The following is a 288,358-nucleotide window of genomic DNA, read 5'->3' as shown; positions in this document are numbered from 1 at the left end:
ATCAACTTCATGGGTTGTCATGAAAACTAAATGAAAGAATACAGGTAAATCATTTAAGAGATTGCCTGACAGATAGCAAACACTCACCATTGGTAACTGTTTATATTAATTCTGAGGGCGTTTGTATCCCAAATTGCATTGATTTGAGTTGCCTGTCTTTAAAAGGAGGCACCATGTTATTGCTAGAAATGTTATTGCTAGAACTCCGATACCCAGAGTTCTATGTTCATTCAGAACCTCCAGGCATGATGCCTGCTTGTAATAAATTTCCTGGATAATTACAGCCCAGCCATCCAGTGACTGGTCCATGGACTTGTATTGAAAATAATCCATATAGTCAAGGAGGTGATACGAAAAGTTTCTTCAGTCACAGGGTTAAGAAGTGGTTGAAATACTCTGACTGCAATCAACCAAGCATAAGGAGCTGAGAATCAGACCTTACTGAAAATCTTAGGAATGCAAAGGGAGGTCTTTCTCTTAGCAATGCATGAACCAGACAATGAATATTTGAGTGGATGGAAAAGTAAAGAGGGGAGTCATAAATGGCTTTAGGATTCAAGCTTTAGTTGCTGCAAAGTTGATGAAAAAGTTGAATTATTCCAGAGGGAGGTATCAGTACCTTTTCAGCAATAACATGGAAACTCCACCCATCTAGGGTGGCATATTTGACAAAGAAATAAGTCCTGTTATAATCAGAAGTGAGCTCCCTACTCATGCTCAACTGAGCCTTTTCAACAATTATTTTTGCATCATTTTATGTGTGTCTACAAGTGGGCAAGAGGAGACCATACATGCTTATCTCCTGTAGGTTCACAACCTATTTAGAAAGGATATTGATCTGAGCAAAGTGGTAACCAAGAATTCCAAGAATGGAGACCCGGATGGGGGCCAAAAAAAAAAAAAGTGTTTAGGGTTTGTTAGGACTGTAGCGCAGAGACACAGATTCAAGAAGCACTTGAATTGTTCCACTGGATGACAAAATGGTGGGTGGGTTGGGGGAGCAGAGTTTATAAAGGCAAAAAACTGCAAGGCTACATTGAAGTTGAGAATTAGGACTGGAGCTACCGAGAAGTAAGGGTGCTGTTAAGCAAGTATTACTTGGGATTCAAAAAGATTACATAGCTGTGAAGGGAGGGAACTTTGACACTACAAGGTTGCAGCCAGCAGCCGCTAGGAGATATCATTTTGAAAACAGCCGGTGGTGTCCTTGGGTCTGATACAGTTCAGGAAATTCAAGTTTTCAGTGATACAGGAAGTATCTGAAACCACATCCACAATGGCTGTCTCTTTTGGATACATGAATCATAGTTCTCCATTTTGATTTTTTTAACATCTTTATTGGAGTATAATTGCTTTAAAATAGTGTGTTAGTTTCTGCTTTATAGCAAAATGAATCAGCTATACATAAACATATGTATATGTATGTTCTCCCTCTTGTGCCTGCCCCCCGCCCTCCCTATCCCACCCCTCTAGGTGGTCACAAAGCACCGAGCTGATCTCCCTGTGCTATGTGGCTGCCTCCCACTAGCTATCTATTTTACATTTGGTAGTGTATATATGTCAATGCTACTCTCTCACTTAAATGATCTTAAATATGTCATCAAAACAGGGTGGCGGTAAAGAGCAGGAGAACACTTTACCCAGGTTTCCTGCTGCTCCTGGTTTCCTCTTGAGTAAAGCTGATGCTCGTCTGTGTGGGTATGACCCTGCCAGAGTTGAGAAAGATGAGGAATTCTTGCTATGCCACAGCTCTTTTACACTTGGGCTTACATCTTCCTTCCAGAAGAACTTACAATAATTATTTATGAATTTATTTTTTTAATTAATTAATTTATCTATTATTTATTTTTGGCTGCATTGGGTCTTTGTTGCTGGGCGCGGCTTTCTCTAGTTGCAGCGAGCAGGCGGTACTCTTCATTGCGGTGCGCAGGTTTCTCATTGCAGTGGCTTCTCTTATTGCAGAGTTCAGGCTCTAGGCGCGCAGGCTCAGTAGTTGTGGCTCATGGGTCCTAGAGCTCAGGCTTAGTAGTTGTGGCAGACGGGCTTAGCTGCTCCACGGCATGTGGCATCTTCCCGGACCAGAGCTCGAACCCGTGTCCCCTGCATTGGCAGGCGGATTCTTAACCACTGTGCCACCAGGGAAGCCCTATTTATGAATTTCTGATCGTATTAGTTTCCTGTTGTAGCTCTAATAAATTACCATAAACTTAGCGGTTTATAACAACACAAATTATTATCTTATAGTTCTGTAGGTTAGAAATATGACACAAGTCACACTGGGCTAAAATCAAGGTGGCAGCTGGGCTGCTGTGTTCCTTTCTGGAGACTGCAGTGAAGAAGCCCTTTCCTTGCATTTTTCAACTTCTAGATACTTCCTGCCTTCCTTGGCTGATGGCACCCTTCATTTTCAAAGTACGTCACTTCAATCTCTGCTTCTGGTGTCACATCTTTACAGATTCTGACCTTCACGTTTTCCTTTTAAAGGATCTTGTGACTACATTGGAGTCACCCAAGATAATCCAGGTAATCTTTCTATCTCAAGATCCTTAACTTGGTCACGGGCAAGTCGTTTTGCCAAGCCATATTCATAGGTCATGTCCTTTTGCCAAGCCATATTCATAGGTTATGGGGATTAGGACATGGCATCGTTGAGGAAGGAGAGGGGGTGTTGTTCACCCACCACACTGATTAAGGAGCTGTTTACAAGTTTGGGGCTCTCTTGATCCTTGAACCAAACTGTACTCCAGGAAAAGCACATCTTTATCTGTTAGTCCCCCCCTGAACAATATCTTAGACTCCGAGTTGTATGGCTTGAGAAAACTAGACCCCTAACAACCACCAAATGGGTGTTTCAGCTAGGATACCCACGCCTTTAAAGGAGGGAGGCAAATGTTTTTGATAATTACTGATATCAAGCATGTCTTTGCACCACTAAGTTCCATGTAAGTTTCTTGTGTCTCCAGCAGAGCCTAGTGTATATTCTCGTACATAGTAGGTATATAGTCATTTTAATATTTATTGAAAGAGTGAACGAGCCTGTTATAAAAACAGGTGTAATTTCACATGCCAGTATTTTTGCATGGCAGCATGAAATTAATTACAAAATGAAAGGGCTTTAGTCAGACAGAAGGGACATAAACACAGTCATTACTGGAAAAATGGAAATTTCAACTTAGTCCACCAAAGGGCTTAGAAAACAAAACAAAAACAAGCAGATGAAACCATCCATATTTAAGTTCCCACCCTTTAACATATGGGTGACAAATGATAACATGTTATATATTTACTTGAATGATTGATAATAACAAGTGAAGGTAAAATATTTTAAGGCACATCGACCCACTTTCCTGCAACAGTAAATGTAGTCTGTGTGAAAGCGGATGTATTAACTCAATGTTATTCAAACAACATGTTTTATCTTTTGTTTGCCACTTCTTCCAGCTCTTCCTAAAAATAAACTTGGCAATTGTGACTTGTACATTTTGCTTCATCTTCTTATAAAAATAAAATCCTATTCATAATCTCTGCATCCTACAAATCAGTTGTAAATCTGAGGTAGCCAGGAGAAAACTCATTTCCACCCACACACTTTAAAGGTTTTTTTTTTTTTTTCCCCACAAATTAACCATAATAACCATAATAATAATACACAAAAGTTCAAGCTTTTCTTAACCCCTCCATCTCCGGCTAGATAAGAAAGCAGCAGCCCTCGTCCCCACCACCACCATTTCTGGATCTTAAAACCTCGAAGTTCTGTATTTTCTTTTTCTTTTTTGAATTTTATTTCTACCACAGGTTCTTATTAGTTATCTATTTTATACACAACAGTGTATACATGTCAATCCCAATCTCCCAGTTCATCCCACCGCACCCCCCGCTTTTCCCCCTTGGTGTCCATACATTTGTTCTCTACGTCTGTGTCTCTATTTCTGCCTTGCAAACCGGTAAAACTCATTTTCTTAAGCACTTTTAAAATTAATAGTCTGAAATACATTCTCTTTATGAATGTGAGAGAATAGAATAGGAAAACAAACGCTTATTTGTTCTCTCTGATGAAAATGTCTAATGTTAGAAGAAGGAACTTTGGTTTCCACAGAAAATATTGGCTTCCCCATTAGCCATCTGCTAGATGGTGGGAATGTTCTGTGTGGCTTTCTCAGCTGGAACATTTGGAAAATGAATACATTGTGGCGAGAACTTACATGGTTGGCCCTAATGTTTGTGATAATGTTGTTGACTTAGCAGATGTCCTGGAAATTCCTGGGGTGGGGGTATTTCCAGTCTTTCCAAACCCATCGCTTATGTGACAGAATAGTGTTTGGTATATATGACTCTACCTCTTTCTCATGGTTACTGTGGAATTTTTCATTCAGCCATTCTGTGCAGTAAAACAAGATGGAAATAGATATCATTGAACTGCTCATGCTATTCCAAACTGTACCCTGATACACAGTGCATAACAGATCTATTATTTGCCATTCTGCAAAATAATTCCTTCTCCAACCCCAACTATATACATCTCTCCTCATGTAAGATTAAATAGCATGACCCTCATTGTACTCATCTCCAGCTGGTAGAAAAGCAACCAGGTCTAACAGTTGAGTGCTTTCCTCACTCATTATGCCTAAGGAGTTTGCTTGAAATGTGAATAACCTGTTTTCAGTGCAGGCTTTCCCTTTTGAAATTAGATGAGTGACGTGATGCATAAAGTGAGAAGTCCTTTACACTCTGGCATGAAAACAGCTTAGACGCCTTCTCTTGCACATGGAATGATCTCTTACAGGTCTGCTTCTCTACCTGTTTGCCTTTCATTCCAAAGCAACAGAATTCTCTGAGAAGAGGGAGGACTCGTTCTAAATGGGAGTCCATTTAATACTCCATAGAATTCGGACTGCCATACTCACTGTGTAGGGCAATGTTTACTTATCGAACTGTACGACATGGTTCCTTTTTATCTTCTACTTCTATCAAAAGGAGATCCCATAAGAGTGTCTGTCTCCAAAGATCTTAGAGTGCAGCTTAACTTATATTGGAGTATCCTATTCTATCTGATCTTATGCCACTTGTCTTTATGAGTATCCACCGACTCCCCATCCTCCATCCTGGGGCTCTGCCATCAGCCTACACAATCCCTGCAGAGATGACCACGTCCCAGTGGTCCCTTCAGCTCTAAGCAATTCTGTGGCCTAGAGACATGGGAATATCTGATGAGCTGCCTATCGCATTCCTCTTAGATGGGCCCCACAGCCATCTCTTCACTGGGCTTTTCCATTTGGGGTGTCACCATGAAGAAAGTGGGCTTAATCATCTTTGCCCCTAGGTCTCATGCACCCTCCTTGTGTTGTCCTGCCTTCCCACCACTCTTCTTGCAAGCAAAGCCCAGGTCCCTGTCTCCTGGGCACACTGAGGTCTCTGTTCTCAGTGCTCCTCTTTCCTCTTCATTCCCCTTCATTCCACCTGGAGGAATTCCATCAACTGGAAGGCAGTCTCTCTATCAGAATGATAGCAAATGGAAATTATAATGGAGTAATCATCGTCCAGGCGTACAAAACCGGGCAGCCATTGAGCATCTGGTCTCAAACACATCCCTGCCCCACCGAGCACTTGAATTTTCTGTGAACTGTATCAAACTCAAGGACACCACCACCTGTTTTCAAAACAAAATCTGCTAGCAGCTGCTAGCTGCACCCCTGTAGTTTCAGAGTTCTCCCCCTTTGCAACTACAGAAGCATTTGGAACCTCAACCAACCTTTGCCTTACAAGTGCCCTTACCCCTTATGGGTTGCAATCCTAATTCTTGACAATTTATGTAACCCTGCAGTTTTGTGCCTTTATAAGCCTCTCCCATTTTGTCGTCTGACAGAAGACAATTCAAGTGCTTCTTTCATCTGTGTCTCCCAGGCTGCAGTCCTAACAACCCCAAATAAACGCATTTTTATTTCAACCAGGTCTCCTTTCTTGGAATCCTTGGTTAACAAGAACAATCTCCTTGAAGGGACTGGTTTTGAGGCAACTAAACCTGTGTATGGCTTTTGGTTGTCGTCCTGTCCCTGTTCTGCTTTTCCCCTGAGGCAATAGGGTGATGAAGGGGAGGAAGGGGGAACATGAGGAGGAGATATGGGAACATACGTATACGTATAACTGATTCACTTTGTTGTAAAGCAGAAACTAACACACCATTGTAAAGCAATTCTATTCCAATAGAGATGTTAAAATAAATTAATTAATTAAAACACCTGCTAATCTCGCAAAACAATCATGCCACTACCTAACTAGAAACTGAAAAGAGGAATAAATGGAAGAGAAGGCCAGAATGTAGGCTGGAGGATTGGCAACTTTATCAGCAATTCTCTGATAGTCAAAGAACTTGGCTCCCGCTGTTTTTTTTTTTAGAAGCTGATATCCACACAGCACAGCTCCACATTCACAGTCCCCACTGCCCCATGCACACGTCAATCTAGGCCTCATATTTCCAAGTTTGAATTTGATAAGAATTGCAAGAGTTATTCAATCTCTGATTAAGTGAATGGGTAAATACAAATTGGTAGCAGAAAAAAATATTGACCTTCAACACCATATGTGGTTCTGATGGAAAGTCGGTTTTTGCTGTTGTTGTTGTTGCTATTAACAAGAGTCTTCCACTTTGGGAATATCCCTATAAGAAAAAAACACATGAACATATATGCTCTGCCCCACCCCAGACTAACTGGATCAGATGGGTCCCAATCATAGGTGTTTTCAAAGCTCCCTGAGTGATACTAACCCTGGAGGTTGAGAACCACCATTCCCACCTACTACTCCTGTTTACACAGGTAGGTTATCATCTAACCAAGGTGCATCATCGCAAGTTAAAAAGCAACCATTTATCTGTAGATCCATCCTTGTTGCTGCAAATGACATTATTTCATTCTTTTTTATGGCTGAGTAATATTCCATTTTATATATTTTTATATATATATATATATATCACATCTTCTTTATCCATTCATCTGTCAATGGACCTTAGGATCTAGAGATGATCATACTAAGTCAGACAGAGAAAGACAAATATCATATGATATCACTTACATGTGGAATCTAAAAAAATGATACAAATTAACTTATTTACAAAACAGAAATAGACTTACAGGCTTAGAAAACAAAGTTATGGTTACCAAAGGGGAAAGATGAGGGAGAGATAAATTAGGAGGTAGGGATTAACATACACACACTACTGTATATAAAATAGATAATCAACAAGGACCTACTATATGGCACCGGAAACTCTACTCAACACTCTATAATAAGCTAAATGGGAAAAGAATCTGAAAAAGAGTAGATATATGTGTATGTATAACTAAATCACTTTGCTGTACACCTGAAACTAACACAACATTGTTCAACTATACTCCAATATAAAATTAAAATTTAAAAAAAATAAATAAAAATAATGGTGATAATCTCCAAAAAAAAAAAAAAAAGCAACTGTTTAAAACTACTTCTCTGGCCCCTTTGTTATATATTCCTCCCACCACACCCTCATTAATTCCCAACACTTAAAAAAAAAAACCTTGGGGAATTCCCTGGCAGCCCAGTGGTTAAGGCTCCATGCTTCCACTGCAGGGGGCATGGCTTCGGTCCCTGATCCCAGAACTAAGATCCCACATGCCACACACTGCGGCCAAAGAAAGAAATAAATAAACATTTTTTAAAAATGTATCTTAGAGCGTCCAAAAAGAATCCCGCTCCAGTTTATTTCAGTGTTGAAGAGAACACATTAGAAGAGCCTCCGATACACAAGTATGTCTCACTTCAAAAGCTATAACATTTGTTCCTATTTCCCCAAAGAATGACTCCAGGGGACCCCAAGCACACCCCAGCACATGTCTGATAAATGTTAAACAACACCTTTATGAGACGGCATTCTATTCTAGAATGACATTTAAAAGCTCTGAAGTTTAATTGCTGTGGATAACCATCGATCATTGCTGGGATGCCCGTGGGATGGTGGACTTTGAGGTCCGCCATCCGTCTCCTAGCGATAGTGTGGCTGGCTGCCTTCCCCGCTTCATCGCTGGTGGATGGGCTTGATGGAGACGGCTGCTGCACTTTCAAAGTGCCTCAAGTTCCCTCACCTGCTCCGCATGACTACTGAACTGAGCCGTGTTGTGACAGTCTGCTTGCTCGTCCCTGTTCAGATTAATGAATACAGCTTTAGCTGTTAATTCAAAGCTAGTCAAGCTTGTATCCAACAATTAGAGACCAATTTTCATATTCAGCTCGAGTGTATAGGTGGAAGGGTGTGGGGGAGGAGGGCCATTTGGTGTGATTCTTTATATCTGGGGCTGAGCTTGAAGAAGAAGGAAGAGGAAGGGACCCTGAAGACAGCGCTGGAAGCTCTCCTTGGGTCTGGCTACAATAAAATGTTTCAAGCCTTAACATCTTTGCAAGCTCCAACCATGTGACCCTGGGGTTTTGAGCTTCCTGCCCTGCAGCTAGACCGCAATCCATCAAAAATAACAAGCACATGGTAGCCCCCTGTGCAACTCTGCCTTCCAGGAGAGTCAGCGGCTGAGCCGGTATGTGAAGGGGTTTTAGAATCAGAGCCCCTAATCTCCCACTTCTTTTGTCTTCCCTCCACAATAAGAAATGAAATGTTTACTCGTACATAGAATTATATGTGACTTTCTCCGCCCCCTTTCGGAAACATCCGGGACAATGGAAACCGAATACTTAATTCCCAACCCTGAAATATCCCCTCTGATAAAGTGAGGGCTACAAATGCCCCATCCTGCATGGAAAAGCTATATAAGGACCCCAGGTTCCAAATACTGTCAACATGCACTCTTACCAGAATTTGTATTTACAGAAAAGTGAAAGCAGGATCAGCCAGAGCATCCCTGCCCCTGGTTACTGATGGTAGAGGTGGTTCAGAGGCACACATATTCATCCAAGCTGTGCTACACCTTTGCCCTGGGAATAGAAGTCTCTCCCTAGTTATTTTGTCTGATCTTATTTTTAAAGCATGTGGCCTGGGGTTGGAGCACAATACAAAGCAGCTGGTGATGGTTTTGGTAATGTTGATAAAGTCTTGTTACTTCCCTTATTGAATTTCTTTTAATTCTGCCTTCCTATTTAGCAGTTGTCTTTGGCATCAGACTAGCTCAGCTGTGCAAGGAAGGATGGAGGTATGAAATTGCTATTCCCTTTTGAGCAGTGCACCATGGGGACCATGTGGAGATGGTAGAAGTCATCCACTGTGAACATTTCCACCCACAGGTGGAACACAGGCGGAGGGTCAGGGGCAGAACATGCAATAACCATTCTTCTGGATCTCTATTCTTTCTGTTCAAATGTTTGAAATCTCTGTGTGCTGTTTTTAAAGGGCATCTATTATCTCGTCTATAAGCCAGTGATGGAAAAGGTCTAACTTACAGAACTGATGTGAGGAATGGGCGAGATAAATGAAAGCATTTAGTACAGTGTCTAACACATAGGTAGAACTTAAGAAATGATACAGATATGGCAAACATATCAATAATGGTTCCTGTCTTCCTGGAAGTTTATATCTAATTAGGGACACATATAATAAACAATAGAACAAATAAATAAATGGTTATAGACTGAGTCAGGGCTAGTTATGATAGAAGAAATAGTTACTCTCATAGAGAATAATCTGGAATGAGGGGCTTCATTGGATAAGGTGGTCAGAGTGTAACAGGGAAGAACAAATCTGACTCTATATTGGATCTTTTTCTTTTACTTTAACCTCTGTATTCTATTGCTTTTGCTACAAGTTAATCACTAAAGGGATGTTACCTCTAGCTTAAAGTGTAGGTAATGGCCCTTCTCCAAAAGCCCTGCTCCCATGCCTGAGCTTAAGCTAAAATACCTTTGTTTAGCTCACAGGAAACATCCTGACCAGGCCCACCTGTGAATGGCTGCAGGAAAGAAGAAATTAACACATTCCCTCCAGAGTGCGGTGGGAACCAGGAAATATGTGCAACAACTTTATCATCTCCAATTCTTTGTTCTATAAAAGAAACTAGCAGCCAACCCCAGGCAAGATGGTTCTTTGGGACACTAGTCCACCAGTTTCTCGGCCTGCTGGCTTTCCAAACAAAGTCACTATCCCTTGTCCCAACACCTCATCTCTGGATTGATTGGCCTGTCATGCAGCAAGCAGTATGAGCTCAGACTTGGTAACAAGAGGAAGCCACTCTGAGGAGGTAACATTTAAGCTGAGACCAGAAGACGAGCCAGAAGAGCTGAGTGAGTAGCACTCCAAGCACAAGAAACAGAAATTGCAAAGGAGAATGGTCGAAATGTGGACATGCAAGGGAGAGAACAGGGCAAAGGCAGGTGGACAATTTTGATTGTACTCTAGGTTCTTGTAACTCAAAGTGGGATTTGGGTATCACCTAGGAGCTTGTTGGAGATTCAGCAACACAGGTACCACCCCAGACCACTAAATCAGAAATCTGCATTTTAACAAGATCCCTGGGTGATCCCTGTGCACTTCTGAGATTAAGAAGCACTGGTTTAGGAAGCCACTGGAAAGTTTAGGCAGCACAATGGTGTGACCTGCTGTCTATTTTTAAAAGGAACACTCCAGATGCTATGGTGAAAATGACTTAGAGGGGAATGTTTTTACTGCCTTTGTATTACTACTTTTGAAGTCGTCTGCCTAGTTTACTGTTCCTTCTCCTTCCCAGACTGGGTCTGGCTGTACTCTGGCCACCTGAAGTCCAGCCCCGTGGTTACTACCCTGCTTTCTGCTTATTCATCGTTCAGTGCCACTGCCGCCTGCCTTGTGTTTTCCAGTGTCACCTGTTCCTGTGTTTCCCATATCCCAGCTCTGCCCACCACATCAGGAAGCCTACTTCCTTACGTCCAGATGAAACCCTCTGAGGCTGGAGCCAGCCCCTGCTTAGATATTGCACCCCACACCTTCAGCTGGCTTTCTTCCAGACCTGACTCCTGCCACAGTGGTAGTTTCAAGCCACACCCCTCTGTTCCCACTGCATGCCCCTCCCATGCCGTGGGAATTTAGGGACCAAGTGAAAAATGAGCATTCCTGGTGACTATATTAGATTCCAAAGGTGAGAAAGGAGTTCATCAGCAAATGCCAACCATTTTCTCATTAAAAAAATAAAACTTTTTAATCGACTGTTGGGGGGAGCTGCTAATGAGCTAACCACTTTTAATTCAATATTTGACAGTAATTGCAACAGAATTGCATTTAACAAGACAAGAACTTCTGTGGGTTTTTAGCAGTCAAATGAGGTAACAGAACAGTTCCTGTTAAGGAACTGAAATAGAATCAAAGGAGCCTTCATGACTATTGCTGTGTCTGAGTGACAAGACTACCAACAGGAACCCCCAAAGACAGGTGCTTGTCTGGAATAAGAAATACTAACACGATATCTCTCTGCTTAGCACAGAAGAGCCTAAACACCAGGGCTGGTTGAGCACGTAGGTTGTTGAGGATGGCTGGTGATCTCACTCAACTAAAACTGTCAGGGAGGCTGGGAGATAAGGGTGAAAAAGGCACGGCTTGATGAGATCTAACGGAAGTTTTTCAGAGATGCTACAAGGAGCTATGTAGCCCCTCCCCATCATGTGGCAATGGTGAAGAATCTTTTTGTCTCCTTCTGAGCTGTGCTCTGAAGAGAAGAAGCAGTTTGCATTGTGGCTCAGCATCCTTCTCTCTAAATGATGTTGTCAAGCAGCCCTTCTATTAGCAGAGTTCAATCAGACCCATGAAATGAGGGCAGCATTAAAAGGGGGGGTGTGTTTACGGGAAGCAGAGGAGGGACGGCGAGAACATCGTAAGGGTTTAATCAGGTCACTCTGCATTTCATCCCTGGGAGATCTGGGTTAGGCAGCTGGGAGTGCCACAGAGGCAGGGCTCCAAAATTGTTTTCATTATGCACTTTCTTGAAACCCTCTGAAGACGCTCACATTTCTCACCTCAAAATGCTATGTCATCACCTTTATTTCTGCTCTAACTCTAGCTTTAATGGATTTTCTGAGCTTCTAGCTTTGAAGCCATATAGCAAGAACAGCCTCACCTGAGTACCATAGCTGTTACCCAGATCAAATGTCACCGTCCTCGGGGACAGCTTTAACTTCAGAATTATGTTCAAATTTGGGGGCTTTAAAGCCAAGCAAATAGGTTCTATATATTTTTGATGGCCTCTAAAAGAAGCTTCAGGAAGAAGACTCTTATTTTCTCTCAATTTAACACTATATCTGTTATAAAACAAATAAAGGAAGTCGAAATGCCATTTTACGCAGGATTTGGGGGGTGGATAAGGTGAAAAGAAAGAAAAATAGCTAACAAAATCTTCACATTGCTATATAAGGGAAAAGAACCTTTGGATACAAAGTTCATATCTGACAGGTAATGTGACAATAAAAGAGGGGAGAAACATGAATTAAAATGCAATGAAAAGTTCATACTCTCCGTGCACAGAAAAATAAGTGAATGTCCTTAAATTGATCATCTCTCCAGCTGGGAGAAGGGCTTCAAATGATCGATGGATGTGTGATGGTTTTTCTTTTAGATATATGTTGAGCCATAATGAGGAGATTAATTGGAGTCCTTTTTTAAAAGTATAAATGCATTTGTAATATACTTTACTTTGCATACAGTAGGAAGTTAAAAATGCTTTCAAGATTAATTCAAAACCAAGGGATAGATGGCAGAGAACGAGAGATTCTACATATTTAGTGTGCTCTAAATATTGGAATCCATTTGGAAGCTAAACATAAAGATGGTGTCAGACAGAGGAACACTGGGGGAGGAGCCAGGAAGAGGTCATCACAGCCACAAATCACCAGGCTAGTTCTCAAGTTTTCATCAATAAAACCCAGTAGACTCACCACCTGTCCTACATCAGCAAGACAGTGGCTGAAAAAATGTTAAAACAGAATCAGTTTACATACATAAATGGAATTCTCCAAGCTTACTACTTTATGAAAATCACATGGGAAGCTTCTGAGAAAAGAGACCCTAAGATTCCCTTGACACACTCTGAATCAGTATCGCAGAGTGGACGCCAGGGTATTTCCTAAAGTTCAGAGCCACTGTTTCATTTTCAGGCTGAGTCAACATGCTTTAGACCAGTGGTTGAGGATGAGGCCCCCATGTTAATGCCAAAATATGAGGGGGAGTACAATGTTCATAACTGTAATGTCTGTTCCCACTGCTGAAAGCAAAACTAAGCAGGCATATTGCATGGGAGCTCTGAGGCTCAAATGTGGAAATCATTAACCCTAGTACGGTGCCTGATACATAATGGGGGATCACAAAGCATTCATTGAACTAATTAGGGAATTAAGAAGACCTCCAAATTACTGTCTTTCTTCCTGGTAAAACTGAAGATTTACGAAAACTACATCTAGTCGTATTGCAAAGGAGAACAGAGTGGAGAACACTTCATACCCAAGTTTTATAATGTCTGAGAACAACTGGACCTGGGAATCTTGCCCACCTTGAACTCTGAGGCCTTTGGGATTACTCTTTTGTATTTGTCCTTGTGCTTATTACAATAACAGGCTTACAGGAGGTGTACAATAAATATATTCTTTTAACAATTCAATGCATCCTTTTTTTTCTAACATCTTTATTGGAGTATAATTGCTTTACAATGGTGTGTTAGTTTCTGCGTTATAAAAAAGTGAATCAGCTATACGTATACATATGTTCCCATATCGCTTCCCTCTTGCGTCTCCCTCCCTCCCACCCTCCCTACCCCACCCCTCTAGGTGGTCACACAGCACTGAGCTGATCTCCCTGTGCTATGCGGCTGCTTCCCACTAGCTATCTATTTTACTCAATGCATCCTTTTTTAGGTCATTAAGAAGAATTCAAATTAATCAGTTATGAGGAAAAAAATTTAGTGGGATTTTTCTCCTTTTTTTCAAAATAGATACTAAAAAGAACCTATAGTTATAAGCTGTCTGAATGTCACATTAATTCACATGATTCATAGATAAAGAGAAAGCTATTTTAAGTTTCTTAAAAGGCTTAAACTTTTTATCAATTATTTTTTAATTTATTTTTTTCAAGTTTACTTGATTTATAGTGTTGTGCTAATTTCTGCTGTATATCAATTCTTTATTAAATCAATAGAAATAAAAGTGTATAAAAGCTCAAGGAGTCTCCCCATCATACCCAGCGCAATTCATCTATTTTTGTTGATTTGCCAGCCAGTCAGAGTGACATGCACAATCATATCTCAGGATTTCTGGAGGCCTTCAGGACCTATGGCACCTCCCTAGCCATGTGGCAGAGTTCTGAGTAATGGGATGTGAGAAGTGTTGTGACCAACATGTGCACGATCATCTTAAAAATGAAGCTGACTGTCCTTGCCTCCCTCTGTTTTCCCTCTCCCCCAGGCTAGCATGTGGACTTGGCAGTGACCCAGACATGGACAGCCATCACCCCCTGAAGGATGACGGAGCCACAGATGGAAAGCACCTGGGTCCTTGAATGACTGCCGTCAGCAGAGCCTTCCCCATAAGCCTGAACTGATCACCTTTGGCTTGTTGTGTGCAAAGAAATAAACTTCTGCCTTGTTTGACTCCCTGTGTTTGTGATTTCTTTGTTTCAGTGGTTGAGCTCATGCCTAAATATTGCACTTTGTATTCTAAGGTTCTGTAATTTCATATTTTTCCAATAGGCAAAACAGCTAATGTTTCATCTGCAAGGAGTGTACTAGTTGCAAGTTTTCTCCCAAGGGTATTGTATGAGTTAAAACAAGTAGTTCACTTTGTTATCCTACACAGATGGCAACTACCAATAGAAAATGTTCTCAAGACAACTGTACCAAATAGTAAAAAAAAAAAAAAGTGAAACCACAAAGCTAAAAATATTATGATACACAGTATTTTTTGCAGTATTTTTTGACCTGGACATATTATTTGAAGGTGCACTTTGGTTGGTGTATGTTAAACACATTCTCAGTGACAAGAATCAATAGCTGTGAGTCCATTTCTGGGCATGTTCACAGAGTTAATTAGCAACCTCCTAACTTACTATGCATGCAAATTTCAAAGTTCAAGAAGTGGCAAGTTGCCTACATAAACCTTATGCAGGTTTTATTGTTTTGTCAGATCTGCTTACTTAAATGCATAAATTAAGTACTATGTATTGTACCCACTTAAAAATATGGCAGGATTACTTGGGAGAAGTGAAAATTAAAATGTCAGAAAGAAAAAAGCTTTGCTGTCTCACCCTCAAAGGTGTGCCATGGGATGAAAGTTTGTTTTGGAGATATGTTGGCTGCCAGACCAAATGTGGCAGCAAAGTCGAGTGCCTCTTCTAGCCCAGCCCAGTCCAGCCCACCCCACTGGACACGCACACACCCTCTCTCAGCACAGAGAAGTCTAGGCTGTGTATGCTGGGCATGGAGAACACATGAGCTTCAGGAAAACAATCAAGCAAGGCGTTCACCTCTCCTTTTCCAAGTGTTTCATTTAACAATACAGAACCAAGAACTGATCCAAGATTCTTAGGTCAAGACTATTTTTGTTGTTCTACAGAAAGCAGTATTATTATTTTTGTCTCAACTGTCTGCACTTTCCTGTTGGAAGGCTAAGTGTTCCTTTGTTCTGCCTCCTTTATGACAGAAACTATCTCCTACATGTATTTAAAGAGATAACGATTACCCCCATCGTACTCTGTGAAATTGCTTTCTACCATAATTATCCATTAAATATTTTTAAATGCTTTGAGTGGGACTATTTTGGACAAGATTATTTATTTCTATATTAGTTGAGATTGTTAATGGTTTCCAACATGGGTTTTAAGTGACTTAAATATCCTTGGAGGTGATGAAAGGGCCCCTCTGACATTTGGCATCTCAAAATGACATAAACTTGTACTTGAGTGCGTGCGCGCGCGCACACACACACACACACACACACACACACACACACACACTCTTGGTTAGACTCCACAGGTGAGCAGACATAAAAAATTTCTTTGCTTTAGGCTGGAATTATTTTAACTCAGCATGGCAAAACCGATTACCTTGTACAAGCTGGTTAGAAGTTTACCAACCAGAAACTTGGTTCTGACAAAGTTTATATTAATGAAAATATGAAACAGTAATTTATTACTGACTGAAGTTTACTTGATATATATATATATATATTTATATATATTCAAAATAATGGACCTACTAGGTGGTAGAAAATTAATTTCCTTGTTGCTTAAAAATTAGGGTACATCTATCATTTCCCCATTTTCCCTGGAGATTTTAAGATCCTAAGAAATCCCAAGATAATGTAAACAATTTCTTGATAATATTGTCAAACTACCAAATGGGATAATCACAGAAAATTCTGCTTGTTTTCAATCTCTACTTTTGCCAGTAGAATAAGTGATACCATCTTATCATCAGTTGTTGGAGGGAAAAGAAATCCCTCCTCTTTCCCACTCATTTGTTATGCAGAAAAATAATAAAAATAGAACCTATGTCCATTTTGTTCTCCTGAACATTTTTCTATGTCCGAAATATATGTATATATATCCTCATTACTTTTGATTTGACACTCCCTTACTCCTGACTTAATTTTTTAAAATCTGAAGTATATTTTTGACTGACTAGTTCAAACCCTATCCACATTTCCACAGGAGTTTAAAGGAACATAAAAGAGAGAGATTGTAGCATCATATTCCATTGTCATTGCGGTCCTCTGCACCAAGCCCAGCCCTCTGAACGCGATCCCATCTCTGGGTCTCACATGGAGTGTTTACTTTTTATCACTTCCAAGTGTTTCTCTCTGATAGCACTCCTGTCAAATTTATGAAGAAGTCTGGAAATTTTCAAGATAAGCTGAAATTGGTCTTATTTGTTGACTTCTGACTCAAATTCCCTCTCCTGCTTCAGGAAGGAAGCTACTGGCTTTAGAATCCAACGGCAGTATGTTTCTTTGCCCCAACTCTAGCTGTAAATAACACTTGGTTTCACAGATTTGATAAAGCCTGCGAGCTTATAATGTCCCTGCCAGACTAGCCAAGAGTTACTTCCTGGGGAATGAAGCCAGTGTGCAGCCCTTCTAGCCACAGAAATATGACCCTATTAGACAGAAGTCAGTGGGCCTGTCTAACTGTGGGGATTTGCCCAAACAACTCCACAAAGTAGCACGATCAAAGTGATCAAAGAAATTTCCTAAAATGACAGGAGGAAGAAAAAACAACAGAGGGTTCTGTGTTGATTTTTGTCATCTGCCCTTCAACTCGGCTTGCATTCCTCAGCAAGAAGGATTTCCTACCAATACGTGACCTGTTTCTATATAAACACTTGAGCTTATCCACTAATACAGACAAGCTATCACACCTCAGATCCCAGATCACATTGCGAGCTGCTGTTCTGAAAAGTGAAAGCACAGAGACTTGTACAGGTTTTGGCAGTGATGCTGAGAGGAGCAGAAAGTTATAAAAATTAGGATATCATTTCATTTCCAACTTCAAAATACACTCGGTGCCCTTTGATGGACTGGTGAGGACCAATGGTGACTGCAGAGAAGAATGATGCTGTCACATTGACATAGAGTTTACCCTTGAATGAAAAGGGTGCATATAATAGAATCGATAATGGTTTATTATCACAAGAATCGCCATGCTCAGTTGGCTCTTATTTGAGTCTATCAGAGACCATCTGCTAACATGGAAATATGTTGTGGGAATATTCGCTCGTTATTTAATTCTCTCAGCATAGACTGATCATCTACTAGGCACACCTTATACACATTTGTTTCTGATATTACTGACACAAAAAATGTGTACGCAGGGTTGCGGGGAAGATAGAGAGAATGCAGGCAAGCATTTAAAATTGAAAGAAGCAAAAATAAAGTTTGGGCTTTTTTTTCCCTAAACTAGATGTACATAACTCTAGTTTATCCCCAAATAAGTGGGTTCATATTTCACTATAAACATGAGTTAGTGTCGTACATCTTCAATAGTAAAGTCTGAGAATAAAGACTCTGAGTTTTAAGTATTAAAACATTAATGTTAGACAAACAAGCTTGAAGAAATGATAATGATAACATTGTTCTTGTCTTTAATAAAATACAAGTTTAGGGACTTCCCTGGTGGCACAGTGGTTAAGAATCGTCCTGCCAATGCAGGGGACACAGGTTTGATCCCTGGTCCGGGAAGATCCCACATGCCATGGAAGAACTAAGCCCATGTGCCACAACCACTGAGCCTGCACTCTAGAGGCCGCGTGCCGCAGCTACTGAGCCCACGTGCTGCAACTGCCGAAGCCCGAGCGCCTAGAGGCCGTGCTCCACAACAAGAGAAGCCACCATAATAAGAAGCCCACACACCAAAACGAAGAGTAGCCCTTGCTCGCCGCAACTAGAGAAAAGCCCGCACGAAGCAACGAAGACCCAATGCAGCCATAAATAAATAAATAAATACATTTTTTAAAGTAGGTATTTAAAAACCTGACAAATCTCAAAGATAAATAGTCCAGCACTATCATTTTATTGATGGGCGAACTGAGACCCACGGGGGTTGAGTTTCCTAATTTTGCACAGACGTTTGCTGTGGGATGCAGCAATGACTAATCCTATAAAGAGGTTGAGATTGTATCCACCATGATGTGTCACCATCTGAAATAAGAATTGCACTCAAACTCATACCTGTGCTACGGGCCTCTTTGTTCAGATGCTGGGGGGAAAGTGGATCTGTGATTAAGATAGATTTGTCATCTAGGCCCTGAAAGTATTTTCCTGACAGGGAGAACTTGCTTTCAAGTTTCTCTCTCAACATGGCCTTGACAAATTAATGGATGAGACTAAGATTAAAATATCTCAAATTAGACACTAAATTCTGTGAATTATTTTCACTATATAATTAGAATAAAAATCAAACTTGGGAACTCGCCAGTTTCCAGAGCTTTTCAGGTCTGAACAAAAGGGGAACACTGTCTCCTCATCTTTTTATTAGGGACAAAACACACTGGAGAAACACTGCCAGCCTTGGACAGACAGTAAGAGACTGCATTTCATCACGTGCAGGGCCCCTACAAAGAATCCAATCATCTCACCACTCTAAGGGGACACCACAAAAAAACATAAATAAATAAAATAAGCAGGCATGAGTGGCCACTCATGCCATCCTCAGTAAGCTGACGGATGGAACTGTGTCACTTGACAGCCAGCTTTGTACCGAGTTGCTTGACACAGACAAGCCCATGCTCCAAAGCTGTCATTTAAGGTGCATCTAGTCTGGCAGAACCTCATAGGCGGCATACCCTTCATAAAATCCCGTCTACTGGATAATATAAACCTAATGTAAATGAAAATAACTATGACAATCCAAAGAATAAACACAAGTGATGATATACTACATCCTTGTTTTCTTCCTATAACCCATGCCCAGCAAAAAGTATGAAGTTGGGGGCAAAATGCAGAATGAAAGATTTCCAAGGAGCTGATTTGGGTATAGTTCCGTGAGAACCACACTGACAGCAGCATCTTTAAGAAGCTCCTCGGGAGATGCCCATTTCCCAGGAGCAGTGTTCAAAGTGGATCAGCCAAGCCCAAATGTCTCATTTGATTTCTATGGTGTAGCCCATTCCAAATGTATATTCTTGTGGTTTTAATGAATAGTACGGTTGTAATAGGATAGAACAAATCTGACTCCATATTAGATCTGTTTCTTTTACTTTAGCCTTTGTATTTTATTGCTTTCGGAATGTAAATGAACCTATTTGTAGGGCAGGAATAGAGACGTAGATGTAGAGAATGGACATGTGGACACAGTGGGGGAAGGGGAGGATGGGACGAATTGGGAGATTAGGTTTGACATAAATACACTACCATGCGTAAAATAGATAGCTAGTGGGAACCTGCTGTATAGCACAGGGAGTTCAGCTCGGCACTCTGTGATGATCTAGAATGGGTGAGATGGGGCGGGGGGAGGGGGGTGGGAGAGAGGTCCAAGAGAGAAGGGATATAGGTATACATATAGCTGATTCATTTCATTGTACAACAGAAACTAACACAACATTGTAATGTAATTTTACTCCAATTAAAAAAATAAAAAAAGAATGTTGTTGCCTACAGCCTAAAATAGACAGGATAGACCGTTCCCTAGGCTCTGACCTTTAAGGGTATAACACTTTTCCATTCACATAGAGATAAAAAGTTACAAAACAGAAAATCACATTTTTTTAATTTATTTTTTTACCTTAACATTTGTCTTGTTGTAGGTTTACAGGAACATCGTGGCCTGACCTATGTTGACAGATGCAAGAACAAAGGAGTCCGACACCAAGATGTTTGCAACAACTAACCAGGCCCCTCTTTTACCTTGCCTTTAAAAGTGCTTTGCTGAGACCCTTCATGCGGGGCATGAGCCATCCAGCTCCTTGCATGGCCCTGAAATGAAGGTTTCTCTTCCCTAAACTCTCACGTTTTGGTATTGTTTGGCCTCACCGTGCATCGGGCACAGGAACTTGCGTTCAGTAAAATCGTGGCAAAGAATTCCAGCTGCCTTCCACTAAACAACTGGTAAAGGTAGAAGAAAATTCCTTCTTCAGTCAACATAAAAAGTCAGTCAGAACCCACCAACTAGTGAGATTTGCCCTAATATCTCATATTTGGAGACATCTGAGAGCATGCAAGAAAATTCTGAAATGGTCAGTTGGAGCTACCATTTTCAGACCTTGTGAATTTCTCAGTTTATGGTATCCTAAGAGATCACAGAAATATTTCTTTGGGGTAATCATTATTCCTAAATTTTTATAGAACTTTTCCAGTTTGCAAAGAGTTTTTATACTTATCCCCTTATTTAATCTTCATAACATCATGAACTATCAGTTTTAAAGAAGAAACTGAGGCTCAGAAAATATAAGTGGCTTTCCACTGGTCACAGAGCTGGGAAACAAGAGACACAGTTGAACCATGTGTAGTGGACTTCTGTCATGTTTTGCTCACAGCATTCACCATCTCTAAAATGAGGAGGAATGCACTATTGTGAGTTTCTTGATAGACGGTGTGGCCCCAATTCCCCAACTTTGTGGAGCATAGTGAAGTCACTAGAGAATTTTACATATATCAGTGTGCCATAAATGGCAATGCCCTTTGCAAAGCTTATAAGAATTCCTTGCCTGGTTGGCCATCATATCTGATTACTGCCATCTTCCTCCTGCACTATCACCCTCTGGTCAAAGCCCTATCTCTCACATTGTTTAAGTAAATGTCTAGAGTCATGGACACCAAGGAAGCAGAATGGGGTTGATCTCCATCTCCCAGTTCTCTGGGATTAGGGTGCAGGCCCTTGACAGAGACTTAGGAATCGTAAGCTCCTCCTATGGCCCCTAAAACTTGAAGAAGGAATGAAAGGCATAGGGAACATCACCAAGTACTCAGAGATGATGGAGAGCTCAGCACCCAGAACAGTAGTGGTGAGTGTTAGGTGGTGATATCTCCACTAACAGAGATACATCCACCCAGGTCCTTGGTGGAGGTTCCCTTGGCTACATGCATTGTGGAAGCTATCCAATAGCCCTTCTATAGTTTCTTCTTTGCTAAGTTACAGGGTCACTTTCTACTGCTTGCGGTTAAGAAGCGTGCATGACACCCAATTATCTAATTTTAATATCAGTGACATTTCCACCACCCTCAGCCTTTTATAGTGATTAAATTTGATGTCTGATAGGTTCTAATTACCTAATACACCCTTTTCTGAATATCAGAAAAAACTACAGTGTCATTAATGTAACCTGAAGTGTGTATACAGTGATTTTTTGTTCTCTACCATTACATAATATGGAGTTAATCCAAGAATAGGCTATCAGGAGCAGTTATTACTATTTTTTCACTAAAATTGTCCAAGACCACTCCCGCATACAGTAAGCACTTCCCCACTGGAACTCAAAATACTTATATAGCACCGTTTGGCAAACAACCACCTATTGTCTTATAACAATTCTTGTATTAGTTGTTGTACCCTAAATATATCCTTAAATTTGTCTCTTAAATTTTTCATATACGTTGCCCAGTTTTCCTAATTAGAATTATGGAAACTGGAAGAAGGCAGCGACTGGATACCAAATTTCTTTGTATTTCCTACCAACTACATTATAGAAATCAAGAGCTTATGCCCATAAAAGGTACCTACTCTTTTGTAAACTGAATGCAAAAACGTTTCTTCTACTTTGACACTAACCAATTATTTTGTTTATTTATATGCTCTGCTTTTATATTTTCCTATCTACTAGTATAGTGACATATATAGTAAATGAGTAATAAGTGAAAATCAATGATTGATTGGTTTAGAAAAGATCTCTGATATCAACGACTTCCCAATATTATTGAGGTGGTAATGACCAAAGAGGAGTAGAGAAAAAGGATAGCAATAATTATAGGCTAGATAGTAATTCTTATAATAGGATTTTGTTAAATATGAACACAGATGTACATATATAGTATATTTCTACATTTGAAATACTCAATGTCTTCACATTTTGTATGAAGATATCCCCTTCCTCCTCGTCTCCCTGACCCTGCCTATAAGAAGTTACCTAGTACTGAAAGCTGTGAGAGACTGTCATTTTTGCCATAGATCCAGCTTTTCTACTCGTAATTATATCTAACAAAACAAGCCTCTTGAAAATGCAGGCAGTAGAAGATAGGGAGAGAGGTTAGTGGGAAATTGGTGATGGTACATGCATATTTTTAAAACGTTTCTTTCAACTGCCAGTCGCCTTGTCTAATCAGGGCACCTCTATTCTGAAGGAGCAAATATCAAAGTCAAGATGGAATATAAATGCAGCATTATAATATATGGCATGAAGAATGAAGATATGGCAAGGGTTGACATTGATGATGATTAAACCGTTTGGGAATTGGTCTTAGAGACACGAGGATGGAATCCATAATCACCAGCCCTCCTCTTCTCCTTACACAGTACCTGCTAATATACGCCAGCTTTGTAATTACCTACTAAAAGATAGGTGGGGAGTTCATTAACCACACTAATTACTAGAACAATTTATGCTAAATCATCAGCAGGAATGTTAAAAACACTCCTTGAAAACCAAAACAATGTAAAACCGACCTTAGCGGATACCGAACATCTGTTCTCTAGGGCAGAATAAAAGAGAAAATCACAAGAAAACAAAAAAGATGAGAGAGGAAAAATATTTTCTTTGTCATTCCCAACAGAATGACAGGTGCAAGTCTATTATATGAAGAAAATGGTGTGTATTAGAGACGATGACCTCACAGATATAGAGGATCGGTGGCAGCTGCTAGCTCCTCAAGGCTTCACTTGTCACCTACTAGCTCAATTTGTTATTGGCTCAGAGGGATGCCATCTCCTGCTTCCTCCTTTCTAAAATGTGAATCAGATGGAGAAGAACAATATTCCAAAAGTTTTTTGAGATGTGTTTTAAATGTCGTGTCCATTTTTATGTCACTCTACCAGATGTTCCAAAACCAGAGAACAAAAGATTGCCAACTAATGAGTTGACAGCACCTGAGAGAGAAGTTTAATTGGGAAATTAACCAAAAAAAATTATCACGGAAGATATTTTTAAAACATCATTTTAGTAAGTACATATCGGCAACAGGAGCTAAATTTGACTGAAGGATTTCTTTGAATCTAAGAGTTTTAGGGCTATCATTATTTCATGACTATGAAATAATTCCTTGTGATTAGGCAAAGTGAACTAAGGATTTTTTTTTTTTTTTTTTTTTTTTTTGCAGAAGCCATCCATAACTAAATGTATATAATTACTTTTTTTTTCCCTGCAGGAATAGAATTTTTAAAGGGAGAGCTGATTCAGATAATGTTTTAAGATCTCTTTAAAATGGAAATGCTTCTTTGGAAATGTTCCACATATTTGGCCATCAGAAGCTTCCTGTGTGCGAGCTGCACTAATTAGAGGCCTGCACACATGGAGGCTGGGATGTAAGGTGAAAGGAGAGAAACATTAATGACCCAGGCTGTGATATCATTTGTGAGAACTTCTTTCCGATGATCTGACAACCCATTGAAGTTCAGCTTTCAATTCTGTCTTTGAAGCCCAGATCAAGTGGTGCCATGGACATGTCTTTTGTGTTACACGCTCATATGTTTTTTTTTCCTAAATTGCTGTGGACTACCTGTGAAAGAAAGCATCCACCCCAATGCTAACAGTGGACACCGTTTCAAATTAGTTTTCCATTTGACATAAAGGCTACTGTGGCAACTTGTGTGGCTTTTTAGTAGCCTTGGATAAGGTCACATCATAAGGGGAAAATATTGCCTTGGAAATGATAAACAATGACGAAAATATTCATTTTTACCCAACTCCCCTTTCTTTCCCCAACTCATGGTCTCCTTTGAAGTCGACCAGTAGATGTACCCAAGATTGGTAGACTCTGCTAAGCAATATGCATGATTCTAATATAACAGGTCATTAGAAAATTTACTGGGGGCATTAGTTATTGTTGTTGCTTTCACTACAGAAAAAAAAAGGAATTGGTCAGCTTTTGCGAAATCAAAGTGTTAGTCACTGGCAATGCTCTGCCTTCTTGGTTGGCACCATTTCCATTTCAACATCCACCTGATGCCTAGACCCCTCTTACAGCCTGCTTTGCCTCTCTACTTATTTCAGTAAATGACTTTTGATGTAGACCAGACAGTCCCAAACCCCACAGATGGGAGCTTCTGAGAAATACCATTGCCTGGGCATCAATCTTCCTTAAAGATTTCTCCAGGGGATTTTAATGTCCAAATAAAATTTAAGAACCACTGGAAACTTGTTGCTGAAAGTATAGCCCCCAGACCCAAACACTAACACGAGAGCTGGTTAGAAATGCAGAGTATCTGACACCTTGCAGACCTACTGAATCTGAATCTTCATTTTCACAAGGAGTACCGCTCTAGAGCAAAGGGGCTTATTAAGTTAGTTACATGTAAGACTTCAAAGAAGCCTGTGATTAGAATATTATGTTTGCATTCTTGCATTTTTTTTTTCTGGGGAAATGTCCAGTGGTTCTCATGATATTCTTCAAAGACTTTGTGACTCAAATAAAATGGAAAGGAAAATGCTAGAGCCTAAACCAGGACTCATAAACTTAAATACTGATAGGAGATAGCCAAAAGAAGTAAGAGTGAAGTGAATGGGGAATTGTCAAATAAATATGTAGAAATATTTGGCACAGAAATGCCATACTCTTCTTAATGTTTTAAAACACACTGCCCTTTCTCTCCATCTTTGGTTTTACCACTTTGGGAAGAAACATAAGTTCAAAACAATAACTCTCTAAGGGGAAAAACGCACCCGTATGGTGGTACATGGCAATTGACACCACCTTGGAAGGCAACAGGACAAGATGAGGTTGTGGAACCTGGGAAAGCACGTGCCTGGCATGAACCAGGAGGTAGTATAACTGCCCCCGGCAACTGCTGGCATGGAGAAAGTCCTGGTATTGTTGGATCTTCTGCCTTAAAAGATAGTCCAGAACTCCAGATTTTTATGGAAAACAAAATCTTTAAATGTTGCATCAATATTTTTTGAGACAGTAGGCTAAATAAAACTCATAATTATATGTGAATAGTTAACATCCACTGGTACAGACTCATCTCTCATCCCTTACTTCCAAGGCAACACCTTTCTAGAGCTCATTCCAACCAGAATCAAATGCTATAAGCGAGATGCTGCCACCCCATCTTCTCATTTTCAGAATGAGAAGCCAGACAGCTAAGATGTCTTGACAAAGGTCACAGTGAATTAATCTTGGTTAATTCACTTGGTTAGCTTCCGAGTAGCAGTGAGAATTTGTTCATGGAAGACTAAGACAATTTAAGGTTTTCAAGACAGAAAAGATTTAATACAGGGAAATGAGTGATGAAAAGAGTAAAACTGAATATCTAGGGAAACTGCTTCTAGTTCTAAGGTTGTTGCTAGCTTTCAGAACCAGGAAACTGCAAGAAACTGTAGTCCTACCAGGTATCAGGGGCAGGGGGTGGTGCATATATTCCAGGACACCTGAGGATACCCAAATCCACAGATGCTCAAGCTCCTTGTGTAAAATGTTGTCTTTCAGCTGGCCTTCCCTTTCTGCAAATGCAGAACCCGCAGATGCAGGACCCGCAGATGTGGAGGGCCAGTTACCCTAGCAAGAGATCTCTGCCCGAAGCAATAAGGTAAGTGATTCATAGGAAAATGTCCAGAGGCATTTTCTGAATCCTACCTGCCAGTTCTCTGCTACCTGAGGAGCAATAGGATATTTTCTGCCTCTCTCCCACTTCTGTAAATCTCTCGCTAGCGCCTCATTTGCAAAATCTAACCTAGGTAATGGGCTCTGAAGAAATGTAGTCCACAGGCTTTCAATGCCTGCCATGCAGAACAGAGCGCAGAAGAGCAACCGAGATAGTGCTGAGTTGACAACTAACAACCGGGCACAGCTAACTAACCAGATATTTAATCCGTACTGATGTCTAACTTGCTACAAATTCATTGTAACTTAGGTCTTCTTGAGATAAAACTCTAGCTGTATGTTCATGGGAGGATTAATAAATCTATTGTCAAGAACAAACTTTACTGGATGGATAGTTCAGGAAGCAAAGGAGAATCTTTGCTCTATTCTCTTTGTAGCTGGAGAGTAAAGAAAATATGATGGGTCAATTAAGAAATAGATGGCAAAAATAAATCTATCAATAGGAAAAATCTTAGGATGCCTAACTATTTCCATCTTAATTTTAACCTCGTTACTAAGCTGCACCTTATGGACAGTCTATATTTTGTGTCAAGGGAATAAATAAAAACATAGATGCATATGACTGTTAAGAAGATACAAGTTAGAGCACAGGTGTAGTAGATACAAATCAAGCTCAAGACAGTCAAAACACAGAAGCGGAATTTGTATTTCTTAATGAGTTTTTTCTTTATAACTTATATCATTACATAAGTAGAACACCCTTTTTATTGCAGTCCTAACCAAAGGCGAAAAAATAGTTTCATAGATTGATTGATTGAAATGGATATATTACTAACTCACCAAATAGGTGCTCTACCTGATTGTATTAAAAGACACCAAAAATAATAGGAAGAGCAGAAGGGTGAAGATTGACATTCCTTTAAGGTCGCCATACTGAAAAGATGTCTGAACTCTGAGTCAAAGTTCTTTTCCCAATTCTGGCACAAATTCACTTTGTGTATTGACCTGCAAGGTCCCCTCGGGTAAAATGGGCACCAACCACGGATTGGTTACGGAATTATTGTAAAAACTGCCTGTATAATGAAGAGATAACAGGACTAGAGACATTAGTAAGAGTCTCAGTGGGCATAAGCCAGTAGTAAAACAACTGAAATCAGTGCTGTCAGGAGAAGTGCATTTTGTCTTCTGACAAATAAGAGCTTTGCTGAGCTGTACACGTTTGGGAAAAAGCAACCCAGAGACTGCTTCAGAAAGGCACTGTGATATATAAATGACTTCTCAGTTTTCTGGTAGACTCAGCCCTTTTCTACTGAATAAGGAGACAGTGATAAAGGGTATCTGACCTAATGTCAAGCAGACACAGGATATTTGGGCGATTGAATAATAATAACTAACATTTTCTGCTGCTTACCAAGTTCCAGGCATTGTCCACTCAAGTATTAATTCATTTCAACCTCACAGCAACCTCCTGAAGGAGAGTCTATTTCTTTTTAATTGAAGTATAGTTGCTTTACAATGTTGTTTTAATTTTGGGTGTACAGCAAAGTGATTCAGATATATATATATATATATATATATATATATATATATATATATATATATGTTCAGGTAGATATCTAGTTCTAGATATAGATATATTCTTTTTCAGATTCTTTTCCCTTATAGGTAATTACAAGATATTGAGTATAGTTCCCTGTGCTCTATAGTAGGTCCTTGTTGGTTTTATCTATTTTATATATAGTAGTGTGTTTATGTTAATCCCAAACTCCTAATTAGGAGAATCTACTATGACCTCCACTTTATAGGTGAAAAAAACCGAGGCATCAAGAGACCAAGTAAACTTCCCAAGTCATATAGCGGAGAGAGTGACAGAGTCAGATTTGGAACCAAGTCTATGTTCTTAACCCCTCAGCCATTCTGTCACTGACCATGTTTCAGTGGAGTTGTACCAGTTTAACCCTTAGTGGAATTTTCCCCAAGGTTTTGGCAATTGTGAATCTTAGTTCTTAATTTTACTGTGGATTTCACCTTTTCTAATAGCGTGTATAGCTATTTTAACAGAAATTTTGGAGAAGTGACTAGCCAGAAACCATTTTAAACAAAAACCCAACATTTAAACATCATGCCTTTTACTCCAGGCCAAACCTCTAGCATCCCCTACTTCCATTCAAGGAGTCTGACCCACCCTTATAGCCACAGGTATCCTACAAAGAATAACAGCTATCAACGCAGCAATCAGACACGAAATGAAATATGTAAAAGATACATCCTAGGGATTTTACTAGGTCCCCACTCTGTAGATGCAAATGACCCTTTGTTTTCAGAAACAAATAGCTGTCATACAAATCCTGGCAGAAGAACATAATGAACAATTTGGGAGCATAAGTTCCATTGTCAGTACAGAAGACAAAAGAGTGCACAGAAAAAAATGAAAACACGCATGTGATTGGGAATACCATTCAAAACACTAAGAACATCAATTCTAGGTACCCAGATCAACTTAACCACAAACATTTTCAAGGTGGGAAGATAAGGACTCTTGACTATTTTTCAATCTCTTTCTAAGCTGAAGTGATCCTGATTTGCAGACTGTGTTACCAACATGAAAATGCTTAAATCAAAGTTCTTCATCAGGGATATTTGATGACTCGCTCACTCAAAATTAATTTTTAGAATAATATATATATGTGTTAACAGTATATTTTGAAGATATTGAGCATGTATTTTACAGGAAATGCATTTATTCACCTATATAAGAAAATTCAGCCTTCTGAACTACAGAAGGCTACTGCTTTCAACCATTACTTCCAGGCACTGCACATGTTTTCTAAAAGCTCTAGCTGAGGTTTTCAAGAATCTCTGGTACTCTCAGAAAATCATTCCTTTGGTCTATAAAGTGCGAATTTTTTAATCAGGGATAAATCACAAATCAGAGGTGGAATTTGTACCCATATGCCATCTATGTTCCAGAATTTACAGGGTCAACTGTTATCTGCCTGACCCCTTTGATCAGAACAGAATTCACGTTCAGAGGAAAAAAGAGAATTGTGTTTAGAAGACGCTCCACCCCATATCACACAAGTAAAAGCCACTTCAGTCTTTTCTCCTGCTTTCAAATCCTTCAGCTAAAAATCATTAGGGAAGGCTAAGAGATAACATACACAAAACCAGCATGTCCAGTTGAAAGAACCTTACTCTAAGGAACATTTTTTGCTTCCAGTTTCCAAAAATCAGTAATCCAAAGAACAGAGAAATTGGTTCAGAGTAAAAAAAGATTGGATTTAAATTATAAAGTTCAAAATTTACCAAACCCTGTGGATACCCATCCTAATAATACTGAAAACAAGCAGAAAAACAGTTATATAAAGGCTATTTTGGTAATACTGCTGCCAAAGAATTCACTGTTTTCATTTCCACAAGTTGAGGTAAAAGATTATTTTTATTTAGCAAAAAAACGTGTATAGAACACCTCCAACTTATATAAATGAATAGGTAACTAAATAACCTTAAAAGCATGATTTCAAAAAATAATAAGAGTTTTTCTAATGATGTAGCTCTAAGGGAAACATATTTTAAAGAAAAAATTAATAAACATTTATTAAAGAATATCAAACAAAGAATAAACATTTTTAAAAATCAGAGTTTCCTAGTATCTTGATTTTGAATGATTTTCTGGAAATACTTTAAGAGTTCAATACCTATACCTATTTTCCACTCAGGGTAATCCAGATGGCCATTTTTGTGGAAAAAAAAAGAAAAAAAAGAAAAGGTATAATTCCCTTAAATTACTGGATAAATGGTAATTTAAGGGAAATAAAAGCAAAACAAACCCCAAAAAATCTGTTTGGAGGCCTAAACCATCCTATATCTCTAACATTGCATCCATGTCATACAGAGCAAAGGAGAAGTTTGTTAGCCACCTAATTTATTTAAACTCTGTTAACAGCCCCAACAAATATTTCAACCGCAAAATTGAAAATCCCTCAAAATTTATTTGGAGCAGAATTGTTTAGATTAGTTATTTAGAACTATCAAATAACAAAATGACTAAACCTCATCATCACATTCTATTTGCAAAATATGCCAGAGGAGAGGAATTAATTGAAAAAAAAAAAACTTAGAAGCTCAATTTGACACACAGCAAGTGTAAAATTCTACTTTTACACATGCAAAAGCAGGGAGCTATAAGCATTATATTTTTCAGGGAAAACCACAGCCAACTCTATAGCTATGAAGTGAATCCTCAATCAGGCCACTCTATAGGGCAGTGCCAAAAATATAATTTTGCTTTACATAACCAATTTTGGGGAGAACCAAGATTTTTGGCCTCATTAGTATGGATCAGTGTCTCAAGTCTCCATTCTGGTTTGCCGTTGTAGACCCCAAATTTTGGGGGTGGGGGAAGACAGCACATGAAGGCACATGAAACTATTCTGTTTTGAAGGTGGTTGAACTTGTAGGCAGTGGGCTTTAGTCTGCTGGAGAGTTAGAAAATGTTTACTTTTCTTCATTTTATGTTTCAACTCTAGTTGAAGAACTAGGAAAAATAGCTTATTGATCAATTGTTAATGACATTCATCATAGGCTGAACATACCAACAGAATGACTCAAAATCCTGCGCTCCTCTATTTGGCTCTGATTCCTTTGCTTAGACCTACTCCTTTGATTAGGTTTACTGATTTTCTTACTGAAAGTAGACTCATTGTTTTAGAGAAATGCGCTGAATTCCTCTGGGGAAGTTTTACATATTTACATATTGGTCTCTTCTGTTATTCACAATGTAACATCTTAAATGCATCACCAAAGCATCCATTTGTTTCCAAACTGCACCCATTCATTGACACAATCCCAAAACTGGTTGCCTCCCAACATTGTTTGAATGATTTGTATTGCTCTCAACGATACAAAATTAATCCCATTAAAAAAGTTTCCACAAATAATGAAAAAACGTCTTCTTCCCCACTGCCTCAGCCTCAAAGTTGTTACCTGTGTAAAGATGTCCCAGCTGCCCAGGTAAGCTCAAGACAACTTCCTTACATCCTGTTACCTGGGAACACCTTGTTCTCATCACTGGTTTCCAGGGAGAGGTTTTCTTCCTAAGGTAACTGCCCTTTTTATTCCCTCCAGCAACAGAGGAGATAAAAGGACCTGATTGTTAAATCTGGGAGAAATAACAGGCTTGTTTAGTTTGCTTCCACCAACATTCTTCCTCATGGGAGGAAGCTCCAACTTAAGAGCGAGAGCAGACTTTCCACAGCCCCTCCAGAGGCTCCGTTCTATTGGAGTGGGGAGGCCTGCCCTGGACCACTGTGCTGTGATTGGATGGCTGAGTTTGCCTAAGTCCATTAGCGAATTCGTTTGGCAAATAAACCTAAAGTCACATCTCCCAGCCTCTACCAATAATAAAGGGATAGGGCTTCCCTGGTGGCGCAGTGGTTGGGAATCCGCCTGCCGAGGCAGGGGACACAGGTTCGTGCCCCGGTCCGGGAAAATCCCACATGCCGCGGAGCGGCTGGGCCCGTGAGCCATGGCCACTGAGCCTGCACGTCTGGAGCCTGTGCTCCGCAACGGGAGAGGCCACAACAGTGAGAGGCCCGCGTACCAAAAAAAAAAAAAAAACGGATATTTCAGCCCCTACTTGCCAGTCTTAGATTCACAGCTCCATTTGTTCAGGAGGAGATGAAGATTCTGTTTTGTAAGGGCCCCTTCAAAGAATTCCCCCAACACCACCTGCAGCTGGTAATTGCATCTCCTACTGGGACTGCCCCCAGCACTAGACCATCTCTCACACGTGGTACTGCCTGTCTTCTGCATTAAATCACAAACACCATCTCACAGTGGTTTATGAACCTAAGCTCTGGGACCAGCCTGCTGCCCTCACTTCTTCCCATGCAAATTTGGGCATGTTTCACTTTCCCTAAATCTGTTTCCTTCTATATCAAATGAGGAATATAATCTCTTACCCACTGTTATTATGTAGGTTAAATAAATTAATCTGTATAAAACACTAAGTTTCAGGGCCAATACATAGGAAGCATTAAATAAATATTTATTATTATCATTGTTATGGTCTGAACTGTGCCCCCCTAATTCATGTGTTGAAGCCTTAACCCCCATTGTGACTGTATTTGGAGATAGGGCCTTTAAAGAGGTAATGAATGCTAAATGAGACTGCAAGGATGGGGCCCTAAATACAATAGGACTTGGGTCCTTATAAGAAGAATAGGAGACACCAGGGCAATGTAGACAGAAAGAAAAGGCCACTTGAGTACATAGCAAGAAGAGGGTCAATTGCAAGCCAAGAGGGGCCTCAGGGAAATCAAACTTGCCAATTCTTTGATCCTGGGCTTCCAGCCTCCAGAACTGTGAGAAATAAATGTCTGTTGTTTAAGCCACCCCATCTATGATATTTTGTTATGGCAGCCCGAGCAGACTAATACAATCACTGTTGCCATTGATCTTATTATTACTCTTCATTCACTTTCAAAACAACTAGACAAAACACAGTTCAACTGATTCTTTCATTCAAATCATCCATAATTACTTTGTGAATAAGGTCAACACCTAAAATTTCGTGAAGATGATCAGCCTTACGAAAGGAACATGATGTAGTAAATTCAGGGTCCTTAAACAGTTAATATAATTCTATTCTACTTACTTCTACCCCTTCTACATTTTCTCCCACTTATAGATCCTGATGGGTGAAACTTTTACAATGCAGAGGTGGTTTGTTGCCAATATCTCAATGATCCCTTCCATTCATAGTAATAGAACCACTATTTTTTGCGACATATGTCCACCTGCAATCAAGGTTGTATTCCTCAGAATGTTTTATAGTAGGATGTAGCCATGTAACTGAGTTCTGGCCGATTAGATGTAGATGGAAATATTTTGTTGTTCCAGAATACCTCCTTAAAAGAGAAAGACGGGCCTTCTTTGTCCCGTCTTAAATTCTACCCCCTGGGATACAGAGATGATTACTAAAGCTTTAGCAGTCATTTTGGATTTTGAAAATGATCCCACCCTAGAGACGGCAAAACAGTGGACTGGGAAGAACTTGGGTATCTGGGGCTTATGAAGATTCCAAAATAAGTCCTGGACTGTCTACTTCTGGACTTCTGGATTTATGTGAAAGTAGCCCTCTGCCCTTCCAAAGCAATGTTATTTTCGAGCTTACTGTTTATAATAACAGCCTTGGCAGATAGTTTCCCACCCAGCAGCCTGTGTTTCTGCCTCTCTATCCAAGGCCTTTCTCTGGCCCCGTGGAAACTTGTTTATGGGTACAGTTCAGTACCTGTGAGGCATTAGCATCCTTAGGGGCAAATGTCCACTGATGAGGAGCAGTCCCTGTCTTTTCAGGAGACAATTTCAAGGCTGTTCCTCTTGATTTCTTGGCGGTTTCTAGTGGACTTGGTTCCAGGTACCCAAAGAAGTAATCCACTCTTTAACATACACTTTATTGGTTTTTCTCTCTTCCCTGTTTTACTCTCTTTCCCATCTCACTTATGCTTTCTAGAATCACTAGATTCCTGATCCTGGAATCTACCCTTGGAGGAAATTAGCTAACATACTAATGGCTTGTAGTCTAACCAAATTCTAATTGATACATCTTGGCTAAGAATAACACAGATTCTACACAATGGCAATATTCAGATAGAAACTGAGGATAATTATCAGATTTTCCAAATAAATGAAACTTTAATTCAATGATTTCACAATTTTATTGTAATGCATTCAATAATCAAACACTCTTTCTCCATAATAAATTTTCCACAACATTAAGACTCACTTTTTTATATCCTGGCTGATAGTTTTGATGTAGGCAAAAGATTTTCAGAGAAAAATGCTGTTATGAATCCAGTGATTCATTGGAACATCATTCTAAGAATTCGTTCTTGCAAAATTGTGTCTTTCAAGGAAATGTACGTTTTCAAAATAATTGTTCTTGGATCACTAAATCTGGGTATGCAACATCCTCCCCGCCACAAGGCTGAGAGATTTTAATGTTGTGAAAGGAACTGGTGACAGTGGTAAAGTTAATAGGGTCCTACTTAAGAAATAACTGGACAGCTCTCTTGTTTTATGAGGCAATAATTTTACTCCCTAGTGAATAAAGACTGGAAAAAATTGGATCACTGCCAAAAATACAACCTACACTCTATTAGAGAGTGCCATTACATTTCTCTTAACTGCCTCCTGGAGGTCATATGGCTGCTTACAGGGGAGGCTTTTCTGATAACTTTTCCTGCAAAATTACGGTAAACAAATACCAGCCTAACAATGCAAAGATGTCATTCTCAGTCTTCCATGGAAGACTTATATAGCTGACTTTCCAGCTTCCAAAATTCATTGCCCTCTTTATTGCCACACTGTATCATTGCCTCCTACATAAATAATCCAGGAAACATCCAAGTCCTTTATACCATTGTTTGTAAACAGCAATACAGGAAACCATAGAGGAGGCTTGGGATTCCTGACCTTTTAGAGAATAGTTTCTATTGAAAAGAAGGTATTACCATGCATTTGTTCTGTGTTACTCCAAATGAATAAGCATTAAAAGGAAGTATTTCAAAAGTCAATGAATCAAGTGTATTAGCAAATACATTTCTCACCCAAATACAAATCCTAAGAGAATCCTTCTTAGAAATCAGCTATTGGATTTGTTTCTGCTTATCTGACTTAAAACCACTAACCTGCCCACATTAAAAAAAAAAAAAAAAACTGATGATAAAGAAAGAGGCTTTAAAAAGTATACAATAAAGTGGCATGAGCTAATAAAGCCAGTGGCCAAGTCTGTCCCCTAGAGAGGGATTTTGTGTTCTCCCTTAACAAGTTGTTCCTAGGAGACTTCCCCTAGTCACTCTCAAGTTTTCTGACTTGATTTGTTGACTATAACCTTAGAAAGATCATCACCAAGTTTCTAAAGTAGCGGAAAATTCCATCAGTAAAGGAAGTTTACCTTATATGTAAGTAGCCCATCTTACTCAGAATAGAGAAATCAACTCATTTGAACCAGGCTATATCTGGGCTTAAAATAACTGCTAAAAATGTTCAATGCATTAATTTTGCCCACAAGGATATTCTATGGCTAATTGTGAGTCTCTAATTATAGTGCCATGTTTGAATTTGCTGATTGACGTAAATTTAAACTCATATAACAATTTTAACTCATATGCCCTATTAAATAGGTTGGGGGTTGATATTATTATCCTCCTACATGTCTAAATACTTGGTGCTGCTGAAAGGTTAAGTAACTTCATCACCAACTCTTTCGTTTCATTCAAGCCCATTCTCCTTCTACACCTAGAGAGTGAATTTCACTGTCTTCTATGTAGCAACTGTGTCTCAACTCCCACCCTCAATCTGGACTCAAAGAGCGCCCTGGTCCATGTCGATATTGCCAATAGAAAAAGAATCTGGGCATTTCTCAGAAACTCAGAGTGGATGCTGCCAGAGAATCCAGCAGGCTTTACGTCACTCTGCCCATGACACCCACCCCCATTTTGTAGCAGGAAAGTCCTCTAACACTGTGCCCTGAGAGAGCCCACCCTTTTTCTGCTCTCCCTCCAGCCCACCATTTCCATTATTACTGTAAACCCACAGAGATGCCCAGAACGAGGCCAAAGCAGGAAGGTGGTGGCATCATTTGGGGGTGCTTTTAACTCTCCTTCTGCTGCCCCTACTTTCCCAACAAAACTTCTTTTTCTTTCCATTACTCAAAAATGCACTCTATCTTGTTGCCGACGCTTTTAGTCTAGATGTTACTTTAAGGTATTTTGTAGTTATTAACATCCATAATCAGTTGACGTTCAGTAAAAGAGATTACCTTTAAGAACGCGGACGAGGGCTTCCCTGGTGGCGCAGTGGTTGAGAGTCCGGCTGCCGATATGGGGGACGCGGGTTCGTGCCCCGGTCCGGAAGGATCCCACATCCGCGGCTGCGCCCATGGGCCATGGCCGCTGCGCCTGCGCGTCCGGAGCCTGTGCTCCGCAACGGGAGACGCCACAAAGGTGAGAGGCCCGCGTACCGCAAAAACAAAAACAAAACAAAAAAACAAAAGAATGTGGAAGAGCCTCATCTAATTAGTTCAATTAGTCTCATCTAGCCTGCTGCTCTGTCCCAAACTCGCCAGCCACAGCAATCCTGTAAGCCAATTCTGTTTTTTTAAATGTCTCTTTACATTTATGTGTGTGTGTGTGTGTGTGTGTGTGTGTGTGTGTGTGTGTGTGTGTGTGTGTGTGTGTGTGTAAGGCGTCCTATTGGTTCTATGCCTCTGATTGACAACTAACATAGTTGGAACATCTACCGTGTGTCAGGAAGCATGTTCATCAAGTTATATATATTAACTCATTTGTGGAGGCAAAACGTTCCATAACAACCATGCAAAAGAGCCTGATATATATTTTTCAGTTGCCATTCACAACGGATTATTCTAAACATCCCTCATCCATCTCCCATCCCTCCTCACTAACGCTGCATGACGTGGTGGCCAATCATAAACGCTGCTGCTGCCCTAGGGGAAGCGTTCAAACACAGCAGCAGGCAGATGAATAACACAAGCCCATAAACATTTGAGGCCAACTATAAAAATACAAAAGGCAACTCCCTGATAGTCTCCGATAAAACACAATATTCAAGAGTGAAACATAAAAAGCAAACACCGTGTACTGCTAAATATTTTAAAAGATTAAAAATGGCTACACAGATTCCATTTTAGGAAGTGCAATTTTATACTTTTTAGAGGGAAAAATAGGAATAATGTAAAATGCCAGATAAAAAAAGGAGGCATTTTGAGATGTATGTATTCTCTGAGGTCAATTCCTGTTATTTCCAAGAAAATAAACAGTCTCAGCGCCTAGTTAGAAAAGAAACTAAAGAGGTGGAGTGGTTTGCATGCTGTTATATATGTGCCTGAAGCATAAACCACATTTGACTTTATTCCAGGGAGAATAAAGCCTGGAGGAAAGGATGCAGATGAAAGATTGTAAAATCAACAGCATAATTGGGATGTATCTTGGTGAATTTTTCCCAATGAAATAGAGATACATTTTTCCTAATACAGGTTGTTTGACCCCAGGCAGTGCCCCCTTTGTAATTTTTTCTTAAGTACAAGACAGCAACTAGCAACAGACACAATAATACCAATGACCACAACAAAACAATGACAGTATCTGTAAGAATAATAACATCTACCATTTATGGAGGGATTGTTTTGTGGACTCAATTTCATTGTCTTAAAATTTCTACAAAGCAATAAAATATAAACTCCAATAAAAAGTGGGGACAGGACATTAAAAATGCATAAAGAAAATACAATTGCCTATAAAATTAGAAAAAGAGTGTTCAACCTTGCTAATAAATACAGGAATGTGAATTAAGGCAAGACTCCATTTTCATTGTATTTGTTTGTTAATGAAAATATACAGTGTGGGTGAGGATGCAGGGAAACAGGTGATTTCATCCATCACTGAATGTTGGAAACTGCTAAGACCTCTCTAGTGGACCACTTGGCAACTGAGATTAAACCCTTAGATAATGTGTATATCCTTTGATGCAGAAATCCCTTTTCTTGAAACTGATCCTCAGGAATGATAAATATGTATACAAAGGTTTATGTATAAGAATATTTATCACAGTATTTATAGAAGTGAAAATATGAATATAAATTAATGTGCCCAAAAGGAATTCAGTTTAATTAGGCCACATCCCTATGATAGAATACCCTACAGACTAAAACAATGTGCTTCAGCAAAATATTTAGCAAAACAGAAAAATAGTAAAACATTTTCAAGCAATAAAACAAATTTTTAAAGAAATGTTATTCCAGTGAGTATGGCTTTGCACACCACACTTAACTTTCCCTGGGCCCCTATTTCATTAACTTTGAAATGAGAAAGTTGAACTGAATAATAACTGGATGTCTTTTCTAATACTATAACTGGATTTACAGTTCTAAGATTCAAAATATTTTGGTTTTGACCTGGAAAGTTTTCCCCTACATTTAAGAGATAGCCAATAGTTTCTGGCACTTTTAGCTCTAAATCAGATCGATGATTACTCCAATTACTCCATTAATATATGCTGCTGATTCTAATTGTGCAAATTTCACTCCAGGTCAGAGCCAGTTTAAACAGGTGGTACTAAGCTGCACCATCTATTCACCATGAAGGCAAATTTAAGTTTCTCTTCAAAAAAGTTGGTACCATTTCACAAATGCTGTTGAGACCCCCATTTAGCTATGGGTCAATCATATCACCATGCAAATAACTTGAAAGATCTTGTATCAGTAGGGTTCCCTAGAAACAATGAACTGGTGAGAGAGAAAGAGAAAGAGAAAATGATTTATGTGTTTTGGGGGGAGCAAGCAAGTCCTAAAAAAAAATCCTGTGGGGTAGACCAGCAGGCTAGAAACTCATCAAGAAATGATGTTGTAGTCTGGGGGCAGAATTTCTTCCTCTTCCAGTAAACGTGTTTTTGCTTTTAAGGACTTTCAACTGATTCTAAGAGACACACTCACATTATCTACAGTAATCTCCTTTATAAGTAAAGTCACTGATTGTAGATGCTAACCACATCTACCAAATACTCTCACAGTGACACCTAGATTAGGATTTGATTAAATAATTTGGAGCTATATAGCCTAGCTCAGCTAACATAGAAAATTAACCATCAAAGAGCTTATATGAGTGTTTCCCTTCTAACATCAGGCTACAATCAATCTCTCTAAAAAACAAATAAAAATATTGCTTGGACTTGCAAGTAAGCAAAGATTGGAGAGAAGTAGAGGCCTTAGCACATATCTGGACCAAGACTCTAAAGCTATCTATCTCACCAGAAATCTCTCTCCATTTCTCACCTCTGATGTCTTTACCTAAGATTTACCTTCAGGCAGTTCCTTGTAAGTGGTGACTGATAGTAAAATTACTATGTAAGGAGGCAGACGAAGGAGGCCAGCGTGGAGATCTATACGGATAAACATGCATAAGTGGAACCTTTTCTTACCTTGTGTCTATAGCCATTGCAGGGCCTAGAGCCATTTCCCACTTTGTTTCTATTACCAAAAATGGGACTTTGTCTAAAGAGCAGCACCCTATTTGTGGCACATTAAGACCAGCCATTTGCTCTGGTTTTTCCTGGCTTTGCTAAATCCATAAACATGGGCGTATGAACCAATGTATTTATTTCAGGAAGCTGTCATTTGAGAATGATGTACATAGTTTAAAAATGCAGTTTAGAACAATGAGAATGGTCTGATTTCTTAGAAACTTGTCTCTTACTAAGACAATCGCTGTCACTTATCTCTAGTTTTTCTAATTCAACAGATGGGAGGTTATTCAGCTTTCAAAAGTCTCATGCTGTAAAAAAAAAAAAAAAGTCTCATGCTATAGTTCGGTTACCTTGGCACTAGGTGAAAGACATTTTTAACAATAATGATCATACTGTGCAAACCATAAAACATAAGCCCTAGTGAATTTTGCTGATATCTCAAAATGGATCCTGTGATCAAACTTTGAAGTTAATCATTCATTTTTAAATCATTCCCTTTAAAATATATATATATAAAAAATATATATATACATATCTATAATATATAGTTGCTTCCCTTACTTAATAAATAACCAATAAATTAAGAAAATAAAGTCAGAGGCTCCTAGATTTGATTATTTCCTCACTATTTCTTACCTGTCTTACAATTTGGATGATTTTCCAGAAATTTGAGTTAATTTAACTTAAAGAGGTAAGTTGATAAAGAGAGATCAAAAGAGGCAGATTTTCTCAACTAGAAATGAAAGATTGACAGAGAAGATTCCCAGTTAATAAACATGGCCACCCAGAAAGGAGAACACATACAGGTGATCAATTTAATGATGAAACAGAAATCGTGGAATTGATCTTCTTGAGCTGTTACTAGTGTAACTTGCCTTGTAAATGATTACTAATACTATTTCAGCCCAGTCACTTTTCTGGGCCACAGTATTTTCATTGATTGGTCTTACTCTTATTGACATGACAAGAATATAGCATTTTCTATGATAACTCCTGAGTCCTCCCCATGAACAGACGGTGTTGGGCTTTCTAAACTCATGCCTCTCATTACGTTCACTTTGAATAATTTAGGTGCTGGACTCAAGGTTTACTTCCATGGGTAATTTAGATTATACCTTCACACATTAGGTGTTTCCAAACTGAATTGTATTAAATTGATTTCTCACCACTTCTCATTAATTTTTATTCATTCAAAGAAAAGGCTAATGTTTAACAGGATTTAAAGTAGACTGTGAGTTGCAGTGACTAAGTAACCAATTAATAGAATGTCACATAAAATTTTTCCTTCAACAGAACAAAATTTCCCTAGAATAAAACTATTTCTCCCTGATGCCCCTGGCAATACAGATAGGAAAAGTGAGGTAGTGGACACATGAAACATTTAATTTATTCGTGCTCTGATGAAGGTTGTCAGGAGGTAGGTAAAACTTGTCTGCAAAACCTGGGGAGATCCCATGCCATCAAAGCAAGTTTATTCTTTCGTACAAACACAGATCCTTCTCTTCATGATTCTATCTGTGTCTGACACATAAACTCATCCAAATTTCTCCCCAGACCCCACCCCATACTTCCCCATCATTGGAGGTTGTTCCACTTCAAACAACTACTTACTTTATTTGCACATTTAAAAAAAAATTTATTGGGTTAGAGTTGATTTACAATGTTGTGTTAGTTTCAGGTGTACAGCAAAGTGAATCTGTTATACATATACATATATCCACTCTTTTTTAGATTGTTTTCCCATATAGGCCATTACAGAGTATTGAGCAGAGTTCCCTGTGCTATACAGTAGGTGCTTATTAGTCATCTATTTTATATATAGTAATGTGTATGTGTCAATCCCAATCTTCCAATTTATCTCTCTTCCCTCACCCCCCAGTAACTATGTTTATTCTCTACATCTGTAACTCTATTTCCATTTTGAAGATAAGTTCATTTGTAGCCTGTTTTTAGATTCCACATATAAGCGACATCATAGTATTATGTGTCCCTCTCTGCCTGACCCACTCCATGCAGCATGACGATCTCTAGGTCCAGCCACACTGCTGCAAATGGCATCATATCATCCTTTTTCATGGCTGAGTAGTATTCCACCACACACTTGTACCACATCTTCCCCATCCATTCTTCTGTTGATGGACATTTCGGCTGCCTCCATGTCCTGGCCACTGCAAATAGCACTGCAATGCATATCAGGTGCACAACATCTTAGTGCCATGAGCACCCAGAAGATGGAACCATAGTTCAGATCAGCTAGGATCTCAGCTTTGCCTGGATGTACTCCAAATGTGTGCTTCTAGTGCATTTCCTCCTGCAATTGCAAAAATACAAATATCCTTTACGCTTTACGCCTTTTCTTCTCCTTATTAAATCTGTTTCTTCCCAAGTGCCAAAGGACCAGCACTTTTCCTAAAATTGACCCACTTAGCTCAGTTTATTTCCACCAGCTATGCTTGATCATTTCTGCTCACCCAGCACAGCAGCTTTCCTCGTTTCATCCATACTGACATTCACTGCTTGCAGACATAGCAATTAATACACTATTTCCCAAATAAAATACTGTTCTGGAAATGTTAACATGTGTTCTGGGGGAAGGAAGAAGTTTTGGTTTTTTAAAAGTTTGCAAAGTGCTGGGTTAAAGATTTTTAAATGTCTTCATTGCAGGTCTTTTCAGAGTTTTTAAGCTGTAATGTGTACAGTAAAACCCCTTGAAAGTGGGTTAGAAAATCTATAACTCCATGTACTATATGACCTGGTTCTTAACTTCATTTACTATCAGAGAAGCATTGCATATAGAGAATAGAATACTAAGTTCAGCAGCAGTTAATTCAGGATTACTAAGTAACATTCCCTAAATTAGCTGCATTAATGACCTGTATGACAGCATTTTTGCTGTGGTTATTATATTTATTTATACTATGCCTTACACCAAAAGAATTTATTATGACTTCAAAAATACTTTAAAATACCAAAAAATAGAAATTAAATGAAAGGAGAAATCAGAGTGGGAAAAAAAAAAAAAAAACAATGGAAAGAATGTTAAAATAAAACCAGAGTTTAAAAAAAAGCATAGTGGGTCCAAACCCAGCTACACATTAATAGTCAATTGGAAAGGTTGGTAAAATATATCTTCCCAGTTCTCACCACAGAGCTACTGAATTAATATTTTTAATAAGGTCCCTAGGTGATTTTTCAACCAGTCTGGGAGATCAGAAATCAGAAATTCCTGTTTTGATAGACAGCATCCTTAACAATGCTCTTGTTAAACTTATTTGAGCAGCTGCTTTAGCCCAAGATTCCACCTCCACAAGGAAATATATACTTGGTCAATTACTTGAAGATATTGCTTTAATGTATTTTCAATTGTCTCCCTATTCAATTACAGGAATTTCCTATAAATAAATATTATATTTGAACCCTACTTCTCTGAAAGCCTGTGATTCTATTACCCAATTGGCATATTCAATACAGTCAGTGAATATTTATTTGGAAAACACTCAACTACAATAAAACACAACTTAAAAACAAAAACTTTCATTTATAAGCATACCCCCTCCTCTCTAACTCAAAACCATCAGCATTAATTGGTGACAGAATTCTCCACTTCTGAAAGCTATATAAACAAACACAGATGTCAAACAAGAAACAGATTGATAGGATACACAAAATTATCTCAGTTGTCTTACAAGGTGACACTGAATATATTAAACAAAAGTTGGAAAGAAAATTTAATTTACAAATCTCACGGGAATATTGGCTTCATACAGTAACATTTAGTTCTTATCCTATGAATTTTCCCTCAAGGAGGGAACACCAATGAAGAGTAATCTCTAGAAATTTTCACACTCTAGTACAGAACAATCAAACAGATCAGAAATTATCTAATCAATGTTGGAAGAAATGTCAAAATAAAAGCACAGATTTGCATTCCTTCTGGGGCTGCTTACAATTGCTTAGTTTTTAAAGAGGAGGAGTTGAGGTTTTTTTAAGGATGTGCTCAATAGATAGGAATAAGAAAAGAATGGCTTCAAAGAGTGACGAGAGCTCTATCAGCTTGGTGTCAGGAGGGCTTGTCACCACAAGTTGCTGCAGCTTATTGGAAATGTTAAGGACCACAAGGACATTGTTTTTCTTTGTTATCTCAGGTCCAAGAAGAGCAAGGAAAGGAAAAGCCAACATTGGTGAAAGGGACAGGAAAATAAAAGGTGGCTCAGTAAAAGGAAGAACTCTATGACAGTTAGAAGCTAATGTGAGTTACCTGACAGTAGACAAGTACAGAAAGAAGGTATTGGACCATTTGACTGTGTCAACTGAAAAAAAGAAAGCACAGACTAAAAGCTGAGGATCATGATTTATTCGGTGGACTTACTGAGGACTTAAACCCAGAATACAGTCTTCCAGATAGCTCTGAGGGACTATTTTGAAGAGGTAAGGGACAGGCCAAGATATATAGGAATTTTTGTAAAACACACAAATAAAAAAACAGTCAAACATCAAAAGATGACTGCTAATTCCAGAAAACAAGACATGGCAAATTAATGAATTTTGTACTCTTCTGTAAATGGGAAGATGCAAGAGTCTGGGCGTATTGAAATTATTCCTTTGATTTGCACCTTAATTATCCAGGGCCAGTATTCTGGTTTTCTCCGTCCTCAGGGTGCACCACTGAGTGTGGCTGCAGTGGCTGATAGCTTGGTGGCCCCAGCATCTTTTGTTTACTGAAATGGCAGGTGACATTCTTTGTCCATGACTGGCATGTTGTGGAGCAGTGGATTTCAAACTCTAGAGTGTATCTGAATCACTGAGAAACCTTGATAAAACAATCTGCTGGGCCATAGTTTCGGAGTTTCCAATTCAGTCGATCTAGAATGAGGTCCAAGAATTTACATTTCTAAAATCCCCAGGTGATGCAAACTCTGGTGGTTCAGGGTCATACTTAGAGAATCTTCCCTTGTAGAGTATGAGCAACAAATTCCCACGCCTAGAGGATCCAGATAAGGTGACTGTGTTGGGGCTGATTGCTGCCCTGGGGGTACACAGGTTAAGTGTTCCTGTTTCTCAACCTCAATCAGAATGTTAAACTTCTATAACAAACCTCTTGATTTTTAAATATTAGCAACTGATTTTTTTTTTTTTAATTTTGAAAACTAAGTGAGCGAAGCAACATGTATCCATAGCCCTAGTGAAGCCTGTGTACTCAGAGTTTGAAGTCTTTTGCAGAGAAATTCCTGCAGCAGGTTAAGAGATTTTGTTTTAAAAATGTATAGATTTAGAATGACTCTTCAAAACTAAGGGTGAAGTTCAAAGACCCGAGTTGTCAAAAACAAGAAGTACAATGAAGTGTTAAATAGTAAAAAATACAATGTCTTATTTTTTCCAGTGTCCTAAGTACTTTTATGTATTACCTCCTTTTATCTTTAAACTTATAAATGAAGTGACGAATTTATTATCATCTCCATTTTCCAGGTTAAGAACCTGAGACTCAGAGAAGTCGAATGTCCAGAATTTTAAAACCCTATTGTGAAACATTTGTACTATTTTCCTATAACAATAGCTGATGCTTTTAAAAGTTATGCACAGCCATGCCTACTAATAACACTTGAGGAGACACCTCTTTTAAAAGTCTAAGTGTAGATTGGGATCGGGATCCGTCTTGGCTCAAGAGCAGCTAGGCTGGGCAACCACCAAGGTAACCATCATCAACAAGACGTAATTATGAACAGTACTAAATTCAAAGTACTGTGCTTACTGAAATAACATCTGTGGAACCTATAGAAAATATAAATGCCCAGGCGCTAGTCCTGAGTATTCTATTCTAGATTGTCAGAGGTCAATGGGAAGGAATGACTTTCCACTGTCACTTTCCATTGAATGCTTAATTGTTCCCCAAGAGGCTGGAGTTTAATTGCCCAGCTCTTCTCTTTTGATAAAAATTGTGACCATAAACAGAAAAGCTAATTCATTATAAAGATATTCAAGGAAGAAAGTACTAAATTGTTCCAATGAATGAAAATCCATTTTCTTCTTCCAGATAACCAGAGAAAAGAGATGATTCTGTTCTTTTGATAAGATATTTTATATTCAATAATTTCAGTTCAGGAACTTATTTTCTTCCTGGCTAAAGCCTTCAGTCTGGAGCATCTGTCATCTATGTGTTCTTAATTCATGACCAACGGCACTTTGTCTGTTGTCTAGACCCTTTCTGTAATATATTACATACCACAGCCCAAGGTCTATGTGATTAGTAAAGTTTCTTAAGTATGATCTAAAAGAAAAAGCAAAATAAAACAAAAAACATAGAAAAGGAGGAATGGCCATGTTTTTCCAAACAAAGCAAAAGGATAGAAATAAAAGTTTTCCAACTACTTAAAGTTAAAACCACCCTAGAAATGCATAGTTGTCTGGTCATTTGATATAAATATTAGCGCCCATATGTATAAATCGATTGATAACACATACCAGCTCAACCTCCATTCTTTCAGTCTGAGACTTCAATGGAATACAGTAGTCATCTTATACCTGTGGTTTTGCTTTCCAACAGTTTCAGTTGCCCAAGGTCAACCACAGTCTGAAAATATTAAATGAAAAAATTCCAGAAATATACAATTCATAAGTTTTAAATTTCACGTGGTTTTGAGTAGTGTGATGAAATCTCATGCCATCCTGTCCCATCCTACCAGGAATGTGAATCATCCCTTTGTCCATCATATCCAGGCTGTACATGCTACCCTCCTATAGAAAAAAACATTATATATAGGATTTGGTACTACCCATGGTTTCAGGCATCCACTGGGAGTCTTGGAGCATGCCCCCTGGTGGATAAGGGGGGGGACTTCTATAATTATCTCCCTGTTCCCAATGAGGGGAAAGAGGAAAATCATGGGCTTTAGAATTGTACTTGGTGAGTCAAGTGACTTTTTAGTACATCACTTAACTTTTCTGCATCTTAGATTCCTCCTTTGACTGAAGAAAAAAATAAAAACAAGAGCAATTATATTTATTTGCTGGTAGTTTTATGAGGGGTTAAGTGAAAGAAATGACATACGTGACTAGGGATATGGAGCCTGTGGTAATTTCCCAATTTATTTTTATTTTTTTCTGTCTTCTCTTTTGTCTTCCACCTTCACCATTTACTTCTGAGTATGGTTAGTGTAAATCAGGCTCTCTCAACCTCTGCACTCGTGACCTTAGGACCAGATCGTTCTTTGTCATGGGAACTGTAATGTACATTGCAAGCTGTTTAGTAACATCTCCATTCACTACCAACTAGGTGTCAGTAACAGCCTCCCCCACACACAATGACAACCAAGAAAGTCAGCAGACATCGCCAAATACCTCTTGAGAGTAGGAGGGAATCATACCCAGGTGAGAATCACTGTGTGAATACAGGGACAGCTGTAAGAAATAGACCCAAATTCGCTTGCACTTCTGACCACTCCGCTGAGAGGGAAGAAATTAGTGAACAGGCTTAAATCTCTCTATCTTTAAGCCTTAGTGTGAGAGGATAGGAAAGTGGAATCATCAAAGTAATGAATGACTCCTTCACTAAGGTATTGTTTATGTGAGAAACACAAAGACAAAAAGGAAGGAGCAAATCGCATCTCTGAAAGCCTTCCATCTTCAGGCAGACTTTTAGATTATAATCCCAGGGAAAAGTAATTTCTCTCTCTGTCACCCTCTCTCCCTCTCCCTCCCTGCCTTCCTGCCCCTCCCAGCCTCAAATACGCTTTCGGTCTCAATAAATTAGTGTAATAAAAACAATCCTAAAATATATAGTGTTCTTGAGGATATTTCCAAAGTACAGGATTAGAGAGAGACTATCTTGAATAAATAGGTTGTTGTTTTAAACTGAATTCATGATACTATTACGTTTTCAACCTCGTAGTCTGGAGAGGAGGATTTCAAAGATAAACTATCTTGATATTTTCATTTCAGAAACAGGTAATAAGTGGAACACAACGATTTCCAGACACGCATAATCTACTTTATGCAACCAGTCACCATTCTGAGGTTTCTCAAAGAGGTTTACTTCACAGTCAGCCTGAGAAGCAGCAGCATGACGGCACTGCGTACATGGTCAAGATGGATTATCTGATGAATAAATTCAGAGAGAGGGGGATCGAGGGAAGGACAAGGTGAAGTTCAGAACTAAAATTAAAAGATAAAATAGGTAAAGTGAAACGTAGTCAAGTTAGGAAGCAAGGGGAGAAAAGCAGACATAATGTTCTATTTTCAGGTACCAAATATTTGGATACATCATATTGTGGAGAAAATGTGATTGTGAAAATATAAAATATTTGCTTCTCTCAGAATATATTCCTCCTTGCTCTCATATCTTATCTTACAGGCAACAAATGTCCTCAAAGATATACAACTCTGATGTCTCCCGACTACCGTTTATGAGACACATGCCTTTGCAGAGCCAGCATCAGGAAGTGTCTCTTGTACCAGGGGAACCCGATGTAATAGGAAGGGAGAAAATTGTTTCTATCACTCCTGTATGAATAAGGAAATGGAAGATTAAACAGGGTACTGCTTGTGCTCTGAAACTTGTGGTTAATTTAATCAGACACCCTGGTGGTTCAGGGTCTTAATAACAAAAAAACAAGTTCCCTTGATAACGGATCTTCCTTTTTAAAAAAAAAAAAAAAGTTAAAGAATTGGGGGCTGGAAAGATGCAGAAGAAAATGCACCTTACAGGAGGAAAGAATGCTATATGACAAGGTAGCAATAGCACTTGGAGATTATTTAAGAGAACTATAGAGTTTTTGACGCTTGTGTAGCATCTTACATTAGAAAACATGCACACAGAGCTCTGGCATGGAAGACCGGAGGACAAGAGAGGGAAGAAATCTCTTCCTAGCACTGGCCTTAGCGATAGGAAAGGTCTCTGGCACCCAGCGCTCCTCGTGTTCAAGAAAAGGAGCAGTAAAGGAGCCAGTGTGTAGATCCCCAGGCCCTGAGGTCTAGGATTTGAGTATAGATTAGGGAAGTGAGCTAGAACAGCCAGCTCAGGGGCACTGGGGCTGCCCCTGCCTGGGCCCTGTCAATCAAGCCCTCACCAGCATTTGACATCTCACCTCCTGTCATGTATATGAGTGATAACATTTGAGTTAAAGAATAATTTGTGGTGCAAAGAGTCAAGGTCTCAGCCACAGGCGTGCCTCAAGATGCTGCAATACCCAGATGGCTCCTGATCATTTTTCTTCTTTGGACTCTCACTGCCCTCTACCCTCCAGTCAAGCCTTACAGAGTCTCACATGGCAAAATACCATCAGCAACTGAGCTCACCAGTGTAAAACCTTCACGACAACAAAATACAACTGATTTGATATTCAAAACAAATGAGGGCACCTGGAGTCAAGTCTCTTGAGTCAGTGCCCTTTGCTTAGCTCCCTGATCTCTCTATTTCTTTGGTGAACCATCGGATGCAGATTCCTGCTGCCTTGACGCTCCTCAGACAAGCCATCATGGGCAGAACTGTCTTGCTTTGCTCTTTGCTGAAATAGAGGCCACAGCAAAGATGGATTTTCCTTAAACCACGAACTAAATTAGAGGTTTAAAACACCCTCTATGGATTACACTATGGAACTGTCCTTTTCAAAATGCTGGTTCCTCAACCATTTCCCCAACTCTGAGGAATCTACCATTGACTTACTATCTCAGAAATGAAGGCATAGGGTGTCAAGACAGAGGAGGGTAAAAAGTGAAGGGCCAAGAAGTAGCCAAAGGTGTTAACTAGCATAAACAAGTGTCTCTTGCATACAAATTCCAGTAGTTTATGCTGAGAAAGGCACTAAGATGTTGCCCCATAGAATCATAGCTCTTCAGACTCTTAAGAGTCTTAAGGGTAGTCTGGTCTAACTCACATCCTATTTCTTATAAAATGTATGAAACAACAGACCCACAGTGGATGGGTGCATTGGTCAAAATCAACCAAGTTGTATTATATTTATCTTCTCATTAGCAAGAACTTTGAAGAAGCTGAGATTTTTTTTATCCTACTTGCAAGCTAACAAGTTAGCATATCCCAGTATCACAGATACTGGCAGAAGACATGAGACTCCTGGTTCAGAGACAAAGGTCGTTATCGCTCACAGCAGTAACAGTAGCCAGAGTATCAACATTTTCTTGTGCCAGTTCCCTGAACCCCAGTTTCCATGAGGAGATTTGAAGAGGACAAGATGACAGCCTCACGTGCAGGAGAGAAGCCCCAAGTTTAGGGAATCTAATTTTTTTCTAATGGACCAGAAGCACAACTGCCCTTTGCTGTAGGAAAATAGTCATGATTTTCAGGAAATTATAGTCAAGATAGTCCAGAAAAGACAGTCGGTGCCTCTGCTTGCAGGTTGTACAGAAATATCAGAAACCCATGGGATTCACTTCCAACATCATCCTTTCGACATCATCTGGGCTTTCAGCAGATTTTCCTGACTACACCACTCAGTCACTCTGATACATCTTACCAACTGAGGCTATGACCAAACCTGTCACTTTACCTCATACGGCATCATAGTAAGGCTACCATCAATAGGACTCTAAGCAGTGGGATGAGGCCAACCTGCAGTGATGACCTCAGCTATGCCTCCCCAGCTCCAGGTCCCAGACTAACCAATGGAACAAACCCCATAAGCCATCAGCATCTACCTTAGGAAGCAAGTTGATTTCTCCTTCTGTTTTGATATGACCCTCCCCTCTCCCCATTTGGTCCAAGGTATTAGTTCAGGTACAGCACAATGTATTTGTGATTGCACGGACTCCACTTTGGTCCACAAGGAAGAAATCTAGGACAATTTTATCATCCATAATAATCCAGGCCAGCGTGTGGAAGCTGATCTGAAAGTTTACCAGGGTAAGGGGCTAAAGACCAACTCCTACTATGAATGACTTCCATTGTAAGGATAACTTCCCGCAGAGTGTACTTAAATAACAAGTCAGTTATCCCCCTGGGAAGAGTAGAAGTGGTTTGTGCCAATTCCAACCTGAAGCTTTCAGGAGGGTGAATGTGCCTCCTCTGTGTTCTTTCTACTTCTGCCAGCTGCATACAGTCCACGAAGAGCTGGAGATGCAGTTGGAAGGAGGCTGAGTCCCTAAATTCCCTCACTGAGGAGACCCACCCACTGACATAGCACCCGCTCTAGGCTGTTAGGTGAGCAAGAAGTGAACTTCTGCCTTGGAGCCATCACATGTTTGCTGACTTTCAGCAGCAGAGCCTACATGAAATCATGACTCAGCAATTCCACTATCAAGCTTTCTCTCCAAAGAAGCATGCACATGTGCCAAAGTAGCTTTACTGATAGAAAACAAATGAACCGAAATAAACCATGATTGACTCAGACAATGAAATGCTAAATAACAATTAAGTGAGTATAGTATACAACAATTAAAGTGAAGATACTCAATTTACACACATCATGGTAGTCTCAGAAACATAATTGCTGACTACAAAAGCAAGGTGAGGGCTTCCCTGGTGGCACAGTGGTTGAGAGTCCACCTGCCGATGCAGGGGACACGGGTTCGAGCCCTGGTCTGGGAGGATCCCACGTGCCGCAGAGCAACTAGGCCCGTGAGCCACAACTACTGAGCCTGCGCGTCTGGAGCCTGTGCTCCGCAACAAGAGAGGCCGTGACAGTGAGAGGCCCGCGCACCGCGATGAAGAGTGGCCCCCACTCGCCGCGACTAGAGAAAGCCCATGCACAGAAACAAAGACCCAACGCAGCCAAAATTAAAATAAATAAATAAATAAAATAAAATAAGAAAAGTAATGATAGCTTAAAAAAAAAAAAAAGCAAGATGACATACACTCTGATGTCCTTTACGTAAAATCATGTACCACATAAATAATGGCATATTTTGTTCCTTCATATCTACATAGATGTTAAACATATAAGTAATCATGGAGATGATACAGTTCAACTTCAGAATAACAACTACTTCTGGAGACAAGAAGGAGGAAGTGATGCAGCAGGGAAGCTTCAGTTGTACTGATAATTAATTTTTTTTAAGGAGAGAGATATCTGAAGAAAAAATTATGGCAAAATATTAACATCTATTAAATCTAGGTGAAGGGTGAAAGGTCTTCATTAGATTATTTTCTATGCTTTTCTGCATGTTTGAAATATCCCATAATAAAAAATAATCCTTAAAGCAATATAGGAATATTTCTCTATCCCCAGAGGTCTGTCACTATGAACTCCTACAGTTTATCTAATCTATTTGCATGTGAAAATCTTTGGGAAGAAAGAGGCATAATTTGACTAAAAGCAGGATGTTACAGAATTCTTGCTCTTTAGGGAAATAAACAACGCACAGTAGCTGCTTTAGATGCATAGTCAACAGGGAGTCATCCAATTTTTCTCATCTTTGGCAAATGCAAGGAATCAAATGCAAAATTTAACACTCTTGGGACTATGTTGTGAAGCCATGGCATTCTCTGGAGGTCTTCAGGTACATGAAATAATTAATGGACTATACTCACCCATAACTAATTTTCTTATCTTTAAAAGAATTTATGGGAAATTCATGTAATTCATGTAATAATCAGAGTATAACAGTATAAATCAAAATATTTCTTATATTTTTAACAGTCTCATATCACTGTTCAAACAATAGGTTAAGTGGATTATAAAGGTCTATGACTAAGACATAGGAGTGAAGAGGCACGTGTCCTGTCAACACTGGCCAAGTTCTACTACCTCCTTCAAAGGCATTCCCTGATCAGCCAAGTTCATAGAAAGCTCCCCTCTTCTGACCTCTTAAATTATGTCTACTCTCAGTTTCTGCTTATGTGATTAATGAACATTTACTGCACAATTGTTTCATTCAGTTGTATATGCATTGTTTGATGTATTTTTGTATCCTCCATTATACCTAGTACTGAACTTTACAAAAATTAGATGTGGGGGAAAAAATGCTTGTTGATTACCTGATAACTGCACTATGCAACCCAAGTTTGATTTTAAAATTCAATTAGATGTCCCTTGGATTGAGACTTCTAATCCTTCTTCAACTTATCTTCCATCCCAACATCTAGCCTCTGGTATATGGTAAGTGTTTTTTTCATAAATCAGTCAATCAAATGAATCAATAAATAAATCCAAATGTTTTACACAGTACAGTGTAAGGAAACATATTCCTTGTAATTTCAAATGATGAGGTTAGGGGTGGAAATTGATCATTTTTACATTTAACCTCCTTTATCTTTTCCCTCTGTCACTTCTACAGTGAAATCGGGTTGACCATTTGTAGCTATGTTCCAGAACAAACTGATTGTTCCTGACCTGTATACTTAAAATGACAGATTTTGAAAAGTCTTGCCTGGAGAGCAAATTAAGAGTTAACAGGATGTGTTCCATTCTTTACCTAAGGGGAAAAAAGAAATGTAGTCAAAGGCCATAGCTTTATAACAAGCTTGGGCTTCACAAGAAAGGTGTATATCATCTCAAGGATTATGTCACTATATTCTACGGCAGGTAAGCATTTCTTAGGCAGTTGAGACATATTTACTCTGACACATCCATTATTACCCAATGACAAAATAACAAAATGCTTATAAAAGAAACTGAAGAACTAACACCTCTAGACTAATGAGCACAGCATCTCCAGACAACATCTAAACCAGGCATAAGTCAGGATCTGTACTTCATCACAGTCTCATACCCACAAGTCAACATTTTTCTTTTGCCTGTGGTAATTGTGAACATGAATAATGTGGACAATGGACTCTAATATACAAATAATTATAATGGTGAATTTTAACCAAAAATTTGCACTTCCTTCTCTCTCCCTACAAATTACGTGCCCAAATTACCAAATATGTTGACTTCAGCTTGAACAATGGCGCTCCCCTTCTTTAGAAGTAATCAAAAGTTTCCTAATTCCTAAGGATAAGGTTCATACTTCCTAGCAAGACATTTAAAAAGTTCTTCATGTTCAGATCCCAACTTATACTTAGAGGCCTATATCCTACTACATCCCTCCATTCACTCTGTAAATTGATACACCAATCAATTTGATAACCCAAATACCACATTCTTCTACTTGGTGTCTCTACTTAAGCAGTACCTTGAGGTTGAAAGGTTTCTTCCATTCCTTAGTCACACATTCAAAGTTCTACACATCTTCTAAGACCCAACTCAGATGGGGCCTCTTCTGTGAAGCTTTCCCTGATCCTCCTAGGCAAATTAAATGTTTTTCAGTGGAATCACAGTAAATTTCTTGCACTTTGATTTAACTCTATTAACAGTGTATCTTGTGTAAGTAAAGGCTATTTGAATGTCTTTATCATTTCCTATATTATACATCTCCTATGGTCTGCATCCATGTCATGAGTCACAGGGCTTAGCACACTGCTTTGCACTTGATGTGCCAATGCATATTGGTTTCATGAGTAAATGAACAAATGAAAATATACAGTGGTCTAGCTTACATTTATAACTTGCAATGTCCTAATACATAGAGTCCAATAAACTATAAAATCATAACAACCAAAGGAAGTAGCAAGATGAGGAATCTACAGAGTAGACTTTAAACAGGGCAGAAGAGTAGCATAAAGAGGTTACAGCCTCTTTAGTATAAAATTCATGTGGCAGTGCCATATACGGGGAAGAAGACTCATTTGGAGACCAGGAGATCTGAATTCATATTCTTACTCTACCACTTAACTCATCTGAGTCTGTTTTTTCATTTATCTAATGGAAGCAGAAATCTCTATCAGTCAGTGCTATTGCAAGGATCAAACGAGAAAACACGTGTGCATTGAGGGGTGGGGGAGAGAGGTGGCGAAGACTATTCTGAGATATTAACCCAAGGCCTTTGCCTGTATTAATGTAAACTCTTGTCTGCTAGGTGTTTGTTGCCTCAAGGAAGGCATGAGACAGTAAAACAAGAGTAAACAGGTATCAGCTCTTGGGTTTACAGTTTTAAGAGTCTGAAGTTCAGCAAGGAAAGAAGGCATGTGTATCTATCATCAACTTCGAAAAAGATGTGATAAGTACAAACACACTTTCCTTTTTCCCACTCCTGAGACCCCAACTCCTGATTAGACAGAATTCTCCATATTGGACGATGGAGGACAGGTAGAGCGGAATACAAATTGACTGGATGCTGCGGCTCTGGGAAAGGAGAACCGGCTATGGGGACCTACCCCAGGCTGAACTCTGGGAAGAATGGAGTGAGTCAATGGAGAGGTTTCTGGGATTTGAGACCTAAGGAGGCCTGTGTCTCATTTCTCAGGAAGCAACAAGACCTCTGTGGAGAAATGGTTGAGAAGTAAGCAGAAAGGGACTTACACAGCTCCACTCACTTCCTGTGACCCCACTGGCCAAGAAGCAGTAGAAGCATTGCATGTACCTACAGGAACGTGGAGGCAGATGCGGCTCCCATCTCATCTCAGAGGTCCAATAACCCCAGCACCAGATAAGAGATTTATCACATTTTCTGTAAGCCCCACAGTGTCAGAGAAGATGCAAAGAGAGGCATATCCAAAGGGGCCTTCAGAATGGGAAGAAGAAGCAATTGTAGCAAGACTTTCATGAGTGAGTGCCAATTACCTGACAGGATCACTTCCCCTCACCCAGAGCTCAGATAAAATCCCAGGGGAGGAAGATGGGAGAACACCAAATTGACTAAGATTAAGTTTCTGACATCTAAAAGGTGGGATTTTATACGAAAAATTACATTAAGCTTTAGGGAAAAAAATGAGGGAAGTTACATTTCTTACTCCCCTGAGTTTATAGACCTGGCTTTTACTCATGCAAAGTGCCCAGTCCAGAGTTTGCATAAGGTGCTCAATGAATGTCAGTCCCTTCCTCTCCTCCTCTCATCTCCTAGATCAACACAATCAGAATTTTGAATGGATATTTAATATCACCTACTAGATACAGAAGCTGGCAAACATTTTCTGTAAGGGCAAATAGTAAATATTTTAGGTTCTGCAGGCCACCCTGTCTGTTGCAACCACTCTCCTTTGCCCTTGTAGCATAAAATTAGCCACAGACAATATGTAAATAGATGAATATGGCCATGTTCCAATAAAATTTTATTTACAAAAACAAACAATGGCGTGGGCTTGGCCAGCAGGCCATATTTGCTGACCCCAGGACTAGAAGAAGTGAAAGTGACTTAAAGCACTGTTAAAATAATGATGAGAGAATATAGTCCTGAGCTAAGAAGGAAGCATAGGAATGGAAAGGTGTTAAGTACTGGCGGGAAGAGGAGGCAAACAGCTAAGAAAGAGGGATAGGGGAACAATTCAAAATGGTTTCTCCCCTAGTAGACTGAAAGAATGGAGTGTTACTGATGAAAATGGAGTACTTGGAAAAAGTTTGGAATCCAGAGAGAGAGGAGGGGCTTTCCTAGTGGTCCAGTGGTAAAGAATCCACCTTCCAATGCAGGGGACGTGGGTTCTATCCCTGGTCAGGGAACTAAGATCCCACATGCTGCGAGGCAACTAAGCTCGCGCGTCACAACTCCTGAGCTCGTGTGCCTCAATGAGAGAGCCCATATGCCACAAACTACAGAGCCCACACGATCTGGAGCCTGTGTGCCACAACTAGAGAGAGAAAAACTCGCATGACACAACTAGAGAGAAGCCCGCGTGCCTCAACTAAGAGCCAACGTAGCCAAAAATAAATTAAATAAATAAATAAATAAATTTTAAATTTGAAAAAAAAGCAAAGAGAGAGGGTATTATAAACCCCTCCCTTATCACAAAGGGTCTTGATGCCCCAACATATGTGTAAAATTCAGAGGCAGAAAGAGCCTAGAAAAATGAGTTCCTGCAGATTCAAGCTCCAACATTCCAACAGTCAGAAGGGTGGAATATAATATTTCACTAGTGCTGTCTTGACTCTATGATAAAGTCACGGCTAAAAAGTCTTGAGTTCCTTTTTTGAACAATTTGCTAAGTCCAACCCCAACCAATTGCCTTATTGAACTCATACTCTCCAGGACCACTAGGCAAACACCCCAATTCCCCCAGGGCTAAGGGTACCAAATAACTAGGGGCAGCATCTGTGCTCCAGACTCAGCAGAATATTCAAATTAACCAATCCCCAGGGATCCCAGGAAACCTAACTACCCACCCCACCCCCACTTGCTATACATAAGCCACCGTCTTCATTTTCAACCTGCGGTGACGTTGTCCCCAGGTGCAACCCCTCACGCGTTAGACTTCTTTCCTCTAGAGCTGTAGATAACACAGGGTTCTGGCTTTCATTGATCTGAGTGTCACTGCGCTGTGTCCCACCATCAAAAGAATCGTAAATCTTATAAAGCAGACAGTTACCTTAAAATGTTGATGTGAAGGGTGGTAAAAGAAGAAAACTCCAAATCTGATTTCCCTCCAATGTCTATTTCAGTCAAACAGTGGATACCCCACCCTGCATGCATGACACAGCACTTGACCAAACCTTTCCAAAGGTTCTCCAAAGCAGACACAAACATTTGGAGAGAAAACAGAAACAGAATTTGCCATTAGATTATCACAGTACATCTGTTTTTTAAAAATCATTGCCACAATGTTCCTATCAGGAGGCAGGTGTGCTTCTCCTAAAAATGCAATCAGCAAATCATGCCAAACAAGTTAACAGACTCTCCTTGCTGGAAACTGGAGGGAACTTTGTTAGCGGGTACTTTCTGCCCATGACTGTCACACGTAAATCACTGATGAGGGCTGTGAAATCCCCTGCAAGTAAATTTGAGTGCTGTCCCTGCAGTATAACTGTTCCACAGTCATTTGTGATTTGCTCTCTGTAAAACTTGCTTCTTGCCACCTGTTCCAAATTTGTCACCCTTAGTTTACATTACCTAAAACTGTAAATTAGATCGACACTAAGCATGCAAGTTAAGATTTTACTTCCATCAATAAATTCCCTCGTAACCACCAATCTAGACATTATGTAGCTTCTGCCTGCCGTCTGTCACCTGCCTCCTTTAATAATACTCTGGCTGCCCCTCACTTCTGTTTCCTAAGCAATGATTGAAATCCCCTTCATATTCTGTCCTATCTTGTCCCTGTGAACATGATGCTGTTCTCTGTTTACCAGCTTTTACTTCCGGTTCATTTTCTGGCCTTTTCCTTTACTGATGCCAACTTGGTGTTTTCTTCCTTCCATATTCAGAGTATTCAAACACACGTCTCATTGTTTGACCTCTTCACTAAAATAACTCCCCAAATGCTCATACCTGGGCCCCCCCTCACATCCTAGAAATGAAAGATTTTATCTTAAGAACTAACAGAAAGAATATGAACATTAGAATCCTGGCCCTATTATTTATCAGCTTAATAGCCTTGGTCAAGTTGCTCTAACTCTCTAAGTCTCAGTTTCCTCATCTATAAAATGGGAATAAGAAAAGTTACCTACTGTGTAGGATTAATTAACAGATTAATTGAGATGTAAAGCAACTAACATAATGTCACGTGTGTAATTGGTACCCAATCAATGTTATTTATTGTAAATAGTTATTTATAAACTAATCTATGTTCTAATTTAGTTTAAATTATGGCCTATTTACCATTTACAGAAAGGATTCTCAATACTGTTATTTTTCCCCAATAATGATTTTATTACTCCATCATATTATTTTATATCCACATGTGTGTTTTGAATATATGTTGAAAATCATAGTAATTATAAGGCCAAGGGTAGAAAAAGAAGCAAGATCTTTAATGTGAAGAGACAACACACAAGCTGGGCCACAAACTGGGATCTTTTAGTAACCACCAGTTGAAAGCTAATTTGGAAATCCTGATAAATTATACTGCATTTTGACTCTTCTTGGGGAACTTCAGCCTGAGTTCAGAAGCTGCTGATTCAGCTACAGTGAAGGTATGAATTTACACTTAGTTTGGAGAGTAGAAAACACCACCATCCTTGAGATTATTTGTGTTGTATGAAGCAACGTGGGATCAATAGTATTTAATCTAGATTAGTTTATTCCTTTTGCTCTTTCCCTATAGTATGATGTCAAGTACTGCCCCAGGTGAGCCACCACTGAGGACCCACAGGTGGCTGCAGCCGAGATTGTGCTGCCCTTCACTCAAGACAGCCTGCTTACAGCCTGTGAACATGTGACCCAAAAGCCCTCTTCTTGGGGCTCAACGGGAGAAAATTTATTTCTACCTTTCCCAAGGCCTATTGACTGCCTAGATTCACTCAGGACTGAAGCTTTGATTTTAAAAAGTCACAGTCATTTGTCTTTTTTAAAAAAATCCATATCTTACAACTCTAAGATTTAACCCTAAACCCCAATGTAAATTATGGACTTTGAGGGATAATTATGTGCCAGCAAAGTTTATCAATTTTAACAAATGTACCCCTCTAGTGGGTGATATTGATAAGGAAGAAGACTATGAGTGGGCTCAGGGGTATATAGGAAATCTCTACCTTACACTCAGTTTTCCTGTGAACCTAAAACTGCTCTAAAAAATCAAGTCTATATATATATATGAAAATACATATAAAAACATATCAGTCCATAGCAGAGCCCTAATATAATAATTGATTCAGGCAAGGACCATCAACAATGAACAATCCAAAAAAGGAAATTAAGAAAAAAAATCCCATTATAATAGCATCAAAATGAATAAAATACTTGGAATAAACTTAACCAAGGTGAAAGACTTATACACTGAAAATGATAAAACATTGCTGAAAGAAATTAAAGAAGACACACATAAATAGATAGATACCCCATATTCATGAATTAGAAGATTTAATATTGTTAAAATGTCCATAATACCCAAGGCAATCTACAGATTCAATGCAATCCCTGTCAAACTCACAATGGCATTTTTTGCAGAAATAGAAAAAACAATCCCAAAATTCATATAAATTAATATGAAACCACAAGAGACTTCTAATAGCCAAAACAATTTTGAGAAATAACAAAACTGGAGGCCTCATGCTTCCTGACTTCCAAACATATCACAAAGCTACATTAATAAAAAGAGTATGGTACTGACATAAAAGTAGCCATACATAGCCAGAGGAATAGAATAGAGAGCCAGAAATAAACCTAAGCATAAACAGTCAAATGATCTTTCATAAGGGTCCAGGACTACACAATAGGGATAGGAAAATCTCTTTAGAAAACTAGGCATTCACATGCAAAAGAATTAAATTGCATCCTATCGGGCTTCCCTGGTGGCGCAGCGGTTGAGAATCCGCCTGCCGATGCAGGAGACACGGGTTCGTGCCCTGGTCCGGGAAGATCCCACATGCCGCGGAGCGACTGAGCTCGTGAGCCATGGCCGCTGGGCCTGCGCGTCCGGAGCCTGTGCTCCGCAATGGGAGAGGCCACAACAGTGAGAGGCCCGCATACGGCAAAAAAAAAAAATAAATAAACTTTAAAAAAAAAAAAAATTGCATCCTATCTTACACTATACACAAAAATCCATTTTAAATGAATTAAAGACTTAAGCATAAGACCTGAAACTATAAAACTCCTAGAAGAAAGCATAGATGAAATGCTTCATAACATTGGTCTTGGCAATGATTTTTTGGCTATGACACCATAAACACAGGTAACAAAAGCAAAAATAGACAAGTGATACTACATGAAACTGAAAAACAGAAAAGGACACAATCAATAGAATGAAAAGGCAACTGGTGAAATTGAATATTTGTATCCAAAATGCATAAAGAACTCCCACAACTCAACAGTGAAAAAAGCAAATAACATGTATAAAAAATGGGCAAAGGACTTGAATAGATTTTTCTCCAAAGAAGGCTTAAATATGGCCAACAGGTATATGAAAAGACACTCAACAACTTTAATCACCAGAGAAATGCAGATCAAAAATCACAGTAGTGAGATATCATCTCATACCTCTTAGGATGGCCATTATCAAAAAAAACCAAAAAGCAAAAAACAAAAACACAGAAAATAAGTGTTTGTGAGAATATGAAGAAATTGGAAATTTTGTGCACTTTTGGTGGGAATTTAAAGTGGTGCAGGGATTTCCCTGGCCGTCCAGTGGTTAAGACTCCATGCTCCCAATGCAAGGGGAGCATGGTCTTCAATTTTAGGAATATCTGAGATTTCACATGATCAAACTGCCTTGTTGCTATAATATTATTAAGAATTCTTCTTAACAAACATAATAAAAGAGAGGGAACTTTATATAAATGTCTGTGTATATGTGAGAGGTGTATGTAGGTATTAAAGGCACATACATACACATGTTATATGAAAAACCATACTTTATAAGATCTGTAGATAAAAATAAGCAACAATAAAAAGCAAAAAGGATATCATGGCATCACTACTTTCTCACAATTTTTACCACTCAGAACACCAAAAATAAAGAAATGAACACTGGATTAAAATGTTGAGTTTTAAATTCTACTAGTTACTACTTAGTACCACATATTTGTAAGGTATCTGTGTATATAAGAAACTGTTTTTAATATATAAAATATACTTTAATTCATAAATCTGCAGCATAAACTCAGCCTACCTAAGAAATATTATTCTGAGACCCTGAGGTTTCTGATTAAAAAACTGTAGGTAGTTGAAGCCATAACTGCTTTGAGACTTCCTGCAAAGTAACTACATAGGTGAAAAGAGGGCAAAGGACTGTTTCTGACACAAAAGAACCCCTCTGAAAAATAGCTCTCTAAAAATATATGAAAAGCATTCCAGGCTTATGCAGACAATGGAATGCTGATTTGGAAAATATAAGTGTAAGAAAGGACAATGACAGATTAAAACTCATTAAAATTAAATCAGCTCATTGTATAACCTTAGCTAAAAGGAAAATTATTCTTTTATAAAAACATGTAGCCTCCAACTTACTACTATATGTATTTAAAGTACTCCCTTCAGAATCTTCCTCGCTTAAGTTGTAAGGAAGATAATGTTCCTTACTAATCTTCATTTGCTTTAAACTAAGAGCATAAGTGCAAATTCTTAACTAGATCAATGCCCTTCTAGACTTTGAGTAAATTTCAGACTCAATCCAAAATAACAGTCCTGTGATCTGCTGTGGTCACTGCCATATCTTCAGCCCAGAGCACAAAGTCTGGCATACAAAAAATATTTACTGAATAAATAAATGAATGAATGAAAAAAAACACATGCAGGCTCCCTTTTTTCCCCCTTTATATGCAGTAGTCCAGCAAGACACTTCTCAGGTATATTAGTGTCTATTCTTATTTCTACACTGTAGTAGTCTAGAGAAAAAAATAAATAAATAGCAAGGCATCCAGCCATCCAGGACACATGAAAAACTTTGAGACTTTGACCATCAGTCACTAGGCTGAACAAAAAAGGAGGCAAAACTGTCATCATGGTCTCTGTGGGAGTTTTATGTGGAATTCTAATTAACCAACCCTCATTTTCTTTTCAGATATCGAAAAAAACAATCTGACTAAGGTTCCTAAGGAATTTGGAAGGAAAATATGAATTTATATTTGGCATACATTAAAGGGGCCTCCCTGCAGATTCTTCGGGAGACGATTCAAGCATCTGTTTAAAACATTTTTCTTTAAGTCTTGAAATTGAAATGCAACTCATCAGAAATCAACCCCCCTTGAAAATATCGACTTACAAAACAGAAAACTGTAGCATTTCAGTGTCTTGGGGTGGATCACAATAAAGTCTAGATGATAAATTTTTGAAGCACAGATCCCCTTTGTAAGTCCCTATTTCATGGCCATCCCCTCGTGAACTGTAAGCTCCAGGAAGGACCTGTTAATGTTGGCTTGGTCACTGCTCTTTCCCAAGAGTTAGTGGGGTAGCTAGTACTCAGGAGGAAGCCAGTAAATATGTTAAGTTTCTCCTAGTAACTTCTTCCTAGACATAGCAAGAAACGGAGAAATGAACAAGATCGGCAAACTCCAACGGAGGACTAGGAGGCTTTTGACAGAGGAGCAGAAAGAGAAAGAAGAGGAGTAAATCATCATCCTTCTGTTAACTGCTGCCTAGATTTTCTCTCTTCTCTGAAAACACACACACACACACACACACACACACACACAGAGACAAACAAAACAAAACAAAACAAAAAACCCTCATGATAATAATGGTAGTAAGAGTGGCATAAGATGAGAGAACACACAGATCCATTTCCCGGGTTTCTTTTGATCTTTAATAAGGCATCACATTTGTGTGATTTGATTTAGGTGTCAATAATCTGCTGGAGAATCTGTGAATCACTTACCTGTGGATTTTGGAAAAATTCATAAGCAATCAATCAACACAAGGATGGGCATCAGAATGCAGTGTTTCTTGCTGAGTTGTTTGTCAGTACTCATGCTTTAAAACCTATTAAGTCTGCTTAAAAATTTGAAACCTGTACAGATGTCCACACACAGGATGAGAAGGGTGCAATGTAAAAGCCAACAGAACCGATGTTTCGATTTTAGACACATGTTCATTTGGAAAACATCTGTGGCAACCAACATGGGTGAAACACAGAAGCCCCAAAGCCTCCCAGACAGACTGGTGCCTGTTCCTACCTGTGAATGATTCTGAGCCAGGATCTTGATGTTAACATGCTTTCTCCAGCTTTGGTAATTATTCCACTAGGCTGCGTAAAGCCTGTTTTCACACAGGAACACAATTAACATAGGTAACTGCGTGTAAGCAGATATGTACCCTTCCATTGGCTAGTCACAGTATCACCCATGTTCCAAAGCACCAAATTCTCTATGCAGGGATACACTTAACATGTCATCATTGATGTAATTAGCATGCTTAGGGCTCTTAAAAATGTATAAATGCATCAAATTTTCACTAGAGACTTTTGTTCTTATCCAAGTCTCTACCATCACCTGTGAATTACAATAGAAGGTAATTGGAACACAGTGTTCAACAGGAACATGTTGAAATATAGAGCTACCTCTCTACAGCATTAACTAGGGAGACAGGTGCAGATTTCCAAGCTCTCTCTGCCATTTCCTGAGTTTCTGTTCACACAGTAACTAAAGAAGTTCAAGTGCATGAGCCTGAACTAGTCACAATGGAATGATGACACAAACACATTAAAAGCAAGGAGTGTTCCACATAATTCAGACAAAGCAATTCAAAACACAATACAGAATTCAGAGACTTTCAGCGCTCACTTGTCTGCACTGAAAGCAGCAAGAGCAATATTGATTTTATTTATTTATTTGCATCTTGATCCGAACACTGTAAATTCACCTCCCAAACACAATAAATAATACAATAGGGTTTCTGAAAAGCAGCTTCAGAACTCCAAGGAAAGAGGAAGAAAAATAAAATGAGGTCAGAGGTGAAATTAACACACAAAATGCATACCACGAAGTCTAAATGTGGCACTGAGCTTGGCAGTAACACAAAGATGCATGATGCCCTTGTTCAGGAGAAGCACAGCAATTCCTGGTAAGCAGATGGATGGCTACCAAATTAATTCAACCTGCTTTAGAAAGGTACCTTGTGATTTATATTCTCCACTGGATTTACTTTCCTAGTAAAAGTAGACTAGCATTATTCAGATTTTGAATTACCCAATAGTATGTGATAAAATCACATTTTTGGTCATGATCAACAGCTGGTTTTAGAATAGAAATTATTAAAATGTATTGCACATTGGATAATTATGGCTTCATGAAATTTTTATTTTAATTATACACTGTATATATAGTATATATGTATATGTATGTGTGTATATATATATATATATATATATATATATATATATATACAGGGTTGCGAATTTTTAAAATTTCTTTCTTACTGTGGGTTATGGTCAAAAAAATGTTGAAAGTCCCTGAGCTAGTCTGATGAAGTCTCTTCTTCCTTTCACTGGGCAACAACAGGAAAGCAGACATGAAAAATGCCCAGAACTGAGATGAGGGAGAGAGGTCTGTGCTTCTGTGCCCTGATCGGTGAGGAAAGCAGCTGTACATTTGAGGCAAGTTCTCTGGAGGGTTCTGAGTGAGGTTTTATAGCCGCAGCAAGTCCCAGAAGACAATTATCTTCAACTGCTCTCTTGCTATTACTTTTGATGAATTTTAATTAGTAGTATTAAGAAGATAATAGATATTAAAGTTACTTTTAAATCACAAGTCAGTGATAATACTGACACCTGCTTCAGAGCCCAGCTGGGGAGAACCTGGAACTGGGTAACTGCTCACCCACAGCCCTTCCAGGCACAATCAACTCCCTCAACCCATCCTCCATGCCTCCTTTGGGGTCCGGACAACATCTTCTTACGCACATCCATCTCCCTCGCTAGACTGAGAACCTTCAGAGGTAGAGACTGTGTCTTTCCAGCAGCAATCACACTGCCTGGCATTTTGTAAACACTCAAAGAGTATTTGTGGAGGGGATGAAGGCATAGATGAGTCACTGGAGAGTTGCTGTCACTCCTGTATTTCTCTGATGCAATCAAAATTTGTTTTCATAATGAGGAATCCCTGATATTCCAAGATTCTACAATGTTTTCAGAATTGAGAGAGAAAGGAAGCTTTCGTGTTAGTTTCATCTATTCTAATTTTTTAAATTTGTCATTTACACTAATCAAGGATGGAAGATGAGTCTCAAGTCACGGGCTGACCCTTGGGGACTGGCGGCAGCTCCTGGAGTGCCATGTGAGAAAGGATTCCCAGGCTGGCTCAGGGCCAAGCTGGCCGAAGTGAACATCAGAACTGTGGAGCCCGTGAGGAGATGACAACCGCCCACATGTCATATCTGCCATCTCCAAATACCTAATCGGAAGACCCAAATATTCGTCTGTAACAGGTACTGAAAACTGGTTTTGTTTAAAGTAGCACTCCCAATCTTCCCAGCTCCTCCCAGGAAACAGCTAACTATAAGAAGCTTGGGAAAAAGCAAGGTAACGTCATGATTATTTCACTCCAATTTCAGTATTGACACTACTAGATGGTACAAATCATTAGTTCCAAAGCGGGAGAGATGACCATGGAATGTATTATATCACAATCTCTTCTCCCTGGAACGGGATAGAGGAAGAGAAAGACAAGGCACATGAAGGCTGTTACTTCTAAAACAAGTACTTCATAATTTCTACTTAATAGCAATTTTTAAAAATGAAATGAGCAGCTGTGGGAATTATAAGAGACTTGTCAAAACTTTTCAGTGTTTGTTATTTCTTGATAGGCAGCGACCCTCTATCTCCTCCAGGATCTTCAGGGTTGAAACAGGGTAACCAGCCATCTTAAATGCTCCACGAGATATACATTTCAAAGAAGGTCTTTTGTTTTGCTTCATTTTTCTTAGATCCATGTTTATATCCAAGATCTCTGTGAAGTAGAAAGCAATGCACTCTAGAGGAAATTGTTTGCAAACCAAAGAGAGAATTAAGAATTACAGGTCAGAGCCATTTGCTTGCAGTTATAATGAAAATTCATGGTTAGATTTCAGAACACTGCTTGATCATTACAGCATTGTTTGTGGTGTGTCAGCTGAGAAATTAGAGAATGGATTCTTCATCTCACTCATACCTCCGAGTAGTTTTGAGCAAAGGTGATCTGGCAACATTCAGAGGAGCCCTGCTAATGTCCTCTGGGGTGCAGAGAAGCTTCTGGATAGAAAACGGGCAACAGCGGAAGCTATTACACCGCACCATGGGACTCAGCTAAGTTAGGGAGAACATTGTTTCAGAACAGCATTATTCCCGAGAAGCACATTAAAGCCCACGTGATGGCAAGCATCCTGCTCCAGAGAGAGAGGACCTTTTGTACAGAAAATATAAAGAAATCTTTTTTAAAAAAAAAAAGAAAAGAAAGAAAGAAATTGCAAAGCCCATTCAGGGCTTCATTTAGTCCTACAAGAACTTTCCACCTGTCCCACCTCCTTGGCCTCAGACTGCAAGGAATGTGTAGAAAGCAACACTCAGGCAGCAAACTGTAGCTCATAGAAGGAAGGCTAACTGGTTTGGGAAGGAGAGGATGGATAAATAAAAGATCTGGGTGGAGCCCATCAGGTTAAACGCAGGTAGAGTGGAAAGGAAAGCTGGTAACAATGCAAACATACAACAGTCAAAAGGAAAGAAAGAAAGAGAAGAGATCATAAGATACAAAGGCAAAATCAGAACCGAGACTGGCAGTTTAGAAGAAAAAAAAAATAGCACTAAAATCAGGAGCTATTGGAAAATGTATTATTAGAAAAGTAATAAGAACACAGCATCTGTAAAACAAAAGCCCAAACTAAAGTGATAAACAGCAACCACAAAATGAAATTAAAAGGACCATAATAGATAAATTAAAAATTAGAAAAAGAAAGGGGTCTTCAAACTTTCCTGTAAAGGGTTCGACAGTAAATATGTTAAGCTTTGCAAGACACACAGTTTCTGTCACAGCTCTTCATCTCTGCTGTAATAGATTATATATGTAATATATTAACAGTCATGGAGTGTTTAGAATAGGGCCTAGGCACAGTCATTGGCTGTTATTATCAGTAGTATCAAGACATATCCAAATCAAGTTATGGAACTTCAAAGATAAAGAGAAACAAATCATTCCCATATTGAAGCAGAAAAAGTTACTCAGAGTGGGGGAAATCAGGCTGGCCTCATGCTTTTTCACTGTAATATTCAATTCCGGAAATCGACAGAACAGTGTCTATAACAATGAAGAAGCAACATGTATAACCAAGAGTAGTACACCCAGCCAAGCTGTTCATGCATGAAGGCAATAGGCAGTATTCTCAAATATGAAAGAACTATGAGAAGTAGGAATTTATAACCACTTCGCTAAAAAATAAAGTAAATAAAAATTTTAAAACTAAATGACAATAAAATTCAACCAACCAAGTGACAAATTAAAAAGCAAACTCAGTAATGGGAAAGTCATGGCAAAAGAACTAGTGCTGAGCATTGCTTCCATCTAAATAGAGAACTCAGAATGATTAACAGAGGGATTCACATTTGCAGAACAAAATGTAATGCTACAATGCTGACAAAGAAAAATAATCTGAAACAAAAATCAGGAGGTAGAGTGAGGGAAGGGAAAGTGAAAAGAAAAAGAGTCCTTATCACTTCACCTTTCCCATCAGTTTGCCTATCAAATACTATTTAAAGTTGAAATATATAATTTTAAAAGATTATGATTCCAATCTTGTAAAAGCTTTTCTACTATTAGTGGGATGACATCAGATTTATTATTCTTATTGATTAGAAACACTGGCAATTCCTTAAGTTTCACTTTAGCTTCTTTTTCTTCTAAAATGTAAATAAATTAAAATAAAATGAAATGTGGTATTTAAACAGAGGATGATTGCATTATTTCAAAATTATTTTTTGTTTATCCATTCAACCATTTGTCCATCCACATTGTATATATCCAGAAAAACATGTATAGAATGATATTCACCAACTTATTTTCGGGTGGTTCAATTTAGGGTGATTCTTGATTTATTCTTTGCACTTTATTCAATTATGTTTTTTGACAAGCAATACGTGGAACTCCTAGGTGCCCACCAAAATGTTTTCATACTTCCTTTCTGCACCCACAGCTAAGCCACATTTGCCAAACTCTCTTGCAGCTACCTGTAACCATGTGCCTAAGTTCTCTTGGGTAGAATGTGAGCAGAAGTAATGTTCAACTTCCACCTGGTATGACCTTTAACTTCTTTCTTCTCCTTCCTGCCTGGTAATCAGATCCAATTTAGAAAGCATGTATTGTAGATGGCAGATGTGTCAGGACATATGTCTGAAAAAGTGTATGGAACAGAGGCATTGAACAGCCAGAAACATTCACCGCGGTTGTATTACATGAGAGAAGAACAAAGGTTGTGTTCTTTGAGCCATGTCTTTATGCGTCCCGTTTCAGAGCATCCTATATATTTTTTTGGTATAATTAATGTAAGCATGTGTTATTTTAATCAGAAAATAAATAAGAAGCCCACAATCTAAAAACACAATCAAACTAATCTAATAATAAATAAAATCCAGGTGAAACTCCCAACACAGAGTCACAGATTCCAATTAGTCTGGCAATAGTGTGAGAACAAATGTGGCTGCCGCCATCATGACTAAGGACAACTGAGGATGGACATTTCACCAGCTGGGAGACCTAGTGTTCATGACACTTCCTGCTCTCATGGATCTTCTGAACTGAATTCATCTTTGAGACTTGGTTTTTTTGTTCTTTTTTTGGAGGTAGCCTGCTTTATGATGTTTCAGATCCTTTGAGAATATGTTTCCTCTAAATTCAGAAGGATTTTAATAAACTCTAATATTATGCTTGCTACTCAGATATTTCACTTGGTTCTATGTAAGCAGTTGGATCTAGACAAACCTGTGTTCTCTAAATACTATTTCACCATATTTTGAAAATTAATCTTGATGTAGATCATTTTTTCATGGATTAATTAAACTCATGTCCAGAACATAGTTTGGGAAACATTACCAATACACCATTCATTGTGTTTTGACATGCATTAAGAAACTACAGCTCCATGTCAGTGTATAGGGCTATTGAAGGCCAGTGAAATTATTTAGATCATTTGCATATTAATCCTGGAATCAAGGTATTTATAGAAAAAAAAAATCTGAAAACTGGAAGGGGCCTCAAGAGGCCATTTCATCCAGGTTCTTCCAAGTAAAGTATCAAATATCTTTTGTAAACTTTTTAATTAAGCTGCAAGATGACAGTTTTCCAGCTTTTATTTATCACCAGAGATAAATGGGTTTCAAAGAATCACTGAGGAGAGGAACGTGGGAGGTTAAAATAAAAACTCTCATTTAGTTCTCTTCATACATCTGCCCCTGAAAACTATTTTTTGAAGTCCAAAAAAAAAAATTTTTTAATTTTATGAAAGAACAAATTGGAATATGAAAGGCATGAGAATCCTAAATGTCTGGCTCATTTCCTCTCAAGAAATAGAAATCTTTCAACAACGTGTTTATAAGTTACAAGCCAGACACAAACACTAATTTCTCAGTCCAGAGATATCCAATTTCCATTATAATGCACTTAAATCTCTGCAAACTAGAGTGTTTTTAGAAACCATGCCAGTCTAAGATGTCTGAAACAATGTTGCCTGATTCTTTTCCGAAGTTAGCTTTCTACCAATTAGCTATTATTTCTAGCGAGTACTCAGCCCCCTCAAAGGTAACCATTCTATTCCCTTTATTCCTATCTTATTAATTTTGACATTTTTCCTTTTATACATTAAGGTAGCAATAGCAGCACGATCAACTTCATCAAGCAGAGAAAGATACTTCCAACTTGAAATCTAATTAATTTTTCATGTTCATTATCTTTTGAGTGTTTCTTGCAAAAGGACATTATCTGCTCCTCTTTTCATGATAATTGATGCAGTTCTTCCCCCACCTTTTTATTTTTTCTAATAGGTGAGGAAAGACCTTTAATACTTATACTTACAATCTTGCCAGTAAATTTTTAAAGGATAAGTATTAAATATGTCATTCAAGATGTATAATGTGTTACAAAAATCAGATCCATTAGAATAAGACACTCATTAAAGGGTAAGTTGAAAGAGTTTACAGAAATACACCATTCCTTTATGAAGCACTGAATTACTAATATGAAACATGGTGACATCCATTACCCTTACATTTTTAAGAACTCATATAAACAAGAAAATTATTTTAGTGAAACTATGACAAACAATACACTGAGTATTTTTAAACCCTGGCACCCACTTAGATATAATAAGCTAGTTTAAAGGAAGAATGAATGTTAGGAGAAGAAAGGTGAGTGTGTGTGTCTGTGTTTTAGCAAAGAAAGGGGAACTATTCTGAACAATCAAAGCTACTTCATGTACCTAAAGAACTAGATGTACATTAAAAAGAAATAAATAGTAAACAAATACAAGTCTTCCTTGACCTACCATGAGGTTACATCCCAATAAACCATTATACATTGAAAGTATCATAACTCCAAAATGGGTTGAATACACCTAAATAGACCAAACATTATAGCCTCGCCTATCTAAACATTCTCAGAACACTTACATTGGCCTACAGATGGGAAAATCATCTAACACAAAGCCTATTTTATAATAAAGAGGTGAATATCTCACATACTTTATTGAATACTATACTCAAAGTGAAAAAACAGAATTGGTTGTATGGATGCAGAATGGTTGTGTATCCATTTTTTGCCCTCACGATCACGTGTCTGACCGGGAAGGGCTGCCACTGCCCAGCACGATGAATAAGTATCAGACCACATATCACTGGGCTGGCAAAAGATCAAAATTCAAAGGACGGTTTCTACCGAATGCACATCACTTTCACACTGCCATAAAGTCGAAAAATTATACGTCGGACCCTGTCTGTATTTCATAAAAATTTTTACGATTTTTTTAACGCTGGCATAAAAAAAGTAGAAGTGAGGGAAAGTTTGCCATTTGACATTGGAAAACAATTCTTTGTAATATACATACCTACTAAGTATGTCAGCTAAAGGTATGTCTGAGACTGTTAGAGAGTGCCAGCATCCATCCTCAGCCTACCTACTCTGATGGGCCAGAAAGACACAGGTCACTAATAGGGAGAGGGCACTCATATGTTTTCAATGAAAAGGAAAGAGAGTCTTCTATATCCAGAGAGAAAGGAGTAAAGTATAAGTCAGCAAAAGTTAAGGGAATCTCAAGCAGTGGGTCAGCAGGTCCCTTAAACAATGCCTGGGTTAAAGAAAAGGGGGGACTGGCAGGGAGGGTTGAGCACGTGCCAGAGGAAGCAACTGCTTTTCGAACATGAACTCATCGCGGTGACTTTCCTCTTCCAGGTATGGATTCACTGGGCCCCAGAGAAACGATTAGTCCAGGTCAATCTAGGCTGCCTCACCAGTCAGAATGAAAGAGAAGGTCCAAATGGAAGTTTGGTAAGACTGACTAAAGCCCAGACTACAGTTTCCTTCACTTTTCATGCTCACTCTTCTTGAATTAACTGTGAGGTTGTATGTGCTAATCCTTTCCTTCCTGCATCAGAAGTTGTTGCCTTGAGCTGTCTTCTCAGCAATGGAAACACACTCGCTCACACTTGGGAATCAACAGAACATACTTGCAAATTGAAACCGTAGCTTTCACCTAATAAATGGAATTCTTCTCTGTGAAAATCCAGCTACGTCATTAACTAGGATCGAACCATACACTCAGCCTCATTAGGCACATGTCTATTCAACTGAAATATCCAGGCCCAAAGACACTGAAATGCATGTAATATGGACAGAGCAATTCTGAGGATTCGCAGAAACATATACCTTGGCTTCTCTGTTCAGGTGTAGATTTTTAAATAGTAAAAAGGATATCAAAGGGAACAAGATTACTGCTAACAATAAGAAAAAGGCAAAATGGCAAAAGGAAATTAGAGGATTTGAAAATTTTACCTGATTTCATCCAAGTCTCACCATTGAAGAAGAACAGGGTGCTGGCAGTTTTCTGGCGAATTTACACGGCAAAGCCCCCGCTGGATAATCCACCATCCCACACCTAAGAATTCACATCAAAAACAAAACAGGCTCTCAGCAGGTATAACTGCATTTGAAGCTGGTTTAAGATGTAATTTGAATGCTTTCTGAAATTACATGGTTTTTTAATGCATCCATTCTATCTCTAACTCCTTACATCTCAATTCTTTTTCTTTATTGTAGAAATAAAAATGTAAGCAAAATTCGAAGAAGGAGGTTAAGAGGTGAGCTGTGTTGCAGAGATAAATAAGCTAACATTCCCCTGGCCATGACTTCCTGTGCTGTACAATTTGAAGAGAAAATAAAATGTCTCATCTTCTACAGATGAGTCTTCAGTTGCACTCGGAATAAACCCAATCATGACACCATCCATCATCTTCTCCATTTAGTCTTCAATTAGATGCATACTCTCTCCCTGTAAGAAATACTATTTCCTATCTGTGTTTTGCTGTTACCTTCTTCAGGGGAGCTCATTTCTGTGTCCTATAAAAGTGGTTCTGCTTGCTGATCACTAGCATCATTAAGCATTTATGAAGCACTTTAGACTTATTTACTAGAACTCATGATATCCCTATAAGATAGGTTTGTATAATGGTCTTGTTATAAATGAGAAAACAGTGGTTTAGTAACTTAGCCAAGGTCACACAGATAATTTAGATAAAAGACTCAAAGTCCCTGACTTACTGTTTAGTACATAAGGGAACTCTTAAGTGGTGTAAAAAGTTATCTGTTTCAAAACTTTATACCTCAACTGTTACTAACATAAGTAACAAAAAAGATTGGTTTTTGCGCTAACCTGGTGGCTGATGGCATTATTTTGGTGGATCCCTGATGCCAGGGCCAGTATCTCTGTAGTTCTCTTGGCATCTCCTTCTTGGTCCCAAGATTACAGCTCCAGCTCCAGGAGTATGTCTGCATTCAAGGCAGTAGGAACAGGAGAAAGTATTTCACCAGCCCTGTCTATCCCCAGCAGGAAAGCAAAAGCACTTTGTCAAGAGAAGTTGATATGAACATTTAGTGTCTACTGTCTTTCATGAAAGACAATAAAAATGAAGGACAAGTGTGCCAGCCAACCAACGGGATCTGCCACAGTTAGCATAGTTTTCTGTTGAAAATTCATTTGCTAAGCATCGTTTGGTTCCAGAGCAGTGGGAGCCAGCCCCTGTTTAAAAAAAAAAAAAAAACTGGGATTAAAAACTTGCAAGTTGAGAAAATTTTATCCATGGACTTAATTTGGTGTAAAGGGAGGGGGGATTTTATAAAAATAGGCAAAATTGATTTGGGGGCTTAAATCTATGGTCTAGTGTACTATATTCTAAGGAAATGGTTTGAAAATTGCTATTTTAGTACAGATGGGCACACATTTTCCAGAATCATGCCTCTTCTTTGTTTGTGTCAATCCCCAATGGATGTGTCTCCTTCATTCTTCTGTTTATCTAAATGTTATCACAACACATGGCTCAATCACTTATTTGGCATACTTTGCAACTTGGCCTTGCTGGGACATTCACCACTTGCTATGAGAGTATTCACTGTCTATGAAGAGTCATGATGTAATTTTTCTCTTATGTTTGTCTCACATGCCCAAGGATTGTGGCCTCTCTTCTGCTTTGTATCTAAACAGTGAAATATATAGAACAACAGCCAACATTATCAAGCACTTAGTGTGTCAGTCAAATAATTTACATATATGATCTTACTTAATTCTTACAACAATCCTGCAGGACCAATACAATCATTATCCCCATTTCACAGATGAGATCATTGAGTTTAGAGAGGTTAAGCAACTCACTCAAAGACACACAGGTATTAAGTGATGCAGCTGAGATGCAAATCCAGGCAATCACCCTTCATCATTCGATTGACATATAAGATGTATAAGTTTAAGGTATACAATGTGATGATTGGATACACATTTAATTTGCAAAATGATTACCACAATAAGGTTAGTTAACACTTCAATCCCCTTTCATAATTACCGCATGTGTGTGTTTGTGTGAGTGTGTGTGGTGTGTGTGTGTGGTGGTAACATTTAAGATCTACTTTCTTAACAATTTTCAAGAATATATTATACAATGGCTGGGTGGAGAAGAGAATTCATCAAGTAGGACACCTGGATGGGCCAGACCCCAGGAGCAACTAGTGGTTTTCCAGTAGAAGGTAGAGTAGAGAGAACCAAGAGACCTAGGAATGAGATGTCAGCTGAATTTTACTAGATTTGTCCAAATGAAAAGAATTTTAATTTTTTATGTTACCTGAGTGTGTGTCATGGACCAGATGTTAGGCTAAGCACCTTACCAACATAATTGCATTTAATGCTCACAACACTTTGAAGTAAGTGTAAACATTATTTCCATCTTACAAGTTGAGATAATTCAGGCCTAGAAAAGTTAGGAAATATGCCCAAGGTCATGGAGATGGTACTTGGTGGAATTTTTAGGGTGGTCTTTCTGAACACAAAGTTCAGGTTCTTTAAAACTACATCATAGTACCTACTATTTAAAAAATAAATATTCAACTCTAACTCAAATTAGAAGCAAATAACTTGCATTTGGAGCTTTGCTCACTTTCAGCTGCAGATAGTATGTCATTCCATCTCTTTTCAATTTTCTGCCTTTTGCATTCACCCACGTACATCTGTGTCTGCAGGGAAGGCATTTCACTGCCTTACTTCCTCAAGTAGAAAACATTATAATAGTCTATTCTGACGCCTTTCTTTCTTTCAGGTTTATTGTTAGAAAGGAACATCCAGATCATGGCACCAACCTCCTAAAGTAATGCTCCAGCCAAAATCTAGAATCAGCTCTTGACTATATTTTGTATCCCATTCTCAGAGGGTAATGAGCTTGGGTTCTATCAACAAACATCCAGTGACTTTCAGCATTCCCTAAAATTCATGTATCAAGTCACTTATTGTAGACAATGCCTCAGGATGCAGATTGGAGATAACTGCGTCGTTGTTTAAATCTCAGTATCTTGACAGTTTACATACTTATAAAAAAAAGAACTAAGTCCCTAATGTCCATTAGGAACTAATGGCCCACAGAATTTCTTATCTTGGCTTGAAACTGTGCTTGAGTTAGAAGTCACTAGATTTCTCTTTTCTATAACTTAAATTATACAAAATTGACATTATATCATTTTTAACCATATAATATGTGGATTATCTTCCAAGGAGAAAATATTTACAAATTTTAACTTTAAAAGAAATTTAACAAAACTGGACAAATTATAAACTCTTGAAGTGGAGAGTTCTTCTCCAAGATTCTGGTGAATTCTAACCTAATTATTATGGCCTTTTAGAATACATTTAAGATTGTACTAAATGGTGAGTGTATTTCCTAACATATGACTAACAAGTAGTGATTCTAGGCTCCCCTGTTGTTTCAAACATTAACACTGCCAGAGCTCATGTTAAGGGGGTAATGTGTAGAGGTTCCAGATCCGAGATGAAGCAAGCCAAGGCAGGGAATGTGTCCTGAGCACAGTGCAGTGGTCCCTGGGCTGCTTTTGTCTTGGATCTGTGAGAAAGTGAATGGAACCATTTCAGGTCCTTCTGCTTGGAATCCAATAGTTCTCACATTGACCTTGTGTAGGCTACTTCACCTCTGGGAATTTCAGTTCCTCATCTGTAAAATGGAGATCATAATGTCCACTTGCACTGTCAGTTGAGACTAAACATGCTATGTTTAAAGCACAGAGCCACGGATTATCCTATGGGGCACCTCTTCTTGAACGTTCCTCAGGCACTTAAGACCAAACACATGTCAAAAGTAAGCCAATCAATTCTTCATCTTCCACCACCGTTTCCACCACAATCCAGTTATTCAAATGGAAATCATAGGGATCATCCCTGACTCCCCTTTCTCTCTCAGTTTCCATATTTAAGTGGACCTACAAATGCGCCAAAACTGTCTCCTTGACATATCTAGCCTCATACCAAGATGGGGCAGATTTTCATAAGATGCTAAGGGCTTCCTAGAAAAAATGTAACATCAGCTCCATCTCTTGGTCCCTTTTTCTCATCCTCTAAAAGCTCAGGAATCTCTGTAGGCCAAGGTCTGCCACTTCCACTGATACCCCAGTACAAAATTTCAGTGATTGAATTATTACCTTAAAATGCCCCTTAGTGACGGTGCAAGAAAATGATAAGGCAACTTTCAAGTTCGTTTAAAGCCATCAAAAAATAGTCTTCCACAGAGCACAGAAGCACAGACAGCTTCCTCACTTCATCCTAGCACACAGATATAAAGTCGTGGGATAACAGGAATATTCTGAAATGCTTACCAATGTATTTTCCCTCTTTGGTAATTGTTTTGGGTTGAATTGTGCTCCCCCCATTCATTTGTTTACATCCTAATCCCTAGAACCTCAGAATGTGAACTTATTTGGAGACTGGGCTTTTACAGAAGTAATCGAGTTAGAACGAGGTCTTTAGGGTGGGCCCTAATCCAATACAATTGGTGTCCTAATAAGAAGAGGAAATTTGGACACAGACACACACAGAGGGAAGGTGATGTGAAGATACAGGGAGAAGATGGCCATCTGTAAGCCTGGAACAGGTTCTCCCTCACAGCCTTCAAAAGAAACCAACCCTGCCAACACCTTGATTTCAGATTTCTGGCTCTAGAATTGTGTGACAACACATTTCTGTTGTTTAAGCCCCTTCGTTTGTGATACTTTGCTATGGCAGCCCTAAGAAACTACACAGTAATCCAGATTCTTTCCTGACAGTCCTTTCACCATTCCTTGCAGCCAGGGAAGGGATTGATGAGGACTTCCCTAGGGAAGGAGAAGGATGGGATTGAGGGTGCCTCTTGTCAGATTGAAAGGGGGTGGAGGACCCTTCAAGAGTCATGGGAGAGAGCTGAGTTAGTATACAGAGACAGGGACGAAGAGGAAGAAAGAAAAGAGAGGAGACAAAACAAGAAAGGAGAGAAGAATTAGGACCACCTTACATTTCTACCATCCCTAACCTCAGAGTTGAACTTCCGTGGAAGGAATGCAGTAGAGAACCCCCCTTTACAAGTGTTGCCCCTTCCGTCTCTGGAAATTTGCAAGCCCCTAAGACAAGTCCTGAGTTGCTCATGATACCAGTGCACTATGGTCCCAAATGGGACTGGAGTAAAAGTGGAACGGACTAGGGTAGCTGTCTAGGTGGATGGATGGAGCTAGCACACCTGATTCTGCACAGTCCAACATCCGGAACCCCTCATATGCTCCCGTGGGTGATATGCAAGTGCTGTGCGAAGTTGAAGCAGAAGAGGCCTGGGTCAGGGCAGAGCACACAGGGTGGGGAAACTCATGACCAGAGGCGAGCACCCCCAACTTGAGCAGCAGCTGCTGGCAAAAAAATCCACAGCACAAGACAGGACCCCCACTTGCTTCAGGGCACCCACTTTCTTGCTCAGAGATCAGATGGAATGAGACATCGCAGGGAATGCAGACAAAATCCCAGAAGACAATAGGTAAAAAACAAAGGTCCTTCCCCTGCTCCCACGTGGACACAAGAATCAGGTGGCACCTGTATGGGATTTGCAAAGAACAGAAGCCCTCTGTGTGGAGAGGAACAGACAGGAAGTTTGAACTTTGGACTGAGTGCTTACAACATAAATCCTAGCAAACTAGTACAGTAATCCAGATTCATTTGCTACAGAAGATACTGACCTGTATGTAACTGGCAAACTGAAGGTTTTGCAGCCACCATTAGGATGGGGGCTTCCAGGTAAGGCAAGTTTGATTAGAAGATAGTCACTATTTTTATCTTGCACATCTGAATTGTGGTGAGTCCATTTCTACCCCGCCCCCGACACCCCATTAGATAATGAGTTGGGCGTGAGAGTCAGGTAGCTAAAATTAAAAAAAAAAAAAATTCACACTAGAATGAGTGACTCCATTCATTCATTCAATGTAGTGCTACAATGTGGCAAGGAGATGCTACACTAGGCTCTATAGGGGATGAAAATATGCCTAAAGGAGCAGACCTGGAAGGCTGGCCAAGCCCCAAGGTCTTCATTTTTCAGTGGGTTTCCAGAGTGAAGTTTCCCACCGCAGAAGGTGACACTCTCCATCATCCTCCAACTGGCACCTCTTTTGTAGAGCACTGTTTTTTAGAATCCAGAATCCCTCTTTCAGGCTTTCAGCAATAGGCTGGAAAGAGAAGTCTCCTGTCCTGGGGTTGCAGCGTGGGGGAGCAGAGGGCGGGAAGGTGGGATAAATCTTCCATGGGATAATCTCCACTTTCAGAATCGATGAAGCTTATGGTTTACAACCCTGTCTGAGCTCTCTGAGCAACAAGCCCCCATCTCCTAATCTATATTCAGGCAGTGATCTTGAGTATTATGTAGCTTGAAAACTTGAAGTGAATTTTCTGGGTGGTTAATAAGCTATCTGTACAAGTATTAATGAACAGTGACCTTGCACTGAAACAAATGCTCCCTAAGTGTTTGTCTCTTCATTACTCCTCTAATATCAGAGCGTTTTGCCTCCTTAGTTTCCTAGCTGATTATTTTAGCCAATGTTTCTACCTTACAAACTCAGGTAGGCTAAGTGGGTATACCAGATGTGTACCCACATATCCTTCAGAGGTCAACCCTAAAGGATGGGAACAGACCTCTGAGATGTTCTCTTTAACTTTCATCACTGCCCAATACGTACTCACAAAGTCAGGAATATTTGTGTAGGTGTGGAGATTTTCAGTAGATGAATCTGATTACTTTATTGAGCAGTTAATATGTTCCATGCATTGTCCTAAAGGCCAACACAATGGAAAATGATGGAGAACTATGTAGCGCCTGTCCTTAAAAGTTATTTACAGAAAATTCTGAATATGCTATGTCTATAAGAGATTGACATTTAATAAAAATATTTAACTATGCAATGCAAATATATAACATGAACATAAACATTAAAACACTATTAATAATAACAGCTAACTTTTATTAAGTGCCCTATTCCTTGATGTGATTGGGCTGAATTCATTTTTTTAACAACCGACCTGCACAGCCATCCTATTCATTACGTAGAAGTATGAACTCCATCTTACAGATGAGGCTATAAGAAAGGTGCCTAAAGTCATGCGGCAGTTGAAATGTGGTGAAACTACTATTCAACCCAGGACTATCTAACCAACATCAAAAGACACACTCTTATCCCTCATACATTTCTGGTTTTGAAAATGCTGCACAAGAGTCTCTGTCATAGAGTATAACCTAGACTTGAAGCCAGCTAATTATGAGAATTATCTGAGAAGCTTTGTAAAAACATACATACCTGGGCTTAACTCCTAGAGATCCTTACTTGATAGACATGGACTGGGCTTGCAAATTTGTATTTTTATAAAGTCATCCACCCAATTCTACTGACCATTCAAGTTCAGAAGTCATTGCTTTAAGAGCTATAGAGACACGGTTTACACAGACTAATGAGTGGAAGTGCTAGAAAATATCCACATTATTTAGGATCTTTAAACAATTAATTCAGAACAAAAACACACACACAAAAGTCTAGAGTCTTCAAATATCTTGATTAATCAAATTTGTTAGGGAAAAAAAAAAGTCCCCTAGACAATATGTTATATTAACCAGAGAATTACTGAAAACACTTTGGCTCTTGAGTTATGAAAATAGCTGACCTCTTTTTGCATTAAAAATTAAAAGGCATAGGCTTATCACATGGGGTTTTTCCTAAATGGGTTTCCCTTGCGATTATCCTGCTGAGTTTGGGTTTCCAAGACTGAAATTAACTTTAAGACAGTCAATAAGGACAAGACTCTGCCTTGAGTTATAATCACACAAGTGCTTGTGCTACTGTGTCAGCCTACAATGAGAGCAAGGATTGCCTTTTACATCCTTTCTTCCCTCCAAGTGTCTCTAGTCATGCCCTGCCCATGATGAGCACTAAAAAATACCTGTGCATTTAGAGCTTCACCTTCTCTTGCTTCCCTTGAAATTCATCCTCCTGAATCCACAACTTCTCCCATCAAAGACTAGAGTTACAGTCTATGAAGATGAATGATTGATTATCCAAGATTAAGACAACATGATTCTTTCTTAGTCTCTGGTTTATTAACTATGTCCAGTCCCTACCCGCAGTCTTGCCCTTATATCCCAGGATAACTTGGCATGGGTTCAAATCATTTCAGGAGTGGGAGGCAGACTCCAGTAGCTTAATTATGTAGGTAGAAAAGGTATCAAAAGTCCCTCAGTGTTGCCTATCATGTACATAAAAGTAAGAAAATGAAATGAGTTTGTTGTCATAGACACTGCCACGAGGAAGAGATTTCTCTCTGCCTGTCTCAGGAAGACAAGAAAAAGCAAAAAACTATAAAGGTATTTTGAGTCTTTAGTTGAACTTAACTTGAATGCTATTGTTTCTCCACTCAAACATGTCATTAACGAAAGCACTGTAAACCTCAAATGTCAACTTTGAAAACTGTTATACAAGCACCAGTCATCATTGTTTTAACTTTGCCTAGGCTTGCCAAACTCAGAAATTCTCTCACTTACTCACTTGCTATTTTCTCTCTGCGTCGTTTGTAATTTCTGGGCTAAGGGAGATGATTGGCTATGAGAAAGTAAACTCCCAAGTGTCAGAAGGAGAAGAGAAAGAAAGCTATCGTGCATGCACACATCATTTTTATGCAGTGCCACTTGTCACAGTAAAGGACCCCTCTTCCATTTATAGGATGCCTCTGTCCCTCTCTTCCCCCCACTTCCTTGACTTTCAGTGCTGCCCAGTTTTCCCAGTAAGACTGCAGAGGTCAGGGAGACAGAACACAGTGACGCTACTGTAACAGAAAGTGAATTTCTGAGACTAGACAGCTTGGAAGATAGGTAATGGGCTGTAGAATCAGCTGCGCCATAAGTCAGTCCCCAGATCCATTCAGGGTAACTAGCAACACCCATGCAACGTCACCCGATGTGAAGTGAGGGGCTGAAGTAATTTTCTGGGTAACATAGTTGCCTTTTGGAGGGAAAAAATAAATCATTTTATATTAGAGAATAATATCACATTTGAGTTAAGTGGATTACTATCCCAATTTTCTGTTTCACAAGGCAAGAATCTGTATTGACAGCATTACCTCTGGGTGACTCTATGCTGATGGCTCTTGTTCAGATATGCTGTGCATCTACATATAAATGGACGGATGCCCTCACCTAGCATCGTGTGGCAGGGTGGAAAGAAGGCACCCGATTCAACGGGTATAATTCATTGCAAAAGGAAAGATCTACAACTATCATCTCTGGCCCTAAGAATATTTTAAGATTCACGCCAGAGTTTATCACTCAACAAACATCCACTGAGGGCCTAAGATGGCTAAGAAATGTGCTGCTGGGCTACAGCAGTCGTTAATGTAGAATAAACAGCATCCTTGTCCTCCTGGGGTGCACAGGCTAACAGTGGAGAAAGACAACCTCATAAATAACAAAGGTCAAGTGTGATGTGTGTTGTGATGGCAAGTTGAGGGAGTTCCAGGTACAAATGGCAAGGACCTAACCACAGCCTGAGGTGAACGGAATCTCCCAGAAGAAATGACACCCACGCTGGGACCTGACGTAAGAGTTTGCTGGGTGCAAAGGAAATAGCTGTGAAGGCCCAGAGGTCAGAGAGCTGGCTGTATCCGAGGACCCAGAGAAACCCAGCGTGGCTGGGCAAGAAGCGTGAGGGAAGGGAAGACAGCCAAGAAGCTGGCGAGGTCAGCGGGGACAGCTGGTGAGGCCAGTGACATCACCACTGATTGAAATTCTTCCCCGTTTTTTTCCCATCCCCGCTGTTCCACATCGCTTCCCCACATCCCAACCTTCTGTCTCCTCCTCCTTTACTGAGGTGTTTCCCTCGGGTGCGGCTCGAAACTGTTCCCTGTATTCATTCAGCCTGGCTTCCTTGTCTCCAGTGTGGAGGAGGAAGAGCTGGTCAGTATGAGAAGCAGGCACTGACTGAGCATCTGCAGGGGTCAAACCTTGTGCTAGGAACTGAGTGGGTACAATCACGGGAGAAAATGCCAACCATTCACGACAGCTCTCTGTCCCCTGGGGTATCAGAGGACTGAGATGGGAGCGCAGAGTGCTGGGAGAAACGAGTGAGTGGAGATCACCATCCTGGATCTGGAGAGGGCAAGGATCTGCCGCGGATTTGCTTGGCACACACATCTGCCTCGTCCTTTCCCATCTCCTCTTCTTTCCTGTTCTGAAGCAGCACTTGACAATGCAGTGAGGAGACGGAACAATAATGTGTGAAGAGGCGTGTGTTTTGTGTCAAAGCAACAAAACAGGAAAGAACGAGAGTTTGGCCTGGGACAAAGCACTGAAAGGTTGACCTTGCTCTCGACTCTGAGGATGAGTAGAGAATAGAGCTCTGAGACTCTCCTGCCCAACGCACCAAAGTAGGGGAGTTGAGGGAACAAAAACAATGACAGAAAAACAAGCCAGGTTGCTTGGTTGGTGCTTTCAGGAATTGTGACATGTTAAGGGAAAGGACTCAGACAAGTCATAGACACCTGAAGCAAGGAAGAGATACACATCAAACTGAAGGGAAACATTACTAGAAGGTGTACTGGTTGTGAATCTTTCATTACAACTGACTGAGACGCTAACTCATAGGTACTCAAACCAACCAGAAGTATCACCAAGGGTCAGTATCTCTCCATCACCACCTCTCTTCCAGGTGGTTTTATTCTCCAGTTCCACATGGCAGCAAGATGGCCTTCGGCAGGTCCAAGACTGGCTTCAAATTCAACAGAAAAGAGCACTGCTCTTTCCTCACCAGATGATAATAACTGACAGAGCTCTCACTTCATGCCAGACACCGATCTAAGGGCTTTCCTTACGTTATTCATTGACTGCACCACAATCCTGCATTATGCGAGACACAGAGGAGCGAGGTAACTTGCACAAGCCATTTATCTAGTTAGTAACAGAGGGAGCATTGGGACCCAGGAGTCAGGATCCAGAGTCTGGACCCCTAATCACTATGCTGGGCTGCCTTCAGCCTGACGTCTGTGGATGGAAGTGGATCAGGTGCTGTATTCCTGCACCAACCTTGAACTTGATGCTGTGACTAGCCAGACCTGAGTCACACCTCACACAGAGCTGGGAGCAGACTGAAGGCCACCTGAACCGTGGGCTGATAGTGGATAGGGTGGTTACCCAGGGTCAAGTCACTTGTCACTTTTTAACTTAAATAAGAGTTTTTCGAGAAGCCCATTAGGTCTTTCAATTATACCAGCTTTCTGAGTCTATGGGGAGGTGGATGTCCCATTGAACGCTTTCTCCAAAGCCTAGCACTGTGTATTCTGAAGTGAAATGAATGCCCTCGTCACTATTAATAATGTCTGGAACTATTCCCAAGAGGGTAAGGAGTGTCCTGGTGAAGTCTTGTGTGTGGTGGCTTTAGTATATGTAGGGACATCTGTTACCTTGATTTCTATTTGGAGTGTCTCTGAGGCAAGCGATTCTCAGAATGGGGCAACACTTAGGCCAAGAGTTTGCAAAAGGTGCGGATGGGGTCAACTTTTTGGCCAGGGCATCCAGTGCTAAGATGACTGCCTGAAATTTGACCAGTTGTGCTGAGCCTTGGATCCCAGCTGTTAATGGGGACATCTTAGTTACGAGACAGAAAACAACAATCTTCCACTGAACTCCATCACATGGACGGTGTGATTTCATCTGTAAAGTCCATAAAATCCCATTGCTATTAACTCTGTTAATCCCATGGAGCCCTCAGGTAGGCAAGCAATCTTGGAGACTGTTGTCTTCCTCCAGCACCATGGTATAGGGCAAGGAACTGAGGATGGAGGAGGCCATCCTTGTAGAGTGGAAGGTGCCAGAGGGTCCACGAAGAGTAGCCCCCGCTCGCTGCAACTAGAGAAAGCCCACGTGCAGCAATGAAGACCCAACACAGCCAAAAATTAATTAATTAATTAAAAAAATTTAAAAACCTTCTTCATTGCAGTGTACAGACTTCTCATTGCAGTGGCTTCTCTTGTTGTGGAGCACAGGCTCGTGGGCTTCAGTACTTGTGGCACGTGGGCTCAGTAGTTGTGGCTCGCAGGCTCAGTAGTTGTGGCACACGGGCTTAGTTGCTCCATTAGCATGTGGGATCTTCCCGGACCAGGGCTCAAACCCGTGTCCCCTGCATTGGCAGGCAGATTCTTAGCCACTGTGCCATCCACACTTGTAGAGTGGAAGGTGCCAGAGGGTCCACGTTTGGCTCCATTCTGCAGGAGGGCAGCCTCAGTAGCTGTGCCAAGCTTGTGGGGTGCTGTTTCCATGACTCAAGGCATATGGGCAGCTGGTAGAGAGGGTCATAGGCTCAGGGTCTGTTAGAGCTTCTGCTTCCAAGAGAGCCCAGTGAGTGACCAGCAGTCTCCACCCTGACGGTGTATAGCACAGTGCCTTGAGGAAAGGCAGTTTCTTGTATCAGAAGCCCACGGGCAACTTATGGCCTATGATCGCAGGCAATCCAGAGACTCCCTGAGAGGAGGGCGCTAAAGCCTCTGCAGTGAAGGGCCTTCCAAGAGCGCTAACGGGAATTCCTGATGATTTCAATTTGGACAGATTCTCGAGTCTTCGGTTGGAGGGGGCCGCATTCCAGATGGGCAGATTTGTGAGTAACAGCACAAATGGATTAAGTAAAAACTTTAAATGTGGACTATGCTGCCTTCAGAGAGCCCAAATGGCTAAAAGATATTGGGCTTTGGGAATTCCCTGGCAGTCCAGTGGTTAAGACTCTGTACTTTCACTGCCGAGGGTGAGGGTTCAATCCCTCGTCGGGGACTAAGATCCCACATGCCACACGGTACGGCCAAAAAAAAAAAGACGTCAGGCTTCTATTAACATTTGGGTGCTAAAAAGGTCAGTAGCTGTTTCTTGATAGTCACAGGAATAGAACATCTCTCGATTTACGAAATAATTTTCACAAATTTAACCAAGGTGACAGGACCTTACACTTATGTGTAAGGCTATCGCCAATCCCCCTTTTATTAAGTTATTTTGTGTTTCTATGTCCTTAATGAGTGTGTCAAAGGAATGTGTTTAGTGGAGAATGTCATCAACACAGTGTCACACCTGTGCTCCCAAGAAAGGCAGATACAGCTATAGAGCTTCCCTGCAAAGACAGTGCACAGCAAAGGCAGCTGAAGGGCTTCATGGACAGCCTGGTAAAGGTGAACACGTTCCTTCAGAGGTGAAGGCAAACAGCAGCTCAGAGGCTGTTGAAATAGGCACTGAACAGAACATATTAACCAAATCTATAATAGCAAATATTTACTGGTGGCTCATGGCATGAAGTCAGTAATTTGAATGAGATATTGAGTGTTGGGTATGGAAACCTCAGTGCATGGACCCACAGCATTAAGGTTACAGTGATTTGTAAAGAAATAGGTACTCATTTAAACATCTATATATAATTCCAGTTACACATATATCATGTTTATTGAAAAAGTGGAACAAAATTAAAAAGTCCCAACTTCCCATCTTCCAGAAGTGGATCCTGTTGCCATCTCAGCCTGAGAAGACCCAGGCCTGACAGCTATCGCCATCGCCCACCCCAGGTCAGCCTGCTTAAAGGAGCCGGCAGCACTGGGCGCCGCAGATGGGATCCTCTCGGCCTCTTTCTCTGCCAGGGTGAGGGTCCTCCCCGGTGGCAATGGTTTCCTTCACCGTACAACCCTGGGCTTGAGTCAGGTTTGAACTAACACTTTTGCCGTGCCACAGGGGTGCCATGGGTGTGTTTCTGCTTCTGTTTTTGTTGTATAACTCTGAGAATCAGGCTCTCTGCTGTGACAGAGACAGCAGAGTGGTGCAGCAGAAGATACCTGGGCCCACGACCAAGAAGCTGGTGGATAGAAACCATCCTGTTAAAGCCCTGCCTTTTCCTGCAGTGCTTCCCTCCCTCTTTTTTTTCTCTCTGGACAAATTCCCTCAGAGCATTCAAGATCGCTAGCTCCATAGAGTCGCAGCTTTCAGGTTCTGTCTCCATCCAATCACTCACAGCACAGACCTTCTGGCCACATCAGGAGCCAGTTATCTAGCAGAGAGCAGTTTATGAAAGCTGATGGAGGCCCTTGGCTGTGGCTGGGCCATTCTGGTTTTGACATTAATTGTTCTGATCATCTCCTATTCGCTCCATTGGCGAGGATGGATCCCTTGCCTTAAATAGTAAGAGATGGCCAAACACAGGACACCTGACCAGACAGATGAAATGGGCAGCAGTTCCTTAGTCATAGATACTCACCAGCCCAGGGCAGGACAATATCTGCCATGCAGGGCCACAAGGGGGTTACACTCAGAGAAGGAATGAACAAGAAGGGGTTGTAGGGGACAGGCTTGTAGTACCAAGATGGTGCAGTGGCCCCTGGTTCCAGTGGGAGGAAGGGATTGGCTGTTTGAATAATTTCACAGGCTGGCAGGGAAGTGAAACCTGTTGGGTTGAGGACTGGACGGAGTGTACCTGGTCCAACTGCTGCAGGAACTGGCCAGGTGGGGAACCTTTGCTGCTGGGTGGGGAATGTATCTGGCAACAGTGAGGAAACTCAGACATAGGCCTTTGGGGCCCTGTGAAGCTTAGAGATGACAAGACAGCAATTGTGCCTTAATTTCAGGCCTTCTCCTACATCTCTGTCCCCAAAACCCATCCTGAATATCATCCTCTTCTAATCTCCTCCATCTCTACCACCTGAGTGACAGGTGAGGGTGACCTCACCTGTTCTACTCCACTAGCCACATATACAGTCTCTCTGCCTCACTCATCTCCACTCCCCACCCCATCATAGCCCATACTTGACCCAGCCTCTACAATAAACGTCTGCGTTCCCTACTCCAAACAATCAAAATATTCCCATCCCACTTAAAATAAAGTAACATGCCTCGTCATGGCCTACAGTCCCTATAAGATCTGGGCTCTACTTCCATTTCCAACTTCATTCCCTTCTTTCTCTTCCCACCGTCTACTTTGCTACAGCCACAATGGTCTTCTTTATTTCCCTCCAATGTGTCAAGATTATTCTAATCTAAGGCCCTTTCCACTTGCTGTCTTGAAATCATCTTCCCCAAGATATTTGCAAAACTGCTGCTTCTCATGATTCGGGTCTCATGTCACCAGACCCACCCTAACCATGCCGACCATGCTTTACCTTTCTTCATAGAACTTATCCATACTTAATTACATGATATAATTTGTTTTACTTATGTATTATTTGTAGTCTCTACTAGAATATAGATTACAAGGAGGCAGGGACCCCTTCTATCTAATTTTCCACTATATCTTTAGCATCTAGTATCATGTCTAATGTATAATAGGAGACCAATGAATGTTTGGTAAATGGAGCAACAAATGAATAAAGGAAGAATGAAAAAAACAAACAAATGAAATTGCCTGTACTATACTTAGTGCACAGAAGATAACCACTATCTACCCTCATCAGCAGTATTATTAGCATTATAAGCCAACCTTTCCCTAATTAGGAGTGTGCATTACGGTTACATTCTGACTATGTGTACTTATGATTATGCCTTATCACCCTCTGAGGCACTGCATGCTTCTCAATGTCAAGCATCTCGTGGTCCTCATTCTTATTTCTCCCCAGTAGCTGCCATAAGCAAACAACAGGTGCTTAATAATCAAGAAGAGCACTTAGTATGTGTCAGTCCCCAGTCTAAGAACCTTACATTTGTTAACTCACCTAATCCTTTCCACAGGCTTGTGAGATGGGGACTGCTGTATCCTTATTTTATAGATGAAGAAACTGAGGCACAGAGAGGGTAAGGTACTTTCCCAAGGTCAGCACAGTTACTAGGTGGATCAGCCAGGGCTCTACCAGAGAATCGAAACTAATAAACTTTATATATGTATGTATAGATAGATAGATAGATATGTATGTATATGTATATGTGTGTGTTTATACACACATACATACTAGTTTAAATATAAACCTACTAGCTTATATAGAAACCTACCAGTGTGTGTGTGTGTGTGTGTATATAAATACATGTACATATATATATACACACACAGGGGAGATTTCTAGGAATTAGTTTATGCAATTATGGAGTCTGTCTGAGCAGTCTGAAATCTGTGAGACACGCCACCCCCAGGCTGGGAGCCCTTAGGCAGGAGGTGATGCTGTAGTCCACAGGTGGAATTCCTTTTTCCTCAGGGAAACTGCAGTCTTGCAGTTAAAGCCTTCCACTGATAAGATGAGGCCCACCCAGATTATCAAGGATAATCTCCTTTATGTAAATGTCAACTGACTGTAAAGGTCAACCACATCTATGAAATACCTTCACAGAAACACCTAGATTCGTGTGTGATTGAACAACCTCACCTAGCCCAGTGGACACAAAGAAGGAACTATCCCAACAGGTAACCCAACCAGGATTGAAGCCAAGCCTTTCTGACTCCAAGCCTAAATTCTAAAGCATTGTGACCCACTGCCTCGCCACCAACATTTGTTGAATGAATAAAAATGGAAGAAGGACTCTGCTCTGAAAACGGATGTCTGATTCTTCCTGAAATCACCGCCTACCTTTCCTCTCACCTGTCCCCAGGCTTGTTGAATGCCTCGATTTGTAACTTGTTTCCAGGATCTTTTGAGTGGAGATGTTTAAAATATATCTGAAGAGATTGGATGTGTGAAACTTACCCCTTTTCTAGCCAGAGGTCTCTTTAGATGTTAGGGATTTGTGGCAGTAAACCCCCCAATGGAATTTCAGCACATCTGGATTCAAATGTCCTGGTTGCCTGACAATAGGATTGGCAGCCTTACACTTTGCAGGCTGACATGTCTTGCTTTCCTGAGGAGAGTGACTAAAAGCAATTTACACGTTACAAAGGGTTGAGAGTGCCTTTTCTTTACCTGCAATGGAGAGCGCGGTAACCAATATCATTGTAGAGATTCAGAAAGGTTTTTCTATATCCTCCCTAGTCTGACTCAAAAGTTGAATTTTGAACATCAGTCTTCCTTTTATCATTTCTTTTTTCTGCTTGTTCCTTTCGCCTCTGCTTAAAGACAGCTATCTTTCTTCCTAACACCTCCAATCCATGCCCTTGCCTCCATACGGTCAGGAATTCATGACACACAGTGGGTACTGGTGAAACCTTTGAAGACACGAGCTTTTGCCTTTGCTCATCTCTTTGCCAGTTCTGCTTCCTCTCCTTTTGAACCAACCAACTGTTAACAGGTTCTGTAACGTGAGCTCTTGAATAGGAAAATCTGGAAATAAGGCACACTGGAGAATTAATACCTGAAAATGAGCACACTGTGTCCTAACTGTTTGAGGCCGTTGCTAATTGTTTCCTATTTCTCTCAGATACTACGGAGTGCTACTTAAATTTGTTACTCGATTTCCTTTAACAACAAAAAGAGTATAACTGGATTCAGTAAATATGTACTAAGGCTCTACCCCCACAAAAAGCTCTTTGGAGGATAAAAAGTTGAATAGAGCACAGGGCCTTGAAAAGCTCCAACTCTAACAGGAGAAACGAGTATGTAAATGCAGGGTAGGTGCCAACAGAGGAGCAAAGACCGTGCGCATTGACGAAGGAAGCAGCACTTCAAACATCTTCTCTCAGATGGCCAATATTTATAGGCTGGCCTTGACCTGGGCATAGGAGATCCACCGAGTGGTTAACAGGAGTAATATCCTTCTTTATGTGTGTGTGTGTGGGGGGGGCAGTTTGACAATAAACAAATGATTATAAATAAGAATGTCAGTGAAAAGAAAACAGATTCATAGGATATATAGTGACTAGGTAGAAGGGATTATTTTCTGCAGGGTGACTGAGGACACCCTCTCTGAGGAGGCGACATTTGAGCTTAGGCTTGAATTTTAAGAAGCTGAGATATGGGGCTAAGTGGATCGCACACAGATGGAACCACGGATGCCAAGTTCCAGAGGAGAAGATGCTTCCGTGGTTCAGGAATGGAAGGAAGGCCTGTGAAGCAGGAGCACAGGGAACAAGAGAAGTAGGTGGGATGGTTGAGGAGGTACCCGAGACTAGCGTCGCAGAGCCATTGGAAGCCACCATGGGGATTTAAGAAGGGGATGATGGCATGATCTGACTGATACTTTGCAAAGACCACCTTGGCTGCTAACTGGAGAATGTTTCCTGTGGGTCACTCATAGAAATAGGGAGACTAGTTAGGGGACTGCTGTGGTCATCCAGGGCAGGTGGTAGCTTGGAAAGAGCTGTCATTGGGGACACGGTGAGAACGTGAGGGATATATTTAGTAATAGACTTGACAGACTTTGCTGATGCAGAGATGGTGGGTGAAGGGACAAGAAAGCATCAAGGCCACCCCCCACTACGTTTTTGTCCCAGGCAACGTGGTAGACGGTGACGCCATTCACTGGATTGGGAAGCCTCTCGGAATGTAGTCATTATCTCAGGTTCAGAGGGAGCTAGAAGCACATTCCGGACAAGAGGAGGAGCATGGACACGGCCTGAGTCAAGGTTGAGAGCAACACTCCTAGCAAACACTGGGCTGGAAGGCAATGTACCTGTCAGAAAGCTGGGAGGCCCTGAGGCTGTAAAGGTCAAGGTCCTATACTGAGGCCCTAAAATAGTGAGGGCCATGAATGCTGTGGGGGAGGGAGGAAGAAGATGTCCTAGATGAGGGAGGCACAAATAATTCAAACATTAAGAAAAAAAGAAGAACTGGAAAAGTCTCATGCACGGAATTAGTAACAATTAAGTAAATCCAAAACCCAAAGGGACCCAAGTGAGCAACTCATAAGCCATGCAGGTGGAGCACAGAGAGTGCCTAGAAACCACCAAGGACTACCTTATCAGAACTCTTGGAGGTGCCTTTTATGTCGCCATTTCCTCAGAATGGTGCTCTGCACAGCAGGAGGATGGGACCCACTTATTTAAGACTGACAGAGGAAAGGGTCACTTCCTGACACATATTTGTGATCCAGAAGTTTAGATGGATAGAAAAAAATAAGCTATTTGAAATTTCCAATAGCTTGACAAAATGCACCTAAAATATTTGTTTAAAGAGAACTTAGGGGGCTTCCCTGGTGGCGCAGTGGTTAAGAATCCACCTGCCAATGCAGGGGACGTGGGTTCGAACCCTGGTCCAGGGAAGATCCCACATGCCGCGGAGCAACTAAGCCTGTGCGCCACAACTGCTGAGCCCGCGTGCCTAGAGCCCATGCTCCACAACAAGGGAAGCCACTGCAACGAGAAGCCCACGCACCGCAACGAAGACCCAATGCAACCAAAAATTTAAAAATAAATGTATTTTTTTAAAAAAGAGAGAACTTAGGGGTTAGCTAATTCCCTCCCCAACACATGCTGTTTTCTCCATCAAAACCAGGACAATGATTTTCAGGGGGAGAAGGGGTCCCACACCTGCTCTGCACCACAAGGCTGCGTCAGAATGACACGAGGAGCCATTCAAACCACAGGTCTCCCTCCCAGAATTGCTGAAATGCTGGCCTGTCCCAGCTCCCACTTATGGGGTGGGACTCTCCAGCCTGAGAAGCATCCATAAAGAAAGAGAGAAGGTTGAGAACCTCTGAGCCCAGGGTTCCTAAAGGCATTTGCTTTTTGTCCATTTCAGTCACTGATATGCAATTTTATATCAGTTGGCAGAGTCTAAGGAAAAGAAAAAGGATCAGACAGGTTTCTGAAACCAAATTATTGCTTTTCTGACAGATACCATTGCGCTGCTTACAAGTATTTTTCCTATTAAGTTTTAGCGAGTGCAAGGGCTATAGTAAATAACCTTTCATCTACAGAAGCTTTTCAAGGAACAAATAAGGAGTAATGCAAAGTAATCCTGGGAGAAGTTTAAAGAGAGATTGTATCACCTGAATTTAAAGTAATAGAATAGAAGGAAAAGTAGGAAACTATATCCAATTGCTTTCTCTGGTATCCTTCTTTCTAATATATAATTTATATGCAAATGTTTATGTTATTGTAATAATAACTAAGCCTACTTGTGTTGGAAAAAATATATATATGACATTACATTTAAGGCAGCAAAAAAAAAAAAAAAAAAAAAGTCTAAGATTAAGCAAAAGTACCTTGACACATTTAGGAAGGTTTTGATAACAAATAGTTAATGGATAATTCAGTTTTCAGTTTTTAATTTTGCATATTTTCTTTTTCTCCTGGGCTAGATAAGAGACATAGATAATTTCTCTGGTATATGATAGTGGGCTTGCTGTGAGGTGGTATTTACATTTTTTTAAAGGCTCTGTAACCAGGCAGGACTCTACAGGGCCTGCTGGGGACACAGCCCTCCCCCATACCCTCTGCTTTAGCTCCTCTCTGAAGTACCTAGATAACAGTATCTGATGCATATTTTCTGAGTTGTTTTACAGATGCTAAAACCAACACCAAACAGAAGAAATTAACAACTTGATGACCACAGCAGGTAGCCCCCAGACTTACTGGGCCTAAGGATTGTTAATGTTAACCCTGATGATACCACCCTGTTATCTCACCATCAACCAATCAGAGAATTGTGCACAGCTGATCACATACCCTGGGACGCCCCTCCCTCACTTGGCCTTTAAAGCTGCTTTCCTGAAACCCATCGGAGAGTTCGGGTGTTTTGAGCACTAGCTGCCCCCGACTCCTTGCTTGGTGCCCTGAAATAAACGCTGCAGTTTCCTTCACCACAACCCCATGTCCGTAGATTGGCTTTACTGTACACAGGCAAGTGGACTCAGGTTTGGTTCCGTAACAGCTCAACTAGAGTTTTTCACACAATAACCACCACGTTTTCAGGAGAAGTTAGGAAACCTCCTAATATTGCACATGAAAAAGAAACAGGACCAGGAGAAAGTGGGAGTTTGCACTAGTTTGAAACATACCATGCATAGCTAATTAGTTAGAAAACCTTGGATTACAACCAAAGCATAACAGAAGAATATAAATGAACACAGAGCATGTGAGTGATTCTTGCTGGTGGAAAAAAAAAAAAAAAACACAACTTGAATTATCAAGTAGTTTTCTGAAAATTGAAAAATAGAAGACATTCAATTATTGGCAGTCCGTGTCCTCGATTAGGCAAATCTGTGTGTCAGTCAAGCAGAATATACAGCAGAATAATTTAGGTTCACTCTCTCTCAATCTACAAACATAATCATTTTCCTATGGAAACCTGGCAATGTCACATCTCATTTCTCAGCCGACTTAAGAACATTTTGCAGTCCTGAGGTGTTTTAGATCACCCTTCCCAAATGAATCCCAGTACATTTCCACTCTCCTTACAGATTGTCATCACATACAATTAAAGCTAAACTGTACTTGCCAAAACAAGATAACAAATCGCTCTTTCTGGTACAGGAGCCCTGGATTTCTTTTTAATCATTCTCTGTCACCTGCTCACAAAATTTAGCAAGTGAACCATTTGTGATGTGACCCCACTCCTTATTAGTGAGTTAGTTGTGGTTATTGCCATAATTATAACTTTAAAACTGTAAAAAATAATTAGTACTTAACAGCTTTATATGGTGGTGTTTAGTGAAGCAGTAATAATGTACCAGAAATAAAAATTTGGAAAATCTTACTTTTTTTTTTTTTTTGTCTTTTTGTTTGGGGGAATCTTGGTGATGATAAAATAAAAACAATACAATAATTTAGAATTTGCAGTGTTTGGGGGAAAGAATATAGATTCACATATACATCCACAGACTGAATGACTTTGCTCTTTTCCAATATACCAGTCAGGATAGGCTAGGCTCACAGAACTCAGTGGCTTAACACAGCAAAGTTTACTCCTCACTCATGCTAGTGACCTATCTAAGGTAACAGTGAGGGCTCTGGCCAGTATATTCAGTCAGGGACCCAAGGGAGCAGAGTTCCCACCTCAACATGTGCTTCCAAAGCAGAAAAAGAGAAGCCACACAGATTGCTTCCGTTCACATTCCACTGGCAAAAGCAAGTCACAGGGCAAAGCCTGCTTTTGAAAGGAGAGAGAGGAGGTGCACGCCTACCACGTGCCTAGAAGGTGGAGAATCAGAATAGTCGTGAGCAGTGCTGGTGACCACCCCATCCAAGGAGGCAGAAAGATGGCTCAGTGGTCACTGAAGGGCTGGTGCCTTGACAATCCCAGGAGGAAACATGAAGTTGATGGGATCATCTTTTCTTCTATATCTTACCTCTCCACAGAGGCTACCTATTTCTGCTACTGTGGAGATAGTTTTATAAAATGTTCGGTATTCCATACAGAGAAAAACTGCTGATCAGAGGGCAGGTCGCATATGTTGTAGGACAAACTTCCTTCTCAATTCATGGGCCTGGATGGAGTGCCCTCCTCCACTACGTGGACACCTGGGAGTTAGTGCTTCACTTGCATTGCCAGGGGTGTTCCCTTGTTTGTTATCGTCTGAAATATATACTTAATCAGTATAGGCTGCATAAGTAAAGGGTGAGTTATGGGAAGAGGAAGTGTCAAGAAGGTCCTAGAAGCAGTTTTCTGTGTACACCTACAAAAACACACTGCACAATTAAGAGTGTGTGGTCATCACCTGTTAAGAACTCAATATAATATTTAGGTGTGTTGAAGCCCACCACTTGAATCCTGGGAGTACCTCCTTGAAAATGTGTGTAAATAAATTCGTTCAAAACATCCTGACTCTAAGCAAAATTGTAAAGTAGGTTCATGTTTTACATTCAGTGACATCTTCCTTCCCTAAATCCTCTTTCTCTATTAGTTTCTGATTTTCCGGGTTCCTGCTCCAGAGAGATAACTAATGCTTCCTGAGGCTCCATTCCTTTGGTCACAGAAGGAAGCCACTCTGATACATTCAAACATTCCACGGAGCTTATTTTGAATGTCTAGTCTCTCCTAAGCAGTGGGAACACGAAGGACTGCTGCTCTCAAGTTGGCTGTCGTCTAGTTAGGGTGATGGAAATGTACACTCTACAGTTACAACCCATAACAACCAGTCTTCCAGTAGAAGGAAGCCCGGGTTGCAGCATGCGGAAAGCTTCCTGCAACTGGTGACACCTGGGCTTAGTCTTGAAGGAAAAATAGGTGATCTCAAAACATAAATGGCACATATGCAGGTGCACAGTCACAGAGATGAGAAAGGTGATGGCCGTCGAGTGTATAACCCCTCCAAAGATAAGTGACCTCACCCAAAGCCATGCAGGGACAGCTGGAAACCAGGCCCTGGGTGGCAACAGAGGGAGGAGGTATGGACTTTAAGGAACATTTATTTCTTTATTCCTACTTTTCATGAATTGACTATATAGTTCTCATGATGTCCCTGGCAGTCCAGTGGTTAAGACTACTCGCTCCCGATGCAGGGAGCACAGACTTAATCCCTGGTAGTGGAAGATCCTGCATGCTGCATGGCGAGGCCAAAAAAAAAAAGAGAGAGAGAGAGAGAGAGATGTATTCTTTTCCCATTTTAGAAATGGAACAACTGATTCTGATTCTGATACACGTTGAAGAACCCCTGAGCTAGGGAAACTGAGAATTGTGAAGGTGAGGGGATAGATTTTTAGGGTAAGAGAATGTGCAAAGGCACTGAGGCAGGGAGAAACATGATCACAAATTCAGGAAATGGGCAGAAGCCCTTGTGTGGCTGGAGTCCAGAAAAGCAGGAGAGCCAGCTCAGCTCTCCTCCCCAGGGAGGCAGCAGGGGCTAAGCCAGTGCAGGCTCAGTCAGGGAAGGATGTGGACTTTTTTCTGTAAGCAAAAAAGGCCACTGCAGGTTTCTAAGCTGGAGTGGAACAAAACCAAGTTTGCACTGGGCAAGGATCACTCCAAAGGCAGTGCAGAGAATGGATTAAACGGAGGAAGGGTGGATTGAAAAGACCAGTTGAGAGGCTGTTGGGTTAGTGAGATGAGAGGCGACCTTGGCCGTGGAGAGGAGGGAGAGAGCACGTTCAAAAGCTCATCAGGAGGTGGAAGCCTCAGTCCGTCCTCCACGCAGCAGCAAGATTTGGAAAGTGAATCACCTCATGTTAGTCTTCCACTTAAAACTCTTGAAAGGCTTCCCATGCCCTTGGGATGATTCCAGAATCCTTTCCAGCAAGCCAGGCTCCTGTGGCCTCTCCTGATGCTCTACCCTCCAGCCCCAGGCCCTCTTTGTTCTGGCCTCAGGGTTTTTCACAGGCTGTTTCTTCTGACTGAATCACTCTTCCAGCAACTTCGACAGGGAGAGCTCCTACTTGGTTTTTAAAACCTCAGCTTAAATGGCCCTTCCTCAGAGCAGGCTTCCCAGACCACCGAGTGGAATCAGGGACCCACACTATTATCTCCCTCAGCACTTCATGGACCCCCTTTCCAGGCCTTAGAGCAGTCTGTCATTTTCTTTGCCTGTTTTGCTTTTTTTTTTTTTTTTTTTTTTTTTTTTCAGTACTTGGGCCTCTCACTGCTGTGGCCTCTCCCGTTGCGGAGCACAGGCTCAGTGGCCATGGCTCACAGGCCCAGCCGCTCCACGGCATGTGGGATCTTCCCGGACCGGGGCACGAACCCGTGTCCCCTGCATTGGCAGGCGGACTCTCAACCACTGCGCCACCAGGGAAGCCCACCTGTTTTGCATTTTACTGCCTTTTGTTTGTCTCTTCATGAGGAATGTGAGATCCATGAGAGTAGGGACCCTGTCTGTTTTGCTTCTCCAGCCCAGCAGCTGCCCTGGCACAGGGTCACCCCTCAACAAGTCCTCACCACATTAGCAAATCAATTCACACAGACAGCTCAGGAAGCGCCAAGGTTCAGGCAGTCACAGAGGCTGAGTGGAGGTGACCTTCTCCAAGGACCAGATTTGGTAGAAAATAATCATATTTTAGATTGAGAAGCTACATGTCACCTTCTCTTTATTTCTCCTTTCTTCCTTATTACTTCCCTGAGATGTTTTTTCAGAGGTAGCAAGTTCAGAGCCATTGGCCTAGAAACTCCCAGACAAGGTGTGCAGTTTGCCAATTGTCTTCTCCCGGTGTCACTTGTTATACCTATGTTTTGTTTCATTTTCTTAAAGGTTGCCAGGACAATGAAAAGTCTACCTCATTTAACCAGATGACCAAAACAGCAAAAGGTCAAATTCAGCTGCATTTTTAGTATGGAGGAGATTTTCAGATTACTAAGGAAAAGATCCTCTTCTGTACATCTGGTTTTAATTAGTATTATTTCCTTTCCTGTTCTGATTGCAAACTTTCTATTTGCAGCCTCACTTTCAATGAGTAATCTTTATCATTCTCCACAGAAGCCAAGGTTTAGAAAATTGTATAATCCCTATATTCTAACTCAGGAAATTGAAGCAGAGAGAGATTACCTCTGCCAAGAAAGAGTGGTTTGATGGCTGATTTGGCTTCAAATTCATGGCATATCCCAGGCTTTGAACACTTTGCTAATGAATTGTGCACTCTTTTCCTTTCTGTTTGCTTCCATGAGTATCTACCGAGCCACCAACAACATATAAGACCAGTATCCAAGCTACAAAGGCTTTTCAAATTGCTAACACCAGACATGGTTCAGGCTCTAAGTACCAGGAAGCAACTGGGAACAGGTGCTTTTGAATTAGACATACATCTAAGCAATGCTCCAATATAGCAAACCGAGGGAAAAGACCTTGTCTCATTAAACAGCTAACAGGAGAGTGTATCTGATAGTAAAATCTTGGCAGAACATAAAATACCTGTTTACTGCCAAATTCTAGTCACACAACATTAAGATTACCTATTTAAGCACATAGCTCTGGCTGCTCATCATATATAATTCTATCAAGGAATCTCCCCTGTGAATCTCAGTTGCCTTTAGAGTGAGTAGAAACACTATTGCCAAGATAACGAGGGCCCAAACTTACAGGGATTTCTAGATAAAAATTAATCCCTCGAATTGTGCCCGGAAGCAAATCAGTGACTAATGGAGACCAGCAAGCAAAGGCATAACTAAACTCTTGGCACTTGTATCAGCCAAAGCTCTTGAATAATTTTCCAGGGTAGCTCCTTAGTGGAGCACATAGACAAAATCCCAGCTGAGCTTTAGAAATGGGAGATAGGCAGGCGTGGTCTGTTTAATTTTCCTTTATCCTCTATCCTGGCCTTCTTCCATGATTGTGTTTGAGGGTCTTGAGTTTGTTACAGGGTGACCAACTCATGCCCCATGAAAAAGGTAATTCTTTGAGTTTTATGCAGCCGAAAGGTAATTTTAAGAAAAATCCTGGGGAAAAAATATCCCATGGGGATAGTTTTAATCAAGTAGCACAACATTTCCCATATAAATGTTGCATAGGGACTGCCAGGAAAATAACCCATTAAGTAAAATATTCCAAAATTGAATCTAATAAAGCTAGTTAGGAAAATCCATCCTTCTACTTTGGAATCGAATATATAATAAGACCAGGAAAATGTTTAGCATGGCATTAAAATCTACAAGCCTAGTGTAATCCAGAGCATTCGCAGAAAAGCAGAGTAAGAAATGGGAAAAGAAAAGGGTGACAGCATTCTAGCACAGCCACAATTCACAGATCTAACTTCAAATAAGAGAAAAAGAAAATCAATTCAGTTAGGGATGTCAGGATGGAACAATTATTCATGGCTAATTACTTTTTAAAAGATAGTGACGATGGGTTAGTTTCCCCTGATATTGATGAAGGAAAACCTTCAGGGAAATCATTTGCAAAGGTTTGCAAGGGTACGAATTATTCTCTGATACGCTGGAAGGCAAAGAAGAGGGAAGAATAAGTAAAATACTAGTACAGTCTAGAGAAGGTCATCAAAACAACGGAGCTGATACTCTAAATTACCGTTTTCTAAAATCCAAACCTGTCATCAATATGTCTCCCAATGAATTATTTCCTCGAAAAGATGATTTGTTATGAAATGTTCAGTAACTCACCAGACAAATGACTTTAAATAATTTCGTTCAGGAGTACATTGTGAAAGGCAAGATTAGATGTAGTCGTACTACCTATAAATTAAGAAGACTTTCAGAACAGTTACTGAAGTACTATTTTAGTGTGTGCTCTTGGCTTTGGTCTTGAAAAGTTGATGTGTAGTGACACCTGCTCACAGAGTTTACCTGAAAAAAAAAAAAAAAAAACCTGGGTGGTTTTCACAGTCTTTGAATGTAGGTTAATTATAGATTATAGCTTAGAGCTGTGATCAAAGACCATGCACGTTTGTAAGAGATGAACAGACTGTGGCATGATTGGTCCATTTATTTTCATCATCAAAGATACCTGTAAATAACAGTAGGAGATGCAGATCAAAGAAAACCCTTCCCCTGGGTGTGGTGAAGCCAGGACTATTTACCATATACTGGATGTTCAGCAATCCCTATGTATACTCTGTCCAAAATACACATAAATGCATATAGATGGATCTGCGTATGTGCGGGTGTATATCTAGGGGCTCACACATACATAAAGCCATGTGCTCCCCCTACACAGAGGGATCCCTCTGAGAACGTTGACACTGGCTGATAGGTAGACACACTTTGAACAGAAAATATGCGTTTATCTGCTCTTGTCAAAAACATGGTGAACAAAATAAAGCCCATTAGCTGGGACTGTTTAGACATCCAGTCATGATACTTGAAACCTGAAGCAATTACTGAGACAACAGGGTTAATTCCCACTTGGACAGGAATTTATTTATCTTGACTTGCTGAAGTCACAGCTGAAAATCCTCATTTGAATAACAGTTAAATGAGTTCGTCAGGCATTTTTGCACAGTCTCCTGTCTGGGCTGCCTCTCCTCCAGGTTGACTGACCCGTTCACTTCCCACTCAACGCCGACACTCTTTGCAACATTCTGCTGATGCATTTTTAGTTGTGCCCAGCTCTCTACCTGCAGCACAAACCCTCCCTTCTATGCTATATGTATCTCTTACAGACCTATACATACCTCCACCTCACAGGTACCATAGCTTATTTATACCTCATTTATCAAGCATAACTCAGGAAGCCTTCTCTGAACCCACCAACCCACTATGAGCTCTCTGGCCTCTGGCAGTTCATACTGTCAGACTTCACATCCTCTTACTGCCTCTTGTGATTATTTGTCTTTAATAATTGTTAGTTATAATCGGCTTAAAATCATGCCAGTGCGGAACACATCTCTGTGCCCTTAAAAATGATAGCATCGTATCTTCTTTATAGTAGATGCTTAAACAATGTTTTGATTCATGGATTGAGTTTAAATGACCCTAAATATTTTTCCAGATTTTATGCAGGCAAACTTGCCTATAAGCCGATAGCATTCATATAAGCAAACTAGATGAATTTCTGTTGACTGTAACATATACGTCAAAATTCTACATCATGGTGTCACTAGGTAAAAGAATTCATCTTAATTGAGTGAACTATGTAAAAAACAAAATGTAGAAGGCAAGCTTCAATATCTTCGTTAAAATTTTCCTTCTTAGGGTAATTATTTTCAGTTTGGAAGTTTCATGATCAAGAAAATGGTAAGTGCATGTGAATTTTCCTTTCGTTGTTTGTAGTTAAAATTTTTTTCAGGCATTGCTTTCTAGAAAAGCTGTTGAGAAAGAAGAGAAGTTGAAGACAGAAGCTGAACAAAGTCTTTCAGTGAAAGATAACTGCAGTGAAACCACTCTTGCCTTTATTTTAAAAACACATCTGGAAATGGAAAAAAAAATGAAGAAAAGAAACAGGAGGAAGATGTATCAAACTTTAAGATTCCCAAACATGAGTACAAAGTATAATGAAACAATTAACTTCAATTGCTAAGTCTCAGCAAACATTTCTGGAAACATCTGTTAGTCTCCTCTCTCCTCGAATATGTGCATGGGCTGCCAGACTGTTGCTTTATGGAAGGACATTTCAAGTCAGCAAAGACAAAGAAAGCCCTCCTTTTACCACCCTAACAGAATCAATGCATCAATGGGATTAAACCGTCCAGATAGATTTCAAAAACAATGTTCTGCTGTCAACACCATAGAAGAATACACCATGTCTATTTGTTAATGCATATTATAAATATTTTCAACAACTTTTGTGGAAACACCATGTAAGCAACCTGCTAAGGGCATTGTTTTTTCAAACCTTTGGAGGTGTTGAGAAGAGCCCGGGTAGCCTCTCTTCTGAACAAAGGAATGATTACTCTGATTATTCTTCTTAAAGAATTGTTTTAAGGTCATGAATGCATTGTAGCATGTGTATCTTAACTCGACTCTCTCTATGGGCATCTAGAGGACTCTTAAAAATACAATAAAACTTGAACTAAAATTCCATGGAAACTCAGATAAGAGAAAATTACCTATCTCTGAATCCTCTTTGGAGAGCGTTTTAGAGAGCTTGAAAAAGGACATTGATGGATCCCTGCAGACGAAAGTTTAAGAAGTAAAAATATCTGAGCTGGGTGAAAAAAAAAGAAGATGCTGAAGTGTTCCTAGTGTATTCTGCTGATGCTTTAAGTTCTACATGGTAGTAACTGGAATAGGATTTCATTATAAGAAGTTTTTACCCACTCACACCAGCTGCGTCCTTACAAGAGTGATGGAGACTAAGTGTACCTGTTCTGACAATTAGCATCACAGTCTCCAGGGAAACAGCCCAAGGAAGTTATCAAAGCTGTAAAACTAGAGGAGGAAAGCCTGAGACACTGCCAACAAGCTGAACACTTCAAACACTTGAAGCCTTAAAATAAATAAATAACAAACTCATACAATTTGCCTTAAATAATCGTGAGCAAGAAAAAAAATCTTCCTATCCTTTTTTATTTCAAAGATTTTTAATGCTAAAAAACAGTTCATTTCCATTGAAAGTATATAGGTAAAGTTAAAATTAGCCATGAACACAAATAATTCATCTATCAGAAGTTCTTTTTTTTTTTAGATGTTGGGGGTAGGAGTTTATTAATTAATTTATTTATTTTTGCTGTGTTGGCTCTTCATTTCTGTGCAAAGGCTTTCTCTAGTTGTGGCAAGCAGGGGCCACTCTTCATCGCGGTGCGCGGACCTCATACCATCGCGGCCTCTCCTGTTGCGGAGCACAGGCTCCAGACGCGCAGGCTCAGTAGTTGTGGCTCACGGGCCTAGTTGCTCCGCGGCATGTGGGATCCTCCCAGACCAGGGCTCGAACCCGTGTCCCCTGCACTAGCGGGCAGATTCTCAACCACTGCGCCACCAGGGAAGCCCAGAAGTTCTTTAAATACTATAATTATTTATGCCTCTTTCATGGTTCTGTTTTAGCTTTCAAAAGTATGTGGTTAAATCATACATAGGCATGATATTTTATAGAAAACCCTTATATGTGATGGCAAAAGCCCCATCCCCAATCTCTACACCTGGAACGTACATTTTCCTTCTTGTCCAGAGCTGTCTCGGAAACTCATGGGCTCTCGTTGCACTGTGATGAGTAGTTACAGTTGGTACGATTTTTCTCTAGACTTCTTAGTCCTCGGTCTAACTTCATGTGAGAGAGTCAGTCTCCTGCCTTACAATCCCTGTTTAGCGAGGAAAGAAAGCACTCTCTAAATCTACTACTGAAGTCTAGAGGTTGCATGGGGCAGAGCAGACTCCAGCCGACATTCTCCAGATCCAGCGTTTCTCAACATCTTCTGCGTTGCCCTCTGGGCTACATGGAGTTGGCCAAGCCTAAGCAATTCCAGATCTAGTCACAGTTGACCAATTGCACCTGGTTTATACATCCTAACTTGACTTTCTGAGTGAGGTAAGAAAACCAAGCGTAGCAAACCCATGAAGAGTCACAAGACTATGGAGTGAAACAAGGTGGGGTCTGTTCTCAAAACTCCAAGTCACATGTGGTTCTGAGGATTTACTAAAAAACCGCTACAAACGGAGGTACCATACAGTAGACTCCCACTTTCTGCTCAGCCCCCATCTGACGCAGGCAGTGTAAGTTCTGATCTTCTGTGAGGGGCAGGGAAGGCAGAGACACTCTTGCCTCTCAGAAGATAGAGGAGAATTCTGCCTAGGGAAGAGAGTGGGAGGTTGAGGACAGATCTTGCATACTTGGAGCTCCCTGGGAGCAGAGCTCATTCCTTCTGTGTTTTACAGAGCATTCTTCCTCTTTAAATTATCCATGTTCTCAGATGCTACCTCAGCCCACTCTCTCCTCGCTCCACTAACTCTCCTCAGTACAAGTCCAGACTCTTGGTCCCAAGTACCAGGGAGGATTCAGGTATCGTGAGGGCAGAAAAGAAAAAGAATACAAAACTTCAGATACAAAGTTAGGTATGAAAGTGAATGTTGATTAAGAATAAAGAAAAAACCCAGCATATCAATGGATAGGTCACAGGTAGTCTTAGGTGCTGCCCCTGAGGTCCTTTCTGTTGCTGTCATCTCGAAGAAACTGCCACTCCTATCCTTACTTTGTTTTCACACAATAGTGTTTGGAAAATTACCTGTTTCACAATAGGTTGAGAGATTTCACTGATGCTTATAAGTCTTTGTGCAATATTTTGTTAAGCTTTTGCGTACTCTGGTTGATAACTAAAAGGGGAAATGAACCCAGTTATGTCTGGTATTACAACTGAAAAAAGTTATTAAAAAATAAAAATCCTGTAGAAAAATCTTGTTTCTTTTTTTTCCAAGGGCTTTGTTTTGTTTGTTTTACATACATTTCTTAACCAAAAACATATATAAAAAACAAATTCTATTTTAATAGCCCCAACAGTGCTTTTTTAAATGCACATAGATTTGCAAGATAGACAAAATATAGACCAGAAATTACCCTCAGTAGTTTAAATTCAATTGCACTGATGAAATTATGGGAAAAGATTAATTTTCTGGTGCTGTCTTTGGGTTTTTTGAAATCCTGGGTGCTGGCTTACTCCCTAATTTGGTAATTTGCAATAGGTTTCCCAGTCATTAGTGCAAATTAGTGAGCTTTGGCTCTAAGGTGAATATTAATATCTTCATTGGGAACCATTCCACACGCCCTCTCCTAGTTCCTAAGGACAAGCTGGTTTTTTTTAAACCTTGGAGAAAGGCTATATGAAATGCATGAATATGCTTATGACAAGGTATTTGATAACCAATGCATTATTTTTTATCTCCTATAAATAAAATGTCAGCGACTTTGGTAATATTGTATTTCAAAGGCCCATAACACTGGCAGACAGCCCCATGCACATACTGTGTTATATTAAAGGAATATTGGTCCTTGGCTAGAAAGGATTTTCTAGCCCAGTCTGAGCAATAACCACTTGATCACACATCTCGCCTGCATCTAAGCTCCTTGATGACGGAACATGTGCTTCTCATTTGCTGGGTCCAAGCTCTCTGCTCAGCATCTGACACAGTCACCGGGGCTGTGTGCCTTCAGCTACATGACCTCTGGGGCACACTGGAGAAATGGTGCCTTCTGTCCATGACCCATTTAAGACCCTTTAATGTCTTCCAAAGTTATCACCATGGCACTCACTTGCTTTCATAATTCTCCTTGACAAGCACTCCTCTTCAACGCCTGCCTTCACCATGGTGCTCTAATTTAAGTGCCTTCTGGAGACCACCACTCTCAGTGTCCTTTTTCCTAATAGAAGCAAGATTGGAGCTTTTCCTGTGAATACGTCGAAACTACCGACTTACTAGCTCCTTAAGGGTAACCCTCTAAGCCTGGTACCTAGTCTGCTGCTTCACCTGACTCAGGCCTCAGATAATTCCAAAGCTTTCTCTCCTAAACATGGCATTATTTAAATTTAACACTTGTCATCAGTCAGCTTGGAGGCAAGAATGATCACATGAACCGATATCCTCATGAAAAAGAAAGATATATTTACCAGCTGAGACCTCAAAACAAGACAGTAAGATGGATAGGGGGATGAGAAATCAGAGTTCCTTGTTTTTCTGAATTGTATCACCTCCCACTTACAGTTCTAATATGCTTGAAAGAATCTTGAGTTTTGCATTTGAATCTGTGCTCTGCAACACCTCAGAGACTCAGTTCCCTTATGTATAAAATGTGGATAATAATACTACATCACAAACATTGTATGCACTAAAGAATAACCTATGTAAAATACCTAGCCCAGAGCCTGGCCTAAATAGATAGTGATGTTATTATAATTCAAATCATTATTAAAACAGCATATGTCTATTAGCACTGGGTTAGCCATATTGGGGAAAAAAAGACGTTGGGTTCCTAATTCATACATACACAAAAATTGAATTCATTAAACACTTAAAATTGAAAAAACAATTTTCACGTTTTCCAAGAAAATATAATATCTTTATGACTTATGTCAGGAAGGAATTTTAAAATAAGACCCAAAAAGATTAACCATAAAGGAAAAAATTTTGTTGTCATATAAGAAATAAATTTTAAAGTTTCACTTATAAAAAATAAAAACAAAATGTTTTATTATGCAAAAAAAAAAAAACATGGCATGTGTCTGAACAACCACCGGGTCCTTGCTGGGGTTAATCACCAGTGTAATCATTGGCACAGTTTGGGACTGAAATTCAAGAAAGATTCTGACCAGAAGCAGCGTGACCTAGGAAGAACCAAAGAGATAAGACAACTCTGGGTTCTTTCAGAAAAAGCAAGACTCAAAAAAAAAAAAAACCAAGATAATCATCCAATACTGAATCCAAAAGTCCAGGCTCAGGAAATTCTAGGGCCAAGATGTCAAAGCTGAGATGGAGAGTTGATCAGAACAAGAACAGGTGGAGAGCAGGTGGCAACCATCCTGGACCTTAAACACAGGTGTGTACTTCCAGCTGAGCCCTCCAAGCCAGAGGACACGTGGTGCTTGGGAAGGTGAAGTAGGTGGAAAGGCTCTGAACCAGGACGTAGAGCCTAGGATGTAAGAGAGAAGAATGCTTTGGGCCCATTTGAGTTGTTTTTAAAATGCTGCACAAATATTATTCAAGTCACACCACCTTTGGAAGACATCTGTGCTCAAAGCCTGTCCACCTGAAAGACCACAGTTTCTGAGCAGCAGTTCTATTTCCTGAAAAATCAGGCACCTGCTACCTGAAGTCCCACTCCCTTCACACTCCCTGCTGTGCAGAGACAGCCAGCAGATGCGACAGCTGTGTCCACTCGAACTGCGTGGTGAAATGACCCTTTGGGGGCAGTAGGGCTCTGTAAAGCATCCCTCTGAGTGGCTTTGGTAGCCCTCTCCAGCTTCAGTCAATCTGTCAGCAGCTTTTATTGGATACTTGCCCTCAGGGCTGTGGTCAGTGCCGGGAATGGATGCTTGGATGCTCGGCTCTTTCCAGGAAGGAATGAGATGTTATCTCCTCTCCAGGAGTGTGGACGGGTCAACCCCTCTCAGACTTAACAGGCCTTCCCTCCACCCAATCTCTTTCTATCCCACTTCACAACTTTCCTACAGCCACCATCCTGGCGCATCTGTAAATTTTTAATACTTTAGCATAGCACGCCTTCTCTTTAGACTCCTGGTGCCTGTTCTTGGAATTCATTGAACCCTTTTCCCTGAAGTTAGCACATGCTTTCTGCTGGTCAATGTGCACCCGCTTCAAAACTTCATTTCCAGTGGAGTGTTTGAGAGATTAGTCTGAGGAAGAGAAATAAAAAAGAAAATGAAAGAGAGAAGTGAAAGTGGGAACCTCATGAAAAGGGAAAATCAGAACAGATTGCAATGAAGCTAAGCTGTCTATTCATTTGAATCAAATGCTGTAAATTTCTAAGCATAATGTTTGACAGTAAACTGTCACCAAAGCAACAGACTCGTTATAAAAATGCTAAGGGTATATAAATCTCATTGACTGCTTATCATTAACTGTGCAGGGTGATGATAGGAAGAGCCTGGTTATAATTTATGGTTCACTAATAAGGTCCATCTTAGAGTATGGCTGTCAAATCTATTACTCACCTTTCCCCAGTTTTATAGGTGTTCTGGACAGCACTGATATTCAATGTTAAAAGTGTGGTTTCAGGCATTATCTTTTGCTCTAATATCTCACCCTTGCATACTGAAGCATGCCTCACCTCTAACGAAAGCTCTACAACCAGATTGTTTTTCAGAAAGTAAACCAGAATAAGAGAGAGAGAGTCAGAGAGAGAGAGAGATTCTTTTTTTTTGAATTTTATTTAATTTATTTTTTTATATAGTAGGTTCTTATTAGTCATCCATTTTTATACACATCAGTGTATACATGTCAATCCCAATCTCCCAATTCATCACACCACCACCCCCACCCATTGCCGCTTTCCCCGCTTGGTGTCCATACATTTGTTTTCTACATCTGTGTCTCAATTTCTGCCCTGAAAACTGGTTCATCTGTACCATTTTTCTAGGTTCCACATATATGCATTAATATACTACATTTGTTTTTCTCTTTCTGACTTACTTCACGCTGTATGACAGTCTCTAGATTCATCCACGTCTCTACAAATGACCCAATTTCGTTCTTTTTTATGGCTGAGTAATATTCCATTGTATATATGTACCACATCTTCTTTATCCACTCATCTGTCAATGGGCATTTAGGTTGCTTCCATGACCTGGTTATTGTAAATAGTGCTGCAATGAACATTGGGGTGCATGTGTCTTTTTGAATTATGGTTTTCTCTGGGTATATGCCCAGTAGTGGGATTGCTGGGTCATACTGTAATTCTATTTTTAGTTTTTTAAGGAGACTCCATACTGTTCTCCATAGTGGCTGTATCCATTGATAATCCCACCAACAGTGCAAGAGAGTTCCCTTTTCTCCACACCCTCTGCAGCATTTGTTGTTTGTAGATTTTTTGATGATGTCCATTCTCACTGGTGTGAGGTGATATCTCATTGTAGTTTTGATTTGCATTTCTCTAATAATTAGTGATGTTGAGCAGCTTTTCATATGCTTTTTGGCCATCTGTATGTCTTCTTTGGAGAAATGTCTATTTAGGTCTTCTGCCCACTTTTTATTTGGGTTGTTTGTTTTTTTAATATTGAGCAGCATGAGCTGTTTATATATTTTGGAGATTTAATCCTTTGTCCGTTGATTCATTGGCAAATATTTTCTCCCATTCTGAGGGTTGTCTTTTCATCTTGTATGTAGTTTCCTTTGCTTTGCAAAAGCTTTTAAGTTTCATTAGGTCCCATTTGTTTATTTTTGTTTTTACTTCCATGACTCTAGGAGGTGGATCAAAACAGATCTTGCTGTGATTTATGTCAAAGAGTGTTCTTCCTATGTTTTCCTCTAAGAGTTTTATAGTGTCCTGTCTTACATTTAGGTTTTTAATCCTTTTTTAGTTTATTTTTCTGTGTGGTATTAGGGAATGTTCTAATTTCATTCTTTTACATGTAGCTGTCCAGTTTTCCCAGAACCACTTATTGAAGAGACTGTCTTTTCTCCATTGTATATCCTTGCTTACTTTGTCATAGATTAGTTGACCCTAGATGTGTAGGTTTATCTCTGGGCTTTGTATCCTCTTCCATTGATCTATATTTCTGTTTAAATATAAGAAATAAGAGAGAGAGAGAGTCAGAGAGAGAGAGAGAGAGAGAGAGAGATTCTTTAAAAAAAAAAAAAGAGTATTACTTGCCTACTTTCAAAATGTAAATGGCAAAATGCAATTAAAATATTGGTAATTCCAATTATTCCATTCTTCTAACATGTTATATCAGCATTAATGGTGTTCCGTTTTGTTTTGGTTTGGTTTTGGTTATGATGAAGAAACTCGCCCAGAAGCTCCTATGACACAGCCGGTGAAAGACTAGGCTCTTCTACTTAGGCTGTCACATTTATCTTTAGGCAAAGATTCAAAGAACTCAAAGCAGTTTAGCCAAGTATCAGCCCATGTCTTCATGATCTCACAGATCGGAAAGTAAGTTGTTGGTCCTTACCAGATGCTGTCTAAGACAGGGAACTTGTCCAAGGAAAATACTAATGCAAATAAAAAAAAGAAGCACATGGTTTAACCTCCAGTACACCTTAGGGCCCATATTCTTGATATGCCAAACACTAAAAAAAAAAAAATCTCAGTAAACTTTGAGAGAAAATGTTTTCCTCGTTTGGCATGTGATAAATGGAGTGATATGTTGTATCTCCAAGCACCAGTTCTTGCTCATTGGAGGCTTCCAAGATATCAAGGAGCAGAAAGAAGTTTCTAGACTGTGTCAAGCTGATGTGTTGGGTGGTGATTAAAAACTGAAGACCTCAGTGAGAGCTGAGCTTTGCCAAAATATTAGAGCAATGAAGAATAGGTTCATTGGCAATCAAATCACAGACCTCCTGGGTCAGAACAAGTTCTGAATTAAGGAGTCCATGAGAGAAAGAGCTAAGATAAAGCCCAGGAGACAATGAGTTGCAGTCCCCAGCCAGGTTTTTTTTAACTGTGAAATACTTCCTCTTTTGTGGGCATATCCTCTGTGTATTGTATTTTATTAATTTTTTTATTGAAGTAGAGTTGATTTACCATGTTGTATTAGCTTCAGGTGTACAGCAAAGTGATTCAGTTATATATACGCTTTTCAGATTCTTTTCCATTATAGGTTATTACAAGACATTGAATATATAGTTCCCTGTGCAATACAGTAGGTCCTTGTTGTTTATCTCTTTTATATATAGTAGTGTGTATCTTCCTCTGTGTATTTTACAGCAGCATCATTTGTGAATTATGAAGGACTGTGCTTCAAAGTAAATGAGATAACTGAGTTGTGGCACATCTACAGAGCAGCACCATTCTCAGAGTCTGTGCCCTTGGGACTTCTCATGCTTCTAATAACTGATGCCATTATTTGGAGGACAAGCCAGAACTGTGTTACACTGAATTCTGATAAAATGAGTCTGGGTTCCCAATCCCCTGACTAGATCACTCAGTTTAAAATCCACAGGCTATGTTAGTTGTCAGTATCATTGATGTGCTGTGTTACTGCCCTACCACCACTCCCTTCTGAACTACACTATAACTCTCCAGAAACTTCCCTGAGTTCTTTAACCAGATATATAAGGACTTCTACCGTCTCTTATTTTCTCCAGCCTTCTGAGGGCTCTTTGTACCCCCTTCAAATATGCCAGCTGCTCTCTTTCCAACTACCCAGCGCTCAGCTTCTCACTCCTGGGTCTGTGCTCCAATCCTTCTCCACCCTCTCCCTCTTCTCTGTTTTTTCTTCAGCCTTTTAGTAATGCTGAAAGCAGCACCAGGCATTTAGTCAACCTGAATGGAATCTTGCCTCCAGCATCACTAGATCTTTGGCCCTGGGAGGAAGTCACTCAACCTCTCTGAGCCTCGTTAGTAAAAGGAGCATGGAAATCTGATCCAGATCCCTGCTCAAATATGCTCAGCAGTTCTCAGGTACCATCTTGCTCATCTCAGCTCTCTTCCACTCACATCTGATGTATTCTCAAGGGCACACCATGCTTTTATAGTTGCTCTGGGGAGGTGGCAGCTGGACTGTTGGAGATGTACAATAGCTACCCTCCACACTGATGTTTGCACAACCTCTGCCTTGATTTAGAAAAAGGTTCTTGTACAGTATATAAGCTAAGTCCATTTGCTTGGTACCCAAGGCCCTTTGTGATCAGTCTGACCCTGACTCCCTGTGTCCCACCCAGCCCACAACCTCCCCCAAACACAACCCTCACCCCATACACACACACACACACACACACACACACACAAACACACAAACACACTTTAATCCCCAGCAATAGGGAACAACCAAGCTCTCTTCTGCCTGCAGACTTTGGTACATTTCCCCACACACACACCCTTGCAGTGCTATTATTTTGTTGTCTGTTTAAAGTTTTCGTCATCCTTCAAGTCTCAATTCAAATTCTATCCCCGTCAAGAAAACTTCCTTGACACCCCCAGGCAGACTGTGGCTCTCCTGCACGCATGGTGGCTCCACACTTTAGACACTCAGTTACAGCAGTTGTCATTGTTGTTTATTTGCAAGTCTGGCAGCCCCTTAGACATTAAACTCCTTCAGGAACTGTGTCTCTTGATCTCATCTCCAGGATGTACATAGTACCCGGCACACTGTAGATACTCAATAAATGTTAGTAGAATAAATGAATGTTAACAATCTCCTCTACAGACTCTCTCCAAAAACTTCAAACAGAATCAACTTTTGTTCAGTATCGTGGCTCTATCAATATGGCATTGGTCTTACATAGCAGAGGGGACTATCCTCAATATTTTGTAATAACCTATAAGAGAAAAGAATCTGGAAAAGAATATTCATATATATATATAACTGAATCACTTTGCTGTATACCTGAAACTAACAGAACATTTAAAATCAACTATAATCCAAATAAAAAATATGGCATTGGTCTCATACACTCTTCAGGCACTATGCCTATTATGAGGGCTGAATAACAATTTGCTCAAATCATCCTACACCAATGCAACTTCATCTAGAAACTTATCAAAACTGACCACGTATGTGAGGTCTATGTAACCTTGACAGAGTTGTAGAGGATCAAACTGTGCAGCCGTCTAATTCACTGGAGTAACTAACTCCATGGATAGGGAATAGAGGTAAAAAGATGAAGATAGCAATTCAGAGGCCTTCGGAATTAATGAGCTTTAGATAGGGAAAAACTGCTGTTTAATGTCTGGCCACATAACTAATTTTAACCAAGTATTTCACTAAGGTGAGAAAGCACATACCATACATCCATCTCCATGGTCAGAAAAAGAATTCAATGAATATATGTTAGGGATGGAGGAGGGGTGATATGGTTTTGCTAACAGAAGCAAAAACGTAAATAAACAATACAACTAAATCTTCAGAAGTGATTTAATCTAGCCAACAATACAGTCAGAAACACACCCAGATGTGACAAGCAGTGCAAATAGAAGAAATAAGACAATCTTCCTCCTAATTTAAGCTCTCCTCCATATTATCATAAACTAGTAATAGTATGCAGTTCACCTACAAATGCTGAGATAACAATAACGCCATAAAGTACTCCTGAATCTCCAGACATGCTAAGCAAAGAAAAGCAATTTTTATTTTTTGCTGATAAATGGTTTAATCAAACCTAACAGATGAGGCAATGTATTTTGAGAACATTTTGTTGTTCAGATCATGGAGTCAGTAATTTCGTTGGTTCAAACACATTGCAGTGTAACTGAGTGTGCTCTCAGGGAGGAAGTGGTGGGAAGCCATGACGTAGATTTTCTGCAAAAGGTAGTATAGTGTGTTCATCTAAAAGGTATTTTATATTCTTATATTTCAAAAGTGCTATAAGAAGAGAAAGGTATCAGAATTGAGAGTTGCCCTGTGATTTTGCAGAAAGAGAACAAAAGAGCAATGCAACATCATGCTTCTCCAAAAAACATCCAAAAATTAAAGCATTAAAGTGGTAAAAAGATGGATATCATATGTCGGTACAGTTTTCAAAATTCAACTCATCCTGTAAATGGTCTGAGGCCAACTTGGGCAAATGTCGCTAAAAATATGATCAAGTAGTCAGATTGCTGTTGTGTAATTTGTACAATTCAATTCTGTAAAAGAGATGATCCCAGGCTGCATCACCGGAAGACGTTGCTTGTTGTACCCGGTCAGCCCTGAATCACAGCCAAGAGCATCCAAGATTTGCAGCCATGCCCCATGCACTTGCAGATTTACGTCGTGTTTCTGCACAGGTCTTTTTGATATGCTTGACAGCAGACATTTCTAGAACTATACCGACTGTAACTGTTAGTGGAAAAACTCCACCTGAGTTCACATAACATTGCTGCCAGATAATGGTAGTCAGTCACATTTGCAGACCACTCATGGCTTTCAAATGATTCTCACACACTAGCCTGTTGAATCTCCAACAACCCTGAGATAGGAAAGGCACTGGCTCGTTTTACAGATGAAGACACTGAAGCGTGGAGAGGTTAAACAGCTAACCCAAGGTTAGCTAGCTTCAGGGAATCGCTAAGAGAATCCCTCAGAGACTGTAGGTCTTCCAACCCCCCTCCCGCTGCCTCCACATCAGGACTGCACCCCTCACAGCTGCCAAAAGAGGGAGCTCTGCAGATGCTCAGTCATGCATTTGCATTTCTCTTCCACCCGTTACCTCTCCGGCTCCTGTGAGGATATTTCTAAGTGCTCTACCCACTCATCTTGCAGAAAGTTGGTATGATCTCAGAGACCATCACCTCACACTTAAACTTTTGCAACCTTCCCATATAGCTGCATCTTCTGGAGGTACTAAAGGTTCTGTAACTAAGTAGGGCAGGAGACCTAGAAAGACAACCTCCAAGGCGTAAGACTTCTAAGGTAAACAACTGTCACAGTGTGCCTGGTTAGCCCCAGGGACTGCGGGGGGTGCCCCAGCATGCGGGACTTTCAGGTCTGAAGCCAGGAATGAGGGCTTTCCAGGGAAGTAGGTCTTTAAGTATAAAAACCAGGACAGTCCCAGGCATACCAAGGCAGTTGGTCATCCTAGTTTGCAAAATTTTAATGAAGTGTCAGAAACAAGGACTTAACTCACCAAAGATGTTTGGAATGTTCTGCCTTTTACTTCCAAATTTGCCCATCAGTAAAAATGTATCAAGAATTCACATGAAATGAAGCCCAATTATGAAAAACCCAGTTTGGGCAAAAATTGGAACTGAACTAACCCTTTTTGTGGGAGCACATGAAGCCTGTGGGAGAATGTTCGTCCATGAGGGCTTCTGGAAGAGATGATGCCCACTGACCCTCTACAGACCTCTCTTAGAGTATGTTACGGATTTCTAGTTCACCCCATCTCCCTCTTCTGATGAGGGAGATAGAGCAAGACTGTGTCTTATTTATCACAGAACTTTTCACAGTAGATGCTCAATAAGATGGATGGATGGATGGATGGGTGGATGGATGAATGGATGGATGGTGGATGAAATGAGTGAAGGGAATAAATGAATACTGACCTGACCTCAAAGGATTGAGGAAGAATGGCCATCAATTCATGGAAATTACCAGCAGATAGCGCTTTATGTTGAAAGGGATTTATTGAGAAGGTACTGGATTAGATGGGCCACTGGTTCAATTTTTTGTGTGTGTGGAGTTTGACCCTTATCAGTTGATTCTTGTTGTTTAGTATTTATTGAGCAAGATTTGCTCTATACTTAAGCTACTTCCCAGAAGGTTAGACACTTCTGGAAACTGCATTAACTCTTTCAAGCCACTAGGGTACTATTCAGTGAATTACTTTTCAGTAATCAAATATGCTGCAACACAAAAACACAGCGTGCTGGGAAATGGAGAGCTAATCTCTCTGCCTGCCTTCTCCAGCTGCCTCCTTCTGATTACAGAAGAGACAGGGTGCAAATATGTGGGGATTACACAATGACAGTCAGTCCTGGTTTCATATGAGAACTTACAGTAGTTTCTTCCTAAAGCCCATGAATTTTTCACGTTAGAGAACAAAGATTAGCAGGATCAAGTGGCTAAAGCACTTAAAGGCTCTAATCCCCATTCCTGCACAAATTCATTCTGTGGTTTTGTACTTATCTCCTTCAAACTCTTTACCTTCTTTGCCCCTCTCTGTGCATCTGTAGGATGATAAGGGCCATTGTGGGCTCTGAACAACCAAAATCTCTCACCTTTTTTCTTCTAATATAAAAAAAGAGAAAGCGCTAGGTTTGAATGACTGCCTGACATTTTTCGTACCCATATACATGCCTGAAACCTATTCATTAAACAGAAACGGTCTGCCCTCCCCATCTCCTATCACCTTGCCCCTTTAAAGCCAGCGATATTCACTTTTCATTTTCAAACATCTTGTGCTGCTTATTTGCATCTTTAGTTACCCAGGGCACCAGTCTTGTTTTATATGACTTACAACATGCAGTTTTGCCCTTAGTTCATTTAAGTAAAATCAACCCTGGTTTGAGCCAAGACATATTCAATATACTATTACCTGGTGGGTCAGGGCTCTGCTGTTTTGTCATTTTTACTGGCATTTTCTCCATTATTGCTAAGTACTGAGCAGTAGAAGCTGTTAGAGTCACATGGCTGGCCTGAAACTTAATTGTCCTAAATTGCACAATTCTCAGGAACAGCTTACCCCCCCCCCCAAGCGCAGTTCCCTTGAAAAGGGGCAAACAGGGTTAAACTTCAAACTGAGTTATATAGAACTTACCAAAAGCAATGGTAGGAGGAAGCAATTAAGCAGAAGTTGGGTTTGCAAGACTGCATGAGACTTTTAGAGACAATGCAGAATTTGGTGTCAAAGAAGCTTCTCAAAAACCTTTGAGTAGCAAGAGGTCTCAGACCATGATGTTCTGGGGTCAAAGGAAGCAGGAGAGACAACGGAAAGATGCTTACTGAACACCCACTGTTCAAAAACAGCATGCTAGACATTTTATATGCATGGGCTCATTCATTCTGATAACAACCTTTTAAGGTAGATAAGTTTATTCCCATTTTACAGATGAGAAAACAGAGTTAGAAAAGTTAGTGGATTGACCAACGGTACACAGCTGGGAAGTGAAGCAGTCTTGTTCAAACCTAGCTCTTTTGAATCCATACACAACGTTTTTTGCATTAAACCATTCTGGAGATGCTTTGAAAGCAGTTCCTTGTAACAGAAGACTAATAATCTAATATTATAGTCTCACTGACTAAAACTTCCTAAGAAGGAACAGAGGAACACAAAATGCCCAGAGTTTACTGTCCTTACCCTACCATCCTCAACACTATGCATCTACTTCCCACCTTGCCTCCAGGTGACCTGAGAGAAGCATCGCCTAGGTCTTTTTCTATTCTGGGCAACTCTTAACTCCCTTCTCTTACTTTTCATGAAGAAAAGCTCTTTGAAGTCCACTAAGTCCCCTGGTCCCCATCACCTGGAGAGTTTGCAAAAGCATGAATCCGCTTAGCCTCTTGCTTTGCATTAGTCTCAAAGACAAACTGACTATTTCAGCTTTTAAGGAAGGGCAGAACAAGATTGCTCACTGTTCCCTAAATCAGAGTGTCTTCGTGAGCAAATGCAAACCTCAGAGCACATCAAAACATAAATGCTAATTATTTGGACATAACCCGACAACTTTTCCAAACCCATCCTCTCTCAACCTTACTATAAAGGACTGAGACTTTTGAGAGCTGGTTTTAACAGTTTCTTTCTCTGATATCATTAAGTATAGCTGTTTTCATCTGCATAAGGATGGAAACTTAGACTATGGATTTGCAGCTACTGGTGACCTACTTGAACGTAAAAACTAGGACTAGCCCACAGAATGGACTCTTCTGACTAAATATGCTCAATACTTTTATTTCCACTCAAATGGCATCTCCACCTGGGTTCACAGTGAGCACAGCTCAGCACGCAGAGATCTGGGTCATGGCAGGTGAATAAGGGTCAGCGATGTGGCCCTACCACCCATCCCCTCCCTCTGTGCCCCACTCATTCACAACCCAGTAAGTTTACACACATATGAGCTTTGGGTCAACCCACATTGCCAAGCTGCATGGTGAAGAATTAACTTTACCCAAGGTGGGGGTCTGGTCTCTGTCCCAGCTGTGGGGAGTTAATCTCTAAACCCTTGGAATTTCCTGAGTGACAGGGTTGTCTTTGGTATTGGTGGTGGGTCCCTAGGACACATATGATAGTGTATGCTAACGAGGTGACTCATGGTGGGCACGTGGTAGGTTATGCTAAAGAGATGGTGCTGGGTGGGGCCGCCAATGGGGGATAGACCTAGGGTGGAGGCTGCCTACACGGAAAGATCAACCGTGATCAGAGAGTTGGAGTTTTGGGCATGCGATCAGCTGACCCCTGGGGAGGGACCAAGCTCAACCATGTGGGCAACGGCTCAATCAATCATGCCTCTGTAATGAACTTCAGTAAAATCTCTAGACACCAGAGCTGCAGTGAGTTTGCTGTGTTGACAATTCTCTGCATATCGCCACACTACTGTGTCCCTGAGGACCCAGGAGCTTCATATTTGGAACCTTCCCAGTCCCAGCTTTTACCTTAAGCATCTATTCCTTTGGCTGGTTCTGATTTGTATCCTCTTGCTATAATAAAACTGCAATTGTTAGTATAGTTGGCCCTTGGTATCCATGGGGGATTAAGTCCAGGACCTGCCACAAATACCAAAATCTGTGGATGCTCAAGTCCCATAGTTGACCCTCCATATCCTTGGATTCTGCATCCATGGAGTCAACCAACCACAGATCATAAACATCGTATAAGAGCTGTGGTTGGCTGATTGATACACAACCACAGACACAGAGAGCCAACCGTACATTTATTGAAAAAAATCTGTGTATAAGCAAACCTGCGCAGTTCAAACTGCTGTGGTTCAAGAATCAACAGTATAGCACTTTCCTGAGTTCTGTGAGTTGTCGTAGTGAATGAAGGATCAGACCTCAGTAATTCTGTCAGGACCCCCAAATTTGTAGCCAGCTGGCCTGAAGTGAGAGCAGCCCAAGGGACTCCCAAACTTGCAGCTGGTGTCAGAAGTCTTGGGCATACCTGGCAGTAGGGAGGACTGTGCTCTTAACTTTGAGTTTGGCTGACTGTGGATACAAACTCACTTTCTGAAAGTAGTTGGTTAAATCAAGTTCCCCCTTGCTTCTTCTACTGGCTCTGAATCACGCCTCATCTCTTTCTCACTTTCTAACCCAGCCTCATCATAACACTTCACATAGTGTCCTGAGATGTGTCTTTCCCAGGCTCACCCTAAAGGTCAAAGACAAAAACCTTTAATTTATGATCACTACTCCCTTTGTCAAAAGAAAATTGTTTCAATGACTCAAATAGAGATTAAGGGCTTTATTCATTCCATGCACATCAGGACACGTCCAAAGACCAGGGATTCTCTGAGTGGAAGAAAAGCAGGATTGGAGTTTTATAAGGTAAGGAGAAGAGAAGAGTGAGTGTCTTTGTGGTCTCACTCAGGTAGCTGTTTTCACCTTTAACTGCTCTGAAACTCACAATCGGAATGTGGCTCAGAATCACCAGCGCAATCCCATCCCAACAACAGTGCGAACAGAGCTCATAGAGATGTTTCTGCCAGCCTTGCAGTTTGTAGATCAGTTAGGGTTTGGAGGTAGGAAAGGTAGCAAAAAGGAGAAAAGAGAGAGAAAAGGAAAGGAGACAAGGGTCAAAGGTAAGAGAAACAGCAACCCCTCTATCGGGTCTGGTTTAGTCTCAAACTCCCTACTCATAGACCCCCAACATCTGGACATTTAGAGATGAGGTTGCTCCCCCCAGTAAACTTCACAACGCCTGCCTCCTCCAAGCAGGCATATAGGCATCAGCATTACTGTCCAGGTTAGACCTTCCACCATGAGACTGGAGACCCAGTCCCCAGGGAACTGCATGGAACAGAAAGAGATACATGGCTTGTCTTCTGGGATTTCTGCCGAGACGTGCAGTGTCTTGCTGACGTTTTACTTGGAGGCGTAGAAATGAGTCTTGTTGGCTGCCTAGCTCTCTGAGCTTCAGGGATGGTGCTTCTGCATTTTTATTCTTCCGGGAAAAATAGACCAATCACAACACCAAGAGTGTTACTCACTCACTGCCACACTGCTCCCCCTATGCTGTCCAGCTCTCTGAACACAGCTTCCTCCCATATCTTCCATCCCCCTCCACAATCAGACAAGCATGTTTACTGAGCTGTTGGATGCTTGAAACACTAAGGACCCTTGAATGTCCGGAAATACTCACACTACTTGCTTTTCACTGTTTATTTTGTAGGAAGTAGTTTGTCCGCACAAGATATCTTCCGCACAAGATATCAGGTTAGGCTTCCATGTAAAAAAAGTGGGAGAACTGGGAAAATTTAAACAAACGGACACCTTTATAAAACAAGAGAGAAAAAAACTTAAGGAAAGTCTTGCTCCTGTAAAATACAATATGGACTCTCCAACGTTTCTACCGCCCCTGCGCCTTTCCAAGCTTGATGGAAGAGAAAAGTCTCTGGTGTAAAAGTCAGAAAGACCTGGTCCAGTTCAGGCCCAGTCCCACCCCCAACCAGCTGCATGACCTCCAGCAGGTCACGTGACCTCTCTAGGCCTCAGCTTCCTCTCTATCAACTTTACCAATGCTCTCTGAGTTCCCTTTCAGCTCCACACTTTGATGATAAAGAGCAGGCAGAGGAACACGTGCTCCCTGCCAGACCGGAAGTGCAAGATGAGAGGATGGGCAGGAGACAGGAAGCCCTTTGCCCATGGCTGGCATGAGGAGGAGTCGGAGCCCCCCGTTTTTAATAAGGTACTGCCTTGCCTGAAGTGGCAATGAACTCCTCAGCTCCGAGGAATATATTAAATATCTGAGAACTGCTATTATTCTAAGTGATGACAGGGAGTCCCAAGATGGCAATGGAGGTTCAATTGAGGCCAACTTGATCGTTATCAAGTTGATGGTTATCAGCTTAAGGCTTCCATCCTTAAGAGCAGACTGTCAGACAATGCCCTGAGAAGGCACAATGCGCTCTGAGAAAGAAGGGTTGATGTCTGCTTAACAACGAAATAAACTACCATGAACCTACAGAGATTATTTTAATAGCAGGAGGGAGGGTAATTGGAGATGATTCTCTTAAATATCCTTATTTACATTTTAAGTGCAGTCATCTGATATCAATATTTCATGAAATAGGTAATTTGATGTCCCAGTTGCAAATGTTTTATCATTCAGACACAGAGAAACCCAAGGCGATGTTTGGAAGTTTTCTCTGTAGCGTCCTGGTTGGAATTAAGGTCTGTCATAAGTTTCATAGCTGCTAAAGCTCCTCTAGTTTGAATCTGTATTGTCGAGTATCAGCAGAGCAATAAAAACATCAGCTCCTCGAAATATAAAGAATAAAGCAAAATAAATAAATACTTTATGCCAAAGATGCTGAAACGTTTTAAACTCGAAAGGATCGTTGAGAACCACATAAATGTCTCATTGCTAGACCGAAAATCAGCAGCACACAGGTGTTTATACTGTGGGAACAGAAGCATGCGTTCTCTTTCTTATTAGGGATGGAAATAAAGTTTGCTTTACTTTTCCTCGACAATAAACACTATTTCTGAATTCCTTTCCACCTGAGCTTAGATGGACTCATCTAAGCCCTGGTTCACATTAGCAGATATTACATATTTGAGATTTTGTCAGGTTTTGCCAGATTTTAATCCTCAGACCCCCTGAGGTGCGTTTGTTGAGGGGTATTTAACAAACAAAACCACCTACTATGTGCCAAACTCTATGCTAGAAAACGGGTGGGAAACAAAGATGGCAGAGATTCCTGCCCTAGTCAAGGCCACAAACATGCAAACAAATAGCAGAGCAATGTTAAAACGACAACAGGGGGATAGAGACAGAAGTGACTAAGTCTGCTTAAAGGACCTGAAGAAGGCTTTTGTACAGAACTCTACTTTCACAGAACAGTCTGTGCACTCATTTTCTAGGTCCTGCAAAGCGTGGAAAGCCCTCTTAGAAGATGTGGTGCCCCTACATGTGGCAAAAAGCCCTCGTGACTTCTTGGAGTGGGTAAGCTGAAAAATCGGGAAAAACTCCCACTCTGAGAGGTGATCCACACGTAGAAGGGCACAAGGACATTAGAGCCACTGAGGATGACCCATCAGAGCCTGTGAGGATGATGCATTACCAATTATCATCCTCCTCTAATCAATTTTCACACAAAAGCAGAACACATCAAGAACCTCCATTTTGGAAAGACATTTCTCCCCACCTCCCAGGGGTGCTACCTGCCAGACACCAAAGTCCCTGCCTGCTCCTCTGTCTGTCCTGCCATTAATACCAGCACAGCGGAACCAAAAGGAAGAAAACAAAGGCTATACATAAAACATGTTTCTGTCAGCTGGATAGCACAGCTTCCCCTGGAACCCACACAATCACCGAGAGGTAACAGAGAACTTTAAAAATCAAGCTGACACTTGCTATTTAGCATTGCAGGAGAAAGTCCATTATAGTAGTTGTTAACATTCCGAATAATATTTTAAAGTCGTCATCTATTTATAATTTATCTTCTAATATAGCACTATTATTTCTGGAAAGCTTGCAGCAAGACTAAAATGGCCTTATTCCAACCACCAAAATCAATTCTTTTGTACAAATTTGATATAGGCAGCCTGTGTACCATTTGAAAAAGTTCACTGACCTGTGAAGTCTGGCATTTGCACCATAAAATTTAGACCTGATTTGATGAAGTTATTGAACACTGTACTTACCTCATCTAAGTTTTAAAAGCAATCATAGGGCTTCCCTGGTGGCGCAGTGGTTGGGAGTCCGCCTGCCAATGCAGGGGACACGGGCTCGTGCCCCGGTCCGGGAGGGTGCCGCATGCCACGGAGCGGCTAGGCCCGTGAGCCATGGCCACTGAGCCTGCGCGTCCGGAGCCGGTGCTCCGCAACGGGAGGGGCCGCAGCGGTGGGAGGCCCGCGTATCGAAAAAAAAAAAAAACAACATAAAAGCAGTCATACACACTTTTTCTCTTTAGGAAGAAGTTTCGAATAAGTGGCAAACCAAGTTGTCTGTGCTTTGGATTGGAGTAAAGACACAGACAATCTACACTGCACTTAATGAAAACCATGAGTTAATTTTGAGTGTGATGCTGGAGGTTCATTGCCAAGTAAAAATGATGCAGATTATTTTTAAAAGGCTTTAGAAGTTGGGTGGGGGGGTAAAGACATAATGCAATATCTGAATAAAAGTCTGTTTTCTTCACTAGATTGATAATTAAAAGTTTATTTTCATATAGTCTAATGTTAGGATTCAGGGGAAATGAATGATCACAAAACCTATCTGCCATGTTAAATAGGGATAATTAAGAATAAAAATATTCACCCTTCTTAATATTTGGCTCTACAACGATCCAGACACAAATGAATCTCCTGATTTTTCACTGCTACATGGCAACCAGTCATGGACATTGACTTTTATTTATTTATTTAGGCCGCACCATGAGGCTTGCAGGATCTTAGTTCCCTGACCGGGGATCAAACCCAGGCCCCCGGCAGTGGAAGCGTGGAGTCCTAACCACTGGACTGCCAGGGAATTCCCAACACTGACTTTTAATAGTAAAACAAAAGCAGTCCCAGAACAGCTCGATTCACTTTATTCATAAAAAGAGCAAGCTTAGTTGTAACCATTCAACATTATTTAACGAGATCATAAAAATATCAATATTTAACAGGCTGAACCATGGGTGAAAATTATCACGCACAATTCTAATCCCAAACAGGTTCACATCACTGATGAGGGCTCCCAGCATCTAATTCCGGCATCTGCACACAGGTGATCAATGACCACTATTCCAGAAAGGCTCCAACATTGGCTGGAGTATGATAAAAGGCCCAAACTTTTCAGGATTATTCTGAGAGCCCTTGTTTGGTGGGCATGATTTTCTTTAAGCACAATCCATTTCTTTAGAAATTTGACCAAATTGAAAAAGCGGACACTTGATTGTTTGGATAAATCCTAAGGTTTCAATTCAATAGGCAACTGCAGAAATTTAATTGCACTCAATAAAGTCCATAAATCATTTCTAAAACTGTGACTTTGTTGCTGTAAATCTTCTAATTGAGTGATTCTTTTAAGCATGGGTTGTTTTGCTTGAAGAATTCTTAGTCTTCACTGTTCAATTCACAGATACACTTTGAGTCTGGATACACACATATCTCATAGGTGTGTGTATGGTGGGGCAGCCATAAGATGATCTGTGTGAGCATGGAAATAAGGTTGTCCTCTGAGCTATGCACTCTAGAATTAGCAAATAGGGGGTCAGAACATAAGTATATGCAATCACCATAAAGAGGCAGACTACCTCTCAGGACAGCACCTCTTGCCCATAACCTACTGGGAGCCGTTAGACAGCTGCATCCATGAACTTGACAGGTACTGTCTCTCCTTCCTGATTCTAAGGACACTGAAATGGATGCATCATTTGGTCATAGGCTATATAATGCTATATAGGCTATAAAGCACTATAAACCACGCGGACAGAAGTAACTCCTTCCAGTACCATGATTACTAAGCAGCTGCTGATAATTTGGCTTCCTGTGTAGCTTGCCTACCAGGTGAGATAAGCTGATCAAGCCAATTTGAATACATAGTCCACTTGACATTGCATTTATCAACATAAATCATAATAGCTAACCATTATCCGTTGTTTACTGCGTGCCAGACTAAGCACTTTACATCTATTATGTCATTCATTCCTCTCAACAGGACTACGACCTAAGTCACTTCGCCAAGGTCATACAGCTAGTTAGTAGAGAAGCTAGGATCTGAACCTAGGAAACCTGCATCTGGAATGTGTACTCTTCACCCTGGTGCTACCAATAATCTGATTTTAATCAACAGGGTTGTTGTGAGCTTTGATATCACTAATTAGCATCTTAACACACGTCATTGGTGAAGCACTAATAAAAAGATCATATTTCCAATGCTAAAGGACTACAGCTAACCCAGGACCATGGAGAACACAGCACCCTATTGGGTGAGCGCCAACCCATGGTTCCCAGAAAACATCTCCATACACTGCCATCCCAGTGCACCTTGACTTTTTTTTTTTTAATCCCTCACTTGGAGAAATTAACTATGTTCATGTTTTCTTTGTTGCAGTTTCGATTTGACTGTGTTCAGATTATTTGTTGCTTTAGTAAAATAGTTTAATCCCCTCTTATCATTGGGAATCCAAGGAGTTGGATTTCTTGTGTGGATTAATTCAGAAAGTTGGTGACTTAGCTTCCTGGCTGTGCAAACCACATCTCCAGACTCTGCTTTGAGGTTTTCCAAATATTACTCAAATTGTAGAGAGTTAAAGACACGGGCAGGAATATCATGGGGATTCATAGCATGATCACTGGCTCCAACATACCAGGCATGGAAACTGGGTTTGGTGTCCCTCTGTTTTTGATATGAGTAAACAGTCAAAACCTTCGTCCCTCATTGTTTTCATTTCTTATTCCTTAACTGAAATAAAATTTGTTTACCCTTACATGGATTAACTCTCTCAAATATCTTGAAGGGATGTGAGTAGATACTAGTAATTTTCATGTCCTAGTTAAGTTGCTAAAACATACATTTCTGAATAAGGAATATGGCATCATGTTAGAGTGTGGTATTTGCCTACTGACTCCATTTTTAATATGTTTTTGATAAGATAACATATCATTGTGCTTTTTAAAATATAAAGTGCTTTACAAACACTGCTCATCGTAATTCAGCATTTCCCACAATGTGTTCTATAGAACATTAATTACACAGAATATTAATACAGGTGACCCCAGAAGGAAAAAAAAACAAAGGTTCTAAGGCCTAGTAAGCATTAGAAATAATAAGTCCAATGGGTCTCTTCCCTGCACAGCTTCTCAGAGCTTTTAATTTATTATATATTATATATTGTGAATCTCTAAGGAAGGGCAACAGTATAAATCAGTGTTTTTCTATCTGTGGTGAAGGATCGGTTTGGGTTTTTGTGGTTTTTTTTTTTTTTTCCAATTCACAGAGGAGCATTACTTTACTAAAATATAATAAAAGTGATTTACTAGAAAACAAATAGAAACAATAAATAAAAAATACAATCAATTTTTTATTATTAGATTTAACAGATGTAAAATCGTGAAGTAAAATTTCTACTCAAGTTTCTAAGTGTTCAGTCTCAGTTTTTGTACGTATAACGGACAGGAAACAAGTTGTGAACCAGCATCAACTGATGGATCACAGTTTGAGCAGAAGCAGGTAAACAGCATTTACCACACATATTTGCTCACCCATCTTTGATGCAGATAATACAATGAGTCTAGTGTTCAAATGTGTTCTAATGTGTTGAAAAATGCTGCTTTGGGGCTTCTCTGGTGGCGCAGTGGTTGAGAGTCCGCCTGCCCATGCAGGGGACACGAGTTCGTTTTCCGGTCCGGGAAGATCCCACATGCCGCGGAGCGGCTGGGCCTGTGAGCCATGGCCGCTGAGCCTGCGTGTCCGGAGCCTGTGCTCCTCAACGGGAGAGGCCACAACAATGAGGCCCACAAACCGCAAAAAAAAAAAAAAAAAAAAAAAAAAAATGCTGCTTTGTTTTCAAAGTGTTTTATTGCTTATCCCAGTTTAATTGCCCTAAGAGAGAAATCAGCTGTATTCATCGTCACAGAGTAAGTTTGAATTCTGTTCTTTGAAGACTAAGTGGTAAACATCATCAAAGTGATGCTTGGGTTTGGCACGTGAAGGCGTGGAAGATGGGCAGGTTGGGAAGGAGTGAAAAAAGAGCTGCCTGGTCACTGATCACTACTGATACCTGCCAAGTCCAAGCAAAGCAAAACCTAGTAGAAGGAGAGGAGAAAAATGTGCAGCACCTGCTTGCATTAGAGTTTATTTAGATACATTTCCATGGTAAGGAGACAAATTGTGCCATCCTAGAGGTAGCAGCATTCTGTACAAACCCACGTGGTCATGCGAATTTCAACTAAGCTGATCCTACTCTCTCCTCTAATCATTTTGGATCAATCACATTTTGAGCTGACTTCTTCGTACCTAGCAATGTGTCAGATTCTATATCTTTTCCGATTCTGAGCCTGTTTTGTAATATAAAAGTCAAATAAAATGTTTCTTAAGATCTGTTGGTGTTTCTCCAAAGGTTTTGTTCCTCGTCAGAAATGTTAAATTATAAAATCATAAAACGCAGTTTTAAGAAATGTGCCCTTGTCTAGGAAAAAAGATTAATTGGAAAATTCAACTCAAACTTTGAGGCAGTGGAAGCGTTCTAAAAAAAAACAAAAGCAAATACATTCTGTTGATGCTGTACTTTGACACTGTTGTGGAAATCGAAACCAAATTACTTGAATGTAGTTTCAGGTGATAAAAATGAACACTTCCTACAGCAAAATGTTTTAATCAGAACTTAAACATATAGGAAAGGTGTTTCTGCTTGTCAGTCTTCACAATGGTTTTCAAGAAAGGTGGAATCTTGTGCTATACATACATGTAAAAGGCGCTTGTGTAATGATAATTATAATTGAAATGTGAATAACCACAATAGATGAAATGGATTATTCAGCTTTAGAATCCTTTTAAAAAGAGAAAACGTTCTCAAAAACCAAATGAATGACCCTGAGACAGGGATAGCACTGTCAATATTTGAGGTCAGAATTATCATTCATTACCCTTTTGCTGAAGACTGCTTTGGTAGGCTGGAAATCCAGAGCCAATAGTAGAGTGAGAAAAAAAATAAAAAAGGCTACTGGTATTGAGACTATCTCCACTTGCCTAGAAACCTAGGGAACTCATAAGTAAAATGTTGTTGGTTTCAGGTGACCTTTTCTCTCCTATACTCTTCTCACTTTTGTTAATATCCCATTCTAACACCTGAAAAGGTCATTGTCTTATGCAGTCAGACACAAGAGAATTGATAATGATGATGGAAATTCTGCCTTCCCCGTAGAGCCAAACTATGCCACAAGCTGCTTGACATTCTGGTGGAAGCAGGTAGAATGGTATTATAGGTGCTGTCACTTCAGAAGTAGCAACATCTCCATTTTGTCCTCCAAATTTCTGTCCCCCTGAATGCTATTACCTGAAATTTTCAGCCTTTTTGAATTAAGATAGACAGTCCTCATAATATCAGTATCCTTCATGAGTACCTTAATAGGGGTGGTATTTCTAAATAGATCAGCCCGACTCATAGCAGGGTGTGAAGGCATGGGATGCAGAAAGGTGGGGGTGGCAACAAGGAGGTGAGATGTCTTGCATCCATTGACCACTGAGTGGTGCGAAAGGACAAAAACAAAAGAACCACCTAGATGCTCCACGGGCATCGAAAGGGGAAGGTAGGGACCAAAGACAAGATGCACCCACGTTTAGCTTAGACTGGAGATCACTTGTGTGAAGTACCTAGAACACGCTGGTACACAGCAGATGCTCAATAAACAGCCTTTCTTTTCTCTTTTCTTCTCCTAGGAAAGAGCCTTGTCTATGGGATTGGTTTACATCGCAATAAACCTGAGCTGGACTTTTTCTGTTTTGTGGATTGAGATTAACACCTTATAAATCATATCCTGTAAGTCTCAAAATTGGAGGGGGAGAGTGAAGATTTTAGATACTGTAGTAGATTTTAGGTTTTTTAAAATTTCCTCTGTTTATTCGCATTTTCAAAAAGAGTGCATTAACAATCCTACTTTAAATTCATATTTAATGTGTTGCTTACATGGGCATTGCCTCCATTTGCTCTCTCAACATAGCACTAAAGTAGGAAAAGGTAGGTGGCATAATCTCCATTGAAGATGGGAGGAACCCAGGTATAGGATGGGTAAGAAAGATCAGGGTTCAGAGTTAAATTAAGAACCTCTGGTCTCCATCATCTCACCCAATGTTCTACAAAACTACAATTTCAAGCCTTAAGCAATGCTCTGAAGCCATTTAGGTAGCATTGGGTCAGGACCTGATAAAATTCAGTGGAAGGCGAGGACGGGGTCTTATCACTGCTCTATGGCAAGGACCATCAATAAAATCTCACGTGTAGTAGATGCTCAATATTGATTTGTTAAATCTTTGCATAAGTAGAAGAGAAGCTACTGAAAACGAGTTGGGCAAGAACATGAAAAGCATGGAACTTCACAAGATATTTTTAAAATTTCCTTAAAGAAAGCTAGGGTACATTGTTGTAATAGGCAGCTCTGGTGCCCACATCAAATTTCTTCCTGCCATCTCGATTTCAGCTGCAACTACAGTAGACCATTCTGTGCAAGTGCAGATTCAAACCTCACTGATAACACAACTGTACCTTTCCGCTTCTGCCCCAGCACCTTTTCCTATACTGCCAAGCCTTCACTGCTCACATACATGAAATTAGGAAGTGCAAGGGCAGCAGACACCCTCAGCCCAAGGAGGATGTGAGCCTGGGGGTAAATGTTCCAGCCTCTGCTCCATGAGGAGACAGTTTTAAGAGGAATTCTGTTTGCTACAAAGGACGTGAGGCAGAATTACGCCCCATTACCTATGGCAGTGCCTTAGAAAACACACTCCTAACATGGGCGTCTCTTCTTTCTCCTCTCACCGTCTCCACTCCTTCACTCCTGATTACTGGGAGCGATTTCCAAAGAAACTGACTGTGTTAAGCCTTTGACTCAGGCCCTGACTTCGTTTCAGGGGAAACGAACCTAAGACAATCATTTAAAGGGTGTATTGACTAGGACTCAAAGTTTGGCAGGAAATATGTATAAGAAATAGACAATCAGAATTAGCACGGGAAGTGTTTTGATAGAGGAAGTAAGACGGGTCATAGTCAAGACTGAAATTCAGCTCTTAAGAACAGCCACGGAGCCCAGCTTTTAACAGAGTTTACTACTCCTGTACCACCTGGAAGATAACTGCTGCTCTGAGCCCCTAGAGGGCCTCCTCACATCAGCCTGGCTCCCAACCTCTCTCCCGGATGCCCAAGAGTCCTTCAGGGTCCAGCAACTAAAGGAACGCTGCCAGGGGCTCCTGAGACCTCAACTCCAGTGCCATGGTTGTTTTAAGGTTCACGCCCATATTATACCGATTATTAAATATTCTTAACGTCATCTTTGGCTATCACAATTCATAGGAAATACACCTAATTTTAGAGATGGGGGAAGTGGTTATCATGAAAGATATTCCTGAAGAACTGACACTAAAGTTGAAAAGGTGTTGCACAGAGAGGAAATAGCTTATGTGACAACCTAGCGATGAGAGAAATTACAGCATTTTATAGGAAGCAAAAGAAACTCAACATGGCTAGACAGGAATGAACAGAGGCCACATCACATAGGTTCTCCCAGATCAGGTTAAGAGTTGAAGCTCTTCCCAAAGCCACTGAAGGAGAAAGGCTCCAATCAGAGAGATCATGACAGCCCCTCTCATCTAACTCGGTGTGAGGTCCCTGCCCAGGACTGGATGAGCTCCCTGAATGAGCTTCTGTCCAATGGCTTTCCCTGAATAATAGCCTCGAACATGTATTACATTGTCTGCTTGCCTCCAGCATACCAGCCCTAATTAATGCATTTGTATTAAGTCATTCAGACCTCACAACAAACCTGTGAATTAGGTGCTATTATCATCCCCACTTCACAGGTGAGAAAGCCAAGTCAGAAAGAGGTGAAGTAATCTGGCCAAAGGTACAGTGCTAGCAGGTGGCTGAGCTAGCTCCTGAATTCTTACATTTTATAGAGAGACTGATGCAATTTCAAATTAAGGACATGAAATTCAGAAGCTGTTCTACACAGTGTTTTTCTCAGAGCTGGAGCTCGGGTTCAGAAGAGTGTATCTATGTAGATTAATAATGAGTGAACAGAAACTCAAGGGTCAATTATAGGAGTTTGAGTCTAAAAACACAACGTGTTGCATCAGCAAATCCTAACACCAGTGATAAGTTTCACCACATCACAGATATATAATGTACAGAAAATAGAAGAAAACTCAATGGCCAGTCAATGATTGATATTATGAAGACCATATTTGGGATTTGGAGAGTAAATAGAGATGAAAAGGGTGAAATACTTATAGATCTCAACTTCTCATTTACCAGTGAACGCAACTGTGAGTGATTCAAACATCCTTAGTGGGTACCACAACTGTGGAAGATATGAAAAAGTAGGAATCATGCTCCCCCAAAATGGGAGACATGCTTCCCAATCTCCAGGAGTTTACCATCTGTAACAGAAAGCCAAGATACACACATACACAACTGCAACATAAGACAGGATGTGATAAATGCTCTGAGACTGTCTGAATGAAGTATCAGGGACCCTTAGAGGGCGGATCCGAGAAGGCAGTATGCAGAATACAGGCTTAGAGGTGGGTCTTGAAGGCAGAGATGGGGAGGATGGGAACATTCCAAAGAGGAAGAAGAGCAGCCAAAATGAGGAGGTAGCAAATAATACCATTTTGTAATTGAGAAAATAGCAAATAGTTCCGATTGAGTCAGTGTAGCATTACAAAGCGGAGTGAAGATGAAGAACATGCACTCATGCATTCATTCAATATATTTTAGTCTGATGCCTCCTATGTCTCAAACATTGTGTTAGGCATTGCGGATGGATACTTCAGTGGACAGAATAAGCCTTATGGAGATTACTTCCAGTGGGATCGGCAGACAGCAAGGAAGAAAAACCAATAAGCAAAGTGATTGAGTTAAGTAGCCTGAAGACTGCAAAGATACATTGGTTTTGCAGCCAAATGCATTTGGACTTCTCCTATAGGCAATGAAGCATCACTGAGAATTTCAATAAGTGGATTTTGAAACCCTTGATTTTAGGATGGAATGTAGGAGGAGAGACAGGAGCAAGGAGACTAGTCAGGAGGCTACTGCTTTAGTACAGGCAGGAGTTGGTGGGGGCTGAATTAAGGTAGTGGAAGTGGAAGCTGGAAAGTGTATGTGGAGAAAATACACAGGAAGCACACACAGGCCTTGGTGGACAACTGGATGTAGCAGATGAAGGACAGGAAGGAGCCACGGTTAGCACCTGCTCAACCAAGGATAACAATGGGGCTACCAGTGACCTTGGAACCAGAAGAAGGTGGCCTTGAGGTTAAAACAAATGTACAGTTCTGGTATAATGGCCATTTGGAAATGTCTAATAGTCCATCAAGATCAATATCGGAGTACCTGTTTTGTACTAGGTACTGTCAGGGTGCTTCCAATAAGTAGATTAAAAGCCTGCAATTTGGGGTAGCAAATCTGAACTGAAGAGTGCTGTATGGGAATTATCCATATAGACATGATAGTTGAAACTTTAAGAAAAGATGGTAATACCGAGACACACCTGACACCATACATGTCATTGGCATCTCTTTTTATTTTTAGGTAGAATTATTTTTCTAGGCCAAAGACAAAGAATAATGCTAGTTCCCTTCAGAAATATTTTGTATTGGGGCCATGCTTGGCTTTTCATGTGAATCCCTAACACATTTGCCTTAGGAGCCTTCAAAGAGCACTGGCCTGCATACTCCTAAAGCCTCTTTCGTATTCCCTCCTGCATTCAGTACTGGAAGCCTGGAGAATGACAGTTCTGCTGTCAGAGTATGAGAAGCAGCTTTACGTACTTTTTTAAAGCTATTAGATTCTACTTAACTGCTTTTGGTATTTATAAATATTAATTGAATAACTTACCTTTTCATTAAAAAAATACAATTTTTATTTATGGAGAAAAAAAAAATCCATTCTCAGCTATCCATGCTCTTGCTTGTGTCTATGTAGGTCAAGGGGCGGAGCCCAGAACATCAGTGGCCACATGAAGTAGCTCACCTAATAACAGACAGGACTCAGGAAGGACAAAAGTAGCCTCTGAAGTCTGGCTTGAAGATCTATTCCCACATTGCAAGTTTTTATTCCAATACAATGTCTAGATTTGCTTGAAAGTAATTTCATTCAAGGACTGTAGTGGATAAAGGTGAAGAGGAAACAAGTTTGCTTATGAGATATTTGTTGAAACTGGGTAATGACTAAATGGGGGTTCATCATGCTATTCTACTTTTGTATGCGTTCACATTTTCCATAGCAAAAGAGTACATTTCTCATTTTAAATGTATTCCTAGAAGTATCTGGGCTTTGATGCTGTTCCCCTCTGAAAGAAGCAAGAAGAAACTGTTTAAAAAAAAAAAAAAAAGCCCGTGTTCCCAAGAGCTGCAGCCTGAGGGGCTCATACATTGCGTCCACCTCACAGGGGACTTTGGGAGTAGACTGAGAGCCAACTTTACCCCCACGTACTCAATAAGAATCATAATGAAATAGCATGAACACTGCACAAAAGGGATATTGATCCAAAAGTACATTGTGAATAAGAGGTTGATCTTCATTAGCTGGGGGGCACTGCTGAATTTCTGAAAGACAGAAATACAGGAGATCAGCTCACGGAAGAACCTGAATAAGCCATTTGGGAATGACTGAAGCAGACATACCTGGTCCACAGATGCTGAATCTGCAGCCACTCCTTTGTAAGAGCCCTCTTGGGGAAGCACACTCGCACAATGCCAGAGAAAGCCCTGGCTGGCCTAGTACTGAAGACAGCAATGTCAACTAATAGTCAAGGAACTCCAGACATTGTAGAAAAAGATTAACACACTGGAAAAATTATCCCAGAGGAAATAGAGATAATTTAGGAAATAAAAGATAACTTTTTAAATATAACTAGTAAATTCGGAGAGATCTGAAAAGATAATTCAACCATTAATTAGAAGAGGACACTATTAATAATAGAAATCTGAGAGAACTCAAAATGAAAATTTTGATCATCAGAATGAAAAGTTTAGTGGAAGACATGGAAGATAAAGGTGAAGCAGTCTCCCAAAACACAGAGCAATGGGGCTTCCCTGGTGGCGCAGTGGTTGAGAGTCCGCCTGCCGATGCAGGGGACGCGGGTTCGTGCCCCGGTCCGGGAAGATCCCACGTGCCGCGAAGCGGCTGGGCCCGTGAGCCATGGCCGCCGAGCCTGCGCGTCCGGAGCCTGTGCTCCGCGACGGGAGAGGCCACGACAGTGAGAGGCCCGCATACTTTAAAAAAAAAAAAAAACCAAAACACAGAGCAAAATTACAAAACAATGAAAACTTCACTTCAAGATATCTAGTATTCATCTAATCAAAGTTCCAGAAAAAGAAACTAGAAAAAAATGAAAGATAGATAATAATATCCAGAAAGTAAAAATAAAATTTCCCAATGCTGAAAAAAAGGCTAGTTTGAAAGAACCCACTGAACTTAGAAAAAACTACACCTACATGGAACCTCACAAAGTTGAAATGGTAAAACTGCATAATGTAAAAATAATGGTCCAGCTGACAGAAGTAGGGAAAAGAAAAACATAAATCTCACCTTATGTAATAAGGAGTCAAGAGACATCACTTACATCCGAAACTGATGGGAGTAAAAGGAGAGAAAGGCACGGGCTTATGTAGATATGCTACATTCCTCGTTTCACAACAGGGTGGCAGTAGATCCTGTCTGAAATCAGTCAGTCAATTCAATACTATTGAAGCAATAGTATTCCAATTTATACAGATAACTACCTGAAGAACTAGAAATAGCCAGAAGAATTACTAATAGAAACAGTGGGCCCATCAGCCTTGGTCCTCCCAATGGCTGGTTCAGCTTCTTCAGAGATCTGATCTCCTCTTTAGCCTGGGACCAACACCACAGCTGTTTAGTACCTCTGCCCAGAGTTGTGGGGAAGTGATTGGAGGTGGTTACCTCTGGGGGATGGGGAGCCTATGAAGTGGTGGGAGAGCACAAGAACGTTTTATTTTATAACCAGATTTTATGTACCTGAAATATAATACATATGCTTAATTTATACTGAAAAGCTCTCACCGCTGGATAAAATTTAAAAAAAAAAAAAAAAGTCTGAGCTTACGAGCCTTTTTCAAATAGGTGAACGTATCCCTATTATAGGCTGTGGCAAGCATACGCAGAATATCACCAAGATTAAAGCAACTACTAAGCCCATGACAGCAATGACTACAACGAAATCATTAGAGGTGAGAATTCTCACAATGGAGACTGGTGTCGCCAATGGCTGTGGGCAAGGTGGTTCAGCTGGATATTTGCTTGTGCTTTTTGGTTGTTTGTTTCATGAAGACTTTTTTATATATCAAATGCATAAAAATAAATAATGTTTTGAAAATAAACTGTACATTTTAACTAATAGCAAGCATCACCATAAAATATACAAATATATAAAAATACAATGGCAACCTATTAGTGAGCAGAGAACAACATACACATAGAAACACAGACAAATTAATACATTAAAATATACTGACCTCCAGTTACTGAGAAGAAATAATATATGCATATGCAAACAGACTCTAATGAAATTATATAACATATCCAGGAGACAACAATCAACTGCTTATAAAATACGAATGCTGAATTACTAAGACACATCTGAAATAAGAATGCTAATCTTAATAAAAGCTTTAGAGAGACAATCTAAAATGTTAGTGGGAAGAGGAAAACAATAATAATATTAATGTTGACATATTTGATTTTCCAACACTGGAGCTATTGATTATTTCCTGAGGCACATTGGTTGGAAACAACCATTTGTCTGATGTAATTTTATTCAGTTATTATTCCCAACAGCTACTTTTTCAAATAGCAAGTGCAAAATAAAACCAGATTTGAAAAGTTTGGAAGGTTTTTTTCCCAGTGGGTTGTAGTAGACAAAACCTCTAAATAGAAACACATAAAGAAAGATCAATTTGGTCAAGCAAGTCTACTGATTTCAGAAAATCGTACTTTAAATTTGGGTCAGTATTTATTTAAGCATCTCTGAGTCCATCTTAAGTTGGCAACCCAAAGTCCACAAAAACAGCTCCTGTTGACCATAAAAGGGTGGACACAGAGAATTAGGACAAGTCCCTGAGAAGGCATTCCATTTGTCTGGGTCCACTAAGTTGCATTGGAGTCCAGCAGTCTTTTGAAAGATAAATGCCTTATGTGAGATAGGAAGACTGGCTGATGGAGGCTGATAGAGATGACAGATCTTGACCAGCTATCATTCCAGCATTAGGAAAGCATCAAAGCCTCACTAATCCCGACAGTTTTGTGCTACCCAGTATCTGCCTCTCTCCCTCCCTCAACAGAGTGGAGTTTCTAGCAGCCAACAGTCTGCCATATAATTTGCAAGATCAGTCTTCTCAGTGGTTCTCTCTCATATTTTGAGAGTTGTAGTGTGCAACTTTCTATTTGCATATTCTTGAGAACGTGTTATTTTAGAGCCATCTAAAGGTTAATATTCTTTTACCTATTAAAAAGAATGCTAGTCTGGGACTTCCCTGGTGGGGCAGTGGTTAAGAATCTGCCTGCCAATACAGGGCACACGGGTTCAATCCCTGGTCCGGGAAGATCTCACATGCCGCAGAGCAACTAAGCCCCTACACCGCAACTACTGAGCCCACGTGCTGCAACTACTGAAGCCCACCTGCCTAGAACCCATGCTCTGCAACAAGAGAAGCCACCGCAATGAGAAGCCCGTGCACCAAAACGAAGAGTAGCCCTCACTCACCACAGCTAGAGAAAGCCCACAAGCAGCAACGAAGACCCAATGCAGCCAAAAATAAGTAAAATTAAAAAAAAAAAAAAATAGAATGCTAGTCTCAGTAATGTAGGCTTACAGCCAGGTAGCCCACACTGCTTATTTGCTGCCTATTTTAATAATAGAATCATGCCATAACGAAACCTTTTTAATGTATGGTAATTTAATTGTGGAAACCCTGTCTGCTTCAACAAAAGCCTTCCATAAGTAGCTTTAAAGATTAAGTTATGGGAGGCGACTCTCGTGCCATCTCCCAGTGGATGTGTATTATATTGTATTACATCCCTGCCATTCTACACCGGCACAATGGCAGGCTCGGATCTCCCTCACTCAGCTCTGAAATTAAAACTTGGGTTTATAATCCATATGAACCAATGAATCATTCTGCACAGTTGAGGGAGTTAGCTTTCAACCAACATCAGAACTTAATAGTCTGTGTTGAGAATCACAGAAGAGGGAATAGGCAGGATCTTCAAACAGATATAATGATAGGCTTACCCTTGCTTATATTTTGAGGTTTACTCTAGATGTACACTGTTTCCCACTTGTATTTTAGACCCACCAATGCCAAATGAAGGAAGTCCTTGTAGCTCTGAGTGATCCAGCCTAATTCACCAGGAGACTATGATTTTCATGGAGTAGTCACAAGGTGTCCGTAGAAGTATGTAGCTGGTCAGAGATTCTGGGAGTCCCAGCTCTGTTGTAGCAGATATCAACTTTTTCATGCATTATCCTCCGCATGTGGCATGATCCAGCCTTCTAGATCATCATGGGAGGTATAGTTATGAATAGAGTATATCCTAGAGGGTTCCTTGTGATGAGAGCGTGTCCTAAGAGTTCCTTAAGATCCAACATAAACTACAAAGTATAGCACACAAGAGGAACCACAGAGACAAAATTGAGGATTAGAAAGCAAATGTAAGTCAGCGGGGGACATTAGAAAGACAAGAAATGAAACCTACAAAGAATGAGAAACAGAATGTATTTACTGCCTCCCCCCCTTAAGGTAATCATTTAACAATTGCATTCTCCTTACAGTGATACCTCACTTGTCCTTCATTTGCAGAGATCTGAAATGGAAATCAGCCTTCTGAATGCATGCATGTTTCGACAGATGCCTTCCAAGGAAAGCAGCCCAAGGAGTACATTTTGCATTTATTAGCATTATTACTGAGTCTCAACACAGAAAGTTTAGAATCAAACAACAATCTTCCCAGCTTTTTTTTCCCTGGACTGAAGGACAGTTCCTGGATGTTTTAAGGAAACAGAAAGTTCTAGCCTTGCTATTACCTACAATGAACCAGTGGGAGGGCTTCCCAACAAAACAATATTCACACAGGGTTGTTACGGAAAATATTGTTAAATCACCAAGACTTGGTAAGGAAAATCACCAAGAAATCACCAAGACGCGTTAAGGAAAACATCTTAAGGGAATAGCTTCACTTCCCTATAATTATCGGTCACTGTTCTGCTCAATGTAAATGGCATGTCATGAGTCTTTTCCAAGCACCACCACAAGGAAAATGATTGGCATTTAATAGGACTATTTCAGAAATGGTGAGATAGATTTTTTCTGACTTAATATGCCTAAATGATTTGCCTGAGATCGTCCAAAATGCTGTGGTCCTTGGAAAGGCTCGGAGTCATTAATTCCCAGGCCACTGCTGGAAACATTGGCCCATGTACTCCATCACCCCTGTCAAGACCCGGTGTACCCGCCTTCAGTCCTGAGATATGCCTTCCCATTGCACTCACTGAGATCACTTGCTATTCTTTAAGAATGAATTGTTTAAATGGTTCATGCCTTGTGATTATAATTCAGCAGGGCACTGTTACCTTATTAATTAGGTGAGCACTCTGTAATTTATTAGTGCAGGAGCGCTGGGTGTTTTCTTTACTTCTAATTGCTCTGAACACACTCAGGGAATCTAAAATTGGAGGGGCTGGGGAATTACTAACCCTCCCTGAGGGGAGAGAACGTAATAATCCCTTCTTGCTTATTCACACCAATCCTCTAGGTAGAACAGGCGACTAAAGAAGGACAGGAGCTGTCAGAGTCCTACCTGCCTGTCCACCCCCCTCCCCCTGCCCCACCCAGATGAATGCCGGGAACTCAAGGAAGCTGTGCTGTTTAAGAAGTAATTGACTTCAGTGGTTCTAATTGCCTTTGGGGCATCCCTCTGAGGTTGAGGTAAAATGAGGTACCTTGCAACCTTCACAGTTTATCTTATTCTGGAAGAAGGGCTAAGTGGATTCAGATCCTGGAACTCAAACAAGTCCTATAAAAACACTGACCTTCTTAATTGAAGGAGAGATGGCTGATAGCAAAACCTCTTCTTCCCAAAGGACTTGAGTGGGAGAGATCACTCTTGCCTTCACATCTGGCCTTAGGCTTGCGGTCAAAGAGGATAGGAGATGGCTGGCAGGAAGGAAGTCCGGGAGGAGAGAGAAACCAGGGATACAGAAAGACTGATGGGAGAGCAGAGAGGTAGGCATGGAGGCAATGTGATGGTTAATGCCTGGAGAACTCCCAGGTGGCTCAAAGCTTGCTTACATAGAGAATTTTTTTTTTAATGTGACTGAATTCAAATTTCCCACGTGGATAACTTTGCCAAGAACTCTGGTTTCTAGAGTGCTTTTGACTCTTACCAATATGTTTTATTTGAAACATTTCCCCAGCTTCTGTATCTGTGGCTGTTCTCTAGAAGGCTGGTAAGACATCTATTTGTAAAGCTCTAGGTGTGTGGGCCAGTCTTATCTGCATAATAAAAATATCCCTCCTAAAATTTTTGAGTACCTGCAATGGGCCAAACCCTGTACAAACTGCTCTTCTATATAGCCCCTGCCCCCCTCCCCCAAATCTATATAAGATAGAGGTTAAATGCTTGGATTTTGTCATCAGAAAAGGCCAACCTCACGTCCCAGATCTACATCTTACTATCTATGTGAACCTGAGCATGTAGAATTAGGATCATATGATTTCTAGTTCTGGAATGTGGGAAGGATTAAGTAAATTAGGAAAGCAGATAGCGCAGTGCTTGACACATCACAGCAAGTCTTTAAATGATACTTCGGGTGGCCTCTTTGTCAGAAGCCAAAGGGTAGGTGGACAAAGTACAGGACAGACTGAAGGTACAGAAATGGGACCTGAGTGCCCAGAAAGGTGAGCTTGTCTGTAAACCCACTTCACTCTCCAGCCCTTGTTTCCCCAACACAAACATGGAAATGTAAATAAGCCCCAGAAATAAAGCTGAAGCAATAAATCTCCTCCTAGGACTGGGTCACTGGTAAGGGGTGGGAGAGCATCCAGCTCCTGTCAATCTTTCCTAGCCAGTTTCTGAAGATTTCTGCTCCTCTTGGCATGACCACAGGGGTCCCAGGTTACAGCACTGACATTTCCTGATAACTTCAGCACTGGTCTTATCCTAATTACTCTCCCAACATGCTGCATTGAAGTGAAACACCCAGTTACCTCCATGCCCAACCCATCGCCCCGTGCCCTAGAACTACATTTTCATCTGCTACAAAGCCTTAGGGCAGAGAGAAATTCTATCCTTGGTTCTTTCAGCTGCTCTAAACGGACTCACTTCTGATTACTACCTCTCTACTTATCAGCCTGGCATACGTTTCTGAGGAGCCAGGATTGGAGACAATTTAAGGAATGATCCTTGTTATACTCAAAATCAACCACTCGTCCACAGACCAATCTCTCTCTTTCTTTTTTCTTTGCGGTACGCGGGCCTCTCACTGCTGTGGCCTCTCGCGTTGCGGAGCACAGGCTCCGGACGCGCAGGCTCAGCGGCCATGGCTCACGGGTCCAGCCGCTCCGCGGCATGTGGGATCTTCCCGGACCGGGGCACGAACCCGTGTCCCCTGCACCGGCAGGCAGACTCTCAACCACTATGCCACCAGGGAAGCCCAATCTCTCTTTACCTAATGTAAATTCCATTTTCCTCAGCTGCTGTACTTGGGATAGTGGCACTTATTTTCCAAATGCTTAGAAATCATAGTCCTGAGAAGCAAGATATCACCCTTAATTAAAAACCTATGAGATCCCAAAAAAGACCTCAAACTGGTCTAGCAACTCTCTCTCTAGACCTGTCTTAATTGGTCTTTTTTCTTTTTGTTGTTTTATTGTTATCGTTGTCAAGATTCTTTGTTTTCCTGAGTTTCCATTAAGGGATTCTTTGGATGTCTTACTTTAAAATCCAAAGAATTCAAGTTAGAGGGTCAATGTGGTCCCTGAAGCCAGGTTCTGGGTGGTGAATCTACCCCAGCTCCAAATTTGGAGAGATGGGGAGAGATGGGGAAGAGAAGCAGGAATCAAGGAACGGAACGTGGAAACAATAGAGGCTGTGAATCTTGTCCCGCCAGGGTTTCTCCCCCAACTTTGTCCTGATACACGTGTCAGAAATGAATTATCCAAAGGGAGTATCCCATTTAAAATCATGTACGGTATTTTCTAGCCACTGTAGAATGGCTCTCCAAAGCCATTATGGAATTCATGAATTTGGGGCTGCTTTGATAGTTTATAAATTGATAATAGTTCACAAGATGCTATGACTTTTTAAATCTTTTATCCATTACTTAATTGTACTTCCCAGAATGGCTCTGCTGCCCACAGCATTGATGTACTCTCAGTGATAGAGTTACAGGGTACCAAGTGGGATCGGAGATTAAGAAGCAAGAGAGAAATAATGAGATTTCAGAGGAGATTGGAAATTAGAGGGAAAGCTGGTGAGAGAAAGTTGGTGAAAGGAAGCCAGGGGCCAGTGAATGAGGTCCATCAAGATGCAGGCTGATCGGAAACGAAAAAAGGGATGTCGTAGCAGCAGCAAGGGCAAGGAATAGAAAAAGCAAAAGTTATTCAGCCTCCTCTTTTAAATTGCCTTCCAACTTTATGATTTTCAAAGCAAGTTAATATGCAAACCCTCCTGTCTTTTCATTTATTCAACAAATTTATATTGAATACCTGCCATGTGCCAGTCACAGTTCTCAGCACTGGGAACACAGCAGTGAATAAAACAGACAAAATCTTATCCTCATGGTGCTTAAATTCTGGACGGGAGGCAGACAACAGTAAATAAACATGGAAGATCGGTAATGACAAGCACTGTGATGGAAAACAAAGCAAGGTAAGGGGTTACTAAGTGATAAATGGTGACAATTTAAATAGGATGGTCAAGGAAGTCTTTGGGGGTAAGTCTTTGGGGGGAGTTGACAACTAAGTGGTAACTAAGAGACTCAAAAGAAGGAAGCATGAGGGTGGAGCCTTCCAGGCAAAAAACAACAGCAAATGCAAATGCCCTGAGGCCGAAACTCAATTGCTGGTCGAATTTCAAACTCAAATGCACCCCAGAGGCATTGTGATAAGAATCAAGCAGGAGGGAGAGGTGGCCAGAAGCATGTCACATTATGTATGGGAAGGACTTCGGATTTCAGTTATAGTTGTTGTTGCAAATGCGCCAATGAAATAAGCAGAGAGAGAAGCTTTACCCCATTTCACAGCTGAGGAAGCAGAGGTACAACTTGAATTCAGGGATCCTTTACTACAAATCTGGAGAGTTAGGAGGTAAGACAGAAAGAAGAGGCGGTGGTTAGGAACGCTACCAAATGAACTTGAAAGGAAATGTAAACGTTAGGAATTTACTACAATTTGGGAGGGAAAAATGGAATCATTTCTATCTTCTCCACTGCCACTATTATGCACGAAATTCCACCATTAGTAATTCATTCATTCCTTTGACTGTTACAAGTTTTTCCATAAACACAGTATGTGATATTGGTTATTAACAAACTGAGAAAGTCCCTGCTAAAATGAGACACAACATGGTAAAGTGTCAGGTAGGGGTAGGACAGTGCTGAAAAGAAAATGGACAAGAAGGAAATATCTCCTTACAGAATATTCTGAGCATTCACTCTTGTAGGTCACAGGCTGGCTTCGGCAATAATTACCAAGTTGGTTCTTATCCCTCTTCATAAAAGAGAGATTCTAACCATAGTAATGATAAACTGCTATTAATAATAATAATGGCTAATACATATATGACACCAACTGTAATGTTGTAAGTGTTTACATTCATTAACTCATTTAATCCCTTTAAGGACCCAATGACTTATCTCTGTTCTACAGATGAGGAAACTGAGGCACAGAGAGGCTACTGAAAGTTGAGTTGTCATCCAGCTAGTAAATGGCAAAGTCACATTTCAAAGCCAGGTTGGGTATCTAGTTCCATAACCCATACTATTAACAATCATGCTATGCTGCTTTTGTACATTTATTGAATGGTATTGATTGATAAGTGAGTAAATAAGGTATTTTCCCTTGGAAAGAGGCCATTGTATTAATGCAGTTTGACTAACTGGTGATACAAACCAAGGGCAGCGTTTTTCTATAAAGGGTCACATATTAAATATTTCAAGCTTTGAGGGCCATACCACTCCTGCCATAAGTCCTCAACTCTGCCACAGAAGCATGAAAATAGCCATAGACAATACAAAAATGTGTAAGCATGGCTGAGAGCCATTATAATTTTATTTATAAAACAGGCAGGTGCTGATCTGGCCCACATGTCTTAGCTTGCCCACCCCTTGACATAAACAGGTTCAAAAGAAGATACACATCTCCCAAGCATATTACAGCTATGGGTGTGTTGTCCCTAAATCAAAAAGTTCAGAAATGAAGTATCAGAGATATCTGCGAATCGAAAGTTCCAGATTACACCTGACTGCTCTGTGTCTTCTCATTTGAATTTCCACTCAATCCTACAGAAATCTCAGCAGATAGTTCAATAGAAGAACATAAGCATGGTGATCACAAACACATTAGAGAAAAAGATACATTTTTAAATTAAACATTATGTATTCCTCAACAAGATAGCAAAATTCTATAGTCTCTCAGTATCCTAAATAAATTTTCTGCAATTTACGTATAGTCCTCTGAAAGTAAACTCAACCTCTGAAACTATCATCTCATTCCTGCTCGCCACCTCACTCCCGGCCTGGTTGTGCCACATTCTCTTAACCTCACTTAGGATCATTCTCCTGGCATAAAAGAACCATCTCACTGGACGTGTGTTAAAAACAGCAAGAAGTTTTACTTGAGATTATTACAACTGGGGTCAAACCTAGTGAAATAAGAGAGAGAAACTGGACTCAACTGCTGCCAGCCGCGGCGGGTCCTCAAAGTGCAGCAACAATCGACGAGAGGCGGTAGGGAACTGAATGCACCAAGGTATGGGATCAGAAGGGCACAGACAACTGATGGTTGCAAGACAAGTTTAATAGCAAAGCATAGCCGTATATATACCCCTAAAGCAGGGAATTTGCTTAGTCACCATCTTATCGGCATCAGCTGGTTAATTGGCTTCTCGGCTTAGTCACGCCTTATCGGCATCAGCTGGTCGATTGGCTTCTCGGCTTCTCCCTCAAAGGCACCAATTTCCCCTCCAGGGTTGCTTTTCCTAGCTTTAGGGAACAACCAGGGACTCCCAGTAACTGAGCAGGTCCCTGGAGCGATTTGGCCAAAGGCCATCTCCTTTTTTACGTTCATACCATAAAGTCCAGGATGCATACCAAGGAGAGTACAATCGGGCCCTGAGGCTTATGAGGGTATTAATGGCGCCTTCCTCAGAGGGCAATGCTCGCCACATTTCCCCTCTTTTATTTTTTAAAGCTTGATAATGCAATTTCAACCCATACGCCTCCTGACGAAGAGCAGCGAGACGGCCAACAATAAAGCGTAATAAACAAGGTAAGGCAATTAACATCAACAATACACATGACCCCACGGTAATCAATCCTGTGAGTCCATTTTGAAACCAATGCATTGGGTTTAACCATTGAAGCTGATCCAAGAGTCCTTGAATTAATTATTGGGGCCCGTCTTCTTGTAGATGAGCTTCTTGAATTGCTTGTATTTCTGCATTAAGTTTTTGTATGTCCAAACTAATGTGTCCATCAGTCCATACACTTAAAAAGTGCATTTTTACTTTTTTCCAATCCCAGTCAGTTTCATTATAAGCGTGTTGAGTCACACAAATCCAAGTATATTTAGCACGGCAAATCAAACGCATTTTCAATTTTAAAGCCATAATTTGGTCTCCTAAACCTATGAGAGCATTTTTTAACTCATCAACCTCAGTTTTTAGTTGAGTATCAATATGACTTTGTAATGCTAATGCAATACTGGTATTTTTAGACAATTGATTAACATAATGTGCTTGTTGCACAGTTTTACTTAATGCTAAACCGGCGGTAGCGGCTGTGGCTGTTAAAGCGGCTAAGGCTAATATGCTACATATTAATATTCCAATGAATCATTTAGGTCTTTTTAAAACTTCAGATAATTCTAGCCAAGCTTGCATGCTAGTACTATGATACCATGGTTCAGAAATATTTACAGGCAGCATTACATAGGAAGGTTGTTTTAACATCATAACAGAAAAAGTTCCTTTCATAGGCAGAATGCAAGTACTAAAAATACAATTCTGACAAGTTATATTATATCCTAAGGAACCAGAAGTAAACTCAATCTGTAAATCTCCTATTAGCAAGGCATATGAGGGTGTAACACAAGTAATAACTGGTTGATAAGAATAAGACAATGCAAACTTCCCAAAATCCCAATGCTTATAAAAAACCAAACTATTATTAGTAACAGAAACTGAAGAAATTAGAATGGTACCATTATTATAATTTAAGGTGCACCAGATTTGAGAATTCAAAATCAGATTGGGGAAAATCAGAAGGAAAAAAGGAGGGAAACTTCAAACTTGTAACAGCTTTAACTACCCTTAAACTATGGCCGGCCAGTAAAGTCCCTTGTCCTCCTACATATACTTCAACACAAAAATAGTATCTTTGACTTTGCAGCTTCTATTAGAGCTCCACTTTCAGCTTTATGATTAGACCCATCTTTGTTGCTGTAATTACCAGTCTCATTCTTTCCATTTTTGTTATTGTTGCCCTGTGAAATCATTTTTTCTAGAACAGCAAGAAGATGTAAAGCTTTCTCAGCTTGGTAGGTTAATATATACAGGTCTACGAGCAAAAAACACACTGCTTGGGCAAATTTTTCTTCAAAAGGTTCTATGAACTGATAAAGTTTTTCACCAACGGATATGGCTTCTGTATACTGTCGGACATGATACAGGATGACTGCTTGATTGTAATACAACATACTGTTTTCAACATCATCTAGTCCATCCATTTCTTCAACAGCCGAGTGCACCTGATTCTTCAACTGGTTAAGTGTCTGTCTTAAACTATCTGTTGTTGTCTGGTTACTTTTGAAAAACTCAGCTACTGCCGTATTCAAAATTATATTATAGGCAGGCAAGATGTTGCAGACAGACATCATAATTTCTAGCTGTGAAAGCCTGGAAAACACTGGTGGACAACTCCTTCTCTTGATCAGTAATCTCAGGTCACTCCTTGGATACTTTTTGTCCCATTTTTTTTTTTTTAACTTCTGACTATTGCCCCGAGTTACTATCAACTTTACTATGTGGCCACACTTTCACTCTTCACTCCGGGGATTCACCTACCGAGATTCAGATGTCCCTCTTATCAAGTCCCTGTTCGGGCGCCACTTGCTGCCAGCCGCGGCGGGTCCTCAAAGTGCAGCAACAATCGACGAGAGGGGGTAGGGAACTGAATGCACCAAGGTAAGGGATCAGAAGGGCACAGAAAACTGATGGTTGCAAGTCAAGTTTAACAACAAAGCATAGCCGTATATATACCCCTAAAGCAGGGAATTTGCTTAGTCACGCCTTATCGGCATCAGCTGGTTAATTGGCTTCTCGGCTTAGTCACGCCTTATCGGCATCAGCTGGTTGATTGGCTTCTCGGCTTCTCCCTCAAAGGCACCAATTTCCCCTCCAGGGTTGCTTTTCCTAGCTTGAGGGAACAACCAGGGACTCCCAGTAACTGAGCAGGTCCCTGGAGCGATTTGGCCAAAGGCCATCTCCTTTTTTATGTTCATACCATAAAGTCCAGGATGCATACCAAGGAGAGTACAATCGGGCCCTGAGGCTTATGAGGGTCTTAATGGCGCCTTCCTCAGAGGGCAATGCTCGCCACACTCAAACTCCACTGAAACAAAAGGTAGGAGGATTTTGAAACACTGGGGTGCGCTTGTAGACAAGTATTGGAGGACATTGCAGGAAGGGGCTGGGTGTTGCTAACTGTTGCTTACTGCACTTAGATTCCCTGCCCTCCGTTAGAGACTGGGAGGCAGAGGCCCTCTCTTTTTTTTTTTTTTTTTTTTTTAACATCTTTATTGGAGTATAATTGCTTTACAATGGTGTGTTAGTTTCTGCTTTACAACAAAGTGAATCAGTTTTACATATACATATGTTCCCATATATCTCTTCCCTCTTGCGTCTCCCTCCCTCCCACCTTCTCTATCCCACACCTCTAGGTGGTCACCCTGATACCAAAACCAGACAAAGATGTCACAAAGAAAGAAAACTACAGGCCAGTATCACTGATGAACATAGATGCAAAAATCCTCAACAAAATACTAGCAAACAGAATCCAACAGCACATTAAAAGGATCATACACCATGATCAAGTGGGGTTTATTCCAGGAATGCAAGGATTCTTCAATATACACAAATCAATCAACGTGATACACCATATCAACAAACTGAAGGAGAAAAACCATATGATCATCTCAGTAGATGCAGAGAAAGCTTTTGACAAAATTCAGCACCCTCTCTTGATGATGAAATTCCAAAGGGATGCCTTGCAGGTCCTTGAGAAAGACATTCCTGCACCATAGTAGATTTACATCTCAAAGGGCAACAAAGAAATAATTTACAATTGCAAGTTTTCTATAAATTAAATGCTCTTCTTAAGAAAAGGGAGGTCTGGGCCTAGAGTCAGGAAGAAACCTGCCTAAAGTTTAGTTAAACTGAGGGGAACATTTACTGGTCACTGGACACCTAACAACTCACAGGGAAGCTTCAGAACCTTCCTATCCCCAAAACACACACACTCAGGAGTCCTTTCCTTAAGGCCTGAGCATCCCCTCAGATGGCTGGCGGCCCAAAGATCCATCCAGAGACTCACTGAGCGGCCAGGTCACCAAGGGCCCTGGCAGCACCCTCAGGACTACCTTCAACTCTTTCAGAGAGAGAGCTGAACTCAGAATCTTTTCCTCCATCTAAGGGAGTCCACAATCACATTGCAAATCAATAACTGGGCGAAAATAACGTGAAAGAAACTCTTGTATTTATTTCTCTGACATGCAACAGCCAGACCAAGTATTTCACCTCCCTCTATCCCTGTCGGTACCACTTCACTTCTAATTGAACCTGACTATCTATCTCTGTCTTTCATACTCTGGTTCCTCTATTTACCCTATTCATATATTTTTTTAAATAAAATTTTAATTTTAGAATAGTTTCAATTTACAGAACGTTGTAAGGATAGTACAGAGAGTTCCCATATAAATCCCCCCCCACACACAGTTTTCCCCATTGTTATCCTACATTAGTGTGATACATTTGCCTAACTGATGAACCAATATTGATACATTATTGTTATTTCAGATTTCCTTAAGTTTTCTCTAAAGTCCTTTCCTCTTTTAGGATCCCATCCAAAACACTACCTTTTGTCAACATTTCTCCTTTACTTTTCCTTATGGTTTTGCAGATCTAAGGAATTTTTAAAACAATTTTTTGTAAAGCCCATGGGATGAAAAACAAACAATGTATGTTTGGGAAACGTCTACTTGTTCTACTTTCTAGTAACCGGACTGACTGGAGCCTAGGGTTGATGTGGTGAATAGTGAGAGATTGAGGCTGGAAATGGAAACTTTAGAGCTCTCCTAATACCCGGATCCACACTTGGAAATTTCATTCTATAGAAAACTGGAAGTTGGACTTCCCTGGTGGTCCTGTGGTTAGGACCCTGAACTTCCACCGCAGGGGGCATGGGTTCAATCCCTGGTCAGGGAACGGAGATTCTGCCTGCCTCATGGCATGGCCAAAAACAAAAACAAACAAACAAACAAACAAAAAACTGGAAGCCACTGAAGATTTTTAAGCAGAAGAATGACATGAAGGAACTCTGTAATAAAATTAATCGGTCCATAAGGTGCAAAATGGATTGAGAATGAGGAAAATTCTGGAAGCAGGAAGATGATCGGATGAGCCATGGTCATAAACTACGTGTAACATCATCATGGCCTAATCTTGGTTGCTGGCCAAAGGAATAGAAAGAACAGATACAAATATAATTTTGAAAGGAAAAATCGCTAGAAACTGCCAAGTGATTAGAGGTAGAGTAAAGAAGAAAAGAGAAAGATAAGATATTGAAAATCAACTCAATGTTTCATGCTTTAAAAATATGGGGAAAAGTTGCCCTAGCTTCAGAAATAGTGAAATCAAGAGGAAGAAGTGAATTCTGCGAAATCATAGGAGCTGCGTATTTAAAGGTCTTAAGACTGAGTTGTGGGTAAGACTAACTTGGCATGTCAATAATAAAAGCCTCTCTCTCCCCCTAGTGGCAGAGCTACAAATGCATCATTTAAGTGTCAAAATTCTATATAATTTAACTCGTCCATTCTAACTTTGGCTTCATTGTCCTGCTCTAAAACTCTCTAAAAATTGCCACATCAAACAATCAGCTGAAAGGGTAACCCTCTTTGTGATGGTGAAATTGAACAAACCTGCACCAACACGTCAGATTGCTCCTGTTTAAATGGCATTGGATTTTCAACACTGTCTCCAAGAGTTCATATCAAAAACAAAAGACATAGAACACCTATGTCAGCTTTGGCTCTTTCACATGAAGCTGAAACACTGTTAATATTTTCTGGGTTGGTGCTAAAGTAGTATGCATTTCTCAGTGTCAATCTTCAATAATCTACATAATAATCTATATGGGAAAGGAATCTGAAAAAGGATGGATACATGTATATGTATAACTGAATCACTTAGTTGTACACCTGAAACTAACATAACATTGTAAATCAACTATACTCCAATATAAAATAAAAATTAAACTAGAAAAGAAATCTTTATGAGTCATAGACCCCACCGTCCGTGAATGAGAATTATACTTCTCTAGTCAGAGTCACAAAGTTCCTGCAGATAAACTATCTGTCAGTATCATGATTTTCAAAGTAAAGATAACTGCTTTTGTATACACAAGAAGAAAATTCCAAATCTAATAAACATTAGCACCTCTGAGGTTAATAAACTTGGGAATCAAAGGCCAAAGGCCAAGTGATATGATTTAGTTGGTGGTGGTCCATGTTGCACAGGTAATGCTGAATTGCTTCTTACTGGGGCTATATTCAAGCATTCACTATAATCTCTAAAACAAGATGCCCTATCTAAAAATGCATTTGCCTGCAGCCACAGCCTGGCAAATTTTGCCAAGTGCCTTGCCTGTATTTCCTTTCCCATCACTGCTGATTACCTAGACACACATGTGTATAGATAGGAGCATTCTCATTTGTAATTAATTCTTAACTGCTTAATTCAGTTGGATGCATCAATTCAAATTTTGTGGCATCACAATTTTACCAGAATGAAAGGAAATGTCATATCTCAAGCTGTGGGTTGTAACATCAGTGAATGAATCAGACAGCAGGGAAAGCTTAATTTTAAAAAGGAATTTTTATTTACACTGAGAAATCCTGTGTAATCAAATGGAAAAGAAGAGACACAAGCCGTTCTGAAAGGATTTTGGATGGGCACAAAGTCCGACCATTGCTGTTGACTTCAACAGTACAGAAATTCATACAGTTTTTCCAGGAGCCATCTTATATTTCTATTTCAAGAATTACAAACTACTGAAATCATAGAACCAGAACAGATACTAGCGGTCGTCCAATCTAACCCTCTGATCATATGCACAAGGAAGTGGAGACCTATAGAAGTGACTGCCCCAAAGGCCCATGATGAACAGACCCAGACCAAAGCCCAGGGCTCCCACTCACCCATTCCAGGAGCATTTGCAACCTTCCACTTCACCTAGATGTGCAAGTGCCTTGAGCAGCAATTCAGAAGCTCCTTGTATCAGAGATTCTGGACCAGCTTCGTAGCTTCACAGAAGACCTAATAAAATCCACACTAAAAAAAGACAAATTCTTGGGCTTCCCTGGTGGCGCAGTGGTTGAGAGTCCACCTGCCGATGCAGGGGACGCGGGTTCGTGCCCCGTTCCGGGAGGATCCCACATACCGCGGAGCGGCTTTGCCCGTGAGCCATGGCCGCTGAGCCTGCGCGTCCGGAGCCTGTGCTCCGCAGCGGGAGAGGCCACAACAGTGAGAGGCCCGCGTACCACAAACAACAACAACAACAACAAAAGACAAATTCTTGTTGCTGTATTTTTTAAGGTAAAGATGTTTTCATACAGATGTTCTCTGCATATGCTATAATACATCTTGGTAGTTATAAATTTACATTTCTGTATGATAGCCATTCACATAAAACCTTAACATTTCTGGAAGTGATTTGGATTATTTTCTCAAAAAAATGGTTTGTCTAACTCAACCCACATTTCCCAGAATGACTGCTCCACTATTGAGCTGAACTTTGCTGAGCATATTCTAATGTCCAAGGCATCGCTTCCAATGATTCTAATGGCATTCTCTGCAAAATACCGAGGTCTTCAAGTGCAAAGGGGGAGCTTTCGTGGTAGTTTCTTAATTATTAATGTTTTTCTGAGGAAAGGGGGTAGGACTACAAAATTGGATAGTACTCCATACTCGGATAGATTCCTTTACCCTCTATCCAGATGAATCTCTTGGCATCCTTATCATTATGCTCCGGATGTGTGCAAGTGTCAGCAACTCTGACCTGAAGACAGAAACCACAGATTAATCTTCAGCTCCTGTCTTTCCTTCGCTTTCACAATGAATTAGTAGCTGAATTCCGCTTTATCTCACAGTAAAGCATCCTTCTCATGTAGCTCTTTCTATAGCCTCCTTCACTGGTCAACAGAATAGACAGTCTTCTAGGTGGAATATTTAGAATCCAGGAAGGCCACTATGGTCCCAAACGTCTCTACTCCTCTGCTCCCTCATGCAGACACCACAGTCTAAAGTCAACCCACATAGATACAGATGCTCCAAGGGGCCAACAGCCTCTAAAGGTTAAGTGACTTGTTCAAACATTTCACTATCACAGGACTTCCAGTTCAAGGCCTGTGCCATGCATCTCTCTAACTTCGGTTGTCTTCTCTGAACATGGCTTTGAAAAGTCCCAAGGCCAAGGCTTTTAACTTAGGCTCCCAACCTTTTGCCCATGGTACTGTTCACCCCTCCTTTCCTTCTACCTTGGCCCATTCAGTCAAGCCTTCTCCAAACCAGTGTGTGAGACAGTAGTTCGTTTTTACACCTCAACCTGACAATCTACTTTCCACATGCCTAACTAGTAAAACCTCGCTTCCATTCTTATACTTCACTGGTCCATTTAATACTTCAGCTGGTTGAGTGCAAGCCTTATATATGTGGTTCATGTTATAATTTGGCATTATAACCTCTCAGAGAAGAAGTTCTCAATGACTAGATCACAAAAGTTACCAGGAAGAGATAAAAAATAAATAAGGGCAGTATTGAGAGTTTTTCATATAGTTAGATATATCTGAAGAACTAATCTTTGGGCTGAGCGTATATGCTTCCTACATTTTATGAATTCTCTCAATTTTACAACTCCAGAATTTTATTTTATAAAATGATATGGTGATAGCAGATAGTTCATAAAATAAAAGACAGCAACCTTATGTCAAGAAACCCCTCCTCGATGAAAAGAACTGACTGTCTGTGAAGTCTAAAAGTTTGGGAATATTATGTTGGAAAATGTAGAATAAATCTATAATTCTCTCTTGGCTGTGACCTGAACAGAGTTATTGTAAATATTCAGAAATAAAGTCAGATAATTTAAGGGAGGCTTGGTAGTCATTGCTGCTCAACAAATGTTACCTATTCTCCTCCTGGGCATGTAGTAGGATTGCATCTTCCTACCTTTTAAAATTATACTGGCCCATGTGGTTTTCTATGGCTAATAACATGTTAGTGGAAGGGATGCATATCACTTCTGAGTGGAAGTTCTCAGAGCTAGGTGTAATTTTACTACTTCCTCTTTCTTTTTTCCACACAGACTGGCCGTATGCTAGAGGGTACCCCAGAGTAAGGATGGCAGATATCAGGCATCCCAGCCAATTCATGCAGTGGCAGCAAGAAATAAACCTTTTTGGTTTATGCTACTTAGATCCTGACAAGTACAAATGCACTTTGAATGTGTTAGAAAAAGCATATCAATGCAAGGTATTATTATTATTTTCTCTGAAATGGAAGGCTAGGAAATAGACCCAAAAGAAAATTAGAAGGAAGTAAAGAGTTCACCTTAAGTCAGGGCCTTTATTTCACATATTTCCCCAAGTAGGAGATCTGACTGGCTACTGGCAGATCAATTAACACTACAACAGGGGCAGACACTGTAGAGGGACAGGACACATTTACACCATCCATATCAGAGCTGTTTGATCTATTCAAAATGAGATGTTATCTGGAGCTTCCACTTCCAGTGAGTCTAAGAAAACTAAATCAGAAAAAGAGCTTTATTTGCTCCAGTGGCTAAGGCTGAAGTGGCATACAACACGGAACTGCTGGCACAGAGATCTGCATTGCCCTCAGTTTCCATCCAAACAGAAAAATCCTGAATGTATACCCTTATCTTGGTGCCAAAACATATTCTCCTAACTTGACTGCAGCATGAAAACGATTTCGTGGAATTTCAGGTGCCTTTGTAATCCAAGCTCAAGGTAGACCAGAGACAGTAATTGTGGGGCAGGAGAGGGCAAAGAACACCAAAGAGAAATCTCTCCAACCCTTGTATGTCTCAGGTGCCACATTCCCCCTCGGTTATGTGGTCAAAAATATCAGCTCCATCTGACATTTCACCATAGCAGTTTGCTGACTGAAGGAATGCTTATCTTTTAGAGCCAGCAACTTCAAAGGCTGTACTCACCAGACTGCTTGCTGCCAAAGACATCCTCCCAAAAGGTGAGTGTGTAAATGCAGGAGGCCACTGGCCAGGGCTACCACATTTATTTCCCCACTGACATCTCAGATCCTGGTGTTTTCAAGTATTTATGAATACCTAACACTAATTTTGTTGAAACTTTAACCATGATTTCCTCATTAGGAACTATTCAGAAATCTTCACGCACTTTTCACCAGAATGAGCTGAGCACTGTTATGAGATGAGTGGCTTGCCAGAGCCCAAGAACGCAGTTAATGAAATTGTCATTGGCGTGAGCGGTGAGTGACAGCTCCATCTTGTGCTTCGTGGTTAGCATGTGAAGAGTGAGAGCAAAGGGGTCCTGTTGTATTTTAAATGCTGAGCAATGGTTCACCCAGCCTGGGCAGGCATGTCAGTCCAGGCTCCCAGGAAGATCAAGGGAAATTCAGGCAAGAGTAAATCATCACGAGGAAGCACGACCTGGTAACGTGAGTGGCATGGGAAGCCGGGTTCCAGGTTCAGCTGTTACTGAGCGGCTGTGACCTTGAGAAGGTCATGTGATTTCTCTAAATCTTATCAGGAAAATAACGAGACTGGACTACATGGATCATTCCTAAGGCCCCTTCCCTTTCTAACGGTCTATGATTCTCCGTGAAATACTTATTAAGTCAGGCTGTATGGAGAAGCATTCAAATGGCTACCACTCTGGATTAATTGAGAGCCCCATCCTGATGGAGTGAGCACACGCAGATAAACAAAGTCCTCATCCTCCACAGCCTGTGAAGGTTGAGGTTTGGAGGGAGTACAGAGTTAGAACCAAAGGCTAGTGTGATAACCCAAAAGTCATTTGGCTTGGCTGGGTCTCTTGGCTTCGCGCATTATTCTTGATCTAAAAGAATTACCCACAGTCCTCTCAATCCTTCTCAGGCTCAGGATCCCCTATCCTAAATCTCTGGGTCAATGGCATTACCAGTGCATCACCTAAGCATGGTCCCAAGATGATCTAGAGTCATTAGCATGATCCTCAACAGTTTTGCAAGCTCCAGCTTCCCTCTACCACGGCCTTGTCACACAGCCATTTTGACTTGCACCTCCTCCTGGTTTGTGCTCTTTTGACCCCAAGTCATAAACTCTCCCCTGTATTATGACAGTTTCCTGTCATAACAGAAGGTCCCAAAGACCACTGTTCAATGACTCTTTCTGGTGGTCAGCAAAGAATTATCTCTAGTAGCAACAAGGTTATGGACTAGATCTAGATCTAGAGCCATCTTTCAAGATCTGGCCTGAAGTGAGCCAAGGAAATAGTCCTCTAAGCTGTGTTACTGTCTCTCTTCAAAATGCCCGAGGCCCTAACTATGCCTTAAAGCAGAGTTTCTGTCCTTAGTTCTCCTCTATATTCTCTTTCACCCAAGGTTCATTCTTGCCCATTCCAGAGAACCTTCTCTGAGATTTGAGGGCAGCTTTTCTCTTCCATCCTTGGTATAAAACTCTTCAACCCCAAATCCAGATCCTGTCCTTCAATCTCATGCAATTAGAATTTCTGGTGGCCTGAAGTGTCACATCAGAGTTCCTGGGCTTGGTGAGCCAATGACGCCTCACCAGAACCTTCAGTTAGAAACACAAATAGACAGACAGACGACTAACAATGCAATTTAGGTGACACAAAGAGCCAGGTGTGTGGCATAGATTAAAATATCATTATCATTTTTGCAGATAAGAAATAACCTGAAAGCTAAAGTAGCCTGTGTTATCTTCCCAACCATATCATTGAGGAGGAAGATTAGAAAATGTGTTTATTGTCTTTCTAGAGTGTTCCAGGAACTGTTCTAATATTTGTCTCATTTAATTCTTACAGTATTACTATGAGCTAGACATCACTGTTGTAATTTTATAGATGAAGAAATAAAGGTTGGCAAATGTAAGTATCTTGTGCTAAGTCACTTGACTAATATGTAGCACGGTGGGTCTATAAACAGCAGGTCTTTCTGACTAATGAAGATGTTAAGTCCATCCTGTTAGTGTTTTTCAAAGCCCAAGCCGCGGACTTCCTGAATCAGAAGTACCTGGTTTACCTCTTAAAATGTAGATTCAAGGGCCTCTTCCTGGATCTATAGAATCAGAATCTCCAGGCATGGTTTGACAATCTCTGCAGGAGACTCAGATCCACTAAAGTTTATTTATCAGCATCTATAGCATGCTGGCACCCTCTAAAGTCAAAGGCTGTGTCTCATAAATCTTCCATATCCTGGCAGCATCAAGCGCAGAATTGAGCACCTGGTAGGTACCTAATTAAATCCATGTAGAAACAAATTTGTTCAGATGCAGCCCTTTTTTTTTGCAACTGAGCAACAGTGTCTGTGCAGAGGTTAAGGTGACAAGAGCCTTCCTTACACAAACACAGGGCTACAAAACCAAATACAAAATGAGCTGCCTGGGAGAAAAATAGTCAAGGAAAATTCCAGGGCTTGTCTCACTTTGATTCCTTCCGCTGCTCCCAGGCTGGTCCCTGGGGAGAGGGGAGCAGAAAGGGGGGTGGCTTCCTGAGCCCCAGTTTGTGTCAAAACTGCTCTCCTTCGCGCCTCTGCACTCCTGAATCTCACTCAAAATTCAAGAAATAACTTGGCCAGATGCTACACAGGAGTACAAAGAAAATATTTACAGAAAATACAAGTAAAAGGAAAACAGACTCGTATCTTGGAAACAAATGTGATGACCTCTTTGGCCTTGAGATTTCACGAAGCAGAATGACGGGTGCTGAGCTATGGAGCCCAAATCCCCTCCTGAAAAGGAACTACGTTTCCGCCCCGAGGGACAAGTACAACATTCAAAGGAGCCCTTCTTCCTCTCTCGGATCTTTGTTTCTCCATGAATTTTAGGTTAACTAATTTTTTTCCACAGTAAATACTTATTCCCTTATGCAGAAAAGAGAAAGGCAGGAAAGTGGTTTGACGCAGGCCTCCTGCGCACACAAGGAAACACAGAATGTGGGACCTGCCAAGGAAGGGTTACAGAAGCCAGCCTTTAAGGTCTCTCCTGAAACCCAAATATCTACAAGAGGGAAAGCACTGACTTCCTCTAGTGAATAGTTTTTTTTTTTTTTTTTTTTTTTTTTTTTGGTGGTACACGGGCCTCTCACTGTTGTGGCCTCTCCCTTTGCGGAGCGCAGGCTCGGGACACACAGGCTCAGCGGCCATGGCTCACGGGCCCAGCCGCTCCGCGGCATGTGGGATCTTCCCGGACCGGGGCACGAACCCGTGTCCCCTGCATTGGCAGGCGGATTCTCAACCACTGCACCACCAGGGAAGCCCTAGTGAATAGTTTTTAAATGTACATGTCAGTAGGGCCTTAGCAATATATTCAATTAAAATTCAGCCTGATTATTTATTGATTTTACATTTTCCTGCCCTGCTCCTGTCCAGGCAATTTTCTAGCCACTCTCAAATACCTCTCACGCTTCCTGGGAAAAGGCTGATACAAACCAAGAATTCCCAAACAAGAGCTGAAATACAAAGCTAATTACTTCGGGCATGCCTCTGCTATTCCAGCAGGTCTTTATGGGTTCAAGAGAAGTCTTAGGTCTGTTACAAAGGCCAGATTTCAATTTGGGTAATTAGACTTCGCCCTACCCTTGAGAGTTCCTCTGACATAGTTTCCTTCCTTTGCTTCCTGAGTCTCTACACATCTGTTTTGTTAATAAGCTTGGTTCCTCCAAACTCTCCTAGTCCCAAGTAGGTGGCTCTGCCGGCATTTTCCTGGGTATTTCTCTTCAGCAAGATCAGAAGCAACTGTTTCAAATCCTTCAGGACCTGTGTTAATGTCACCTGTCCCAAAAAGCCTTCCCAGCCCCCTTTCCAGCAGAATCAATCTTAGCTTTTTCTCCTATATCCTTCTCCCTCTATTAACACACTTGCTTCATTCAGCCCCCATATGATTGTCAATTGTGTGGCTTTCCTCCCCATTGAAACATAAACCCTTTAAGATCACAAACGCATCATCTGATTTCTCTCAACAACCTACACAGCCCCTAAGTAGGAGAAGGGGGAAAAAAGCTAATGTTTATTAAAGCTTTTCAGGTACCAGGCACCTGAAATACTCCTAAATACTCACTAATCCTCCAAACAATTGATCTTAATTTTACAGGTGAAAAAAAACACACACACAAAAAAGGATGTTAAACAAGATGGCTTATCCTACTAAGGTGGAAGTGCTAGTAAGCGCTAGAGCAAGGCTGGGTTTCCAGGACTGGTGGACCCCATGGCTCATTTCATGGTCCAACGTCACTTCACTAACCTTAGCCAGGGCCTGACTACCATGGCCACTCAAGGTTGTCGATGAGCTTTTATGGAATATCTTTCTGAATCTACTACCTTCCTGTACCGATTTCTGTGCTGACGACCAAGTCCACCAGCCGTTTATGGGACTTGAGGGTCACTCCTTGTAGGCTCCCTGCCCCCTCCCCCATGGCTCTTAAGCCTTTGATAGAATCCCGTCTCCACCCACAGTCATTTGAAGGACCTCTAAACAACAACATCACCTTCCTCTCTTCACTGCCTCCTTACTGCCACATGGTTGATCCTGATGTAAAGTAGCAGACAAGTTTCCCCCACTCGTAGATCACATAGATTGATCTTTTCCCTATTTTTTGAGTTTCCAAAGCAAAAATCACAATCTCAGGATAAACATTAGGGGACTAACTATGTGTAAAATAATGGATGTTCTTACAGCAGGAATGACATACATCCTGCCCAGCCATGAATATGAATGAGCCTCCCAAACACACCTTCTCCCACTCCTGTTGCACCTCAGGCCTCCAAAGTCCAGCCAAAGGTGTGAAGCAGAGGCCATGGTTCTACTGACGAGGAGCTTCACTCTCAGCTGGCAACTCTGAAGACAGCCTCTGCTCCAGCAAAGCTTTCCATCCTCCCCAGACTAGTGAATGTCAACTAAAATGCCTCTCTCACTCCTCTCCGACCATCTAGGACATGAGGAGTTGATGGACCGACTACAAGCCACAGTAAAATGCATAAAATGCAAGCGATTTTTGCCATTTGCCTTGTCTACAAGAAACATATAAGAAATGGTATAAGAAATGCCAAAGAGAGACTTCCCTGGTGGTGCAGTGGTGAAGAATCCGCCTGCCAATGCAGGGGACACGGGTTCGATCCCTGGTCCAGGCAGATCCCACATGCCGCGGAGCAACTAAGTCCATGCTCCACAACTACTGAGCCTGCGCTCTAGAGCCTGCAAGCCACAACTACTGAGCCCACGTGCTGCAACTACTGAAGCCCGCACACCTAGAGCCCGTGCTCCGCAACAAGAGAAGACACCACAATGAGAAGCCTGTGCACCACAACGAAGAGTAGCCCCGGCTCGCTGCAACTAGAGAAAGCCTGCGCACAGCAACGAAGCCCCAACACAGGCAAAAAGAAAACAAAAAGAAATACCAAAGATGCAGGAGCAAGCCCTCTTTTGGCTGGACTCTTCTCCAAAGCCACTAAGTCATTTAGTTGATGGGAAGGTAATTTGGAGTTTTTATTTCAAAGACCAGAGACATTAATAAAATTCCTTATCTCTTTTGGATTCAGGCCCTCTATTGCCTGAATTCTGTACTGAATATTATCCATATTGATAATATTCTCAAGTATTATTCCTGAAGTCTTTTCCCTACTAACCATGGAAGCTACTCCCTTACTGCGTGAGAAGCCAAGGGGTCTCTCTGTTGAGGACAAGCAACTACAGGAGAGATTCTCTCATCCTATCTTAGGTACTGGTGTTTATTTAGATTCCCCTCCAGCATTACATGAGACAGCTCCCTCGTGGTGGCCAAAAGATGAGACTGACCATTTCAACCCACTTTTTGGGGAGAAAAATGGTGATTTAAAAAAATTCAGTAGAGTTATTCATGATGAAATACACACGTGAGCGATTACAGCAGGAGTTCTGAATGTGGATTGTCACATGGCTGGTTCTCTTCAGATGTTATATTGGTTGAAAATATTGTTTGACTCCCAGGCTTCAGTATTTTTGTCTCTGAAATATGGCCAGTAGAAGGTGTTGGGTCTGTATCAATTTGGAGGTCTTAAACCAATAACCTGAATCCAATGGTTCTGAAATTTCTTTCCAAGATTCTCTTTTTATTATTCTGGGAGGTATGAGATTTTGAACTATTTTTTTTGGACACCATCAGCAGTGGAAAAGAAATACATTAGAAGGATGAAGTAGAATTATAGGACAACCCCCTGTTGGCTGAGACAGGTGGACAAAAGATGGAGGAAGCAGCAAGAAGCAAGATTACAGGTCAGAGAGCAGAGAGCCACTCCCCTTCTCACCTGGAAGAGCCTACTCGCTTCTGTCTTTGGTGTTGGTGACTGGATAGAATTCTCTGGTTAAAGGGCCTTGGTATCTTCCTGGGAGAAAGAGTGTTTTGTATCCCATGGTAAACATTGAGAACAGGGGAAAGGGCTTCACTTTATCAACTATAGCTGCATCTACAGAAGTAAATTACCAGACATAGACTCTGCCCTTGTTAGAAAAGATTGGCGTTGATGATCAGCATATTAATAATGGCACAAAGGCACAGTTACAAATATACGGCAGATACCATAATAATGGTCTGGATTAAGTTTCAAATTAATTGTTCTATAAATTGCATATGTCTGTGTGGTTATTTCATAATAAATCTCAAATCGCTTGACTGATCTTGACAAAATTTGGTTCACTTATCAAGGGAATAAATTTACATCACATGAAACCCATGAGTCAATGCATCAGATGACAGCCAATAAAAGCTTTCAAAGGGCTCTCTCTTCTATAATTTGTAATTACTTTCAGAGCCTTCATTCTCTTCCCTCCTTAACCACACTGCAAAACACAAGATAAATCTCCCTGTTTCGGTTTATTTCACCATTTTCTACTTCATTCTCCTGCTTAAACACTTAGCTCGTAAAGCCTAAATTCCTCTACCTGACTTCTGATTGACTAATTGATAAGTAATTATGCAGGGTAAGAACCACAATTCACAGAATCACAAATATCCAGGCATTTTCACAGGGCAGAGGGCAGGAAATATTATGAAACTTACATCTGGGGTGTTAGAGAAAGGATTACCTCTCTCATGTTAGATGAGGAAACTTCATAGAAACTTCCAGGATTCTGAAATGTGTTTGAAAGACGAGAGCTACAGGTGTCCCTGGCACATGTTTCTGTTTGGGACAAAAGTTCTGATGTGGTCAGGAGAGATCTTTAGAGAGCCATCTTCAAAAGGAGGAAGTTGACCAGCTCTGTGTGCTCTAGCTAGTAATCTTGAAGCTTTAGTGTGCCTATGAACCACTGAAGGTCTTATTGAAATGCAGATTCTGAATCAGTAGACCTGAGGTGGTGCCAAGTTCCCACACTTCAAACAAGATGCTGGTGAGGCCCATCATGTCGGTCCATGGACGACGCTTTAAGGAGTCATCTCTGAGCTATAAGAAATATCAATCGTTTTATATTGTTTTAACAGAGCTGTCAAAAGATATGGGGGCCGGGGTGGGGGCAGGGGAATCTGTCAATGGCAACAATAAGTTTCTCAGGCAACGTTGTATATGGCATGTGGACAAAGTAAGACCTTTGGTTTTAACCCAACTCTACCATTTAGGGACTCCATTTCTTCATTTAATTCACCTCTTCAGACTCAATTCGCTTGTCTGAAGGAGTAGGGATAATGAAAATCAACTTGTAAGGATGGTGATAAGAATTAAGTGAGTTGAGGGGTATAAAGAACCTATCACAGCCTCTGCACAAAGCAGATTGTCCAGGACTGTAGGTCTCCTTCCCTTCACCTCAATTACCCCCTTCATCACTTGAGATGTTCAAGCCGAGTTTCAGTCGACACCCTTGAAGGAAGTTACAATGAGCATGCTCATTTCAGGGTAAGGACGTTGATGGCCGTGAGACTCTACGATGCCTGGCACTGATCCATGGAACTGGAGGGCAGTGATTTCTGGGAGGTGAGCCCCGGAGGCACTGGTATTATTCAGGCCTGCCATTGTTGTGAACACATCTGTTATGCTCATGGGATAGATCAACAGTCTGGAATCAGAAGCTAATGACAGCTAATAAGTGAATAAACAGTTCAATACTGACATGCACGGCTGCATAAAGATGTTTCCATCAATACTGTTTAGAAAGAGCCTTTTATACAAATACCTTCCACTTGCACTGCCTTTGGAGAGCTTGCAGTTCTGTTATCACATTTGAGACTTAAAAGAACCCTAGGAGTGAGGCTAATCATCCCCGTTTTATAAACAGGAAGTCGAGATTCCCCCACCCACGAGGCCCAGGACCAGCCCCAGAACCTGGGGCTCCCCTTTAACCAAATCTTTAACTCTGCGGATTCCAACAATAGGTAAGTACCCTTCGTGAGCAAAGTCCTGCACAAGGAAAAAACAAAGCACGATTAAAGACTAGAACATTCAGAAGCATTTGCTTGCAGCTTCTCCAACTCCCTCCTTTTCTAGATCAGGTCACTAAAGTTCGAAGAAATGCAGCAACTTGCCTAAGTTCTCCCCTGAAAATGGAAAGCACATCTGTAGACATTCCATTAATCCTGCATAGCTGCTTTTAATATTCCACACTCCAGGACACCCCGGGTTCTCATTTTTATTCCAGATTCTTTCCGACCTGCTATAATTACCAGTTAATCTGGGGCCATCACGTACTTATTGTAACAAATATATAAAATCTTGAGATTTCCATCAGAGGAGAGAGCAATCCTCCAGTTATCTTTGTCCTATTAAGTCAAATATTCTTAGGTGATTCTCTGTTAATGCTTAAGGGTAAGAGATATGGCGAATGCCCCAAAGCCAACCGAGACTGGCATTGAAAACGTTCAATTCTGAATTGGTGCGAAGAGTCACGTCTACCATCTTCTCAATAGTGAATGAGCCAAGGACTGGCCATCCTTTGTTCCATTTCTTCTACTTCCTTAATCAAAGCTGAACAGAATGAATTGCAAGTAAAAATGGAAAAAAGAAAACATTAAATATGAAAGGCCAACTCACTCACCTATATTTTTAGTTCAAGTGACAGTTTTAAAATTACAAAGGTAAAACCCCTTTCTTAAGTCGGGTTTTAAATGTGCCATTTGTCAAACTGGTACACTTGGACGATTTTTAAAACTACTGTTTTGTCATGAAAGGTAAAAATACAAAGTGGTGGTATTATTCTTCATTTCTACCACCGCCATCCCATTTGCATCTGGGGGGCCGTTGTTTTCCTAGGCGGGAAACTGGGCTGTTCTCAGCAAAACGCTTACACACATTTTCATTCAGGGAGCAAAGCTGTTAGATCATTTTCCAACCCCAGAGCTGTTATTGTTTCACAGAAAAAGGGAAAGTGATCCTTGCAGCAATCACAGAATTTCATAGCTGAAAGCGACCTGAGAGGTCATCTTGAGCAGCACCCTCTCTTCACAGATGAGAAAGCTGAGGCCAGAAAGGTGAACAGATTTGCCTGTGTTGCCCCAGCCTGTCCGTGGCCGAGCCAGGCCTGGATTCCAATTCTCTCCACGCCTGATGAGTGATCTGGCAACACGTCGCAATGTCCTTCCTGACATTACCTTCCCCAGAACCACCGGTACTTTCTGGTTTTGCCCCTTAGGTCTCTTCCCCTCTTCCAGCCAGAGTTAGTAGCTTGACTTACGGAATGACCTTCACCTGGAGACTTGTAGGGTCTCTGTAGAGACGGCCGGTCAAGATAAGGACCAGGGCTTCCCTGGTGGCGCAGTGGTTGAGGGTCCGCCTGCCGATGCAGGGGACGCGGGTTCGTGCCCCGGTCCGGGAAGATCCCACATACCGCGGAGCGGCTGGGCCTGCGCGTCCGGAGCCTGTGCTCCGCAACGGGAGAGGCCACAACAGTGAGAGGCTCGCGTACCGCAAAAAAAAAAAAAAAAAAAAAAAAAAAGATAAGGACCAATTCTTCGTTTGGTTATAAAAGCGATGTGGGTATCTGGGAATAAGAGGTGAGAAAGTAACTGTATCTCAGAGAGAAGAGGAAGCTATGAAGGGAACAAAAGAACCCTCCTCCACCCCCTGCCGAGTCTGCTTTTTTCTCTGTGATTATCTTCAACAGCAACTTTGTAAATCTTCCCTGAGAGAAAGGGAGAAGAAACTGATTTCAGAGTCACTGGGAGGCACTCTGTACAGCTGTGGAATCTGTGCCTCTGAATATAAATAGCTGTGGTTGATAGGAAGTAGGCTGAAACTGTCATCAAGCCGAGCAAACAGCACCCAAGTGGATGGATTCTCTGACCAGGCTCTGCCTCGGGTCTTGTAAGCGTCTCTGACCAAAGCCCCAAGCTCTCTGCAACCCTCTCTGCTTACATCTTACGTGGAAGCCCCAGTAACACATTTGTAGATGGTATTATTTAATCCCATCCCCAAGACCCACTAAGACTGTCCATTTCCATCCTGTCCTGTGATCACAGCCAAGAGTCAGACCAGCCCTGGTCTGGGCACGAGGAGACACCAGCAGATGAACAAGCACAGACTAAATATAAAGTGCCACCTAATGCAATTGCAGCTCTCACTCCGAAATTGAAATTTTAATTTTGCTAAAAATGGGTTCTCACCATACAATTCATTATTAATGAAAGAAAAAGCGTGTATTCACATTTGCTAATTACTTTTCACTCACTTATGGCAAAAAAAAAAAAAAAAAGTGCTTTAAACCCTATAATTTGCTCACCAGTTAGTCTTTGATTTACCCTGATGTACTGGGTGTGAGGGGGTGTTTTTTTATATTAAAAAAGGCTAGCAGCTGAAAATTTACATTTAAAAAGTAATTAATGCCAATTCAATGAAGAAATCCTCAGTTTCTTGTAGAATTACATTGAACTTCAAGCCCTTTTTAAGGATGGAAAGAATTGATCATCAGTTAAGAGGCGCTTCCTTGGTGCTCTGCCAAAGTTCACATGGTGCCTTTCTCCAGGTAAACTGACATCAGAGCCGTTCCCATTTCTGTTAACTTTGTCTCCGTCTCACTTCGTATGTACGAGTGTTGTTACTCGGAAGAGAGCATTTGACTAACGGTTACCGTCAAGTTCCATTCCTCCCTGTTCCAGCTGAGCGCTTCTCAGACACACACTGTTCTGCTGCTTAGGGACCAGGGCAATGATTCAGGCAGAGCCACGCTCGTGTCTTGTCAGCTGAATTTCCTCCCTGCCATCTCCTTTCTCCCCCTCCTGTGTTTCCTGAGCCCTCATACACATAGTTATCGCCCCCGTGTGAACTCACCATCTCATTCTCCATTTCCGTCTGTCACCCCCCTCTTTGGAGCAGGAGGGTGTGGGGACCAGAAGCAGCTGCTATCCACGGAGCAGTGGTCTAGCTTGCGATAATCGCTCTGTTGTTAGCAGAACCACCATTGTTAGAGAATTAACCTCTGCAAGGTTTTCTGAGCTAGATAAAGGAGGGTATTGGGCAGTCTTTTTACTACTGGACCAAGGAGATGTCCCACCTTCTCTTTTGAACTGACTCGTCCTGGCTTTTGTGTTGTCATAAACTTGAGCAAAATGCAATTTACTGAATTTTTCCCTTAAAAAGAATCTAAACGGGGATATAGTACCTCTGGGAGTTTCCGTCATGTGCAATGTGTATCATTTCATTCTAACAGCGTACCGTTCCGATATAAACAGTCAGCTGTCACTTACAGGTCTCTTTATACCCGCAATCCCAACTGGAGTGAGGGGACAGGATGAAGGGTAGGAATCACTAGTGCATACGGTCTGTAATATGTTCAGAACAAAATGCCAGATCTACAGCGGAGAGTTTCCATGTGGTTTTCGATCAACAGCAGAAGGCCAAAAAGAATAAAAATCATTTTATCATTGTTTCTGACATCCTCAGTTCATGGCAGGTGTGGTCCTGTGCTCCCTGACCTGGCTTCCTGAGTACACGTGGATGCATGTACAGGCCACTTCCAGCTACTAAGCAGTGCAGTGGCTCTGGGACAGGCATTCCGCATACTTTATCTCCACAAAGCCCCCAAGGCAATGTTCTGATTCCCATTTGATTGATGAGGAATCTGAAGTTTCTCAAAGAAATCATTTGCCCAACATTACTTGGCTCGTGAGTGGCAAAGCTAAAATTCAAACCATTTCTGCCAAGCTCCGGACACTATACTCTAGAGAAGCCTGAAAAATAGGATTTATTCAGAGTTACAGTTTACACTAGGATTTGGAACACATGGCCAGTAACCTCTGTATGGATTCTTTACGCAGTTGACCCTTGAACAACATGGGTTTGAACTGCGCGGTCCAGTTACACACAGGACTTTTTCACTAAACGCGTACCTACAGCACCACGTAATCAGCAATCCCCGGATGCAGAACCATGGCTATGGAAGGCCGACTGTAAAGTTATATGTGGATTTTTGACTACCTGCAGAGTCGGCACCCCTAACCCCCATGTCGTTCAAGCGTCAACTGTATTTTAAACATCTGAATGCTTTCTAGGTTGCGATTATCTAAAGACGCTGGCAATATAAAGGATTCAGATGTTGCTTTCGGCATCTTCATTCAGCAGCTGTTTGCTGGGTGCCTCGATGGAGCTCAAGGCCCTGGCCAGTGGAAAGGGTGGGCTTTATGGGACATGGAGGAACGACTCTTAGTAACTGGGCGTCAGTCCTCTCTCTGCACATCTTTGTCTTCCCCAATTCACCGCAGCCTGCGTTTCTGAAAAGGCCCACCTTCTGCTCCAGACCCCTCTGCAGAGTAGCAACCTCCAATCTGTCTGCTCTCCGTGGCTTCAAATCAAAGCATGGGCTCCAGACCTCAAACGTGAGGAGTCTGTACAATTGCTGGGTTCCTACGTTGCCCTCCCAACAAATTCCTTTCAAATCCAACAGTCGCGGGGTGCGGAGCACCCACAGGGAGCCCTGGGTGCCCAGGTCACTCCGTTCCACAGTCCTCTCGGCCCCTCCCATTCTGGTCCCGTCCGTAAGACAGACCTTCAGCGTTCATTGCCTGTGTCAGAGATACTTTACATCAACTTCTGAGCCTAGGTGTGCAGACCTGCTCTGAACCCTGGCATGATCGGGGTCCCAGGGGCCCCCATGCTCCACAAGCCCTCTTCCCCAGAAGCTGGTGGTGTTTCCTCGTACTCGGGGGAAGGGGGAGTGGAGCCTGGCCACATGTGTTAAGGCCTTCTGGGCCCTGCCACCTCCCACTTGGCTCTCACAATTCCAGCCAGCACATCTCGGGACCCCGCCTCTATGAATGGACTAACTCAGACCCACTGACTGTTGTAGGCATCAGGCGCTGATCTTGGATAGTCCAGCAGCTCTCATTAGATGGCTCCTGGCTAATCCCTCGTTCCCAGATCTCATAAAAGGTCCTCTTCCAGGGCCAGCTCACTCCCACCCCTCACGGCTTCAGTTGCTGCCCAAGCTGCCCCGAACACTTGGCTTCAGGACTTACCCTATTTTCAACTGTTCCCACCTGAACAGGCTTCGATGTCCCTACCACCACTGGAGTTGCCCTTACTCTCAGTGCCACTACAAGAGTGAAGGGAAATGATTGTGTGCTCTCTCTTCGGGCAGCCTGCCATCAGTTAAATAGCCCATTATTAATTAGAGCCATTCACAGTGACCCTATAGTAACCAGGTCAGTTTCACTTGGTCACTCTGATTAAACATTGAATGGGGCTCTAGTTCAGGTATTCAGAGGTGTATTTGGAAATATCTAAGGAATGACCAATTTCTTCACGGTTTAATTTCAGTGATTGCCTCCACAGAAACCCAGCAAGAGGCCCAGCCAAGGCCACTCAGGTGTGGAGGTCTAGCAATGGTGTCCTCAAGCCACAGGACCCTGTACCTCAGGTACTGGAGGGCATCCACCCAGCCCCCACTGATATGCACAGAGAGGAGCTGCCCCATCAGCAGCTCAGCTTTTGAAGCTAAAGAAAACATGAACTGTAGAAATGACATTATTTCTCTAGCAATTTCATCCTCTGCTAGGATAAAAACCAGCACCACCAAAAAGTAGATTTTTCAGCCTCTGTAAGCCTCAAAGACAGGAACCGGATTGCTTACACGACTCACTGGGGCTGACTTGCAGATGCGTGGTGGCACTTGATCCTAACAGCCTCCTTCCCAAGTCACAGGCTGCCTCCTAATGAGTGATACTAAGTGTACTGTTAACTATATCACTTGGTTAATTGCTCAGTCTAAATTAATCATATGTTCAGAAATTTCTCTTGTTTTTCCAAAGGCTCTTGTTACAGCAGATGTAAAAGAATCAGGGTCTCTCTTAATGAGGCCATAACAGTATTCCGTTTTTATGTACTGCCCTACCGCCTACTAACTCAAAATCTTAGTGTGTCCGCAAAGGCAGAGGGAAGTACAGGGCCAAGCAATTGCCTGTAAATATAATTGCTGTAGCGATTTAACCTGGTTCAACTGGATGAAGGAATATTTTCCACAAATAGCAATTTAGAATCTGAATTATATTCATAATGACCTTGTCTCTCAGTGCTTTCCTTGTTTCATTAGATCTCAGCACCTCAGAATAATAATGCCAATGGACCATATGCTTCTTTTTAAAAGTCCTTTTGCTGCCTCTGTGCCGGCCAAAATCAAATCTCCAGGAAAACTTCTTCTCCCAAAGGGGTGCCAAAAGGAACCATCTGAAGCCAGGGACAGTCTTCCAGATTTAGGCAATGCCTGGGACTGGATTTCAGGATAAGCCAAACAGGTGATCCTTCACTGCACGTGATGTGAAGGAGACCAGATGAGAAACCCCAATCAAAATATCACTTCTCTTAATTTAATTTGATGCTAAAATTATAGAATTACTTGAAGGTGTTTTAGTCTCCAGGACAAAGAGCACAGGGGGGCAAACCTGGGGTGAGGAATCAAGAAACCTTGATTGAAGTCCCATCTCTGTCACTTACTAGCTGTGTGACATGGGCAAGTTGCTTCACCAAGCTGAGCCTTGATTCCTTATATGTCAATAGCAATAGTAGCAACTCCATGTTAAACCAGTTGCATTAAATGGAATTGCCCTTATAAAGCCCGTAGCTAAGTTCATGGAACATCAGAAGCAACTCAGAAATGTTAACTCCCTTGCTCTTGATGACAATGGCATCAACATTGTTATTACAAACTAGTCGAGGCAGGGTAAACAGTTAATCTTGACTGCCAACTCATAGGTGAGGAGATTACCAATAAGGAACTAGACCAATGAGATTTTATAAGCCTGGTACCCTGGACAGCTGCCTTGGTGGCAGCCGGGTCAGGTCCAGAGGATGAAGAGTACTATCTCCAAATATCTCCCATCCCTAAGATTTTGCCTAAGGTCTGAACTCTCAGTACCGTTTCAGGGACAGAGCTGAACTAGTTCTACCCCAGGTCACTTGTACTAACCACTCCCATCTTCCTGTGGCCTACTCCAAGAGAGCAACAATAAAAAAACGACACAATCAACGGAGGGGAGGCTCTGGTGGATGGAGGATCAGAGTTCTGGGGGCAGTGGGGGAGCAGTAATCCAGAGGGATGGTGGGCCTTGCACAGCTTCTGAGGAGCTTGCAGTGGCCCCACTGCAGAGCTGCAGGTGAAAAGTCAAAGGTATGACCCCATCAGGCTGTGGATCATTGGTGCGTATCTCGGTTGCTGACCTTCTCCCATCAGTACTCTCTCACTTTGGCCAACTCAGAGAACACAAGCACAAAGGGGGGAAAAGGCAGAACAGAAGTGAAAGGAATCCAGATTCCAGATTCATTAAGTACTCGGTTCTATCACTCATGTTATTTTTAAAATATGGCATTTATTATTAGCCGTACACTGGAACCAAATGATAAAGATACAAGAAATTGTCACATAGAGACACATACCAGAAAGGGCAATTACAATACAGTGTTTAAATACTGATAGGATAACACAAGGTGCTTGGGAGCATAAAGAAGGGACAGACAAAAAAAATCAAGAAAGATGTTCCTGTAAAAGCAATGGCTCAGACAGCACCTAAATGATGGTAGGAGATAGCAGGAGAAGCTGGAGGATCAGAGGGTGCCAGGGAGATAGAACATGTACTTGAAGGACCAATAAAGTGCTCATTGTCAGAAGCACCAAGAGAATTTCACTCTTCAAAGGCAGAGAAAAAAAACTCTAAAAAAATAATAAAGGCCCCATGATGTAGAACCTTGTAAAGTGGAAGTGTATCATTGTTTTCTCAGCCTATGGAAAACAAATCAGAATGCAATTCCCAGGCATCCATCAGAAGAGTCCAGGTTTTGCAGTGGTAACAAATAATCTCCAAAGCTCAGTAGCTTGGTACACAAACATTTACTTCTTACTTCTACTGAATGCCCACCTTGGAATTAACAGACACATGATTGGGGAGGGGGCTTTCTCATTGTGATTACTTTAGGGACTCAAGCTAGATGAAAGTTCCATCTCTGAAAGTTCTTCAGAGTGACTTAGGTAAGGGGAACAGAACATAGCCATTCAGATCAGGTTCTTAAAGCTTCAGCCTAACAGTGACATTCATGTTTCTTTGGCCAACACAAATCATATGGTCACATCCAACTTGAAGAGGGCACAAAAGAGCATCCTACCATAGGCTGAAAGGGAAAAGGACCGGATATGTACGGTGAACTGCACTAATGACATCTATGCCCCCTTGATCCTTCCACATGGGTAATTATAAACTAATAACTTCCTTACATTGGGTAGAGTAAATAGTTCTGGCCAAAATGCTCTCATAAAACTACTTGAACCACACCAATAGTGAATGCCATAGGCTAACTAAGCCAGCTGCCTGGAGGACAGAAATAGTTTCCAAACAATTCAAGGAAACTCACAGAACATCAATTCCAACGGATTGGTTTGGCTACGATGGACCAATACAGATAATGGACTTCACACTTCATAAGTTAGAGGCCACCAAGGCACTTTCTGAGTCCTTGCTCTCTTCTTCGATCACAGAGCCTCTTTGTGGAGAAGCAGTTCCAAATACCATAAAGGAGGAATATGCATAACTCAACCCAGAATACCATGTATTGTAGAATGGACCCACTTTCTCTTGAGCACCAAAGTTCATTCTCATCACTCTATTATTATAACTCCAAACTATTAAAAACCTGCTGCAGTGATGACTAACTTCACAAAAGAAATAAGTAACCCAAAAGATTGTGTTTGGTAGGTACATAAACTCATGCACACATGACTGGGCATTTGAAATGTTAGAAAAAAAATGAGTGCTCTCACATGATTTTCCCAGGAAGAAATTAGGCTGTGACAAACACCAAAACCTCCCCCTGCTTTCCCTCTTGACAAGATTTCAGACGGTAAATCCAAGTTCAAGTCGAGCAATTCTTCCTGAATAAAACTGGAATCCAAAATCTTAGCCTAGACCCAAACACTTCACTGAGGTTTCCATTTACCAAATGGCCCTGATCTCAAGCTGTGAGTCAGAAAAAAAAAAAAAAAAAAGAAGAAGAAGAAGAAGAAAAAGTGTGCTCAGCCAGTGGCCTGCCCTCTGAAACCTCATGGGTAGCTTGGAGCAGTCTTCATTTCCTGCTTTCTTCCCAGGATGATTTAGCCTTTGGTATTTCTAAAGGTTTGGGAACAGAGATAAAGATTATCTCTCTTCCTGCCCATTACTCCATCAGTTCAGAGCTATATATCTGGGGTCCAAGACGTGTGTGTCCTCATTCTAGATATTGAATTCTGTGTTCACCTTATATATCACTCACTTGCTGCATTTCCTCACCATTTTTTTCTTTCTCTCTTCCTTCCTTTTTTTTTTTTTTTTTTCCTCCTCCATTTGAGAGAGGCTGCCAGGCCCTTTTAGCGCACAAAGACAGAAATGAATCTAACTTGAGTACGGAGGCTAATCTCTCTGGAATATTTAAATGAGATAAATGATGCCGGTTGGAACAGCAGTTCCCTGACATGTTGGAGTGCCAAGAGCCATGCAGAGCTGTCACTCAGAAGGATGACTTCTCAGCCGCCATCCCACTGTCCTGCTGTCCTGCCACCCCCCCAACCCCAGTACCGTCTCATGAATGTGTATTTGCTGCAGGAGGTGAAGAGACAAGCCCATCCATACTGCTTGGGGCCAAAATCGACTAAGACACAGGTGTTCCCTTCGAATGAGCTAGCACACGCTAACCCAAGGTTTCAGGTGAGGCATCAAAACTGTGGCAGTGTTGTCGTCCACAAAATGCATGTGGCTCTGTATTCACTGCGAATGCCCGCAGTAGCCAGCAAAGCTGCCTCGGGTACACGATCCTTTTAAATTGGACTATTGTATTCAAGCTGTCATTTTTCATTTTTAAAACCAGGATCCCTTCAGGTAATCAGTAACCTTGAAAAGAGCTGAACTCTAAAAGCACAGGTCTGCCGGATGTCCTCCGGGAGCCTGGAAAAGTTGGTGAGAAATACAGACATCAGTGCCCACACTGGCACTCCTCTGCCAGCTCCCTCGCTATCTCCTTCCATCTTCGCCTTGAATGCTTCACAAAGTTTAGACAGGTTTAGGTTATCACTCAAACACTGCGACTCACACTCGGGGAAATTGTTCCTGGAATGGAGTTCTCAATTTACTGGTCAATTTCACCTTGATTTTGTGTCACTGTTTGCTTTGCTAGCCCTTCAGCTTGTATTACATACTCTGAAAATGTGAAACATTTTCAAATGTTTTAAATATCACAGATAATTTTATTCAGCTCCTAATCTCCTCCTTGAACAATAAAAATAATTTTTCTAAAAGGCAACATTGTTCTCTGTGCTTGGCTTTTCATAAATAGCTAAAATCTGCCACCTTCTGGATTTTCCAGGACAGCTAAGACGTAAACTAGCCTTATTTTCTGGATCCCCTGCTTAGATATTCTTCAGCTATGTAGTGACACTGCCACCTAGTGGGCATTTCCCAGACTACTCATTCAGCAGAAACATAAAAGAACATGGGTTTTTTAAAGGGAAGCAAATATTCACTTAGTGCAATTTACTCAAATCACAATTACTAAAAGAAAATGAACCTCATACAGCATATTGATATTTGAAACTAAAAGTCAGCATTTATCAAATAAATTTGCAAAAGGAAGATAAAAGGAGGATGTGCATGCTCAAATTAATGCAGTCTTATATGAAAAATGCAATTTTACTTCGAATTGAACAATACACATATTAGAACCATAGTAACTTCATTCATCCTCCACAGCAACCTGAAAGAAGATGGGGAAATTGAGCTGTTTCTCAGTCTTTTTATCTCCTTTGCATGAGGAATAGATTAAAACGTACTGGTTGTCTGATAGCCCCGAGATTGTTAAATATGCAGATACTTCTGCATATTTAACAATTTCTAGGCTCTGCACTTGGCCTCTTCCTGGAATTTCCTCCGTGCCGGAGGAGAATCCATTTTGCAGAGCGCTGGAGACCATGACTGGCAACGCGTTCGTTACTCCGCCTCATCCCCGGGAATCCGGCCGCAGTGAGAGCAGAACGTAGGATCAGATGGGTCCCTGCTCGTGACGTTTCAAGGGTGGAATTTCATTACTCTCTCCTCTCATGTGTTCTGAAATCTCCCCGGAGTCCTCCTTTGGTGAGATGAAAAGGTTTGGGGGGAATTTTTCCCCCAGTGTCAGAAACCACCTCTGCAGCTGCAGCTGTGAGCTCCATGTGGGGGGTTGTCGGGAATCCGACAAACGATCTCAGTGGCTGTAAATCTACTTTGCGCTGAAATGCAGTGAAGTGCCGCCTGTAGATTCGCCACGTGGTACCAAATTTAGTTTCAGAAAATCAGAACCGGTTTAAAGTTTTTTACTGACTGAAGGGAATGGGAACCGAGCTATCCCCCTCCTCTTCATCCCTTCTTTTCCTCCCTTCAAGGACCACCTCTTCTACTCCACCTCCTCTTCCCATTGGGCTCCAGTCCTAAAACAAGGACCCCGAATCCCTGCTCTTCACTGTGACCACTTGATGCTGGAGGTGAGCACTGATGGGCTTGCCCTTTACAGATGTACAGATAACCTCAGGTCATGGGTCAACCCCATAAAGGTGGCCCCAGAGAAGGCTTTCCCCTTGGTGCCAAGGGTCTCATTAATGCTTATTTATTTTATTTGTTGTTTATTGGGGGGGGGGGATGAGGGGAGGTGGAAAAGGATTGAGGTTGAACATGAGAAATAAGTTGATCTGATCCCCCCCAGAGAAAGAAATACCACATCTGAAGCCAGCCTCCAAGCTCACAGCACTTGCACTCCAAGCAGCAGAGGCCTGGTCTGGCCCAACTCCCAAGCTGTTTGGGAACCGGAGCAAAGGATTTCAGTAATGCTTCTGGCTAGGATATTATTAGCAAGACCATCTCCAGGCTGATATTGATCACAGAGGAACTACTACAGGGTATTCATCCCTCCCTCTCCTTCCTCTCTCCCCATGGCTATCCCCAGATCAGATGGGAAGGGGGATAAAAGTGCCAGCAGACTGGGGTAGGGGATGAGGAAGGGGGCCCCAGGGCTGGGGTGACATTCTGACTGCACATAAATGAGGTTTGGAGTTTTAGCTTCTGCCTGCTAGCATTTGCCCTGGGATGGCTTGAGCTTTCTGATCCCTGGAAAGCTGCTTAGCTTATCAACCCCTCCAAATCGAAAAATAAAACAGAGGTCCGAACATTATTTCAGTTCGCTAAATCTTAGACGCTACTCCAGCTCTTAGCTATCAGATCAATTAGCTGTTACAAGAGAGATGAGAGACACAAGCTGGAGGCAAGAATGTGTCAGCTGCCCACAGTGGGCTGAGCTAGTGGCAAGAAGAGGATTTAGGGCCTTAGAAAGTGCTTTCGCTGGAGACACCGTGAAGCTATAGAAAAATACGTTGCTAATGTATAACATAAATACACCCGGATCATTCTTCTACGCCAAACTCTGTGCTAATGTTTACCAAAGAGTCGAAAGAGCCAGGAAGGTTCAAAGGGATCTCAGGCTAGAAGGAGACACAGCACTTATATAACTAGCTGTGGAGCAACAGGGTAAATAGAAAAAGCCAAGCCTATGGGAGTAAAAAGGACAAAGGAATTCATTGTTCTGGGAAGGGTCAGGGAAAACCTTACAGAAAAGGTGACATCTATAGGGGCTTGAGGAACAAGAGGCGGGAAAGGAGGTGATGGCCATGCAGGAAAAGGCTCCAAGCAAAGGTGGGGAGGCCCGGGAGAGCACGCAGGTCCAGGGAACTGAGCGGAGTCCGTGTTCTGGTTGTTCGGCCTGCAGCAGAGGGGTGGCCCGTATTGGTTGGAAACTGTCTTGCCAAGAAGTAGGCAATGGGAAGCTGGCAGAACTCTTTAAGCAAGGAAGCACTGTAGAGATGAACTTTGGCAGATGAAAGAGGAAAAAAGAGACAGACAGACCAGGTAAGAGGTTATTGCAGTGGTCCAAGTGAGAGATGGTAAGATCCTTAACTGTGGACAAAGAACTAGAAATGAAAAGCAAGACAGAGATTTGGGAGAGAAATCTGAAGCCGAATTTAAAGAATCCATTGGAAATAAGGGAAAAGGGCAAGGTGACTAACTTGGGTAGAACGGGCGGCAGGGGCGGTGATGTCATACCTTAAGAGTCATAATGAATTTGGGTTCAGATGTGATGAGCTTGTAGGGAGTGTGGGACATTCGTTGGGAAACTAGAATTAGAGCTCTGGAGGTCAGGCGAAGGGCTGATAGTACAGATTTGATCCTAGAAAAACATCATCTAATAAGTGCGTGAATCTTTGAGTGTTTTGTTCACCGATACATTCCACACCTAGAGCAGTGCTTGACACGTAGTAGGTGCTCAGTTAATATTTATTGAACAAATGAATGAACTTGATGATCATCAGTCTGTGGGGTAGCTGAGTGCACTGGAAGTGGGTGAGATTTCTGACAGGGTGGAGAGCAAGGATACAGTGCAGTCAAGAAGGGCATAGTGGGCTTCCCTGGTGGCGCAGTGGTTGAGGGTCCGCCTGCCGACGCGGGGGACATGGGTTCGTGCCCCGGTCCGGGAGGATCCCACGTGCCGCGGAGCAGCTGGGCCCGTGAGCCACGGCCGCTGAGCCTGCGCGTCCGGAGCCTGTGCTCCGCAACGGGAGAGGCCACAATGGTGAGAGGCCCGCAAAAAAAAAGAAGGGCATAGTAAGTACATACAGGATAGTTTCAGGAAGCTTGCCATGCAGAGAAGGCGAGAGAAAGGGCTGTCCCTTGAGGTTTCTTTGAGACAGGCACCATGTCGGGTTCATTCATCAGTGACCTAGCAACCACAGAATTCCATCAGATAGTTCAGATAAGAGACTCAATGATAAGGCTGTTTGTAGAGGTCCAGGCACAATAAATGGGACCTTGATGAGTGGCATGGCACCAAGAACTGAAGCAGCAGGAAGCCGCTGACATTCCCGGACCTGAAGGGGCAACAGGAAGAAATAGTGTTGCCAGAAATGGAGCACTGAAGCAGGAACCATCAGGCTTGAGCTGCAGCGGTAGAAGAACAGAGCCATCACCAAACCACGGTGCCAAAGTGGAGACTCAGTGGGGGAGAAAAATCCTCATCTACCTTTTCTCCCACCCTCTAATCTCTTGCCAACAATTCCCATTGGCAGAACCCAACTGGTAACCAAAGGGCAAGGGTGGGGTCAGCCTCCTGGGGGGCAGAGGAGGACTGGGAAGGGAAGAAATGGGACCTGGCAGGAGAGGGGGGCATTGCAGGCATGGTGGAGAGTTACCAGCACAGAGACTGAAGAAAAATAGCCAGGAAAGATGGAGGACTTGTAGGTACCGGAATGAGTGGAGGTCGGGGACCTTCCTATGAGGTGGCAGAATAAGGAGGGCAGGTGGTCAAGATAAGGGAGATTTTGATCACACCAAGCATGTGACCCTCCTAAGTGCTTTTCTCCAGACTCCAGAAGTAACTGTTGCACTGAGATCTCCCTCCTGGTGTCCCAGATGACACTGATACTGTGAGTTGCGGGCATTTGGTTCAACTGACTCATTCCAGGCTCCCCTCTGGGTGTATTCGAAAAGGCTCTCCTCTCCTCTGATACCACTGCTGCCTGCCATCTCTCTAGAGCCCACACATGCTGTATCTTCAGAGTGAGACAAGGAAGAAGCAGAAACCTCCAAAAGCACTTCTGCCACTGCAGATCTTAAAGCTGAGGTTCTACTAGCTTTAAGCTCGTCGATCCACAGCAAACATCTGTCCGAAGCCCAGAATGCCAGATGTGGAAACAGGCGCCCTGCTTCAGTTGCTTTAGATGTCCTGACAAGAAGGCTAGAAAAATCACTGTACCACCATTCCTCATTTAGGGATGCAGGAACTGAAGCTGAATATGATTAAGAAAGTTGTCCAAGGTCACCCTTGAACAATCTGGCTGCAGAGCCCTTGCTTGGAGCCCTTTCTTTCATGTAACTCATATTCACTGAGCACCTAGAATGTGCCAGGTGCAGCTGTGGACACTGGGAAATGAAAAACGAACAAGGCAGACAGATCTCCCTCCTTCCCAGAGTTCACAGTCTAGGTGGGGCGGACAGACTGCACGCACGAAAGCAAGCATAAATCAATGTGAGCTTCTCCGATAGTGATCAGGCTCTTTTCCCAGAGCCTTGCCGGAGCCCTTGGACACACTCCGACGCCGAACTCCAAATATCCATGATCACAACACAGAACCCTGATTCTTAAGAAGGCAACACACCCACACAGCAGGCCCGTCTGCTGTGTCTGTGCTGCATCTCCCCACCAAGCCCTTGAAACGTGTTAAATCATCACTGCCATTCCACTGCGAGTGCATTTCTCTTTTATTTTAATCCTATTATAGAAGTTTTGATAGCAACCTGCTGTTAGAGTACATCTAACTACGTTAAAGCTCCCCGGGCCCTGAACATGAAAGAGCCTCTTCAGAACACACGCGAGGACAGTCTACCTTGTTAGCATGGAAGTGAAAATAAAAAGAGCTGCTCTGGGGCAAAGAGGTGGAGGCAGGTGTCCTAACACCAACACTGAACACTGAGGACCATCTCTCCTTGTTCTCGTCTTCATGCTTCGGGTGGTGGAGGCCGGATGGCGAGGATCCTTTTCTGTATTCTGCCCGGTGCCTGGTGCTTGGTTTCGAGCCCTGACGACTAGTAATATAACTTGCAACCCTTGTAGCTAAAGGTCATCTCTGTTGCTTTTATGCCCCGGTTGCTTTTTAGTGCAAGGGACTCAGTAGCCAGCATACCCTACAGGTTGCCTCCTGAACTTCGGTGGTGTTTCATTAGTGAAATGAGAATATATATAATTTAAATATGCAGGTGAACATCTCCCTTTATCTGCAATTATGCAAATGGGAGCAGCCCCCGTGTGGCCCGAGTAACAGCTTCCCAGAGAATACTGCGCTCACAGTCCTTAAATGAAGTTCCACTTGTGGGTTGCCACAGGAATGTGTATTTTGATTAAGTATTTCACTCCAGAGAATAACAATACTCAGGTCATCCTTTCTTGGCAGTACAAATTAGAACACATCGAAGGCACCAGAGCCTACTGGGCCTCAGTGTACATGCCCAGGAGAATACAGAATGGATGCTGTAAATAAAATTAATGATTGAAGTTCATCTGAATAGAAGATGGATAGACTTGTTGTTGGTGGTGGTAGAGGCGACGATCATTGGCCAGGCTTCACGTGTTCTGAAAGGCCAACCCCTGGGAAGATGGTACGTAACAGTCAGGTTCTCCTGGAAGGATGATGCCTTTTTTTAGGATGTTTTGGGCCCGTGGTCCAATGTCAGGTCTCAGTGTATGTTCAGGAGTCAATATAAAGAGTTAGAATCATTAACATCTTCTAAATATTGTTTATAGATTCTTTTTATACTAAGAACAAAAGTTGCACCAAGGAGATAAGAGCAGATTGTTTTCAGGAGAGTTTGGCCAAATCGTCTCCATCTAAGTGTGAGTGGGTGTGTATGTATGCACGCAATCACAAGATTCCTCACTGGTATGGGAGGTACAACTCATCCCCTGAAAGAAAAACATACTGAGTCAATCGCCCAAACCGGGTGTTATATATTTAACAGCCACCCAGGCGTGTGGCCTTCAGAAAGGACCCTGGCCTTACCAATACATTTGTCATGAACACAAGACTGCAGCTGCTCATTCGAGGCTCTCCTGCAGATGGGAGCAGCTATTTACTTACTAACAAGCTCTCGCTACTAATTGCACTTCAGGGACCCTGGGCTAAGTGTTAGTGATTCCCAGAAGAAAAAGGTATGGCCCCTGCCCTCAAGGAGCTCAGAGTGTAGCAGAGGAAACAAAACACGTGCAAAACCGTAATACAAAATAGAAAGCATAACTTCCCGAATAGGCTTCTGCACAAAGAGTTACAGGAGTTGAGAAGATGGAGAATTATTTATAGCTGGAGGAAACAGAGAACTCTTCATGGAAGAGGTTGTATTTTAAATGAGGCTTGAAGAATAGATGGGATTTAGACGTTGTAATGGACCGAATGTCTGTGTCCCCCGCAAATTCATATGTTGAAGCCTTAACCTCAACCCCCCATGAGAGTATCTGCAGGTGGGGCCTTTGGTGGGTACTTAGACGTTGATGAGGTCATGAGCGTGGGGCTGCCGTGATGGGATTAGTGTCCTTAGAACAGGAAGAGCCCAGAGCTCTCTCTCTCCCCACCTTATGAGGACAGACAGCAAGAAGGCAGCTGTCTGCAAGGCAGGAACCAAATCTGCCGGACCTTGATCTTGGATTTCTCAATCTCCAGAATCGCAAGAAGTAAATATCTATTGTTTAAGGCACCCAGTCGATGGTAGTTTGTTCCAGCAGCCCTAGCAGACTAAGACAGACGTGGACAGTCAGGAAAATGAGCATCCCAGGAGAAGGACCACCGGAAGCAACAGCACAGAAATGGGAAAGTATGGGGCAGATTCAGAGAGCGGTTCAGCTTGTCTGCATCACAGGACTCATGAAGCCTGGTAGTCAAAGATGCAACTGGGAAGGTAGACTGGGGTCAGATTGTGATAAGCCATGAATGCCAGGGGAAGGCATTTGACCCAACCCTGGAGAACGTGGAGCACAGTCAAAAAATTATTTCAGCGAGAGAGTAACATGATCAGAGCTTCAACGTCCATCAACTCAACCATATTTTCACCTTAACAGGTAATGGTGGCAGCGAGCTGGCCCCAGAGTGCCAAGCTCGGCTGCATAAGGTCAGGCGGGGGGTTGCTTGTGTCCCCGCGCCTGAGCCGGGAGAAATAACCGCTTACAGGCTGTCAGTCACTGAGTCACTCAAAGCACCCTCTGCGTGGGAACGAGAGTGAACACTTCTCCTACTTAGTACTTAGCAGCAGGATTTGCCCTGCCCCACAGCTGTCATCCGGGACCAGGACAAAGAAGAAGCTTAAGAAGATCTGAGAGAGGAGTCTGTGGACGTTCCCATTTTTACTGGCTGTTTCCGTGAGCTTGGCTGACCGTGCTGGTCAATGCTGATTTTTTTCTGCATGAAGTAGAAAAGCAGAACTCTGTTGATTTTGTGTTTTATGGCTGATCGATGGGGGTCAGAGTGAGGGCTTTGAGACGTGCCGAGGGGGAGGAACCGTGCTGCTTTTGATGACCTCATTTGTGTCGTGTCTTCTTCTGGGAAAGAGGAAGGTCAAGGTGAATCCCTCTTTCCGACTCAGATGACTCTGGCGGCGTCACCCCTGGGCAGGAGAGGCAATGGTGCGGGCATTTCCAGCCGGGCCGAGCCAGGCGAGGTGACATTTAAGGGCTTTGAAGAAAAGCTGCACTTTTAGCAGAGGGACCCCAAACTGCACCTGCGTTTCTGCAGGCTCTTCACTTGCTTTTTATATCCTTGCAGGCTGTCTCTGGAATTGCTGAAAGGTGGAAAATCTGAATATTCCTTAGGCATTTGGAAAGACAGCCAGGGCAGGGAAGAAGGTGGTGAGAACGGTGAGAACGAGTCTCTCCAGGAAGCAGGCCTTCAGCCAATCGTCATAATCTTGATTTCTGTAATACCATCACTAATAATAAGAGCTGTTAAACAGCCTCTGTACTAAATGCTTTACTTATGCCCAATCGCATTTGATCCTCGCAAGAACCTCTAGGAAGTAATGATTGCTTCAACTTTATGGAAGAAATTGAAGCTCTGACAGGTCAAGTAGCTGGTCCAAGGTCACACAGAAATAAGCCACAGAACGAACATGAGCCCAAACCCTATGCTCTTCGTAACTGACCATGCTGTCTCCTCCACCTTACTCTTCTCACCTGTGTTATGGGCCTAACCATCATACGGATCAAAACCAAACTCAGCCACGATGTGTGTCAACAGGCCTTGCCAACCATGAAGACTGGCAAATATACAACACCACTGCCCTTGAGTCCACTCTGCTCTCTTCTGTTAGGGACATGTAGGATTTAGATGTGAAATGTGCTTCCAAAAGCCAAAAGGTGTTACCAACTGAAGTGTTAATCTCACGAACATTTCAAGAGTTGGGGAGCTTGTCCGCTATATGATATGCAGGAGTCAGGGAAGCAGAGAAGCAGGAGGGCCTACCCTGGGATCCCCAGAAAACATGTGACTAGGTAAGGAGGCTAAACGGCCTCCTAAGCAAAAGCAAGAGGGAAGAGACACATACAGAGATCCATCTGCTGCATTTAACAGACGGAGCAGAGACGGATGCGTTCCTAACCCAGCATTGCCCTTCCCTTCCGCCAATGGAAGCTTTTTCCATTGTTCTGCGCCCTGCACGGTTTGCACGGAAAAGCAGCACAGTGTGGACATCATTAAAAGTATCATGACTGGAGGCTGAAATGAGACACTGATGCTCTAATTAAGCAACAGATTTCATAAACAAATGCAATTCATTCTGCCTGCAGCCTGACATCGCTGTCCGAGGACCGCTGCTGAAAATAACGTGTCTGCCTGTGTTCTGCTTGAGCTTTCAGATGCCAGAGAGCCCCACTAAGTCACGGAGAAAGAGGTCTGCAGATGGCTTGCTGCAGCCAAGCAGCAGTGAATGAGCCCCCCGCCCCAAGCATCAGCCCCCTCCCTGCCCCCAGAAAGCCTCTGAATGTCCCAGTTGCTGTTAAACCGCCATGGCTACAAAGCCACCGGTGCAGCCAACCGGAGCAATGGCCTCCCGAAAAATGACAGATTTAAAGGAAGAAATACCGCGCACTTGCTGGAGGCGAGTTATTTTAATATAATGCCGAGATGACAGCTCTCCACATTTAATCATCAGACTCCAGATTTTTTTGCCACGACATTAGAATCTCTCACAATTTGGGAGAAGGCTTCTTTTCCACCCATGCCTGACAGTTGCATGTTGGCACGAAATGTCTGTAAACTTCTCCAATTATTTTTAATAAAATGTAAATGATTGTCTGCATAAGCCCTCTCTTTCCCAGCCGCTCCCGCCCACAGCCAAGGGTAGCAGTTGGCCATGCCTTCTGGGCAAGGCCTCCGCGGCTTTGTAGTTTTCCTCGCGGTACTAACTTGCCACTCAGAAGGCTTGCCTCTCTCTTTGTCACCTGCTACTATGACCATTTCTTATTTAATGGTGTCTGTGATCAGCAGCTGTCAGAGAGACTGTGCATTTGATTATCTGCTCCTAAGTGGACTGAAGCAGCCGGATGCCTCCCAATCACAAGCTCAGCTCCGTCTCAAGGTCTGGCAGCCATTAAAAGGGACATTTGCATAAGTCTCGAATTTGCTAATTCTTACAAGGTCCCCTAAGGTAGGTCTGTACCGTTCTCGCACCCGTTTCTTCCTAACAGATGAGAAGCAGGAAGGGTGACACATTATATCTTAATTAAAGATACACAGCATGATAGGAGAACAGCCAGGACTCATACCCGGTGCAGAAGCAACTGTGCATTTCTTCTTTCCCAAAACTTCAGTGGGTGTCTACCATCTGGAGGCCCTGAGGATGCAAAAATAAAGAAGACACAGGTCCTTCTCTAGAGGAGTTAACAAGGTAATAGAGCAGACAGGTGAATAAATAACGTGAGCACATGTGAAAGGCAGCACAATCTAGGTAAGCTCAAAGCACCATGGAAACGTTTTCACGACTTAGTGTGCCTGTGGGGTTGGGTGCGGACTCACGGAGAGGCTAGCTGAGCCGCGCCCTGCAGGATGCTCAGGTAGGGAGGGGAGGAAGGCTTCTGCCTGCTGACAGATAGAACCACACAAGCTACAGCAGGAGACACGAAACAGCGTGGAGTGTTTCAAAAGCAGGGCATCACAGGAATAAAGACGCAGGCGTAGAGAATGGACTTGAGGGCATGGGGAGGGGGAAGGGTAGGCTGGGACGAAGTGAGAGAGTGGCATGGACATATATACACAGTGCCAAACGTAAAATCGATAGCTAGTGGGAAGCAGCCGCATAGCACAGGGGGATCAGCTCGGTGCTTTGTGACCACCTAGAGGGGTGGGATAGGGAGGGCCTTCCCCAGAGGAGGGATGAATGGCTTCCAAGGAAGCTGTGCCTGGAGCCCCCAGAGCTGCCACCTCCCTCCCATCTCATTTTCACCTCTTTCTGAGGTGCAAAAGCTGGGATTTGAGAAGCAGTGCTCTTGATAATAACAGAAGGCATTTTGCAGATCTGGGTTAGCTTCTGGATTGTATTCTGAGTAAATAATTAGTGCTTCTTTCCAGCAGCCTGGGCTCCAAAGCTCCACTCACGAGAGACAAGTGAGGGGTGTTTGAGACCTACTAAGGATGTCTCCAGAGATTAGCGACTTTCCCCGCTCTGTCACCAGCCGTGTTTGACACTGGGCACCTCGCCCAGCACCCCCAGCAGTGCCGATGGACAATTCACGTACGGGACCCTCTCAGGATTGCCTGGGCAGATCCTTGCTTTGCAAATGCAAAATCATGTTCCCAACAAAGCACACGCCTGCTTCTGGGCTATGTACATGATCCAGCTCTACAGCCTCTCGCACCTGTGCTGTCTTTGCAACTTCCCTTCCTTCCCTTTCAATGTGCTAAATTGAGATATAATCGAAGCTGAAAGAACCCAACTCTTTTACATGCGCTCCACTTCAAAGGAGACATACAATCTCGTGAGGTGACTGTATTTATTCTACCACAGCTCAGTATAAGCACCACCTCACCGCAGGTTCCAAATGACAAATTTTGAGGGCTATTGAACACGCTGAATGTTTTCAGAGCAGATCCGTGGAAAGTTACTTAGCGCAGCTGTCTCGGTAATTGTGATACATTAGGGGAGTGTGTGGTGCTCGGCGGCCTGGGCGGTGGGACAGCCTGGGCTTGGGATTCGGCACCACAATCTGTGAAACCAGCAGGGAGAGGGCTGCCTGACAAGCATCCCGAGCCAGGGTTTGCAGCTTAATCTTACTTGGTTCAATGGATCTGTTTCCCCTATCAGGAGGTCACGAATAGAGAGCGGATAGAACCAGTGCTACGGTGATGCCTTTGGACCAGCCTGGCATGCCTATCAAGTGGGCTGCCCCCCGCTTACATCCACGTGTCTGGAGAGTTGAAGGCAGGGTATGTGCACCCTCCAGGGTCCTTCTCAGTCTGGGAGCAACTAGAGTGTTTCACCTTCACAGCCCCTACACCCATGCCTGTACCCTGCCCCTTGGCTTCATGATGCGACATATCAGCCAGGCTCCTAGGCATGAAAGGGGTTTAACATTCCAACACACACAAGTTTTCTCCTTTAGTTCTTTATTCGATTATGCAGGTGTGAATGCCCTTGTGCTCCCTAATTGACTCAGGGAAGGGCCTGGCATGGAATAACAATAACAATCAAAAGTGACCATATAGCCCATGCTTACTAACTATATGCCGGGCAGACACCAAGTGCATAACTTGTAATTGCCTTTTTACTCATAACTACCCTGTGATAAAGTTATGATTATCATCCCCATTTTGCAGGTAAGCAAACTGAGGTCAGGAGAAATTATTAAGTAGACATTAATGACTGCAAAACTGTGCGTCTTTATAACAATACAATGACAATGGTGGTAGTGGCCAGAGTTATTAAATGAAATTATCTTCTGCAGCAGAGGAAAGAACTCAGATTTCAGAATCAGATAGTCCTGGAAATCCCAACTCCACTAATTACTAGATGTGAATTTTATACCATTTTCTAATGTATCTGGGCTTCAAAATAATTACATCTATGATTGATTGTGTAAGCACTGCATATAAAAAATATATGATGGCTTAGCACAGAGTAGGACCTCAAAAATACACACCTGTCCCTTTCTCTGTCCCTATCTCATGAGCCACAGTCCTCCCCGCATCTACCAGGCATATGTTCCAAGACCCCCAGTGGATACCTGAAACCACCGGTAGCACTGAACTCTACATATATAATGTTTTTTCCTATACATACATACCTATGCTAAAATTTAATTTATAAATTAGGCACAGTAAAAGAATATCTGAGTCGCCAGCATCAGTACTCTTGTGCTTTGGGGCCATTATTAAATAGAATAAGGGTGACTTGAACACAAGCCCCGGGATAACACAGACCGTCAGTCTGATAACCCAGATGGCTACTAAGTGACTAACACGCAGGACAAAGCGGATGGTTCATGTCCCAGGTGGGATGAAGTGGGATGGCAGGAGATTTCATCATGCTACTCAGAACAGCAACTTAAAACTTATAAATTGTTTATTTCTGGAATTTTCCACTTAATATTTTCAATCTGCAGTTGCCTGTAAGTGAAACCACAGAAAGTGATATCCTGGATAAGGAGGAACTACTGTATTGCCTGCTGAATTGCTTGGTAACCCAGAGTCACTTTATGGTTATATCTCATTATTAAGATGTAAAAGTGAAAGTGGGGCAGAGTGGGGTTTGGGCAAAATGCCTACACTCATCTCTACTCAGAAAGGGCGTAAAATAAGGGCATGAGTCAACAAAATGCCTACAATAATTATCCGTGCATAAAAAATATTTACAAGGGAAAGCCTTAATTAACCAGGACCCAACCGTGGAATCGGTTAGCTAGTATTTCTTCTCTCTTGGCCTAAAGAATTATGAACCAAGAACAACAAAACAAACTTTCCAAAAATAGAACAGAGCTACAATAGAACAGAACGGTCTTAAAATAGCTATTTGCTAAAGTATTGAGCTCCCTGTCACTGGACATATTCAAGCAAAGGCTGGACAACCAACTAACTGTAAGAGATGTTGTAAAGGAGATTGATGCATAAGCCAAGTGTTTGATGAAGTCAGTGATTTTCAAACTTTTTAGCAGCAGAACATGAAAGAGATAAAAGTCGAGCTGCTTGGAGTGAAGAGACATGGGAAGCTCTGATCCCTCCATGAAGGTGCAGAGGAGTCCCTGTGAAGTCTTAGGACTCAGGAATTAAGCCAATAAGAAAAGCCAGCATTTGCACAATATCTTGCAGTTTACAAAGTCTTCCTGTGCATGCAGGTTATCTTTGAAGAGTATGTTACAGGTGAAGTTCAGACTAATACACATTGTGCTTTATGGGAGTATACGCTTGATAGCCCAAGTAAGGTGAGTGTGACGTGATTAATTTGTAAGCAGAGGGATATCTTGCGGTGTGCGGAGGGGTGTGGTGCGTTTTCACTGCAAATCCAAAACAGGGGGAAGTAGTGTCCTAAAAAGAAAGAAGAATCTGGAGCCAAGTGACAGCTTGGCACTCAGCTTCCATATAGGCGAATGTTCCAGGCCCTGGGCACTACCAGAGAAGCGTGGAAGGTGCAAAGCCCTAAGGTGAGAAAAAGCACAGACAGGGACTTCCCTCGTGGCACAGTGGTTAAGAATCCGCCTGCCAGTGCAGGGAACACAGGTTCGATCCCTGGTCTGGGAACATCCCACATGCTGTGGAGCAACTAAGCCCATGCGCCACAACTACTGAGCCTGCGCTCTGGAGCCCACGAGCCACAACTACTGAGCCCACATGCCACACCTACTGAAGCCCGCGTGCTCTAGGGCCCGTGCTCCACAACAAGAGAAGCCACTGCAATGAGAAGCCCGTGCACCGCAACGAAGAGTAGCCCCTGCTCACCACAACTAGAGAAAGTCTGCGTGCAGCAGTGAAGACCCAATGCAGCCAAAAAAATAATTTAAAATAATAATAATAAGCACAGACAGAGGCTCTAAAGATTCCAGGATCCAAGTGGGTAGGGAGATTGAAATGATTAAAACTAAGGATAACATCTAGATGTTTGGCTTCAGTAACTAACGAGTTGGTGGTTACATTATTGACATGGGAACAACTAACAGTACCAGTGGAGGGGGCGTTGAGAATTCTATTTTTTTTCTTTTGACACTGAAGTGTTTTACTTAGATTGTTAAAACTAGAAATATAAGATGAAGAATTCTATTTTGCAAATATGATAGATCAGATATCTAGTAGGTACTCAAAAGTATAAATGATACAAAATTCTTTCTCTTTCAACCTATTAGAGGCCATCTTCCACAGGATGGCCTCCAAGAGTCTGCATTTTGGGATGCGGGATAAAACTAAGGATCCACACGCAAAGTGACTCTGAAATATACTCTGGCCCCATAGCCAAGCTCTTCCCATAGACACAGGGACTAACAGGGGATGGACTGGAGGCTTAGTTGAGGACTTGAGGTTGCCGAGTCCTCTTACAGATGTTCGATTCAACAGAGGTTCATTTTCAGGGGGGGATCATGCCAATTCCAGGGCCGCTAAACATCAGGCAGCCCCCTGCTGCAGCCGTGAGGCAAAGCTGGTAGCGTGCTCAAATACCAGCCGCGGCTTTGTTCTTACAGAAAAGCATCATAAGCTCAGCTCATAAGACTCGTCAGCCATATCCTTTCCATTGCTATTCATGCATAATTGAGCAGGGTGCCAGGGACCGTCTGCCTAACCTTCAGATGATGATGCAGAGATGCAAACCCATCCCATTAATACATAAACCCCAACTCGTCACTTGGAACATGAAAACTGCCTGTGAAATGGCCGAGGGATATGTCTTTTCTGACTAAGAAAAAATGTCAGTTGAGGTATTTGGAGCAAGATATATGTGTGGAGTGTTGCAATATTCCCAGCACCGCCCCCGACCCCTGTTTTCTTTATGCTCATTTTCAGGATGTGAGTCCATAGGAATGAAGAGCCGTAATAGAAGCCACTAATGAAGGAAGATCGGTGCTTCTAAAGGGCATCACCCCCCAAGAAGCTCTGAATTAAGTACAAGGGAGGAAATGAACATTGGGGTGCGTGTATCTTTTTGAATTATACCTTCTCTGGACATATTGCCCAAGGGTGGAATGGCAGGATCACATGGTAACGCTATTTTTAGTTTTTTAAGGAATCTCCATACTGTTCTCCATAGTGGCTCTACCAATCCGGAGAAAACTGTAATTCAAAAAGATACATGCACCCCTATGTTCATAGCAGCACTATTCACAATAGCCAAGACATGGAAACAACCTAAGTGTTCAACAGATGAGCGGATAAAGAAGATATGGTACTTACATACAATGGAAATAATGCCATTTGCAGCAACCTGGATGGACTTAGAGATTATCATACTAAGTGAAGTCAGCCAGACAGAGAAAGGCAAATATCATATGGTATTGCTTATATGTGGAATCTAAAGAAAGAAAGAAAGATACAAATGAACTTATTTACAAAACATAAAAAGCAAATTTATGGTTACCAAAGGGGAAAGGGAGGGGAGGGATAAATTAGGAGTTTGGGATTAACATACACACACTACTATATATAAAATAGATAACCAACAAGAACCTACTATATAGCACAGGGAGCTATATTCAATATTTTGTAATAAAGCTATAAGGGAAAACAATCTGAAAAAGAAGTTATATATATACGTAAATATATATTATTGAATCATTGTGCTGTACACCTGAAACTAACACAACGTTGTAAAGCAACTATACTTCAATTAAAAATAAATAACAAGGGAGGAAAATACTGTACTTACTCCATTCTAAGAGAATACATTGAGCAGCCTGTTGAAAGACATAAACCCTGTTCATGTGAAAGTTGCAGACACGTATCTTCATGCTTATCTGTGGTTGATTTGAAGTTACTTATCAAACCAAATCAATCCAACTGATAACCAGACTACTTCTTTCGCCAGAAACATTTCAGATTTCTTGTCTACTCGCTTTCAAGATGTAAGCTCCTTTAACTCCTAAGTGATCAAGTTCCTCATGACAGAGGATTATTAATTCTGATCCTTTTTACAATTTGGAACTTCAATGAAATCTTCCCATTTGTCACCTCTTTAACCCAGCACAAATTTGACGCCTCTCAGATTAATTTTGGTGATGAATCCGATTTCAAAGAACATTCATCCAAAGTTGAACCCATGCACCTGCTAATGTATTTCGGTACTTTTACTAATAGCTTTAGAGAGCTTTTTAATTTATATTTCACTGTATATTAAGATATCCTCCTTCAGTTTGCCTGTATCTCCGTGAGAACATTTTTCATATTTCAGATTAACACCAAACACTAGAACTAAATGGATGAGATAATTTTAAATATTATGCAAATACCCACGCAGGTCAGGTATTTTAATATTTTCTCATCTCTAATTTATTTCTGTACTTGTTGAATGTGGCTTCTCATATGTCCTTTCAAGTATCTTCTTAATTTTAATGACATTTTAGAAAATTATTTGAGTCTGTTCTGTGTGCAGAAGTTTTTATGAAATGGGAAAAGGCCATGGGGGTAATGAAGTAGAAACTATTCTGGCTTGGAGTTTTTAGCACAATAAGGACACATAATGCTGCTATCAGTATGTTCACTGATCTTGGGCAAATCACTTAACCTCTATGTAAAATGGATCGAATGATACTCATCTCATCACCATGCACCCAACTCTCCCAAGACAAACTTCAGACTCATCATCTCTTCGGTACTCTCCCACGTGGATCAATGGAGCCAAGGGTGAAAGATGCTGGGGGATCTGGGGCAGGGGCGGGGGCGGGGGGCGTTGAGGACGGGACACAAGGATTATTAGCATCCTATAACTTCTGCCCAAGACGAGGGGTATGTTTCCAAGAACTACTCTTTGAGTCACAGTAAATAAAGCCTTTAAGTTCTCCACCAGTTCTCCTGTCTCCACTATTTTTCAGCTCTGCCCACATTATTTCATCCCTATGGTCCCTTTCCTGGCTCAAGCCTGTATCACCCTGATGGCTGCCTCAACTTCCCACTTGGTCTTCCTGCCGCAACTCTCTTCTCCTAAAACCATCAGTTTCCTTCAGACAATTCACCTGCCAACAAACAAACCCACCCTTAGTGGCTTCCTTCCTTACAGGAGAGTCAGTTCAATTCAATAGTAGTTTCTTGAATATCTCCCCAATGCCAGGAACTTCTCAGCTACACCATGAAAGACCTTCAAAAGCTGCTTGCTGGACCAAAGTTGAGAACCAGATGCACAGGCGCAAGGCAGACACCCGCTCACCACGTATCTGTTTTCATTAATTTATATGTATTCAAAGATTTTGTTTTAACTGACAAAAGAAAGGGGGAGAAAACAGTGCATTAATAATGGTGCCTGTGTGATAGTGGAAGAGATAAAGTCAGAGGAGGGGAAAGAGATGGCAAATCTCTTCCCTTTATGAGCCCTAATGAGGGAAGAGTTTAGGATATAAGCTGAAGTGTGTTCAGGGGAGTCTGTAAGATTCTGGTCTTGAGAAACATAGCCCCATAGACAGCTCTCTCTCTCTCTCTCTCTCTCTCACACACACACACACACACACACACACACACACACACTCACGTGAAATGGAGTAGAAAAGACCCTGCTCTATCCCCACTCCCCATTCCCAGTCACAGATCATGGGACAGGTTTGTGTCCCTGAGAATTGAGGGTGGTCGCCAGCCGAGGTGCCCCAGCTCAGCAGAATGTTTTGGTGGAGGCATGGTCAGCGGTGGAAAGCTCAAGAAACCTTGATGAGAACACCGGAACATAAAATGGAAGCAGCTGATCCTGAGTCCAGATGAGATAGATGCCTTGCTGGTGGGGAGGAGGTGCTCAGAAATACCTGGGGGGAGGCTTTGGGCGTATCCTAAAGGATAAGATAGCAGTGAAAAGCCCCCAGAATCAAGACAGTAAATGCTAACCCAACCCCATTATACTCACCAGCAGGTAAGGTCTGGGACATCCCCACGGGAGGATCATTTTCCTCCACACTGCATCCCCAGCATCTCGTGGATAACCTGTGTCCCAGAGACCTGCACCCCTGTGCTCACATGCTTCTGGGTCTTCTTCCTTGAGCACCTTTCCCTTCCTCTGTGGCTGGTGACACCCCACTCAGCCCACAAGGTACCTCATTTGCCAGCTCCTCCATGAAGTCCTCCCTCTACCCCATATCATCACTCCTCCCCCAAAACCTCTAGGCAGAATCACTCACTCTCTCCACTGCGCCCCCTACCATTTGGTACATACATTGTACTTTAATTATATTCTTAGTCACTGTTCTTATGGCTACTCTCCCACTAGGTTCAAAGGCGGAGGCCAGATTTATTTCAATGTTTTATGCAATCAAAGGGCAACCTGAGGCCTGGCCCTATACATATCCAGTTTTCCCTACTTCCTGCCCCAAAGGCCAGGGTTCTGCACCTCTCTGTCTTGTTGGGTCCCACATTCTCTTAGGTTAATCCCCACTGGGACGCTTAGCACAGTCACCCACCTCCTCCATGAAACTGTGATGTCCCCAGTGCCCATCCAGTGGTTGTACATGACAGGCACTCAGTGACCATTTATTAAATGAAGGAATTCCTTGAATGACTAAATGACAGAACAAATAAGGAGTGGAAAAAAGAATACGTGCCGGGCTTCCCTGGTGGCGCAGTGGTTGAGAGTCCGGCTGCCGATGCAGGGGACACGGGTTCGTGCCCCGGTCCGGGAAGATCCCACATGCCGCGGAGCGGCTGGGCCCGTGAGCCATGGCCGCTGAGCCTGCGCGTCCGGAGCCTGCGCTCCGCAACGGGAGAGGCCACAACAGTGAGAGGCCCGAGTACCGCAAAAAAAAAAAAAAAAAAAGAATACGTGCCATGTTTCTTCTTGACATGAGTTTCTGTGAACATTCACAAATAACTAATAAAGTTTCAATGAGAAAAAAAAATGTATTTGTTAAAAATGAACCCCTCTCATGCTTTTTTAAAAGCAAATCAAATGCCAGCTTTGTGGTTTTGTCTGTGTGACCTCAGGCCAGTCACTATCCCTTCACTTATCTGTAAAGTGGAGATTCGTCCCTTGGCTAGAATTTATTGAGCATTTCCTCTGCACAAGGAATTGTGTTAACCACTTTAATTTCATTGTCTCATTTAATCCTCAGTAATTCCATGAAGAGTTTAATTCCATTCAAGAGTTTAAGTAATCTGCTCAAGGTCACATAGCTAATAAAGCCCTAGAAACTCGAGCCTAGGGTTTCCTGATGCCGATGCACGAATGCTCAAATTCCCCCATCTCCTTTAAGATGCCTTCCGTCTCTAACTGTCATAAATTCTATCATGTTAAGAAGCATCTACAGCCTCGAACGTCATGTGCCAGACCAGTTGTGAGCCCCTTTCCTCCTCCTACAACTAAATAAGGTTGTGAAGAAAACGTATCCTATTGCATGATGTTTGTAAATTAATATGCGGTTTACTCCTTTGTCACACGAGGGTCATGCATGGAACACTAATGTTTCAATCTTTCCTTGAACATGCACTTTACTTTGGAACTGCCTGTGCACATCCAAAATGGGTCATTAAAGAGGGACCAGGTGGAAAAAAACCCATGTGATCATCGAATAGATAAATGGATAAATAAAATGTGGTGTATACACACAATGGAATATTACGCAACTCTAAAAATGAAGGACATTCTCACACATGCTACAATGTGGATGAACCTTGAGGACATGACGCTAAGTGAAATAAGCCAGTCACAAAAAAGACAGACTGTATGATTCCACTTGTATGAGGGAGCTTGAACAGTCAAACGCATCGAGACAGAAAGTGGAATGGTGGTTGCCAGGGGCTGGAGGAAAGGGGAATGGAGAGTTGTTTAATGGGGACTGGGTTTCAGATTTGCAAGATGCAAAGTGTTCTGAAGATGGATGGTGGTGATGGCTGCACAATAATGTGAATGTCCTTAACACTACTGCAGTATACACTTAAAAATGGTTAAGATAGTAAATGTGTATTTTACCACATTTAATGTTTAAAAACAGTAAAAGAAAAAGAAACAAGTATACCAATTACTCAAAACGGGGTGGGGATAAAAGCCACCTCCAAAATTCTGATGATCATCCTCTATTTAGCAGGAAATAGCTATCACTTGATAGAGCTGTGAGAGCTGTGAGAGCTTGGATGAGGGTCAGGGGGGTTTAGACAGGGGGTAGATCCTCACAGAAGGAATCTGGGCAGATGCAGGAGCAGCAGGAAGGCCTCAGGGAGGAGGCATTTCCCCAGGTTTGGTTTGGTTTTTTTTTTTTTTTTTTTTTTTTTTTTTTAGAATTAATCAGTTACTGAGGTACCTGCAATATTTTTTTTAAAAAAAAGAGGTAATTGGTTCAGGAACTAAGTTTTCTTTCTACTTTTCTCTTTTTCTCAGTAAATAACTAGATTGTGACTCTGAGAAAGCCTCTTAACCTCTCTGCATCTCCATTTCTTTATGTAAAATGGGAGAGAAGGGGACATGATGGCATTTAATTTTCCTCCCAACCATAAAATCCTTATTCTACGACAAATTACCCTGTTTCTACTCCCCTCCCGCCACCGAACCAACCCCACCACCACACAAAATATAATTTAAACTTATCTTTCTTCCTTCCAATACTTCAAATTTTCCCCAGGCAAATTATCTCATTAAATGGAAAATATTTTTTCTACATCGTGAAAAGTATGGTTTGGGGTTTTTTTTTTTTTTTTTTTTTTTTGCCTAAGATGCATTCTTTTCATTAATACAACCACATACTTTGTTTCGGTTTCAATGATAAAGGGAATCACCAAATTATCTCCCTGCTCACATTCCTCTTCCTCAATAGTCACCAACTACTTCATTACCCTGGAGACTTGCTTCAAGAAAGAAGGAGTATAATAAGATGAAATGTTTTTCTTTCTAAATTCTTTTGTAACTTGAAAGGAAATAAATTGTACTAAGAAATCCTTTCACTTATGGCAGTTTTTGCAACAGAACTAAACGTTCCATGATGAGAAGCCAGGCATAAAACAGTATTAAATCGGTGTCAAATGTCAATAAGGCTTAGCAAGTACAAATGCTCAGGGCAACCCCTGAGTACAGCTCTTCTCAATCTGAAGACGTGTGAACTAAAGACACAAATGATTTGCCCCACACGCTCAACATACAATAATAATACCAGAGTATTATAACTGTGATAGACACTGTCATTCAAAAGTGGGGGTCAGAGGGTCAGGGTGGGGGACATAAGGGAAAAAGAGTCACATAGCAGTCACTGGTCCAAAGCAATTCTGAAATTCATTTGGGCATATATTGCCAGTTCCTTGATTAGGGCTCAGTTCTGGGAGTGGTTTCCTAAGGCTCTTGGTTCTACCCTCTGGAATTTTGCCTCCTCTCTCGGTTATTATTGCAAGCTTTCTTTTCCACAGGAAATGATCCATGTTTGCAAGTAAGCAGCAGTCTCAGCCTGCTTCCTGCCTACAAAAGATTAGGGACCCAGAGGCTTTTTTCATTTTGAACTATGTCCATCCATTATACTCCAAGCTTATGATGCTTCTGTCAATACAATTCTCTTAAAGATCTTTGGGCTTCCTATGAACAGTAGTGGGATTCACTCCACTAGACAAAACTCCACTCAGAAATCTTTTTGATGTAGTCCCCAGTCTGTCTTGTGCTGAAAGTCAGGGAGCTGAGAAATAACACCCTTAAGATTCTAAGAAAAATTTTGTCTAATTCTAATGGTCTATAAAGTGCACCCTTAAATCTTTCTGAAATCTTAACAATGTGCCCTATAGCTGTGCCCTTAAGATAATCTTTATCCTGAGATCAGGTCTGATAGATATTGAGAGCCTTTGCATTATGGAGAGGCTGAAAATAAGATACAGTTTTACTTTTACACTTAGTAAGCTCTGGATCCTTTATATTTTCTCTAATTTCTGCTTGAAACTGAAAAAGTTCCTTCTTAGTATCTTTCTCTTTCTCACTCTTGTATAATATTTTATCATACATGGCTAAAAATAACCAATTAGCACTTTTGACATTCTTTCTGAAAATCTCCTTATGCAGGTTCACTATTTAATTAGGTACATTTGCTATTGTCCGTGTTACGCCAGGCAACAGTTACCCTACATTTTCTGCCACTATGTAACACGGGTTGCCTTTCCTCCAGCCTGTAGTAATAGCCCCTTCCTTGTCCTTCCAGCTGCATCAAGAATTCCTTTGAGGATCCTCCAGGATCCTCCTACCTCTGAGTCCCAAAGCTGATGCCACATGTTTTAAGGTTTTGTTTCAATCATATCCTACTTCTAGGTATTATTTTCCGTTCCATTTGTCTATTATTGTGTAACTGACCACCCCATAACTTAATGTCTTAAAGTAATATATTCTTAGATCTCACAGCTCTGCAGATTGACCAACTTCAGCTACACAGTTCTTGCTTGGGGTCTCTTGCACAGTAGCAGTTAAACAGTGGCAGGGCTGAAGCCATTTGAAAGCTTGGCTGGTTAAGATCTCCTAATGACCCATTCACTCTTACATCAGGCATCTCAGATTTTCTTTCTCTCCCTCTCCCTCTCTATCTCCGCCACCCCTTCTCTCTCTCCTAGAATTTATCCTCCAGTGCCTCTCCATGGCATGATTCTCTTATAGCATGATGGTCTCGGATTTCACATCTTAACAGTGAGGTTCTCAAAGGGCACATCCCAGGAGTGAGTGCTCCAAGAGGCCAGGTAAGCAGCAAGACTTACGCCTGAGCCTCAGAAATCACACAGTGTCAAAGCAGACGTGCCCTATCGGTCAAAAGTGAGTCACAGGGCTCACTTGTTCTTTCAAAGGGGCAGGACAAAAATACTAGGGGGCACGATTCATTAAAGGCACACCTTTGGAGACTAATATGGTAAAACCATTGAAAAACAAAGAGAAAACTCTAAAAAACAGTTAAATAAAATATGATATATTGCCTTCAAAGGACCAACAAGAGGACTAATGCTGGCTTTTCAAAAATAAAATGATAGCATCCAGAAGATAATGGAATAACATTTTTAATTTTTTAAAGTTATTTTCCTTTTTTGGGGGACTGTGTCAGATCTTAGTTGTGGCAGACGGGATCTCCATTGTGGCATGCAGGGTCTTTCATTACGGGGTCTTTCATTATGGCACGCGGTCTCTTCGTTGTGGTGCTCAGGCTTCTCACTAGTTGTGGCACACATGCTTTTTCTTTCTAGTTGTGGCACTCGGGCTCCAGAGTGTGTGGGCTCTGTAGTTTGCGGCACACAGGCTCTCTGGTTGAGGCGCATGAGTTCAATAGTTGTGGCGTGCGGGCTTAGTTGCCCCACGGCATGTGGGATCTTAGTTCACTGACCAGGGATCGAACCTGTGTCCCCTGCATTGGAAGACAGATTCTTTACAACTGGACCACCAGGGAAGTCTCAACATTTTTAATTTAAATCCAGTTACTTGCTGAAAGAAAATAACTGCCAACTTGGAATTACATATCTAACAGAAATAAGCTACAAAAATGAAAAAAGTAAAAAGGTATAATTTACAATAGCATCAAATTCCTAGAATTAAATCTAAACTATGTGCAAGACTTTGACACTGAATAAGAGATCGTTTTTAAAGACTTACAGATTCAGTACAATCAAAATTAAAATTCAAGCCACTGCTTTTACATAATTCACTGGATCTGCTCATGGAAATGAAAAGAGTTAAAAATAAATGAAGTAATCTAGAAGAACAGAGCTGGGATCTTATTCTACTATATATCAACACCTATTACAGAGTCAGGGTGGTAACGATGCAGGAGTAGACAGACTGACCTATGGAACATAATAGAGATGTCAGAAACAGACCCACACATACATGGTCCCCTGATTAATAACAATAGCAAAGAGGCAATTCAGTACAAGAATATTTATCTTTTCAATAAACAGTCCTGGGCCACTGGATATCCATGTTAGGGAAAAAATACATAACCTGGTTTTTCCTTACTGCTTATAGTGAAATGTGAGAGAAGAGAGATAAATTAAAGGAATTGTCAAGCAAAACCAAACCAAAAACTAAAGTTGTGGAAAATCCTCAGTCTATTCATATTGGCAAAAATGAGAAAGCATGTTCTGAAGAGATCACCACAGGTGTGGCTGGACAATCACTCCATAAAGAGATTGTCCAGCAGGCAGCTCAGTAGAAGCCAGAAATAGAGATGGGATTATACCAGGAGAAACACTACCAGCTTGGGCTACAGGAAACAGATAATGGACAAAAGGAAGGAAGGCAGGCTTTTGGACTTCTGGGATTCCACAGGATGGAACAATAGAGCTATTTGGCTGTGAACATGCCTTATCCCTCAAGAAAAGGGATGAATGATCCCGAAGGTGATTCAGAGATGGGCAGGACTGCCACTGCCACTGAAGGTCCAGAGAGCACAGGTCCAGGGTACAGGGCTGTCTTCTCCTTGGCTTCAGAGGGCCAGGCTGTTGCCACCAGTGTCTCAGAGACAGGCTGCCACCCAGAACCTTGGAGGCGGGGCCACCAGCCAGAGCCTCAGGGGCAGAGCTGCTGCCTAGGACTGTGGAAGGGACAATGCTGCCTCAGTGGGCTCAGAGGGAGGAGAATCAAGCCCCCAAAGATTATTCTTTTTCTTTTTCTTTTTTTAAAATTTTCATTACTCTTTTGCTTTCTTTTTTTTTAACATTTTTATTGGAGTATAATTGCTTTACAATGGTGTGTTAGTTTCTGCTTTATAACAAAGTGAATCAGTTATACATATACATATTTCCCCATATCTCTTCCCTCTTGCATCTCCCTCCCTCCCACACCCTTCTAGCTGGTCACCAAAAACAGTCCAATGTAATCTATGATGTTACAGTCAGTAGAGCGGGCATGCTTGGATGGGAATAGACTGGAGAGGAGCATGAGGGCTCCCGGAATGCTGCTCACAGTCACGTTCAGTTTCTTGATCTGAGTGCTGGTTACACAGGTGTAATCAGGTTGTAAAAATCCATTGAGCTGGATGCTTACTATGTGTGCACTTTTCTGTACATATATTATACTCTGATAAAGTTTTTCTTTAAATGAAGAAATAAAAATGCTTTCAGATAAATAAAATACAGAGAATTCAGAGCCAGCAGGTCCAGAGTAAAATAATTATTATTGTGAGTTTTTCAGGCAGAAGAAAATGATTCCAGGTGTAAAAATGGAAATGAAAGAAAGCATGAAGAATAACAGACTATAAATAGGTATGTAAAACCGAAGAAATATTGACTGTATAAAACAATAAGAATAGTATCTTATGAAGTATAAAGTACATGTAGAATTAAAATACATGATAATAGCACAAAAGATAAGAATGGGATCAATGCAAAGTATTCTACATGCTTACATTTTCCAGGAAATGGCAAAAAAATGTACTAATTCATAGTAGATTCTTATTAAGTCTAACATGTATGTTATAATCCCTAAACACTAAAAGAAAAATAAAACAAATTATAGCCAAAGGCAAGTAAATAAAGGGGGAAAATGGAATAGTAATGTTTAAAAGTGTTGATTAATTCAAAAAAAGGATGAAAGAAGAAAAACAAAGAAAATAAATAGTAAAATAGTAGACTTAAGTACATTAAATAGCACTTATATCAACATAAATGAACTAAATATTTTAAGACTAAAATCTCATTAGTTTCATTATTTAACAAGCATTTCCTGAAAGTCTACTGGAGTCAAACAAGATGCTCACTAAAGCCCTATACAGAGAGAGAAGGGAAAAGTTGCTCTGCTTTCTCTTTAGATGGGTGGCATAAGAACCAGACTTCTGATACTCCCTAACTTTACCAGATCTGAAGTACAAAAAGAAACAGGAGAGGAAGTATGAGTAAAATCAGGTCACAGTGTATATTTTCCACTTCCCAAACCACCCCAGCCCAGGTCCACACAAAACTACACGTGAGAAGTTATCTTACCCATCAGAGTCAACCATCTCTACTCTCCACGACAGTGGGAAATCCATCATCTTCCCAGGCTGCTATGGACTCGGGCATATGAGAAGGGAACTCACCAAGCAAAGAGTAGATGGCTACAGAAGAGACGGCTCTGACAGACACCTGTGCCCCCAACTGTCCCCAAGCTCAGCTGTCTCCTTCCCCTCAGGGCAGAGCAGATGCTTAGCAAGAAGGAAAGCTTTGTAAAAGGGTTTTCAAGTCCAGTCAAATGTGGACAAGCTTTAGGGCTGAGAGAACATGTATGTTCTGACCTTTTTCTCATAAAGTAATTTTAGTAACGAAAACTATGAAACATTTTTTTCACTAAATTGTTCTTTGGTTCGCTTTAGAAAGCATGGGTTCCAGCTCAGATAGCTGTTTAAAAAACAGCAGCGACAACAACAAAAACTCGTGGCATAAAACTGGATTCTTTCAGTTTTCTGTATATTTATGGTTAAATGGAGTCTCTAAATATGACTCTTGTACTCAGTAATCTCGAAGCGTTTTTAAAAACACAAAGTTTAATACCTAGCTCAATCATTTTCCAAGTTTATCTTAGTCTTTCTGAGGGAATGTGGGCAGTTGATTGCATGGTATTGTAAGTATGACAGGATCCCAGAAGAAAAAATAGTAGCCTTAAGGGAGCAAGTTCATATTAAGTGAAGAAAGACTCATATCTAGTCTCTACCCCAGTTTATTCCCCATCTCCAGGAAAAAAAAAAAAAAACTTAATAGAAGCTGCAGCTCCAAATTTTGTACCAGTTGCTTGATTTATTTGACCACTTTTCTATAATACTGGTTTGATCAAATCAAAAAAGAAGTCAAATTTATGTGTTTGACTTTCCCCACTCTCCTATCATAGTTTCAACACCGGAAAAGTGCTAATAAGTTGGGGAAAAAATGAACACTATTCAAGGGGCAAGAGAGTGAGAGAGAAAAGATTCAGATAATCCACAAATCTGTAATAAGTCTCAGAATTAATGAATGTAAATTATATATACATTGATCTAGGTAAAGACTGGGGGGCACCAAGATATAGATATATATATAGCTATAGATATATAGATAGATAGATAGATAGATAGATACAAGGGCACACTATCAGTGGAGGTGTTATAAAGCTGCTCAGATATACCATGAGCTATCTCAACTTTTAGTTGCCATGCACTGAGCATTTTCAAACTACATGCTTATAATTTCTTAGCTTACAAAGGTTTTGTTACCTTTAGAGAACATTATAAAAATAAGTCAAATAGCATTACCATAACCAGAAAGAGGAGGGCAAAAGAAAGTTAAGTACCTTAGGCCCTTTATACTTGTAAAAGTAGTTTTCTTTTACATTAGAAAGCTAACGGTTTGTGGATTTCAGAAAAGGGGAATGGGGTGCAAAAGGATTAAAGTCACCTCAAAGAATCAATGAATTACAAGCATAACCCCTGACCAGGCCACTAACTGTTGTCTAGTGTTTTACGTAAAACTCAAAAGAATTTGCCAACAGACGTGGAAAATTAAATTCCCTTGAGGAAGTTGCAAAGGCCTACATTTTGCTACAGGGGAACTAGAACATGAATGAAGTTGCACAATATCTGTCTTTTTTAATCAAAATCTCAACAGGGCCCTGAACAGTAGCATGCCTCAAAGGAAGCAGCCCGGAGAGAGTAAGCAAAGCACCCCTTTGTGCAAGCCTGCCGAGTCTATTAGGAGCATGCATGATGGATGAGGGACGTGCAGGCAGAGGACAGATCACATCTTTGAGTGGTTGAACATGCATTTAGATTGTTCGTCCGCTCCTGGTGCTTTGAGCAGAGAAACTACCAAAATGGGTTTTTAAGTACTTTGCTTTCTAGACCTACAGACCTATAAAATGAAAAACTAACAAGCTAAAGGAAAGGCAGTAAGGCAAGGTGGAACAAGCCTTGAACCCAGAAGATGTGGTCTGGCATTGAAGCTCTGCCTGCCACTCACCAGTACTGGGACTTGCCTAAGTAATTTAACCTCGATTTTCTTTTGTGTAGAAGACAATAACACTGTCTGCTTCACAGGATTGAAATATCATTGTACACGTGAAAAAGCCTGACAGATACTAGTTACCACTACATCATCAGCTGATGCAGACATTTAATTAGGAAATGCATTGGCATGGCCAATGCAGGGCTGGGGGGTGGCATACTGCCCGGGGAACAACCAGCCGGCTGTCCCCTAGGAGACCTCAGGGAATTGCATTCATTACCCTTGTGAACGTATCATAATACAGTGTCCAGCCCTCAGAGAGGCAGATTCAAATCCCTGATTTTTCAGCACTGTGAAAATAGATCCTTTTCTGAATAGCAAAATCACTTCAAGCAACCTCATGGTTCTGATGTATAAAACCAAAATTGCAATCTAGTTAATTTACAAGGAAAATTCTACCTTGCATAGGAACAGAATACATGCTTCCATAGGTCCAGCCCATTCTCTCCCTGAAAACAAGCTTACATGGAAAACCAAACCATAGGCAGAAGGAGGAAGGTTGCTTGGAGATTAAGAACTCAGGTGAGTAGGTAATCAGCACATTTCAGGTGTCCATCTCTTTATAGGCCCTCAGGTGTAATATGGCCTCAGGGCTATCTGAGAGGTGGGCCTGGCGCCTGTGATCAGGGCTTGGGGTATTGTCCATATGGCTGTCCCATCTCCATTTTAGGGGAGGCAGACCATTGAGGCTGGGGCAGGGCACATAAGCAGGAAGGTGGCAGGAGATAGAAAGGAAAACTAAGCATGAATTAGAGCATATGCCATCTATAAAATATGTCTACCAAAATATCTATGAATGTCTGTGACTGCCTTCTGGGCCTTACGTGGGAGAAGTTCTACAGGTTTTCTTGGCTCCAGGTTGGAAAGAAAGTACCTTTGAGGCTGCGTGCTATCTGGAAGACTCTCTCCCATTACTTAGAAATGCCTATCAATCATCTCCCCAGCTACAGTGGCCTGAGCTAGAAGCTGATCATCCACCACTTTATTACTTCATGCCTCTTGCAAGGTATCATGACAGCACCGTGGGCTGACGGGGGTGCACGAGGTGCAGAGCAGGTGGCCTACAGGCTCAATTAAATGGCACATGAACATTCACCAAAGCAGAAAAAAGTGGGCTACCAAGTTTTTTGTGAGTTTTCCAAAGGATTCTTGAACTAAAGAAACAGTGCATTTATTATTACTGGGCTCTAACCTTTCCATTTAAATGCCCTCATGTGCCTGTCAAGTTCACTGCTGGCTTGAAATATAGCCAGAAGACAAAATGATCAACTGATCTAACTTTCCAAGAACTACTGTAAAAAAATACTCCTACTAAAGGGTCTGTTTTTAAAATCAGAGGCTCATACCACTGTCAAAAAAATTGTAATCCACAGGGGACTTTATTATTGTTCATCTACTTGAAAAGTTAGTTAAAAAATAATAATAGGGCTTCCCTGGTGGCGCAGCGGTTGGGGGTCCGCCTGCCAATGCAGGGGACGCGGGTTCCTGCCCCGGTCCGGGAAGATCCCACATGCCGCGGAGCGGCTGGGCCCGTGAGCCATGGCCGCTGAGCCTGCGCGTCTGGAGCCTGTGCTCCGCAAAGGGAGAGGCCACAACAGTGAGAGGCCCGCGTACCGCAAAAAATAATAATAATAATAATAACAATAATAATAGCCAACCAAAAGAGATGAAAAACAAAAAAACTAATTGCACCAAACAGAAAGGAAAAAAGAGAAAAAATTAGGAATATTTGGAATAACAAACTATAGCCATTTAAACAAGACAAGAGGAAATGAAAAATGTTTCTGATGGTAATAATAAATATTTATTAAGTGATAATTATGGGCAAAGCATTGCTCTAAGCATTTTATATATACTATCTCATTTAGCTATTACAAAATCCCTATAAAGTAGGTACTGTTATCCCCATTTCAGGTGAGGAAACCAAAACCAAAGAGATTATAGTATTCCTTTTGAGAAAGAAGACATTATTTTCACTGTTCCTTTAGGTCACTTTTTATATGAATCGTAGCTTTTGAGGACAGGGCAAGATTACACGTTCTCTGTTACGCTAGGTCACACGGCATCACAACTTGTCAAATCCTATACAAATCCCGTCTGACCAAGGCAGCATGGATTAATCTTTAAGAAAACCAGGCACATTGTGGAAACCTGTTCTGTAATATACGGGTCAAGTCATTACCCTAAGTTGTAATGCTGCATTGTCAAGAGTTCAAGAAAGCGAAACTGGTTGACTGAGTTCTGAGGAGAGCTGCTGTTTCACTTCCACTCTGAAGGCTAGTAAGATAGATGTTCTCTCATGTTGCTGGGCAACGAGGTGCAGCTCCCAGTTAGCCATGTATGTGATCATGACCGTTTATCAGGATGTAACTCCGTTGTAAGTTGAGGAAGGAGACAGATCCAAAAACAAAACTATCTCTACAACTTACGTCAAAGAGGGTTCTGCCTATGTTTTCCTCTAGGAGTTTGATGGTGTCCAGTCATATATTTAGGACTTCTAAAACTCTGTTGAATGAAAAGTGGCAAGAGTGGGCAACCTGGGACTTCCCTGGTGGCACAGTGGTTAAAAATCCACCTGCCAATGCAGGGGACACGGGTTCGAACCCTAGTCTGGGAAGATCCCACATGCCGCGGAGCAACTAAGCCCGTGCGCCACAACTACTGAGCCCATGTGCCCCAACTACTGAAGCCCATGCACCTAGAGCCCATGCTCTGCAGCAAGAGAAGCCACCACAGTGAGAAGCCCGCGCATGGCAACAAAGAGTAGCCCCCGCTTGCCGCAGCTAGAGAGAGCCCGTGCACAGCAATGAAGACCCAACGCAGCCAAAAATAAATGAGTAAGATAAATAAATTTATTTAACAAAAAAAAAAAAAAAAGAGTTCAAGAAAGCTTGGGAGAATTCAGTTAGCCTGTAAAGTCAGTCTTGGTCCAAGCTTCTGACACCACATTACAAAAGGGCTCCTCTGTACAACATCCAACAATAAGAATCAAAGGACCTTAAATTGAGATGAGTAAGAGTCTGAAAGAGGGTGATAGGACAGGCAGCTGGCTGAAGTTTTTCCTCCCACTACAGCTAAATATTTCATCTGCCTCAAGCAAGTGAAATGACCAGCCCACACCTAATTGAACTGCATAGTGATGGTGCTGTGCCACCTTTACAGCATAACAGACACATAGCCTCACCGGTAGTCAGCCACAGAAATCAATAGCTGACATTTGCTCAATGAAATACAAATTGAGATTAGCTAGCTTCGCTTTTTATTCAGCAAATTCAAGTCTGCAATCAATTCCTGTGCCTGTGTAGACTATGGAAATTGGTTTTAAATGGATTTGTTTCTTCCTTAGCTAATTACAGTATATAAGTAAATTCATAATCAATTGCTACCTCTACTTTTACTGTATATGTTTCCATGAGCAAAAGAAGTCTGTCAAAGATGGATATTATGATGGTCTTTACAGAGAGAAGCTACTAAGTGCTCCACATACATTGTAATATATCAGCTAGTTAATGTTAATTTAAGAGACTGTCTTATTTGTTGAACAAATGTGAAACCTCCCCTGTGGTTATTAGTTAAGTGTATAAAAAGTTCTCAGTTTTATCAAGAGCCTACTTGATTAAAAAAAATAGAGCTTCGCAGAGTGCCTGGCACATCATAGACAGTGCTCAATGTTAGCTGTTATTGATGTAGTGGGTGGTGTACAATGGGTAACACTGGACTCAGGAAACTTGAGGTTCATATACTAGATCCATCACCCTTTTGTTTGGGTTTTCAAAAATTCATTTTTAATTGAAGTATAATTTACAATGTTGTGTTAGTTTCAAGTGTACAGCTGAGTGATTCAGTTATCACATATATGTGTATATATATGTGTATATATACATACACATATGTATATATATTCTCTTTCAGATTCCTTTCCATTCTAGGTTATTATAAGATATTGAGGATGGTTCTGTGTGCTATCCAGTATAGGTCCTTGTGGTTTATCTATTTTATACATAGTAGTGTGTATATGCTAATCCCAAACTCCTAATTTATCTCCTCCACCCCCACTGTCTCCTTTGGTAACCCTAAGTTTGTTTTCTATGTCTGTGAATCTGTTTATGCTTTGTAAATAGGTTTGTTTGTATCTTTCTTAAGATTCTACCTATAAGTGATATTATATGATATTTGTCTTTGTCTGACTTACTTCACTTAGTATGATAATCTCTAGGTCCATCCATGTTGCTGCAAATAGCATTATTTCATTCTTTTTTTATGGCTGAGTAATATTCCATTGTATAAATATACCACATCTTCTTTAACCATTCCTCTGTCAGTGGACATTTAAGTGGCTTCCATGTCTTGGCTATTGTGAATAGTGCTGCTATGAACACTGGGGTACACGTATCTTTTCAAATTCGAGTTTTCTCTGAATATATGCCCAGGTGTGGGATTGCAGGATCATATGATAGAGTTACAATATCATCACTCTTGACTCAACAGTTCTACTCCCAGGTATATGGCCAACAGAAACAAGTGTTACATCCACCAAAAAACGTGTAAATGAATTCACAAAAGCCAAAAACTTGAAATCACCCTAATGACCATCAACTGTAGAGTGGATAAATAAATTGTGGCAAATTCACAAATCAAATACTACACAGCAGTGAGAAAGAATGAAAAGCATGGATGAAGCTCACAGACGTAACTGTGAGCCAGGCTGTACCGTTCCGTTTATATAAAGTTCAAGTACAGGAAAAAGTCAGATGGTGAAAGAGGTTTGAATAGTGGTTACTTTGGGAAGAGCTATTGCCTGGGAAAGGTGCATGAAAAGGAGCCGTCAAGGGAGCTGGAAATGTTCTAGTCCTTGATCTGGGTGGTGGTAACATGAGTGTGTACATATAAAATTCTATCCAGTTGTAAACCTAAAATTCATGTACTTTAATGTTATATCATAATTCCTTCACCGACTATATGACCTCAAACAAATCATCCTCTCTAAACCTCCATTTCCTCATCTATAGAATGGGGATGATAATATAACTACCTCCTAGGATAATTATGAGGTATAAATACAATAGTTCATGTATAGCATTTAGCATGGAGCCTTGTATACAATGAGCGTTTGATAAATGTTGCCCACTGTGGTGTCTCACTGAGAATGCAGTCATCAACAGGCAGGATTCAGGAGTTATAAATTGCTTGAGGAATCATACTTAAGGTAGAAGCTAACATCACAAATGCATGTGAACCTGGTTTTAAGAAAAACAAAGACATCTAATCCTATGTTTATAAACTTGAGGGACAATTTTAGATTCTCAGCTTCTAAATATTGTTTCCCACAGAATTCACTTACATAACAAATTACTCTAATGAAGTTGAAATACTATTCAACGTAAACCAAAAGATGGGTGTACATTGCACTTTGAAGGTATGTCTCACGTAATTTTAGGTACACTCGTCCATGTTTGCTCCACTCTCGCTGGGGCCTAGACCACCGATTCTGGAAAGCTGATGCTTGGGGCCACATACTAACTCTGAAGACACCACAGGACCTGGAAACCGATTTCTACAGCAGTGATTTTCTATGGAAGGCCAGCAGCCAAAGGAGTTTGAAGGACTTTCTAGCGTCTCGCCTGAGCGTAGGTAAAGAATGAATTACTGATCATGAAAATGGCTGAATTACTTCTTGGGCAAGTTTATTTTATCATCACCATTGCTGCAAAATCTTTAAGGTTATAGGACTGAATGTAAGGACTACAAATTTAAGGTGCTAGCTAGAATAGCAGAGGAGTCTTTAGAAATTAGAGTTTCTGCCTGCAGAAAACCTTGTAGTATTGGGAATTCTTTTTGTTTTTTTTTTTAAAAGAGCGCACTGCCACAAGTTGTGGGATCTTAGTTCCCCGACCAGGAATAGAATCTAGCCCCGGCAGTGGAAGCAAGGAGGCCTAATCACAGGATCTCCAGGGAATTCCTGGGAATTCTTGTCATTAGACATTTTTCAAATATTTTATAATAAATAATATGTGTCCACCCATTTTTAGATACTTCTATGAACCAATAAAAGACTGATGTCATGAACCAGGGAAGCGTGGAGAACAATGAGAACACAGTCACCCTGTAAATGTGCCAAGCAACGATGGTGGGTCAGTGGCTCCCTCAACAAGTCCAGAGCGTGGACGTGGTCCTCCATCCTGGCCCTCCTTTCTAAATCCACTAGAACTGTGATAATGGAAAGGTTGTACAGCTTCTCTGCCCAATACCGTAGCCACTAGCCACACATGGCTAATGTGACCGAGGAACTGAATTCTTCATTATATTGAATTTTAATTCATTTAACTTTAAGCAGCCACACGTGGCAAGTGATTATTGAATTGGGTGGACAGTTCTTGCCAGTCAGATCTTGATGAGCCCAGACCCTTCCTGTTGGGGAGATACTAGTGTCCTGCGCTTGCAGACCCAATTCTTCCCACGGTCTGAGCCAATCTTGAAGCCAACAAGACATAATCCAGATCCTTCCAGCCCATCACCCAACCTTGCTGCCCCTGGATCTGGTCAGCTGTTCACCTAGCCTGCCAGTCACTGCATTGGGCGTTTGATCTCTCCTTTTGCCCCTGGTCTTCTGCCTCAGTGTCTGCCTAGCTTCTTGTTCATAGCTAGGGAAAGAGTCCTGTTGGGAGCTCTAACCCAGATGACTGATGCCTTAAAACTCTCTCTTGGTCCTGCCACCCCTGCTCCCTGCAGCCCTGCCTCAGATGGATCTGCGGCTGTGAATGGGCTGAATGCCCCAAAGCACAACATCCCCAGTCATCTCTATCTGGTTTTCACCCATTGCCAGAATCTGCCACTGCTCTACCCACTAAGCACCAGGCAACCCTCTCAGATGTTAAGCTAGAGAAATTGTTTGGGTTCCCCCAGCCCAGTGGCGCCCGTCCACAGCTTCTTCTTTCTCCCCACTGGGCCTATGGTTACAGCTGGGGTCCAGATTCTTCACCCAGCCTAAAGTTATTCAACATTAAATTATGTTCCCAGTAAAACTGTAAACGCTTAACTGTATATGAACAGCTAGATGAATATTTTATTTACATTCATAAATGATCCTAGAAAATAAAATATATGTTCACTTATTATATTTGTGCCAATAAAAGGCTCTCATCTAGAACTCTTTGGTAAAATAGCATGGATTATATAAAATCATCATGTACTCTGACATTGACTATTATCGTAATTTCGGGAAACGTCTATCAAAACCAGGAGGCTCGTGGGTGCAGCTTGGCTTATAAATACTTGACAGAAACATATATGTGTATATTCCCCAGACGTAGCTGTCTATATGAGTTGCAGCATTTCAGAATGAAGTGGCTATTTCTGAGGCATGTGAAGGCGATTCATCCACTGAAGGATGATTTAATTCATCATTCTGTCCAAGAAGTGTGGAAGGTGACCCTGCTGGCCTGCAGTTTTGAACTCTGTCACATACACTTGGCCACCAGCACTTGAGGAGGCATAGGCTTGAAAATAACATCCTTTGAGTTCTTAGTGTTCTGGGTGGAAACCCCTATTTCTCAGCTGGGAAACGTGAGGGCAATGGGTATTTGAAGAGAGTACAATCCTGTAGCTGTTTTCACGATGTGATGAAATGCCTGGATTAATCTTTTAGGATCCTTAAATGTTTTGTGTTCTGAATGATCTGAAACAACTTGGAAATAAAGTGAAATACTTTTAAATGTTTTAAATAACCAGAACGCTACATAGCGATATACTTTAAAATGCCAACAGCATTCAGTTGTCCAGAGACTGGTTTTCTAGCTGTTTATTTTTTCTTCCTCTGGATTTTCTACCAATGACTTGTACCTCCACCTGCTGGTGCACTGAGGAAATGAAATGGAAATAAAATCCAAGCAAGTAAATTAAAGGATTTGTGAGAATCTCTGATACAGGTTTGGTGGGAGAAATGGTCAGAATTACAGTCTAAAATGAAGTTTCTGAAGATTATCGGGTTAATCCACTCATCCTCTGCGTTAACTATTAAAAGTGAGATGCAAAAAACAATTCAAAATACCTGCGATAAACACCATATCTCCAGCTGTCAACATCTAATTCAATTATCTTGCCATCACCCATGTGGCATCTTTTCAACACTCCCACTAAAAGTTTTACAAGAAATGCAGCAGAGAGTTGAAGTATAAACCAAATCATAAATCAGAACAACTCATGAAGTCAAAGAGAAACATCCTCAGAAATGTAAATCGGTCCTAAATCTTTAGCAGGCCTATAAAATAAGTATGTAAAACCCTACTGGAACTACGCTACAGCAGAACATTTTAAAAGCATGTACTCCAAAGCCAGACTTCCAGAGTTGGAAATCCAGCTCTACCCCTTACAGCTGGGTGTCCGTAATCAAATTACTCCAAGTCTATGCCTCAGTTTCCCCATGTGCGAAACGGTGTTAAATGACAGTACCTACTTAATAGCATTATCATGAGGATTAAGTGAGTTAATACTTGTAAAGCACCTAGAACATTTCCTGGTACATGATAAAACTTGTATAAATGCTCAATAAATAAATAAAATGTAGCTGTTGCATACTGGTAAGAGGAAATGTGATTGTTATTATGGAGAAACGAGAAACGGTATTTTCTCATGCTGAACAATTGCCTTGATCACACCATTGTTTGCTAAAGCTACACCTTGAGCTATCATGGATTTAGAGAGCTTGCCTATTATTATAAAGAGGAAACTGAGATAAGACAAGAATAAGCTGGTAATTCCCTAAATAGTGAATAAACAGTAGGAGTTCCAGGAATTTGATTTTTTTTTTTTTTGGAAAAGGCTTATTTACCATTAAATGATCTGGAAAAATACACTTACTGTAAAATCTTCAGGTTTTAGTATGACACTAAAATCTTCCACAAAACAAAGCAGCACAATGGAACTTGTAAAAACAACAACATTACTTTATCCTAATATAAAATGTGATATTATCATCTGAAATAGTCATACAGTTGCAATGTATATTCTGGTTAGACCACACCATCATTCATCCATTCAGTAAAATATGTTAGTACACATTTGATGCCAGTGATTCAGCATGAAACAGGGAACAAATAATAAACAAGTATATAAAATAATATCAGGCAGTGATAAACGCTATGACGGAAAATAAAGCAGGGTGGAGAGTGACAGTGACAGGAGGGAGAAGCAATCTGCAGTTAGGAAGACCTCTTTGAGGATGGATATTTGAGCAAAGAACTAAATGAAGGCAGAAAGCAAACAATATGGATATCTTGAGAAAGAGCTTACCAGGCAGAGGGAACAGCAAGACCCTGAGGTCTGAAATAAAGACACGCTTGGTCAATGCAAAAAAAACAAGAAAGCCAATTAAATGACCTAAATTATCAAGGGGAAGGGTGGTAAATCATATGGGAGAAGCAGCCAGGAGCCAGATAATACAGGACTTTATGGGCCATGCGTGGCTTGTTTACAAACATGGCCCCAAAATTCTTTAATAATTTTCCAATGTAGACATGGGGTCTTTGTCCCCTTCCTTTGAATCTGGTGGGCTTAAGATTGCTTGGACCAGTAGAATATGATGGAAATGACTCTGTCTTTCTGAGGCTGGGTCATAAAAAGATGGGTCTTTGTCTTGTTTGGTGGAGCTTTCATGTTTGCAACTGTAAGCTGGCATGTGACTTTCCTGAGGCCGCCATGCTGTGAGAGAATCAAGCCACGTATACAGGACACATGTAGCCCCCTTTCCCACCCCCAATTCTGCAATCCTAGAATTTCAGTCATCCTAGTTACCACGCCAGACACATGACTGAATAAGCCTTCGGATGATTCCAGCTCCCAGCCATCACATCATCTCAGCTAAAGCCTCAGAAGCTGAAACAGACACAAGCTATGTCCTGTCCAAAATGGCCCAGAGAATCCATGAGCATAATATAATGATTGCTGTAAACCGCTGCATTTGGGGCTAGTTTGTTATCCAGCATTCATAACTGGGACACCATGATAGGGATTTTGGATAAGTGAGAAATCTTTGGAGAGTTGATTAATATAATCTGATTTATGAAGTAAGAGGATCACTCTAGTTCCTGCAGGGAGAACAGACTGCAAGAGGGCAAGCATGCAAGCAGAGAGGCCAGTTTGGAACCTATTGCAGTTGTCCAAGCAAGAGATGATAGTGCCCCAGCTAGGGCAGCAGCAATGAAGATAGTGAGAAGAGCTTTGATGGACAATATGGTTTCAAAGTAATTCCAATAGGATTTGCTGATGGATTGGAAGTTGTGTGTGGGAAGATACAAATCAAGAATGACACAAAGGATTTTGGACAGAGCAAGCAACTAAGTGAATAGAGGTGTCATTTCCAGAGCTACAAACATTAGAGGAAGAGTGGGTTTGGAGAACAGAAATCAAGAGTTCAGTTTTGAACATGTGATATGCTCATTAAACACCCAAATGGAGATGTGGAAGAAGCAAGTTGGTATACGAATTTGGAGGTCAGGAGAGAAGCTGTTTCCATAGTGCTATGTTCAACTTTAAGTGCCTCATTTTAGGAAAGATATATACAAACTAGAGAACATTCAGAAGAAGGGAACCAGGATGCAGATATTTTTAAAAGCCATACCATTAAAAATAAAAAATGTTGAAACATTTTGTTTCACCACCCTAAACATAGGGTGGGCAAAAATATCTATGATGGTGAAGAGGCACTTGAATCAGTAGGACATACCCTCAGGACTCATCTTTGAGAGACTAAACATCTAATGCCCACTTTTGTGGAGACTAACATAAAACACCTCAAAATTGACGATGCCTTTCCTCACAGGAGCTACCGTTCCAGAACCAGACACCATTACAGAGATTTTGACCTCAACACTACAGGAGATGGACTGAATAGCATAAGGCTGTATTGGTGCAGGATGCACTGAACAGAGCAAAGCCAAACAAAACCACACACCCCTCAAAAATAAATAAATAAAATTTACAAAGAAATATCAAAAAAGAGAAGAAAAAATCTATCCTCATATGTTCCCAGCAAATGACATACTGGCATATATGAAATTTACCTATTCATGTGCTGTTCCCATCTGGAACGCCTACAGGGGGGAAGCTATCCTTCGTGCTTGTGACACTAAGTTAGTTTAGTATTAATAACCACAATATGCTGATTTTTCAGTATTTTAATCTTTTGCATGAATAGAGGCAGTTTAGTAGGGTGATTAAGAGCAGGAAATGTAAAGCCAGAATTCCTGGGCTAAGATCTTAACTCCAACACTTGCACAAACTACTTAAACTCTCTGTGCCTCAATTTCCTACCTTATTAGACGTATCATGGGGAATAAATAAGTCAATAAATGTATTTAAAATATATAGAGGGCTTCCCTGGTGGCGCAGGGGTTGAGAGTCCACCTGCCGATGCAGGGGACACGGGTTCGTTCCCCGGTCCGGGAAGATCCCACGTGCCTCGGAGCGGCTGGGCCTGTGAGCCATGGCCGCTGAGTCTGCGCGTCCGGAGCCTGTGCTCCGCAACGGGAGAGGCCACGACAGTGAGAGGCCCGCGTACCGCAAAACAAACAAACAAACAAACAAACAAAAAATGAAAAAACATAAAATACATAGAAACAGCTATATAGTCAGTGATCAAAAAATATTAGCTCTATTCAGCAGCACTCAGCATACTCCCATCTATGAATGTACACTTAAGACCCCTTGTTTAGTTTTTTTAATTATGCATTCGGGCATATAGTATTATGACTTTGAAAGCAAGAACTTCAAAGTCACAGGTGTGAACTTACCCTCTTGCTTTGCAATCATTCCAAAAGGTGCTTTCTTGATATCACAACTGTTGTCATTCAATTCACTGTCCCCTTTTCCACTATCTCTCACACTAAACTCCTCTGGATTTGAATGTGTCCTGGAAGTGAAAAGGAAAGAACTACTCTGTTATCCATAAAAATGTACAAAATTTCAAACCATGGCTTAGAGATAGTGATAAATACTCTGCAATTACCTTAAACTTGCAGCAGATTTATCCTCTCCCCACAGGAATGGGGAATGAAAAGGACCTGAGACGGACCCCTGTTTAAAAAGAGGTGTGACCCCACTGTCACCAATGGACAGATCATCAAAAATGAAAATAGATAAGGAAACACAAGCTTTAAATCATACATTATACAAGATGGATTTGCTTGATATTTATAGGACATTCCATCCAAGAACAACAGAATACACATTTTTCTCAAGTGCCCATGGAACATTCTCCAGGATAGATCATATCTTGGGTCACAAATCTAGCCTTGGCAAATTTAAGAAAATTGAAATCGTATCAAGTATCTTTTCTGACCACAATGCTATGAGACTAGATATCAATTACAGGAAAAGATCTGTAAAAAATACAAACACATGGAGGCTAAACAATACACTACTTAATAACGAAGTGATCACTGAAGAAATCAAAGAGGAAATCAAAAAGTACTTAGAAACAAATGACAATGGAGACACGACAACCCAAAACCTATGGGATACAGCAAAAGCAGTTCTAAGAGGGAAGTTTATAGCAATACAATCCTACCTTAAGAAACAGGAAGCATCTCCAATAAACAACCTAACTTTGCACCTAAAGCAATTAGAGAAGGAAGAACAAAAAAACCCCAAATTTAGCAGAAGGAAAGAAATCATAAAGATCAGATCAGAAATAAATGAAAAAGAAATGAAGGAAACAATAGCAAAGATCAATAAAAGTAAAAGCTGGTTCTTTGAGAAGATAAATAAAATTGATAAACCATTAGCCAGACTCATCAAGAAAAAAAGGGAGAAGACTCAAATCAATAGAATTAGAAATGAAAAAGGAAATGTAACAACTGACTCTGCAGAAATACAAAAGATTATTAGAGATTTCTACAAGCAACTCTATGCCAATAAAATGGACAACCTGGAAGAAATGGACAAATTCTTAGAAAAGCACAACCTTCCAAGACTGAACCAGGAAGAAATAGAAAATATGAACAGACCAATCACAAGCACTGAAATTGAAACTGTGATTAAAAATCTTCCAACAAACAAAAGCCCAGGACCAGATGGCTTCACAGGCGAATTCTGTCAAACATTTAGAGAAGAGCTAACAGCTATCCTTCTCAAACTCTTCCAAAAGATAGCAGAGGGAGGAACACTCTCAAAATCATTCTATGAGGCCACCATCACCCCGATACCAAAACCAGACAAAGACGTCACAAAGAAAGAAAACTATAGGCCAATATCACTGATGAACATAGATGCAAAAATCCTCAACAAAATACTAACAAACAGAATCCAACAGCACATTAAAAGGATCATACACCATGATCAAGTGGGGTTTATTCCAGGAATGCAAGGATTCTTCAATATACACAAATCAATCAACGTGATACACCATATCAACAAACTGAAGGAGAAAAACCATATGGTCATCTCAATAGATGCAGAGAAAGCTTTTGACAAAATTCAACACCCATTTATGATAAAAACCCTGCAGAAAGTAGGCATAGAGGGAACTTTCCTCAACATAATAAAGGCAATATATGACAAACCCACAGCCAGCATTGTTCTCAATGGTGAAAAACTGAAACCATTTCCACCAAGATCAGGAACAAGACAAGGTTGCCCACTCTCACCACTCTTATTCAACCTAGTTTTGGAAGTTCTAGCCACAGCAATCAGAGAAAATAAAGAAATAAAAGGAATCCAAATAGGAAAAGAAGAAGTAAAGCTGTCACTGTTTGCAGATGACATGATACTATACATGGAGAATCCTAAAGATGCTACCAGAAAACTACTAGATCTAATCAATGAATTTGGTAAAGTAGCAGGATACAAAATTAATGCACAGAAATCTCTGGCATTCTTATACACTAATGATGAAAAATCTGAGAGGGAAATTAAGAAAACACTCCCATTTACCATTGCAACAAAAAGAATAAAATATCTAGGAATAAACCTACCTAAGGAGACAAAAGACTTGTATGCAGAAAACTATAAGACACTAATGAAAGAAATTAAAGATGATACAAATAGGTGGAGAAATATACCATGTTCTTGAATTGGAAGAATCAACATTGTGAAAATGACTCTATTACCCAAAGCAATCTACAGATTCAATGCAATCCCTATCAAATTACCACTGGCATTTTTTACAGAACTAGAACAAAGAATTTCACAATTTGTATGGAAACACAAAAGACCCCGAATAGCCAAAGCAATCTTGAGAACGAAAAATGGAGCTGGAGGAATCAGGCTCGCTGACTTCAGACTATACTACAAGGCCACAGTAATCAAGACAGTATGGTACTGGCACAAAAACAGAAATATAGATCAATGGAACAGGATAGAAAGCCCAGAGATAAACCCACACACATATGGTCACCTTATCTTTGATAAAGGAGGGAAGGAAACACAGTGGAGAAAAGACAGCCTCTTCAATAAGTGGTGCTGGGAAAACTGGACAGCTACCTGTAGAAGTATGAAATTAGAACACTCCCTAACACCATACACAAAAATAAACTCAAAATAGGTTAAAGACCTAAATGTAAGGCCAGACGTTATCAAACTCTTAGAGGAAAACATAGGCAGAACACTCTATGACATAAATCACAGCAAGATCCTTTTTGACCCACCTCCTAGAGAAATGGAAATAAAAACAAAAATAAACAAATGGGATCTAATGAAACTTAAAAGCTTCTGCACAGCAAAGGATACCATAAACAAGACCAAAAGACAACCCTCAGAATGGGAGAAAATATTTACAAATGAAGCAACTGACAAAGGATTAATATCCAAAATTTATAAGCAACTCAGGCAGCTCAATAACAAAAAAACAAACAACCCAATCCAAAAATGGGCAGAAGAACTAAATAGATATTTCTCCAAAGAAGATATACAGATTGCCAACAAACACATGAAAGAATGCTCAACATCATTAATCATTAGAGAAATGCAAATCAAAACTACAATGAGATATTATCTCACACCGGTCAGATTGGCCATCATCAAAAACTCTAGAAAAAATAAATGCTGGAGAAGGTGTGGAGAAAAGGGAACACTGTTGCACTGCTGGTGGAATGTAAATTGATACAGCCACTATGGAGAACAGTATGGAGGTTCCTTAAAAAACTACAAATAGAACTACCATATGACCCAGCAATCCCACTACTGGGCATATACCCTGAGAAAACCATAATTCAAAAAGAGTCATGTACCAAAATGTTTATCGCAGCTCTATTTACGATAGCCAGGACATGGAAGCAACCTAAGTGTCCATCAACAGATGAATGGATAAGGAAGATGTGGCACATATATACAATGGAATATTACTCAGCCATAAAAAGAAATGAAACTGAGTTATTTGTAATGAGGTGGATAGACCTGGAGTCTGTCATACAGAGTGAAGTAAGTCAGAAGGTTAAAAACAAATACCGTATGCTAACACATATATATGGAACCTTAAAAAAAAAATGTCATGAAGAGATTAGTGGTAGGATGGGAATAAAACACAGACCTACTAGAGCATAAACTTGAGGATATGGGGAGGGGGAAGGGTAAGCTGTGATGATGTGAGAGAGTGGCAGGGACATATACACACTACCAAATGTAAATTAGATAGCTAGTGGGAACCTGCAGCATAGCACAGGGAGTTCACCTCTGTGCTTTGTGACCACCTAGAGGGGTGGGATAGGGAGGGTGGGATAGGGAGGGTGGGAGGGAGGGTGACACAAGAGGGAAGTGATATGGGAACATATGTATATGTATAACTGATTCACTTTGTTGTAAAGGAGAAATTAACACACTATTGTAAAACAGTTATACTCAAATAAAGATGTTAAAAAATAAATAAAAATAAAAAGAGGTGTGAGACAAAAATAAATTCAAAATGGATTAAAGACCTAAATGTAAGGCCAGACACTATCAAACTCTTAGAGGAAAACATAGGCAGAACACTCTATGACATAAATCACAGCAAGATCCTTTTTGACCCACCTCCTAGAGAAATGGAAATAAAAACAAAAATAAACAAATGGGACCTAATGAAACTTCAAAGCTTTTGCACAGCAAAGGAAACCATAACCAAGGCCAAAAGACAACCCTCAGAATGGGAGAAAATATTTGCAAATGAAGCAACTGACAAAGGATTAGTCTCCAAAACTTACAAGCAGCTCATGCAGCTCAATATCAAAAAAACAAACAACCCAATCAAAAAATGGGCAGAAGACCTAAATAGACATTTCTCCAAAGAAGATATACAGATTGCCAACAAACACATGAAAGGATGCTCAACATCATTAATCATTAGAGAAATGAAAATCAAAACTACAATGAGATATTATCTCACACTGGTCAGAATGGCCATCATCAAAAAATCTACAAACAATAAATGCTGGAGAGGGTGTGGAGAAAAGGCAACACTCTTGCACTGTTGGTGGGAAAGTAAATTGATACAGTCACTATGGAGAACAATATGGAGGTTCCTTAAAAAACTACAAATAGAACTACCATATGACCCAGCAATCCCACTACTGGGCATATACCCTGAGAAAACCATAATTCAAAGAGTCATGTACCAAAATGTTCATTGCAGCTCCGTTTACAGTAGCCAGGACATGGAAGCAACCTAAGTGTCCATCAACAGATGAATGGATAAAGAAGATGTGGCACATATATACAATGGAATATTACTCAGCCATAAAAAGAAACGAAATTGAGTTATTTGTAGTGAGGTGGATGGTCCTGGAGTCTGTCATACAGAGTGAAGTAAGTCAGAAAGAGAAAAACAAATACCGTATGCTAACACATATATATGGAATCTAAGAAAAAAAAATGTCGTGAAGAGCCTAGGGGTAGGATGGGAATAAAACAGAGACCTACTAGAGCATGGACTTGAGGATATGGGGAGGGGGAAGGGTAAGCTGTGATGAAGTGAGAGAGTAGCATGGACATATATACAGTACCAAACGTAGGGTGGATAGCTAGTGGGAAGCAGCCGCATAGCACAGGGCGATCAGCTCGGTGGTTTGTGACCACCTAGAGGGGTGGGATAGGGAGGGTGGGAGGGAGACGCAAGAGGGAAGAGATATGGAAACATATGTATATGTATAACTGATTCACTTCGTTGTAAAGCAGAAACTAACACACCATTGTAAAGCAATTATACTCCAATAAAGATGTTAAAAATAAATAAATAAAATAAAATAAAATGCCTATGCTGTAGTGCTCTATTAAAAAAAAAGAGGTGTGAGAGCAGCAGTTAATAATATTTCACCCTTAGATATCAGAACTGACAGAGCAGGCACAGCATCCCTCATCTGCAGTGCTGCAGGAAGACACCATTTAAACCCTGACGGAAAGGGATTCGAGTTGGACGCATAAGGAAGTTACCAGGGGCCGAAAGAGCAGGAATAGACATGGGCCTCCATGAACACATGACCATCAGGCCTCCTCCTGGCCTCATCTGTGAAGAATTTTTCCTCTCAAACAAAAATTAAACAGGTCTTGAAAAATTAGCCACTTGAAGTCCCAAACCTGATCAGGCACTGAATTTTCATAAAGCTCCGAGCGTGAAAATTTACTAAATGCTAACGAGGACACTAAGAGAGCTGGCGTGCGCTACCTGGGCCCAGGGGATCCCGCTCCTCTTCCGAGGTGAGGGGCATAAGGACACCGCACACTGTTCCCGGACTGGGAAGTCTCGGCAGACTCGTTCTCCTGCGCCTCTGAGGAAATGGAAAACGGCGGTGTCTCCACGAAGAACCTTGGGTCGAAGCTCCCAGGATCAGCCCCTGATGTCCTGCAACATGGGCAAGCCTGGCCACTGCTCGCATGGCACCTGCTCTGTCTGTGCTCACAAAGCTTCTTCCTCCGCGTCCTACCCTGCCTGAGCAGGAACAAGTCACAGTGACGATGGCCACCAGCGGAAGGCCGCAGCCGCTGGTCAAAACCCCGACCACAACAACGGAGCGGTCAGGGTGCCGCCCTGCTCCATGCGCTGTGCGCCGTCCCGCGGGTCCCTCCCATTCCTGGTTTGCCGGCGGAGGCGGCCGTGGCACCAACACTACCTCTCCGCCAGGTGGCGCCGAGTGCGCGGGCACGAGGAGCAAGGTGGCCGTGCACTTACCAGGCCGGCCGGCCTCCGTCCAGCACCACGACGGCCTCCGTAGGCGGGTCGGCGGGCTGCGGGGACAGGCGGCAATGCAGGGACAGCTCACCCGTGGCCGGGTGTAGCGCCAGGGCCCCGGAGCCGCAGTCGCTGCGGAGCAGGATGTAAGTCAGCTCCGCGTTGAGCTCTTGGTCCGCGTCCCTAGCCTGCAGTCGGGTCAGCAGGTAGCCCAGGGGCGCGTCCCGGGGCAGAGGGGCCTGGCCTGACACACTGACGAGTGGCGGGGTCACCAGCCGAGGCGCGTGGTCGTTCTGGTCCTCCACATGCAGCCGCACCACGGCCCGGCCCCGGAGCGGCGGAGAGCCGCCGTCGAGCGCCTCCAGCCCCAGCCTCAGCTCAGCCAGTTCCTCGCGGTCAAAGCACTGTTCAGCGTGCAGCTCCCCAGTGACGGGGTCCAATGAGACGTAGGTGACACGGAGCCTCCAGCAGCCGGTAGGTGACCTGGCCGTTGCGGCCCAGGTCGGGGTCCCTGGCGGCCACCGTGGCCAAGTAGGCCCCGGGCGGGTTGTTCTCACGCACCGACAACTCGTAGACTGGCCGCGTGAAGAGCGGCTCGTTGTCGTTCTCGTCGCTCACCCGCACCAGGTAGGGCCGTACGGTGCGCAGCGGGGGCGCGCCGCGGTCCTCGGCCACCAGCGTCAGGTTGTACTCGGCGATGCGCTCGCGGTCCAGCGACCCCGCGGTCACCACCAGGTAGCTGCCCGCGTAGGCCGGCTGCAGCCGGAAGTGCTCGTGCCCATAGAGGGCGCAGCGCACCTGCCCGTTGGCTCCCGAGTCCCTGTCCGAGGTGCTGACCAGCGCCACCAGGCTCTCGCGTGCCGCCCCCTCTGGCACCAGCGAGATGGCTCCAGCCTCTGGCGTCCCGGGCCCGGTCGACGAGGTCGCGTCCGCACCCCCGAGAGCGGCGGCGGCGGCGAAGGGCGAGGCGACAGGCGCACCTGGGGCGGCCAGCGGGGTGATGGCGATGTCCGGTGCGTTGCCATTGACGTCGCGGATGCGCACGATGACCTTGCAGGTGGCGGCGCGGGGCCCGGGGCCGCGCTCCTGCGCCCGCACGTCCAGCTCGTAAGTGTCCTGGCGCTCGTAGTCCACGGGCCCGGTCAGGGTGAGGCGGCCCGAGCGCGGGTCGAGGCGGAAGAGGCGGCGCGCCTCGGGCGGGGTACGGGAGCCGAAGGCGAACACCACGTCGCCGTTGGGGCCCTCGTCGGGGTCTGCCGCGTCCAGGTCGAGCAGTAGCGAGCCCACGGGCGCGTCCTCCGCCAGCTCCACCTCGGCCACGGCGCCCTGCGGCAAGGCCGCGCTGTGGTCGTTCGCGACCAGCACGCGCACACTGAGGGCGGCCGTGGCGGAGCGCGGCGGGCGGCCTCCGTCCTGGGCCACCAGCTCCAGGTTGTAGGCGGCCTGGCTCTCGCGACCCAGCTCCTGCAGCAGCACCAGGTCGGCGCACTGGGCACCGTCCGCGCGTCTGCATCTCCACGCGGAAGGGGCTGTGCGGCTCGGCCAGGCGCACGCTCTGCAGCCCATTGGCCTCCACGTCCTCGTCTATGGACACCTCCAGGAGATGTGCGTGCCCACGGCCGCGCCCTCGGACACCTCCTCCGGGATCTGGGCCCGGGAAAAGCGTGGCTCGTGGTGGTTGACGTCCCTCACCTCCACCTCCACCTCCACGTGCACCTGCCGGAACTGCTCCTGCCAAAAGCTGACCACTTTGAAGGCCTGGCCGCACAGCCGCTCGAGGTCCAGGCCCGCGTCTCCGAGGACGGTCGCCCTCTTGCACCTGGATCAGCGAGCTGCTGAACTTAATCAGGCAGAACTGGCCTGGCACCTCGCGCTGGGAATTAAACAGGATGTGGTCAGACAGAACACTGATGAAGGTGCCGAGGGCTTCTTCCTCGTAGGTGAGGAAATTGACAGTTTCGGTGCAAGACCCTGACACCAGAAGCAGCAGCAGCGGAAACAACAGGGACCCCAGTCCAGCCCTGTGTAAAGTGTCAGCGGGGAATCTGAGCCTCCAGTGAGACACTCCTGTTAGTCAAAGGGAAAGAAAAACACCAACAATCCGAGTCTCTGCGCTCAGACTTCCAGCCTTCTCAAGGCCTCCTGAGCGCACAGGAGACACTTGCTGTCTTAAATACTTTTGATCACTAAACCCTCTCTGCTATGTAATCGCTTTTCTCTGCCTGGGGCCCAAGCAAGCTTCTTCTGAACCCTACCGGGGAGGTTACGTAGGGAAGAATATGCAAATAAGCATCCATCTGGACAAATCCAGTCTCCCGGCCTCTGGGTCATGTTCCTCCCTTGAAAGAGCTCACAGAAGGGCCTGGAGAGCTGAACAGTGGCCAGGGCAGTGCAGGGGGTCATTAAGATCCCTACAGATTTTCTTTTGCTTTTTTTTTTTTAAACATCTTTATTGGAGTATAATTGCTTTACAATGATGTGTTAGTTTCTGCTTTACAACAATGTGAATCAGTTATACATATGTTGCCATATCTCTTCCCTCGAGAGTCTCCCTCCCTCCCTATCCCACCCCTCTAGGTGGTCACAAACCACCTTGCTGATCTTACACTATAAAAATGCACCCTGCTTGCTTTGCTAGTGTGCCCGAATATCACTTTAAGAATATGAGCAGGGGACCCGCAGCATCTTTATTCCTTCCTGAGCACACATAGTCCTCGGACAGAGGCACAATTGCTATTCTCCTTTACCATTTTGAAACAAATGCATATATGCACCCTTTGCCACCCACAGTTATCCATCTATATTGGGTTATCATTTCCTGTATTGAAAGATTCTGGGGGAACAGCTTCTCCAGAGTCAGGCAGTCTCTAATCAGAGAAGAACTGTTTTCCAAAGTAATCATTTCTTAATAGCTTTTCCCGAGCAAAGAAACCATTAATGATGAAATTTCAGCCCCTTCATCTTCTTTTATGTCAGTAATTACTTATACATGAAGACTCAGTGTCAGTCAGGGAGGTTAGTCAACCACAATTTTCTGCAAGGGATAGTTAAGGGTAAGAAAAAGATTTAGGGAAATATATTGCAGTCAATCTTGTTAGAAAATTGCTATACACCAATTATTTTTTAAAAGCCCTTGGCTGAAGAAAACCGCAGGTGGCCTGATAGGCTGAAGGCTAAAGAAACATTAAACCATCTGTCTAAAGCACAATAGTCCTATATTAAGTTCTCTCTATGTGTGAAGTGTTCTAAATGCTAAACAGTCCCACATGTTAATGATGACATTGTTCCTCGTGCCATGGAGCCGTCATCAAGGCAGAATGTTCTTTAACCAGTCATCTTGAATAAAATCAGTGAGCAGGCTGAGCTATTAATACTCCCAGGCTATTCTCGGCTCCTACATGATCTGTAATGTTATTGATTCCTGCAGAGACGTGTCAGTAAATGACTATTTTATTTTTTTCCTTTCACTCTTAAGAGGGAGCTGCACTTATTTTAGCACCAGGATCTGTGAACCCAGTTCTGTAACTGAGCCACCTTTGATGAGATAATTAATTTCCAGGGGTTTTAATTTAGTGGAGCATTTGGCAATGACTCTAATTATAAGTACCAGTAACTGATAGAGAAGTATAGTGGGGAACATGGCTTGATTTTCATCAGGTACTCTGAGATCCCAAAAAGAGAAAAAGCTTCATTTTGTTTACTTTCGATTTTTTTAATTTAATTTAATTTTTTTTTTTTTTTTTTTTTTTTTTTTTCAGTACGCAGGCCTCTCACTGTTATGGCCTATTCCGTTGCGGAGCACAGGCTCCAGACGCGCAGGCTCAGCAGCCATGGCTCACGGGCCCAGCTGCTCCGTGGCATGTGGGATCTTCCCGGACCGGGGCACGCGTCCCCTGAATCGGCAGGCGGACTCCCGACCACTGCGCCACCAGGGAAGCCCCAATTTAATTTTTTTATTGTAGTATAGTTTCTTTACAATGTTGTGTTAGTTTCTGCTGTACAGCAAAGTGACTCATACACATTATTTTTTTATATTCTTTCCCAGTATGATTTATCGCAGGATATTGAATATAGAAGGACTGGGAGTTTGTGATTAGCAGAGGTAAACTATTTGTCTGTATGATGGATAGGCAACGAGGTCCTATTGTACTTTCGATTTTTAAAATTTTGCCTGACGAGGCATTCATCTGAGGAAGGAAACAACTCTACTTGAGTTTAGTGAGACTACATTTCTTGTTGGCCAGTATCCTCAAAGGTGTTAAGACAGTTTGCTTTCTTAGAACTGAGTACTCCAAGGAAGCGTCTGGTTATTCAGTCTTTGGGTCTCAGGGAAAACAAGAGGATCTGATCCCTTTACTCACTTTCTTCATTCCTAGATGCCCCTGAATGGAAGACTGAAAACTGATTCGGCCCCTGCTTTTTAAAAGGCACATGCTTCCATGCACTTTAGCCAGGAGAGGGACCCATTTCATCACAGTCCAAGTCTTGGCCCTTCTCTCTCTCGTGGCACACAGTCCCTGCCAAGCCTGGCTCTCGCCAGTCTTCGGTGCTATTCTTGCCATTCACGATCAGAAAACCTGCTCAGTATCCTAAAAATGAAGAATAGTCTATGACTCTATCTACCGAACGTCAAAAGACCCAGATAAAACATTTTAAAAGTCAGACAATCATACAATACACATTACTTCCACAATGCTGAACATCTGGCCACTTAATGTTTGAAAACATCCACCTATGACGCTTCAATGCTTGATTGCATTTTCCCCACTTCGCCTCCAGCTGTTTGGCAGCGAGGAGCCCATCTATGATAAGGAATGTGCTATATTGTCAGAGATTCATTATTAGCATTAGCCTTGTTTCCTAGTAAACAACCACATTATTCAAACACTGGTTTATGAATGAAAGACAGCTGGAGTTTCAAGAAAGAGACATTTTCTAAAGCAAAAATCAGTTCTGTGCCAGTAGATTGACAAGCTGAATAATACAGAAACTGTATGATCTGTCCCCTTAGGATGTGTCATCGGGAAGCCCTGTTTACAGCCTTGAGCCCATGGTACTCTCATGTTCCATTCTGTTGGCTCTGTTAGATAAAAATCTGTCTCAATATTAAAAGCATTGTGGCAGGGCTTCCCTGGTGGCGCAGTGGTTGAGAGTCCGCCTGCCAATGCAGGGGATGTGGGTTCGTGGCCCGGTCCGGGAAGATCCCACATGCCGCGGAGTAGCTGGGCCCGTGAGCCATGGCCACTGGGCCTGCGCGTCCAGAGCCTGTGCTCTGCAATGGGAGAGGCCACAACAGTGAGAGGCCCGTGTACCACACACACACACACACAAAAAAAGCATTGTGGCAGAAATTTGCTTTATGTTGCTTGTTTTCCCATTTGCCAGCATACTGCCAAACTCTACTACCACCACTACAGTAACACCAAAATGTGGATAAAGCAGCAGTTTGGTCCTCTTGCTCAGTTTAGTTTCAAAAGGGAAGAAGGGGGTGGGGGGATTTGGTTGAATTCCCTACATTGTTTACTTTAGTTCCTAAAACAAAAGCACCAGACATGCTAGTGTTCCCCCAAAATGCCAGAAAACCAGATCTGTAAAACAGAATTTGCATTCTAATCATTTTAATAAAAGATTTCCTCTTTTGCTGAACAAGTAACTCCAGTGTGTCCCTTACACACTAAGGCACACTGGACAGAAACTAAGATAACTTTCACCATAGACATGGGGGAAAATGGTCCCTAATTCAAAATATGCAAAAGCCTGTGCTTTTGCACATTCCCCTTTTCCTATTACATAAAACTAATAACATGTTTAGGGGACAAAAATGAAGCCACGGGAAAATCCCTAATGTAAATATTTGGCTAGATTATGGTGTCCACACTTCAGAGTAAGCATCAACTTCTATAGAACCTGAACTAACTGTTCCAGAAACAGTTTTTGTGCCATTTAGAATAAATCACTCTATGTACTATGTGAGACCCATTTTCATTTCTCAACTGAACAAACATTCTGGAGAAAGGATTATAATGAGCAAAACATTATCAAGTGCAATGTTGCTGTCTTAAAGCAGCAAGTTCTAGAAATTGAAGCAATGAAGACTGTTTGACAGAAAACAAATCAAGCTAACAACTGGGTTTCTTTTTCTCCTATTTTTAAAATCATACCTTGAAAAAGCTAAAGTCATTCTTCAGCAGGATGAGCCCCCCAAATTGAGAGTAACTGTTTTAAATGCTTGCATAAGAAGGGTCATTATCTCACGTTCCTGTTACCCCACTGACCCCATGAGGTCTTGACTGTACATTCATTTATAAGAAAAGTCATCAGCAAATTGCTGGTCCTTTCTGGAAAATGATTTCAGGGAAAATAATTCAGCCCTGAAGTCAGCCAAAATACTGTCTACAAGTGTAGCCTAGAAACAAATGATATTTATCAACTACTTAAGTGCTTGAACCTAGAGAAAATCACAGGGAACCACTATAGAGTATCAACACTAATCATAAATTCCCCTTAACATTAAATAAGGATTTGAATGACATAATCTTCACTTAGAAAAAAATTTTCCCATAGGATCATTATGTTAATAATGATATTATCAAAACTATGTAATCTTAAAATCCTACATAAAACTAGTTTTTAACCTGCTGATTTTATTATCCTAGCTCTATGAAGGAAATTAAGTCAATGAATAATGCAAAATATTTTACCTTTTTGGTTCAGGGATACCTCAAACCCCAACTGAGCCAGAGAAATTGACTTTGGTACTTGACTTCGGTCTTTGGATAAAGGACTATACTTTGGATTCTTACCACTCTATAGGAAAAAAAAGTATCTGCCCCCCTCTCAAGAATGTTGCAAAGCAAGAGAAGAGTAAAAGAATATGGACTAAGGAGTAACTTTTCATCTGTGCCTTATTTTATCTTCATCTTTCTTCCTCTCACCTGAACCTCTCTATTCTTAATCTAAAATAAAGCTTGTGACCACAATCAGAGCACTTTGGGGTGCTTTTTTTTTTTTTTGGATGCATTGGGTTTTCGTTGCTGCATGCAGGCTTTTTCTAGTTGCAGTGAGCAGGGTCTACTCTTCATTGTGGTGTGCAAACTTATTGCAGTCACTTCTATTGTGGCGGAGCATGGGTTCTAGGTGTGTGGGCTTCAGTAGTTGTGGCACCTGGGCTCAGCAGTTGTGGCTCACGGGCTCTAGAGCGCAGCCTCAGTAGTTGTGGCTCACAGGCTTAATTGCTCCGCAGCATGTGGGATCTTCCCGGACCAGGGCACAAACCAGTGTCCCCTGCATTGGCAGGCAGATTCTTAACCACTGCACCACCAGGGAAGTCCCCACTTTGGGGTCCTTTATCAACAGATATTTGATCAAGTATTGGTGATGCAATATAGCTCACAGCCTTGTAGAAGAAAATACTTAAATGCTAAAAAAATAAAGCCATCAGAGTTCAGAGAAGACACAGTGCCAAATGACATGGAGAAAGTTATATCAAGTGCAAATAGGAAGAGATCTCAGGCTTTACAGGTAAAATCAGAGTCAGCCAGAACTGCCAGGGATGTAGAGAACACAGGAGTGATGTTTACAAGCTACGCAGAAAGGCAGGCACAGAGCCTTTTATGGGGACTAAATATACCAGTTGGTCGGAATGGATGGCTTTAGGAGGACAAGCTTGAATGGGTGGCACAGTTGAGGAGGACCTTGATGTAAGCTAAAGAGTTTAGACACTTTTAAAGCGATAGTGAGAAAGTATTGAAGTTTGTGGAGAAAGAGGTTTTTGATATGTATTCTATTACAGTAGTTCCCCCTTACTTAAGGGGGATTTGTTCCAAGACCCCCACTGGATGCCTGAAACAACAGATAGTACTGAACCCTACTATATATACTATGTTTTTTCCTATACATATATACCTATGATGAAGTTTAATTTATAAATTAGGCACAGTAAGAGATTAACAACAATAACTAATAATAAAATAGAAAAATTTTAACAATATACTGTAATAAAAGTTATGTGAATATGATCTCTCTGTCTCTCCTCTCTGTATCAAAATATCTTATTGTACAAATTTAATGCCTTTTCTATGCTCACTAAGCACTTCTCGTGCACTGTAGCCTTAGCTTTTGCAGTTTGAGATGCAACAGCAAAACTAGCACAAATTTCTTCTTCCTTCTTCACAATTTCATGGATAGAAAATTTATTCATACCATAGATTTTAGCAACCTCAGCATACAATTTTTTTCTTTCCTTATTAAGTGGGGCAACTTTCACCTTTTCACTTAAAGCAAGCACTTTATGGCTTCTCTTTTGCATATTCAAATTGCCAGCCTCACTATTCTGGTCCTTTGGGGCTATTATGAAGTAAAATAAGGGGTACCTGAACACAAGCACTGTGATACTGACAGTCTATCTGATAACCAAGGTGGCTACTAGGTGACTAAGGGTCAGGATACACTGGACAAAGGGATGATTCTTGTCCCTGGTGGGATGGAGCAGAACGGCATGAGATTTCATCATCCTACTCAGAATACCATGCGATTTAAAAACCTATGAATTCTTTATTTCTGGAATCATCTATTTAATATTTTCAAACTTCAGTTGACCATAGGTGACTGAAACCAGGGAAAGTGAAACCACAGATAAGGGGGTGGAGATAAGGGTGAACTATTGTATGATAAATAACATAGAGGATTGCTTTTCCTGAACATTGGTGAAATCCTCAAAAAGAATTGGGTTTTTCTGGAAGCTTTAAACCATGATCCAGCACAATGACTGGCTTATCATAAATATTTGCCAAATAAATGATCAAGGCAGTATGATATGGTATACAACGTCTGCCTACCTCAAAACCCACCGGGTAGCAGAATGAATTAAAGAGAAGGTAGGAAGCAAGGAGAAGACCAGTTTAGGTGCCTCTGCAATTATATACCAAATGTTAAAGGCCTGAACAATGACTTTGAAGAATTATTGGGTAAGAACCTAAGAAACACTGAAAAGGAAAAATTGGCAGGATTTCATGGCATATAAGCTGCAGGGGATGCAGAAGATGGAACAAATAAGTGTTTCTAAAGCTATTGGATGGCTTAAGGAATAGTCATATTTTCTCAGTGCTCTCAAATATTGAGCAATACGGTATTCCCAAATAGAATTCCCAGAGGCCCCTGCTACTTACCAGCTGAACCACACACAAAAGACTTTTATCTCTACAAACTTCAGTGTCTTTAGGAAAGAATGCTTACTTTGAGGGATTGCCTTGAGGTTTAAGTAAGAAAATGTGGGAAGAGCAAAAAGCCCAGTGCCTACCATTTTGTGAGGTCTCAAAAGACAAATGAATCCTTTGTTAGAGGCACTTGCATATCACATACCTTTATTTAAAGGTATATTTCTTACCCCCATTAGGAATTCTTCCAGGTATTAATCATGTTTTCATCAAATTTGTATCCCGGAGCCCAGGACATTGCCAATCACATGAAAGGGGCTCATGAATATTTTGAAATAGTTGTGAGGGTCCCACCACCCAATGTCACTTCTGTGTAATTCTTACCACATCATCTGAATTCTAAACTGGAAAATTTGCTAAAGGATCATAAGATCCTTGGAACTTGTAGATTATGTGAGACTTCTGCAATAAGTGAGACTTACGGAATAATATTCAAGATTTGGTGCAGCCACAAGTAACAAAATTGGTTTCTTGAGTCAGTTTCAACACGGTGCTATCAGGGCACATTGGACATTCATTGTTTTTCCCTGTTCAGCATCCAGTTTTCTTTTGAGAAACCACCTCTTCGATAAGTCAGTCCGTGTGAGTAAGGTATGACAGACACCCCTACCCCTGGTACTCAGATCACCACATGACCCAGGATTAGCCAGATTAAAATAGCCCATCCTCCTAGCTACAGTGATTGACTCAGGTATGTGCATGTTTCCCAGCTCGGGCCAATCAGGGCCATTGGGCATCAGCTCCAGAATTGTTGCTACTATTACTAAGAAAGGAATATTTTTTTTTCCTCTGGAGTTGCTGAGCTAAGATGTAAGCTGGATATGAGCCACTAGGCTGAGAGTGCTTGCCTGAGTATAAATTCAACATTTTTAAAAAAACAAACAAAAACTGAAATGGCTCTGAGCACTTAGATCCAACGATGCCTGATCTCCCACTGGACTTTTCATTTAAGTATAACAGCAAGTTCCCCTTTTATATCCAAGAAAATTAGCAGCTGGATTTCTGTTATTTGTCTCCTAAACAATCAAAACAAATTCAACAATGAGAAAGGAATTCTAAGTAACAGACTCTAAAATGAGTAATTATCTGAGGGGATCCAGGGAGGAGTTCCATGGAGACCTATCTATACACTAAGTCAAGAGGTTGCCCTGCTCTCTTGCTATGTGTTTGCACAGCCTCTGGCAAACCATTACTTGTATTCGGAGATTCAGATCATGTGTCTACTAAAGCAGAGAATAGGATTGGAGGGAAGGGGTTGGCTACATTTATTTTGAAAAAGGATAGTCTCCAGTTAAAGATAGTCCCTCTGAGAGCAGAAGGGGAAGAAAGTATAATATCACTAAAAGAGTCCCTTTTCTGACTGAGGCCAGTAATCCAAGAAGGTTGAAAGTTGGCAATCTTGGCAAGTCTTAAGGGTAAAAAAAGCAAAAATGTCTGTACCAAACTAAAGTTAGTGCAAAAAAATCAATGGCAGAAATGATCAGCCTTGAGGTCCCCTGTCCCTCTCAAACTCCCTTTAAGTTTGGAAGATCCAAGTTAAGAACAATTAAAATCACCTCAAGGAAAAAAAGCCATCCCTTGAGATGCAACTTGGAAGCAGAGGGACATGTATCAACTGTGATTCCCATCCCAAGAAGTTGTTCTGAATGACCCTGGAGAGGCCCAGATGGAAATCATTTAAGCTGAGGTTAAAGGCATGAACAGAACATTCAGGGCTGTTGCTAGGAGATGGAAATCCCTGGGCTGGGAGTAAATTTGAGCACTGTCTTCAGCTTTGATAGTGGAGTTGATCAAATGCAAGTAAATATTAAACTATTACCTGGCAAACAAGGGGCTGAGATTCCTGAACCCTCAATAATAAATGGTAAAGCCCCTGAAATATCATCTCAATTCCCAGCTCAGATGTGGTCACAGAGGAAAAAGCCTAAGAAAGAGGTTCTTTGTGTCTAGGATCCGGGGAGGCCATCCTGGCCAATCTAGGAACACACATCACAGTCAGCTTAGGGAGTCCCTGCATCTTCTGGCAATCAGCCTACGTGCTGCGGACAGTGACCACTGAGAATGGTTTTCCCTTTTCCAGATAAGTGTTTTAAATTGCAGTTATTTGTCATTGATCTGTTGGGGAATGTTAAGTGTATCAGATAAGTTGTCAGATCATGGGCAGTTATACCCAACCCTGACTGAGAGCAGTGCAAATCTTCCCAAGATTTGACTTGTTACAGGACCCAGTAATTATACCTTATATTAAGCTTCCTTAGGGAACTGATTAGGTCACCAAGTAGTGATTTATTTTAAAATAATTTTTCTGTATGGTATGGAATGGGGGCTGAGGTTTATTTTTTCTCATATGTTGTTCCAGTACATTTACTGAGGAAAAGTATCCCTTCCCCATTGAATTATCTTGTTGCTTTTGTCAAAATGAACACATATGGGTCTATTTCCGACTGCTCTATTTTGTTCCATTGATTATATGTCTACCCTTCTGACAATTCCATATTATCTTGACTACTGTAGCATTTATGGAATGTCATGAAACCAGATAGTATAAGTCTTCCAATGTCAGTTTTCTTTTTCAGAATTGTTTTGACTATTCTAGGTCCTTTGCATTTCTGTGTAGATATTAGAATCAGCTTCTCAATTTCTACAAAAATGACCTCTGCAATTTTGGTTGGAATTTCATTGAATCTATGTTTCAATTTGGGGAAAATGAACATCTTAACAATACTGAGTCTGCCAATCCATAAATATGGTAGATCTCTTTATTTACAAATCTAAACATTTCTCTTAGATATATTTGTTTTCAAAACACAAGTCTTTCCTGTCTTTTGTTACATATACTTAAAAGTATTTTATGTTTTTTGATACTATCCTAAGTATTTTTTGATATTTATTTTTATCTCTTTGTTACTGATATACAGAGACACAGTTAATTTTTTTTACTTGGATGTATCCTGAGGACATTAATAAGTTCATTTATTAAATTTAGTTGATTCTTTGCTTATTTGTTTTTTCTTAACATCTTTATTGGAGTATAATTGCTTTACAATGGTGTGTTAGTTTCTGCTGTATAACAAAGTGAATCAGATGTACATAAACATATATCCCCATATCTCCTCCCTCTTGCATCTCCCTCCCACCCTCCCTATCCCACCCCTCCAGGTGGACACAAAGCACCGAAATGATCTCCCTGTGCTATGTGGCTGCTTCCCACCAGCTATCTATTTTACATTTGGTAGTGTATATATGTCCATGCCACTCTCTCACTTCATCCCAGCTTCCCCTTCCCCTTCCCCGTGTCCTCAAGTCCATTCTCTACATCTGAGTCTTTATTCCTGTCCTGCCCCTAGGTTCTTCAGAACCATTTTTTTTCTTAGATTCCATATATATGTGCTAGCATACAGTATTTGTTTTTCTCTTTCTGACTTACTTCACTCGGTATGACAGACTCTAGGTCCATCCACCTAGCTACAAATAACTCAATTTCATTTCTTTTTATGACTGAGTAATATTCCATTGTGTATATATGTGCCACATCTTCTTTATCTATTCATCTGTCAATGGACACTAGGTTGCTTCCATGTCCTGGCTATTGTAAACGGAGCTGCAATGAACATTGTGGTACATGACTCTTTTTGAATTATGATTTTCTCAGGGTATATGCCCAGTAGTGGGATTGCTGGGTCATATGGTAGTTCTATTTTTAGCTTTATAAGGAACCTCCATACTGTTCTCCATAGTGACTATATCAATTTACATCCCCACCAACAGTACAAGAGGGTTCCCTTTTCCCCACACTCTCGCCAACATTTATTGATTGTAGATTTTTTGAAGATAGGCATTCTGACTGGTGTCAGGTGATACCTCACTGTAGTTTTGATTTGCATTCCTCTATTGATTAGTGTTGTTGAGCATCCTTTCATGTGTTTGTTGGCAATCTGTATATCTTCTCTGGAAAAATGTCTATTTAGGTCTTCTGCCCATTTTTGGATGGGGTTGTTTGTTTTTTTGATATTAAGCTGCATAAGCTGCCTGTATATTTTGGGGATTAATTCTTTGTCAGTTGGTTCATTTGCAAATATTTTCTCCCATCTGAGCGTTGTCTTTTCATCTTGTTTATGGTTTCCTATACAGTGCAATAGCTTTTAAGTTTCATTAGGTCCCATTTGTTTATTTTTATTTTTATTTCCATTTTTCTAGGAGGTGGGTCAAAAATGATATTGCTCTGATTTATGTCATAGAGTATTCTGCCCATGTTTTCCTCAGAGTTTTATAGTGTCTGGGCTTACATTTAGATCTTTAATCCATTTTGAGTCTATTTTTATGTATGGTGTTACGGAGTGTTCTAATTTCATCTTTCACATGTAGCTGTCCAGTTTTCCCATCACCAATTATTGAAGAGGCTGTCTTTTCTCCATTGTATATTCTTGCCTCCTTTATCAAAGATAAGTTGACCATATGTGTGTGGATTTATCTGTAGGTTTTCTACCTGTTTCCATTGATCTGTATTTCTGTTTTTGTGCCAGTACCATACTGTCTTGATTACTGTAGCTTTGTAGCATAGTCTGAAGTTGGGAAGCCTGATTCCTCCAGTTCCGTTTTCCTTTCTCAAGATCACTTTGTATATTCAGGGCCTTTAGTGTTTCCATGCAAATTGTGAAATTTTTTGTCCTAGTTCTGTGAAAAATGCCATTGGTAGTTTGATAAGGAGTGCATTGAATCTGTACATTGCTTTGGGTAGTATAGTCATTTTCACAATGTTGATGCTTCCAATCCAAGAACATGGTATATCTCTCCATCTGTTTGTATCATCTTTAATTGCTTTCATCAGTGTCTTATAGCTTTCTGCATACAGGTCTTTTGTCTCCTTAGGTAGGTTTATTCCTAGATATTTTATTCTTTTTGTTGCAATGGTAAATGGGACTATTTCCTTAATTTCTCTTTCAGATTTTTCATCATTAGTGTATAGGAATGCAAAAGATTTCTGTGCATTAATTTTATATCCTGCTACTTTACCAAATTCATTGATTAGCTCTAGTAGTTTTCTAGTGGCATCTTTGGGATTCTCTATGTATAGTATCATGTCATCTGCAAACAGTGACAGTTTTACTTCTTCTCTTCTGATTTGGATTCCTTTTATTTCTTTTTCTTCTCTGATTGCTGTGGCTAAAACTTCCAAAACTATATTGAATAATAGTGATGAGAATGGGCAACCATGTCTTGTTTCTGATCTTAGTGGAAATGGTTTCAGCTTCTCACCATTGAGAACAATGTTGGCTGTGGGTTTGTCATATATGGCCTTTATCATTTTCAGGTAAGTTCCCTCTATGCCTACTTTCTGGAGAGTTTTTATCATAAATGGGTGTTGAATTTTGTCAAAAGTCTTTTCAGCATCTATTAGGGTGACCATATGGTTTTTCTTCTTTAATTTGTTAATATGGTGTATCACATTGATTGATTGGAGTATATTGAAGAATCCTTGCATTCCTGGGATAAACCCCACTTGATCATGGTGTATGATCCTTTTAATGTGCTGTTGGAGTCTGTTTGCTAGTATTTTGTTGAGGATTTTTGCATCTATGTTCATCAGTGATATTGGTCTGTAATTTTCTTTTTTGTTGACATCTTTGTCTGCTTTTGGTATCAGGGTGATGGTGGACATGTGGAATGATTTTGGGAGTGTTCCTCCCTCTGCTATATTTTGGAAGAGTTTGAGAAGGATAGGTGTTAGATCTTCTCTAAATGTTTGATAGAATACACTTGTGAAGCCATCTGGCCCTGGGCTTTTGTTTGTTGGAAGAGTTTTATTCACAGTTTCAATTTCAGTGCTTGTGATTAGTCTGTTTATATTTCCTATTTCTTCCTGGTTCAGTCTCGGGAGGTTGTGCTTTTTTAAGAATTTGTCCATTTATTCCAGGTTGTTCGTTTTATTGGCATAGAGTTGTTTGTAGTAATCTCTCATGATCCATTGTATTTCTGCAGTGTCATTTGTTACTTCTCCTTTTCATTTCTAATTCTAATGATTTGAGTCTTCTCCCTTTTTTTCTTGATGAGTCTGGCTAGTGGTTTATCAATTTTGTTTAACTTCTCAAAGAACTGGCTTTTAGTTTTATTGATCTTAGCTATTGTTTCCTTCATTTCTTTTTTATTTATTTCTGATCTGATCTTTATGATTTATTTCCTTCTGCTAACATTGGGGGTTTTTTTGTTCTTCTTTCCCTAATTGCTTTAGGTGTAAGGTTAGGTTGTTTATTTGAGATGTTTCTTGTTTCTTGAGGTAGGATTGTATTGCTATAAACTTCCCTCTTAGAACTGCTTTTGCTTTATCCCATAGGTTTTGGGTCGTCGTGTTTTCATTGTCATTTGTTTCTAGGTATTTTTTATTTCCTCCTTGATTTCTTCAGTGATCTCTCGGTTATTTCATAGTGTATTGTTAACCCTCCATGTGTTAGTATTTTTCACAGATTTTTTCCTGTAATTGATATCTAGTATCATAGCATTGTGGTCAGAAAAGATACTTGATATGATTTCAATTTTCTTAAATTTACCAAGGCTTGATTTGTGACCCAAGATATGATCTACCATGGAGAATGTTCCATAAGCACATGAGAAAAAAAGTGTATTCTGTTGTTTTTGGATGGAATGTACTATAAATATCAGTTAAGTCCATCTTGTTTAATGTATCATTTAAAGCTTGTGTTTCTTTATTTATTTTCAATTTGGATCATCTGTCCCTTGGTGAAAGTGGGATGTTAAAGTCCCCTGCTATGATTGGGTTACTGTTGATTTCCCCTTTTATGGCTGTTAGCATTTGCCTTATGTATTCAGGTGTTCCTATGTTAGGTGCATAAATATTTACAATTGTTATATCTTCTTGGATTGATCCCTTGATCATTATGTAGTGTCCTTCTTTGTCTCTCATAATACTCTTTATTGTAAAATCTATTTGGTCTGATATGAGAATTGCTACTCCAGCTTTCTTTTGATTTCCATTTGCATGGAATATCTTTTTCCATCCCCTCACTTTCAGTCTGTATGTGTCCGTAGGCCTGAAGTGGGTCTCTTGTAGACAGCATATATATAGGTCTTGTTTTTGTATCCATTCATCCAGTCTGTGTCTTTTGGTTGGAGCATTTAATCCATTTACATTTAAGGTAGTTATTGATATGTGTGTTCCTAGTACCATTTTGTTAATTGTTTTGCATTTGTTATTGTAGGTCTTTTCCTTCTCTTGTATCTCCTGCCTAGAGAAGTTTCTTTAGCATTTATTGTAAAGCTGGTTTGGTGGTGCTGAATTGTCTTAGCTTTTGCTTGTCTGTTAAGGTTTTAATTTCTCCATCGAATCTGAATGAGATCCTTGCTGGGTAGAGTAATCTTGGTTGTAGCTTTTTCTCTTTCATCACTTTAAATATGTCCTTCCACTCCCTTCTGGCTTGCAGAGTTTCTGCTGAAAGATCAGCTGTTAACCTTAGAGGGATTCCCTTGTATGTTATTTGTTACTTTTCCCTTTCTGCTTTTAATATTTTTTCTTTGTATTTAATTTTTGATAGTTTGATGAGTATGTGTCTTGGTGTGTTTCTCCTTTGATTTATCCTGTATTAGACTCTCTGTGCTTCCTGGATTTGATTGACTATTTCCTTTCCCATATTAGGGAAGTTTTCAACTATAATCTCTTCAAATATTTTCTCAGTCCCTTTTTTTCTCTCTTCTTCTTCAGGGACCCCTATAATTCCTATGTGGGTGCATTTAATATTGTCCCAGAGGTCTCTGAGACTGTCCTCAATCCTTTTCATTCTATTTTCTTTATTCTGCTCTGTGGTAGTTATTTCCACTATTTTATCTTCCAGGTCACTTATCTGTTCTTCTTCCTCAGTTATTCTGCTATTGACTCCTGGAGAATTTTTAATTTCGTTTATTGTGTTGTTCATCATTGTTTGTTTGCTCTTTAGTTCTTGTAGGTCCTTGTTAAACGTTTCTTCTATTTTCTGCATTCTATTTCCAAGATTTTGGATCATCTTTATTATCATTACTCTGAATTCTTTTTCAGGTAGACTGCCTATTTCCTCTTCATATGTTTGGTCTGGTGGGTTTTTACCTGCTCCTTCATCTGCTGTGTATTTCTCTGTCTTCTCATTTTGCTTAACTTACTGTGTTTGCGGTCTCCTTCTCACAGGCTACAGGTTCGTAATTCCTATTGTTTTTCGTGTCTGCTCCCAGTGGGTAAGTTTGGTTCAGTGGGTTGTGGATGTTTCCTGGTGGAGGGGACTGATGCTTGTGTTCTGGTGGATGAGGCTGACTCTTGTCTTTCTGGTGAGCAGGACCATGTCAGGTGGTGTGTTTTGGGGTGTCTGCCAACTTATTATGATTTTAGGCAGCCTCTCTGCTAATCAGTGGTTTTGTGTTCCTGTCTTGCTAGTTGTTTGGCATAGGATGTCCAGCACTGTATCTTACTGGTCGTTGAGTGGAGCTAGGTCTTTGCTTTGAAATAGAGATCTCTGAGAGAGCTTTTGTCATTTGATATTATGTGGGGCCAGGAGGTCTCTGGTGGACCAATGTCCTGAACTCGGCTCTTCCACCTCAGAGGCTCAGGCCTAACACCCATCCAGAGCACCAAGACCCTGTCAAGTACATGGCTCAGAAGAAAAGTGAGAAAAAAAAAGTAAAGAAAGACAAATAAAATAAAGTTCTTAAAATAAAAAATATATTTATTTTTTATATTTATTTAATTTTAGAAATTAAAAATTTAAAAATTAACTTAAAAAAAGAAAGAAAGAAAGAAGAGAGCAACCAAACCAAAAAGCAAATCCACAATGATAATAAGTGCTAAAAACTACACTAAAAAAAAAAAAAAAAAAAAAAAAAAAAAAAAAAAAAAAACAGACAGAGAGAACCCTAGGCAAATGGTAAAAGCAAAGGTTTGGGGAAGTCTGAGGTCTTTTGCCAGCGTTCAGTAGGTGTTCTGTAGGAGCTCTTCCTCATGTAGATGTCTTTTTGATGTATCTGTGGGGAGGAAGGTGATCTCCATGTCTTACTCCTCTGCCATCTTGAAGCTGTCTCCTGCTTATTTGTTTTTTATAGACTCAGCTTTTTCTATCATGTCTCTTGTGAATAGAAACAGTTTTACTTCTTTCTTCTCAATCTTTATCCTTTTTATTCCTTTTTCTAGCTTTATTTCACTTCTGAGAATCTCCAGTAAAATGTTGCAGTAAAGTAAAGAGAGCAAACATGGTTGCCATATTCTCAGTCTGAGATAACAGCATTCAGTATTTTACCATTAGCTATGATATTTTTAGTAGATATATTTTAAATGTTCTTTATCAGATTTGGAAACTTCTATTCTAGTACTAATTTGCTGAGAGATTTTATCATATGTGGGTGTTGAAATTTGTCAAATGTTATTTTCTGTATCTATTGAGATTATCATGTGATTTTTCTTCTTCATTTTGTTAGCATGGTGAATTACATATATTTGTTTTAAATGTTAAACCAGCCTTGTTTTCCTAGGATCAACCCCCCATGGTCATAATATATTACTTTTTTTCTGGCTATTACTTGATTTGCTAACATTTTTATTTTTGCATCTGTGTTTATGAGGGGTATTAGTTTATAATTTTTTCTTCTTGCAATGTCTTTGGCAGGCAAATTAATTACTGTTAGTATATTCAAATTTGTTAGCCTAGGTTTTAGTCTGTGGAAAGCTCTAGTTATTTCTCATTCCCCATAACTTAGTGAACTCAACATCCAATCTCTGTCTCCCCTGTGGATCTTGTCAAAGCTTAGAAGTTTAGGCTTTAATAAGTTAGGCCTAGAGTAGAACTGACTACAAGACATGGTCCTGTCTTCTGAGGTATGGCCTTTCTGGTGTCTCAGATGAATGCCTAGGGTGTTAACAAGAACCCTCCTCAGGTTGAATCAGAACTCTAACATCTAGCAATGCTCAACCTCTAGTATCTCTGTCTTGCTCTCAATCCTGTTAGTAGTAAGCTTTTGTGATCTTGTTCTGCACATATGCATTTGGGTCCTCAGTCAGGGATTCACAGGAACTCCTATGTACACTTCTCTCTCACTCTGTCACCATCCAATATAGCTCCCTCCTCCCCAATGCTCAGATATGCAGCTTCCATCCACTTGAGTGGTCCCAAGCTCTTATCTCTGCCTCTTCAAGTCAACTGAACCACCACCCTCAACATGGACTCAGCTTTCTGGGCTACAGCTGGAAACCTGGGCAGAGACCTGGATGAACATGGGGAGAAGGGTCCCTTCTCTTGGGGACTGTACCCTTGTTATTCAATACCTGATATTAGTTGTCTCATATATTTGTCCAGTTTTAGAGTCATTTATGGCAAAAAGCAGCAGTCTTCAAGGGTTTTTTTTTTTTTTTTTCGGTATGCGGGCCTCTCACTGTTGTGGCCTCTCTCGTTGCGGAGCACAGGCTCCGGAAGCGCAGGCTCCGGAAGCGCAGGCTCAGTGGCCATGGCTCACGAGCCCAGCCGCTCCGCGGCATGTGGGATCTTCCCGGACCAGGGCATGAACCCGTGTCTCCTGCATCGGTAGGCGGATTCTCAACCACTGCGCCACCAGGGAAGCCCAAGGTTTTGTTTTAAAATAACTTTTTGTCTCACAGACACCAGAGGTAAGATATCAGAAACTTTAGGATGATGATAAAATGGATTTTTAAATTGCCTTTTATGTGTCACCAGCAGGCCAAGAGACATCTTTACATAGTGGCTGTGTTCCAAAAGCAGCAAGAGATGGGGCAAACCCTAATGAGAAAGTATTTGGTAAGACTCTGCTTGAATCATATTTGTTAATGCCATGTTGCCAAAGCAAGTCACATAGCCATGGCCAGTGTCAACCTGGAAGAGGATTAATAAAGGGTGAGGATACAGGAAGGTATGATTCATCAGTGCCATTACTGTAACAATTTACCACATGTATTGACATATCCAGTCATGTACCTAAGCCCTTATGCATTGGTGTCATCTTTCTGCAACAATTCTTAAATACCACGATGTGCTTTTTCTAACAGAGGATGAAATAGCCAGTAAAATCAGGAAGATGGACCAGTGATTCCTAAGGTCTTTTCTGCTTTGGCAATTTGACACCAGTAGCTGGGGCTCCATTCCCATAAGTGTAGTTGATAATTATCTAGCACGCACTGGTGAAGGTTGTTTATATCAAACCTTCATTTTGATTGGTGAGTACTTATGTTACAGGGCTACTAAATATTTAGAATATCAACCCTGACCATATATGTTGGTTATTTGCAACATGCTAATCCAAGCCTGGTTAGTACCCTAGGCGTAATTCACAGACTCACAAGCTCCTTAACATTTGACCAAACCCTTTAGGTTATACTTGAAGAAATTGAAGCCCAGAAAGATCAAGTGACTTGCTTTAATTAGGTCATACGACAAGTAAGTGGAAGAACTAAGCTTGGAATCCAGGTCTTTCAATGGTTACACCAGTGAACTCTTTATTAAGCAGTATCCCAACTGAGTTTCATATGATTCAGTCCTGCCTTTATGGACTTTAGTCTCTTAAACTTCTGGCTTAGTTTATATATTTAAGATCTGCATTCTAGCCACAGATTTTAAATGTAAACCTTCCTAATTGATAATGAGAAGATATTTGGAATTTCCTAGTTTTTACTCTTTATAGAGTTTAATAGGAACATGTCATCACTGCAATTCCACCTCATGGTTTAGGGGTGGGTGGGAATGAGGAAGGAGTGTCATTATAACTATAGATGCAAAAACCTGCTTCTGAATTCTCTCCCACCCATTATTCCAGCAAAAGCATCCCTAAGCCCTGACTCCACCAATCAGCCCTGACACCAAGGAATTTCTGTACCTCTCTTATTGTTTTAATATGACATTCATCCTCAGAAATGTTTTTATTCTTATTTAGTTACCTATTAATGTGTGGCCCAGAACCACTTCAGTCTCAGCACATTAGGATCTGAGATGTTTTTCTCCCAAAAGCAATCATTCAATGTGGGTTTGAACCATCCTCTGAAAGAAGAATCAAGTTGTGCTCTGTAATAGGCTAAAAAGGGCAAGACACTGAAAACAGAACTATCTTTTGCATCTTATAGAATCCAAGTGAGTCTTTCAGAACAAGCAAAGGAGCCCAGAACAGGAAAAGGTCAAAAACCTGAAGCTGTTTGGAGCCACTCAGACTTCCAAGACCTTAAGATTTCATGTGTGAAATCTTTTTGTGAATCTATTTGTGAATTTTACAGCTACAAAGGCATGAAAATTCTGTGCAACTACAAATTACTAATAAGTCTGTACAAGAAGACATTGAAAATCCAAATTCATCTTTACCAAGTGAAGGGTATGCTAACAGGAGGAAATATAAACAGCGCATGGGGAAAGACACATAAAAAACGTACTAACACACCAATTCAAACTCTTGTCAAACGTCTCTTTAGAGCTCCTGACAGCAGGAAGCCAATTACTTGGAAAAGAATGAAGTTTGTTTTATGATCTTATTACAAACACAGACCCTTCATCCTAACATCAAGGAAGAATTTTGCTTTTCCAGTAGAAGCCAGCAGCGTTTTGCAGATGATGGGCTGGTAGTTTGCCTTGGAGTTTAAAGCTATGGGAGGAATCAACAGCTTCTTAACTCCCTAATTTAGCTCTGGGTGATTAATCTATGACGCTTAATTTGTGGTAACCTGAAACAGAAAACTGGGGCCCTCAGAGCACAGTAACTCATGCCACAGAGTAACTTTTGGCCTCATGAGCTTCTGAAGGTCTCTAATCTGACAAGTTTTCAATGCTTTTGGCATTGGAAGCCTGTGATCTTCATCAGAGGGTTAGGAAGAGAAACACTTCCTAAACACAGGCATCATCTTCCATTTCATAACTTCTGGACATAAGTATTATTATTTCATCATGTAATATTCCCTAAGAAGAAACAACTTTTTGAGAGTTTGCACATAAGAAAATGTTTTCATTAAAAGGCCATCTTTGCCCTTATTCTCAACACAAAAACATATAATTTGTCTCACTTTGTTTATATAGCCCTTCCCTTCATATTTGAGCAAACAGATAGCAGGATTCTTAATTACTCAGCACAGTATGCTTGGTTAAATAATGGTGTGAAGTGCTTCTCTATGCTCCTAAACATCTGCCAGATTTTTTCCAGGGAAGAGTAACATTTTACATGAATGAGAAAAGGAGAGGACTCAGGCTATTCCACAGATCTTTTGGATGATAGAAATATCACTTCTATGCCTGGCACAGGGTTCAATGTTCCCAATCTTGCTATCATTATTGTCCCAGAAATCCACCCTACATTGACCATTTGACCTATAACATTCATACAAACTACAAAGCAGACACTTAAAAAGCCCTGCCGTGTCATTTTTGTGCCACAGATACAAAATTCCTTGAAATTTTAATGGGAAGAGACTGAAAAAGAAAGAATCTATTCCATTTCCTTGAGTTAGCACCTTGACTGCTGCAATTATGAGTTTAGCACAATGATATTAGTTCTCCTTCTAAAGCCTAAACAATTTCTAATTTCCTTTGTGACTTCTTCTTTGATCCATGGTTTATTTAGAAGTATACTGTTGGCCCTCCATATCCGCGGGTTCCGCATCTGCAGATTCAACCAACTGCAGATCCAAAATATGCAATTAAAACAAAAAAAATTCCAAAAAGCAAAAGTTGAAGTTGCTGCATGTTATTTACATACCATTTATATTGCATTTACAACTATTTTCACAGAATTTACACAGTATTAGGTATTATAAGTAATCTAGAGATGATTTAGGTATACAGGAGGTTGTGCATAGGTTACGTGCAAATACACTCTTTTATATAAGGGATGTGAACATCTGAGGATTTTGGTATCTTCGAGGATCCTGGAACCAATCTCTCCCTGATACCAAGAGATGACTATATCACTTAATTTCCAAATATTTGGGGGCTTTCCAGTTATCGTCTCATGACTGATTTTTAGCTTAATTTCACTGTTTGGAGGACATACTCTGTATGAATTTAACATTTGGAAAGTTGTTGATACTTGTTTTCGGTTCCACTGCAATTGTTGGGTGCAATGTTCAATGTATGTCAATTGGATCAAGTATGTACTGTATCCTTACAAATTATTTTCCTCACTGATGCTGTAAGTCACTGAAAGAGATATATTAAAATTATCTAAGACTAGTGTGGATTTGCCTTTTTCTTGTTTTGGTTCTATGAGTTTTTACTTCATAAATTTTGACGTTTTATTATTATATCCATGCAAATTTGACAATGCTACTTTCTGGAAGATGAACCATTTTATCGTTGTGAACTATCTTTCTAGTAATTCTTCTTACCTTAATGCCTGCTTGGCCTGTTATTAGTTTACAAAACAGCTTTCTTTTAGTTAATGTTAATAAGAAATGTCAATCATCCTTTTAATGTCAAACTTCCTGCATCCTTATTTTTAAGTTGTTTACTATAAGCAGTGTGAAGGTTTTTTAAAAATCTAATTTGACCATATTTGTCTTTTAATTGCAGTATTTAGACTTTCATTTACAGGTTTAAATCTAGCACATTAATATATGTTTTCTCTTCTCGCATGTGCCATGTTCCCTTTGCTCTCATTTCTTGCCTTATTTTGTTTTAATTAAATATTTTTATTATTCCATTTCCCCTTTCATTATGTTGTTTATTATACTTTTACTATTCTCTCAAGGGTCACCCTAGGATAAAACACACATCCTTGACTCTTACTGCATCATAACACCAGAACTTTACAGCAATATAACTCCATTTATCCATTCTCCAACCTTTTGTTCTATTTTTGCCCTGTGTCTATCCCATAGATATGTAAACCCTATAAAATAATATTATTTTATACCTTAAATATTCATCGAGACCTACCCATATATTTACCCTTTACACTGCTTTTCATTTTTTCTTATATCTCCATGCTTCTATCTGGAAATACAGTAAATACTAGAGCAGAATTTGTTCTAGTATTTACTACAATGCAGGTGAGCTAATGATAAAATTATCTCAGTTCTTTTTTGGTGTAGAATTATTTCATTTATTTTTAAAGAAGATTTTTACAGGGATGGAATTCTAGGTTAGTTCTGAGTAAATTATTTAAAGCAGTTTTTTCAAAATGTTGAATAAATAAATTCATTGCCAGCTAGCTTCCATTGTTGCTTTGGAGGGTTCATATAACAGTTTTATTTGGGCTTCTGTCTGCTTTTAAGACTCTTTTTCTTCAGTTTACAGCAGTTTTACTATGATATGCCTAAGTATGGTATTTTTTTAATGTTGATCCTACTATGGATTTGTACTGTTCCTTGACTCTTGGTGTCTTTCATTATTTTTGGAGAACTCTTGGCTATCATCCCTTCAAATATAGCTTCTGTTCTAATCTCATTCTTCTTTCATTGAGGGGTTCTAAATGTATCCCTCAGTAAAAGTTGTGTTCAAAACATGTTCGATCTTTTTACTAAGTCCCACATTTCTCTAATATTGAGATTTTCTTATGGCTTATCTTCCAGTTCACTAATTCTCTTTTAAGCAGTTTTTTAAATCTGCTACTAAACATATCTATTGAGTTAATAAATTCAGTTGTCATTCTTTTACACTCCAAATTTTGCATTTGATTATTTTTTAAAGTTATTATTTGCTTAAATTGTCTAACTTTTTATTTTTAACACATTCATTAAGTTTATGTCAGATAACTTCAGAATCTGGATCTCCTCCAAGTCTGTTTCTATTGTGCTTTTTCTCCTAGTTTTCAGGAAAATGTTTATCTCCAGGCATTGCCTGGTAATTTTGTATTGAATTCTAGATAACGTATATGAAAATTTGAAGAAATAGTTTGAGATTCTGGAGACTGTCAACCCCTTCAAGACAGCATTTAGTTTTACTTCTGCCAGAACAGAGAAAGATCATCTTCATCTGATCAGGGAATAAGCTGATTGAAATCTGGGCTCTGCTTTGTGGGGTTGGTCTATTTCTGGTCCACTCTCACTCCTAGGGTATAGGCCATCCAGGGATATAATTAAAACCCTGGAGAGTTTGCCAAGGTTTCCCTCCTTGAGCTGGCCCTGAATTCCAGTTTTTGTCCTCTGGCCCATGAGACCACCAGAAACTCCATTTGCCTTGTCAACTTTTCAGTCATCAATTTCTGCTCAATTAGCTTCTCTGCTTCTTCTTCGGAATTAGCAAATACATTGAAGGGGAAAGCATCCCTGAAAATCAAATTTATCTCTTTTCATTTTTCTTTCCAGAATCTTGGCCCCTCAAGATGTAGTTGCTTTAGTAGCTCTTCAATGCTTCAAATGGACTTTTTATAAAATACATTTTGTTAGATTTTTTTTATTTCACTGCCACAAAGAATAGATATCCCTCCAACATACTTCTAATATTTTAAACATGCAATCCCAGCAGCAGCAGAATTTTGACCATTTCTATAAAATACTGGATGTCTTAGGTTTAGCTAAGGGAAAATTCACAGATTTGGGGACAAGGTGGGTCCTGTTTGGCCAAGGGCAAGTCTCAGCAGCACAGAGCAGCTGTGAGCTATTAGCAGCCACCATTCACAGCAGCTGCCTGACTGATGCATTAGTTGAAAAGGATATCTAGGAGGGCATCAATAGCATTGAGTACAACAGATATCCTGATCTTTTCAGTAGTACAGATTTTTTTTTTTTTACTTCTTCAGTTTTTATCCAGGTATTCCTCATTCCCTTGCCTTCTCCATAGCAAACACTTTTTTCTGGCCCCTCAACAACCTGGGTGGGGATCGGAGCTGAGAATGGGATTAGGGGAAAAGAACTCACCCCAAAACATACACACACAGTATCTCCAACACCAGTCTTAGACCACTCACCTCACTGCTGCCCCATTAGTGTACCCCATTCAGCCTCTTTATTGGGGACACCTTGCCCTGACAAGCAGACCTCTCAGGCAGAGTCTTTTCAGGATTCCTCTGAACTTGCTATTTACCAAAGATTTCCAGTTAGCCCATGAGAAAGCTATACCTCTGTCTTTCCAAAATCTAGATGAAATGACACTCCTCCTGTGGCTTCTTCAGAGGCATCTCCACATAACCTCTTGCCTTTAGGATTTTCTATGCAAGAATCAGGGCCCAGTCTCTGGGTACAACTCCAAAGGACACAAGCTGATGTCTCCCTAGAACTGTCTCTGTACTCAGCTCTTTTCCCATGGTGACACAGAGATGGATACATTTCTACAGCTCAGCCAACAGTCAAAACCAAGATGATATGTTAGGCTCTCCTTCTGACAAACACCACAATTTCTCTTAAGTCCCTCTTACATGGTGTAGAGTAGAGGAAGCCATTCTCTTACCCTTAACTCATGAGGAGAGAAAGGGAAATAATTCTGATTCATTTGAAAACTACAGAAAACCTAACTACAATGGTTTTAAAAGATGTCTGATAGGTGAAGGACAAAGGGACATTTTCAAACTCCTTTTCCATTAGTGCTTATTTTAAGAGTGTTTCTGTCTTAAACACAATGGCCAAAGTATTGTTGTACTTGTCATGTGTGCTTCCACCAGAACTCATGAAGCTGCAGGAATTTTGTACTTGTGTCTAACACAATTTGCCACAAGATGCTATGAATTATTAATTACTTCGTTCTAAAACTTTACTTTTAAAACCTAAATGTTTCACTTAATAGAATTTTATTCCCTCTGGAGACTAAGATTTCCAAGTTTAGAAAGAACACAGAAAATATAGGCTATTACTACCCAGTTGCCATCTCCTTCCTGCTGAATGACATAGAATCAGCATTAAGACCTGACTTTAAAAATAGTTTCATGTTAGCAGACCACAATGGACAGAGCCTTCTTCCCTCTATACTTCATGAATCATGAAATCAGAATATTTCAAGCCACTATCACTGTATCTGAATATTCAAAAGCCAAGTGTAATATAAGTTCTTTGAAGACCCCTAATTTCTCCTCTTAATTGATTCCTAAGCATTTACTGAGTGTATGATTCTGGGCTCAGTGCTGAATTCCAAAACCAAGTAAGAAATAGTCACTTCCCTCGAGGAGCTTACTGACTAATAAGGGAACCAGAAAAATAACAGATCACTAATATATGGCTGAGCAATGATGGTGATATGCACAGGGTGCTGTGGGAGCCCAGGAGAGAGCAAGCAGTAGTCACGAGGGGCTTCTGGAAGCAAGTGCTATTTGAGTTGCCATAAAGGGCAAGTAAAAATTAGCTCAGTAATTCTCAGTTTTCTCTCCTGGATGACCGGGTGAATGTTGGTAACATCAAAGAAAATGGAAACTATGTAAGCATGATTTAGGACGAATGATCATGAATTTAATCTTGGAATTGGTGGGCTGGGGGTGTTGGCCCAAAGAAGCAAAGATAGGTGGTAAACATTAGAATATATAAGAATAAAACTCAGAGGAAATTTAGGCTAGAAATACAGGTTTTAGAGTCATCAACATTTAGCTGGTATTGAAATATTGAGACTGGAGAAAATCATGAAGTGAAAACATAGTAGTTTTACATTGTCTGGTTCATGGATCTTTTTGAGAATCTGATGAAAAGAATGGACTCTCTTCCAAGAAAAATGTACACAGAGAGATTTTTGCATATGCTTACAGTGAGTGCATAGATTTCCTGACGCTATTCATGAGTAAGAAAACACAATGTGTAATAATAACAAGGGAAGTGAATTGATGACCAAAACTTCCTGAGCCACAATGAAAGGCACTGATGTTCAAGACCGCATGCAAGATAAAGCTATCCAGAAAAAGAAGATTTGAAAAGGTTGAGTTTCTAAATCTAAATACTTTCATTTTTATAACTACTTAACTACGGACTACCTACCTTTGGAACCAGTTCAGTCTATAAAATGCATCGCCACAAAAATCCAAAACCAGAGGCAATTTTGAAATATACATGTGAAATGGAGTAAGGTCTATTCATATCACAGCTCCAGAGAATATATCAAGCTAGAAGTAATGAGTTCCAGTTTATAGGGACTTTTACAGCTCAAGAAAAATCGGCTTTTCTAAAGCTTTCCTTCTCCCAGTTGCCAGAGCACTGTGCTTATGCTTCTACCATGAAACTCATTTTATTCCTTCTTGTTCACAGGTCAACCTCCTGCCTTCAAAACTTAGGGTCTTTGTAGAAAAGGACTAATTTTTGTTTATCTTTGCCCGTAATGCTGTTCTCCCAACCCTTCCAACTGCACTCCCCCGACATACACCCCCAATACAAAGACTTGCACATGCATATGACGAATATTTGTGGAACCAACCAAAACTGTCAACCCAATCACAGAATTTTCCAACACTAGGAAAGCAGAAATCAAAAGTGTGGAAGATAATGGAAACCAGAGGCTCCAATTGCCTTTTCCCAGGTCAGGTCTGATGGCTCTCATTTCTGCTGTGGTTGACCAGAAGCATCACAGTAAACAATATAAATCAGCCCAGGGTCTCCACATCACATTTGTCATGGCTCTATGACACTAAATGGTGTGTAATTAGAGAAAACTGAGGGGAAAAAAGATGTAAGATCCCAGAGGTAAAAGCATAGAGAGAATTCTCTTCTCATACCATATAAAAATCACTGCCTAGACAAAAGGAGACTCTCATTTATGCAAAGCAAAGGACCAAACAGGTGTCAGTACAAAAAATAGATAATTTCAGGAGTCATAAACCAAATGCTTTGCTCTACATAAATCAAGAGAGAAATCAAGAACACATTTCCATGAATTAAATCACAATTTAGCCTGTTTGCTTTGAAACATTGTAACAAGATTAGTGCAAACTGACATCTTGAAACATTTCACATGAGCCCAAAGGGAAGCCATTTTCTGACCTTGGTAGATTTACAGTCCCACCTAGTATGAAATGGAGCAGAATGTCTTTGATGTTTTCAGAAGAATATTTGCCCTGGCCCCTAGTTGACGCCTTCATTACCTTACTCCAACCTTCACTTTCTGTTTACAAACAGAGCACTTTTGGCATCCATTCCTATACACAAAAGGTCTGAGTTTGTTGCAATATCTGACAAGGTGCTTTTTTGCTTTTTGGTTTGTGTTTTCTGTTTGTTGGTTTGGTTTCGTTTTATCAGTCTGTCCATCTTCAACTATCTAAAGGGCACTTAAGCCCCAATGCCTCACAATTCAAAAACATGAAATAAAATTAAAAAGCAGATGGAGAACAATTTCAAACTAGCCTTGACTTCATGTGAGTTTCTTGAGGTAATACATAGCCTCACATAAGCTCTGGCTAGAACTATGGTTTGCCCAAAACTGTCTATTCTATGGGAATATAGGGTTTGTTCCTTTTCCAGGGTGATTGTATAGAGGCTATAGTAGCTCGGGAGAAAAAAGTGTTATTTTTCCCTCTAACAACAACAATTCCGAACCAAGAAATCAGTTTGTCCTAGACAAGGAAGGCAGCCTAATAAACAGCACAGAATGGAGTTCCTCTTTGTTACACTAGGTATCATATTTTTTATACTGAGTGAAGTGCTTGATTCAGAAGATTCTGAAAGAAAATCAGGTACAGGACAAGAGGGGAAATGGCAAGACTGGACTACTGAGTGAGAAAGGAGAAAAATGATAAATAGGTCTCGAGGTGTGGCTGCTTACTCTGAGGATAGGAATTCAACAATTGGGTTTATTTTTATAAACTCAGACCTTCGCCTCGAATGATTCCCCACTGCCCCCAACTATACTCTGTCACATGACAAAGTCATACTCATTATTCAAGCTTCAGCTCATACATCATCTCTTCTGTAAAGCCTCTCCAACATCACAAAAGGAACTCCTTTCTCTCTCCTTGGTCCTCCTGTCTCACATAATCATTCCCTTTTTTAGAGGAAGTCTCCCCTCCACTCTGAGAGCAGCTTGAAGGTCCTGGTTTATTATTCATCTTTTTCTCCCCAGGGCTTGTCATTACAGATGATGCAAAAATGTGCTTAATAAATGTATGCTGAATAAATCTAAGTGACTAACATTAAAAAAAAAATCAAACTCCCAGATACTTAAATTAGACACACAACTAATAAAGCTCCACTCACTGTATGTCACAAAGACCCAGTCTGAAATTAGGGAAACCTGCCAGAACATAGCAGTTATGAAATCAGCCTTGGATGTGACAACCCCTAAGAGGAGTTAGCATAGAATACAGAGAAGAATTTTTACAGGAAAAGGAAATGAAAAACAATTATCTTTTATGTGGTATTCATTTTCCAAAGGAATTTTAGCAATGGGCACATTTTTCTCATCAGGAAAAAAAATGAAAATATATACCCTGGAATATCCCCATGTGCTATATAATTATATCCTGGGCAGAAATGTTATACACCAACATCACGTTTATAGAGCACACGGGCGAGGATCCAAGGAATCTCCTCCCACTCAGAAATTTCTCAGTCCCATTTATGAGAAGACACTTAAATCTATACTTAAAAGTACCCTTACATTTAAAAAGAATGCTGCATGGACCACTGCACAGATTACCATGGACATTGTCCAAATGTTGCCTCATAGTTATGGTAGGAACCTAAAGCTTATTGAAAAGGGCTGTTTCTTTTCCACAGCCCCTTTGCAAAAATATATTTAGGGATGCACTGACTTGCCAAAATTACTCAACTGCTGTATGATTTGAATAACTTTCTCCAGAAGAGTCTCTTAATTCTCTGCAGGGCATGAAGAGACGTATATAATGAATACACACATTCACACATGCAAACATACATACTCACATGCACTCACACACATGGACATTCACACCCAGTGTGCAAACACTTTCACATACATGTTCACCCACATATATATTCTCTCTCACACACACACGCACACACACACATCCAATTATCCAGTGAAAGCGGCTCAGTAAACAGGTTATTTCTAGAACAGCTATTATCTGACTATCATGTGATGAAAAGAGGGGGGGGGTACCTAGTAGGTTTCAGCCTAGTTGCCATTTGTATTTTATAGTAGTCATCAGCAGCAACCAAGTCTCAGAAATTGAAGTCTTGTTTATTATTAGCACATATTCCCACACACATTTCTGCTAAATATTAAGGATAGCGGCAGGTCTTGGCACTATCAGAAATAAACTTGGTACTTTTAAATCTTAGGGAAGTGAGCTGTAATCACAAAATTAGGGCTAAGAAAAGCTGCATTCTTAGGCCTTAAAGTATCTTGGTGTTGCTTCTCTAGCTCCAGTTAGTGAGTAAAACCCTTCTGTTCTTCCTACAAGGTTCCCCTTAGCTAGACTGGAAACCCCACAGGAAAAGGTCCTTGTGTGCCCTTCTCACCACTGGCACCCACAGCCATCACCGTAGTGAAGGAATGAGTGACCCTATGGATGCTGCAAAACTCTCTAGTTAACGTTGACATCAGCTAATTTGTGGACATTCACCATGACATATTAGGGTCCTCTCCTCTAGAGAAGCAAAGGAGAAAATGGAAGCAAGCCCAAGAAAACCCAGCCTTTCCCAGGCGTTTCCACAGCTCAGAAATGCATTTGTCAGCATCCTCTTTCTCCAGGTACTTGGCTTCCTTGTGGCAACTTCCTCCATTTAGAGAAGAGACTGAAGCCATGCATATGCTTTTCATATAAATTATCTTCATTCCTTCCCATAGTGACACTGGAGAGCAATGACTCAGCCTGTACCTATCAACGAAGGGGTAAGAGCTGAGTAATTGTCCAAAGACACTAATCAGAGCAGCAGTGAATATGTATTATTTATAGCACACCTTTCCCTTAGGTGAAATATTTTGACCAGAAAATCAGATCATTATTGCAGATTTACACCTCATTTGTCTTACGTAAGCATCATTTCACAATACTAAAGGCTAAAGAGAGTTAGCCTAATGGTTTTTATCCAACCATTTGTACTAAATAAATAAAGTCCTAGAGTAGATTCCCAGCAAAAGTTTGAATAAAGATATGCATAATTGTGTTACATGGAGGTCCCACATAGTACATTTATATTATACCTTTTAACCGTATTGCAATTGAGAGAGAGTGGAGAAATATTTATAGGGTTCAAACTAGGGATGAGAGCCGATTGGTTTGTGAAACTGACTGTATGCATTCTGCATCTATTGTGTATTATTTATATATTTTTTTTTACACAGATGAAAAGATACATACAAATCTATCTACACAGAGTTATCCCACCCAATCGTGCTTCCTGCATTTTTAGGAATTGTAGCATCTGCAAAGCTACAATAAAATTAAAAGAAAGAGAAAAGACAGCAAATGTGTCTTTGAAAACTGTGCCAAGGAAGAGCCCCTTTAGCCTGCACTAAGCCCCAGTGTTCAATTTGTCTCTGCCCCAGACGAAACAGTACCCATTTGGAATGCTACATGAAGATGTTTTGCTTCTGTGGAGATAATTGCCTCTAAACAGACATAGTAATTAGAAGCATCAGGTAGCTCAGGCAGCATTTGGTCGCCCATTGCCTATTTATTTGTGAGCAAATGGGAGGGTGTAGGGGTGACGGGAACAGATGGGGAAGAGAGATACAGGCATTTCACTGGTGCCTTGCATGGATGCCTCATGCTGTCTTTCTCCCTCTGGCGCCATCGTTAGTGCCCTGACTTCTGAGCCAGGTCTGAAGAGCCCTGGGCAAGAGCAGATGCCATCAGCTGTTCTGGCTGCCCTCCCCCATTGCCTGCTCCTTGTCCTGCACTCACCTGGCACCAAGAGAGAATTTCTGTGCTGATATCTTCAACCTCTGCACTCTTTGGTTTCACAGTCGAAGACTTTTTTTTTTTTTTCAACAAAAACAAGCCAATAGGGTTGTAGTTAGGGGTTAATTGGGCATAAAGGCAAAATGTGAAAAGACCCAGCTGTTCCTCTCGGCGAGGATTGCAGCGAGTTATTATAGCTGATTGCTACCTTTCAACGCGATTCTCTAGTCTGATGGCAGTACCAGGGACCAAGAAGTGACCAAAGCCACGGGGAAGGAATGCCATGTAGAAATGCCTGTAAAGGGGGGGCCAGGGGCATGGGGAGCCGTGAAAATGGACAAGTACAGAAAAGGAAATAACTATAAAAGAACCATAATGGAAATTTTTGGATAAAAAGAGAATGACTAGTGTTCATTGAGCCAGTACTACTGCTAGGCAGCGTAATAAGCAATTTACATAGACAACAGTATGAGCTTGGTAACAGTATTACCCCCATTTTACAAAAGAGAAAACATGGGCCTAAAATACAGGTTTTTAAAAGTGGTTGACTGCCACTCAGCTTATTAAGTACTGGACTGCAATTCAGACCAAGAAGTACCTTTCTAAGGCTCTCTTGGGAGTCCAGGAGACGAGTTCTGCTTCCGGGCCAGTTTCTGTATAGTAGGGTAAGTGTCAGCAAGTCACTGAACTTCAGTATCTATCTCTACAGACAAGAGTGGCAATTCCGAATATGATAGACAGCCTCCTGCCTCAGAATCATCTGAAAAGCATATCTAAAATGTAGATTTCAAAATCTCTTCTTTTTTTTTGTTTGTTTGTTTTCTGTACGCGGGCCTCTCACTGTTGTGGCTTCTCCCGTTGTGGAGCACAGGCTCAGCGGCCATGGCTCACGGGCCCAGCCGCTCCGCGGCATGTGGAATCTTCCCGGACCGGGACACGAACCTACGTCCCCTGCATCGGCAGGCGGACTCTCAACCACTGCGCCACCAGGGAAGCCCAAAGTCTCTTCTTAAATCTAATAGATCAGACTCTCTCTAGCAAAGTGCCCAAAATTGCATTATTAATAATCCCCAAGGATTTTTAGGTTCAATAAAATTTAAGGACTTCTGGACCAGTTGATCTCTAAATCAAAAATGATATGGCTATGGTGGTTGATATGACACCCAAGTAATTTTTTGTATTATTTATACTTAAATTTTGCTTATTTGAAAGAAAACTCAAAGTAGTTTTATTCAGTATAAATTATTTTACTCAAAGAGGTGATTTTGAATGACTTTTTTTTTTATTTCCAAAATTCAAGCTCATCTTCAAAAGGTAAAGATGGTTTTCCAAGCACTGAGGAAATGAAAACCCTGAAGTTTAGGACTATTCTAGAATTGTCCTAAGCCATGCAGCATTTTCGGAAACAGAATTCTATGGGGATGATTTTTCTTTTCAAGTTTAAATCATTTTTATTTAAGCACTGATTTTACAAAATGTGATCGTTCAAAAGGTGAACTAAGTTTACAACTTAATTTGTTCATGTATTGATAAATTGCCTTCAAAATACATTGGAGCTAGATGTGTATATAAGATTTTACATGGGTTTTGGAAAAAAAATCATCCAGAAGCCGCTGTTTTTTCAATAAACTTGGCCAGTTTCACATCTCTTTTGGTCAGTCCTCTGCAGTCATGCGATGTGAGAGTTATCTGGACCTTGTACACATTGAACTACTCCAGGTGATGATTCATCTTCTCTGCTTGTAGGGCAACTCAGGACATAAAGCCAAATGCCTGATTAAAATTTTTGAAAGAGAACTCTTTGTAGATGGCATCTCTCTCACTTAATTCCGACCATCCAACCAAGTATAACTTGGTTCCTCTCCTCTGCTGTCAACCAGTGAGCATCTGCTGACATGGCGGTGAGGCTCTGGCTCCTGCCCTGAAGCCCCGCGAACCAGCTCCACGTCGCCTCCCGCGCCCCCAGCGCCCCAAGAGCCCTATGGGGATGATTTTAAAGGGGTCAAGACTCTTTTCAATGTATGAACTCTTTTTTTTTTTTTTTAATAAAGCTTGATTACCTGTAATCATAGCTCCCAAACAGAAAACTGTGTTAGGTTGAGCCATATGAGATTGCTTTTTTACTTGCAAAAACAGTGATTTCATATGGCTCAACCTAATGTGTGTGTGTGTGTGTGTGTGTGTGTGTGTGTGTGTGTATGCGTGTGCGCGCGTGCCCATATGGACCGGGCATAATTCCTGAGACTAGAATATTTATGTATCAACTTGCTGGGTCCTCGTAATGCAATGCTGCCCTCTCAGTGCATTCCCAAGAAATATTAGATATTGGTGGTGAAATTTTCCATTTGACTTCCCAGACTTTATCTTACATCCTAAGATCTTAATTAAAAGGCAAATATTCACAACTATAGCAGACCAATCAGTGATCAAACTAAAAAGCTAATAACTTCTTTTTCCTATCTGTCCCCAAGCATACAAGCATGTGCATTCAACCCATGAGAGCCACACAATTTCCCACATGTTACTCTTGCATATATGAATTTACTGTGTTTTTTGAAAGACGGCTTTAGAATCTAACAGATTTTGTCAGCTGCTTGTTTTCCCAGTATTCAGGCCATTTGCCTCAAACTAAATATTCATTCGTTGTCACTAAAAACATATCAATAGGAGAAAGACATCTAAAAGTTACAAATTAGGTGAAATGACATGGATCTGCATGCTGAATGTTTGGGGAAGAAATAAAAGCGATTGAGCTCACTCTGCTAAAAATATCTTCCTCTGTGCCCACCTCTGAGTGCCAGTGGGATTATTTGGCAGCACTGGGCTCTAAGTAAAGCTTCTAGAAGCTCTCATTCAGCAGTGAAATTGTTGTCTTCCTCTGATCCTCAGATTATGGAGATGAGGGGATGAATGTACGGCACCAAGATTCCCTACCGAGATAGCTTTTCACTCTTTTCAGTGAGAAAAAGATCAAAAGGAAACTGGTTCATTAGCATACCAAAGGAGACAAAAACCCCTAGAGCTTTATCGTTGTTGCAATCCAATAATAAACACCCGAGTACAAAAAAGATTATTTGATAATGACACACGGAATTGAAAGCCTTTGAAACAGCAGCTTCTAGAAAAAAAAATATTTTTGGAAGGGAAAATATCCATAATTATAGAGAATAATACTTATCCGTTGGGGAACAGCTCTTGGTTCCTGGAAGAGCTACTTGCAGAACTACTTTGCCTAAGAACGGTGGTGTGGATTGCCTTTATCTGAAACACTCAAAAAGCCTACAAAAGGTTTCAAATCCTTTCCCAAGTAAACATTCAGTGCTTTCATATTCCCCAAAATTAAACACAGAATTCTTGTCTTAAAAATAAGTGTCCCCTTTTCCCATACCAGGGCCCAGTCAAAGGCTTGAACTCAAAACCAGAGGAATTTACAAAACTTTATTCTTCTCAACAACATTTTCTGGTTTAGAAAGTCTGGAAGTCTCTGCAAATATACACTTTTTTAAAAAAGAGAGAGAGAACAAAGCAATTGTTTAATTATAAACAAGTTACTCTGAGACACACATATAGGAATCTACCAGGACCACTGAGAGAGACAGCCTTGAAAGAAAACCAGACGCTTACTCTTTGGGTTAATATTAATATTGTAGTGATTTTCTTCAGACACTGAGAGGATGATAACCAGCAGGATAGATTTTTCAGTAGTCACGGTGGATTTGACTAAGTTGTAAGCATATCTGCCTCTTCCTCCAAGGCATCTGTAGACCAATGTTGGTCAACATTGGGCATGTGGTCAAGTCTGGCTTCCCCATGAGAAGTTGACTCACATCCAAGGCAACTCCAGGACCTTTCTAGGACAGAAGACTGTGGGACTCTGAATTTGGGGAGCAGGAACTAATAGAGAACTTCTGCATAAAGGAACACAGTTGCCAAGCCCTAGTTCCCATTTAAAATGCCTACTGATCACAGAGAAGGCATTGATATTATTTTGCTTAGAGATTACCCAGGTAATTATAATGGACTTGCCTGCAACCCTGGCTCTAAGCCATTTGAATAAAAAAGCCCAGAGTCCTGGGTTATTAATACTTTATCCTGTTTCTAAGGAAAGAATCATGGTTAATGAGTCAAATGGTAATGACTCTTTATACAAATCTGAGTTTAAATGACTAATGCCTCTCCTGTTTTATACATTTTTTAAAAATAATAAATAGATGAGAAATATACCTTTGACTTGCCATCAAGTATCCTACCTTTCTTTATCTTTGGGACCTCTAGTTCCTCTCAGGTTTGACAAGATCACTCAGGGACCTTATTTTGTTAGTTTCATACAGAATTATTTCTTTGTTCCTTTTTATAAATTGCCCGTTGGCAGTGAAACAAGCCCCAAATCAGAATTTTACTTAGAAAATGTGTCTGAAGGAATAAAATAAATGCCATTTACCCACCACTCCCAAGTATTAATTAGACTTAGCTGTTTGCCAGCTAAGTACCAGAGGAGCCCATGGTGCTTAGCTGCACTAATTGGAATTTCAAGTGGCGCTGATAACCACACAAAGATAATAGGATTATACCTTCCCTCGCTAAAAATTAAAAAAAGTAGCTTTGTCATAACTGTTTAGATGATGGCTTTAAGCTGTTTCACACCTAACTATCCCCAGAGAAAGGGAACATTTTTAGATTCTATTTTTATTCCTACACACAGAGAGAGAGAAATAAAATTCTTTCAGATAGTAACAAAAGTACAAAGGAATGTCCCTCTCTGTCACTCCATCTCAACTTGCTCTCCAAGAAGCACAGAAAAGCAAATTTATGTGACCCCCAACAGCAATTCAAGCTGAGTCAGAAAGTCAGTTAGACCTGTCTGTCTCGGCAGGAATATGTTTTTGTTTTGGTTTGCAGAAACTCTGTCAGAAATTGATGAACACCTCCACTCCCAGGATGACCAGAGCTATAAATACAACTCATATTTGGGAGAGCTGGGCAGATGTTCTTATTCACATTTGATACATTAGGAAACTATCATTTGAAGAGGTTGAGTCTTTCCCAGTATTCTCTTCCCCTGAGAACATTCCACGTTTATAGAAACGTGGCAATTTCCAAACCTAACAGGTCCCACAGGTGTCAAGGGGCAGAGCAGGACTCCACAGCTTCTATCCTCTATCTGCTCACTGGGAGCCAGGTGCTGGACTCTCTCCCTGGGCGCCAGGTGCTGGACTCTCTCCCTGGGCTGAACTGCCTCTTTGGGGTTCAGATACCTATATTTAATCCCCACAGGTAAAACCCCAATGTGGTGGGGAGCTACAAATGCTATGAGTGGGTCACGTTCACTGTCTTACCTTCCCCTTGGATGTCCAGGCCAGCTGATGCAGACGATGGCATAAACAATCACAAAAGAAAATTGCATGAGGAAAAAAAGAGGGTGGGGCTGGAAATCTTCTTTCTCAGGTGTTAAATATTCGAAAGAGATAAATTAACATAGATTTGTTTCAAGTAAATATGAAGAGCAAATGCTGGTCACAAAGTTACTTGCACTTGTAATCAGAGTTCTGGTGGACATGAGGCAGAAATTTTACCCCTGGGCTGGTCAGGTCCCATCAGCAACTTGAGGGGCCATAAGGTGTTTTCCAATGTAGAAGCAAGACCTACATTGCAAACCTCTCTAGTTTGAAAAAAAAAATGGATAAATTTAATTGCACAGCCATTGGTTTTACCCACAGTTGAAAGCGTGCCTTCTCCAGCACATAGTCTGTCTCACACGGAGAATCTTAGGAAGTACAGAAGCCATGTGGAATTGCCATAGACACCTAAGGAAGCCTGAAAGGCCAACTTACCCCTACATATCTACATCACAGGCACAGGCATAATTTTAGATACTCTTTAGGTTGAGATATTACATTTTTAGGATACTCTTTTCTGTTACTATTTTATCCAAGAAAGCAATGATTACTCAATATCATATTACTGAAAATGAGTTTGGGGAACCTGCCAAAGCAAGGCCTTGGCAGAATCAAAGAAGGTAGAGTTAAAAGTATTAGTGTAAAGAAAGACAGGAAAAATATGGGTAGATCCTGAAGCCTTTTCTGGGGGAAACCTAGCAGACAACAAAATCTTCCTAGGAAAAATGTAAGAATGGTGGGCTCCAGGGAGAGGAAAAAGGTGGGAAAGAGTTCACCAACAGGTGAAGAGAAGTGAATCAAAGATGAACTTTTCTCACTTTGAAATTTTCACTTGGGTTATCAAATAAACAAAATAGGTTCTCTGGTTCACATGATTTTTAGGGTGACTAAGAATTAGTTTCTCCCTAGAATATAAGCTTCAGGCAAGCAGACAAATTGTTTTATTTATTTCTGTACCTTAATGACAAATACTATGTGTCTGGCTCATAAGAAGTACTCGGTAAATATTTTATGAATTAATGCATGAGTGAGGAAAGAAGGAAGGAAAGAAGGAGGGAGGGAAAAGAGAGAGAAAGAGAGAGAAAGAAGAAAGAGAAAAAGTAGGAAAGAAAAGAGAACTACTGAATGCAATTTTTTTCTAAGCCTAAGAAAACTGAATCTTTGGCAGTGAGAAATTTTAGTAATGGCAATTATGGCTATTCATGCTATAACTGTTGATTCAGAAAATATAGGAGATCAAATAAAATGTGTACTTATTGTCCTAAGGAAATAACCTGGAAGAGATTTTTGTTTGTATTTCTGTGTTAGTAGAGAATGGAAGGGCAGTAAAGCAATAGCTATTGGAAGATGGAGAAAAAGGGTCCTGAGTTATGTACTGGCAGAACAATTAGTAAAACAGCCCCTTAAGATAACTTGAAAATTTGAAATTGGTACCCAGAGTTGAAGTAATGCTACAACAAAAACCTAAAATAGTGAAGTGAGCAGAGACCTGACAAATCTCAAGAAGACTCTTAGTAATCGTTAGAAAAACAGTAGGAATTGCTTTTTGAAGCTGGAGAAAAGAAAACCCAAGTTATGTATGTGCAGATTAATTAGCAAAACCGTCATCTACAGTAACATGGAAAACAGAAAGGATACCTAATTTGTAGATCCAGCTAAGTATGATACAGAACGCTGAAAGTAGCACTTGACGTCTTTTAGTTGCTTAAGATAAGTTATGGAAGAAGTAAGATGAGCTAAAATAGTAACTTCATTTTCAAGCAGAATTTAAAGCAACTGTAAAGGAATTGGGGGTTTAAATATAAAACAAATTCTTATCCCCAGTGTAAGTTGGTGAAATATTTTCAAAGTAAGAAATTGCCTCAAAAAAATATCAAATCCACGGCACTACCAGTAAAATGAGACCTCAAAGTAAAGATTGAATCAAAGATGTTGTTTATGAGAACTCAGAAAGGTTTAGGGCACTGCCTCATATACTCCTGGCTAGACAAATGGGCTTCTAATAATCCTCAGGACTCATAGAATCTCTCATCTAGGAGGAAAAAAAAAAAAAAGGTCTTCTAAGTATATTAAGGGCACAGTCCTACAGCACCCTGACTTGCAGGCAAAATTAGAAAGGTCTCAGTCTTTATGGATATGACAAAACTAATGCCTAATGAAGTGAACCCATAATAAGATTTATAAGAAATACACAAAGTTTTTAAGAGAATTATACAATATCAACATTGCCAGATTGGACTAAAAGAGACAGAAGTATTTCAAAATGAAACTTGAATTTCAAAATTAAAAGAAGACCTTATCCTCTCAACCTTTTTTGTGCAGGAAGAAAACTGAAAAAGTGACTCAGTTGTAGCCATGGAGAACCACCACCAGATATCAGAACTAGGCCCTAACCATGAAATTGGCATTATGTACCCAACTAGATTTCAGACTTGCTAAAGACTAGTGACTCATATTTCTCCCATTTCCCCTCTTTGAATAGGTGCTTTTGTTTCCTGTCCTTGCTCCATGATTTTAGGTTGTGAGTGGTGGTCAGAAGGGGTAAAGATAACTTATCTATTTACCTTAGAGGTATTCAGCTTGAAAGCCACCACACCTAAGAAGCCTTATCCTCCCTGGACCTGATTTAGACAATGAAATTCTAGACTTCAAGCCTGAGTCTGATGCTCTAATTGAATGAGACTATGGGAGACTCAGAAAGGGTAGAATGTAAAGTTGCCTCCTTGATTGACTCTGCACTTGACCATGGAACAAGCTTTGGTTTTAATTGAACATTAGCAAGTGCAATGCCAGAAAAGGCTTAATAAGCAACTATGTATTGGGCTTATCCTTTTGAAATGCTCCATCTTGAAACCCAGCTGCCATACTGTGAGGAAGCCCAAGCTAGAAAGAGAGAGAGGAAAGGCCACAGAGAGATACAGAGATACTTAGATAGCCTCTGCAATTACAGTCATTCACCTAAGTCATTAATGAAGAATGAAGACATCTTGGACATTCCAGCCTAGCAGACATGGAACACAGATGAGCTTTCCCCACCAAGTCTGGGCCAAATTGCAGAATCATGAGTGAGTGCATGATTGCTGCTGTTTTAAACCACTAAGTTTTGAGGCGGTTTATTATATAGCAATAGATAACTAAAACAGCTTGTGTGTGTTTCTTTTTTAAAATTATTTTTTCATTTTATAAATATTCTGTGTGACTTAATTTTCTCATTACTTGACTTTAATACCTAAAAACGTGTTGGAGGGTTTCAAATTCCAGCAATTTAGAGGTTCTCTTCAATTGGGTTTCAGTTAGTATAAATACAGTATAAGAATGATTATATTACATTTTGAATTATCTGAGAAAGCAAAAATAAACACTAACTTTTCAATAGAAGATGAAGAGCCTTAGGACATACTGGTGCTGAGATCACAGGGAAGTTATTCTCCACCATATTATCCTGTTCTATTTTCTTTATAGCATGTATTAAGGTATGCAGATATCTCGCTTATTTATTTGGTCACCCCTTTGTCATCCTTGCACCACACTGGAATGTAGCCTCTAGTCTGTCTTTTGTATGTATGTTGGATGACCAGCATTTAGAACATTGCCTGGCACATAGTAAGGGCTCAATAAATACCGTATGAAACACAGTGCTAATATAAAATATACCTTTTAGGGGAAAAAGTGCCTAAGGTAGAAATTACTAGTGTTCAGCAGCATTTCTAGTCCTCCTCCCCTTCCTGACATGTGGAAGATAACATTTCTTAGCCCCCTTGCATTTGGGTCATGATGGTCATGACACTAGTTCTGGCCAACAGACTGGGAGCAGAGTGACATGTGTCACTTTTCAGCTGAAACATTTAAGATCCAGTGCTGGTTTCCCCATGATCTCTTCTCCTGCCACAGGAAACACTGAAGTTTCATGCTGAGTTTCCTGGGGTGCCTTGCTCCCACAATTGAACATGACCACCTTGGAGAATTCTCTGGACCTGCAGAAGATTTTGCCTGAGCAAGAAATAAACTTTGTTGTATTGAGTCACTGAGAGTTAGGAGTTGGTTGATCTTGCAGCACAACCTAACCTATCCTGACTGATACAGTGCTTGGCAATGAGTTTGTACACTCTTGGAACTCTGTAACTATAAAGCTTTCATGGATTTATAGATTCAGTGACAATGTATTGAGTATCTGTTATGTACAAGGCACTCTGCTAGGTCAAGGAATAAAAATAAATATGAATTAGATACTACTTTCAAGGAGTTTATAGTTTTATAGGAGAGATAACTCAGGTACATAAGGAACTGTAATACAAGGTAGAAAATTGTGAGGGTCATAAGTTAGGTACAGGTAAAGTGTTATGGAAATCTACCTGAGATGGACATGATAAAGATTTCTTAGCCTAGATCCTTATAAGCATGGCCATCTATGAAAGTGAGAGGAATGACTTCTTGTTCATACCTGCCATAGTTCAAAAGATCAAGCTGTGATGCCTGCTGTTTCCCCACATTCTCATTTCTCTGTACACTCCCGCTCTAGGCTTGTTATGGGTTGAATTATGTCCCCCTTCAAATTTATATGTTGAAGCCCTAACCTTCTGGTCCCTCGGAATGTGATCTTATTTAAGGATAAGTTCTTTACAGAGGTAATTAAGTTAAAATGAGGTCATTAGAGTGCACCCCATTCCAACTTGACTGGTATACTTATAAAAGGGGAAATGTGAAGACAGGCATGAACACAAGAAGAATGCCTGGTGAACATCATGGTAGAGGTCAGGGTAATGTGTCAACAAGACAAGGAACACCAAAAATTGCCAGCAAACCCACAGAAGCTAGGAGAAAGGCAGGGAACAGATCCTTCTACACAGCACTTACCACGAATCAGCCCTCTTGACACTTTGATCTGGACTTCTAGCCTCCAGAACCATGAGACAATAAATTTCTGTTGTTTAAGCCACCCAGTTGGAGGTACTTTATTACAGAAGCCTTAGCAAACCAATGCAGCCTTAAACAGATGTGGCAGATAGGGAAAGGAATAAAAGCCTGCAATGATTCAGCCAACTCCGTGTTCCAGCTACGCATTATCTATTTCTCTTTCCTCTTCTTTCCTGGCAACAAATCAGGTTGATGAGAAAAAGGTGGAAAGTAACCAAAAATTTCTGGCTATCATTGCCTGTGATGGAAAAAAGGAAGAAACTTGGTGAGAACTGAGCTGGTTTTTCAGAACATCTAATCAAGCTACTGGAAAAAGAGTGGGTAGGGTGTGTGTGTGTGTGTGTGTGTGTGTGTGTGTGGTGTTGTTATTATGTTTGCTTTTTTTCTTCTTTAGTGAATGTCTTTTAAGCACAGTTTTGATTTTTATCCCAAGCAACCAAGTTTAACAGAACATCTAAATTTTAAAATGCTCTAAAGCCTTTCAATGTTTGAGTTTGAAATTTTCTCAAGCTTATACGGGTGGGTAAAGCATTAGGATGGTTTGTTTCATATTATTACAATGGATTTCTAACTCATTAACACTCTGAGCCTTACACACACCAATACAGAGAGGTCCCTTTGGGTACATTTCCCGCTTTTGATCTCTCATGCTCTTTTCATACATAAGATGTGACATGAGTAATGACACTAGCTCTTAATATGGTTTGTAAAAGTGCTTCTGAAGGCAATTTCAAGTGAGGACAACCAAAGTATTTGGAGTAATGTCAGCATCTCTGGTAAAATAGACCCTACAGTCTCCCCTGGTGACCACTTTAAAATGCAAATCTCTTTAGTTACTTAAGTTCTGATTCTTTTTTTTTTTTTAATCTCAGTAGTTTGCAGTCACAGCTAGGATTCTAAACACGCATTTTGCTTCTCTTAAAGGTAAGCCAGCCATTGCCAACACACTTCTAGAGTGACAAAATGAGTATTGCCTTGCTAGGCACCTTACAAAATAGATAAATGACACAATCTCTGCCTTCTAGGGAGGGTAAAAAATAATAATGGAAGAAATGGTATTTCCATAAATGCATATATTAACATTTGACTTCTTGAAAAAAAATGCTCATCTAAAAAAATAATTTCCCTTGAAGTTAAGAAGTTTTCTGATAGATCTAACATTAAAGGGAAAAAGAAAAATGTTGTGGGGCTAATAATAATAATTAGCAGTTATGTTGGCACTTTCTATCTTCAAAGCATTTTGTGAAATATTAACTTGCTAATCTTCCCAACGTTCTTGTCAATTTTATAAAGCTTTAGCCTGTTTTGATGTTCCCTCCAGTATAATTCCATATAATACGTGAACATTCATTTGATTTTAGCAAACAAACACTACTGGAGATCTGATCAGCCCACACAGTGTCTGATAAGCCCAGTCAGCTCACAAACTTTAGTGTGAAGAAAAGATGGTACTTGCTGCCTCATTAGTCCAAAGACTCACTGAAAATTGAAGGTTCTGAACTTATTTACAAAACGGAAACAGACTCATGCTTCAAAAACAAACTTACGGTTACCAAAGGGGAAAGGTGAGGGAAGGGAGGATAAATTAGGAGGTTGGGATTAACATATACACACTACGTACTATATATAAAATAAATAATCAACAAGGACCTAGTATATAGCAAAGGGAATTGTACTCAGTACTCTGTAATAACCTATATGTGAAAAGAATCTAAAAAAGAGTGGATATATGTATAACTGAACAACTTTGCCATACACCTGAAATTAACACAACATTGTAAATCAACTATATCCCAATATAAGATAAAAATCAAATTAAAAAATTGAAGGGTCTGCCTAGAAAAAGGATTATCACTTTAAGCACCTAACCATATTTTATGAAAATGGGCGTTTTCTGTGTTTTTCTCTCTTTAAATTATGAACTCTTCAAGGAAAAGAACTGTGTTTTTCATATCACTTCCAAGGATCATTTTACCTGTGTAGGGTCAGATTGATGCCTAATAAACATTAGTTGAGCAATACAAATGAAGTCTTTCTTGAGAACCTATTATTAAACTGTGAAGAATAAATAACACATGGAATCTTTCCTGCTCTCTTGGAACTTAGCACAGAAGAGGAAGCAAGAGTTGTGTACAGAAAATAATTAGACACAAAATACAGAATACAACTAAGTACCATGATGTTTGGCACAAGAAATAAATGCTAGGGGAGAATTATAATTTTGTCTTTTCAGCCCATTAACCCCACCTCCTTCCTTTGAGTTTATACATGTTTGTCTAACCAAGTTTTGACCTGCAATAAATCATTACCATAGTAAAATATTACATTTCTTAGAATGCTTAATACAGAAACTTTACTCATTTGGGAATTATATACATATTAAAAAAGTTTCTTCCTGTACAAAACAACAAAAACATACAGAAATAAACACATACACACGCACTCACACACACACACTGGACTCTGACGCTGACCCATGGTCTAAATTAAAGCCTTAGGGAATTTTGAAGAAAAAGTAACATAGCTCCAAGCTTTAATTGAAATTTGTATGACTTTTATGAATTTGAAGAACTTTTTTTTTCGTAAAAGAGAATTTACTTAAATTCTTCTTAAGGTGGAGCTTTATTTTTCATTCCTTTTTTTTCCACATGGGAATTTTGTCGCAATTGTGGAAATCCATAGCCCCACTACACATGTGAATCCATAGTGTTTTTTCCAGGAAATTCTGCATCTTATCAGGATATTCTACAGGTACCATAAATTGACACGTCCAAACAGAATTCATTATCTTCTCATCAAACCCAAATTTATTCTTTCTCCCAGCTAGGAAGTCCCCTAAACCTGGGGCCATCCTTCATGCTTCCCTCTCCCACTTCTCCATCTTATCCGCAATGAAGTCCTATCTATTCTACCTCATCAATACCACTCTAATCCCTCCCTCCCTGTATCTCCGCTCTCTCAGCCGCGTTTCAGGACCAAGGTCAGTGCATCCTTCTAAGCAACCTCATCATCCCTTACCCGCCACCCCATCCACTCCAGCCCCCAGACTCTCCCTTCTTCAAGCCAACCTTTTCTTCACCACCTGTACCAGTTACTTTATTGTCTCTGAGTACCAAATATACCTTTCTCTGCCTTGCTTGGAGATACTGGAGCTGAACCTAATAAACATTTCTTTTGCGAGGGGTCACAGTGTCAGGTCTTGTCAGTAGAGGGCTCTGGAGGGAGACTGCAAGAGGAAGGGGCTTCTCTTCCTGGTTCCAGCGCTTTTGATCCTACTGAGCATTGAGCGTAATTTCTCGCCATTCCACAGTTCCCTTGCCCGTGGTGTCCAGGAGACCCAGCGACGCGAACCCTCCCACAAGTTCCTTCCACACTCCACCAGGTGGCTCCCTGCTCGCCAGCCCAGGCTGCAGCACCTTAGCGAACTTCTGTGCCCTCTACTGGACCACACTAATGAGTCATACCCTTGGCGGCAGAGAGGGGAACCTCTTCCAGTTTTGTACTTTCCTTGCGTGCTCTCTCTCAGTCCCATAAGTAATGACTGCTTTCTACATCTTATGCCTGTATTCTTGAGGGTACCCTTTAGAGTTCTCAGTGGTAATAACCTTTAACTAGTTAAAAATTTGTATTTAGTTTTCCCTGTTTCAATTACTATTGTGTGTTCATTCTCCTGGCTGGTTCACCAACTTTGTTCTAAATATACATCAAAACCTGCTAAAACCCTGCAGCAACTTCCCACCTTATATAACATTAAATCTGAATTATTTGGGGAACTATAGTCATACAGTGTGGCAGTCTCCACAGATCAGATGGATGACCCATGAGGATTAAACTACTACTTGCCTTGGTTGTTGGTGGACACGGCGTTTGATCACAGATACCAGGGGTTACTGAGACATACCCTACTTGCCCTTGTTCACTGCAGCCCACCTCCAGCTAGAGCTGTTGGACCACAGCACTCACTGCCCACAAAGCTTCATGGCACCCAGGGGTAAAACAAACCCAGCTAGATAGAATAGTACTCAGTTTTTCCCATCATCCCAGCTCAGCCCAAAGGTCTTCAATACATCCCCTGAAGGGAGAAAGTCCACTGAAAGCATTCAAAACATGTTTGAGACAAACTTTCTCCTTGCTGAAGTCACAGAAATGGCTGGTTCTACCTGTTTCCCTCTAAAAGGCCTGCAATCACATGACAATGACTGTAGTCCTAGGCTGCCATATCTTTCACCCTTCCCATAGCCATCACCAGGAGCCCAATTCACCCCATCCTTAACAGCACTCTTCAGGTTTATCTGTCAGGGCAAAGGAACCAGATTAAAAATGAAACAACCATTTCTCTTGCTTGACAAAGGCAGACCAACTCTGCCAAATTTCCTTCCCTATCATTGGGGAACAGGACTTTAGGAAATAAATAAAAAATGCCTAGGACCACCTAGCTTGGAAGACTTAGGGACTCCTTATCTTAGTGCAACAATTATTCCAGTTAATAGGTTAAGGGATATATATGTGTATATATATATATAAGATTACCGGTAATCCTTTCACATTGTTGTTTGGTACTTATTTGAGATGCGGGGCACACATATTGAAGGATTAGCTCCCCTCTCTCCTTACTCATATCCTTAGAATGATACCACTTCCTGCTATCTTCTCTTGCAGAATAGAAATGAAGAATAGTTACACTAGGGGAGTTATTACAATCAGGCTCTTTCATATCTTTAAGGCAATTACAGGCAAAGACAAGAGTGCCTAATGCACAGCATTTCCAGAATTTGTAATTTCGACATCTCATCTTGCCAAGCCATGATAACATCCAGATGTTGCCCTATTGAAAGGTGCTAAATAGAATAAGCCTCGAGCTTCCATGTTTTATTGGGGGGGCTTCCAAAATCTAAAGTGTACTTTTTTTCTTTACAATATCATAAATTCAGTGGTTTAGGAAATAATGTTCTGGTCTGCATGATGCCTTAGTGTCTGATAATAATAAGAGCAGCAGTAATATTTTAACAAACACTTATATAGTGCTGTGTGCTTTTCAAATATTAATTCAGTTAATTCCCTCTGGGTTCTCGCCTGAGTCAACCACCTTCACCACAAATTTCTCCAGGTTGTTATCTAATTTTGCACAGGGTAAAATGCCACTTCTCCCAGGGTTGTTTGCAAATAATAAGAAGGAAACTGACCCTCGTTGAAGACTTTGCCAGGGGCTGAGATAGGCAGTCCTCATAAATCCACAAGGAGAAGGTACTGTGCTCATTCACAGAGTTTGCCTAAGACTTTGGAAGAAGGAAATTAAATCCTAAAGTCCACACTCACCATCACATTCTGGGTGGGGGTTACATAGGAGCCATTGAAGGTGATGGGGTTTATTTTACAGAGTGGACTACACATGCTAGAAAAGGACTGCCTGCTCTACTCACCCTGCAAGTCCTTTCCAAGTTCCTGGAATGTCTCTGTGAGCCCTGCACTCAGTACCCCTACATCTCACAGACATGGACCTTGCCGTGAGATAGCACACTGTGCTAAGGGGGCACTTAGGGCGGCACATAACCCAGCCTTCAGATATCAAGGGTGGCTTCCCAAAGTCCAAGGCACGACCTGAACAAGTGAAAAGGCATTGCATAGCCAGGCCCAGAGAGCCTTCATTTTCACTCTACTTGCCATTCCTCTTGAGTTGAAGGTCTGGGGGTGGAGGGATAACTTTAAAAGTCCAGTGTCAGATGCATCTCTTTAGATTTGTCCTGTTCTGAATTTTCTTTAATGAGGCTAGAAATCTCACTAGTTTCTTATCCCAAGAAGGTTCTTTATGGCATTCCCCAGCTCCTTTTAGGAGTCAGCATGAACTTTCTGGCTGTCCTTAGCAGAGGGATGCAAATAGAACCCACAAATCTCTTACCCCTGTGCAAATGGATGAAGTTAGGGTCAGCTGAGTGCCCTCTGAGTGAGAAAGAGAGATGCTTATCTTAGACTCACTCATAAAGTTGGAACCTGTCTGAACAACAAACTGTCCTAGGGAAATAGCATCTTTCTCTATGGATACAGCACAAGGTCAAGGGGTCTACGCTAGGGCATCCCATGGACCAAAGTTAAGAGTAGGGTAACATGCCTCTAGGTCACTGTCAAGGAACAAAATACAGGGGTTGTTCAAAGACGTAGTATCCTAAGAATTTTTAAGTCAGTCTAAAAGCAGATATTCTGAAATCTAAGAATATCTAACCCTCTTACAGATGCTTCAGAGCAGAACGCCCAGGCCAGAAACACGCTGCCACATTTGTTCATGAATGTGTTAACAGCTGCCACCATCCTCTAAACCACTTTTCTTTCTAAGCTACTCAGATCCACTGGGATCCACACTTTATAAGGTCTCACAGCAACCCTACACCCTGTGTGTCTGGAATGAAGGCAAAGAGAAAAAACTTCCCTTCCTATGACAAAAAAAGAGCATGAAATTGAACGTAACTCAAAGAGTTTTTGAGAGCATATATTATTTGGGAACACAAAGATAAGAGAGCCATGGCCTTTCCTCCCTGGAAGAGCTCCTAGAGCCCAAAGTAAAAGACAGATTAATAACAATAATTGATAAATAATCCAGGCCCTCATTCATTCATTCAACAAACATCCCTTGCTCAGTTTGGAGGTAAAAGCATATGCAAAGTCATACATGAGTACAGAGATTCCATGTTGTACCAAGGAGATCCAAAAAGAAGTATGAAAAAACTGAACAATCTAAGCTAAGGAAGGATTCTAATGTGTGCTTGCCAACCCTGCTTAGAAACTCCTTATATCAAGGGGAAGGTAAGAGTTGGGATGTTTGTAGTTAGCAGGAAAGGGAAGTGGTATTTATTCAGCACTTTCCTTATAAATCCCTGAGAGGTCCATGAAGACTGTAAGCTTTTTGAGAGCAAGAATCATGTCCTACTCAACCCAGGATTCCAGTACTTGATATAGAATAGTTAATTAATATGTATATATTTTTAAAAATCTTTGCCAATATGATTGTTTTTTTAATAGATCTTTATTGAAGTATAATTGCTTCACAACACCATGTTAGTTTCTGTTGCACAAAAAAGGGAATCAGCCATATGCATACACATGTCCCCATATCCCCTCCCTCTTTAGCCTCCTTCCTATCCTCTCTATCCCACCCCTCTAGGTCATCGCAAAGCACCAAGCCTATCTCCCTGTGCTATGCTGCTGCTTCCCATCAGCCAACTATTTTACATTCGGTAGTGTATATATGTCGATGCTACTCTCACTTCGCCCCAGCTTCACCTGCCCCCCCATGTCATCAAGTCCATTCTCTACGTCTACCTCTTTATTCCTGCCCTGCAGCTAGGTTCATCAGTACCATTTGTTGTTGTTTTTTTTTTTAGATTCCATATATATGAATTAGCATACAGTACTTGTTTTACTGCTTCTGACTTACTTCACTCTGTATGACAGACTCTAGATCCATCCACCTCACTACAAATAACTCAATTTCATTTCTTTTCATGGCTGAGTAATATTCCATTGTATATATGTGCCATATCTTCTTTATCCATTCATCTGTCGATGGGCACTTAGGTTGCTTCCATGACCTGGCTATTGTAAACAGTGCTGCAATGAACATTGGGGTGCCTGTGTCTTTTTGAATTATGGTTTTCTCAGGGTATATGCCCAGTAGTAGGATTGCTGGGTCATATGGTAGTTCTATTTTTAGTTTTTTAAGGAACCTCCATACTGTTTTCCATAGTGGTTGTATCAATTTACATTCCCAACAACAGTGTAGGAGGGTTCCCTTTGCACCACACCCTTTCCAGCATTTATTGTTTCTAGCTCTTTTGTTAATGGCCATTCTGACCGGCATGAGGTGATACCTCATTGTAGTTTTGATTTGCATTTCTCTAATAATTAGTGATGTTGAGCATCTTTTCATGTGCCTTTTGGCCATCTGTATGTCTTCCTTGGTAAAATTCCTATTTAGGTCTTCCACCCATTTTTTAACTGGATTGTTTGTTTTTTTGATATTGAGTTCCATGAGCTGTTTGTATATTTTGGAGATTAATCCTTTGTCTGTTGTTTCATTTGCAAATATTTTCTCCCATTCTGAGGGATGTCTTTTTGTCTTGTTTATGGTTTCCTTTGCTGTGCAAAAGCTTTTAAGTTTAATTAAGTCCCATTTGTTTATATTTGTTTTTATTTCTTTTACTATAAGAAATGGGTCAAAAAAGATCTTGCTGTGGTTTATGTCGAAGAATGTTTTTTCCTATGTTTTCCTCTAAAAGTTTTATAGTGTCTGGTCTTATATTTAAGTATTTAATCCATCTGGAGTTTATTTTTGTGTATGGTGTTAGGTAGTGTTCTCATTTCATTCTTTTACATGTAGCTGTCCATTTTTCCAAGCACCACTTATTAAAGAGGCTGTCTTTTCTCCAATGTATGTTCTTGCCTCCTTTGTCATAAATTAGGTGCCCATATGAGCATGGGTTTATCGCTGGGTATTTATCCTGTACCATGGATCTATATTTCTGTTTTTGTGCCAGTACCATACTGTCTGGATTACTGTAGCTTTGTGGTATAGTTTCAAGTTGGGGAGCCTGATTTCTCCAACTCCATTTCTCTTTCTCAAGATTGCTTTGGCTATTCAGAGTCTTTTGTGTTTCCATACAAATTGTAAGACTTTTTGTTCTAATTCTGTGAAGAATGCCATTGGTAGTTTGATAGGGATTGCACTGAATCTGTAGATTGCTTTGGGTAGTAGAGTCATTTTCACAATATTGATCCTTCGATTCCAAGAACATGGTACATTTCTCCATCTGTTTATGTCATCTTTGATTTCTTTCTTCAGTGTTTTATAGTTTTCTGAGTACCAGTCTTTCACCTCCTTAGGCAAGTTTATTCCTAGGTATTTTATTCTTTTTGTTTCAATGGTAAATCAGAGTGTTCCCTTAATTCCTCTTTCTGATTTTTCATTGTTTGTGTATAGGAATGCCAGAGATTTCTGGGTGTTCATTTTGTATCCTGCAACCTTACCAAATTCATTGATCAGTTCTAGTAGTTTTCTGGTGACATCTTTAGGATTTTCTTTTTTTTACAAGCCAGAGAATGTAATCCTTTAATAACAACTATTTATTCATCCACTGTGCTCCAGACACCATTTTAGATGTTGGAGATGGCTGTGAATAAAACAGGTAAGCTCCTTTCAGTCTTGAGTCACACAAATAAAGGAACATATTCTCAAAACAAGGTTAAGCAATTTATGTCCTTCAGTCAGCTTTTTGTAGACCTCCAATGTCGTCTTCACTCTGTAGTTTTTCTCAGTCTGTGGTTCTCTTTTATCTCTTTCCTTTTTTTCTCCATCACAGTGTCATGTGGTGGATCAGAGGCTTTGTGGATAGATAGATAGACCTTGATGGAACTTTGACTTAGCTACATCTCAGCTGTTTAGCTAAAATCAAGATATGTTAACCTTCAGAGCTGCAGTTTCCTCATTAAAAAAACAGAAACAATAAAATCTATGTCTCAGGATTGTTGCTGAAGAGTGAATAAATAATGCATGTAACTTATAAATAGTAACATAATCATTTTGCTTTTATCTCTACCAGATTTTTGGTGCATTTTGAGGCAGAGCCTTTTTATTCTTGAGGAATACTCTTCTGTGCACAGGTATTTATGAATTATAATATTACTGTTCACAGCCTGAGCCAAGTAGGAGATTCATAAAACAACAACAACTCATTGACTTTATAGTAATGTGGGTCTTTCCCATACAGACAAAACTCTGGTTTTTGGCACATATAGGAAGACAACTCAACACTGATATTGATGCTGCAAAAATATTTCAGTGCTAAATTTTTCAATTAAACACAAAGTTAGTAACATCAATTGGGACTATATCCCAAGGGAATTTTAAGATGGGAATTTCTTACTTTCCACTAAGAAGTAGTAGTGCACATAAGCACATTTAAAAGCTGTGACAAAGAGAAAAACAATAGTCATTCTATTATTACGGCTTAGAGACATTTATTCATATTGAGATGCAAACATATGGTAACATACTTATTGGTACCATTTAAGTGTTTCTTATGTGTCTGATCTTTTAAAAAACAGAATTTGTATTCCTCATTATGACAAACTAAGATATATTATATTCATTTACAGGTAGAATAAAGACTCAGCAAGATGAGGCTGCCCATTAGAGAAGCCCGAGTCAATGTCTCAGTAGATGTTTAAATGTAGGTAGGATGCTAATGGCAACTAGATCTTGCTCCCATATCTTTTTTTAAAATTCAATTTTATATATTTTTTATACAGCAGGTTCTTACTAGTTATCTATTTTATACATATCAGTGTATACATGTCAATCCAAATCTTCCAATTCATCCCACCACCACCACCACCCCTGCCACTTTCCCCCCTTGGTGTCCATATGTTTGTTCTCTATATCTGTGTCTCTATTTCTACCCTGCAAACCAGTTCATCTGTACCATTTTTCTAGGTTCCACATATATGCGTTAATACACAATATTTGTTTTTCTCTTTCTGACTTACTTCACTCTGTATGACAGACTCTAGGTCCATCTATGTCTCTACAAATGACCCAATTTTGTTCCTTTTAATGGCTGAGTAATATTCCTTGTATATATGTACCACATCTTCTTTACCCATTCGTCAATCAATGGGCATTTAGGTTCCTTCCATGACCTGGTTATTGTAAATAGTGCTGCAATGAACATTGGGGTGCATGTGTCTTTTTGAATTATAGTTTTCTCTGGGTATATGCCCAGTAATGGGATTTCTGGGTCGTATGGTAGTTCTACTTTTAGCTTTCTAAGGAACCTCTATACTGTTCTCCATAGTGACTGTGTCAATTTACATTCCCACCAACAGTGCAAGAGGGTTCCCTTTTCTCCACACCCTGTGCAGCATTTGTTGTTTGTAGATTTCTGATGATGCCCATGTTAACTTGTGTAAGGTGATACCTCACTGTAGTTTTGATTTGCATTTCTCTAATAAGTAGTGATGTTGAGAAGCTTTTCATGTGCTTCTTGGTCATCTGTATGTCTTCTTTGAAGAAATGTCTATTTATGTCTTCTGCCCATTTTTTGATTGGATTGTTTGTTTTTTTAATATTGAGCTGCATGAGCTGTTTATATATTTTGGAGATTTAATCCTTTGTCTGTTGATTCATTTGCAAATATTTTCTCCCATTCTGAGGGTTGTCTTTTCGTCTTGTTTGTAGTTTCCTTTGCTTTGCAAAAGATTTTAAGTTTCATTAGGTTCCATATTTTTGTCTAATTTCCATTACTCTAGGAGGTGAATCAAAAAAAATCTTGCTTGATTTATGTCAAAGAGTGTTTTTCCTATGTTTTCCTCTAAGAGTTTTATAGTGTCTTGTTTTACATTTAGGTCTTTAATCCATTTTGAGTTTATTTTTGTGTATGGTGTTAAGGAGTGTTCTAATTCCATTCTTTTACATGTAGCTGTCCAGTTTTCCCAGCACCACATATTGAAGAGATTGTCTTTTCTCCATTGCATAGCCTTGCCTCCTTTGTCACAGATTAGTTGACATAGATGTGTGGGTTTATCCCTGGGCTTTCTAACCTGTTCCATTGACCTATATTTCCGTTTTTGTGCCAGTACCATATTGTCTTGATTATTGTAGCTTTGTAGTGTAGTCTGAAGTCAGGGAGTCTGATTCCTGCAGCTCCGTTTTTTTCCCTCAAGACTGTTTTGGCTGTTTGGGGTCTTTTGTGTCTCCATACAAATTTTAAGATTTTTTTTTGTTCTAGTTCTTTAAAAAATGCCATTGTTAATTTGATAGAGATTGCATTGAATCTGTATATTGCTTTGGGTAGTATAGTCATTTTCACAATATTGATTCTTCCAATCCAAGAACATGGTATATCTCTCCATCTGTTTGTGTCATCTTTTATTTCTTTCATCACTGTCTTATAGTTTTCTGAGTACAGTTTTTTTACCTCCTTAGGTAGGTTTATTCGTAGGTATTTTGTTCTTTTTGTTGCCATGGTTGCAACAAATAGAATGGAGTTGTTTCCTTAATTTCTCTTTCTGATCTTTCATTGTTAGTGTATAGCAATGTAAGAGATTTCTGTGCATTAATTTTGTAGCCTGCAACTTTATCAAATTCATTGATTAGCTCTAGTAGTTTTCTGGTGGCATCTTTAGGATTTTCTATATATAGTGTCATGTCAGTGCGAACAGTGACAGTTTGACTTCTTCTTTTCCAATTTGTATTCCTTTTATTTCTTTTTTCTTCTGTGTTGTGGCTAGGACTTCCAAAATTATGTTGAATAAGAGTGGTGAGAGTGGATATCCTTGTCTTGTTCCTGATCTCAGTGGAAATGCTTTCTGTTTTTCACCATTGAGTATGATGCTTGCTGTGGGTTTGTCATACATGGTATTTATTATGTTGAGCTGTGTTCCCTCTATGCCCATTTTCTGGAGAGTTTTTTATCATAAATTGGTATTGAATTTTGTCAAAAGCTTTTTCTGCTTCTATTGAGATGATCATATCATTTTTATTCCTTAATTTGTTAATGTGGTGTATCATATTGATTGATTTGTGTATGTTGAAGAATCCTTGCATCCCTGGGATAAATTCCACTTGATCATGGTGTATGATCCTTTTAATCTGCTGTTGGATTCTGTTTGCTAGTCTTGTGTTCAGGATTTTTGCATCTATGTTCATCAGTGATATTGGGCTACAATTTTCTTTTTTTGTGATATATTTTTCTGGTTTTGGTATCAGGGTGATGGTGGCTTCATAGAATGAATTTGAGAGTGTTTCTCCCTCTCCAATTTTTTGGAAGACTTTGAGAAGTATCAATGAAGGATCACCTGTGAAGCCATCTGGTCCTGGACTTTTGTTTATTGAAAGATTTTTAATTACGGTTTCAATTTCATTACTTGTGATAGGTCTGTTTATATTTTCTATTTCTTCCTGGTTCAGTCTTGGAAAATTGTACCTTTCCAAGAATTTGCCCATTTCATCGTGGTTGTCCATTTTATTGACATATAGTTGTTTGTAGTAGTCTCTTATAATCCTTTGTATTTCTGCAGTGTCTGTTGTGATTTCTCCTTTTTCATTTCTAATTTTATTGATTTGCGTACTCTCCCTTTTTTACTGATGAGTCTGGCTAAGGATTTATCAATTTTGTTTATCATCTCAAAGAACCAGCTTTTAGCTTTATTGATCTTTGCTATTGTTTTCTTTGTTTCTATTTCAATTATTTTTGCTCTGATCCTTGTGATTCCTTTCCTTCTGCTGACTTTAGGTTTTCTTTGTTCTTCTTTCTCTAGTTGTTTTAAGTGTAGGGTTAGATTGTTTATTTGAGATTTTTCTTGTTTCTTGAGGTGAGATTGAATTACTGTAAACTTCCCTCTTAGAACTGCTTTTGCTGCATTCCATAGGTTTTGGTCGTCATGTTTTCATTGTCATTTGTTTCTATGTATATTTTTGTTTCTTCTTTGATTTCTTCAGTAATCTCTTGGTTATTTAGTAGTGCACTGTTTAGCCTTCATATATTTGTGTTTTTTACAGTTTTTTTTTCCTGTAATTGATTTCCAGTCTCATAGCATTGTGGTCAGAAAAGATTGTTGACATAATTTCAATTTTCTTAAATTTTCTGAGACTTCATTTGTGACCCAAGATGTGACCTATCCTGAAGAAGGTTCCATGTGCACTTGAGAAGAAAGTGTATTCTGCCATTTTTGGGGGGGGGGGGGAATGTTTTATAAATATCAATTAGGTCTATCTGGTCTGTTGTGTTATTTAAAGCTTGTGTTTCCTTATTTATTTTCTGTTTGGATCATCTGTCCATTGGTATAAGTAGCGTGTTAAAGTCCCCTACTATTATTGTGTTACTGTCAATTTCTCCTTTCATGGTTGTTAGCATTTGCCTTATGTATTGAGGTGCTCCTATGTTGGGTGCATAAACATTTATAATTGTTATATCTTCTTCTTGGATTGATCCTTTGATCATTATGTAGTGTTCCTCCTTTTCTCTTGTAACAGTCTTTATTTTAAAGTCTATTTTGTTGGATATGAGAATTGCTACTCCAGCTTACTTTTGATTTCCATTTGCATGGAATATCTTTTTCCATCCCTTCACTTTCAGTCTGTATGTGTCCCTAGGTCTGAAGTCAGTCTCTTGTAGACAGCATATATATGGGTCTTGTTTTATATCCATTCAGCCAGTCTGTGTCTTTTGGTTGGGACATTTACTGTATTTACATTCAAGGTTATTATCGATATGTATGTTCCTATTACCATTTTCTTAATTGTTTTTGATTTGTATTTGTGAGTCTTTTTCTTCTCTTGTGTTTCCCGCTTAGAGAAATTTCTTTGTCATTTGTTGTAAAGTTGGTTTTGTGGTGCTGGATTCTCTTAGCATTTGCTTGTCTGAAAAGCTTTTTCACTTCTCCATTGAATCTGAATGAGCTCCTTGCTGGGTAGAGTAATCTTCATTGTAGGTTTTTCTCTTTCATCACTTTAAGTATATCCTGCCACTCCCTTCTGGCCTGCAGAGTTTCCACTGAAAAATCAGCTGATAACCATATGGGGCTTCCTTTGTATGTTATTTTTTGTTTTTCCCTTGCTTCTTTTAATATTTTTTCTTTGAATTCAATTTTTGTTAGTTTGATTAATATGTGTCTTGGTGTGTTTTTCCGAAGGTTTATCCTGTATGGGACTCTCTTTGCTTCCTGGACTTGGGTGGCTATTTCCTTTCCCATGTTAGGGAAGTTTTCAACTATAATCTCTTCAAATATTTTCTCAGACCCTTTCTTTTTCTCTTCTTCTTCTGGGACCCCTATAATTCGAATGTTGGTGAGTTTAGTGTTGTCCCAGTGGTCTCTGAGATTGTCTTCAGTTCTTTTCATTCTTTTTTCTTTTTTCTGCTCCTCGGCATTTATTTCCACCATTTTGTCTTCCAGTTCACTTATTCGTTCTTCTGCCTCAGTTATTCTGTTATTGATTCCTTCTAGTGTATTTTTCATTTCAGTTATTGTGTTGTTCATCTTTGCTTGCTTGTTTTTTAGTTCTTCTAGATCTTTGTTAAACATTTCTTGTATTTTCTCAATCTGTGCTTCCATTCTATTTCTGAGATTCTGGATCATCTTTACTATCACTACTCTGAATTCTTTTTCAGGTAGATTACCTATTTCCGCTTCGTTTATTTGGTCTTGTAGGTTTTTACATTGCTCCTTCATCTGTGACATGTTTTTTTGCCATCTCACTTTTTTTTTTTTTTAATGAGTGGGATTGTGTTCCTGTTTTACTGGTTGTTTGGCCTGAGGCTTCCAACGCTGGAGTTTGTAGGCTATTGGGTAGAGCTGGATCTTGGTGCTGAGATGAGGACCTCTGTGAGACCTCACTCTGATGAATATTCCCTGGAGTCTGAGTCCTCTGTTAGTCCAGTGGTTCAGACTTGAAGCTCCCACCACAGGAGCTTCTGCTCTACCCCAGGCTCATGAACCAGGATCCTGCAAGCTGCATGGGGTGGCAAAAAGAAAAAAAAAAAAGAAAATAATAACAAAGTAAAAAACAAAATTAGACTAGGAAACTAACAGATATGTTAGAAAGAATGTAAAAATAAAAATATAAATGAATCAACAATCAGAAGGTACATCAGTACCACAATAGTAAAAAAGTGGAGGAGGGAAAAGAAAAAAAAAAGGGGGGGGGGAGGGAGGCCTTGGTTGTAGAAAGCAGGGCCTAAGCAAGGTGAGCTTTGGGTGGTGGGCGGGGCCAATGCTTAGGACCCACAGGGCTGGAAAAGGCCCTCGGGTGTGTGGGGTGTGGGCCTTAGGCTCAAGGAACAGAAGGGACCCAGGTGTGCCTCCACCCCTGGTCTCAGAGGGCAGGGGACTGGCCTGGGAGCTCAGCAGGTTCCCCGTGCTGAGTGGGTGGGGCAGTTGATCTCCTCTCCTCCCCCATTCTTCCCAGAGGGCCCCTCCCAACTGCCTCTCCTGATCTCCCCAGCCTCAGGGGCACCGATCTTGTCTGGCCTCCACTCATCCTCCCCCCTTAGTCCTCTTATGTCCTACTAATTCACTCTGGGGTTACTCCCATCTCCTTGGGCGTCAGAGTCCCCCACCAGCAGCTGGCAGGCTCCCTAGTTGTGGGGAGACACTAACTCTGCGTCTTCCCGCACCGTTATCTTGACTCCTCCAATTAATATATTTTTAACTGAACTAACCTGAGATATTCCAATTCTTGGGTTTTTTTTTTTTTTCTAATTTTACATGTGGCACTATGGGATGAAAAACAATAAAAAGTAAATGCGTAAATTCTTAGGAACTAATAAATCTACTAATAGCTTGACTTTAAAAATATTCTTAACTCCTTTTCTCCAGTCTTCGTAGAGGGAGAAGGCTGAAACATGGGTTTAGGTTTCATTTTTATTTTTTTAAGAGTAAGTTATTTTAACTGTCTTGAAAAGGTCCGTGAGGTTGCAGAGGGAGAAAGTATCAGAAATCCAGAAGCAGTAGTTGGCCCGTGGGTGTTTGTTATACATTTGTTCTGAACGTTATCACGAGTGCAGAAAGGGAACGTCAAGGTTTCCAAATCAATAAGGTTTCCATCAAGTGTCATCTCTTTGGATTTACAGAATGATTTAGTAATTCTCCTTCTCAAGCCGACACATCTTGAGCAAATGACTGGTGTCTTAGCCCATTAAGCTCTTTATAAAAGCTGCTGGTCTCCTGTGAGATCAGCTTTCGTCCCAAATGTAAGAGGGGTGAAAGGGCAACCATTCCCTCGGTGCCTCCTGAAGACAAAGGGAAAGTTCAAGTTGTGTCTTCATCCACCTTAGACTCCTCCTCTTCTTCAGCCAGGTCAGCTGGTGGGGGTCACGGCGGGCTCCACCAGGACAACACGGACAAAGGAAGGTGCCCAGAGGTAACTCTGTGAGCATCACATGGATCCTGCTGTAGCCTGGGAAGCACCTTTCCAGCAGGTAAGAAATCAGTGCGTTTCTCAACAACGAAAAGGCTTTGAATGTGCTGACCCTGGGCAGCTGCTGTGACTCATTCCTCACAGTTCCTGAGTCTTGCCAGTTAATAGAAGACACTTTCCAGAGACATGCGCGATGACTCCTTATTTGGTTTCAAGCATCTTGATTGCAACCCAGAGACTCAGAATTTAAGAGGAGGAAAGGGTGGAGAGGAGAGAGAGCCAGCAGAAGACACACGGAGAGATGCAGATGCAAAGAAAGAGATGACGAGACAGAAGGACAAGGCAAAGACAAAATATAGATGTTGCCTAGTGGCAACAATATTTTTCAAAGCCGAGATGATTACTATTCTCTTTGCAGACGTGTAAGTTACAGGTTTCTAATGTCACTGATGTGGCTTGCCTCATATTCTAAGGGCTGACAATGGCTATTTCCTGAAGGACCCCACTGAGTGGAGGAGAGCCTGGGTTAGGTCAGCAGATGTACTGAAAGGAGAGGGGAGATGCTTTTCAGTTTGGAGAATTATTTCCAGGAAGGAGGGTGGTTATCCAGGGAGAAGGACATAAAGCCCCTCCTCGTGAAGGCAGCACACATTTAGAGCTGACTCCAAAGAAGAATTGTCAGATAAAATGTTTGTGGGAAATAACCTGAAATTAATGGAGAGAAAATAAAGGCTTGCCTTGCTCATTAAGTCTTCTTTTCTCCTATTTCCTTCATTCTTGTTTGTGCCTCTGTTCTTTGCATGGGAAAAAATAAAAAATAAAGGCTCACCATGTATCCAGCAAAAAGAAAAAAAAAGGGTAATTTCCATAATATATTATTACATCAGGAAAATTTAAATTTGGTGTTATAAATCTTTTTTGTTCACCAACTATGCTGTCAACTTGAAGAACAACTGTTTGATTCTTTCTACTCATCGTGTGTGAGTTTAATTAATCACAATGGAATCCTATTCAAACTGTTTTCCAACCCAAGAGGCAATCGTTTCCTATAGCATGATGTTTCCTTCTAACAAGGATGGCACTAAAAAGGAGAAAACATTAAAACCCTGATGCGCATCGTAATGAACTCCAGGCAAAGTAGTTATCTTAATGTAATGGAGTTGAGATCTTAATTGCACTCATGTTTATATTTGTATCCTACTTTTGTAAAGCCTTTTTATTTTGCTAAATGATTTGAATGATGAGGTAGGAGAGGTTACATGGCCTGCTAAAGGGAGATGGGTTCCACCATGCGAAAGGAGGAAAAATGAATCTGGGAGGGAAGACTGGCTAATTTAATCTCCTAAAGTAGGTTTTATACTTTAGGAAAAAACCTACCTCAGTTGATAATGGCTAAAATTGCTCTGTGAAAGCCATCTTTCCAGAGCCAGAAAATGTTCCCCAGACACTTAAAAAGAAGCATGTCCGAGAGCCCTTTTTGTTCCTCCCTGTGACACCCATTGGCTGTCACAGAGAGACCTCCAGCTCAAGCACCGAATCCTGTATAAAGCAATTTAGGCAGATGTAGCCTCCGGCCTCTTATTTAAAAACCTGGTATATAATAATATACCATCCAGCCAGACTTAGGATGGGAGACACTGCCACAGTAGGAGGTGGAGGGGAAATCTCCCATAAGGCCTTCTATAAAATAGACCTTCAATTAAGAATTATTGCCTGATGAATGAATGAGTGAGTGAAACTGTCAGGGCTTTTAGTCACAGGATGGAGACATTGCCCTCTCCACTCTTTTCCCTGTCCTTGTTCATCAGACACAGACCAAGAGAAAATAGACTCATATTTTCCTAATGAAAACTCACTAATGTAGAGATTGGGCAAATATTGCATTCCTCTCACACAGTTCAGCCAAGAATGATCCTGTCACATGCTGGCAATTTATCAGAGGAGAGAGGATGGTGGTATTCTCTAGTTACATTGTGCCCTTGTGAGAAATTTATCTTGGGTCTCAAGACTTAGAGTTATTGTTCTTCCACAGAGCAAGATTTTATTATATGGCTACTAATAATTGTATAAACTGATCAGGTAGTCTTTGTTTGAGCTGCTGGCAAGCTCAGAACAGGTCCTAGAGCCATCCTCTAGTACCTGTACTGCCCCAGGCAGGTGGATAATGTACTAACTCATCTTTGACTTTATTCCCAGGCAACCTTTTTTTTTTAAACTGCAGCTTATTTGTTTCTTTATATATATATATATATATATATGTATTCATCAAAGTTTATACAATGTAGACTTTGATAATCCATCAGATCTTTCTCTATGGAGAAAGGGAAAGGAAAAAAGAATGGAAAGAGATCAAAAGACATAGAGTTGAGTCAAATGTTATGAAGTTTTCCATCATCCAAAAACACTTGTGGCTTTCCCATAGAATGACAAACATCGTCCTAACTGCTGGAGAGTTCACAGTCTGATGGAGAAGACAAATGAGAACACACAGATTATTATAAAGCTTAGAGTGGTGCTATACAGCCATGAACAAGGTACCACAGAGGAGAGTACCACTAACTCTACCCAGGGAATTACTATCAGCTTCACTAAGGTGAGAAGGAATTTGTCAGGTAAAGAAGGGAAGAAAGGGTATTCCAAACAGGGGGAAACCAGCACATGCAGAAGTACCAAGGCATGAAAGGCTATGTTTTCTCCAAGACATAATGAGAAACCCCATTATGCAGAAGTTTGGTATGATTGGGGTGAGGAGACAGTTGAGAGACAGAGCTTGAAGGATGAAAAGTAGGTCATAGTCAGATTTGTGAAGGCCTGGAGTATCAACATATGGAATTTAGAGATTTATCCTAGGCAATGAAAAGCCAACAGTAATTTCGAAGCAAGACAGCCCTGTGGTCTACTTTTTTGTGTGTGTGTGTGGTACACGGGCCTCTCACTGTTGTGGCTTCTCCCGTTGTGGAGCACAGGCTCCGGACGCGCAGACTCAGCGGCCATGGCTCACGGGCCCAGCCGCTCCGCGGCATGTGGGATCTTCCCGGACCGGGGCACGAACCCGTGTCCCTTGCATCGGCAGGCGGATTCTCAACCACTGCGCCACCAGGGAAGCCCTACTTTACTTTTTTGAAAGGAGCCTATTTGGATTGGAATGAAGAGAAACTGAAGAGACACTGGCTAAGGGGCTCCAGTTCAGTGAAAAATGCTGAGGACAGGATCCGCAGAAGACAGATATACTGACTGATACAGAACCAGGATGCAAATGCATAGCTTGGGAGTTGGAGGGTCCGTAACACCAGCTGATGTCAAACTACAGACCACAAGAGGAAGGGGACACTTAGCCAGGATGGAGGACACTTCAGGGTGAGGTGCCAGCAAGGACATCCAGGTAGATAACAGATAGTTAAAAATAGGGATCTGGAGCTTGGGGGAGGCACCAAGATGAATTAGATTTGACATTTTCCAGCATATAAATAGTACCTAAAAAGTTATAAATCAAATTAGATCACTCAGGATGTATAATACAGACAGAAGAGAATGAGCTCTGAAACTGGGGATAATTTTTAATTTTATCAGAGGTGCAACTCAGTCTCTTCTTCTGGAGGTTTTTTTAAAAGGCTCGATAATATCTTCTTTGCATAGTTTGAGTAGCTGTCCTAATAGGCAGACATATAAGCCCAGTACTCTTTCATGTGAGTTCAAGTAGCTCTCCAGGGGAGGGCACTAAACTCATTAGAAGAGCAGGCAAACATCTACACTCCTTAAGTTTTGTTGAAAAAGCACCATACAGGGCTTCCCTGGTGGCGCAGTGGTTGAGAATCCGCCTGCCGATGCAGGGGACACGGGTTCGTGCCCCGGTCCGGGAAGATCCCACGTGCCACGGAGCGGCTGGGCCCGTGAGCCATGGCCGCTGGGCCTGCGCGTCCGGAGCCTGTGCTCCGCAACGGGAGAGGCCACAACAGTGAGAGGCCCGCGTATCACAAAAAAAAAAAAAAAGAAAAAGAAAAAGCACCATACAATAACATTAGGAGGAGGCAACCTCTCCGTGCTGGACAATGTCCCTCAGGGGACCAAAGTCATGTTTGGAAGAAGCAGCAGAGGTAGGGAACTGGGTTGTGTTCCAGTATGAAGTGATGTCTAAGTCCATTTAAAATACATCAGAAGCTATAAGTGTTGCTTTGAAAGAAACAGAGAAATGTCAAGAAGAAGTGGTAAGGAACTGTGTTGATGTCCAAAATATATAAACATAAAGGATAGAGACTGCCAGCTAAATTTAGGTGTGGATGGATGACACCAGGTGTCAGGATGCTGCAGGGCTTAAAGAATTAAGAGAACAAAGAGAGTAAGACAGAAAGAAGAAGGACAGGGAAGAGAAAACTCCTTGAAAGGAAATAGAACAGGACAAGGGAGAAAGTAGCCAGAAGGAGCAAATATTGCCCGTCTGACTGTGAGCGCAGAGGCCAAAATCACTGAAATAGCCAGACAAAGACAGAGAATGACCAAAGAATGTTGACGGAAAGAAGAGATCAAGGGCAGCAGGATTTCTTAGAGTCAATGGTAGAGAAACAGTTGAATAGAAAATAAAAGCTGTCCCTGAGTCATTACAGTCTTGACTTGATGAAATAAACTCGAAGTCAGAAGCCCTCAGCTCAAACACTGACCTCTGACACTTACTGCAAGAAGATAGGCAAGCATCTTAATTCATTTGGGTTTTCATTTTCTTTTTTGTAAAATGAAAATAAAGACACCGACCTTTCTAGGATGTCTGAAAATTCAACAAGGTGGTAGAAATAAAAGTTCCAAGAGAGGGACAAACTAGGAGTTCGGGGTTAACAGATACACACTCCTACATATATAATAGATAAACAACAAGGACCTACTGTATAGCACAGGGAACTATATTCAATATCTTGTAATATTCTATAATGGAAAACATTCTGAAAAAGAATATATACATATACATATGTGTGTATATATATGTATATATGTGTGTGTATATATATGTATATATGTGTGTGTATATATCTATCTATATAACTGAATCACTTTGCTGTACACTTGAAATCAACACAACATTGTAAATCAACTGTACTTCAATTTTAAAAAGTTCCAGTCCAGGCATATGGTAAGTGTTGAATAAATATTTTTATGAATGAACAAATGAAAAAAGGCCAGATTATGAAAGGCTTTGTTGTTTTGGTTGAAACAGAGGTAAAATCCCAAAGGGTTGACTAGAGCCCCAAGAAGGAAAAAGTGAGAGGTAATTTACATATGTCATGGATTGAGTTATGTATCTCCTGCAAAACAAAGATATGTCAAAGTCCTAACCCCAGTACCGCAGAACGTGACCTTATCTGGAAATGCGGTCTTTATAGATTTAACCAGTATAAGATGAGGTCATTAGAGTGGGTCCTAATCCAATATGACTGATATCCTTATGAAGAGGGGAAATTAGGACACATACATGCTCAGAAAGTAGACGAAGTAAAAACACAAGGAGAATGTCATGTGAAGACAGAAGTAGAGATTGGAATTCCACTGTCAGAAGCCAGAGAACCCCAAGAACAGATGGCCACCACCACAAGCTAAGGGTGCATTCTCTTCTACAGACTTGCGTGGGAGCAGGGCCCTGCCAACAGCTTGATTTGGGGTGTCTAGCTTCCAGAAATGTGAAACAATAGATTTTTAATATCATAAGCCACCCAGTTTTGGGTATTCTGTTAAGCAACCCTAGGAAACATATATTATCTAAGTTCAGAAAGCGCTCAGGAGGGAGGTGGAGACCCACAGAGTATGCGGAAACCTGTCGTCGAGAGTTTCAGTGACAGAACAACCAGGCTTTGTAACCCTGCATGCTGGCTCTGCTCAGGAATCTCCTGACTGCACTCAGTAAAGTGCCAACAACCCAACCGGAGTGTCTGTGGGATGGCAGGGGAGGTGGGAGGAGCAAGAAGGGGAAACGGTAAAGCAAGTCCCAGGCAGGCAGAGGCTGGGCTGCAGAAGGTGATTTTCTATGAGGGAACAATCCATTCTATTTGTCCAGCTCACGGAGAAACAGCAACACTGGTCCATGAGGAACAAGACAAAGATGGAATAGGGTGCCATTCGTATCCTTTAAAAAAAAGTCATCGCATTCACGTTATTCTGGCAGAAAACTCTAAATAGAAACATTGGTCTTGTTTACTTACCAGGTTACTAATAAGGCACCCAGAGACCTAGGAGATCAGGCAACACAGAGAAACATTTATAACAGAGAGGTATTTGGAAATTCAATAAGGAAGTTTATTATTTTCATTATTCGAGAGTGGGTTTATCCATCTGAAGGAAAGGGGAGGGGAGCTTCATCTATTGTGTGCTGCTTTTTGCCAGCCCCTTGCTAAGCATGGAGCACAGCCAACCTCATTTAGCCCTCTCAATGATTCTGTTTATAAGTGAGGGAACGGAGGCTCAGAAATACGCCTAAGCCGGTGAGATACAGGGCTGGGATTCACACCTTGATATGCCTGACTCCAAAATCAGGCTCACTTGCCCTCACCGTGTGGACCTGGAAGGATACAAATTCGAATTAAGTCTCTCAGGAATTTGAAAAGTCAGCAACAGACACGGACCGAGGTAGGGTAAAAGGAGACCATGCAGGGGTCACACAGCAGCCTGTTCCACCCAGAGCCTGGAGCCCAGCGTGGGCACTGGCTCAGCTCCTGGCTGTTCCTGAAGGCTGTGTGATGTGTGTGTGCCTTCCTCACCTTGAGGAGGTGCCCACTCTCCACTGGGCCAGAGCACAGCTGCATGACTTGCAGGGGCCAGCTGGGTTCCACTGGAATTGTCCCATAGCAGAGAGATAAAAGCCCGAGGACCCAGCTCAGCTCCCTGGAGCCCTCCAGCCCCTCCCCTGAGCCAGGTGTGTGCTCCCACATCCTGAAGTAGCTCATTACAATCAGGGGCAGAATAGTAAAACAGAAATTAAATTGACACTTTGAAGCATTAATCTAAGCACAAATTAATATTCATCAACATCTGCTATTTGTTCAGGTGAATGTTCAGCTTCGACAACAACAACAAAAAATAGCATCCTTCCTACCCAGAGACAGCATGTGCCAAAGACAATGGTGGCCGGGGCTCAGGTCCTTTGTGTGGAGCCGGCAGGAGAGGCTGGCTCCCTGCAGGGACAGCATCAGTGACCGACCTCCCAAAGGGACCCTGAATATTTTTCAATAACTCATTTTTATTTGGCCACTTTTTTCCTCCTGGCTTTCCAGACCTTGCTATTCCTTCTCAGAAAGGAAGGAATAGGAAGCTGGGTGATGTTTATTTCATCTCAGGACGTGGCTACAGGTACTGTCTCTGTTGTCTGCCTTTGATCATCATCTTCGATGCAGGAAGAATTTCTTTGCTGGAAAATAACAGGCTAAATCTCAAAATGTGTGTGGAGAGATGCTTGCAGTGGGGGCGAGCTGGGGAAGTGGAACCAAAAGGGTAGGTATAGCTCCTCACGGACAGAGAATGGAGCAGTTAGACAGTAGTAAAAGCCTGTACTGTGACAGCCGGGGCAGTGCTCGATGGTGTAACACGGGAAGTACCACTGAGTCAATAACATCTTTGGAGCAAGGGAGTATTTATTTAGGCCATAACCAAGAGAACAGTTGTTCTCTTCCTGCCAAAAAGCCAGAAAAACTTCTGAAAGCCCTCCCATGACTATAAGCCAGGGCAGACCTGAGAGATATTTAGAGACATAATCTGTTCCTTGGGTAAAACAATGGCTTCAAAGAGCACTTCGGAGAATGTCTCTCCTTACATTTCAACATTTCTCCTCTCTCTGTCCAAGATACCCACTAAAATGGTAGACATACAGTTAATGAAGGCAATAAACACATCAAGAGACCGCAAGTTCCACACACCTTTGAAAATATACCTCTGCATGAACCTAGTAACCAGACTATTCCTGTGTTGAGTAGTGATGGAGGGGTTTTGCAAAAGTTTATATGCTATGAGTGGAGCAGTATGTACTAGTTAAGACCAAGGACCTTAAAGTTAGACTATGAGGTCAAATTCCAGCTTTGCCACTTACTACCTGTGTGACCTTGGGTGATTTAGCCTCTCTGTGCCTCACTTTGCTCATCTGTAGAATGGGAGTGCCGTGGTGATTAAATGAGTTTAAACATGTAAAGTGTTTGAAACAGTCTCTGCCACCCTATAAGTATCATGTAACAGTTAGCTATTGTCATAAACTTAATCATGGAAATTGTGTATTAGAAAATCTCTGATAATTCTATTATCAGAGATGAGATTGCTGAAGCTGTAGCATGAATGAGGTAAGGCTGGAAAAGGTCAATATATTAATTTCAATCTATTAATTTGTTGAGCTGCTAAATCAAGTTCCACGTTGTGTCTGCACTTGAGACATGGAAATTATTCAAAAGTGGATCCTACAAAAGTTAATACAGCTAAATACTACTCCAGAATGCCTGCATCCTCAGCTGGGCTGTTGGCTAGAGTACCACACATCACCTCTCTAGAGACCTGTGCTTTCTCCCAGTGTGACCTCCTCAGTTCCAAAAGTTCAGGATTCCAAAAACCAATGTCCCAGGAGAACCAAGTGGAAGCTTCACGCCTTTTCTGACCTAGCCTCTGGTCTTAGAGATCATCTCTCCTGCTGCATTAAAGATGAGTCACTACTGCAACCCAGATTCAAGGGAAGGAGACATAGACCCCCATCTCTGGAAGGGAAGGAGAGTCAAGGAAACTGCAGACATGTTTCAAAACCACCATGAAGAGTTAACATAGTTAGAGAAGAGAAGGGAATACTAAGGAGAGCCCTGGGGCACTCCAACATTTAGAAGGTGAGCAGAGGAGGAAGAACGAGCAAAAGAGAGTGAGATGAAGGTCAGTGCAGTAGGAAGAAAACCACTGGGAGAGTAGGAGGTCCTGGAAGCTGAAAGAAAAAGCTGCTTCCAGAAAGTTGGAGTTACCACTGTGTGTGCTAAATGCTCCTACAAAGTTTAGGGGCAGAGAAGATTCAACCTGATGACTGAGAGGTACTGATGACTTGACAGACAGAGGCCATCTGCACGGGGCGGTTGGGACACAAGCCAGCTTAGACTGGGTTGAAAAGAGACTCTGAGGAAAGGAAAGAGGCATCAATCATAACCTGACAGCTGTGCATGTACTTGTATAAACAGGTCACCTGCAAGACACTAGGAAATCATAATACCACGGAATCTTTGTTTAGAAGGTTATCAGTGGTGTGTACTTGAACATCTCTGATCTTAGGGGGCTCATTACCTCTCACAGAAGCCCATTTCATCATTGTTAGAAAAGGTATCCCTTCCACAGAGCTCACTTCTGGTACCCATTTGTTTGTATCTGCCTAGAACAGCATACAACCAGTCTAACTCCAGGATTCATGTGTCACTGAGGCTCTTTTTATTTTTTTTTTTTAAGCACGCGGGCCTCTCACTGTTGTGGCCTCTCCCGTTGCGGAGCACAGGCTCCGGACGCGCAGGCTCAGCGGCCATGGCTCACGGGCCCAGCCGCTCCGCGGCATGTGGGATCTTCCCGGACCGGGGCACGAACCCGTGTCCCCTGCATCGGCAGGCGAATTCTCAACCACTGCGCCACCAGGGAAGCCCAGGCTCTTTTCTCTGAATGAATGACGCATGCTCAGTGCCTCAGGATTTCTAGGTACTTTTTGGTCTTCATTGCTCTCTTCTGAATGTGCTCAAGTTTGTTCCTGTCACTTCCGCCATGCGGCATTCAAAACCAAACTACCCATCCCGGGTGTTGTCTGAAGATTCCAAGCTCTGGGCCAACCATCACCCTTACCGCTGTTTTAGGTTTTTGTCACACTGCTATCTCATACTATAGAAGCCAAGAGTCACCAGCCGTCATCCATTTTGAGTCTTAATCACCATCAAGATTTATAAACGTTCAACGACATTTGATGCAATAATCTCAACAGGTTGCTCTTTCATAGCAAAGCTAGATGCTACCAAGTTTCAGTTTCTTTAGCCTTAAAATGGAAATAAAAGTGCCTCCTTGTGGGTGTATTCCTGAGGATTGAAGTGCAATAGCTTCACAGAGCTTGGTATATACCAGGTGTCGCATACATTTAGTTCCTTTGCATTTCTCTTCTTTCAATCCACCCTGCTTGGGGATAGCATCCAATCCACCAAAAGCCTTTCTTCAATCATGTCACTGCCCTCCTTGCAACCTGCAGTCACTTCCCACTGAATAAGGATAAAACCCAAATCTTTGCATTATCGGTCTCACCCTAACTTACCTTTCGACTACCATATCTTTCCCAACTACCAAAAACTGAACCCTCAGCTCCCACTATCTGCATGACTTGCCCTGCCCAGTTTCTCTCCTTTCTTGCTCATCTCTGTGTTCTGGTTTATAGTGCCCTTGCCTTCTCTAAGAATACTGTCTCCATTCATCTTTGCCAATTCAAAGGCTGCAATTGGGACTTCCATGGTGGAGCAGTGGTTAAGAATCCGCCTGCCAATGCAGGCAACACGGGTTCAATCCCTGGTCCGGGAAGATCTCACATGCCACGGAGCAACTAAGCCCATGTGCCACAACTACTGAAGCCCGTGAGCCACAACTACTGAAGCCCACGCACCTAGAGCCCGTACTCCACAACAAGAGAAGCCACCGCAATGAGAAGGCCGCGCACCGCAACGAAGAGTAGCCCCTGCTCGCCACTACTAGAGAAGGCCCGCGTGCAGCAACAAAGACCCAACACAGCCCCCCCCCAAAAGGCTGCAGTTCCATTAAGAACCAACTCAAGTGTTTCTCCTCTATGAAGACCTCAAGATGGGATCACTCTTTCCTTCCTAAGTCCTGTTCATGGACTAATTGTATTTCTCATAAGTTACTTGACAGATACTATTTCTTGTTGTTGCTGTTATTTACATACATATCAGAAGCACATGGCATATATATAATGCAACTACAATTTGTCCATGTGTTTATCTTCCCCACTGGACTGTGAACTCCTTAAGGGCAGAGACTACATCTTTATCTATTTTCTTTCTATCTCTAGCATCTGACATGGTGCCAGATGCCAGGCACTCCACAAATGACTAGTAAAATGAATGAATGAATGAATGAATGACTTCTCTTTACCACTAAATCATAAATCTTAGAAAGTAAGAAAATGTGTCACATTTTTATGTCTTTTACTAGGATTTGCACAGATCCTTGCAATTATGAAATACTCAATAATATTTGATAACGAATGGATGGTTCCTCAAAATGGGACCCCTAAGGATGAACCAATTAGTATAAATCATGAAGCTCAGTACCTCAGAGCAGCTCTGAACCCACATATTTTCATTTTACACTTAAAATATTTTAAAGATATTTGAAATTTTTCTAGTCAAAAGAATGTATAGAGGGCGGGAGGGATAAATCAGGAATTTGGGATTAACAGATACACACTACTAAATATAAAATAGATAAGCAACAAGGACCTAATGTATAGCCAGGGAACTATATTCAATATTTTGTAATAACCTATAGTGGAGAAGAATCTGAAAAAGAATATATATATGTATATTTCTATATATATACAACTGAAACACTTTGCTGTACAGCTGAAATGAACACAACATTATAAATCAACTATACTTCAACAAAAAAAGAAGAAATGTATGTGTCAAAGATGGCACAATAGAGGTCATTTT

The 288,358-nt window shown here is 41.0% G+C and overlaps 1 protein-coding gene and 1 pseudogene across 1 annotated transcript; both read right to left on the bottom strand.

Moving 5' to 3' along the window:
- Positions 1 to 72,583: 72,583 nt before the first annotated feature.
- Positions 72,584 to 248,101, bottom strand: LOC131743546 (protocadherin-8-like). The gene is given in 8 exon segments (XM_059042349.2): positions 72,584 to 72,741; positions 210,233 to 210,351; positions 216,577 to 217,029; positions 217,031 to 218,077; positions 218,079 to 218,178; positions 218,181 to 218,380; positions 218,382 to 218,643; positions 248,083 to 248,101. Coding segments are annotated over 8 exon segments (2,331 nt in total). The 3' UTR covers positions 72,584 to 72,610.
- Positions 248,102 to 251,066: 2,965 nt separating this feature from the next.
- Positions 251,067 to 251,364, bottom strand: LOC131743261 (pterin-4-alpha-carbinolamine dehydratase 2 pseudogene; annotated as a pseudogene).
- Positions 251,365 to 288,358: the final 36,994 nt, after the last annotated feature.

This window comes from Kogia breviceps, chromosome 16 (assembly GCF_026419965.1).
Source record: "Kogia breviceps isolate mKogBre1 chromosome 16, mKogBre1 haplotype 1, whole genome shotgun sequence".
Taxonomy (NCBI): Eukaryota; Metazoa; Chordata; class Mammalia; order Artiodactyla; family Physeteridae; genus Kogia; species Kogia breviceps.
Note: the sequence above shows the minus strand (reverse complement) of the source record. Positions and strands in the feature narration are given on the sequence as shown.